Source organism: Eutrigla gurnardus (genome assembly GCF_963514095.1).
Source record: "Eutrigla gurnardus genome assembly, chromosome: 21".
In the NCBI taxonomy this organism is placed as follows: Eukaryota; Metazoa; Chordata; class Actinopteri; order Perciformes; family Triglidae; genus Eutrigla; species Eutrigla gurnardus.
Window position 1 is genome coordinate 13,219,148 of NC_139932.1, and position 287,403 is coordinate 13,506,550.

Here is a 287,403-nt window from a genome sequence, read left to right on the forward strand (position 1 = left end):
TTTTGTTACAAAATGACACCCAATCCACCAGAGAGGAGAGTGGATCATTGAAATCCTTGCAGAAACACTTAGTGGCTGAATCCCACACTTTGTATTAAGAGTTAATGGCTTCGGGAGTCGAACCTAATCCTGGCAGATTATGTTCTTCTTCCTGTCACTCATAATAATATTGTGATTTTTCCCTTTTTTTTTAAAATTAGTAGTGAAATAGTTGAGACAAAATGAGACTTAATGGTGACATTAACCTTGCCTGAAGATGTTTTCACCAAAAAAGCAGGCCACTTCCAGAACGTATCAACCAGTAATCACATAAAAAGCAGAGTTAAAGTAGTTTACCATGTTGGGAAATAACTTTAGTAGTGCTGATTAGGCAAATTTTATTACATTTTGGCAGAGCCGAGGCTAGCTGTTTCCCTCCATTTCCAGTCTTTACGCGAACCTAAGCAAGCCAGCTGCTGGCTGTACAAACACGGAAAGTGCTATCAATGTTCTCATCTCTTGACAAGAAAGCGAATAAGCACATTGCCCCAAAATGTCAAAGTATTCCTTTAAATAGCTAATGGTCTATGTGGTTGTGGCGACACTTTAACTAGCCATGTGTCTGAGTTCTGTCTGTTCTTCATTCCCACTCAAAGGTCTTCTCCCACACAGGTTCCCTGAAGACTAAATCCCACGTTGCATCCAAAAGGTAGTGAGTCAATATTCATGGAAGAAGTTTTCTTTGATGATACTGTATGTCTCTATGTTTTTTTAAAGATGCTATTTCCAGAAATGTGCAGATATACATGGAAATGCATTAGAAACTTTATTGACAACCAAATGTCCATGACTGAACTTTATAAGGCAGAAAACAGACAAGAACACTGTCTCTTTCTATGAATAGTAGAGGAATAAATCATTGAATTAAGATGTCTCATGCCTACAAAAAGGTATAATCCATCACTAAATGTACAATATACTCTACTGGCACAGTTGGATGTGGTTCTGTGCTGTGCAGGCCCGGCATATAAAAGCCTAACCGGTCCGATTACAGATCGGGAGAGCAGGGCTGCATCTCGCTGGGCTTTGATTCCCCTACGACGACAGAAGTGGGCGAGTGACTTCTCCTCATCCTCGGGGCTGAATCCTGTTCCAGCCGGCTGTAGATAAATGTTGACCCACTTCAGCAGGCAAAGATGACAACTTTACTACTCGTCTCGTTGAGTTGAAAGGCAGAGCAAAAGGCTGGAGAATGAGAAGGAAGTCAAGGGTTATGAAAGACATTTACCATGGACGCACAGTGATATGTTCCTCCTCACGAGGAGGAGGAGGAGGAGGAGGAGGAGGAGGAGGAGGAGGAGGAGGAGGAGGAGAGTTATGAAAGACACAGAGCAGTATGGCTTTCTCTGGCCAAGTTTTTTTTTTTTTCCAGCCCTGAAAACATATTTTCTCAATCATCTTTTCTCTATGAAAAATGGGGTTCTACATGAATACAACGTTTGCTGCCAGAGTTTTGAAAAATTTAGGGGTGTTTCAGTTTGAGAGATTTTTTTTTTATGTGTGCTCTTCTTTGTGGTTTGAAGTGGGCGGGGCATAGCGGGAAACGGCGCGTGCGTCACACCTTTTGGTCTTCTGTGCACCAATAAGAATAGTGACAATATGAAAGTTCAACACTAATGTCATTTAGTTTTTGAATGTTAATAAATAATATGTAAGGATCCTTTCGTCGAAGGTTATTTACACAACTTTAACGTTGACTGCTGCTTATTTAGTGGAAACACCTGTCATACCGAGGAGGAGGAAGATGTAGAAGCAAGGAAAGGAGAGAGAGAGAGAGAGACATCTGCTCACCCACTGTATATCAGTTTGAGAGTGATTAAGGAATGACCATCAATTCTGCTGTATGTTCTGCTTTGACTCACCAACTCAAAGCTTATTGCAGAAACACAGACACACACACACACACACACACACACACACACACACACACACACAAAGTTCCTCGTTTATGATTAGACACATAAACATTCCAGTGACCTTTGACCCACTTGAGCTTTCTGTTCTCTTATAGCAAGCGCCTCGTGCGTGTGCATGTGTGTTTATTAGCTTGTCTGTGAAAGAGAAAGCAAAAAAGGTGTGTGTGTGTGTGTGTGTGTGTGCTTCTTAGCCCCTGTCAACCGTGTTGCTGCAGGAGTATTGTCCAGACGTGACAGGCTGTGTACACAAGGTGGCTGAGAGCAGCCAAGAGAGGCTGGATGGAAGCACAAGCAATGCTGTTGTTACAATGTCAAGATGCATTTTGGGTAAGTAGTAAAAGAAAACACCCCCCGCCGTTGTGAACTTAGCTCTTTACAGTGTGCTCTTTTTTTTTTTTTACCTTTAAGCCCTCCGTTTAGTCATTGGGATTTTCTTTAGAGCTCCTACACTTGCATGTATCTATGGGATTTATTTAACTGATGCACCTAAGTGACATTCCTGGAGTGGGTGAGAATCTTGGACTGGATTCTGGTGCTTTGAATGCAAAGGATTGGAGCTAACAAGGATGCAATTGTTGTAAACGGGGAAAAAAAGGCAAAAGCAACTGTTGAAATTATTTGGAAATGGTTTTACAACATCAAATTCACATTTAACAAATGGATAGGGAACAAAACCCACATTGTAACTCATACTGCACCTCACTTTCACGGAGGAACGCACGTAATAAGAACACAAGCGAAGCTCACCGGACACACGAGTGTGCCAGGCTTGAATGGTGACCTTTTTCATTGCGAGGCAACAGTACCTTCCGACAGTAAAAACCATTAGAGCGCTGTGCTGCCCGGCAGCTGCTCCGGCACCCATTCAGTGTACTTCGGGCAGTGTCCCACATGGAAAATACACTGACCTGATAAATGTAGCTGAGCTATTGACAAGCGGAAAAGGAAAAAAAAAAAAAAAAAAAAGAAAACACGACTGTGTTAAATTAAATTGATTAATGGGGAAAAGTGCTGCTGTAGTGCTTCGGGAGCTGAATCCTCATACAAGTAGAGCAGCTGGATCCATAGGACAAAAACAGCGTGTGAATGTTGGACGAGACATTCCCATGATGTCAATTGGTATAACGTCATAGGAATTCATTTAAAAATAAACAGTCAGCAGATGAAGGCTATAGAGGAGAACGGATGCCAGTGTTAGAAAAGCCATAGTGGCACTTGAAAGCCCCTCCAGGTGTGAGTTTGTCTAACCGTGTGAGTGTGAATCAGGCACTGATGGAAAAACAGCACGCATGCTCAGTCAGACCTCCCTGGAAAAGTCAAAGTGATCAAGAATGAATGTTTCAAGGATGCCCCAAATTTTGCATCTTTAATTATGGACTTACAAGCTTCTTCTCAACAGCAAAGGTTACAAACAGGGTGGAAAATTAATGTAAGAACTGGAAACCAAATTGGAATAGAATTAACTAGCTAATTCTGTCTGGCAGCGAATGAGGCGTATATTCGACACAGCTTTTTTCTATAATATAAATAAATAAATACACCGTAAAACATCTGCTAAAATATTAAAAAGTGGATGTGGACTTTTGGATCGGTCCACTACGTCCAGCCTGATGGAAAAACTTAATTTCCTGCCCCGTTTGTGACCCAACGAACAACCCAACCTTCAACACGCTCAGCCACCAAATCGTGCTTAAACTACTTGCACATGAGCACATAATGGGTTACTCGCTACAACTGGGAACTTTTTCTCACACTGTAAAAGTTAAGGGGAAAAAAACTGTTAAACCTCTGCCTGGGTACAGTGGGACTCTGTGCTGGAGTGGAAGGATCTGTTGACGGGCTGCGAAGCAGGGAAATGCTCATTATTTTTAATGGCATCCCTCCACTGGTTGAGAGAGATGAACTACAATACTATCTTAGCTAGCTCCAGACTGCAGCACTGAGACCTTGTCGAAATGTAGGCATTCATTGCACACCCATGCTGTCATACAGAAACCCCAAAACATGGACTTCATGGCAACCAACTGACTTTTTTTCATGATTTTTTCATAGTTTGGCTGGAAACTCACACAGGAATATTATACAGTAAATAAACTATATTATTTAGACCCCCTGCAATGAGCTGTTTCAATATTCAGCTAAAGGTATACTTTAACATTTTGGATAATACACTTATTTGCTTTGGTAGCGAGAGTCGGATGAAACCGCATGTCTCTATGCTATGAAGCTGGAGCTGGGACGTTATTAGCTTAGCTTAGATTAGCAGGGAGCTAGCCTGGCTATCCTTTAAATGGTTTTAATTAACATGTTGCCTGTTGTTTGTTTAGTCTGTACACAAACAGGAATATAAAGTTTTGATTTTATGGGCAGTAACATTCATTTGCAGCGACTCCCTGAAGTCTTCTCCAGTTGCTTGGCAACCTTGCGGCGACAACTCGACTCCAGGAAGTTACTGCACTTGGGCTTAAAATAAAAACTAAAAGGTGTGCTCAGACAAAAAGCAAAACGCTTGCGTCATTGGCGCTAATTTGACTATGACTTTGTCCCAAACAGCCAATTTGCTGACTGCACAGACGTTAGCTATTAGCTAGCTGGTGGGTCTTTCTGTGTGTTTGTGTGTCGGCTCGACCCACATCGCGTCTTTCCATTGACTTTATATGTCATCGTGCCACATCTAAAACTCATCTTGCATTCTGTCGGAATCTGAACACACATTAACTTTCTAATTCACAGCCAGGCAAAGAATTAGCCTGTTTATGTTAAGTTACGCCAACTTTCTCCTGCTTCTGCCTTCATGCAGCGTTTAGCATAGTCACAAGAGTGGTATAAAAATGGCAACCTACTACTTTAAGAAATACACGTGTCTTGTAGGTCAAATGGAATTCTGTTTTTTAGACACAAACACACATGCAGGCCTTGAGAGGCATTTTGCTGAAGGTCGCCATCCTGTATCCTTTCATTGCCATCAACCTCTCTTTTACATCAATCAGTGTCTCGTTGGTGTATCTGGTTTGGAGGCCGACTGCAGTCCTGTAATTACCTTGTTGACTAAATCCCAGCTGTGTGTGTGTGTGTGTGTGTGTGTGTGTGTGTGTGTGTTCATAGATGGATAGGAATGAAAATGGGAGGCAGGCAGGCCACTTTTGGAGCAGCTGCACCGGTGTGTCAGTTGGGTTCAGTGCCCGAGGAGAGAGAGAGAGAGAGAGAGAGAGAGAGAGAGAGGGAGAGAGAGAGAGGGAGAGAGAGCTGTCCTCGTGGTGATTGATGGAGCAACTTCCTGTCTCGGTAGAGGATATTTAGGAGCTCCGAGGGACCATCGTTATTTCCTGATGCTCTTAAATATCCCGCTCCAATCAGCCCTGTCCCCCCCTCTTCATCTTTTTCACTTTCCCAGTCCTCAAACCCTCTTCTCGGAGCCCCCCTGCCCCCCTCACTCCCCCTTGTTTTACAAAGGAATGACAGATATTGTTTACATAGGCCATACATACGGCCGATATCTCCATACACCAAATTATCTACACAGAATTATCTCACGTCCAGTCATGCTTGGACCATTAGATAATATGTTGAGGAAAGTAAAAGCACTATTTATCAGAGATGTAAGCGAGCGGACGCATTATAACCTCCTAAAACTGGATATGGCACATACTTAATGTGGTTATTCTCTCTGTGCGTCTATACAACCAGTCAGGCATCAGGCCTGTATGACACATATCTCCCCTGTGTTTGTCCACTCCCTCTTTTTTACTCCAGTTTAGAGCTCTGTTCTCCGTCTCCTGCTGTGTTTCTTAACCTACTTTTTTTTGTTTTGTTTTCTGCCATAATTGGAAGTCTCTCACAACAATGAAACATTGTGTCATCATTATCGGTTTGTACTCGTTCTCCCCCAAATTACATTGGAAGTCTTTTCCTATTAGTTTGTTAAGAAAAGCAACATTTTAATGTATCAGAAGTGAAATGAAGAAAATGCGGTAATTGGAAACTCTGTTAGAGATCAGAAATCCATCACAAAAAGCGCAGAGTCGCATTTATTTGTGGGTTTTAGCCGTGCTAATCCAGATGCAAGGGAGGCTCCGCTGGCAGCTCTTCTACGTTAATGCATTCAAGAAACTTCAACATGAAAGGTTTCGTTGCCAAAAATAATTGGATCCACTTGGTATGTTAATGAAAAATGTAATTACATCGCCAACCTTAAAAAGGGGGAACTCCACAGATTTGATTTACACATCAAAGTATGTTTACAGGAGTACTGCTTTTTTCGTGATTTCTGCACATCTGGACTTTCTTTCACTTAATTTCTTTCATTTAGCAAAGTCCTAGGTTTTTATTTATTTAGGTGAATTTCAGATATCTGTAAGGCACTTGAATGCACAATAGAGATGGTTTCAGAGATGCAAGTCGACACTTGCAACTGCATTAATATGACATAATAACACGTTAGAGAAGGATTTCAAACCACCACCACATAAAAGTCCATTCAAGCCTCCGCACTTTTGTCCAGTGGCATGTCTGCAAAAACTCACAAACATCCTCCGTCTCATGGCTAAACGTACGCCCGCTCCAGAGAAAACCGAGCGTCACTCGGCTGGTCTTTAAACCCAAATGACAGTAACTGCCGGTGAATAGGGCCGAGACGGAGGGAGCGAAGACAAAAAACAAAGGGCTTGAGACACAAGGACACACAGTACGACGTATGCAACAGTTCAGCGTCTAATTAAATTTAGCATGAGGGGACATTTGCCAAGAATGGAGCCATTGTTTTGGGGCAACTGGAGAAACCTGACGTGCATGTGCGTGTGGTTCGTTGTTCTGCAGAGGAAATGCATTTGGTGCAGTTAAGAGGAAAAACAAAGACAAAGACAAAAAAAAATCATCCATCACAGACAAACGTGGAAACCCTGAATTCCGTTGAGTAGAAACTGTTGATTTTGGGGATAAAACGCAGGGAGAAACAGATATGACCGTTTGGTTTATAGATGTTTGACACGATAAAGCATAACTACTCAATAGCTACATAATACACAACCATGCCGTGACTGATCCAGGAGAACTCAGCCATTTCCCCCTCCGTTATCAGCTGCTATGATTTGTGTAAATACACAGGCTCAATGGACCGCCATGCCCTCCTTTTCTATTCGCTGACATGGTTTTTGGAGGAGCACAAAGCCTGCATGTTTCACTGATCTCCTATGGCAGTTCAACACATTCAGATAGAGACGTGAGAACAACAATACAGCCAATTTAGCCCCAAAGTGATTCCCCTCCAACATAATCAACTTCTCAAAACAACGTATCATCGATCAGGGCCTCTTTTGACTGGATGTTTGAGTTACAGTAAGACAGAAATGCACCCTGGGAAATGCTCACGATAGCAGGTAACAAAGAAATGTTTCTTGTAAAATAGTAAACATAAAAGCTGCACCAACAGTGTCCAGTGTTAATACACACATTTGTATACACCTCTCTCCAGAAGGCCACACAGTGAAATTTGTTCAATGAGTAAAGGCAGATAAATTGAATGAATATATTTAAATTAAATTATGTTCCTAATGCTGCATTCACAAGGAATCAGACAAACAGGATATTGGGTTCGTGGATGAGAGCAGGGTGATAGAATTAGGTGAGAGAAAACTGCATTACCAGAATAATTACATAAGGTAGAACACACACATTCATTTGATCTAATATATTTTATTCCATCACCAATGCAACACATCGCCATGCAACTTGACACGCAGCTTCTACTGCAAATCACTGCACGTGCTACCTTTAACTCGTTAAAGTGTGTGACACTGGCAGGGTGGGGAAATAATTAAAAGCACTGTTCTATTCTACTTGCTTTGTTGTCGTGTGTAAGGCAGTGGAAAAAGCTGCTCATATTGTGGCAGCCGTAGCCGGGGCTGAAGCTCTCGACTCAGCTTTGTTGTGAAGTCTGCGTGATTTATCAAGATAAGGGCCGAGTGGCTGTGAACGTAGCACAGTTGATTTCCTACAGGAGCCATCTCAGGAACTTCGTCAGAAGCAGAAGCGTCATAGCCACCATTGGAGGAAGCCTGGAGGCAGATTGTGACATGAATACACCTGAACATCTGCCGGGGTAAAACATACTGTATTATAACGAGGTTTCTTCACTCCTCTCACACCTGGGCTGGGAAATTACCCTGCCTGCGTGTGTTTGGACTCGGCGGTAAAAGAAACATCGTCCAAATGATTTTGCTGATAACGTTTAGGAAAAGAAAACAGTTACGTAACTCCGTATTCCATTCCATTCCTGCGCTCTCTTTGAACGGCTCTATTGGGATTAGCAGCGCTGGCAGCCTCATGGGACCAAAGGATCAAGAAATAGGTAGACTAGGCAGACTTCCTCTCACCAAACTCCCTCCGGTTGTTCCTCTCTATCACACAACAGATTTATCGAAAAATTAAAGCTGCTTTTATCAATATTTTCACTGATGAAATTACACATGTTCAACAGCAAAAGGCACCTGTTTTCAGTGAAAAAGCTCTAAAATCCATTAAAGGACCATGTGGCCAACAAATCAATTCATCTAGTTGTCTGTGAGTCTCGGCTGAAAGGAATGAGACTCCAACGCAAGAGATTTAGAAATATAGAAAACAAAAGACTATTTAGTTTGTCATTTTTTAAGGCGGCAGTGGAAAACCGTTTTGTGTCTCTCACTTACATTTTGAACAGGATGGGTGACATTCTCCAATGACAAATATAATGCACATTAAAACTGTGCGGGAAGCATACAACACTTACATATTGGAAAAAGCGATAATGGTGTGATCCGCTGATTTGGACTAAAGGAAATCCCCAAATTAAAAGAAAACGCCGTACGTGTGGGTCTTAATGGAGTGCCGGTGCCGTTTCAAACTGCCAAAACCGCTTCAGTGTATTTTGGCTTCGGTTCAATACAAAGTGTGCGACACCGATGGCGTTTTTGACTGGAGGTCTGGGACGGCTGAGTGGGTGTTTTCCATCACAGCTGAATAGGCAGGTTGCAGCACCTGAGCAGCTGTTACCCCCCTTTTTTTCTTTTAAGGAATTTAAATTGACACACGTTCCAAGTTCCTACATCTGCATCTAAAATATCCCTCCCTTTGGCTTCCCATCTGCATTGCTGCATTGATCGGATCGGGACGTGCCCCTCTCTTGCGTCTGCTGGGATTTTTTTTGCCTTCCCTGTCCTCACAGGTCCCAGCTGGAGGTATGATATCGGATGACACATTCCCACACTCCCAGTCAGGCATGGGAGGAGTGGGGTGGGTGGGCAGGATCGGGCTTCACACGTGCCTCTCTCTCTCTGCCTCTGTCGGAACTGGCCCACGCAGATATGGACGCAGACACCTATGCAGATGATCCACCTTTAGATCTCCCTGTGCACATGTGCAGACCGTAAGAGCGCATGCACGGCGAGATAAGAGAGGAGACGAGCTCAGGCTGTCGAGCAGATTAAGATGAGATCAGAGATCAGATCCTTGTGAGAAAGAAGGTTTCTCGAGTTAAAGTAGAGGTCGCTTTCACGCAAGTGTTAAACATCAATACCACTCGCTCAGAAAATATTAAGCTATCACCGGCAGTCAGTTAGCTTAGCTCGGATAAAGATTGGAAACAGAACTCATCCCATTCTTGGCAAGAAAGCACATTCCTTTAAAGGGAATAACTCAGAGTCTTTTCGACAGTGTAAGCAGTCCTCAACTTTTTTTTTTTATAAACTCAGACGCTGAAGTTTCCGTGATGGACAACACGTCTGATCACACTGCTGTGAGGTCCTTGAGTTTTATGAAGTGTCTGTGATGTTCATGCTCCCATTGTGACCCTCTCCGCGCTTTTACAGCGCCCCCCCCCACGGGACTCGTATCCCGCAGGTCGGCGGCGTAAAGGGCGAGAAACGGCTGTCAAAGTTCACCAAAGTCACGTGAGCGGACTCGCCGGTTTTTAACAGTCGGAAAGAACGGCTTCACGCATGCCTTTGAGGGGAAGAATCGGGTATCTTTTAGTCGCTGTGTGTGCACGTGTCCAAAAAAAAAAGAGAGAAAAACTTACACTAAATCTGTAACTAATCCATTTCCCGCAAGCATCAGCCCCTCTACATCTCGGTATCAACGGTTTTACGACACCACATCCACATGTTCAGCGCTGGCTGGCGAGTAAACAAACATATGTTTGTGATGTTTATTGTTTCTGGCTTGAGGTTTTACCGTTGAGCATACGGTTTCATCATGAAAAGTACTGCCGAACCGCCCCTCAGAGCACAGCGCTGATTAAGGACAGACCTGCTATTAACAAAAGGATGGAAGAAGGGAAAAAAAAGTTGTTAAAATAGCACAAAGGTTGGTTTTTGTCGTTATTTAAAGGAGCTGGTTAGGCTCTGTGTTACTGATACGCCACTGATTGTATTCTACAGTCCTGAGGCGTGGAACCGGCCCGCGCCAACTTATACAAAAACATTCCCCGTATTAAATAAAACATTAGGGATGATGGGAAAACAATAATTCCCATATTGTTGGCCATCATACCCGTTTCCAACCCAAAGGGACCCTGATTGCACGCTTCCACCCACGGATCCCAGAACAGTTACATGGCGGTCTTCTCTGCCTCTTCTCCGCTGATGTTTGAAGATCAAATTTCATTTTTTTTAAAAAACAAAAGAAATGATCTCATTCACTGGATAATGGGTCTGAATTTCAAAAAGAAAAAAGAAAAAAAAAGCATAAGGACATTTTGTCAAAGCGGTGGTCCGTGTCACTGGGTGGCTTGTTATTAGTGTCACAGGCCATCACCTTCAGCCCGGATTAAATCTCCATAAAGAGCCCAAGTCATGTCCCAGACTAAACTCCATACGACAGGATTTAGTGAAATGCGTCTAAATTAGCGTGTGATAGTGCGTTAATACCTCTGACTTTTTTTTTTTTTTCATCTTCTTGTTGCCATTTCCCGCCCTCCCCTCCTTGGCCATGTGAAAGCTGCAGCTAGCCAACACAAACTGGATCAGGTTAATAGTTCCGTCACGTATGGATGTTATTGTTGAGTAATGGGAGAGTTCACCGCCAAGCTCTGTCATATATTAGAAAATTGGAATGGAACAAAAGCTTATTCCTGAATACCTGCCTTACACTATAAAAAGAAATATTCCTGTTGTTATCCTGTTTCAGTTTATACGGCAAGCGTGTTTGTACTTTGTACTATTTATACACCCATTAGACACAAAGCAACATTAGCATTAATTTAGCATATTGTTAGCATTAGCATGTTCATCCTAATCTGGTTCTTTAGCTGTTAAATGCTACACATACATAGCATACATTTTGATTATAGCAGCTTTAAGTTTCAGGGACTTTTAAAAAACAACTTTAAAAAAAAAAGTGTTTCAAGAAAAATGTTTCACCAGTGAAATAAACATACAAGAATGTTTTCACGTTAAAAAATGCTGGACAAAAAGACCTGATAGAAATCAACAGGACACATTTTTTACAGTGTATCCTGACTGAGGCCAAAACAAAGCTTTATCTTGCGATCCGACTCCACAAAGCTCCTGAGCCCGTCTGCTTCAGACTAAACGCAGGTCCGTGCCAACCTGAGATATCGTCCATCTGACAAGGGTGACACTTACACTTGAAAGTGCTTTGTGGCATTAAACGGTTCGCTGTAATAGAATTAGCTGAAAGTGTTCGGAGACACTTGACACGTGGGATAAGGATGGACACATCCATCAGCATTCTTTTTAAATTTCAAGTTAATGTCCTCTAAGATTGAAAACACATGTGCACATTAACATTCCTGTTAAGGAAATCTTTGTCAAATGGTTTTTATCGTCAGCCCATAAAAATCCCAGTTTGTCTACTTAAGGAACCTCGGTGTACTTTCATTTTGTGCTTCAGTGTGATTCATATTTGAAAGAGCAGCTGTCACTTCTTTTTTTATGTGATGGATTTGTTTAATTTTGAAGCAAAAAAAAAAAAAAAATGCAACAATAAAACAGCATCAGTCGATGCATTCCATGTGGCTCATCCTACACATCTGGTAGGTGGAGTTTAATGAACCAAGAGTAAAGTGAAAGTTGCGTGCAACATATTTAATGGCATTTTTAATGGCAACACATGTCATCGTCAGATAAATTTGAGTTTGGCATAACGTACGCTCTCCAAAACTCTTGTTTGGCGACCATTTAAAGATAGTAAAGGGGAAACAGGAAAGCCATTTGGCTATGAAAACCCTCAAAATAACAGAACATTTTGAAGGGGAAAAAAAGCTTACAGATACCCAAGCTTAAATTCCCCCTTAACAAATCTCATCAACACTCTGTGGCTCGCTGGGCCGAGCCGGCGGCCGCCTCCCTCCGTCACACTTCCACCGGGGAGAGGAAGAGCGTGTCACAACACATCAAGCCATTTGTTAAAGGCAGCATCACACTCCTAATGGCAACAGTGTGTTTTCTCTTCCTGCAGACACCTCAGCGGCCCATTGCCATGTGCGCTCCCGGCTACCTCCGCTCATACCCCGCAATTTTCCAAGGCTGAGCGAGGAGGCCGTTTCCACGCAGGGGTCAAACACAAAACACAGGGTCGTCATTTGAATGCCGTGAGCGGGTTCAGGAGGAGTTCAAGGGAAGCGGGGCATCATTTTCCCAATTAGCCTTCGCTGTAACTTCTGAGGCTCTGTGCCGTGATTGAGGCCCTCGGTTTTTGAGCACAGTGTTTATCAGCTCTACGATGGCTGAATCAAAGCCGGTGTGAGCGGTTTCCTGTCGTCTAATTTCTTGTTTCTTTGTGTCGGACTAAATGGTGCTTCAGGTGGCAGGTTGGCTTGCGTGTCTGTATGCGTTTAGAGTAGATTTGGGTGTTTGCAAGCAAAGAGGGTGGCATTTTCTTTCCATAAAATTGGCAATTCAGACAGTTGGTCCACTACTTGGACCTCCGTAATCACAGAGCTGATTCATGTATTCACTTTGGTTGACATTGTGAGATGGGGCAATTGGCAGTCTCAATAGTCGCCAGCATGGCTGTAGTTCAGCTCCTACATTGACCCTGTGTCACCCAAAGGTGCTCTCTTGAGTTGTTTCTTTAAAGGTGGCAGGGTGAAAAGGACAAAGAAGATAGAAAAAGAGGAGTAAAAAGAAGGTGCCTCGCTGTCTGTCAGATGTTTTATTCATTTTGTATCTTAAAGCCAGATGGAAGAGGTTTGTTACGCAGCAGGTCATATAAATTCTTGGGACATAGGTTCGGTTTAAGCACGGAGAGACGGAAATCAATGGTTATTAAAAACACAAACCATGCAAAGAGTGTGATATATTTTATTCTAAGACAGCAAAAGGAGTCTTAAGGTTTTTTTTTGTTTTTTAAATACAAAAAAGTTTGACGCATTTCCTTCTGACATGCATCGTCACATAAATCTTCGATTTAGGGTCACACGTATCCGGACAATGCTTTTCACACTTCCTCCTCGTCTTCCGTTTAAAAAGGTGTGTCCAAAGGAAGAAAACAAATCACGAGGAAGGTTGGGAAAAAAAGTGCTAAGGGGAGGGCAGGAGGTGTCAGGGTGCTCAGACAGGATGGAGAGGATACGGCAACTGGGAGAGCAAAGGGCAGGGAAGGTAGACAAGGGTGAGAAAGGGGAGACAGAGAGGAGAGGAATAAGAAGTGGATGGGGAGGACGGGGAAGAGAAAGGGGGGGTTTAAAGTGTCTGGGACAGATTATCCTTGGAAGGCAATCAATCTTCCCTGGGATTTAGAGGACTACAGGGGGGCACGCACACACACACATACATGCACACATTGAGAGATCACCCCTCTTAACCTCGTCTGTCTCTCTTTTTTAAATCTCCCCGTCTCCCCTCTTCCACCTTCTCTCTTCGATGGCTCCCTCCTCTTTATACACTTGAAGTTTAAAGTCAATTGGAGATAATAGTGTTGTTTGCCAAGGTGTGCGTTTGAACCTGGGGTCCCCCCTCAGACATATGGCTGCAATTTCTGAAATGCAGGGGGATACGAGCGACACGGAGAGGGAGGGGAACAATGTGTTTGCGGGGGGAGCATGAGGGTGCATTTAGCTGTGTGGAGAATCACAGGATCCACGTGAGCAAGTGCTGGGAAAGAAAAAAGAAGCCGAAGAGTCTGATCTGCACATGGTGGAAACACAGTCCTGCATTGTGTCAACAGCTCGGGACTCAATAAACTGTGGCATCCTGGCTGGAGACGACCAGGGTTTTTTCTTTTCGGCGCAATTATCCTACATTTGTTCGCCTCGTTGCCGAGTTCCCGCCTTGCTCTCCCAATATTCTTGCACTGATATTTTTCTTTCACCTAGAGACATTCTCATCTCCATAATAAGCCGCATATCAGAGGCCACCTGTGACTCCATTAAGTCCATCCACTTAGTATGGATGCCATGATGACACGCTGTAGCAGGAATCAATCTTCACACAGCAGCAGCAAAGACATGGTCAGACACGCATAGAATATGCTGAGAGAGACGGGGGGAAAAATGGATTTAATTAGCTTGCCGTGTCAAGATGCTGGAACAAATCATCTCAAGGCGATTGAAGTTAATCGAAAATTTGTTTTTGATGACTAGGCAATACCGCCACACTATCTGAGATTATGCTAATTAATTCCCCCGTTAACTTGTAGAGACGTGAGTGAAATGTGAAAACTTCCTCTAAATCTTGAAACAAATAATATTGGAGTGCTTGTCATGGTGCAATTTCAGTTCATTTTCAATGCATAAATGTTTGTGCTCTCAACTGTGCTCAAGGGTTATCAGGAAGTGTTTCTGTTGTCATGGTGAGCTGTTCCTTCATAGATAAACTTTAGAGAGCTGGGAAACACATCACACACAAAACACAACCAAGTGTGCAAAGATTTAGGAACCGAGTGACGAGCTTCAGTCACAAAACTACCATCAGCAAAACTGACAGGCCACGTGGTGCTGGAGCGCTAAATAGACTGTCACCCTGCTGCAACAGCCAATCAGGAGGGAGATGGTGGGCTGCAGAAGGTGTTTTCAATTAACTCATTAAGTGGTTGGATGAGGTCCAAATGCCAGGTGCATCTCATAGACTTGATTTTTGCACTGACATAATAAAATGACATATTTTTGCACTGACATACAGAAATAAAATTACATATTTTATGGCTGATTTTTTCCCCACACTTTTCACATAGTTAGATTTTGGATATGATTATTGTTTGCACTCATGCACATGCAACATCCTGCAAAGAATCAATGAAATCCTACAGACACTTTATGGTTGATCTACAAGATAATGTCTTAATTGACTGAGTTGCTCAACAGTAAAGTGTCTTTTTATTTTATATTTTTCTGAGCATAAATGTCCCATTTAAAGCTTCTCAAAGGTGAGTATTTGCTGCTTTCTGACTCTTCTGTGATAATAAATGTAATATATTTTGGGTTTTGGACTTTTGTTAGACAAAATAAGAAGTTGAAAGACATCATCTTGACTTGGAGAAAGTAATGATAGGAGTTTTTACCTTTTTTATGACATTTTATAGACCAAACGATTCACTGATTAGCCATTTCCTCACACAACACACGCCGATGATCCTTCATACTGTGGTTTAAAGTAAGCTAAGTAAGTATAAGTAACTATATAATATGTGTGCTTAGACTGAGGTTTGTCTTGCATGACGTTATTATCATTATTAAGGATCAAACTGGATCAAAAAGTCTGACATCACCAAATTACTTTTTCCAGGAGGATATTTTTTGGGACTAAACAATAACTTTAGGTCTTTATTTGAATGATGATATTTAGGTGGAAGACTTTCATGCATTATATTTCAGACCTCCACCCTTAAAATATTCCCTTCCGCGAAGAATCGCCTCCTTGTTGAGAAGGCCGGCCAAGTGTAGGCTCCACACTGCGATAAATTGATGCCATGGATTTTGAGTTAAAACCCAAATCCCAGGATTAAATATCTCTCCTTTTTGCTGCCTCAGCGTGATTGATTCCCAAAGAGGTCGAGAGCATTTGGCAGAAGGTAGAGGATGACAAACTCTTTCTGTGTGCTCAAGTAATGTAATGCTAGCTTCTTTTTTTTTTTTTAGAGATGCGAGGGCAGATGACACATTTAGGGGAAGAAGTTAAAGACACTTTCAGGAGGCGTAAAAGGAGGCTGTGAAAAAGAATGCAGAGTTTCTCGGAGATGGCTTGTCCTTGGCTTCCTGCATGTTTCCAGCTGTGAGATCATCATGAGCATCCATCTTTCTTTTTCTATCATCGTCTCTTTCTGTTCTCTTCAGTAAGAAGACTCTCTCTCACACATAAACACACACACACACACACACACACACACACACACACACACACACGCACGCAATCACCCTGTCTGTTCAGCTGCCAAGGGTAAGTGCCCTGAATTTGCAAGATCTCTATCAAATTTGCAGACCTACAGAGAGCAATTTCTCAGTGTGATTGCACACGCATGTGCATGTGCATGTGAGCGCATGTGTCTCCTCGTTGCGTGTCTTTGTGCGTGTGCGTTTTTATGTGTGTTGATCCCCCGTCTGTGTACACTCAACTCGGACCCCTGCCACAGCATTTGTTAGCATTTCTTTGTGCTCGGCCTTAAGATAAACATCTCTTGGCAGATCACATCACGTGTTATCCCTCTCTCTTTAACACACACACACACACACACACAAAGATGCACGCACACACACACACACACAAAGATGCACACGCACACACACACACACACACACACTGCGGTTGGCTCTCTCTGATTGATAAGATGTCTGTTGAGAGGTCTATCTGATCATTTCAACATGGTTGTGTTGACTGTGTTCTTGCCGGGATTAGCTGTCCCTTCTTTTCTCTTTTGTCCCGTCTCACTTTCGCTCTCTCCGCTTAACTTTTCTTCCCATTGTTGGTTTGCGTCAATCGTGGAAATGGAAAGATGTACCGTAGATTCCACTCGTCATCTATTATATTGCGTGGTTATTCCAGGGAAACAGGAATATTTATCCAATGCACTCTCAGCTCTCTGGCTGGCTGCGAAGTTGGTCGTCTGAGAAATGAAGCTCGCTCAATTGTTGCTCTCGCGTTGGATAAGAGCATGAGGGAGACGCCTAAGATGTAAATGTTTATACAAAGAATACAAAGTTGCAATGGATTGTATGAGACGTGGGGCCTAATGAAAAAACTGGCAGGACTTCACAAGATGTTTTTTTTTCTCCTCTAGGTTTATCAGGCAGAATGGAAAGGGCATTTTGAAATACAAAGCTGACGCAAAGCACAAGTGGATGCGAGCTCTAAGTCATGAACACGCAGTGCAGAGACAGTCAGTTGTGTTGATCAGTGGAAGAAGAAGATATTCTAGCAAACCATGTGAAATTGCATGATTGAACATATTAAAAGCATAGGCTTTGCTAATATTTTGGAACAAACCTTTTGTTAGACCTTTAAGGATCCAGAATTTGAAAAGATGCCTCTTCAGTGCCCCAAGTGGTCGTTTTAAAAAAGGCTAAAGTTGCTATAATCGCATCCAATTCTACACATAGTGCCCTAAAGGCAGTTTAACAGTCCATGCTTGACATCTTAAGAGTTAAAGAGTGAAGTTTGCCACCTTTCCCCCCTCTCATCTGTCTATCTCGTCACCTCATCAGTCGTCATTGTGACTGTGAACCTCTGTGTGACGCTCCCTATTTGTCTGACCTCTCTCCCTGTCAGTCGGCTTGTCAGTACAGTTGCTAACCGCTGCCACTCTCTTTTCTCCCTTCATCGCGTTTGTGTCTGTGAGCCTGCCCGTGGAAATATTCCACACATCAGAAGAGGGAGACCGGTTGTGGCTCGCCTGTCTGTCTGTCAGACTCTTTCTTGGGCAGCTGCTGGGGGTGCTGTTTAAAGCGGGACTCTGGTGATGCCGTGAATCATACGCTGCTGCCTTGATAGATGTTTGAGGAATGCCCCGGGGCTATTTCAGTCCCCCCCCCCCCCCCCCCCCCCCCCTCCCGCTCCAGACCTTTCACCATCTCCCCCACTCCTTGTCTTTTCTTTTCTCTTCTCCTGCGACTCCCGTAGTGATATAACGACAAGCCCTCTAATGAGACTTTCTCTTCCTCTTTCATCAATCTTAACTCATTCCACTATGACAGGCAGACAGGAGCGATCTCCCTAAAAGAGGCCCAAGTGTGTATATGTTTGTGTGTGTATATGGTCTCGTATCCGGGTGAACCAAAAAAGCAATTATTATTCCGTTCATAAATCCGCCAAGAAGTGAGACACGGAATATTATTTCGGTGGCACGCACAATCATTTGTTGCCGCATGACTGGGTTTTAATAGCGTGTGATAGATGATTTAATTGTTGATGCTGTTAATGGTTATGATGAATGATAATGTTTTGCTTTCTGAGCAACAAATCAGGAAATCATTTTGCCTTTTTAGAGTGTTTGTTTTTGTATTTCACTATTTCTAAGGAAATGCATGAATAGTGTTTCGGCAGAATTGTCATCTACTCGGTGAAAAAGAAAACATATGTATGTCGATGTCTGGGATCATTGAGGGATTTCTCACAAGCAGAATTTTAAGAATAACATGCTTTCATTTCCCATGGAAATTTAATCCATGAAATGGATTCGTGTCTCTGTTGTCCCAGTACAAAAACACAAAATGTTCCACTCGGCGACATAAAAAAGCTCTTTGACAAAATCCCCAAGATCAGGGACAAAATCGTCATCGGCTCTGCGCCCGCATTCAAGTGCCATATGTGAACTGTTCGAGATGAGAGGTTCGCTAATCGAAGACACATCCGAGATATCTGGGATGTGTCTGCGATGTCTTCAGCGAGCTACAGCCAATGGGATGTAAGACCTGGTGGAGGTGTACACAGACTTTAATCTTCGTGTTATGTCGCTATAATAAGTAACTTTATCAGCGGAGTACATTGCTGAAGTCAGTAGTACCTGCTGCCTTCGTCCCTCTCCTTGCAGTCGCTACAGCAACAATGGAAACGCTCCATCGCAAACGATGCTCCCACGGTTTTAAAGGAATGCATCTGATGCGAAAAACATGAAGTCATTTTTTTCTGCAGTGGAAAAAGAGATGGGCAATTAGGAAATCTGCAATATCAGACAAAGCCATAAAGGCAGCATCAAATGGCTAAACCATTTTCTTGGTCTAATCTAAATGTCATTGCGGCTGCAGTTTGTCATTTTTTTTTTTGTGAGTGCCACTTTGAATTTATGTCTTGTCACTAAATCCCCCCCCACTTCCTTTTGTCTTCTCTCCTTCCCTCATGATCTCCGCTATGTACATTCGTCTTTTTTTATCTCCTTGTGTCTTGCTTTCCTCCATCTCTAGTTCTGCTAAGCAGACACGACCCCTCTGTTCTTGAAATCATATTAACTCAATGCATGAGGGCCGTATGTGCCTCATCATATGGAAGCTGAACTCTTAAGTAAGCATTATGACATTTCCTCGAGAGGAATCCAAGATCAACATATCTGATGAACGGCTCCGCCATGTTACTTCTGGCTTCTTCCAATTGGGTGGCCTTTTACACCACTAGGGAAAAAAAGAACACTTCCGAAATACCTTTTGTCCAATTTCAGACATTTTTCTTCAATGTCATACCAGCACAAATCATCTCACTCCTGTGCAACTCCATCAGTCTCTGTCTCTCATTGGGTACACAGACTGACCTTTGACCCCTGTCTGCTGACCTGCTCCAGTAGTTGTGTCTGCGGTGTAACAGTGAGCCAACGGCCACAGTGAGTGAGACGGTTATCATCGGAAGTGTCTAGATGAAGGATTGACTGCTCTGCATATTTGTGTGTGTAGGTAATGGGTGGCAAGTGTAGGAAAACTAGAAATACTGTCACTCAAACTATCAAAACTACTTTTTCTTTTCACTGGGGTTACTCGCACCTTTTTCTTAAAAATCACAATATCAATAAATCATAAAAAGATCAGAATAGATGTGTGTGTGTGTGGGGGGGGGGGGGGGGAGGTTTGTGCGTGCGTGTGTGACTGGTGTCCCTGTACCTCAAGGTCCGATAATCCCCTTGTCAACTGACCGTAAACTCGAATGTGTGGTCGCCGTGACGGCTGCTGCGTCTGCGTGTGTGATGTGTGACATTCCTGCCATACCAGACGATCACGCAGACTCAGAGAGAGAGAGAGAGAGAGAGAGAGAGAGAGGGAGAGAGAGAGAGGGAGAGAGAGAGAGAGAGAGGGAGAGAGAGAGAGAGAGAGAGAGAGAGAGAGAGAGAGGTGTAACATTAAACTAGCAGGTATGATTTATTTCTCTCCATTCGTCTGAGTATTTGGATCTATAAAATATCAGAAAATTATGAAAAATGTCACACAGTTTTGGGTTGGTTGGTTGGTTGGTTGGTTGGTTGGTTGGTTGGTTGGTCGGTTGGTTGGTTGGTCGGTCGGTTGGTCGGTTGGTTGTTAGGTTGGTCGGTTGGTTGTTAGGTTGGTTGGTTTTAGGTTGTTAGGTTGGTTGGTTGTTAGGTTGGTTGGTTTTAGGTTGTTAGGTTGGTTGGTTGTTAGGTTGGTTGGTTTTAGGTTGTTAGGTTGGTTGGTTGGTCGGTTGGTTTTAGGTTGTTAGGTTGGTTGGTTGGTCGGTTGGTTTTAGGTTGTTAGGTTGGTTGGTTGGTCGGTTGGTTTTAGGTTGTTAGGTTGGTTGGTTGGTCGGTTGGTTTTAGGTTGTTATGTTGGTTGGTTGGTCGGTTGATTGGTTTTTGCTTGGTTGGTTGTATTTCGATGGTTTCGTTGTTGGTTTTTGGAGGTTGGTTGGATTACGGTTGGCTTTTGGTCGGTTGGGACGGCCAACATCTGCAGTTCAATGCCCAGGGCCGTACTGCAGCACACAGACCAGTTTTATTAAGTGTAGTTCCAAACTACGTTCCAAAATATGCGAGTGAGCGCCAAGGATATTGTCTGTAATGAGATATAAACAAAAGGAGTCAATATCCTTGTCATAGTCAAAAATGAATAAAAAGAACAGCAGCTAAACGCAGTGGAGCAGCAGAGTACAGAACGTTTCGAGTGTGTAGGGCAGCATTTATGGCACTGCATTGCGTTTTCTCCATTGCACCCTAGAGCAGCGGTTCCCAAAGTGGGGGTCAGGACCCCCCGGGGGGTCGCAAGATGATTTTCATGACTTTGACTGAGATATTGTTCTGGTAATGTGAAAATAAAAGTATTGACATGCAACAATGTTCACTCATAAGTTCCATGGAGATGACTTTGATTTAGGTATCCTGCTTTAATGTTATATGTAAAATCATATCATGGTTGCGAGGCTGTTCTGTTCTTTCTGTTGCCGTTATGCCCATGTTTGGATACGCCTATTAGTGCGTTATTTTGGGGGTTGCGGGTTGAAAAGTTTGGGAACCCCTGCCATAGAGGGACTTTTTCATGTTTTGTCTACCATAAAGGCATCAAAGAGGGCACTTCTGCATGCCATTTTCACAGATCTTTTAACGAAGCACAATATAGCTCTCATTTTGATGCCACAAGCAAATCTGTTCCTCAACAGTTTATTGAGTTGCTCTCTAATTTTCACCAGAATTCCTCCTGACTCATTTCCCAGATCCCCCTTGTGCTCCTTAAAGCTTGCAGGCCAGAACGCACAAGAGCATCTTAAAACAATTATGGGCCCCGGCGTCATTAAAACAGAAACCGTGTTTGAAAAGACAAGTGAACATAATACTGTTTATTCGTAAAGACGTTGCTAGGCAACCGATTGATAGGGATAATGTGACCCGGAGGAAACACATGCAGTCATATCATTCCTGTTTTGTAACTTAAAGCAGAGATGCAACCACACACTAAAATGCACAAACACACACACACACACAAACTGGCCCAGTGGTCAGATTTATGACATCCTCCAACATAACTGAGACAAATGGTAGTGCATAGTTGTGTGAATGGGAAGACGAATGGCGAAGCTATAAAACAACACATAGGGAAGGTGCAGCTGAAATTCCATGCATGTAGCAGGGCTGCTGTTGTGCTACTATCATTCTTTTCAAAAAGAAAACAGTAAAACCTTAGTTTGCTGAATCATGCAAGACAACAAAGTGTCACCTTTTAACTCCCATTTGAAGTGACTGAATACCGCCTTCATGTTCTCTGTGTCATCCTCATTCCTCCGTGCAAACATCTCTTTATCGATTTTAAAGTGCTCTCAGGTATCCAGCTCACTTTTACTGCTGTGTCTTATAAAAACCACATCCTCTTCCCATTGGGCGGATAACCGCCTCTTAAATCAACGTAATAAAGTTAAGTTTCACTGTCTTCTTTCTTAACGTTTTCCACTTTTCTACAGTTTTTCCCCTCCGTTGGTCTTGTTCTAAATTATCTTGTCTTTATCCTTTTATTCTCTCCTCCTTTTATTCTTTTTTTTTTGCACACAAGCTAAAAGTTTCCGGGCAGAAATGTAGCGTTCACAGCCGACTGAAAGGAAGAAATACTGCCCTCCTAAGTGTTCTGCAATGAGCCTTTCCGCACTTACTCAGAAAAGCAGCAGGAGGTCTGGGTCTGGGTTTTAACAGCCCTTTCATGCGAGTCATGACTTCTTAAAAAAAAGTCACTTAGTTGTGTTTGGATGAATCTTTATACAATGCTATAGTTTCTCATCTTTTCTCCAATAAAAAGGAAGCTTGTTCTTGACGGTCCAAACACTTACATACAAAGTGAAGTCATGTATGTGATGACTTACACTTCCCACAAGCATCTGTCTAACACTGCCAGCTAAGAAAAAAGAAAAGGAAAAAAGAAAGAAGCGTCTGGTCGACACAAGGCCGAGCTCCGTGTTCACACTGCAAGCAACACCATCAGCAAGTCAACGGAAGTCCATTCGCTTCCTTCTGTTGAGTGACCGGGGGGAACTCAGCCGATGTGTGGACGATTAACAAAGTTTCCTACCAAGAAGAACAAGCTGAACTTACTGGAACAAACACCCATCAACAGCCAATTTTGATTTCCAAATCCTTTGTTTCCAAAAAAAGATGATGGGTTCATTTTAGCCTCTCTCTCTCTTGCTTACTCACAATGTGCTCTTGATAGAGTTGGAGAACCCATCTGTTCCAATTAGCATGTTAACTTACCAGATACATATTTTTATTAGTATTCAAAGTGGAATGTTAAACTATTGCATATGTCTGACAATAACAGCCTTCCAGTGAAGAACTTGCAGACATGAGTAGCATCAATTTTTTCATCTAAGCAAGAAAGCAGATAGCCAACTGTAAACAAAAGAGCTGCTCATAGTTAGTGATTGTTAGCCTGGATAAGGTCGCTAATGTTCTCTACTGTATATAGTGTAAAGATAAAGGTTGAGCATTTCTGGAAGGCCAACCTCTTCAGGCATTTCTGAGTCAGTGATAGTGATTTACTGTCTACGGTGAGGAAAAGGGCCTGCCAGAGAGATAGCATCAGCCTCTACCTGCAGACGTATCAGAGCCCATCCCAGTCCATTAGTCCGCTATCTCTCCGTCTCTCATTCTTTCTTTCTCACAGTTTCTCTTGACGTGAAGCAACAGTTTTCTCTCTCTCTTTGTTTCCTTCTTCCTCCCATCCCAGGTATCAAACCAGGCATTTCTCACTCGACGACTGCTGGGGTCAAGCTGATCCTTCCAGCCCACGGCTACGTTTCGCCTCCTGGGAATGAGTGATGAGCTCTCTCGCAATGTAATCACGATTCTGCACGGAGGCGATATTTCCCACTTAGCTTCCACTTCTCAGTTCTTTCAAAATGTTTCATTAGGCTCGTCTGACCTTTTTTCCCCCAAAAGATTTGGCAAACATCTCCAGTGACTCATACAAATTGCTGCTAATAATTCACATTTAGGGAGTTTACGGCGATTAGTTGCTGTCACGTGAAGGCTGCGATGCTTTTGCACACTTGAAATTAACTTATTTGGACACTTACTTTCTTCAGACGCGCCGTTTTGACAAGACGGAATACTTGCACTGACCTGGGTGAGACTAGCGAGCCTGTAATTAACTGAACAGAGTGTTGCTGGACATCCCCTATCACCAAATCATGGAGATAATGGCTGCATTAGCGGCATCCCCGAGACAGAGCAGAGGAGACATAATGTTGCTTTTGGCTGGAATGTGGCACCGACCCAGATAAGGAGATGGCCTGGACAAGCTACAAAGGGAGCTAAAGGCTAATCATATCTTTACCACCCCCCCTTCTTTCCCACAATGCGCTCCTCATTTCTCCGTCCCATTTTTCACATCTTACGCTCATGCTTCACTCTTCATTCTCTTATCCTCTCCCTCCACCTTTAGCCCCTTTTCACCTCCTTCACTCTCAGTTTAGATGAAAAAGAGCCAGGAAATGCCCCTTGACACCCTGATTCACAGTGTAAATCCAATTGTTCAGTGTTACTGCCCTCCATGTGGCTACATGAGTTATATACCCCTGTGTCTGCACAAACACCGCTGGTTGACCCCCGCCATGATGCTGAAATACAAAGTAAAAAGGTACAGCAAGTAATGGCTGCCCGCACACCCACTGATATTGATAAAAAAAACATTCACAGTTGAATAATAATTCACTATGGTGGGTGAACTTATGATAAGACTTTAAAGGGCAAGACTTGGTACCACATTAGTCTATTGTTGGTTCTTATCTCTGAGTCTGTCATGCGGTGCCTGATCGGACAGCTTGGGCTAATTGTGTGTATTGGTGTGTACGCGTATACATTGGGAAGTACATGAACTTGCCCACTTCTGTGCCCACAGCGGGAGTCTGCACATTGTGTTGGGGGGAAAACATTAGTAAATCCTAGCAAAGCAGACCACATCCTCTTCACCCTAAAGCCCTGCAGGTAATGAGACAGGGGGGTTACCTCTTAAAGGGGCAGCAGGAGATGACATGGGCAAGTGAGATTTATTGCCAAACTTCCCTTCCTACTAAAAAAAAATTTGTACAGGAGGAATTATTTCGCAATTTATTGCAGCGTATTAACTCGTGGTTCTCTTAACCTGTGTATTAACCTGCGGGAAAGGTTTTGGAATTGCACAATTTTATTGTAAGCTTCTTGAGCTTCCCCCCCCCCAGCTGAGGATGTAATAAGAAACAGAGTTATGTGCATCATGGAGGATCATGACTGTTCGGCCGCAGAAACAAGTTTCTAAATGGGCATCATTTAAATGAGATCTGCATTCAAACAGACAAACATGGTGTTGCCACCGATGACAACACTAATTTGAATCTGAGTATGCGATTAGGTGGTTGCCAAATGTAATGTGTATGTAAGCACATGGTTGGAAAGGCACTGAGCATTCGCTTAGTGTCATGTGAACGTTTAGTTTACAACTATTGGCTTGAGTGGCGGTCTGAAGCACCATGGGAAAAAAACAGACTTTAGGAAAACAGAATCTGGACACTGGAGCGGTTGAGTTTACGTAACCGCTATTTCTAACTCCGTGTAGAAATAGAGAAGGCAGACGGAAACATTATTAATCAGAAACTGGAGCAAGGTAGAGAACAACAAGGAGAGCGTTAGGCTAAGCTAAATGCTAATGTCCGATTACGAACATGAGTAGCAGATACGTCACTGGATAAGTGAAAACTTTTTACTTGCTAAAAAAAAGTCAGGAGGTCAACAAACTCATTAAGGTTCATCCTCTGGGGGCGATGAATGTCTGTTCAAAATGCCGCGGCAATGCATCCAATGGCAAGACATTTTATGAAACAAAACCCTGAAATATCAACCTCATGGTGCCTTAAGGGGAAACGTCTGGGCATCACCAAAGTCCATACGATTCATCATCCCGGGGCGTGTAAATTTCACGGCATCCCATCCATTAGTTGTTGAGATATTTCCGTCTGGACCAGATCGGGCAAACAATCGATTGGCACATTCTCCAGACAATGCATCACGCTCACTGAGGCAACATAGGTCTATGCATTGCAAAAGGAAGACACATGCCCATTGTCCCAAAACAAAAGCGTCCTTTTCTCAGAGTGTTTTCCGCCCAAATGCAATGCGTCATAAGATAATGTATAGCATAATGCTATTTTGTTTCAGAGAGGGGATGTTGTGACCACATCCTCTCCTTTGCTTGTGTCAAATCCCATCGGTTTGATTTGACTCCTCATCTCTGTTTGTCTTTAGCTTAGCGGTATAACACTTTGCCCACATCCTGTCTTCTAAGCTGCAAGGGGGGAAAAGAAGAAGAGAAATGGATGAAAATATGGTTCAGTTCACATGTGTGTGCCGGAGCACCACACTGTCCAGCTCTACACCATTTGGGCGAGCGCCAGCTGACTACCAAACATTCAACAGTCTCCTCCAGTGCCAAGTTTGTCATAGTAAAACGCAGCGCTGATTGCTGTTTACAGCAGGTATCCCATCGTGACTGACATTCTACTAATCCCACATGTAGCGGTGTTAAAATCCCTTAAAACGTGCAACTTTATAACTCTGCCTGCAAACATTGTCACTTACAGCAGAGAAAACAGGGATTGTAAGTTTTATTGTTGTGAAAGAGTAAAAACTCTTGAGATTTTTGTGTGTGCGTGTGCGTGTGTGTGTGTGTGTGTGCGTGTGTGTGTGTGTGTGTGTAGAAAGAGATGCCAACTGAGGACAAGGCAGTGGGGAGGAGAGCAGCGCAGAGGAGAGCTGGCTGTTAGCAGACATAATGGGAACCAGGCCTGGTGGTAGAGAGGTAATTAAACTGCACAGCACAATGGCGTCACCACTCATAAACTTCTTCAAGAGGAGTTTTTACCTCCGAACTCTTCCCTTCTTTTCCTACCGACTCCACGGTCTGTAAAAAAAAAAAAAGTGATTGAGCTGAACTTGCTGACAGCATTCAACTCGATATCATCAAGCGTCGTGTGGAAACATAAGCACAGTGCCCACCATTTTTTGCCCACCATTAAGTTTTTGGAGTTTTTCATTTTCATTTCCTAGTTGTCTTTTTATGTCATGGAAATCAGAGCATCTATAAGCTAAACCTTTACACTTAAACTGAACACGGATTGATTTCATGATAAACATTCGATGTTTTGCTAATTATTAAGATTGTTCTGCCAACAAACCTCATGCCAACAAAAGGACTTAATAAATACTTTGGTCTTTGGTGAATGTTACTGATTTTCCAATTTACCCGGAGCCAGACACTCATCGACGCCGTTTCCGATGTCTCTGCTTGCAATTTACTTCTGGAAGAAGAACCGTTTAAGGTCAAGATTGGCCAAGTTTCGCTCAATTATTGGATGTCTAGTGGAGTTATGTGGCAATCCAAGTGGCAGCTATGCTCGGAGATGGAGAATTACAGCTTCTGCAGCGGTCTAAATACTATAAATGACTGTACATATCGTGGCATCAAAGTTTTAGATGAAGTTGGTGAAATGTTGATATAACTAAGGATCAAGTGACTCTTTAAATGAAAAGATATTCATCAACGCTATCCAATTTGCTTTATTTGCAACTTTATTTGCAGCTCAAATTTTTTGATGAACCATGGTTGGGATAAATAATCACTTGCACTTTCCTCCTACTCACTCGAGTTGGTACAGTCGAAGTGAGGGCCCGCCTTCGCCCCCCCCCAAGGCTCGGTGGGTCTATGTGTGTGTGTGAGTGTGTGTGTGTGTAAGCCAATCACCCTGAGGAGGGTGTCAGGGTTCAGGGGGGCATCAGAGGGGTGCAGGTCACGACCCGCCATGTCACGCTCTAATTGTGATTGTCATGTTGATGGAGAGGAAAGAGACTGGAAAATTAGCAAGCTAACATAAATTTTAATGATAGGTGCTGGGCGGTAGAAATGTGTGTCTGAGAGTTTGTGTGTGTTTATGTGTGTGTGAATGACAGAGGGAGACAGAGAGAGAGAGTGTGTGTGTGTGTGTGTGTGTGTGTGTGTGTGTGTGTGTGTGTGTGTGTGTGTGTGTGTGTGTGTGTGTGTGTGTGTGTGTGTGTGTGTGTGTGTGTGTGTGTGTGTGTGTGTGTGTGTACAAGGAGGAGAGTGAGTTATTTTGTCCCGGGGCAAACGGAAACCATTGTTTAAGCCACAGCTCTTGTCTCATAAGTGTTTTCTGTTGTGGGAATGCTGCGGTTTTGGAGTCACAGAACAAGAACGTAGTGTTACACTAACAGAAACAGAGCGAGGAGGGGAGATGGGGAAACGAGGGGAAGAAGAGAGCAAGAGAGGGAGCGGTGGAGCTATATCAGAAGAAGAAGAAAAAAAAAAGGCCTAATGAGACACAGAAAGACAAAGAACCAGAAAGAACTTGCATGCAAACCAGAATCGGAAATAGAATAAACTATTTGAGGGAGAAATGTAGATGTAGAGAGGCGGATACAGAAAGAGGAAAAGCAGAGACAAAAAAAAGAAGAAAAATCGAGAGAGGACGAGAGAGGTGATTCCTTCCATGCCTGTCATTTTTTTTTCTGTGATCTTTCTTTCCCAACCTGGGGCTGTGCGTATCCCCAGGCTAGCCCGCCGTTGGAATTTACAGTCCGGTCGGCCTGCTAATAAAACACATGTGGACTTGTAGAGGAATGGGGAGCGAACGGAGTCCTGAGAACAGCCTCTTTCTGTATCCAACTTACTTAAAGCACACACGTACATGCACGGGAACAAACTCATTCATATGCACATACATATATATATACGTATACCTGCTAATGCAAATGCAAACATATTCACATGCGTGGAACATGTTCACTGCAGTCAGCAGTAAGATTCTGCTCTACTGCTGCTATTGTTTATAGTTCTGAATGCATATACATATGGAAACATTTTCAATATTATACAAGCATTACACAAAAACACAAGAATCCTGTTAGCTGCCATCTAATAGAGTCATTTCCCTTTCTTCAAATGATGATTTTGGTAATTGTTGTGGTCAATGTTCTAACACAAAGTTTGTGATGTTTAGCAACTATACTGCCATCTTACTTTAGCATGCTACCATTCTAAGGTTGCTGGGAATGTCATTAGTTTTATTTGGTTTGTCAGAAACCGACATTTGGTTGACATTTTCTCGGTGTTGGCATTACATGAATAGTCACTGGATCACCAAAGTCGCTGGGATTCATATTCTGGAAAGAATTCTGGAGAGAATTTCATGGCTATTTATCTAATAGTTGTTTAGATATTTCAGGGCTGGAAAGACTGTAAAAAAATCTGTTTTATATTTAAACATCTAAAGAAAATCATCATAATGATAAAAAAAAAAACATCCTGTGAATCCAATATTGGTAACGATTGTGGATTTGTTTGACCAGATGACAATAAGGGTTAGGTTTAGGATTAGGGTTAGGTTTAGGGTTAGGGGGTTAGGGTTGGGGTTTGTTAAGTCAGGTTTTGATTTGTTTTGCACAGGCCTATTGATCTGGTGGTGGTAGGAGTGGAATTTTGAGGAGTCCAAGGGGCCTCGGTGGGTGTGTGGTGTGGTGGTGTGGTTGGTTAAGCCCCGGAGGCCAGGGTTCGATATCCAGGCAAAGCGCGTCTGTAAGGACCAAGGGGCGGAGGAAAAGGGACCACTGTCTGCTGCCCGAGATGTGGATAAGATAAAATATTTTGAATATATTAAAATATTTCCAGAAAAAAAGAGAAAAAAAACGACATTGCCAGCTCTGAGGCCATAGTGATGAAGCAAGTATCTCAAACAAAGGGTAAAAATATTCAAAATACAATAATTAAATGTAATAGAACCCCCATTAATAACCGTCCCACCACAATTTAAACACACAAAAGCTGTCCTGGGATCAGTTAAAACCATGTATTCCAAATTTGTAAAGTGGATCATTGGGGGATTAGGCTACAAATGTTCCACACATGTCATTGATTTCTGCTAGGCAAAGCATGAACACTGGCCCGAGCAAAGCGGCCTCCAGTCCGGCAGAAATCAGTCCTGTATGTTTTTCCTGTGCTCGTCTCCAAATTACAACTGACATGAAGAACATGCAGCTCCGTCACTCATTCACTAAACTGTGGCTCCACTAATTGCAAATGTACAGGATCCGTGTCCTGCTTGTTCTGTCTCTTTTTTCCGTTTTGTCTTTGCACTATCATTTCTCCTGTTTCTGTGAATCATCCACCAGCTGTCCTCGCTGGGCAGAAACACTCAAGGATTACCCCCTGCGTCGAAAAGGCTCGCAATTAAATGTTTTATGTACTTGCCTCGAGAAGAGTGCATGCATGACCGCGTCACGTGCGCTTCCAACTCGGGCCCTTCGGAGTTTTTCTTTTTTTTTTGTGAGACTCCAGGGGGTCAAGAAGAGAGACAGATAGAGAGTCCCGTCACCGAAAACCTCTCAAAGTCAACCTCTCTCCTCGTTAATCTCGGGTCCTGGGAGAGTCTGTAGAGATGCATGACCATGTTGAAGAAATATGTTCAGGTTCTGTTCGTCAGCGTACCTGTTAAATGTTGAGAACACCCGTACAAGTCATGCCTGTGTAATACGGAGCGTTCACTTAACCTGGGTGAGAATGTTATCTCAACGTAGTCGCTGCTACAAAATCTCCTGGTATTTTATAAGGTTTGAAAGTTTGGGGATTTTAAAATATAGCAAATTTACTGCTAGGCTGCTAGCCTGGAGTGTCAATAGTCGAAAACAGCATTCCTATAATGTTTTTCTATTTTATTATATTTAGGGGTGTTTGTGTCTTTTAAAAAATGTCCTAATTAATATAATATTTTGTACAATACCATTATCTTACTTCTACATACAATAATAATCCTCACAGCTACAATGACCGAAACATTTGTGCTCTCTGTGGACCCTCTTTATCCCCTCAAACTGTCCACTCCGAGTCATGGCTTTTGAGACTTGCCAAGTCTGAAGACAGCGGCCGTGACACCGAGATACAATCTACAGTATGTACATGTTTCATAATTATGAGGACGTAAACAAAGATATGGCGCGGACGGGGCTTTGGAAAAAACCTTCTCCATTGTTTCTCAAGCTGTCCCGCATCATGTTGGACGTACAGACGGAGGTGGGGGAGGTTGGGATGCGACTGGGGGTCAAATTAAGGCTGAGGCTCAGTCTGTATATTATGAGGATGAAAGCAGATAATGAGAGAGGGGGGGATGGGGAGTGTCGTAGACTGTCTTACTGTATATCCAGTGGAAGTGTCCTCGAGCAAAAGCTGGAAAGGTTGCGGGCCCAGCATCACACACAAAAGGTATGGTGACCACTGGGGTCGCAAGTCCAGTACGGGACACGGGTGTCACGTCAGCGGAAGGAGGGGTTGGAGCAGTAATTGCTCACTGTGTATTTGTGTTATCTGTGATAGGAGTAAGGCAGTATATAGGGCACAGAGTAGTATTGTATTCATGGAGCTCCATGGCTGGATATGAATGAACCAAGTCTTATTTGTGGCTTGTTAAAAGATAATAAACCCTGTATCGTTTTGTATTAGGAGCTCTTTTCGTCCATGTGGATATCTTATTATAAGATAAAACTTGTGGGGCCCAGCTGGCCCCTAGAGGGGGATTTTGACCCGCCGGTGCTTCAGCCGTGTCTGACAGCTAATTGTCCGGGGACTCATAGGGAATCTTCTTTTTGCATGTAAAAGGAAATGGGCACTAAGTTCAGGAAACTCCCTCGCATCCTCGTGGAAGCTATATCAACTGTGTCCTTTATTGTCAAGTGTTTATCCTTTCAGACATTTACAGTCCTCACAAAGAATAAATCAGCTTGCCTGAATAGGGTTTTATGTTTCTCCTTAACCACAGCCACATCAAGGGGGTCTTTGAACCATGTCGAGACATTTCATTTTCTTTACTTTTTTTCCCTTCTTCCATAGAATAGCTTTAAAGTGATCTTTTTTTTGTGATTGGTTTGTGATTTATTGTGCATATGATCATTTGGGGTTCATGTGAGAATGTTGGCATACATAGTGGTTTTAAATAATAATCTATATATAATAAATGACTTTGGTGAAGTTGGCGTGTAGCATGACTTTTATTTTTCCTTTTTCTGTCTTTTCACATGTCTGTGTGTCTGTGTGTCCTGACTTGTGTGAACATTAGGCTCTAGTGTGGGATGAGCCCGTGTAAATGTAATTCACATAAAACCTATAATTGCTTTCACATCCCTGGTCCCCGCCGCAGGCCAGATCCTCCCCGTGTCATGCTGCCGCAGTGTCAGCAGCGTGCCAAACCCCACGCTGTTACGTACGCAACTGATCGGTCTCCATGGCAACGCCAGACCTGGGGAGTCATCGCCCTCTCGATTGGAATCACAGGTTCCTCATCTGATTATGTCATAATAAAGCCTAATTATGACTTTTTTTTTACTCAGGTAGCATTTGCCATTTCGAATGTTTTTGCCGAAACAAGACATTGTAATGAGATGAGTAATCAGTGATGTTGAGACTGGTGAACCCATCACAAATGATTTGTATAAAAGGCCACTGTGGTCATTATCCGAATGCAGGACGGGCTATTTCAAGAAAAAGGGGACACAAATGCTTGAGGCCCCGGGGCCTCGCCTATTAATGCCTTTTGCAGTAACAATGGTTTTTATTTGAAACAATAAACTGTGCATACTATAGGGGATGAGAGTGGAAACATCCGCTCTGCGGAAAAACTCTATCCTGCACACGACATGATCGTAATAGCAGCAGATGCGTTTTTGAGCATAAATCAAAATGATATCTGGAAAGCGTTCTTATATTTCTGCTGTAAGCTGTGAAATGGGGTGAAACTGTACCACAGGTATGTTAAAATAAACCAGCATTGCCACAGGTGCACATGTGTTCTGAGGAGAGCTTGACAGTCACGAGGGGAGACTGATGGGCTTCTGCTCGAGGACGGATGAAAAGTCACTCAGAGTTCAGATGCAGCTGCCTGTCCGTCCGTCCATCCATCCATCTGGCAGATGGTCGATGTGCGCCGTCTTTCCGCATATTGTGAAAAAAATCCCAGCAGAGTCGGACGGAAAGGGCACCGCTTAAAGTGAACAACACGGTTTGAACCCACTGGGCAGAGCTCGCTCTGAAATTTGAGGGGAATTTGACATTCAAATGCCATGAAGGTCTTCAAAATTAAAAAGGTCAGAGAGAAAACTCCGTGGAACGAAACCAACAGTTAGCACGGGAAATAAATAAATGTCAACACACCGAGCTGATGGGCTGGGAATGCAAACGCCGTGGTGTGATATTGACATTTTGCCAATTCAAGACATGATTATATGGCTATTATAGCAGCAGCAACAGGGCAAAACAAGAGTAGCTGGGTGTAGCGGAGTGATGTTCAGGTATGTCAGTGAATATGCACACTGATAATTCCATATTTCTACGAAGGCAGCAATTATAGGGTTAATGTGTTGTGTGAGAGAGAGACAACATGTAACAAACATGCGACTGGACGGATTCATCTGATTTTCCATGGTAGATACTTTAACCCGGCATGTAAAGGCTCTGCATGCAAGTGGAAGCTTGTTGGAAGAAAAGCAGATGAAGAGAGGCTGATAAACAACAGATTGTTTGTCTTTGCCTTCAGATGTTTTCTGTTTTTCTAATCTGCTGCCTCTATTGGAAAGTGTTTGCCAATGTAGTAAAAAAGATCTTTGCTTAGATTAGGGAACATTGTCGTCATGGGAGATTTTGCAGCATCAATATTGATGTTATTATTCTTGCATAAAACCCCATTTCAGAAACTGTTAAAAATAAAAGGCATTCAATGAATGAGACACATGGTGGTGACCTTCTGGTGGGAACACTGTAAACATTTATGTTTGGAATAAGAACAACATCATAATCATTTCGGTCTTTGTGTCTCTTTGCCCTCCAAATAATTACTCAGTGTAAGTAAATCCACACATTGAACGTGCAGACCCCCTTAATCCTGGATGCACAGATTATAAAACAAAGGGGCCGGCTAATGGCTCTGTAGAATTTGGAGCATCGCTTTTTAATGTACGCAGCTCTTTGTATTAATGAGCCTACTGTACGACGCTCTTACTGCTTTCTGGTGCCAAACTTTCGCCACGTCACTTTCAATGCCTCTCTTAATGTGGTTGCCCCCCCACCCCCCCACCCACCCCAAGGCTGTGGAGAGATGTCGTCTGTTGCCCCGCACGCCACCTTGTAATTAACCTGTTTATTTAAAAAAAAAAAAGCTTTATAAATAAATATGACATTTGCTTGATGTGATGGATGTGCGGTTAGCTTCATGCATCGCAGCTGACTTCTGCAAAGAGCTTTAGGCTCCTGAGTGTAAAAAACAGCCCCGTTAGTGCCTGGCCCTTATATTTACATTAAGCCTGCAGCTCCAGGGGGCCACGCCACTGGTACGGCTTTAATGAGCGCCACGGCAACGGCAGACAGTTACCAACACATACATAAACACGCATGTGTGCTCACGGAACACGGCATACATTAGGCTGGGCACAAAGAGAAAACACATGCATGTGTGTGTGTTTGTGTGTGTGTGTGTGTGTGTGTGTGTGTGTGTGTGCACTGCACTCTAGGTCACTCAAGCAAACGAGGTTAATCAAGCTCAGACGATTAGGCTCCTCCTCCTCCAGCGGCTGTAATTGTTGTGAGTGCCCCCTCTTCCACAGTCTGACTTTGTTTACACATTTAGCTGATCCTCCTATGTTTTATTTATGTCACACATTAAATGAGCGCTAATCCTTCCCGCCCTCTTAGTTACCGTTGCTATGCAAGCTTTGCTTTCTTTACAGCGATAACAGAAAAAGGGTGATGACTTTTTTTTTAAAAAACAATGAGAAATGCAGGATTTTCATTTCCAGCCAGTGACCGTCGATTTGGAAATGAAAATTACAACCGACGCCGGGCAGTTTTTTTTTTTTTTCGTCTCTGGCCGAGCCCACCTAGCTTAATTACGCTAACGTTGGCTTCGTGAGTCGATTGCAAATGCAGTCTCCAGTTGACTTTTTAATGGTTTAAGCTGATTTATTTTCTAACAAGCCTGTAAAGTTGAGTCTTATGTGCACACATGCATTGTTCACTTGCTGTTTCTTGGCACTCTATATGGAGTCCCTGGGTTTCCCAGAATTTCTTCATAATTTCGTCATAAAATGCGGTCTGATAGTCATCAAAGAATGGCCGGCGCCAGGAGTTTTCTTCCCTCCCGGTGTTAAGGGGAGCTTTACCAATACGTGGGGTTGCTTAGAAAAAACGTGCATTTTCATGACTTCAGATTTACTTAATAATTTAAGTTTTGTTATTTCAAAATAAAAGCAGATATGGCTTTTGTATCGACGCAATCATTCCAAAATGCAAAAATTTTTTCCGTTTTGACCCGTAGTCTTGTTCCCTGACGATGGCCGTTTATGGGATTATAATGAAACATAATGAAAATGCCAATTTTTAAAATATTGCTTTTACGATTCAGATTATGGGTGAATTTTAGTGCCGTGTCTGGCAATATGCTTACTCCTGCTTCCAGAGAAAAACCAGCTGATAGAACTGGGGATGGTATTCTGAAGCAACATCGGGCAAAGAAAAGAACAGGCCGTACCTTATGTTATCTACAATGATTATTTTTTCTCTCTCTCCTTTCCGAAACTAAACCCCCTCAGAGTTCGGCGAGAGAGGACTGCTTGGCCCAACGTTAGGTTTCATTGTGAGTCAATCGAGTGTGAGTAAGGAGCATGGGCTTTCTTCAGGACACAGTTGGGCATTAAGAGATGATCCGCAGAAAACAAAGGCTCGTAGGGTGTGAGGGACAAACTGTGCAGGACTGGAGGGGTTTACACACACTTAAAGGTCACACAATACAGTAAAGAGGTCAAAGAAGAATGGATTATCCTGAGTCAGCCAGTATTAGCCAGTGTTTTCAGTATTATGGAATTCTGTTTTGTGCATTGGGGCTTTATATGATTAATTTGAAATGGATAGTGTTCAGAAATTGCGTTGCGTGGCGCTAGACAGCTTACTCAGAATCTCACATTTGAATTCATCCAGGCAGGGCCGGAGGTTCCGAAGCCCTCTAAATCAGCATATGTTTTCGTGTTTTCTTCCCCCCTCTGCCTAGGTCAACAGTATTCGGGCCAGTAAGTCAATGAATAGTGTCTTTATTCCACATGGATGGCTGCAGCGAGGATCTACTCGAAAAAAAAAATCACCTAGGTGGTCTCGGTTCAGGAGCAGACCGGAGCAGTGAGTGAGTGAATTACCGGGCCGAAACTTTGTCTCGTTTTATTCAAAATGCCAAGATTAGCTATGCATAAAGCAGGAAACTTGTTTCGGGGTTGCCTCGAAAACTGGATTTGGAGGGATCCCAGTAACAACATTAGGAGGCTATGATGTGATTACCAGACAGAAAATGTGACTTTAAAAGCTGCAGACTTATGATCGTGACGCTTCTCGGTGGCAATCAGTCTAACTAGCGGAGGTGTCAGAGTTGCGGGGCGCACAAAAGGGCGACATAATCAAACATGATGTATGGTTTGGTGTTCGACTAGGAGCCGGTTGGCAGGAAATGCACATCCATCAAACCAACAGCCAACCTATTTAGTCTCTGACTGAACACTTTAGATTGCGCTTAATTTGATTGACTTTTGCAAAAGGGCATTTCCAAACCAAATTTGCACGCTAATCCTATTAAGTAGCCTTGTTTTGTGTTTCTGTATTTTGGCAGTTGAAGGTCATTCATAGTAAAAGTCAATAGGTAGTATTTTTCCCCCAACATGAACTCACTGTTTATTAAAGTGATGCATGTGGAGGGAAAGGTGGAATGAATGTTAAGTCTTAAGTCTAGAGTTAAGAATCTAAAGTCATGTAAGCAACTCTGTTCGGCCGTATGTACACACAATGGTGCTCTGTGCTAAATGCTAACATCAACATGCTAACATGCTCAAATGACTTTGCTTACATGCCGAGTTTAAGCATGATGTTTACCCTAATTTAGCCTGTTTGTGTGCTAACATTTGCTTATTAGCACAAAACCCAGCGTACAGTTCAGACTGAAGGGAATGGCATTACTTTATTAAGTTATTGAGGCAATAAACAAAATATTAGACAAAGGGAAATTTTGACATCTGAGGTTCACAAAATTCTAAATAATGAGAATAACCAAAGTGGTTCAACTTAATGTGCTGGCGACTATGAATGTCTGTACCAAATTTAGTTGCGAGCTGTCTAATAGTTGCTGATATATTTCGCTTTAACTTAAAAATGTCAACCTCATGGTACTAGAAGAAATGTCAGGGGTTAGGATTGATCCTCTGGTGACCATGAATGAATGTACAACATTGCATGCCAATCCACACAGCAGCTGTTGAGATATTTCAATCTGGATCAAGGAGGTGAACCGACCAACAGACCAACATTGACATTTTGTTTAAGATATACAGACAGGGGTATGCCAACGTTTTCCACAGTGGATATGAATCTTTTTTCACTTCTTTTTCTGAGAACTCTTGGCAAGAAAACAGGAAACCTCAGTATTTTCTGTGAGTTTTCTGTTGACTCCAAAACCTTTCAGAACCGTTTAATGTAACACATGTGACCTTGTGAATATCTTTGTTTTGGTTTTGGTGAACTGAGGTCACTCTGTGTTGTGTCCTCGGGCTAATAGCGGGTTAAATGAGCCCGGCAAGTTGCAAAGAGGGCAAGAGCCCGTCTGAAGGGTCTCAGACCTGATTATTCAGCAGACGATGCAATTTATGCAATTAATTAATCTGTTGGGATGAATTTTTTTTTTTCCTGCCACGGACTTCGCCTGGGTAAAGTTTGGGCTGTCAAGTTCGATGCAGCGTTCAGACTGTTGAGTCAAGCCCGTGGGTCCTGGGTGTCGCCACTGGTTCCCCTGGGGACCGGTGACCTTTGACCCCCCCTGGTAGCCGCGGGGTCACCAAGCTTTGACCTCGGCAGTTACAAGGGTGCATTCCCACTGAGAGGGTTGAAGGTTTGCAAACCCCAAGGTCGCAAACACACAGACACACTCAGACAAACAGATGCATGCACACACACACACATAAACACATTCAAAATACCTCCCGGAGCGCCTGCACTCCTCCGCTTAGTCAGCGAAAACAAACGCGCTTGGTTTCGGATAATCAAGTTTGACTTTGAAGGTTTTTTTTCCTGTGAACATTATTAAAAGTTCCCCCAGAGTCACAAAGTCTGGCGCGGCTTTATTAATTAGTGCAATGGGTAGCGAGTGATTTACGGTGGGAGTCTTAGGTGTCAGAGTTTAGAGTGGTAGAAACAGGTATCATTAGTCTGTGAGACGCTCTAAGTAGTGGCCATATACACATAATGGAAGCTTTCATTAGGAATCTGGGAGGATTGGTTGTGCAAGGCGAGAAGGCGTGCGTGCGTGTGTGTGTGTGTGTGTGTGTGTGCGCGTGTGTGTGCGTGTGTGTGTGTGTGTGCATGTGTGTGTGCGTGTGTGTGTGTGTGTGTGTGTGTGTGTTTGTGTGTGTGTGCGTGTGTGTGTGTGTGTGTGTGTGCATGCAGTACGCATGCATGCTTGTGCACACGTACCTATTTAATTTGGTTTTGTTTGGCTCTCTTTCTCATCAGGGTTACTGTATTTGACAACAAGCAAAGCTGTCACTGTAGCACGTACGCAGAACTATTTTCTTTCCCTTCTCCCTTTGTCTTTTGTTCGTCTTAACCTCTCAGTCATTCGTCCCTTGACCAAACCTACAAATAAGTGCTGATCTCATTGTCCATTTTGGCATTTCCTCCTCACCTCACACGAACTGCCTCCCTCCCGCTCTAGTTTTCCACTCACTGATACCAGTGTTTTTCATGAACTCGAGCTATAGGCTACTGAGTGTGCAGACCATACATGAAATACTTTATATACAGCAGCTTCATGATTCCTGGTAACGTATATGTCACGCAACACAGATGTGAAGCATTAGTGCAGTTAGGTAATGTTTATGTGTTGTACAGTCATGGTCACCAGAGGATGAATGGTATTTGGTGAACCACTTGATTTTTCCTCTTGCACCATCATGAGGTGAACATTTTCATTTTAACCAATATTTGGTAAATGATTGAATTTGAAACTAATCAAACCCTCACCAGCCTCAGCTTTGGTCTAACCAAGCATGCACGCATACTATCACAACGTGACAAAGCTAACATGCTACACTAATGCTGTGGTCAATGATAGCTGCTTAACCTGCACACAACATGGCTGGACAAACAAAGAACAAAAGGGAACAAGGCGGCATATATGACCTCTTGATGGGGTGAAGTGATTGCACCTGAGAGGGGGCGTGTCCTATCCAGGTAGCACTTGCTGTCCTCCCTGACTCAGGTGTGATCATGTGAGCTCTTGATTGGGCCTTTGACAGCTACAATAAAATGCTTTTCAACAGCTGGAGACCTGTATATGTGCAAACTTTGTGTTCCTATAGAGAATAGTAGGCGTTGCAGCACCTCCTTTTCACTTTCCATATGTTTAAGGGCCACCTGTCTCATGCATGAGAATGCAACAACCTTCCTATTAAATGTGATTTCATGCAGCACGGTCACACCGACGTGTTAACATGAGCAATGCTTTTCTTCCCATATGTGTGCTGCTTAGCTGCCAGTTGATACAACTACAGTGAGTCTGCACTTACTTGACAAAAACTCAGCAAACACTCTGCCAGTATAAAAAAAAAAGCAGCCAATTAACCGCAGACCACACCAGTTCATCATTAACACTGCTCTCTCGGTGTTTGTGTGTAGACAGAGGGATCTCTAACCTTATGTAATCGGTGTATATCCTGTAGGCTCGTCATCTGTTGGTTAATTAATCATTAAGTCCTGCTGCTGCTGCACTGAACCATCTTTGGCCTCTGTCTTTTTTTCAAGCTGTGCGTCAAGCTGTTCTTTTATGTAATCCTAAATCCAGTGTTTCAGTGTAAAAAAAAAAAAGAAAGTTATTTTTATGACACTTTTATTCCTTCTGTCTGTAGGGAGAAAAGATGATTTTTGGTGCACCTGCACTCACTGTGAGCAATTTTAAACATTAAAACACCTCCAAGGAAATGAAGCAAAATTAGACATAAGGCTCCAGGAGATGGGGTTGCATTTGGGATAGAAATGAACAGCTTATCCACAGGGGCATCTTCTGATGGCTTTAGTCCTCGGAGACTCATTGATCCCAGCGGCAGGTTTTATCTCAAGCCTCGTCTCCCCTGCTGCTTCAAACTGCTTAAAAGCTTCCTTTAAAAAGCACCTTGAGGAGAGTGAAAGATTTGCCATCGTCAGTTCCTGTCCTTTCTCTCGGTGTAAATTCTTTTTTTCTTTTGCTCTAAGCACAAACAAACACACACACACACAAACACACACACACACACACACACACACACACACACACACACACACACACAGTGGGAGTTGGCTGCCATGGTGGCTGAGTGAATGTCATGCCAAGCCAGCAGCCTGGTACGGCAGTGATGATGAGTCATAGCTCGCAAGAACACAGCAAGAAGCTATGGCACCCAGTCATTACAACACACACACACACACACACACACACACACACACACACACACACACACACACACACACACGCACACACACCAGACAAGAAACCAGGTGTAGTGCAGATGCAGCACGTTCTTTCATTTTCCATCTCTGTTTGTATATTTCTCTTGTTCCCGTATTTATTTTCTTATTTATTTATCTGTTGATTTCCAACCCATTCAATCGCTGAACCTTAGCACCGTCATACAACACGATCTCGCAGTTGGGAGCACGATCAACCAAACAAATAACCTCAGCAGAACACAGCATTTGCTTACATACTTGAGGAGATGGAGATGTCGTGCTCGGTTGCAGAAAACGATGGTGGTGCGCCACATGCGCATGGATGTGTGCGTGTTTACGTCTGCGTACCCGCATGCACGCGTCGGCCTCTGTGGACCGCTTTCGCATTAAAAAGCTCCGATTTAATGATCTGGATGCTTGATTAGACCGCAGGCATTGACTTTTCCACCCTCCTTTTGATTCGCCAACCTGCAAATGTCAGCCGAGGTGTGCACAGCTGCTTGGCGCAGCGCTGCACGGCACCACTCTGGTGGCTTTATGCCTCATTGGACTCTAATGTAGCGTGGTGAGCAGCAACACAGATCAGGTAGAGGGAGCAGGACTTATCGCAAATGAAGAACTTCAGGGGGGAAAAAATCAGATAGTCGTGATTTGAAAATTGAGGCCTGGTGTGATGGGTGGAAGTCAAAATGACCCCCGTAGACATTAGTGAATACTCAATCAGGCCGTAAACCATGAATGCATATTTTTAGCCGTGCTGACCTCAAATAACAAATGGGAAATCGTAATTTATATACAGGCAGGGTGGACAAATGGTCACACAGGCTCTCCTGTAACACGCAGGTCACAAGTTCACGCTATACAGCTTCCCATTTGTTGCCATTACGAGCCAAGAGACTGTAAATCACCGTAATGAGAGTGTTTGCAGAGCGAGATGAAATGATCCGACGCCATGTGTGAAGTCATTATAACAATTTTTTTTGGGGGCTCCTTGTGCTGCAGAGACGAGGTCGTAAACAACATATGGGCTCCCGAGGGTGACATCTTAACTTACAGATAGTTTGTCAGGAGATGCATTCTGGGTAAAAAAAAAAACTGCATTCCTAACAGTTCTTTTGCGCTCTCTGACTCTTGTTTTTTTTCACACACCTGAGCTCACCTGTGGGTTTTACTCTACACTCAGCAGCAGGAGCCCCGAGAGAGCTGAGGCAGGTGTAGCGTTACATCACTGCCATTAGCTACAGCTCATTCGCAAAAAGGAGTGCTTTCGACTTGCTAATCACTGTTTGGGAACTCGCCTGTGTTGTCATTACTTCACTGAAAGATGAGCCCTGAGTGTCATTGACTTTTCTGGTGCGGCAATATGACAAAGAAGCATCGCGACATGCTGCCCGCTACTATTTTTGTATTTTGCCCTCAATTCATTGATTTCAGATCAAATGATTTCTTGAATTCTGAACTTAAAGCTATATTTTCATCCAAGGGGACATAAATACTGTTTTACAGGTACATTGACAAGAATGGAATTTGGGGATTGTTTTAGCATAAAAGTGATCAAATGTTGAACTTTGGCAGAAAAAAAGTGGATATCAACAGCAGCTTCAGTGTCAGTATTAAATTCCCCTTGTATCCACTGCACGGTGGTGTAGTGGGTAGCACTCTCGCCACAGCAAGAGGGTCCCGGGTTCGATCCCCGGGGTCGGCCCCGGGTTCGTTCTGTGTGGAGTTTGCATGTTCTCCCCGTGTAAGCGTGGGTTCTCTCCGGGTTCTCCGGCTTCCTCCCACAGTCCAAAGACATGCAGGATGGGGATAGGTTCATTGGTGACTCTAAATTGCCCGTAGGTGTGAATGTGAGTGTGAATGGTTGTCTGTCTCTACACGTTGGCCCTGTGATAGACTGGCGTCCTGTCCAGGGTGTACCCAATGATAGCTGGGATCGGCTCCAGCCCCCCCGCGACCCTGAATACAGGATAAGCGGTAGATAATGGATGGATGGATGGATGGATGTATCCAAACCTACCACCGGAAATGATTAAATATCTACATAGTCATCGTCTCGTCTCTCTGCAGTTGACTAAATGCATACAGTGTTTTGTATATACATGTATGACACATGCCCGTTATGAATTTCCCCCTCTGCCAATTGTTCCAGTGTTTACTCGTTTTAATGCTGTATTTGTTGACGTGTCCCTTAGCCAAAAACAGATCCTTGTCCATGTATTGCTAATAAAGTGATTCCGAGTCTGATGAGTGTGTCAAGGCTTGGCTCAGCGCTGCTTTCAATACCACCGAGAGATGGATGAGAGACGTGGCAACAGAGAGAGGAGGGTGAGGGGTTTTGGGGGGGAGACAGAATGATAGATGGACCAGGAACAGTGGAGGCATGTTCGATGGATACAAGCCAAGATTTCCGTCGGAGGGGTTAAACCCAACAGGGAGAGCTTCTCACATCGTCCCCTGGAGAGTTTCAGCCCCTCCCCTCGACTATCCACGTCCTACCCATATACCCCCTCGTATTCCCCCTCTTTCCTTCTCTTTTTATAGCTCTCCCATCCCCTGATATTCCTCCCCCTCTGTCTCCGCTCTTCCCCGATGCTCTTCTCCCTCCCTCTCCTCCACTCTTCACAGAGGTGATGACAGAACTTCCCTGGCACGTGTTGCGCAGATGAACCTCCAGAGTCTCTGGACACACACCAACACACATGCAGAACTGTACACAGAACACATGTTGAATGGATTTATTCAAATGTACCATACCCACCTGGGCTGGGGAGCCGGTGATGGAACATGCATGGAAGTCTGCAGACATACGCGTCGCACAGTGTAACATTCTTTACCGCCCTGCTCTATTTCCCATTTTCTCTGCTCCTATGCTAATGGTGGTGATATGCAGCCCTGTAACTGAATGTGCATTAATTAATGTCCAATGAATTCTTTGTGCAGTAAATATGAAGCTCCAACTAGCAAGCTGAAACCACAACCTGTCATTTTTACACAAAATAATAACGTGTTAATTAAGGAGATTTATAGGTGGTGGAGGGGGATATTGTTACATTTGGACGGAGCCAGGCTAGCCGTTTCCCCCGATACCAGTATTATGCTACGCTCAGCTAACTGGCTGCTGGGTAATTTAGCCTACAGTCATAAAAGTGGAATAAATTGTTTCATTTAACTCTCAGCCAGAAAGAAAATATTCTCCCAAAATCAAAATATTCCTTTAATTTGCAGACATTGATGAAATACAACATTGGTTTAGATCTAGTTCACTGAAAATAAAGAAATAGAGTTTGTAAATAGCAGCATAAAGAGTAATGATCATGTCCTGTAACTAAATGACTGACTATGGGTGTTATATCCCCCCTGATCTTTAGGTTATGGTTTCATTGTGTCATTCATTCATCATTTCCTGTTTTATTTAAATCTCTACTCGTTTTCCAGACCTCATCTTAGCCTTCTTTCTGCCTTTACCTCTGACTGATTACCTGTGTAGCTGGCCTTTTTCTAAAATCAAGTTCCCGTCTCCGAGTTGTGCTATAGAGTTATTTTGCATGTGGTTTCCCAAGTCGTAACAAAAGGGCATATCTGAGGTGTGTCTGTCATCAGATGTCCCAAATGTGTTACTTCTTATTCTTATTCTTCTTCAAGATTTGGGGATTTTCTGCCAAGAGTCAAAAAAGCTTTGAAGCAGCCCTTAATGAGCTGCTTATACATCTGTTTTAGAGCTCCTTTCCACCTTCTTTGATTTCCTTTATGATTAATTGAACACGGAGTGCGGGTGTCTTCTTGTGTTAGTATGATTGTGCAGATGAGAGAAACAGTACTCTTTCAGTATTTTTTTTTGTCTGCTTCCTCTGGATTACATCTTGTAATGGTGCCTTTGCTGGCAGTAGACACGGACCAACTGTGAGCATTAAAGGTTCAAAACATTGAGCTCATGCAGCCACTGGAAAGCCCTGGACTTTTAATATGTTTTCTGTCATCGTGCAGCTGATGCAAATGTGCAAATATTTATAAAAAAAAATATTTGGAACAGATGATAATATCTCCAGTCTGGAGTTCCTTTAACGCTGCATAATATGAGGTTGGGAGCTGTTTGATTGCCTCCCAAAGGTTCTCAACATGGCTTTGCCTTAGCTTGCGGCTTGTAGCTAACAATGCTAACAGCACCAACAGTAAAAAATGCTGAGCTAATAGTGTTTACCTGAGGGGGAACCAAAGGGTGAATGCTATGCGGCAGCCATGAGCTAGCCAGTGGTCAGATAACAACACACACAGAGGGTAAGTGACTTCATTCTCTTCTCAGGCAGACATTGCTCCTCTATACATATTTTTTTAAATAGCAAATGGTTATTTGCTGCTATATTAATGCCATATATTCCTCCTTTAAACTGGTGAGCAACAGAAAAAAAAAAAACATCAGACAAACTCGTTGAATTTCAAACATATGAAATCAATATGATTTGGTGAGGCGCTCTGTGAAATTGCCAGACACATTTCTCATTGCCAGAAAGTGTTTTGTTTCTTCTCAAAAGAAAAATAATGACCGCATTGTCCGGCCAAAATCTGCACTTGTTTTCTCTCTTGGACCCGTGGGAGCCTTGGTTTTCTGCCGGACAAGCCTGTGAGCATTAGTTAAGGTTAGGCAGCGCACGTTTCATCGGGTGTAGTTTGATAGGAAGTCATAAAACACAGCATTGCATCATCACTGTATATATCATAACCTATATGTTATGAGGGCTGGATCACTGATTGTGGCCCCGTGTTTATACATTCTGTGCATACATCATCCGAAACATAACAGTATGAGTTTCTATGTGTGTGCGGGTAAGAGGTCTCGTACGTACATCAGAGAGGCTGTCAATGTGTGTAACATGTGTTTCTCATTGAGTTTCATTTGTCTATCTGAGCCAGGTTCTCACCTCTAAAGCCTCTGGGTTTACAGGAGATGTGAGACAGGTGTGAAAAATAGATTGTTCTAATGTTACAGATGCAACCAGGAGAACGGTAATGTTCCTGACCACAAATATGAGTGAACAGCAGGGAACAGGAGTGTTGGAAGATTTCCCATTATTTCTTTTGACCACCCACTTTGGTTTTCTTGTCATATAGGAAGAGTTTGACATTTTGGGAGATACGCCTTTTCATTAGCTTTCCCGTTGAGACAAGAAGATTGATACTACTACTACTGGTTGAATTTGCACAAAGCCTAGAAACAGGGGGAGCTAGCCTGGCTCTTTATAAAGGCAATTGCACCACTAAGCTATAATAAACATCTTTGTATGTGTGTTTTTTAATATGTTCTAAAAGGTGTAAATTTATAGGAGCTGGTGCCTTCCGTGTCATTTCCCCCCTTTTCCATTCTTTCTGCTAAGCTAAGCTAACTAGCTGTAGGTCCATATTTGCCATACAGACATGAGATTGGTATTGATCCTCTCTGCTACTCTTTGCAAAGCAGAAAATAAGCAGATTTCCCACCAAAAAAATGCCAAAGTTCATGTTACAAATCTGATGACATGTTGTGCCATATGAAATGGATCAACCGATATCACAAAATCCAAATAAATAAAGCAAAGTTCTTTGATAAGTCTTGATGGATACAATGTCTAATATTGTTGCCAAGTGGATACAGCAGTTTGGAATTGAATACTTCATCTGCCAGAGAAGGAGAAAGTCCCCTGGGACACCTCAGTTAGAGAGCCTTCAAAGAGTTCTCAAATCAAGCGTGTTCCTAATATTTTATCTGTCTTTGACATGCTGCGGTCTGGGGACTGTAGGGAGGGCTTGACGTACTTGGCTGCAGTTGTAACAACGGCAGGAAAATTCATTTCTGGACTGTCAAAGACATTTGTTCTCCGTGGCCTCCCAAGGCGAGAGTGCAATCCAAGGTCTTTCTTTTCCTTTTTCCTTTCCTCTCCACGGTCCCTCCATCCTCACCCTCTTCACCCCTCCCTCCGATCTCCAGGCTTGCCCTTGGCTGACATGTCTCCTGGATTGTGTGTGTGTGTGTGTGTGTTCATACATGTGTGTGTGTGAGACATTCCTTAGTATGGTCCAGGAGCTACGTGCTGTCACACACTTCCTCCCTGAGGCCGGAGCCCTGAGGAGGGGGGAAGGAGGAATGGGGGGGTTGGCTCACTACTTGAAAATACTTTTGAAAAAGGCACACAGGTAGGTTAGTGCCTTGTGCATACAGCGTACACAAAGCACATATAAAACGCAACCAGAGCCTCCGCTGAGTATGAGGAGTTAAAGATTAGTGATGTGATATCATGCAGGGTTGACATGATACTTCCTTTATTAGACTGAAACATACCAGCGAGGCCCTCTGTACACTTGGTGTGCATGCATGTGTGTTTTCAACTTGCCTAAATGCCTGATGTTGTTTGCTTTTTAGCTTGCCTGAGTAAGCAGCAATCCCCCCAACACACACACTGTCACAAACTTGATTTTTAATTCCTCCACTTATTTCTTGACAATATTGGAAATACCCTTCTTATGACCCATCCATTACTCTCCCTTGCACTGCTGTTTATAGCTGCTTGAGTCCTCTTTTTCTTATCTATCCTGCACTTTTCTTCAGCTTATATGGCTTTGCTTTTATGGTTTTATCTCTTATTGTTGTTCTACGCTATTCCTTTTATGGATTTATGGTTTTATGTTATTATTCTTTTGTTTTACTGTGTTGTTTTTACATCTTTGCTGATTGTAAAGTACGTTGCTGTTGTTTTTAAATGTGCTCTAAATAATTATTGAATGTATGTGATCATATTCAATTGAATTGAATTCATTGTAGTCTTACATTAATAATGCTACATAGTGAATCTTTAAAATACACCCAGTGTTACATCCATTTAAAATGGGCTCCTTTGTTTTACTGCTTTGGAGAGTTGATCATATATGGTCTCTGAGTGTGTGGAGGCTTAACGATTAGACAATGTCATATAGGAGAGGTTTAGCATTAACTCAGTGAGGTAATCACTTTAAGATCTATAGACAGAGTGCTCCTATATATGGTCACAGATTTGAGCCCCAAAACACAAATAGCAGTAACATCAGTGTCAAGACCAAATTGACAACATTGTAAATTACAATAACCATAAAGATGGAGGGATAATGACTGATACTGGATAGTCTAATGTTCTTGTATCACCCCATTTCTGACACCTTTGATGGAGGTAAACCTTGTTCAAGTGGAATTGGACCATGAAGATCCTGGGACAAAAAGAGATGACTCACTATGAATAAAAACATCACCCAGATGTTTAAAGTATGACATTAGTTACAAACACAACAGAACACTTTTAGCTCATCAATAAAAACATATTTTTCTTTCGTACTAGATGCCTACCATGATAGACCAATCTAAAACCACATGTGTTAAAGCATAACAAGCATTTATATATTGACATATTTGACACGTATGCACCATTCACACGTTTATTAAGGGCTCCCCATTAAGTCCTTTCTGGAAAGTCAAGTGTGGGTCTCTTGGCCAGGCAGTGACTGACATCCCCAGTAATTGTGTTCAGGAGCGGGGATGCAGCAGGAAGCGACAGGGCCGCGATGATGGCGACTTCCATCCACTTGAGTTGAGTCTAACGACCACCCAACCTAATATGGTCAAAAGGCTGGAGAGTTGAACAGCCGGGCTCTCGGGGATTCAAGTGGCTGACAAAGTGCTCAGGTATGCCAGCTATGGTGGCTTAACTGCTGGAGGTCCTGCACAGGTTGGAGGCAGCATGCCGGATGTGATGTGTGTCCCGGGCCTAATTAGGGGAGTTAGAGAGGTATCACCATAGGAGTTGTTTTGTGTGTGTGTGTGTGTGTGTGTGTGTGTGTGTGTGTGTGCAGGGGCTACATGTGCCCTGGGCAATGACCAGCACATCCACCTGATGGGATTAACATTTAACCAGTGCGTTCACTCGCTGTCCCGCACCTGTCTAAAAAAACACCCTGCCAGTGAGTAGGAAACTGTGTGTGCCTGTATATGTGTGTGTGTGTGTCTCTGTAGGGGGGCCCCGACTGTTGATTTACTTCATTCAACAATTACCACTCACAGGTGACAGGAATTCCAGAAATGAGGAAAGATTGTGTTCCACTCCATCCACTCGGAGCCCTTCCTCTCATAAAAATACCTGAATTAGTTGCATTAGTCGGCCCGCTCTTGTGTCATACCACCTCTCACCCTTGAAGGTCCACTTGTCATTCTGAGTTATGCTTTTCTCTTTAAAATTATACATGTTGGGCATGCAGGTATGGGCTGAGATGCAGCGCTCAGTTGAACAGGACATTTTTCTTTTTTTCTAAATATTATTTTTTTTGCCAGGAGTTATATGAAGAGATTTATGTTTCTACAGTACATATTAATCTACTACCAGCAGCTAGTTAGCTTAGCATTATTTAAGTATTAATCTAAGGGGAAAATAGTTAGCATATCTCTGTCCAAAGGTAACAAATTCTGGCTACCAACCCTTTTTAAAGGTCATAAATCAACACATCTTGTGTAAAATCAAGTTACGCAAAGAACTGCATCCATGATTTAAGGTGTCAAACAGACAGAAAGAAAGAAAACCATTCCACGTATGCAGGTATGACACTGGGGTCATGCGTCCTAGATCCTTCCAGTAAGTGTAACCGAACCTCCTCTGATGACGAATCTGATGACAGCTTAGTGATAACAGCCCCCCCCCCCACCCTGACCCCCATTCCCCCTGCCTGTGGTAACGACAGAGATGACACGGGCAGATAGACTAATGACAGGGGAGAAAGACGCCATGCTGCAGGTAGATAAATGCGATGAGTGACAGTGAGTGAGCGGATATCCTGCTGAGAAATGCAAAGAAAAATATATTTAAAAAAAAAAACAAAGTTGTGCTTTTATCTGAAGGTGAAAGAAGCTTCACCCGGAGTTTATTTTGGGTGAACCCGTCGGAGCAGCGAAGGCGGAGGATGATTCAGACAGCATTCCTTTTCACTGTCTTCTCCCAATGATGTTGGACCATTACGAAACGCTGCCCAGATTCCCACAGCTTGATTGACAGTTTTTCTTTAGGGTCAAATCTGGAAACACTTACCTCATTCTCACAAAAGGGGGGTAGGAGGTTTTGGAGCTGGGTTATACAGGGTCACACAAAGAAGGGGCCCTGGTGAGCCACCACCAGGAAGGGAAACTCATTTTTTGCATATTGCTTGATGATCCCAAACTAACTATATTTTACCTTACCTTACTACTGCCAAATCTAGATTCCTACAAATGTGCCTAATATCTGGGATAACTAACCAGGCCACCGCGTGAAAGATGAGCCCGTTGTACTTCAAATGAGATGCCTTTTTACTGTCTCCAACAACCAGATACCCTGATAGGAAGATAACCTCCTCACGCAGCAGTTTGCCATTCATCGTGACACACAAGCTGCCGTCACAAAGCACGCAGTCCCACATCAATCTGGATTGTTTTCAAAGCAGTGTTCCGCAAAGAAAGGAGAACGGGCGTGGAGAGGACGGAGATAAAAGGCGGGATCAGGGATGTACAACGCGCTGCGCCTGCCTCCTGACACGTCCATCGACTGTGCAGCGTTTCCACGTACCAGAAGGTGACAGGGGGGCAGGATTTACTGACCCGGAGGCCCCTTTTGTGCTCTCCACGCTGCACTGATCCCCGCTTCCTCTCGGGTCTGCTTGTGTAGGCCTATAGGCTTACCTTTTATACCCCGCTCCCTCTCTCCGTGTCTGCTGTAAATAGGCTTAATGTTACAGATGTCTGTGTGCGAGCACAAAGAGGCGAGGCGAAGCACAGAGAGCGGCTCTATTCCGAGTCAAGGCCGGGAGAACAGGTGGAAAGAGAGCAATCGGGGCACCGAAGATGATCGGATTTCCGATGAAAAAAGTTCAGCAGCTACAGTGTGTTTTAAATGCATTTTCAATTGAATTCGAATGAGTAACTGTTTACCAATACCAGCTCTGTTTTTAAGAGCAAATGTGATCTAATAAACATGATTTACGTCTGTTGCCAGCGTCCGACAGCCTAGTTTCCAGCCGATCTACTAATTGAAGCTGTTTTTCGGGCCGCTGCCCTCACGTTCCCACTGGATGAGACTCAGACGTGAAATGTTAAAGTAAAGTTGTTAATCAAGCTGTCAGGGCGGCAGCCAGCAGGGTGAACGAGGGCGTCCATGGGTCCCTCGCTGTGTGGGCTGACTGACTGGCTGGCAGGGACAATAAGCCATACTGTTTGACCTGCTCCGCCTGTCCCACTGCCAGGCTCACGGACATTCAAACGGCTCGCCTCACTCCCCCGACTCCACAGCCGAGAGAGAGAGAGAAAATATCCAATCCAAACTCTTCACAAATCAGGACCTGCAGCCTTTTTAAACGTATTATTATTTGACGTTTATCCACCTCGATGACCAAGATAGTTTGACAACCATGACTTGGAATAGTGTCATGAGTAAGGTTTTAATTCTGCACATTTTTTCAATTAACTCTGACGCTGGCCTAATAATAGGGCATGCGTTGGATTCTGGCTCATACAACTTTACAAGGGTTTTTAATTGTCATTACAGGGATTTGCAACAGAATGCCATATTTAGTTCCATTTTGCTCCAGAAAAAAAGTAAGACTGTATTATATGTGGAGGATGAATTTAAGAGTCTCAGCCTGAAAAAAGAAGCTGCCCTGAAATGTGCTGATACAGCAGCTGATAGTTCTTTATGCTTGCCAGACGGCAGCGGGGTGAACAGGTTGTGGCGGGTTTTGTCTCTGCAGGCACCTCTTGTCACCAATGATTCTGTAAAGCCCTCCTGCACAAGTGACTTTTACTTAAATATCCCATACTGTAAAAATGTTTTAATTGACTTATTATAAAGCAGATCTAAGTGCTACATAAATACTGTGAAAGTATCAAAAGGCTCACTCCACCATATCCCGTATGGAAACACTGTGCCTTTAATAGAGCTGTCAGGATTTCCACGGCTGTGATGTCACACCTAATATAAGGACCATTTCACACTTAAATGTAAACATTCTAAACGTGTCCCAGTTTATTTACATCTGCGGCGTATGGGAATGACATCAGCTGATAGGAAGTAAACATGGAGCCCAAGCTGTTGCCTAGCTACGCATTTTTGTTGAAACACGCTAAAATGGAACATTTCAGATAGTAGTAGTAGACAAGTATGAACCTGGAACCTAAAGAACTGCCCAGTACCATCACATCCTTATACTAACCACTGGAGCATCGAGTCCTCAAGGACCAAACACTGATTGAGATTTAAAAAACTGTTGCACTTTTCAAGAAAGCAGCAGGCTTCAAGTAAAGGAAGCCACTTGTGGATTATTGAAATACCGGACATACGTGGTTTCATATATCGGGCAGGGTTTGCTCTAACATACTGAACGGCACATAACACCTCCACAAGTGTCAGTTTCCAGTGTCAGGCTCCTGTTTGGTGCATGCATGGAGCATGTGAGCAAATAGCATAGGAACCTCTGATGTAATAATCAATCTAGGACTGTGATTTTAATGATTTTGTCAAACTGTAGAATGTATGATGTTACTGAGTTACTGAGTTTATGTTAAATGATCTCAATATGCTTTAATTGTATGTTTAACGCACACAGAGGCTAATAGGAACCTGATATCTTCCTGAAGAAGAGATCACGTGGACTTGCTTATGCTTCCAAAACCTATCCATAAAGTAATGGCGTGGATGTATACAGTACGCTCTGTGCCTGTAAGTAAGAGGGAGGTGTGTGTGTGTGTGTTCAGAAGGGAGAGAGTTGGAGTTGGAGGGGGCGGAGCTTCGCGTTTAAGCCAATAGGCGCAGAGCAGCGCTAATGTCATTTCTCGACGCTTTAACTTTGTGCCAGAGCTGCGCAGCGCTCGACCCTCAGTCAGCGTCCTTCTCTCCCTCTCCTTCTCTCTGTCTTTACACGACCATGCACTGAAAGACTTCATCCACCGAGACTCGAAACGGCGCCGAGTTGTTTGCCTGTCGGTTGCAGTCAGCCCGGATGCCTCCAGAGTCGTGATTTTATTCTGATAAACGGAATATTCAATATTTGGGACCAAGTTGTTGCTTCTGAGGTGAGGGTCAAGTTTTTTTTATTTATTTATTTTTTTGCTTGAACTATTTAAACAACCATGTATTCCTTTCTAAATGTTGCAACCTTGCCGTGTAAGTGGATAAAGTGATGTGTAATTTGTAGTTTTCAACGGAGAATTTTAGAGAATTCATCATAGCACGAGATTCAGGGATGGAAATGATTTTGTCTCTCCGTTACTTCATGGCCAAACGCATCAAAGCGAGAAGACAAAGTCTCTGAAAGTGGAGAGAAACTGAAACTTTTAGTTTGGAAAGTGTGTGTGCGTAAAGACGCACTTAATGGAGGGGTTGCATTTTGGTTTCCAGATGTGTGGACTCAGCTGTTGCTTGTCACTCAGGTGGTCTCTCTCTCCCTCTCTCTCTCTCTCTCTCTCTCTAGTCTTTTTCTTCTCCTGTCTTTAGAGCTCAGTCTTTTGCATGCAGCTATTCAGAACCGCATCAGTGTTGACAGACCACAGCTCAAATCCACAGAAACATTACAGAACCTTCAGCCAATCACAACAGTTGGCGTCGTTTCATACCCAATCATTCATCAGATACTTACATCTGCTTTTAAAACAGGTGCAAAACAGTTTAAAGTGTCAACTTTTTCACTACAATCAAATTGTTATTTGATGATATGAGTGGGATTCTCTCCACTTCATATCAGTAATGTACCCTGTTCTGAGATATCCTACTGACTTTTGTCAAAACATGCATAGAAATGTAAAGAGCACAAAGAAAAGTGTTCAAACCCTGAATGTGAGTCCTGTGATGGACTTTCCTTACAGTGCTGTGGGATCTGTTTTGAAGCAAGTGGTGGCACCTAGTGGTGGGAGAGGTTTGTGAAGATGCTGCAGTGAGAGCAGTAGGTTTTTTTAGGGGGGGATCTTGCTAGTTTGATTTTAAATAACATAAATGTAAATGACTCAAAATCGGATCTGCACCTTGAATATAAAATCGTAATATTTGGGGATATTTTGAAGTAGTCCCTCCCCGGCAGTGCTCTCAGTCCTGTAGAGGTTTCATGCCATGCAGGCTGTAATTGAACGGCGAGCTGCTGTGTGGTTAGCTGATCCAGGATGAGAGAGCAGCCACGGATCAGGTGACTTGAGGTGTATCCCCCCTCTGTGGGAGGCCAGTCAGGCAGACTATGCTACACTTTGCTGGGGGTATACACTCTGCAATGCTAAGCCTTTGTTAATGAGTATGTATCTGCGTGTGTGTGTGTGTGTGTGTGTGTGTCCTTGCCTGTGTGTGGTAGGCCGACTGGGTGCACAGGATGTCTGTGTCTATAACTGTGTATTCTTGTGTGCACGCATGCATGTGTGTGTGTGTGAGAGAGAGAGATGGGTGTTTGGACCCAGGAGTTAAGCTGCTGTTAATTAGTCAGCCATTCGAGGCAAACAGGAGAGTCAAGTCAGGCAGTAGCCAAGATGATCGGTATGCTGCCTGCTTTGAGTCCTTCATCTCTCTATATTTAATATAATTAATGTCACCTTCCACAGAAAGCAGATAAGAGTTGTTTGGTAGAATGTTTTTTAGCTTAACAAATGAGAACTAGGGTGAAAAGTTTGATTTTTGTTTAGTCAAGTCGAAGCGGGAAGAGGAGGATAACGGTTCCCGCTGAGAAGGATGTGATTCAGAGGGGCGGCTGGGAAGCAGCTTCTTGAGAAGATGACCTTTTGAGGTCGAAAGGCGAGAGAGTGACTGGATATGTAAAGTCAAATAATTATGAGCCTGGCGTTGGCAGGAGAAGTGGACAGATCACGAAAGCACCCTCGACTATTATTGGGGGTTTTTTAGGCCCCTGCTGACTTATTATGGACAATTTTCTAAATTGAGCAGCGTCTCTCGATCCCATGCAACCCAGATTCTCGTTCTCCGGTAGAGTTCGAGTGCCAGAGAAGGAAATCCAGCCTGGAGATTGTTTTGATATTGTTGGATTCTGTCCTGGAAAACCTTTTTTTTGCTCTGCGACCAAAGGGTGCTCTCGGTTCAGAGCCATTGGCTCCTCGGCTGAAACACCTCATCTGATCACAGTGAAGAGTTGTTTTGCACTATTTTTTTTTAGTTTGAAGCCAAAGACATTAAATCCAAAAGCAAATTCTGCAAGTTTGGAATAGATAGCAGGTAACTTAAATCTTAACATAATGCATTTGGCTCCTTCTCAGTGATATTCCTCATGTTTGAAGAATTTTTGAATATATAAATCCAACACAAAGTCACAGGTTTCTTGTGTTGGATTGGCATTAGATGAAATACATGGAAATCTTAAGATACATTAACATAATTGGGATGTGTGTGTGTGCGTGTGTTTGCATGTGTGTCTATGAAAAACAAAACGTAGGGCCCTACATCTATCAGTAAGTCAACACTGTTATGTCTGTGCTGTCTGTCAGCCTAAGACCTCAGACCAACATGTGTACACACACGCACAAGTTTGTGCCTTCATACTGGAATTAATCGAGTGCGGGGTTGTGTAAATCATTCCAAACCTCAGACGCACAGACAGACACACACACGCCTGCCAAGCAGCTATCCCCCTGTCGTCGTGTGTGACGGGCCAAACAGCGAAGGACCAATCGCTGAACAGACGAATCAAAACAGGGAACAATGAAAAACAGACCTTTCTTGGAAGAACGGAGATTAAACAAGTCTCAATGTGATATTGGGAGTTTGACATGGGAACCACCCAGTTATACCAGTTATCAGCAACATTATCACCGGCGCAGTGGGAGATTGCACACAAAAGAGTGCTGGGACCAACCTTGACACAGCAGAAATGCCAAACATTCCCACATTTTATAGACTATAAGAAGGATCCATCAAGAGATCCATTTGTTTTGTGTGTTTTGGTTCTCTGTCAGGTTGTTCATGTTTAAAGGAAATACTGTATATTGGCCTACAGTAGCCATAAACCATGGCTATGCTGAGGAGCTGAAGGGTGCGGTGTATAAATGTGTGTGTGTGTATGTGGAGGGGGGGTGAGGACGGCAGGCCTTGATGTGCGAACACCAATCGTGATCCTTGTGCTCGTTTGAGTGGTTACAGACCAAACCCTGCAGGCCGCATTGGCTCCACAAGCCTGGTATTATGGTCAGCTTGTGGGGAGGAAAAGTAATCCAGGGCTTAGAAGAATATCAGACACTGAGTAATGGACTCTGCACTGTGTTAAAACTTGCAGCCGAGCTGAAATAAAAGTTGCCCGCAGCACTTGCTAAAGCGAAACGCCGAGGTGTTTGTTGAGCGCTCCCGACTCGTGCATGTGAGTGAGAGTCGATTTGGCACCGCCTTAATTACCCATACACACCGCTCCATTTGATGATGATTAAAGCCACTCGCAGACACATGGATGCACACACACCTGCCCCAGACACTGCCAGTCGCCAGTCGCAGCGGTTATGGAGACATTAAAGGTGATGATTATTAGATGATAATAATTAAAAGGCTTTAAAGCTCAGGTAAAAGGAAAGCGGCACAGATAGAAGCACACCCTCACGTAGGAAAGGCGAGACGACAACCGCGTAATTACTCTTCGTCAAATGACCACCCTGAGGAGGAACACAAATGATAGTCTTCAAAACAGATTCTGGTTTGTTGGGTGCGACATCACTCGTACAATGTTGAGGTGATGTGAAAAACCTCCTAATTCCTAATTTTAGTCACCCTTTCTAATTGCATCGGCCAATGTCAAAAACGCCTTTTTCACAGAACCCCCAAAAACAATCCTGCTCTGCTCAAATCCTGTTCTTGAAAGTGAAATTCGTGACATTTTGCAAATGGCAAACAGTGATGTCGCGTGTATGATCAAAGCATGCTGCCGTTCCAGCTTCATGCACTGAATATATTTTTGTAAAAGGTCATGAAATGTAATTGACGCCATGAAGAGGGCCAAAAATTAACCGGGTCAAAAACAACCTGATTATAATTGTTACAGATTTGTTTTATACGGGATCAAATATTTGGGTGCGTGCATCAGGAAAACACGGCTTAGCTGCTTCCCTCTTTAAATTGGTCTCATGTGTTGGACAGTGTGTTCCTTAGGCGAGCTCCTGAGCTGAACGTCTCAACTCAGGTCTAATCAGGGACAGTCTGCTCCTTCCTTCCCCTCGCCACGTCACCTCGCTTCCAATATGTACAAAGCTTAAGATGGCACAGATGATGTCCTCGTGAATCTGACTCTAGTTGGGTTTTTTTTACTCACTATCAGTCCGCTCCAATAAACAGAAGCAGATGAAAGTAGAGAACACATTTGAAGCTTTGTTTCTAAATGTTAACTTGCACAATTCCAGGAAGACATTTACATAAACCTTTTTCGGCTTTTGGGTGGTCGCTGGTCTCCGCAGAAGTCCCCGAGGACTCGCCCCTATCTGTCACTTTATCTCCGTCTTGCCTTACACCATCCCACAGGAATACCAGCCCCCTTAATTTGCCCAAAGGGGAAATGGCTCCATCCAATCTGATGCCAATCAGAGTCAGGAAATGGCCTGTTGTGATAAATGCTGTGTAAGTGAGGGGGGGGGGGGGCAGGAATCTCACCAAATTTGCCAAAAGCTGTACATTTGCTTCATCACTTGCACAAGTCTTGCTTTGGGTAGCAAATGGTCATTAAAGCTGCTATAAATATTATTTCTGATAACAAGCGATGACATGAAAAGGTCAGTTTTTAGGATTGTAACCCGACTGTAACTCTATGGAGCATTGTTGTGTCTTTCAGGGCACTATTTTGGTTTTCTGGCCCACAGGTTTATTATTTTGGTTCTCTCTCACTGCTTCCATAGTCAGCAGGCAGATGTTTTTTGGAGATCAGAGTGGAGCATTAAACAGCTAACAAGCTAAATAGTTTCCTCGGGAGTTGGTGGAGACCAAAAACAGAGCTAAGAATAACAATAATACAAATTAGCATGTGTCTAAAAACACAACTTCTTATGAATGTTAATGTTGTGCCGTATATAATGGATGTGCAACTGCAACTAACTTAAAAATGTGATGTCAGTGCTGTCAACTGGCCAAAAAAAAGAAAAAGAAAGAAGTAAAATCAACTTCAAAATACATTCTTTTATGCCTGCTATTTGTAGGAAGCCTGCACTTCCTTATAAGACTTACACTGTCTTCTAAAACAACCTCTCCTCCCATTAACAAGCCGCCCAACTGCATCTGTGCTCCGTGGCAAGTAATCAAACAGCAGCGTATCCTTGGGCGAGGACAATTTCATCTCCAAGTAGAGGGAGAAGGTAACAGATATTCTCCCAAAAGTGGTTCGCCGATGAAAGCTCAAGGCTTTCCAAGTGCTTGCGGCAAATCCAATACAAACAGTGATTTGACAGTTGGGTTGAGATCCATCCGATTCTTTCTTCTTCTTCCCTGAGAAAGGGAGCTTAAATTGCCACCTTCATTAATGACATAGTAAATAAATCTCTTTTTGTGTTTACACTAATGACCTCAAAGAACTAGACAGAAAACTGGCTTCATCATCTCCAACCAGCCGGCCGTGAAATCCTACATGTGCAGGCTTGTTTGTGTTTGTTCCCATGCTCGTTAGCAACATATTTTTTATGTATTCGTTCACACAGTAACATATCTGTCAATGTGTGTGTGTGTGTGTGTGTGTGTGTGTGTGTGTGTGTGTGTGCATGGGCCCTTCAGTGAAAGCTCTCAAGAATCCCCCTCAGGGCCCTTTCAGACATCTGTTTGCGGATGGACGGCTTATATCTCAGAGTAATATGTCCAGTTAAGCCCCCGGGAGCCGCCGCTGTGCACATCATTACAGCCCTCCTCCGGCTTTGCTTGGAACTTCGCTGAAACCCTATCGTTTGGTTTAGAGGGGTACAAATATGCTGTATATCCTTTTTTTTTTCTCCTGCCGCTTCCTCCGGTCCGTCTCCCATCTGTTGCAGATTAGTCTTCGGTGTGTGTGTTTAGAGAGCTGAGCCGGTCGCAGAGCGGGACAGATAGTAAACCCAGAAGGTTTTAGTCAGAACTGTCAGGTAGGTCGGAATTAACAGTGGGGCCAAGTGAGGATATGGCTGGCTGAGGGGAAAGACACAGGGAGGGGGGAGAGAGAGGGTAAGATGGGGTCCAGAATTACACAGCAAGGCCACCAAACAGTTTGTCTGTTTACCCGTGAACCTCAGGCCCGCTACTCGAGGGTCAGTGTGGAATGCCAACAGAGGCTGCCTGGCCAAATTCAACCACAGTCCCTGAGAGGAGGGGGGGATAGGCCGCAAACTGGCCAGCCACGCCACTTTCCCTGTGATACTGAGTCTATTTAAGAGGAGCTCAAAGCCATTTTCATATAACACATAGCCTCGATATCTGTCGCCCTCGTGGCATCTAAACCCGCCGCCAAAATGGGATCTAAGCTGATATCACTCAGCTGTTTTTGTTATCTGTCTCTCCTCCGTCGCTGGCTCCGTAACCCATATAAGGCTAAACAAAAAAGTGCCTTGGGATCCCATTATTGGAGCTAAAGGCTATATGGTTTCACACACACACACACACACCCTTCTCCGCTGCCAGCACATATAGGCCAAACTGCAGCCTCGAGTGTGACAAAGAGCCGGGGGGCCGCGAACCTGCTGCTCTCATTGTGTTTCCAATGCTAAATTATGGGAAAGTGAGGGCACCGGTTGTGTAATACACTGCTGGTTTTCAGTGTGTGCATTTTTGTGTGTGTGTGTGTGAGTGTGTGTTTGTCTGTTCCGCTTGACTGATGCGCCATCCCTTCAGGGTCCTGTCATTAAGCCTCTGTGTACACAACCCCAATCCCTGGCCTACATCTATCTCTTATGCAAAACTTGTGTGGGATTCACACACACACACATAAACACACACAGCTTTCCCATACCAAATGTGATGCAATGCTTGTATTGCGTGATATGTCATCAGATGTGGCGGTTGTTTTTTTGTGGATTTGTTTTTCTTAAGCAATGCTTCCTTCTACTTTGAGTGGCACTTTTTAAAAATCCTGACTTATCAGTTTTCTTTGGCTGAAACCCTGTAAATTAATCAGCTGATGCATGGATGGAGTGACTGCATGTAATGGCAATAACAACGCAACATTTGGCCTGACTTCTGTGGCATAAAAAGAGTCTGCTTGGGACTTTTCCTTTAATGAGCAGCTGCAGTATTAAACTTGTCTTGAATGTATTCCAGTTTTGGGGCCTTACCTCGTTCCAATCATGAACCCTGTGCTTTCCTTACCATTCAAATGAAGCAAAGCTGCAGTGAAACTCGTTTCCTGTCAACAAGAAAGAGACAATCTGGTTCTTGACATTTTTTCATTTCTATAATCAGTGCATTGTTCACCGCTGTTCCATCTATAAATATCTGCCTGTTATTTGCCTTCTGTGCTTCGTACGTGAAGCAATACGATCACGACAGCCTGGGATTTATTAAGTAGTTTCAAACACACTCACTCACTCACACACACACACACACACACACACACACACACACACACACACACACAGACACACAGCTATCATGACAGGAGGTTCCTATTGTTTCCCTAATGGTACAGTTTTGTGACACTTATATTCCAGTTCCTCGCTGTGAGCGAGTGTGTGTCCTCTCTTATTTCATGCAAACTCCTGGTATTATGAAGGATTATCACACTGTGGTCTGTTATCAGTTGTTTTCAATACTGGACATACATAAAACCCAGTTGCCTGATGAAACGGTTTGCATCAAAGAGGACACTTTGGTTCGGCAACATATTTTAGCCTGAAGGAACCATCGAAGCCTCGCATGCAGCCAGATCCAGGTAGTGACTCAGAATTAAGCTGTTTACGTGAGTTGGAGTGTGCCAAATCATGAAAACTATTTACAATGATGAAAACTTACCTCTAGACATGAACGGGAGAAGCCTTTGTACTGTTTTTGACAACCCCATTTAGCCCTGAAATAGCATAATTCCTCAACATACTCTAATCAGCCTGCGCTTTACTAGAAAATCTGCTCAAACGTCAGAGTAATTGGCTACATGTGGAGGGATATAGGCAGAACCGAAAGGCACAACAAGGATTGGCAGATACACATGTAAGGCTGAACAGTAGCCGCATTGAAGCAATGATTAGTTTCAATTTTACAAAGATTTATTTCAAAATGCGATGTCTACTATTTTGGAAGAGAATGAATAGAACGTGGAATAGAATCCGTTGGATGCAGGCTGGTGAATGAAGTCTGCCCAAGTTTCCGACCCTGCAGTGGATCGCTTTATTGACCTTGCGAGAGATCCAAAACGCTGGTCCATATGCAAAAGGTTTACTGTATATTCAAGGAGTTGAATCATAAAAGAAAGGTCAATTATTAGAGGTTGTTGTTCTGTAAGATCAAGCTAAATATAAGTTCCATGAAGCAGGGCAGTGATTTGGTAAAGGTTGGCAAATGTGTCACCATCCTTGATGTCTTACCTATAAATGGTTTAAGTAGTAGTTGTGAACGAGAAGAATCTTAACGGAAGCTGCCCAAACAGATCCCCTGCTAACCTCCCATCACAGTTACTTGACAATTTCCTGAATTTTACAGCACTTTTATTGCTGCCCCCTATTGTTCCAGAGGTGTGCAGGTAACACCCTGCAGTGGTTAACAAATCTCAGCGGAGGGCTTTATGACTATTAACCTAAATCACACTCGACCAAAGAGTGTCAGGGGATGTTAACACCGAACTGGCAAGTTGGCCGAGCAGCACTTCCGACAGACCTGATATGCAGCAGCGGGTTTGAGCCGGCGGGTCTTGTTAGCAGTGGCTGAGCAGCTACTTCCTGGTGTGAAAGGCTGTTGAGAGGTGTCTGTCGGCGTGAACAGGGCTGAATGGGGGCATCATAATGGATGTGAATTGAGACGTGGATCGGAGGTCTTTGTGTGAAGCAGTTATGCGCGCGAGCCGGTTTGTCGACCTTAGTAACTGGGACATTGCTGATTAACATCAGAAATAGATACAGTTGGAATACAGTTGTCTTTATTTGCAAAGATTTGTCTTGTGGGTGTCAATTTTATTTAACAACAACTTAGTTGTTGTGAGGATTCTCAGTCATCCAGGTCATGGGAATCTTTGAAAGCCTTATTGAGGCAACTGGGCTTGCTTTTACCTATAGAAACCCAAATTTGCACGCTAGCTTCTTCCAGGTGGTGAGAACATTTTTCCTACAAATTATATATAATTGCTGATCATCAAGAACTCCACACCCTTACATTTAAAAAATTTAAATGGTTATTGAGTTTAATAACTGACCTGAAAACATTTTAAAGTCACGCAAAGCCTATGCTAGTTTTAATCCCATGATTGATAGACTTTTGCACAATATTGTATATTACATCTTGTTCTCTGTGCTACATTGACATCAGGGATGGTCTCCGTGTCGTTTGAGTTTTACGAAGAATTGCCCTGCGACAGGTTGAGACATGTCACCGTCCTTGTTGATTTCCGTTTCCAACAACCGAAGGGACGTCACCCCTGATATTTGCATTCTAAGGGGTCAGTTAAACCCCTTCTTGCCTCCTGGGGATGAAACACATCGGTGGTGGTAGAGTCCAGGTGTGAATGGCTGTTATAAATGAAAAAGAGCACATCTGCTTTGCACAATAAAAGGTTAAGAAAAGGTCAAATTACCAGTTGAGTGCCTTCTCCGATAGATGGATGAAATGTGCAGCCAGAAGGAGTGAGTTTGCGTGTGTCGTCTAGACTTGGTCTTGGATTTCAGGTATAGAAAAAAGCCACTAGATCTTGTCTGAACCACCAGTCCAAAGATCGTTGCCAAAGAAAGAAAACTCTGCTCAGCAATTACTTTGATAGACTTGATCAGAAGGTTTCTGCCCAAATTACTTCTGACTTGAGCGAAAGATTAGGCTGCTATTTGTGGTCAATAATGGCCTTTTGAATAATACAGAATACTGGCCAACGGTTACTCCATGAAATCAGATCCAGAATTCATTTTACATCAGTATGTTTCCCTGTCTTCAAATCAATGTGGGTCGATCCATCAGAAAAAGCTGCTTGTGAAGAGTGACATTATTTGGGATACCGCAGTTCACTTGCCATTTTCCACCGTTTAAAAAAGATCAAATTCAAAGCAGTTGTAGTTATAAGTGACACCGTGCATTTGTGCTGACTGGGGTCAAAGGCCACTGCATAAACCCTCCATTTGTTAATTCCTGGTCTTCGGCCCCCGGCATGTGAATGAGACCAGAGTATCATCCATTCAGCACATGTCCGTTGGCTTTGCAGAGTGCTGATACATGACGCCTTTGCCTCATAATGACCCAAAGACCCATGAAACACCCCAGTTTGTATTGTAAAGGGAGGGACTAGAAGCCATGTTGTGGTCCTACAAGTTTAAAAGCATGACATCAAATACCTCTTCCCATTATCTTCCTGGGTTCCTTCTGCACCCTTTCCTCTCCCGAGAAAGAAAGCAGAGGAGACGGCAAGGTCAACTGTCCTCTTGTCATTTCTAAAGGGTCTTTGGCCACAAGCCCAGGCCCATTCTGAAGGGGGTGATATCTGCCTATTGTGTGGGATAAAGCTACTCATCCTCCTGACCTGTCACACCAGAGCCTTCCTCATTGTCTCTTTTTGTTATCTGAATTAAGCACAAAAATAGAGCTTTTTTCCCCCCCTCTACCCGCCTGCCTGAAATACATTTTAAAGACATTTTCGCAATGCGTATGCAGATAAATATCTTGCAAGAGTCAATGCACATCTTTCAGAGGTTTAAACACGAAGTGGCTTTCAGAGAGCGGCGCCAAGACCCCTGGAAAACTTTTCTAAAAAGGTTTACCCTTAGACTGGACTGCCAAGCTCCTCTCTCTCTCAATTACAAATATGCACTGGCGTGCCAGGAAAGATGGCGGCGTTGGCGAAGCACCTAGACAATCCCATCTCTATGCCCATGGAGTATCTCTTGCTCCTATCTCACTCGTCTGAGCCAGTGAGCCAACAGAGCCATTTCTCATTTGTAACAGGTATTTTGGCATGTGACAAACAGCTCTGTTGCTCTCTATGCAAGTCACTTTGTGGGGTTGTCAAGGGAGAGGGTGCCTTTGTCCGCCGGACAATTGGGTAAACTCATTTGTCATTTTAGGCTCTTTAAATGAAGCCGTCGCTGCTTCTCCGCCTTTCACAATGACGGATGGTGCGGAGCTTGTCCAAATGAATAAACAACAAACATCTCCCGGGCAAATCAAGTCAACTGTTTGTATCCGCACTGGTCGGTGTCACCTTCTTCACACGGCGGATATCTTGTTTTGGAATAAAACCTTCCCACTTGGAGTTCTGCCGGAGTTTCCTGACGTGAAGTGCTCTTTTGACAATAACGTCATTGTGATTGGCTGAAGTGAGAGATGAGGACGGGGGGGGCGACCCCTCTCCCCTCGCTCATTCAGATCGCCTAAGTAGGAACGGGGCGGCGGTACCAGTGACGGGGGGGGCAGACAGATCCCCAGCGTGAGAACTTCCTGAGATGGATGAGGCCGACTTGGGAGGAAGCACAGTCAATATTTAACCAGGAAAACTTTGAGACTTGAGTTTAATTTTGGAACTGAAAAGTAATTGGCTCCTTTAAAATGATAGCCAATTAACCTAAATGTTTCTGCTGCCGCCCTCAATCCAAAATAATCATGTATCGCCATTTTAAATTGACTTTTAAAAGTATCATAAGTATATAATAGCATATATTACACCTCTTTTTAGGTATTTGGCACAGATTTGTGCACAAGTGATGGGTTTTGTTGTTGAGATAATGGAGCAGCTGAGGCCGGAACACATGCGTTAGCTAATCAGCAGCAGATTAGAAATGAATGTGACCGTTTTAGAGCAAATCACATGAGATGCATGAGGCTTCATGACCCAGGGTGGATGTGATGACAGCGACTGTGGGAGTGTTCAGTCATATGCATTAAAAATATATATTTTTTAATGTGCAGAGAAATGCCTGCCTCATTATTTTCTGTAAGTAAGTAAGTGTGAAATTGATTTTAGGATTATTTACCCTTCATTGCTTTCTTATAGTCGAACAAATGTGTTGAGAAAGAAGACAGACGGGGGAAAAAAAGACAAAGAGTGTGAGAGTAGAGTGGACATGTCATCTGGCTCTCAGGAATCCTGCAACTAAAGTTTGTTGGGGGGGTGTGGAGGGCTTGATGTCACTCTGGTGGACGGAGGGGGTGTAGAGATAGGTGGGGTGTTGACTCTGAAGTGTGTGTGTGTGTGTGCGTGTGTTTGATTGAAGTGCAGAGGCAGGCGATTTGCTCTGGAGGGGAGGAATGAGGGAGGGGCCGACAAGGCTTGGCTGCCCAAAGAGCACACACACACACACACACAAACACACACACATATCCTCACTCCCACACACTCACAGGGATCAGAGACACTCCAGATAGAGACGTCACCTCGCTGCCCTCCTCCTTTGCTCTTTGGACCTTGAGATTTTTTTGGATCCGCTAAATGAGCCGCTCCCCAGCTGTGGAGCGGGCGAAAGTTGTGTCTTTTCATATACTTCCCCTCGCAGCTGACGTTGACTTTCAAAAAAAAGGAAAAAAGGAAAAAGGCCTGAGCCGTTGGGGGAATACTTGCCGGCTGAGTGGGATCTGGATCTGATTAGAACGTGGATCCGTTGAGCTCAATGCTGCAGACATGTAGCCAGAGCTGGAGCAGCCAGTGTGACCGTGAATGAGGGCTTTATGCGACGGTGGAAAGAGAGAGATGCTTTTGCTGGAGGTAAGAGGAAAATAGATGAGCTGAACTTGCAAATACAGAAGGATTATGAATGAAGAGCACTTTTTTTGCTGCTCCGCTGTGGAAAACGCTTGCTCCTAAGTTTCACTATGACTCAGATCTGTTGATGATGAGGCGTGCAATGGATTGTGGGGGATTTTCTTGGTTTTAAAGCAATGCCTGACCTGTTAAAAAGCTTAGCTGTGAATTAAATGCTGTGAGGTGAGCTTGCATGTGATCTAGTGTACAGACAGTCCTTATATGTCTGTGCAGGTGGTCTCACTCCAGCTGTGTTAAGTCTCTCGTGCACCCCCTGACACCCATTTGGCCTTAAAATAACACCGGGCGCCAGTCAAAGAGCGATGACCTCGGCCTTTGAACTCTACAATTTAATGGTTTTCCTAAAGTAAATCCCGTGACGTCTAGAAAAATAGACTTCTTCTTGTTTTCACTGTTTTGGTCTCAGCAAGTGCTCCACTTTTCATAATCTGTCTTTCCAATTCACCGCAGGTAACTTAAGCTGTAACTGTGATACCAGTTTGGTATTTTAATAAACATCTCCTCCCGGAGAGGATTTGCTACAAGCTTGGCACAATATTGTAAAAGTGAAACTTCGCTCTAAATTAGGATGTGTTCCCTTTAGTTCGCCCGGGGTTGTGTTCATTTGAAAAATCACACGTGTTTGACTAACTAATTCCTCGGAGAAGGAGAGCTCCTTTTAAAAGTGTCAGTTGACACAGTTGCGGGGGAGGCGCGCCTGATTAACCGTTAGCCGGCTACATCTGGCCTGTGTTTACACAGACCCGATGTTGTGACTCTTTAAATGCCTCTTTCAAAGAGTTTCCCTTTTTAACCCCGTTCACCTCCTCCCGTCACGTCTCCAGGTTAGAGGAGGAATGGTTGGACATTTTTTTTTGTTTTTTCGACAAAGACGGCCATTGTGTTATTGCCAACGGGTGACATGGTGTAATGTGAGTTGCTATGTGTGTTGGCTCAGGAATCTGCAGTCACCTTTTTTTTTTTTTTGTGGGATGAGAGTTGAAGGGCAGAGGAGGGCCGACACCAGGACATCAAATTAGAGTCAAATCATGTCATTTTTCAAACACAAATATGAAACATTCTCGGGTTTTAGCTTCTCAAAAGGGAGGTTTGCTCATTTATTGTCATATCTGGAATGTGTCACTGTGGGTGTTTATGGAGATTTAATTTGGACAAAATCTTAAATCTTAAAGTTAATTTTGAAGGTTATATGCTTCATGCATAACAAGATTTTTGGTGTTTTGGGCAAATACAAGTTTGGGCAGTCACTCTGGTCACATCCAGTTTGTAAAATGTGATGCTGCTTTTGTGACTTTGGGTGTCCCATGTTGAAACCCAAATAACAAATGTTATGTCTACATATTTGCTGTACACCAAACCCTCATGTATTCACCAAAAAAAAATAAAAAAATCCTCCAAACTACAATACATCTAACCAACAACCATCATGCCTCTGAGAAAGTGTCTCAAAAGAATGTACTTTTAATTGCAGAACTCTCTGTTCTGAACTTAAGTTAGGTGTGATAAAGCAGAACAGGTCAAGAAAAGCTTCTGGGTGATAACATTATCTATCCGACCATAAAACCTGATAGATTAGTCACAGAAGAACAAAGCAACAGTCAAATACCCTTTTGTTCTGTGATAAGAGCTCTGGTTTGGCTTTTAACAGCATTTCTAGTTTGTAAATTTGGCGTTTTGAGTCCCTGGTCTTCATTCAACTGTATGCTAATCGGGAGAATGCTAATATTTCCTTAGTCATGTTACTTTTGACTACCAGCGAGGTGTGGGAGGCCTTGAGGGTGAGCGGAGAGGACAGAGGTGCCACTTCCACGAGGACAACCACAGCGTTAGTTAGTTTAGCTGCAGCTGACCTGTGACCTTTGGAGGGGCAAGAGATAATCATTCTTTAGGGGATCAATATATTATCGATGTTATGTCCCTAATAAATAAATTAACAAATCCCAGGGGAAGCCATGGGAAAGGCAGAAAGAGTTTGCAGATCAAACAAAACTATTTGTTGTTGACCTGACAACAAACGGAAAGCAATCTTCCCAAAAACCAAGAATATGCACACAAATCACACGACAACGCAAATACAGCTCAAGCACAACATAATGCTGGACACTGGACACTGGCCGACTGGCTCATTGGCCCACTGGCTCACTCTCAGCTCTGGTCACTGGTTTGTCACACAGCTCACACACATTCAGCAGAACAGCAACTCCCCACACTGGAGCTCAGCGTCACATTTAAGCTCTCCTCCTAATTAAAGCTGAGCAGCCTCAGCTGTGGGAGCACCGTCACCCACACCTGGAGACAATCACTCGGAAAACACAAGCAAAACACATTAGTTTTAAAGGAAAAGTCTTTTTTTCTTTTTGCTAAAAGGGAGGGTAGTCTGATTTGTTTGGGAGACAATATTTTATTTCAAGCCTTTCTTGCAAGACTTACGATCAAATCAAATCAGTGAAGTTACATAAACATGATTCGTATTGCTTGGGGGAGTGCTTTGGATGAAATTTAATGACTGCTCCACAATCCCAGTTAACATTAACATGTAAGATATACACATTTTTGAAGAACTATGTGAAGTTTTCCGACCGCTTTAACCCAAACAAGTTCTATTCTGGTGCGTATTTGCATGTCAAAGAGGCAAATCACAAGTGGCCTTTTTTCAACACCTTGAGACCAAAGTGCTTTTATCAGCCTGAGGGGGCTCTGGAGAACATGGCCGCTGAGATAAGAGGGCTACTGCTGAAGATGCTCAACGACGAGATTGACTAATCCCCATTCATGTACCAGTCCAACTGTTATCAGCTTGTAAAGAGGGAGAAAAAAGCTGAAAGTGGATTCACGCAGATTGTTTGGAAGGTTGGACATGTGTCTTTTGGCAGAGTCATATCTCCACTTGATTTCTTGGTCGTACACGTCCTTTTAAGCACGAGCGATTTCCTGCACGTACAACACAACGTGTTCGGCTGCTTTGCACGTGTTTCGCAACCTTCGGTACTTTGTAGCGCGGTGGATAAGAGCAACAGATGTTTGGTGGATAACAGCTGGACACTTCTCTTGCATCATGTTATGTCAAAGCATGGCATTCCTAGTTTAAGAGAAATATACCTTCACACAGCAATGCAATGCACAGATTTGGACCTGGATGTAGGTAATAAGGTTTCAATGGAAACGCTATTTCCAACAACGCTCCGGTTTTATCTTCATGTGTTTTTCACACACTGTGGTTGGTTGTTGAATAAGTGCACCACACTGGAAAAAGCTTGCAATGATTTTCCCATTATATATGAATATAATCGTAAGTTTGTCTTAACTTCCCTTTGAAAGTGGACAAGTACTACTTTGGGCACTTTGTGAGCATTATGCTGTAATGGATAAACAAAGGAAGTATGACATTCAACACTAATGGGATGGAAAATAACATTAGTTATTCACAAGTGTGACTCAAGAGGTTGAATTGGGAAAGGATGGTGAGCATCTTTGTCCTCTGCTTTGTCCTTTTTCCTTTTAATACACTGATATCCAAATATTTGGATACAAGAACAAAATTAAATATTTATAATTCCTAAATCCCTCCTTTTTTTTAATCCACAGCGGACACGTGTGATGAATCTGGAGCGCAGCGAAAGAGGGGAGCGCCCTTCTCCTCGAGGCCCGGAGATGGAGCCTCGCGCCGGGGGAAAGATGGGGAAGATTTCCGTGGGCTTCCAGAGGAGCTCCACCTCGGACGACGACTCTGGATGCGCGTTGGAGGAGTACGCGTGGGTGCCACCGGGACTCAGGCCTGAACAGGTAGGATCCCTTTACAACTGAATTTAAATGACACCCACTCTTTGTCCTACGGGTGGTGTCATTAACGTGGGGCTTTAGTTCAAATAAGGTTACGTGTGTGCAGACGTTCGGTTTTTTAATGCCATACGAGCGGATTAGTAACGCCACATGCTGGAGCCCAACATCTGGCTGTGGATTAATTCACATTTATTGTGCATTCTAGACACACGAGTTCAGCACGTCTCGGTCAGAAATTGTTTGTCTCCAATATATTCCCATATGTCTTTTTATGGAAACAGCCATTTACACATCCACTCCCTGGCTGTCTCTTATGTGTGGAAGGATGTCACAGTCAGACGCCTGGGCCTGGATTGAGGTCGACATGTTTGCCCCACAGTGTCACAGAATGAAAGGACACCACATAGCAGCAGTGAATTTCCACTGATATCCAGCTGAACTCTCCTCCGTCTCCTCTCCTCTCCCCAAGCATCGTGACATCATGACAATAGGCTCATCATGACAACAGCTTCCTGAGCTCATTCCTCCGTCTTCCTCCTCAGGTCCAGATGTATTTCTCCTGTCTGCCGGAGGAGAAGGTGCCGTACGTCAGCAGCCCCGGAGAGAAGCACAGGATCCGACAGCTCCTCTACCAGCTGCCGCCGCACGACAACGAGGTAGAGATCATGAAAGAGACAGCGTGTGATCAAACAGACATGCTACCTTTTGTTGAATTATAAAACCTCCTACTGGAGTCAGAGAATCTTAAAGCTTGTCTTCCTTTATTTAAAAAAATCTGATCAATGTCTCAGAGATATTGCAGCTGAGGGGTGGATGAAAGAGAAGAATTCAGGTTCATTTCATGAACCATACCTCACTTTTGGCCCGAAATGTGTCTGAAATTTCATTTTATTTCATCAGTTGTAGTTCAAGTTTTCATCTCTTAGTCGTTAAATTAGTAAAGAGAGAACTGTTTCAGGGATAACATACGTTTCAACGGCTTACAGAAGTTGAATTTGAAACTGGAAAAGGCTTCATTTTCTGAAAAATTGACTGGATTTTTCGTGCCTGGTGGAAGTGTAAGAAAATGCATTATTTATCATTTTCTTGAGACTGTTTTTCATTCAATTTTCGTATCAAATTAACAATCAGAAATGTCAACCTATACCAAGCCAGCAGCTGAGTAAAGCCTTGTTTCTTGTAAAACTAAAACAATGGCCACATTCCCTCAACTGTCTGACAAAAAGAACCCTCTTGTGACAGTAAAGCGCATGCCGGCCCCGTCTGTATAATAGCTTTATGGTGTGTAAACCAGCGCTCCCTTTCACATCTGTGTTAATAGAGTTTACATTAGGAGATACGGTGGAGGGGTTATCACCAGAGGGGAGGACGGGGAAGGGGAGGGGGGCTACTGCCTGTCTGACGGAGGTGGTCTCTGTATACACACATGGAGGACACACAATAGGAACACTCAACACACACACATGCGGTGTTTGACTGCGCGGTTTTATGATGTTTGTCGGCGGACCCGGTGGGTTGAGGGAACAAACTGACGGAGGATTCCTAGCGTAACTGTGGTTCGGAGGGATAAGCACCGGGTGTGTGTGTGTGTGTGTGTGTGCATGACCTCACACACCGGCATCGTTTACTGTTGTTTAGAGAACAACCGAGCCGGTTGTTAGGATAGTCTCTGTCTTTTATCTTGGCCTTCATCACCATCTCTAAACACAGAGGGAAGGGTTTGTACATTGCTCACGCAATCCTTCCAACGCAGCATTGAGGAGGATTCAGCTTTAATTAAACCCCCAGTCATTTATGGACACATATGTGTCTCATACTTCCCCCAAAAGTTGCAAGCACCATCAGCAGTAATGGCTGGAAGTGCTAAAATAGACGTCTCTCTGTGCCTTTTTTCGCTTTGTCAACTCATTTTGCCGTCTCGTTTCTTTCCAAGGTGCGTTACTGCCACTCTCTGACGGAGGAGGAGAAGAGGGAGATCCACATGTTCAGTGCCCAGAGGAAGAGGGAGGCGCTGGGGAGAGGAACACCCAAGATCCTGCCCCGAGCTCTGCACCACACCCGCTGTGAAAATGTAGGTAGCTCACGTGGATGCCCATTAACGCACACACACACACATGCACACATTTAGACCACTCGTGTCATATAACCAAAAGGTAAGCAAGGAGAAAAGCAACTTGTGGGTCTTAACTTATTTATATCACGAGCGGCTAACACCCCCCCCTGTCCCATAGCAGCCCCCGCAATGCACAATCCTGATTGGCTAATGCGTTTGGTTTTAATCATGGACATAAACCTCCTCATTAGGGCGAGAGGGGAAGTGGGGAAATTGGGAGGCTCACGCTCAAGTCGAGCGGAGAAGCCAGTTCCTCCGCGAGGAATTCGACAAATTTCCTGCCTCCCATCTATAGCTCAGCATGACCGACTGCGAAGGAATTTACAGGTTAAGAAATAATTCTCGCATCTTAAAAATCCAACTTTTCCCCCCCCAAACAAGTCACAGTATGTGGCACAAACAAACAATCCCGAAACCTACACCTCTGTTTCCTATTTCTGATGGCCGATGTAAACATAAACACCCACTGCCGTTCACGCTGTCCTAAGTTGTATTTCTGAAAATTACCCTTTTGATTCAACAAACATAAATATTAACGTTATTTGACTTCCGGGAAGAAAAAAAAAATCTAGCCCTGACCAGTGATTAGACCGCCAGGCGTCCAGGAAGAGCATGCCAGCCATGTTAATTCCCCCGGATAGGCAGATGAAATCTGTCATCACTCAAACACAGATGCTACCACAGGGATGCAAGGTCACATACACACACACACACACACACACACACTGAAATGACGCACACGTTCTCAGACTTATTGATGTGGACATCCGTACGCTTATGCAACCATTCATATACTGTATATCAAGTACTGCAAAAGGATATATCTTGAGGACGTGGGTGTACACACACACATATACACACATTCACATGTTCACACACACTTCGTCAGGCTCTAGTTTCCTGGTGGGGCACATAACCCACCCCACTCTGTGTCCAAGGCCCCTGTCTGTCCACACTGGCAATAATGGTTAACAGCTGGGCATGCTATCCCATAGCTGCCTACGGGTGTCTCATGGCGCTGCTGGGTTATATAAAGACTTCACGTTCACGTTCAGACACGCTCTCAGGAACTCAGCGGAGTCACACGATCTCTCGACTCAGGGCCAAGACATAAACGCTTCCCGGTTTCTGCAGCAACACTCAGTGGATAATCAATTACTTTCGCGCCAAAGTGAAAAAAAAGAAGAAATAAGTTATTTTTAATGTGATTGTCATCGCTTTGAATGGATGATATTCCTTAGGAACTTGCAGTGTGATCACCTGTTTGGCATTCTTTGTTGTAAGCATCACCGCAATTGAATCATCAGCGGATGCTCGACATATTCTCCGAAATCCCCCTTTATACCACGCGTCTGTTTTGAAATGTCAGTCCCGTATGCGACCGCCTCTATTGGTCTCCACGCTTCACTCTGGAGGTAGCATACTTATCACCATTGATGCATAATAGGCAAGGTCACAGGCTCAATGATGAACCCCAATGCAATGCCTGGATTTGTAAATCTCATGGATCATCTCTTGTTTGTGTTTGATTGCCAGTGCGCCGGAGGCATTAACGGAGGCGAGATGGCAATTTTCGCCTCCAGGGCCGGACCGGGCCCCTGCTGGCACCCGGGTTGCTTCGTGTGCGCCACGTGTCAAGAGCTGCTGGTGGATCTGATATATTTCCACCAGAATGGCAAGATCCTCTGCGGGCGACACCACGCTGAGCTTCTCAAACCAAGGTGCTCTTCCTGCGACGAGGTGAGACCCAGTTGTAGTAGCAGTGATACCCGCTTAATGTTTTACAGTGAACCAATGGCAATGTCCGGGCCAAGAGATCTACAGAACTAACGCCACCATGTTTGTTTCCCCTCTAGATCATCTTCGCGGATGAGTGCACTGAAGCCGAGGGTCGTCACTGGCACATGAAGCACTTTGCCTGTTTCGAGTGCGAGACGATGCTGGGGGGGCAGCGCTACATCATGAAAGATGGCCGGCCCTACTGCACCGGCTGCTTTGAGTCCCTGTATGCAGAGTACTGCGAGGCCTGTGGTGAAAACATCGGTGAGTTCGATTTGGGAGGTGCTGGTTCATTTGTTTCTAACCGTTGTGTAGGTGGAATAAACCTAAGCATGTGCTCCTTTTCCTCCTACGATCTTTTAGGCGTTGACCACGCCCAGATGACCTACGAAGGTGTACACTGGCATGCCGCAGATCAGTGCTTCTGTTGCGCCCAGTGCAAGACGTCCCTGCTGGGCTGTCCCTTCCTGCCGAAGCAAGGTCGCATCTATTGCTCAAAGGCCTGCAGCCAGGGGGAAGATATCCACGCCTCCGATTCATCCGATTCTGCCTTCCAGTCCGCCCGCTCGCGTGAATCGCGGCGCAGCGTGCGCATGGGGAAGAGCAGCAAGCCGACCGAACAGTGGAGACAGTCGCAGTTGTTTAACCCCCCCGCTGTCCCCCCCTTTGAGTACAAGTACGGAGACGGAGAGGGGGACGGACGGGGAGATGCCGATTGCGACATTGACATCGTGGGGCGCAAGCTGGCCCATCTGGGCCTGGAGGAGGAAAGGTTCTGGAGGGAGCGGGAGGAGCAGGACGCTGGCGGGGAGGAGGATCCGGAGGAGTGGGCCCAGCACGAGGACTATATGACTCAGCTCCTCCTCAAGTTCGGCGACCGCGGGATGTTACACCAACTTCAACAGCCTTCCCTAAAATCTCCCAGCACCAGCAGTGACCGAAACAGGTTAATGAGTGTGTCCGACCCCTGGCTAAAGCCTGACACTGCATCTATGGGGGTTACCGCCTCCTCTCCCACCCCTGCCAGCCCCACCCAGAGCCAGACTTCCAATCAATCCCAAGCCAACAGCCTTAGCCCGGGACTGATGAGCAAGAAGCACCTGCCTGAAATGTACTGGGCCCAGTCACAAGACGGGCTGGGGGACTCGGCCTATGGGAGTCACCCAGGGCCAGCCAGTGCCAGAAAGATCCAAGAGCTGGAGCTGGACCAAGACCAGGACCAATCTGGGACAGGAAGGCGGGCCTTCTGGCCAGACACCAGGCAGTGGTATGAAGATTCCCTTGAGTGCATCGCCGATGAGCTGAGGAAAGCCGGGCAGGGTGCCGGAGACTCTATGGACTCCCTAGCACTTTCAAACATCACCGGTAAGAAAACTTCTTGTTGCAGTGGTAAAAAGTATGCTTTCCTTCTTTATTGAACAGCTGTTGAAAACTATCTCTCCTACTTGCTTTTTCAGGTGCATCAGTGGATGGAGATGGAAGGGATAGACCTATAGTCTACAACCTCACCATCCAGGATACAGTGGTGGTGGTGGCAGACGACTGTGAGCAGATGAGCAACATGGGAACCTTTAATTCATCCCACCTACACCACAGTGCCAACTCTCTCAACCTTAACATGGAGAAGGGAGACGAGGAGGTGGCAGCGGCGATGAGGGGAGGCGCACCAGGAGGACACCTCCTATTGTCCCCGAATTCAGAAGGCCTCCCGTCCTCCTTCGCCCACGCTCCGGCTCTGAGGAGGAGCAAGTCCCAGTCCAGGCCTCCTCAAATGGTCAAGTTCTCAGAAGATACAGTGGACAACGGATATAATGACGGATTTGACGCCAACACCAGAAAGCATCCCATGAGCGAGAAGCCGCAGCGGAGGGCTTACGGCCCGGACGAGACGGGCCGAGAAAGAAGCCGCCCGTCGAGCCACCACGGGCGCAGCAGGCAGCATCACCACCGGCACCGCCGGAGCCGCAAAACCCGCTCGGACAACAACCTTCACATGCTGCCTTTGGAGAAAGCACAGAGGCTGTACGAGCCCCAGCAGCAGGGTCTGGTTAACCCTCCCCGCGGCGCCATGCTCCTACAGCACCCCGCACACAGGCCGCCCTTGGCCTACCCCCAAACCCGATCTGACTATATGCTCCAGGGCTCAGCTCAAGGAGACCCGCGAGTCGAGCATTTCATGGGTCTCTACGGAGATGAGGAGGACTGTTGCTCTACTTGCTCTTCCTCATCGTCAGACTCTGAGGAGGAGGGCTATTTCCTGGGTCAGCCAATCCCTCAGCCTCGAGCGGCCGGGCGCTACTACGCCGAGGACTACCCCACAAGGGTCACGGCCCTATCTTCCCAGAGCCACGGCTCACAGACTGGTCGCAGGAAGAGCCACCGCTCTAAAAACTGTATCATCTCCTAACAGCCCAGAGTGCATTTATTTTAAAAGCTGCACTACACGAAGCAATAAAGACAGATTTTCTGATCATGTTTTGGTTTTTTCGCTAATCTAATCTGTGTTTAGAAAGGCAGTTTAAAGCAACACACCTGCACAAACTGCACATGATACTTCTAACAGATGGTCAAGATGCATATCATATTTTAGGGCCAAATCTACTGAAAGAAGAAATCAAACCAAACTAAGACAAACGTATAGTTAGAAAATCATTTTCTTTGTGTACATGCAGATTTGGCCTATATACTGTGTCTTATTGAATTTTAGCACTAACGTGATATAGGGACTAGAAGCCTTTTTCAACAGTGAAGACCAGAATTATGAGTTGGCAGAGTGGTGACGCTTTCATTTGAGTATCTGCAATTACAGTTTTTTTTTGTCAAACATTCAATTAAAGGTTTTTTCAGCAATATTTTTGTTTGCATTAAAGTGTTTAGCACATTGTACACAGAAGTGGATAAAGTAGAAACAAACCAAATCATTATTTAATGCATCATAGTACAAAATGATAATGTATATACTAAGTTAAGAATTTAATACTGGTATTTTTTATATCCCTGGTTTAAAGATTTGTTTCTTTTGAAGTGTATGATATAACAAAAACACCTAGCAGTTGTAATGGTAAACAAACAGACCTCGTTAATATTGTATAAGAAACAAAGAAGGTGCCACTTCATAAACTGTGTCTTTCACAGTAAAGTGCCAAGTTACTCCGTAACAATGTCTACTATAACATATATTCTGCAATGCTCACTATTGGTGTACAAAATATGAAAACAAATGACGGTAACGCCTGCATTTTCCATATTCAGCTGAACTGTTCACTACCCTTGCTCTGACATAACCAGCTAAATGCTTTATGATGTAAAGACGCTTGTAATAAATACTTTTTTCCTCTCGAAGTCTCAGCAATGATTGTTCTTTTTTCCTCATGTATTTGAAATATGTTTTCAAATCAGATTAAATAACTCAGCATGTAGTGAGATGCATCAATTTTGGAAGATTTTGTAGGGAAACGATGGTATCTTACAACTTGTACACAGTAGTACCTATTTGACCTTTTGTAAACTGCTAGAAATCGCTAGCATTTTTAACTGAGGGAGACTAAATTAAATGAAAATGGAGTTTAATAATGCCGGTAAATTGTTATTGGAAATATCGTCGATGGTCTATGATGTCAGTGGGCGTATTTATGTAATAAGTCCCAATAAAAACAAATCTTTAAGTGAACAGAAATCATGTTTACTACAACCTTCAGAGACACCTCAATTTGTGCAAAGCTTTGTCTCAACATCAAAATGATCAAGCCTTGTGCAGGTTCTTCTGAGAGGGAGTTAAAGTTTGAAGAGCCTCATAAGACCATACAATGAAAAAAGTAACCAAACTTTCCAGACGGTACAAATTTATACAAGAATGTAGAACTGTAAATGTAGCAGCAACAAGTCATACATCTGCTACAAAATTCAAAATGTACAGAACCGAAAAATAAAAAATAAACAGTCATCTTTCTTTTCTTTTAGAAAAGTGTCATGCTGCAGAACGTGCAGTCTATTATCATATTTTTATCAAATTGTTTAAATAATCAATCAAACTAATATTAAACATTTCCATGTGAATACTTTTCAAACAGAGAAATTGTTGTTTTTTCTGGCCAACAGTGAAACAACTTAATATTTTACAATTACCATCTTTCAACAGAAAAATTTATGGTAAAAAAAAGAAAATTGTCTGTTCAAAAGTAACACTGTCCAACCCCCAGATACAATGCAACGCCGCATCCTCTCCATGTTGAGTTGTTCTTCAAGTTGCTGTGCTGTAGAATCACTTCATGCCCAGCAGTCGAAAACGTATTAGATATCCACCATGTTCAGCAGTCACTTCCTTCGCGGCTCATTCTCAAGCAGAGCAGATGGCCAATGTGTCAGTAAGATGAGCTGTGATTGACTCCCGACTTTGAGAGTTTATGAGCCGCCAGGGCCGTCGATGGGGTGGTCGAGTCGCAGACGGAGGGTTCTGGCAGCCGGACCACCTCGTCCAGCTCGTTGATGAAGTTCTTGAGGTCGTCCAGACAACGCTCGCGGATCTCCCCGAGGTTCTCCCTGAGGGGAACCTGCAGCTGCTTCTCCAGGTTGGGGTCTTTAGCCACCAGCATCTTTACCACCATGCCGAATGTCTCGCAGTCCTGCCGGTACACCTGGATGTGGACAGGAACATGAGTTAAACAAACAGTAAACCAATTAAAAAAAAAATGTATATACATTTGCACCGATTCATATGCAGATTTTAGGAGTGACTGCATCGTCAACCGGTCAAAATGTATGAGAAAAGCTCTTAAATGAGATGAAAAGTTGCTTCCTTCCTGCTTAACCTGGCGCCTAGGTGTAAATGTTCCTGTGTCATTGAGCCTGAGCTGATCAGTCTGGTGTCAACAACACATCATGTAGTGTCAAAAGCTAAACACATATCCTCTCATGTTTAATAAGTGCCCTTTATATAGGACAGGGTGGCCCAAGGAGCAATAAAATCCCACTTTAGTGGCGTCTCAGACGCAGGTGTTAGAGGGGCAATGAGGAAGAGGTGCCGGATTCTTATTGGAGAGCTGCTATTTCACACAGACGCTCAAATGTCTCATAAAAGAAATGGAGGGAACCCACTGCTTCCACATGAAGCGGTTCGATTTGCAACAAACCTAAACGGAGATGTGTGTCACCTAAACAGCTAATCTTTTGTATGTCAGTTTTAATTTTCTAAGAGTAGAAGTAGAAGCTCCGGGCTTTTTTTTTTGCATCCGTCAACTGCTCAGTTTCTATCATCCCTCCACTATCACTATGTGATATGAGGCATACAAATTCCCCAAAAACAAAAATACACATCACTCATGAGGACCTTTTGGAAATTGGACAATGTGATGCTCTGCACTCTTTCCACAAATGGCCACACTGACAGACCTCAGAGAGACTCATCCTCAATTCCTCAATGCTGCCGTCTCCTCATGACACATTTCCTCTCTCCATCAGTCCCTCTGCGCCTCGTTTCCTGGTCAGTTCTCTTCCCTGACTAAGTGGAAGTGAATTAACCCACTGATGCGGCTGCTTATTAAGCCGCGTGCCGCAGGCGGACACGAGGGTACTTCCGATGACGTGGGGGGAGGTTGTGAGCGGATCTGTGCGTTTACACCATGTGTAAAATTAGACCAGGCTACGGTGAGTTTCAGTCGTTCACTGGATAGCATCGGTGGCTGCGGGGCGTTCGAACTCGCTGGCTTATTTATAGCGTTTCCCCAATGTGCCATGAACAGAGCGCATGATGGGTGACGTAGAGGAGCAATACAAAGAAATATCTACTGTCAAACTGAGTTTATACTGATGACAACTTTCCACTACTGCATTAAATACTTCCACTGTATAAAAACTATCAAATCATATGGTCAGCCAAGAACCATGTTCTCCTGATATCATCAACCACGATGATATTGAAGATGATTTCTGGTGATGGAATTAGACCAGCATCTCTGTGGTTGTGCAACCACTACGAGAGCTTCTTAAATGCCTCCCTCTTGACCTACTGCAAGCTAATAATATCAAAATCAATACACTGGAGTGTTCGGTTCTCCCTCGTAGGGCCGCCTGAATCTAACAATAGGATAAATCCTTTGACAGGAAATTAGTGGTGAACATAAAACAGCTTCAGGAAAGAGCGTTGACGTAAAAATCAAAACATTCTGGGCGTTTCCATAGGCCGTGTACATTCCTCGCGTACAATTAAATGTGGGAGATGTTACACAACAGCCAGAGGAACAAATCTGGACAAAATCAAACCTGTGATAGCCCTGTGCTGGATTTAGCAACACATTGTCCTCCTAATCATTTTTATCAAGATCTTATGGTCTCATTCAACAGCTGTTAAATGATGACAGCGAATTTTACTTATCAACATTTAGGAGGAAGTATCCAATCAAGCGTACTGACAACTTCGATGAATGCAGGGAAAGTCGTTCCTGGATAACAATGTGCTGAAAGTGTACTTCCTGTATTCAAACACACTTCCTGAAATCCCTCCCTTGTTATCCAATCAGGAAGGGAAAAGGCCAGTTCTTGACTTCGGGTGGGGTCGGCCCAGAACCGTCTCTGCCTCTAAAAGCTTCTTTGAACTTAATTTTCTTTCGCTAGTTAAAACAAAGATGAGGGGTAAGCGTGCATGCCTGCCTGGCTTCAGAAAAGAGAGAGTGGAAGATCTGTCCATCAAGTTCTGCCATCTTATACCTAAAAAATGAGGCTAGAACTTTCTGTCTTGAAGCCAAATATATTTAGATTCCTTTACCAAACGAAATAAAACTCCCTTTGTATCACAGCCTGGACCGTGAGGAGTAAAACATAATACCCTTTATTGCCTCTCCTGCCTTGTCACTCACTATAACCGGTTAGTCTGTACTGCAGCCAAAGTCAACTCTGACAATGAGGAACGGGGGTTCAGGTTGGATTTCGGCGGACCAATTTCACTTAGCTACACAAACACACAGTGAGGCACCGGTGGAACGCGGCCCCGACGTGATGCCTGGCGGACGACAGAAGGTTCAGCTTGTGATCCACGAAAAGTCGGCGAGACAGTTAGCGAGCGTTTGAGGGAGCTACTTGACTGGGGTGTGTTTGTGCCCGCGTTGTACAGAAGAGATGGCTAGACCAGATTGGATGCAGAAAGCCAAACATCTGGCGGACACTTCTCGAGTGGCTCAACGCGAGTTGCCCACTGCAACAGAAACACTGCTGCGACTTTGTTGTTTCAGACTGAAAAAAAAAAGGAGAGTTTAGCTGTGTGTTCTGGGGCACAGTGGGAAATTAATACCGGCCACCAGACAAGTGGTTACTGTATGCGTTTTCCAGCGGCTGGTTGGTTTGGCAGGTAACCAACCATCATGCCAAGGCAATCCTCCCAAGCTTTGATTAGTGTTTACAGAAGGTTTTAAAAGGGTTTACCAACAAACAAGACGGTCTTTCCCTTTTCCCTAGACAGAGAGTAAGGAAAGATGCTGATGCTAAACTTTGATTTCTATCCTGGCTGTGTGCGACAGAAACATGGTTGACTTAACTCACAATGATGTTTTAACAAGCCATCCTTTCATGACACGCTTCATCCAAGTGGTCTGAATGTCACAAAAACCAAATGAAGGGTCAAGAGAAAAAAAAAACACTGATAATCATCAGTTTCTACAGATAATTCAAAAATAATGGAATTCTGGAAAGAGAAGATGAAACTAAATATTCCTGCGAAAATGGAATACCCCTTCTGGTTCTCCATTTTAATCTACTCTTTCCAGATCTTAATTTGACGACTACATTTAAAGATTATAGCAAATGGGCATTTATACACACAATGGAAACAAGCTGAATGCTAAAGATTACTCTCGACATGGGTCTTGGTAGTCATATGACCTGAAAACGTGAAATAAAGCTCACAAATGAGGAACGTGAGGAGACACAGATGGGGAGCAAAGAGACAGCCTATAAAACAGGCCACAAGCTGCAGCGTCAGCACCGGTGTTATAACGGCCTATAGGCTCTGTGGCGCAGCTCGATGTGAGAGTGCAGTGTGTGCGCTCCGGGGCAGAGCTGGCTCGGGTTTAATGGTCCCAGTAAAGCAGCGGTGGCGCTCACTGGTGCAAGAATGGCCTTCATTAGATAGCCGAGCGGAGCTGGAATCTCGAGCCCGGGGAGGTTTTTTAGCTCCGTTAAGCCCTCGATTTATTGTATGCACAAATCTATACCATGCCTGAGCTTTACTCGTGTTTCTGCTTTCGTTTATGTGTTCCTGTACAATGCATATTAACAATTAAAAAAAACCCTGTGTGGGCCTTTATGTGCATTTTTTAGGATGAGTCTGTGAGGGAGTTGCGATGTTTTTGAGACAAGCGGGATATTAAACTGGTGGAGGGTATAATGAGGAGTTGCTGCAGTTATGCCAGTCAGGATGGAGAGAGATTAACGAGAGCCACCAGGAAAATTGTGATAAATTTGGCAGCTGGCTACTTTGGCAGGTAATTAACCATCATTCTGCTCTAAAACTGATTTCTGGCTGTCTAAGTGACGGCTGAATTTTTAAGGATGTACCCACCACTGTGACTGGTGGACAGAAATGTTAATTTCCTGTCTTGTTATGAACATAATAGCCGGCTGTTCCAGTAATGCCTACCCGGTAAAATAATCCATGTGTGAGTCAGAGAAGTCAAGGCCACCATATGTATGGGATCGTTTGCCAAAAAAAAAAAAAAAAGGTACAGTACGTACCTAAGTTGACATTTATAGAAAAGTCTTACAAATTACAAAAACTTGTAATGTGAGCCATTTTCCCCCCAAAAAAGGGCAACTGAGAGTCACTGGCATAAAATGTCCACATATATATTTCTTTTACAAAATGCTATACGAGTCAATAAAGACTTCTAGATATGGCATCTATGCAAAACGGTGATTTATCATCTTTTTTCAGCCGAGTATACAGAGAAGTCGAAAAATAAGCCTGGAGACGTGTGAAAATAGATGCAGTGCTGTTATAAAGCTCTGTGACAACGGGGTGGCAGAGAAAGGCTCATTTGAATAGCTGAGTAAAAGATGCCGACACATTCACATTTAGATGTTCTTTTAACTGGAAGGAGGTTAGAACAAGAGTTGGACCAGTACCTTCTCTATCTCCTGAGCTTTGGCTGCGATGGCCAGCGCTCGTCGCTCCTGAAAGTTGTCCGTCGACGTCTTTTGGCTCTCCTCCACCACCTGAGGCACCAGGAGCTCCTCTTTTTCTCCTTCTGGAGGATGGTTCTCCTCCTTAAAAAAAAAAAGGTAGAGGAGAGAACAGTGTAATTTTAAAACCGTCACAGCATGAGAGAAATGAAAAGTAAAAAAAAAAATTAAATGTATCGTCGATAACAGATGTGACGCTTTAACATTAATAAATGTTTCCCAAAGTGTAATAAGGCTGCCAAGATGATAAACCACTAGCAATTTCACAACACAGAGAACGGGTGTGCGGCGTACAGCTCGATCGCACACAGATAGGTGCCACGCTGTGACCTGACCTACTGACGGTTTAACTCTACAGGAACGATGTGGTTGATGAGGCGTAACTAAGGATGAAGCTTAGATATGCAGTAGCTGAAAAGCCAGAGTATATTATCTCTACAACGAGTCCAACATTTAGAGACTCATAGCAATAAGAAGCTGTATATCATACGCCATAGTCCTCACAACAGATGTGGTTCTGGTCTTATTACTTAGCAAATTATGACTAAAACCCCCTGGCTTAACATTGCACCTACTTTTCTATGTAAAATGGTAGAATTTGATATTTCAGTCGGTTTTATATGCTAACAGGATATCTGGCCAGGCAAGCCATGATGAGCCATGTAATGGATAGACTAGAAACCCAAGTGCCCATAAGTATTACTGTGAAAGCCAGAAGAAACAGCAAAAGGGGAGAAATGAGGCCAACTTGGATCACCGCTCAATTTCTTTTGCTCATTTCCTGTTACTATTAGAGTTTGAAGGCCAGGGAGCAGAACTGCCCAGCCATGACTAAAGTCCACTCATACATTATGGGAAACAGGCCACGGAGTAAATCATAATATTAAATCTTGAGATGAACGCGGTAAGAAATCACAAGGCGATGGGACATCACAACGCCGAGTGTGGTCTAAAAAAAAAAAAAAAAAAAAAAAAAAAAGCACAGCTCATAAAAGCATCATCCAATTATTCCTCCGTCCAATTCTCCCCCTGAAGCTATGCTTGGGAGCGGTCCAGTTCGTCAGTGTTCAGCCTCCTTAGCCTGTCTGAGTCTTTCACTTCACCTCGCTGAGCATAGCCTAACCTGGAAGGGATGTTAAAAGGCTCGGCAGATAGATTTCATGCAAACTGCACTAAAATGAAAATGTCATTATCCGGGAGGTATGGGTAATCTCTTTTCAAGGTAATACTAAAAATGAATTTACAAAATAATTCACTTTTTCTTTGCCGTCTGCTGAACCATGAACTGACCTTTAAAGTTGCGACTGCTGTAGATTCCCATCTACTGCGTTTTAACAATTGATTTGTGTTGTTTGGTGGCGTACTAGTCTTACTCCCACTGATAATGCACTTTTGTGGAAAGATTAAAGTCACAGCCTCAGGACCAAATGGCAAGAATTTGCAGTGAATTACCATTTTGAGGTTTTATAGCTCCACAAAGTAGTCATGTTGCAGTTTACATCCGTGTCTGTCCAAAATGTCACCCCTTCATCATCAGAATTAGCATATGAATTCTGGAGTTATGACCAAAAACCTGTGTTGTGTTGTGAGGACACAGTGACATTTGACGACCAAATTCTAACCCTAAACCCAAGTTCAACTGCATGCCTCAAGAGTTGGAGCGACGTGAGGTCACAGGGAGGAGTCATTAAAGCAGTCAAGAGATAGCACCAAAAGACAATAACGACAAATACATTTCTATGAGCTTGCTGACCATCTTTAGCCATAATCATATCAATACCTTCTTGGAAACTTTAGTCAGGGGAACATGAAAACTATTTGGATGTGTCCTCTGGTAAAGGGTCTAGAGTGACAATAGCCAGAAGACCTTCTTAGACCAGGTTTATATCCCGACTGCTTGTGTTGCTTTACCCCATTTCCATCACCAGATTTCAGCTCATCATACTGTAATGATGGGACCTTGGTGCCTTGTGTCTGGATGAAACCTTCTGGTGACCTTGCTCTAGTTACAGGGCATGCTCTCCACCCGCTACGCCACAGTGGCTCACAGTCGGAGCCAAAAGGTGCTCTTTAGACCCCCTCTTCTGTCAGGGATGGCTCCAGAGAGGCTGCCTGTGTTTGTTGAATCCCCACAGCAGGGCAGCGGCTGGGGCCTTAAGTGCAAGCTTTACTGGGGGGCACGGCACAGGCCTTTCATCTCGGCCAAGGTTACGGGTCTGTGCCCCCCGGAGCAGAAAAAACAATGCACCACAGGCTAGATCAAACACAGCAAAAAGCAGCAGTGTGTATCTGTGTGTGTGGAGGGGCGGGAGGGCACTTTCATTACAGCGGTTGATTAGATGGTGGTGGGTGGTTCTTACAAAAAAATGCACATGAGGAGGAGAGGAAAAGACTACGCTTCAACCTCGTACTTCCCATCGTATGAAGTAAGTCCATCAAGTCATTTACAATAAGAGGAATAAATACAGGAGCATTGTAGTTAAGACAGCTTAAAAACTGGCTGGCAAACCGTGTGCCTTTAATTTTGTTCCACCAATCAAAATTAGCTTTTCCTGTGACCCCTCCTCAAACTTCTCACAAGCACAAACAACTGACCTGTAACATTCTACCAGACAGTCACAGCTACCAAACACAGCCAGACCTACTCGTCAACAGAAACGCTTGTTCATTGTAAATGGTTTAAACACACCCCAATGAGTTCCACGGGGACTTCTCGGCTAAGATCCTATGATAAAACCGTGACTCGGGCTACCGAGTTAGCCTCTTCGCTTTCTGGGTGGCCGTTGCCAGACGCATTTTGCCTATTAATCACATCTGATTCTATTTACAGGCCTCTGCATAATTGGAGATGGATGATATCAGCAAAACAAGTTATTTGCAAAAAAAAAAACATGCGGGAGGGACCAACATTCAATACGTCAAAACAAAACAAAGAGCACTTTAAGGAAGCGTGGCCAGTACTTTCGGCGACACTTGAGCCCTTTTTCCCCTACACCGTTACAAGTTTCTTGTGATTGAAGTCTGCTTACAGCACAGGTAAACAGAGCATAGGCCTGATGGCTTTTATGCTCTGCGTGAGGGCCACTTTAAAACCCATTAACATACTTCAATGGAGCTAAACACTTATTAGAAGGATGGGATTTAAGGAGTTCCAGATGCATCCTGCTGTACAGTGACAAAGGCGGAGACCACCATATATAATAAATACAACAGTAATTAAGGGACTGAACTGTTGCATTTATAATAAGACAAAAAGTATACATATATATTATATTATGAAAAGAAGCAAAGGCCTGTGTTGTATTCTAGTTCGTCAAATTGGAGGGCAAAATAAACTCAGTATTGCAGTTCGGTACCTTGTTTGAGGTTGCGCTGTGTGGGGAGCCTTCTCTTGACAGGCCGGGAATTTTGTCTGCAGAAATAAGAAAAAGTGACAAAAAAAATTGTTTGACAAAGCGAGACTTGACGAGGAGAGGGAATAAAATAACATGAGGGGAAAAACGATTTTGAATGAGGAAATGAAAAACTAAGAGAAAAGGAGAAAAACATTGAAATTCATCGGAAACAGGACAATTAGTGTGTCTGGAAAGTAAGTATGTGCTTATGTTAATCAGGGCTCTGTAAAAAAAGGTGTGGCCGTTTGGTTCCAGGATCCGGACAGGTACCGAGGCTAGAATATCGAGAAACAGAAGTCCACGGGGTGGATTCACCGTCGCCGTACATTTCTGGACACCACCTCCTCTCACACTTTTAATCTGTTCTTCTACCAAACATTCAAGCCGACCAATCAAGCCTACCGATAAACATGAACTCTGCGGACCTCGCTATGAAACGGGGAGAAAAAAAAACACCCCGATGTGAACACTTCAGGAATATCCATCAGACATCCTACACCCCGCTCCCTCCTCGTCCACACACGACCTGGTGGCATCTTTATGAGGCCTGACAAAGTGGCAGACGGAGCGGGGAGGAAGGCTGGCTGCTGGACACATTACAAAACACTCCGTGTCTCTCGGGTTACCCAGACTGGGAATAGGTTAAGTTTAACGAGTGTAACCTTTGTATATTTCTGAAACAAATCCACTGTATGTAATTTCACCTCGCCCTCATTGAAAGGTATTGAAAGAAAATTCCATTGAAAAGGAAAAAAAGGTGGACACTACCATGATGTAGGAGTAGCGCTTCAATTGTATATTTTCTCACCTGAGATTCAAAGCAAAGCTGCTTTTAATTATTTTTTAATCCTGTCTATAATATCTAACTAAACAGCCATCTTGTTCTGAGAATAAGTCTCGTCAAACTCTTTAGGAAGACCAAACCGGAAGGTCACCGGCTGTGTACATAACTAGGCCGTCTTATCTTTCAGCAAACTAGTGAGCACACTCGCCACTCTGATGCTTCACGGTAAAACATGATCAATAATGCTCCTTTCAGGAGGGTTGAGATCCTGCAGTTCAATATGTTTTTAAACACATTCTAAAAAGGTCCGCTGAGTTCACATTCATGGGTAAAAAGCACCAAGCAAAATGGAAATTTAAAAAAAAAGGCAAGATGGCCACTTAAGATGGTAGGTGATCTAAATAACACAATACTTCTTGGACTACAGGAAGCTCAGGAGGTTGAGATGTACGAAGCCTATAAACGACATGCAGAACACAAAAAAGGTCAAACTAGCACTTATGCATTTTACAGTTCAATTCATCCAAAATGTATTGCCTGCATTCTGGGAAATGAGTTATGTAAACTCGACACAGTAAATGACAAGTGTCAGTAACATAAAATATAAATCTGAGATGTAAACAATCAATATAGGCTACTGTCTTAGTGAGCGTTGTAGCCGTGTGTCCCAATGCCTGCAGACAAGTGTTGTGCAGCTTTGGTATGTACCGTTATGTGTACTGTTCCTTATCAAATGTGTTAATTCAAGAGCAGACAGTGTGAAGCACACTGGCTCATGACAAACAACTTCATTCCCAGATGTAGAAAATTAAAGGCATACATTAACACATTAGTGTGGGAACCATGGAAAGTGCAAATGTGTTTTGACAACAGGGAGTAGAAATGGTTCATATAAAGGAAGGAAGGAACCGATTACAGTAAAGTCACTACTAGGTTCTAATTAAGAAACAGAATTCAAGATACGACTAACTGCGGACCTGGGTGAAAGATTCTTTTGTGGTTAGAATTCTTTTGGGTAAATATTCTGATATACATATAATGACATTTTTCATCATATTCTGTAGGTTTGAACTTTAAGTATATAAAAAGGTCAAAAATTCATCATGTCCTCCATCCTTGCATCCTTCTCAAGACTTAGAAGGTAATGTTGTGGCATTCTTCTGACATGACAAGGATGCAAGGAGACGTGTGAAAACAACTCATCGTCACCCAAGTCCAAGCTTGTTCACGCAGCTTAATGTACAGACCCAAAGTTTCATGTCCACTCTGTTGAGGAAAGAGCGCCCCCCACAGGTGCTCAGAAACACCTGCATGACCCTCTGGACCGTCCACACCTGAAAAGCCAGCCAGCCAGATTTAGGATTAGATTAGACGTCTAAACAATGAATGTACATTTTGGAGGGGGTGACTGTCCAGAATTCAAAACATGTTTAGTAAAGCAAGGCCTCACTTGGTCTTGGTCAATAATTAAGTCACGACTAAAGTTGCAACAATACTTGCTAGTATTGTAAGTTGCATTTCCCCTTTGTGTCAGAACGGACACAGAAAAAAGCAGCAACACACTGCAATAGGGGAGCGGAAACTCAGGGATCTACATACTCTTGCCTTGCTGTGAGGGAAACGGCATGCTCTTGGCTCTGTCTGGCGAGTAGCCTCTGCTGCTGACGCTGGAGCCAGAGCGACTGTGGGGCGAGCGGGCCACCTCGCGGCGCACAGGAGAGCGCTCTCTGATTGGAGGGAACGGGGCCGCCTTTCTCCTGTAGTGGTCTCTGTCTTCCCTGGAAGATGATCGTGATTGAAATTGTGTTACAAACCAAGTGTTTCAGAGATTCTAAAATGGTCATGAATCATAAGGTCTCCAACATAAATAAAAGATACGTACATTTTAAAAGTGTATTTTTGTACCCTGTATATTTTAAATCAGACTAAAGTTTTCACTTGTCTGCCATGATAGCAATCTCTAACTTTCACTCATGACGATATTTACGATCATCCCCATAATGAAAATTCACCACAATCCATTATTTAGAGTGTTTTTTATCCCACAAGCTGCATACACTTGGGCGAAGACTGTACACGGATGCCCAGTATAAGCCTGCATTCACTCCTACCCTCTGTCCAGGTTGAGGATGGCTTGCACAAGTGTGTCTTCCCCACTCTCTGGGAGTGATCTGGGCGCTGGGTAGATGCCCTGGTTCCGTACGTTATGAGGAGGTGGTGCCCGAGCACTGAGGGAAGAAACACACACACACAAAAGCTGTGGTCAGTTGCGGGTACACAGCATGGCAGCAAAGAACATTTGGTCGGTTCGTATTCAAACTTTATTCAAAACAATCACTAGTGCTGTTAAATTATGTATTGAGGGTATGGTTTGCCTCACTGTTGAACTTGTATCCCTGGTCACAAGTTATATTAGCGAGTAATTCTTCCAAACTCAAAACATGTCTGAGATGCAGAATCTTGAGAGGCAAACAACTCACACTCGCCAAATATGGTAACGACTTTACAAAACCACACATTACCACATATGAGGCGGAACTTAATCAATAGCCAGATGCCTTTTAAAAATGTTGAACAAACCACTTCAGTGACTTCAGTTCTCCGTTAGGATCGTAACTTGACTTCAAATATGTGCTTCTGGGCTGAAAAGGACACCACCAGTCTGGCTCAGATATAGAGAATCTTTTTCTAAACAGACCTTGATGCCAATGAGCGAGAACAAAAATAATCAAAACGGGACACTTGTGGTTGCAAACAGACCAACAGATCTTCCAGAGGGTCCAAATATGCATGTGAAGCACGCATTGTTAAATTATAAATGTTTAACTATGTTTAATGTGGATGCTGACGGTCACAGAGTAACACACTAATGCCAAATGTGACATATTCAGATTTAGTTTGTTTATTTTTCCATTCATGAAGGTTTGGTCACTGGGAAGCACACATACATGTGCATTGTGTGAAACGTACCATTTCCCTGTCTGCCTAATAAGTGATGAATCTTGTCAATATAGTTCTAGTCATAGTCTGACTTTCTGTCCTGCTATGCAACTGTTATCCCTCCCAACGCTCAGTCTTTACACTACTGGAGGGATTTAAGATGAAAGCCTTTCATTCATTATTGCTTAGGTTTGCCATAATATTTTTTTGGCATTTCATTAACACTGTTTTATATGTTATTAGGCTGCAATTCTTAGATGACATGTTCATATCACAACTGCATTGAAAAAGACCTCTGCTGTCCACGGTAATAACATCCTATTCTAATGAGTGATATTAGATATGAAGAACAACTTTTTGGGAATATTAGCTGCAGTTTACCCAAACTCCAAAGGCCGTCCTGTGTGTGCCTCTTCCCTGGGTCCTCTGTAAGGGTACTCCTCCTGTACAATAAAGAAAATGTAAAAAAATATATATAATAATAATAATAAATAAATAATCAAATCCAGGAAAGTGACCTTTACTGGCAGTTTCATTTCCAAATGATTTGATTGTGTCCGAAAAGATTGATGTTATGGAACTTAGATATACATCATTAGACTGAACCTACAAACAATGTCATTTGATTTTACAATGTGCATTTAACTTCCATACATCTTAAATAAGCCCCCTACAGTTCATGTAATATCATCAAGAATCTCATGGATTATTGGATATATATGGATGTCATCACATCATTTTTAGTGAATTTAAGAATGTGTCTCAGTTTATCAATAAGCTATAAGGAAACAAACGACTGCAAAAAGGAATGGCTTGAAAATATTTCAACTTGAACCTTAAACTACAGCGCCCTCAGCTGGCCAATCATGAGTGCACCAAGATATGTATATACAGTATACATACATAGATTTATTTCATATGTATTATTGAACAATGTTATTTATATGACATTATATTCTCACCCTCCTTGAAGGTGGAACAGCTCTGCGTTCAGCAGGGAAATGAACGTTGTCACCATGGTAACCCCTCTGATCTTCGTGATAATTCCGTGGGCCTCCTCCGTTTGGGAAAAAGCGCGGACCTCCTTCATATTCGTACCCGCCACGGTTGTAATCCTCCTCTGGCCTGCCAAAGGGACCCCTCCTCTCCGCTGCCCCAGCTGCCCGTGGGTACGGACCCTATCAGGACGCATACATGTCATGATTTAACATTTGCAGTTAAATCTTTGGAATCTCTAATAAATGACTGCTTAAAAAGGTATCTGTCTGCTGAAATGACTCACAACTATGCTACGGACTTCCTCCCTGATGTAGAAACTTCTACTTGTGTTTTATTAGCATACATTTGAATGTGATACAAGGTTAGGAAATAGACACTGAGGTAACTTTGTACACACTCACCGGTCTTTCCCCTAAAAAGCGATCATCATACGCCTCTCGTATACTCCTGTCTCTCCTGTATGTCACTGCAAAAGGCAAAGAGTGAGAGATGCTGTATTCGTGTACATGCATTTGCGCAATGGTGGTTCCACAAAATAAATGTATTTCTATAGTAGTTTCTGAATTCATTGAGGCAGTGGGTTTGTTCAAGTCAACTGCTTTCAGCAGCAGTATTACAGTATAAAGGAGTTATCACTAGATATGCAAGAACAGATTAAGTCTAGATTTAATTTGATGGGACTGGACAGAAGTTCCCTCAAAGCATTATTTTTGATTTGGCATCCGTTGGGTTCATGCTGCAACAACAGATAGCATTCTCTAAATATGGTCCCAGTTCTTGCATATGTAATATGATCCTGTTTTTTTTATGCATTTTAGATTAAGGTAGTAGTACCATTTCTCTTGTTGCTGATTTGGTGTGCAACAATAGTGATGACATGAATGTATTGCGAAGGCAAGGGTCAGTCACTGACTTACTTTTGGACTGAAGGACCTCTGCGAATCGGTGTGAATTTTCGATCTTCAATAAAATCTGTGAAAAGATTGTAAAGTAAGTGTAAAGACCTTACACTTGGAATAAGTTCCCATGCAACTGTTCACTAAATACTTTTTATAACTAAGCATATGAAAGAAAAAAGCAGAAATAGGTGCGTCTTATCCAGTTATTTCATAAATATAGATGTTTTTATTTTCTAAATAAGATAGAGAGCACTGTTAGGACAGGATGGGATCCAACAACTGAGCTGTCTGATGTGTTTCAGAATAGCCCGACCTATGGCTGAATGTATAGTTGACCAAAAACACAATATAAAACCTAACACTAGCTTTCTAAAACCCAGCCGATATGTTACAGAAATCTCTCCGACACGTTCTGTGATGGTAAATGCGCTACTATCTACTGTAGCTCCACGTACAACAGACAGCTAGCTTTGCTAATTAGCTAGCTTCCATATATGCTTCAAACATCCGCACGTTTTATTTAACCTGAGAGCAAGTTTAACTAATTGTTATCGACACACAAAAAATCACAAACAAATATGTATGGCGTAATAGTTCATCTCATAGCCAAACGCGTGTTGAATAACTAACAGCAACGGTAATTTAGTTCACAGAAATTAGCAAAACAATCTCACCAACGGTAGTGCCGTTTAGCTAGCATAGCCTTTCCCGGTAGCTACATGGAGAACGCCTGTTTTATTGGACAAGGAATGTGGACGCGTCATCAAAGTGCGACGTACAGACATGGCGTTTGTTTCCTTTTGCTAAACGTTAGCATATTACAAATACACACAAGTCTGCTATTTTAAGCCCATTTAGATAGTATTTAAACGGTGGAGCCCGTGTTGGTAAGTCATTTGGTTTATGTAGGCAGCTGAATATGCTTAAAATATGTAACGGCACGAACGGTGGCCTTACCAAACTAGCCAAAAAAAGCTAGTTGTGGATTACACTATTTTATGATCATCATCTTATTTTGTGTTCCAGTGCGTCCAGTATGAGTGGGGGTTTGGCACCAAGCAAAAGCACTGTGTATGTCTCCAATCTGCCATTCTCACTAACCAACAATGACCTACACAAGGTTAGTTCCTGCAATTGTTGTGATTATGACAAATTAATGTTTTGCTAAAAATTCCTGAAACAGATCACTTTGTCTCATTTCAGCTTTTCACCAAATATGGAAAAGTTGTAAAGTAAGTAATAGCTCTGTCATAATTTATTTAGCATTATCCTACAGCAATGTGTAAACCAGGCTCTGAATACTTGAAATAGTTCATACACGTTTTAAAGAAGTGTCAATAACTGTCATGCTTCATGCAGGGTTACAATCGTTAAGGACAAAGACACGCGTCAGAGTAAAGGGGTGGCGTTTGTTCTCTTCCTGGACAGAGATTCGGCTCAAAACTGTGCAAGAGCAGTGAACAACAAACAGGTGAGTCTGTCACATTCAGGAACATTAGTGTGCACATACTGTATGCCACTGGAAATAAGCTTGTCGGAGTTACAATTGTGTTCGTCTCCCAGTTGTTTGGCAGAACAGTGAAAGCAAGCATCGCTGTAGACAATGGGCGAGCAACTGAGTTCATAAGAAGACGGAATTACACAGACAAGACTAAATGTTACGAATGTGGGGTCAGTACATATTTTTTTGAAAATGTATCCTGTGAGATCATCAAATGTTGAATTCAAATTTTGTTTTCTGCACTGAATAGAAAAAAATAGAAAAGAGTGTTGTTTCATTTTGTGATTTTTTTATTTTATGAAACAGGATACAGGTCATCTGAGCTACGCCTGCCCCAAAAACATTCTAGGAGAGAGGGAACCTCCGAAGAAAAAAGAAAAGAAAAAGAAGAAAAAGGCTGAACAACCTGAGCATGTGTACGTATTTTAGAGCTCATATTGTGAGATATTGTTTAGTGTGTTTTTGTAATCCCTACATATTTTCCCTTTTAGTGAAGAAGAAGAAGAAGAAAGTGAAGAAGAGGGAGAGGACCCGAACTTAGATAGTCTGAGCCAAGCCATAGCTTTTCAGGTAAGTTTGCAGATACTGAAACAACATAATACCACTAAAAAAAAAAATAGCAGAAAGCTAGCAGGTAATATGAATAGGTGCTGTTTGAGATTAAGGCTATGGAAACTTGAAAAATGTTCTACATTTCTAACATATTATCTTTGAGCAGTGTCACATTTCTGCTTTTGTGACCCTCCAGCAAGCCTGTATCGAGGAAGAGGAGACGCAGAGGAAGCAGACGCGTATGTCTCAAGATGGCGGTGCTCACAGTTCAACATCCGCAGAGTCAACATCCGCAGACTCTCGGAAACCGAGGATCAAAAAGAGTGCGTACTTCAGTGACGAGGAGGAGCTTAGCGACTAATAATAATAATACACAGTTTGAACATAAGTTGTTTGTCAAATATTGCTTTATTTTTGTAAGTTGTGTTGTATTTTAGCGGGGATGATCCAATTTATACAGATATGTGTTTATCTGTTTTCTGTTCTTAGTTGGGTTGATTAATGTGTGTTTTTTTTCCAATGTCGGTCAATAAAACCTTGTCATAAACCATACTAATTGTTGGATGTTCCAGTGTTCAACGCAGAATCAGATACAGAATGCTGAAGGGAGGAAAAAAGCTTATTGACTAGTTTGCTTTCGTCAGTGACCTAAATAGAAATAGGTCACACAACATATCCATAAAATTTCAACAGTGGTGATGGCTGTCAGTTGATCATACGGTTGTGTATTTTCTGCGACCTGTTTTTTCTACTTGATACATTACCAGCATGGCTTAAACGATTGTCAAAACTGGAATTGATAATTCTGGAAGCCTTGCAGTGATCCAGACCGTGTGTGTGAATCCTAAACATTGCATCACTAAAATGCATCAGTTGAGGTTTCCATAAGATACATTCTCATAATCTGGTCACAAAGGATAGCCAGTTATACAACAATGGATGAGAACATCTGCGACCTTAAGGCTCCTGGCTTTTGATGCTCGCTTACGTCAGCAGGCAGATAAAGCGAGGGATTCCCCGATGTGTATTTCGCACGCTTGTGCTCTAAACTGCTGCGGCATTTCTGTAATCGTCAAGTCAAATGCGACGATTGCAGGGGCTATGAGGCGATTCCCAGAACGCTGAACTGATATGATCGGTTCACACTTCGCTGTAGATGCAACACTGGGATATTGCTGCATTTAAATGCTGTCGGAAACTAAATACACACGCAGGGCTCATGAAAAGGAGAATGGATAAACAGGTAACTGCTGCAAAGAAATATATTTATCTCAGATGCGACGAGCAGTAGTAAAAGTATGCATTATGTAATCATGAATGTAACACGTTACTGTAGACTGTGTTTTGTGTACAGGACGTTAATGTTCGGTTTTACATTTCAATTTTTCAATTTTTTGCAGTTTTTGAACAATTTTGTGCATGAGCTACAATGTGTATTTGTATCCGAGGTGAATAGAGCATGCGCAGTAACATTTAAATCAAACGCAGAATGAGAAAATATTGCATTCAGTATTATTTTTTCCAGAAGGTGTGCAAACATGCGTACATACGTTGGTCGTCTTAAGAACAGCGTTTTGAACTGGCTTGTCATAATAACCAGTTCATACAACGTAATTAATATTTAACAACCCTGGTGCACAGAATTACGAGCTTTCCTGCTGGTACGCGAAGGCGGCATAGATTCATCAAGAGGAATGTCAGCCTCGGGAAGTAATCCAGCGTCTGATTGGCCGAGGCGAGTCACGTGACCCTTCCCCAAGCGGAGTTTCCACGACAGCTGGAAGCCGAGCGGCACAGGCGCATCGCTTCTTTGCTAAAATTATCGGAAATAACACGACTTCTGCTCGTCTCAGTACCTCCAGATAAACCCTGGTCTGGCATGGGCGACAAGAGGAGTCCGACAAGGTAACGACCGAGTCGGCGCGTCCTCGATATTCAAGCTAGGAGAGGGGAGCGGACATCGACGAGCGCACGGGAGAGAAAAAAAAAATGGGTTTTCTCCACGGTCTCTCTCTCTCTCCCTCTCGCACCGCATGTGTCTGTGTTCGCGTGCGGGTGAGTGTGTGTGCGTGTGTGTGTGTGTTTGCGCGCGCGCGCGCGGGTGTTAAAACCTCATCGCCAATTACAGTGTCGGATCACAGCGCGCTTGCAGATGATTTTCCTAAATCCTATAGGCTTACCCAGATGTTTGCCATCGATAGCCTTCGTGGATGCGAGCTGAACTCACTCTTCTCTCCCCCTCTCGCCCCCTTTTTTCCCCCTTTTCTCTCCCACCATCTCTTTTCGCCCCCCCTCCTTCATTTTCACCCCCCCCCCCCTCCCAATTTTATTCTCCTTTTGTTTGTACATTTATTGTTTTAAAGGCCGAAGCGTCAACCGAAGCCCTCCTCCGACGAGGGGTTTTGGGACTGCAGCGTGTGCACGTACAAGAACACGGCAGAGGCTTTTAAGTGCATGATGTGTGATGTCAGGAAGGGGACGTCAACAAGGTAAGGCGATGGATACACACTTCTTTGCTCTTTTTTCTTTCTTTTTTGGTTTGCAAAAGGGGGGCTCCTTGGGGACTGCAGACCCCCCACCCCCACTATTAAACGAGGAACAGTTTAATGTCACTGCCACCCCTCCTTCCTCCTAAGCCAATCTGTGCATTTGTACTACGAGCAAAGGGATGATGCTGTTTATTTTTCAGATATTTAAACCCTTCCTACTATTTGCTACCAGTGCAGACAGTAAACATAAACAAACAGGATTGTAGCTTCCTGGCAATAATTGTAATCATGTTGTCCGTTTGTGCGAGAGAGAGAGAGAAAAAGATGTTACTTCATCCCGGCTTTCTTCACACTCAACGTGTTCCTTCTCTTTTCACATTTCCTCCGTGTTCTTGCCCCGGTGTTCACATTGACCTCCGTAAAATGAGGGATCGCTCTTAAAGCACACACACACATCCATCTTGTTGCCCCGGAGATATTTGTAACAGATGGGGGGGGGGGGAGATAGATGCTCTCAATGCACATATACACAAACACAAGCAAATGCACTGCATGTGGGTAAACACACACACCGGTTGGAAATTCTCCTGACATCAGTGATTTGAGGCAGGAAATGACTGTTATTCCTGAGTGGCAGTCATTATCAGGATGAAAACACAACAAAAAAAAGAGGGCTAAAGGGGAAGGGAAGTGTGGCCCTCGGCCCCGGCTATGGGAAACAGCGTGTTGTTACACGATCTCCCTCTTTAATGTCTCCTCTCCTGCGTTAGCACGACTTTCCTCAAACGCTTTAACTGCGACGGCGGCAACAACACCACATCAGTGCAGTCGTCAGCTTTGATGCCTTTTTTTTTTCTCCTCCTCTCCCCAGAATTGGGGGTATTTCTTGTGTCGGTGCACTCATCTGCCTGTGTGTGTGTGTGTGTGTGTGTGGGTGTGTGTGTGTGTATGTGTGTGGGAGGGCTAGTTGTGAAAAGAGGTTGTCAGAGCAGCTGCCAGACAGACAGCCATAGCTCATTACTATGCAACAGCTTAATCAGCCCGCTGTCATCAAGACACACACACACACACACACACACACACACGCTTACAGATGCACTCACCATGCAAATTTCACACATGACCGCGTGCATATTTCGCACACAAAACGCGCAGATTCTTAATACGCACGCCCGTGAATTGCGCACTCAAGTGCACAATCGCCGCTCGCGCAGACAAAGCGAATGAGCCGCAGACATACTGTTGTCATAGGGCTCAGCTTATTGCAGTTGAGCGTTGATTGTCGAGAGGACACTCCAGGGACTGTGTGTGTGTGTTGTGTGTGCTTCCGTAAATACAAGCGGCCTGCAGCTTTGCCAAGAACCTGTCGTGAATCCTCGCGTCACCAAAAGCTTTGACACTCTTTGTCTTCCCCATCTGGACATTTCTGGGGGAAGTTGGCAAGGACGCGAGGACCGAGAGTTCCTTCGCTACACCCCTGACAAATGTAGAAAAACGTCCGCGAGAAGGTCTTGTTTAACGTTAACAACCTATTTCCCAGCTGCAGTGCTGCAGACATTTTTTTTTTTTTTGTGGAAGTAGGGTCTGTCATGCTCATTTTTTTTGTTCACAGAAGGCCAAACCACCACTACGCGGGGGGCTAATACTGCAGCAAAAATGATAAAAAATGGCCACACAGGTGGTCTCGGCCGTTAACGAGCGAACACAACCGACACGTGGAGTTCTCTGGAAGCGAAGCCAGAGGTGGGAAAGGACATACGACATGCAGAATATCAATGTAGGACATGGCCGATCCCCCTCGCCGGTTACTAAACAAGCATGACTGAGCTGTTGCTTGCGAGGTAATGAATTAATGCTCGACACACGCGTGGAGCGTCCAGCGGTTAGAGAGGGAGGCCGTCCCACCAGCCTGAAGGTCACAGGTTTGACAGCCACTGCGAGAGCGGCTTAAATCAACTTGTCACAGGTTGAAAACACAACATAACTGTGTTAAAATATCACTTCCCCCCCCTGATAGGATCAGCAGGTACTAGAGGTGATGGATGCTATAAAAAAAAAAGGGAACATTTCAGGACGGAAAATATTTTAGGAGCAGGAGAGTTTGCAGATAGGTGTCAAGAGATGAATGTTTTATGAAGGTGAGGTTGAGCAGATCTCGCTCGCCTAGATGCCTCTTGATGCGGAGAGATGATCTACTGCGGGGGACCCGAAGCTGGCGGCTGATTGAAAGCGAGTTTGACTGAGAACGGGGACGCGTCAGCAGGATTGGACTCGCTTATCGGGGAAGAAGGTGAAGTGAAAAGGAGAGGGAGACAAAAGAGGGAACTGGCTGGCGTTCACGCTAATTCCGTCAGCGGCTTCGGAAAAACTTGCGCAGCTACAGGGAGTCAAAATTTGAGCAAACAACAAGCGGGACTTTGCGTTTGCACAGCGTAACGGAAAGGAGTGTTGACATTTTCTCTCTGCACCTACATATTTTTGAAGGAAAAAAAAAAATGAAGAACAAAAATGCACACGAGCTGCAAAAACCCGGTGCAGTTGTTTGTGCAGATGAATATGCAATAATATGTTGTTTTTCCACGGCAAGCTGCTCGCTTACAGTATTTAATTAAAGCCGTCTTAGAGGAGCTTTGGGATCACACCACATCACGCAGCCTCATTACCGCAAAAACTTTGCAGAGGGGAAAAAAAGCGGAGAGACATTTCATCTTTTCCTGCGACTCTTTGGGCTTTCGGTGCCAGCCTTTTGGAAAGAAGCTGCATGGATGGAAGTGAATGAGTGTGAGGTCACAGGTGGGCTCCCTACATTAGCTGAAATACTCTACCTTTTGTGCATGACACTGAAGGCCTCTCTGCGCACCCATCGCAACTTGTCCTGGATTAGGGTGTCATCTTAATGTCTGCAGGTTTCAGAGTTAATGCCCCTCCGTCTGGTGTTTGGAGTAGAATACGCTGAAACTGTCACGTGAAGTGGCGCTGACAGACACTCGTATTTGGCTGAGGACCGTGTTTAGGTTTGGGGTTTAACAGCTGAGCGTAATAGAGCGGCGTGTGTGTGTGTGTGACCTTCTCTGGTGTCTAGCCTGCACCACCTGCATCTGTTGTTCGCCCAAGCTCTTGACAGGGCAGACCCGCCAGGGAAAATGTGCACACTCTGCATTCAGGAGCTTGTTTAGCGGCATTATACTCCTGCAGGTCTGGACAGTGGGTTTGATCATACCCCGATTAGTTCTCTCTCCCTGCCTCTTGGCTCTCATCTCCACTTTCTCCCTGCCATTCCCGTTTTCTCCTCCTCCTCCTCCTCTTTCCAGGAGTTGAACTTAACCTAGGGCGTCTCTCGGTGACAGATTGACTGATGGGCTCTTTTCGGCAGCTCCACCTAAACAAGCGCGAGCCATTCTGGCCCGGCTTGCAACCTGTCAGCATCTGGCTGTTTAGATGTTGTTTTATCATCCGCCCGCGTCAGCTCGCCCTCGCAGTTCGTGTGCAGACACAGAAATGGTGGCTGTAATTGTGCAATCGGCTCAGTTGTTGTTGATCTACCCTTTAAAATATGCGGCTTAGCCTTCAGTATGTGTCTGGTGTCTCATGCAGGATTCCAGCATTTGTATTACATTTGTTTGTCATAGAAATGAAAAACAAACAAACAAAGAACTGTGGCAAGACATACAGTATATGAGGTGTTAAACCAATAATAGTTATTTCTGTTATTGTTATTATTTCTTGCCTAACCATTTAGTCAGAAAGGATATTCAAGGATATAAAATTACAACTCTCCCTTTCTAGAACTCTAGCTGGTGAATTTTGGGCGTTAAACCAAAAAGAAGAATATATGTAAATGTTATCACAAAAATTTCAACAAAGGAGATCAGTGGGGGGAAAGTAGATCAGCTCAGATCATGAATTAGATTGTTGCCTTTTCGAATCTTTGCCTTTTGTCTGATTATGTGAGAAAGACACTGAGCTGTGAGTTGCATAGACTAAGTGTATCTTCAAAGTGGATTGTGGATTCTAAATTGTCTGAATTGTTAAAATCTTAAATGTGTGCAAGTGTGAATTAGCTGTACTTCCATATAGTGTTACGCTCACTGCCTATATATATATATATATATATATATATATATATATATATATATATATATATATATATACTGTATATATACTTACAAGAATGCAGTTTAATTTTAATAATAAAATCAATTACTCATTTATTTGACAGCCTTATACAGGGGAAAGAATCAAAATCAAATTAAAATCAGAAACCGTTTAGCCTTCGTGAGTAAGCCAATTTACGTAAACCAAAATGCCCCCTATTTGGCTGCAGTCCTAATGCCAGTGTTCATTTCCCTGATCTGATTACACAAAAATGTGCGACTCGTAAAGAGCGGCACGTTTAACTCTCACCTTGAGGTCACGCGCTTTTCATTCGCCGTACGCACTACCAAGCAAAAATGCTGACTTGGTTTCATATTGTTCTGCAGCACCTTTGCTCTTTGTTGACTCGCGTTCGCATCCCCAGAAAAGCAGAGCGGTCGTCTCAGTTGTTGCATTCTCCAGTTTTTTTTGGAATAGTTCTTGGGGCGGATAAACCGGTTTTACGAGCCGGATCGGCAAGTATTTTCATGAATAACTGACGTTATTACTGCAACGTGTACTTAGAAGGATTGATGCAACGGACTGTAGGTCATCCATCAGCGTTGGATCGTCATGTAGATGACATCCTCTTATAGGGCGCCCGGGTTTCAGCACACAAACGGCGAGTGCACACCGGGGACAATGAAGCTGGCTGTTATCACGTCACCGCGGCTCAAGATTATGGCGACGTGATAAGCCTGTAATTACTGCAGTGACACTGATGCATGACATACTGCTGTGTGTGTGTGTGTGTGCGTGTGTGTGTGCAGGCGTGCCTATGTGAGAGAGGGGAATGCGGTGTAGTGTGGCTAGCGGGCTGTAGAAGGTGTCATAAACCACAGGACACGGAGCGCCATCTGTGAAACACACACACACACACACGCACACACGGTGGTAGCATGTACAGGCAGGAAGAGACATTAATCATCGGGGTTGGAGGAGCTCGCGGGAGCAGCCTACGACCCGCTGATAGAAAACCTGACACACACCTACACCTAGATTGGGAGTGTTCAACGGGGCATAAAATAAGCTATTTCACAATGATCTTACAATCATCACAGAGCAGCGAGATGAGATTTGTTTATAGCGGCGCACTCCGCCGCTTATTTGCAGTCCGCCGGTTGGTCCTGTGGGGCCGGATGCTCATCACACAATGTCCCCGTTTTGAAGTGTGAATGCCTGGAATAATGGCCTCGTTGGGATACCTTTTTGGAGCTCTGAACGTATATAAATAATAAATAAAAGACGTCCAAAACTACAAAGGCGTTCCCTTTCAAAGCCAGACTCACTTCACATAAATTTGACTCTTTCTGTCCTTGCACACACGAGCTGAGAGGTTTGATTTGTTTTCAGCTTTATTAGAGTCTGTCCACCAAAAACATAATACAATTCTAGTGGTTCGATAACTTGTATGCGTGCTTTGGTAGAAAGCAAAAAAAGAGTTATTATGAATCCTTGATTTTCAAGGTATTACATGGACTCTCCAGCATTGTGGGAACACTGGATCATAAATGTGAATACACTAGCACACTCATACTCTCCGTTTTTCTGGTCCGTTCACAAAAAGGTTATTCTGACCCGTCTATAAACAGATCCTGGCTCCTACACACACCGCAGCACCATCTGTCTTAACTGCTCCGTCTCTGCGAGCTGTGGTATTGATGACCCGTTTGCCCGCTGTGGCAGAAACTTGACGGTCAAACCATCCTGAGTCATAATTTGACCACCCACTGAATTTGTTATGTGACCGAATCGGGACCAGAAGGAGACAGTCTTCCGGGGCGGACGTTTGGTTCTTTTTTCGCTGCTTTGTTGGTGGAGGAGTGTGAGGTCAGCGGGTGCAATCGGAAGGAGGGAGAGAGATAGTGATAGACGGTGTGTGTGTGTGACATATTTGCAAAGGGGTCAGCCAGAGTTTCCCCTGTCAGTGAAATGTGTGCGAGACCAGTGGCAACATAAGTACTTTCCCAACTCCAGTCTTCAGCACAGCTAAAAGCACAATTATGCTTATTTTGTTTGCTCGATCTGAAGCAAAATAGAAGACGGTGGAGTGTTTTGCACTTATGCTTTGGAAATGTAATAAGAATAATCTTATAATATAATGAAATTTGATTGTAAGTGAACGAAATGGGTTAAAAAGGAAGGACTGGCGGCAACAGGCGCCGATTTATTATGGATTAACAAGCACACGTAGGTCGACCGTATGTTTTTACTGGCTACATTAAAAGAGAATCAGAAGAAAGACGTTATGATGATTTCCTTTGCAGGGAAATGCAACGCTGTGTGTTTAAGCCCTCCTTGTAAAAACGTCCTAATTTCCCAGCGTGGGACTCCATTAGCCGCCGCGGAATAGATGGCGCGAGTGGAGCAAAAATTATTGATCGGAACAACGGTTCCAACACGCGGTATTAATGTCAGAAAGAATAGGCCATTACATTAGGCACAGAAAGTCCTGTTGTAATCAATAGATGCACACAAACACACACACATACACACTCTCGGCTTCCAGATGGAGGCCAGCAGCGGAGAGGCCTAAGTGCTAAGATAATAACCGTTTGATTGGGTTAACAGAGGCAGCTCTGTTTAGGCCTGCTGCTTTGCCTCACAGTGATATTAGCTCATCTCCTCTTTCACCTCCAGGTTATTGAGCCGCCTCCGTTCGTGAAAATCTACTTCATTGTTATACATGAAGAAGATAGGATTGTGCTAAATATGTTTATAGCCTCCAATCACTGCCGGGCACAGACGGTTTAGTTTTAAATAGAAAAAGAGCACAGTTTGCCTCAGGTGGTATTTTTTTTTTATTCTTGATCGCACATCAAGCCAAACACACAGCGCTCATTTTACTGCATTAATGAGACACAGAGATGGTAGTAATTATCATTACATACAGTAAATCACAGGAGACGTACAAGCGCATAATGACATCTTTAACAGAAGTCGAAAAGGAGGTTATGAATGGAGGCTCGTCTTGTTTTTTTTTATATTTTGGGAGCTGGTGATGTTTGGCCCCCTGAGGGCAGAATTGTCCGCTCTGTTGTGACGGTTGCTTGTTTCTTGCGTGCAAATTCAGAAAACCAGACATTTCTACTGTACCAGTTTAAAATAAAAAGGGGATGTCAAGCATCCGCGGAAACGACTTGAGCCGGAAAACAGAGGAGAGGTCTCTGCTTTTATTCAAAAAGTGTCAGCAGTTCTGCAGCGGCGTGCTGACAAGACAGACATATTAGAGGATCTCGGCATCTCCTCCCTATCAGACGGTTATGTAGGCCAAGAGACCCATTTGCATTTCGCTCAAGCCTCGCTAGCATCGTGCATGTTTCTGTGAAGGCAAAGCGATAGCTCCGGTAAAAGAAAAAAGAAAAAGAAAAACTGACTCTTTGAAGCTGCCCAATTTAGGTCATCCCAGAGCTGTTAAACAACAGCTTTGCCCTTAGAACAAGACAGAGCAGCAGCCCTGCCTTTTATATATTTACCTCTTGGAAAATGGGCTAGAAGCCTCTAAATTAAACTAAATAGGCCACAAATGCTCCTTTTGGCAGCAATGTGGCGCATTGCACAACACCACTTGGCCAGGTGCTCGGACTCATTTCGTGGATGGATTTTGTCAAGTCCGGTGCGTTTGTTCACCCTGTGCTCGCACCGACTTTCACCCTCGTACTGTAATTACATCAGGCATGAGCAAAAAGGAGATTTTTCTTCCACGGGAGCACCTGGAGGCCGGGGTTTTTGTAATTTCAGTACGTTGCGAAAGGGGTTCACCCGCAGGTGAGGTCACACGGTCACGGTATGAGAGCATCGATGCGACGCTTCACTTGCGTTACAAGCAGGAACGGGCCGGCGAGTTTGTTTTCGGTGTTAATTTTTAGCTCGGATTACAAGTGCGTCTGCTCAACAGGGCTCACATTGTGCTCTTCTGCTGTTCTCATCATGCCCTCATGCTTAATCGGCTCACTGATGTGTGTGTGTGTGTGTGTGCAATCACATGCTCGAGCCTCAATAAAAGCACCCATTTTTTGATTTGGGCGCACGCTGCGATGTGCACGGGCGCATCATACATGCAACTGCATGTCGAAAAAATCCGGCACTAGATGTGTAGGCTCACTCAACAGATGGCCTTTTCAACACACTCGCCTCTCGGCTAGGGCTCTTGCCAGCCCCAAAACACACACACACACACACACACACACACTCCTGCACAGAAATACGATCGCAGCCTTCACGCATGCAAACTGTTGCCAGACCAATTGCATAATGTATCATTTTTTGAGACAGCAGGCACTCGTGGAGGATGGAAATGTGACTGCGAGGAGGAACATTTCGTTAACAGTGTTTCCACTTTCTGTCCGATATTGGATTTGCCCTCTTAACATTCTGCGGCGCTCGCGTACGAAAAAAAAAAAAAAAAAAAGGTGCGTCATCCCCGCCCCCCCCACCGCCATCAATAACAAACCGCGGAGCGTGACTTCACAGTGTGATCTATGAATCTGAAATCTTAAAATCCATCACAGGAAATATAATTACGCAACAGACGGTGATCGCTGATGGAGAGCCGGTGAGGGATCGTGCCCCAGCAGCATCCGCCGGTTGTAAAAAAAAGAAAAAAAAGAACGGCAGGTGACATGTTTTACGGCTGTTGCACCCTCGCCCGGAGTTACAAGAGACAAAGACTGCAGTGCAGGAGAGAATGGGACATTCCACATTTGGGAATAACGGGGGGAAAAATAACTTGGGTGTAATAATAAATGTGCTGGGGTTAAGATCAGCTGATGTCACGTCTCTCCTTTTACAGCCTCACATTTAAGAAGTAGAAAACTCGCCTCATGCATTCTGAATTTGGTGTATTTTTTGCACACTTATGATTCGCGACACATCTTTGTGTTGAACACAACAGATCTCGGCATGTCAATGTTTATCCCCCTTGCGCCCTAAAACAAGCCTGTGCAGGTACGCCTGCATATCTCTCACAGATGGCTGAGGGCTTTTCTTTTTTTCGGAGTGCATTCGGCGTGCGGTGCCACTTGCTGCCAGCGTTAAGAACACTTGAGTGGCACCACCCTAACCAGCCCTGGCAGTGATTATTGGCTCTTGATTATGGTGGTACGCGAGCATAAAGCCATGTGCTCGCTGTGATTTTCCCTCTCATTAATCTGCCACACTCTCTGTCTCCCTTCCCCCCCCCTTTTCAGGAAGCCTCGTCCCGTCTCCCAGCTCGTCTCGCAGCAGCAGGTAACGCAGCAGTTTGTGTTGCCCTCGCAGCCCAAAAAGGAAAAGAAGGAGAGAGTAGAGAGGGAGAAGGGTGACAGGGAGCCGGCGCTCAAGAAGAACAGTCACAAGAAGATGAGGTAAACAAGCTGACACGGGGGTTTGATGGGGGGGGTAATATCTGATTCAACGGGAATCAGATATTACAGGGATGCATGAATAAACACTTTATTCTATAGATGGTGTTTGCGCTTGCCGCCTGAAGTGAGGTTGATGTGTTGTCATAGCTCATCAAGTATTTCAAACGAGAGACGTGAGGAGGGTGGGAAACACCAGAAATACATTTCAAAGCAGCGTCTGGCTTTTTTTGTTTTTTTGCACTGACTTTGTAGCAAAAAAAAGATCAAGGTGCTTTCACTCCTGGGTAAAAATGGGAGAGATGGTGTTTCACAAGGGGCTGATTAAAAATATCCTGCTTTTTCCAACCCCATCCCTAAAACCTTTTCCCGCTCCCCTCACCAGGCCGAGGTTAAAAAACATCGACCGGAGCAGCGCCCAGCACCTGGAGGTGACGGTTGGGGACCTGACAGTCATCATAACGGACTTTAAGGAGAAGGCCAAACCCTCGTCCACCTCGGCGACGTCGTCCAGCACCGCGTCCGCCGCCGACCACCACAGCCAGAACGGCTCCAGCTCAGAGAACACAGAAAAGGGGCTCTCCCGCTCCTCCTCACCCAGAGGGGAGGGGAGCTCGGTCAACGGAGAGTCCCACTGAGTCACCAAACCCCCCTGGCCTCCGCCTGCATCTCATCTGCAAGCCAACAGGTCACTGGCAGCGTGGCTGCCTCTACTTACAGAGCTGCACATCACTGACTTAAAAAACGTTTTGCTTTCTTTTTCTTCTGGATATCACAATTTCAATAGGAATTGTGACCAAAACGCGTCAGATTTGGCGAGTTTAAATCAGTTTAAAATACTCTCAGCACTGGAATTCTGCATTTAGAAAGCAATATGAAAGACCTTTTTGCTCCGGCATCGAACATTTTAAGTGATCGACACTTTCACTTGGACATTTGGTGTCATTGAAAAGGATCCCTTGCACTTTCCAAACCTCCGTAGTAGAATATTTACTAAGACTGCAGTTTTATTCTGACGAAGAACTTCCTCTGAACTGACCTGAGATCTGTCTGAATAAAGGTTTGGATGAGCGTTATGGTTCTGCACGGATTCCCTTCAGATGCCTGTCAAGTTTTTTTGTTTTGTTTTTTCGTTAAAGGAAATGTGCAGCCCCTCCGTTGACCTCTTTGTGGAATCGTCCGTCTGAGGGGTCTTCAGCTCCCCCGTTATGAACTCAAACCATCATTCACACACTCTCTGTGTCCCTACACTGAACCTTCAACCTCCCAGCAAACCTTTGTGGACTGCCTCAGCTGTGGAGGGACTCTTCTTTTTCGACGCAGCATAGCGACTGTCCTCCGACGAGCACCGCGTGGTGTTTTTGGGTCATTTGTGGAGCAGGTTGACTAGTTCAGGTAATGCTTGTTAAGGATGCACAAGGGCATCTGGCAAGTTTTGATAAAAAAAAGCCCTCTTTTAAAAATGGTGCGGGAAGATATAGTGTATGACTTAAAGGATAATACCGGTGTTTGTTGTTTTTTTTTCAGTCTACGCTACCCCTCTTTTTGGTTGGGGGTCGACCAATATAGCTTTTACAGGGCTGATACCGATTATTACTAATCTAGGAGACCATTAACTGATATTTTAAATCAATATTTGTCTGCTTACCTTTTTTTTTTTTTTTTAAAGGTGTTCAAATTTACAATAACGCAAACTCTTAACTCTTAAAACCTTATAACATGACCGTAACTCCAAATGTGCAGGGAGCTATAAGCAGCATTATTATGACGTTGAACAAAATATTAACTAAATACAAAGTAAAGTAAAAAATAAAGACAGTGACTGCATCGCAGCCAATGGAGCGCATTTTAAAAATGACATTATTTTACCTGCAAAAAGGCTTAAAAAAATACCAATAACCATCAAAATGCTGAATATAATTACAATAATCGGTCGACCCCCAGTGTGCAGTTTGTGTGCAAGATACAATCTTCTTTTTCATTCAATTTGTACAGTAAACACAAAACTGCATTATGTGATATTTTTTTATATACATAAAAATCATTGATGTCGGGATGAAATCACAGGAGATCGAGGTTTCTGATTTCTGTTGGTACAGATCAAACTAGCACTATAACAATGGGGAAATATGGAGCTAATATTAGTCAGAAGACCAGGCAAATGAATCCAAAGGGATGTTGATATTCATAAATCTCTGCTAGTTTGCTAAAATCCGTCTCTCAGGGCTTAGTTTCTGTGAGTGGATTTGGCGAACTTACCGTACCCTCACGCTGTCAAAAAATAAAACCACCTCATGCAGCTTGGTCTGTCACCTTCTGACTACATGACGCGGACAAAAAGGTGTCACCAATCACCGACGTGGTGACTCGTCAATCACACGACTCCCACAGAGCGAAACGCACCCACGTAGATGAGGGAACAGATCCTCACACATCATGACACTTCTGCTTTTGTTTGGAACAGTAAAGTTTGTCTCAGATGACAAAGTTGATTGTGAAATGAGGGATTGTCAACTGAATATAGATGGTAGTTAAGGAGCTATAAAAAAACAACAACACTGGTATTCTCTCCTTTTGAATCTCTGCTGCACAAACAGGGCTGCACCTGCTCGGCGTCACAGTGGAAAACCGGAGGGTGGTCATGCTGTTCTGCCTCCCCCCCCCCCCCTCCCCCCTCTCTGTGGACCCAGTTTGGACACAGCATGGTGCTTTTACGACAGAAAGGAGCTTTGACTTCTTGGACATGTGTAAGCCGATCGTCTGCGGTGGGACGGACTTCAGAAACTGTTTGAATTCCTCCATTTTGACGTAGCAAAGTGGGGGGAGCTTTAGAGAATACTATACCCCCCCCCCCAGCAGAACAATTATAGATCAACCTAACTCCACACTAACTTATGAAACCTGTAGAATACTACACAGATAAAAATGGATATTTCTAAAATATTGTACTACAATGTTTTGATGTGGTTGTACTATCCATCATAGCAGTGTTATCGTCAAGAATTTTACTTTTACATTTTAGCACAGATCCTGAGAACTGTCATGGCATGATAATATTATGGTCTCGGTATATCGTGGGACAGGCTATGTCTCTTAGTTTGTTAGCATCTTTTAATGTGTCAGAGGTCCCACGCGGTCCACCACACTAGCTGGGACTAGCTGTGTGGACTCGTGGGAACTGTCCGGACAGACATTTTTGTTATTTGGTCGTGGCAAAAAGTGGGAAAGAATCAAAAAATGTGTTGGTTGTCACTTGTTGATATTTTTTTTTTTTTTTTTTTTTTTCTCGCTCAGTTGTTTTTTTGAAATGTGTGATCTTGTTTATTACATGTCTGAATAAGAAAATTCAAACAAAAAGAAATTATTTTTTTTATCTTTTGTGTTGTCGGGAAGAAGTGGAGTGCTTGTTGTTGTGTTTTCAGCTCCACCTGGTGAACAATCGACATGGTGCACGCTGCGGGTTCAAAGTTTACAGATCAGGCCCATGATGCAACACTGCATGCACTTAAATTGCTGTTTATCCATGCAGTAGTGAGCAATGTCAATTACGTAATTAGGCTTACAGTAGTAAGCTTAAAGGAGCATAGTGTGGGATTACACGGTAATTAATCAACAAATGCATCAGTTAATAATCTCATTTTCCCCCACACTAAATGAAAATGCAGGACTGTTGTCTAGTGGGGCCACATCAATAAAGACTACTAGTCACTTAAAGCCTTGAATGGCTCTTTTCAGAGGTGAAATCTATTGCAAGTTGCTGCAGACGCACACAGGCTGAAGGGGGGAGGGAGAGGGAGGATTTAAGTTTGCTTATCGGCTCCCACCCTTCCCCCATTTAGGGTCCCCGACCTCCTGTTTGTGTTGCATTCAAGCCCCATTAAACGAAACTGGTAGATTAGGTAAAGCCGGAAGTTTTGCTTTGACCTTCAAAATAAAAGCCAGACACGCAGTCCCAAAATGGTGATGGATTTTCGCTGGGCATTAGTATGTTTAGAAACCAAATTTTACAGTACATAGCTGCATAAATGGGTCTAAAATGTACCCAATTAACCCCACCATTTGAGCAGAAATGCCCAGTCTGACAGTGCATTCACATGTGTATTTTTTCTTTTAGGAAATCTTCTAGATAGTAAAGACTTGGATAACCTTTCGAGGCTTCTGGTGAGTGAAATGTAATGAGAACAAACAAAAATGTGAACAAAGTCCCAAAAATAAAATAAGAGTAAAGACAAAAGCAAAATACACTCTAAAATGCTGTGGGGCATTTTCTTCTTTTTTACATTGTTTTTTTATCGCATTTTTAAATTGCTAGTTATCTAGCGTAGCCTACATGAAATTTGTGTCTAATCTTATTATAGTCGACATTTCACGCGTTATACTACAATAAAACATTTTTTCCAGAGTTTGAACGTTGCAGAGCTTAAACATGACCGACAGAGGGCGTCGTTGACACTCGTGAGCAGGACTTTTATTTTTTCAGCCGTTGACCGGAAGTGCGTTGCCACTGCGACGAGCTTCCCTATTATTGAATATACGTCGGGAGTTTCTGTGTGATGACTTTAGCTCAGAGTTGCGTTTTCGGGCTCCCAAAATGCGGCGTTACATTCGTGCACTAATGCTGTGCACGGTGTTTGCCGTGTTTTCGGGCTTGTATGTTTACAGTAAACTGTTTTACTCGGACGTGTCGGTCGGTGGAAACGGACCGAAGAGGGGTTTCATCTCGGTCCCCGGGGGCAGGCGAGGTGCCGTGGACAAAACCGGGCCCCAAAGCCCACACTGGTACAATAGGTACGTAATACTTCATTCTCAGGGTGTTTTTCCATCTTTAACGCGGTACAATTGGGTTTAAACGTAAATTTCATACGTATATATGTAGATGTAAACGTTTCTCTGTAGACACTTGTGATGTATAGGAACGTGACGGTCAACGGGCGATGCAGACAAAAGTACACTTCCCTTTAGCTACATCTTCTCTGTGGTTGTGACGCAATACTTAATAAGTTTGAGACTTCACGTGATACCCTTGTGATCCAAAATGTAAATGATACGTCACTGTTTTTACAGTGGTCATAAAAACAATAATCCCACACAGGTTGACTCTCACAGGGAATATTAGTCTTACATGTTGTCCAATTTTTAGTGACAGAAAGAAAAACAAGTGATGACTGAACCTTCAGCTTTGTTTTTGCACCTTTATTTTATGTTTTATTACGTATGTGAGTTTGAGGAGTAAAGAGAATTCTTGGGATAAACTCCTACAATGTAATAATTATGTTATAAGCTTCTCAACCAATTGATTGGTATGTGAAAAGGCCAGAAAGCAAAAGTCCAAAACGTAAATATTGAGTTACCGGTAACTTTGAAATCACACAAAAGGAGCTGGAACCAGAGAATTTTATATATTTTTTATTCTTTTTATGCTTAAAAAATGGACCTCAGCTTTAGTTTATATTATTTTAAAGACATATTGGTGATAGTTAGTCGCACAGTTATGTCGGACGAAAGAAAATGTACTTATAAGTTAGGCTTGTGAAAGGTTGAATTGATGTCACGCCACAGAATTCAAGGATTTATTATTTGTCACATACTCGATTTTGTGCAGACATTTTGCTAAAATGGCATCATACTAATGTTAGAAAACACCCTCTGCTGGCTTGACAATGATCTCTTTCATTAAACCGTTTGCTAAAATGAAGAAAACTGGTGTGTGTGTGTGTGTTTAAACGTCACACTCAAATCAATGGTTATAACAAATGGCAACAAGAAATTGTTGTATTTTTATTATTATAACAATATCTGTCCGACTCTCAGGTACATCATGCGTCAGCGAGGTCAGGTGGAGGCAGGCGGTGGCAGCGTTCAGAGCAGACCCGAATCCCCCATGCATCTGGCCGTGGTCGCCTGTGGGGAGAGGCTGGAGGAGACCCTCACCATGATCAAGTCCGCCGTGCTTTTCAGCGTCAAGCACCTCCACCTGCACATCTTCGCTGAAGATCAGCTACACGCCAGCTTCATGGAAGCCGTGAGTAGGAAATATTCGGATGATTTAAGTCTGCAAATTGCCTTGCTGTTGGCTGTGAATGACCCCGAGTTTGTGTTTCAGTTGGAGTCGTGGCCTGGTTTTACTCGCTCCAGGTTCAACTACACGATCCACTCCATCAGTTTCCCCAGTGAGAACGCCGCCGAGTGGAAGAAACTCTTCAAACCCTGCGCTTCTCAGAGGCTCTTCTTACCTGTGAGTTTCTTAAAGAGAGGCCTGCAAAACTTGGAAAATGTGTTTTATTGGCCAGATTTTACAGGCCACCAATTTCCCTGTATGTATGAATTTCTAACGTAACATCTATAGATTGAAATATATAAATAATAAAGATTTGACTGTAAAATAACTGCCACATTTATTGAAAGACAGAGGATATCCTGTTACCACTGTCACATCATCAACATTCTCTCAGTGACATCTGTCTTTGTGTGTCTGTCACGCAGCTGATCCTAAAGGACGTGGACTCGATCGTGTACGTGGACTCAGACATCCTCTTCCTGCAGCCCGTAGACCGCCTGTGGGCGTTCCTGTCCCGGTTTAATTCCACCCAGCTGGCTGCGATGGCTCCGGAGCACGAGGAGCCCCGCATTGCCTGGTACAACCGCTTCGCCCGCCACCCCTTCTACGGCAGGACGGGCATCAACTCGGGGGTCATGCTCATGAACATGACGCGGATGAGAAATATGTACTTTAAGGTAAGGCTGTAAACACATTTCCCAGGATCTGTTGTTCTGTTTACTCTATTAGTGTACTACTTTTATTGGCCACTAGATGTCCTCCTTCTGCTGCAGCTGTTGTGCACTAAAGTCTGTGAAAGGATCTGCAATGTGAAGGTCTTACCTCCTGAAAACATACAATAAAGGCAACTTTTTGACTGGTGTGTATGTATGTGTGTGTTGACAGAATGACATGACGTCCGTTGGGCTGCGCTGGGAGGAGCTGCTGATGCCTCTACTACAGAAATATAAACTCAACATAACCTGGGGAGACCAGGACCTTCTTAATATCATATTCCACCACAACCCTGGTAAGGCTAGAACACATAGCACGTATATTTCTACATGCACCAATTTTAAGCCTCCATAGACTAATTAAAGAGGCATTACTTGTTTTTAACTGGCCAAATGTACAATTTTAGCTCATCTACATTTGTAGACTAAAGCGATTCTGTGTTTGTGTACTTCCATTCTCAGAGTGCTTGCTGGAGTTTCCATGCCAGTGGAATTATCGTCCGGACCATTGTATCTATGGCAGTAACTGTGCGTCAGCAGAAGAAGATGGCATCTACGTCCTGCATGGAAACAGAGGGGTTTACCACGACCGCAAACAACCCGCATTCAGGGCCGTTTACGAAGCCATACGAAAGGTGAGCACACACTGTTTAAAGTGAGATACACTTCGTTAGTCTTTGTGAATTCAGCGACAGCGCGGGCCTTTTCTTATGTCGGTCACGCGTTCAGCCAGGACATGGATTTGACACATTTATGCACCGTTCAGACCAGAGAAATTAGTAGCAGTAAAATATATTAAAGATGAAGAAAAAAAAGACATTGAAATGGGCTGTATTAACGTTGAACTCCAACAGCTGATGCATCATCTGTCAAGATGTATCCGCTTTAATGTTATCACCTAAATTTGTCATCAGTGCATAAAATTAACTGCACGTCCATTTATCTTTTAATACTTTTATATATCGCTCACGATCTCCCATCTGCATCACGCACACAAAAAAAAACTACTGAAGGTGCCATTGCCTTTTTGTGATCTATTGCGTTTTTATCGAAGACCAAAAGAAGATATCACAACGTCATATCGAGATGTGCGCAGATGGTCGAAAATTACGTTTAATACTAAAAAATTCCATACATTTAAATGATAACTGGAAAGGGTCAGGATTTAGTGTTTGACCCTGAGGCTTCAAGGGCTTTATCTCAGCTCACAGGCTGATATTAATGGGAGCAGGAGGCAGCCCCGTGTTGCAGTCCAGCAAGAGAATGGAAAAGCTTTCTTCTGTTAGTCGAGGTATTGATCTTTCACAGTTTTTATTTCCATCCACACATACAGAATGCAGAAAGTTTGGCTAAAAGGCATTCTGGGAAATAAAAGTCCCCTGGGTGCATATAAAAGAGCTGGCTAAGCCTTTTCACAGTGTCATAGGTGTAATTTAGTGGGTGGCCCCCTTTTATAACCCCGGTGACACGCCTGCTCCCCTGTTCCATCACCCTCCCACATGAGACAACCCTAAAGACGTGACATCACGCGGTCCACATCCGGAAAACAAATGTCCACCATTTCCAGAAGGTTAGAGTGAAAGCTAATTTCCCCCATGAGGATGTTTATGGGTTGTTTACCCGGAGTGTAATGATATCGACGACACCAGTGGCATTTACTTAATGAAGCCATCAACGCCTGAAGTCTCATTGCTTTCCTATTAACAGAGCATTGAACATAGATCAGATGGACGGCTGATCCGGACCCGTGCCCACGAGGACAGGATCCGCTACGTGTGCTTCTAACCCCACGTATATCACGCACCAACACACCCAATAATAGTCCATGTGGGTATTCACGGTATACTTCCGTAGATGTGTGATTTAGTCTGGTTTGCCGGGATTGATCTTCTGTGCGTTTCAGCTTACAGGGCAGACCATTTCATTGTTCTCTTGCTTGTTCATCTGCAGCAGAACCTCAGGCAGTATGTGTAGTGTTACGGGACACAATGCACCCTCAGGGTTCATACAGTCATGAAAAACATGGAAAAGTATTTGAAAATAGCAATTTCAAGGGCTGGAGAAGTTTTGAAAAAGTCATGGAAACTTGCTCCACAAATAACTGTATGCTAGCGTATATATGTGGTTCAGTTAAGGTGGACTGAAAATGTTCAGGTGGATCAGTAACATCACTTGATGCTACATTGTTCTGTGTGGGGTAACATCAGAGTCCCACTCGTTCTTATTTTCCAGTTATGCAAAGACTTTGCCTCGAGGAATTAAACTAAATTTTGAGTTCAAAACTAGAACCAAGTGACCACGTTTCAGTCCACGGATTAATATACCCTCACAAACAATCATGTGAAGCAGGTCAGGCACCGACATCACAAATCCTATGCTCCCATCTGCAATTCCCAACCTGACCCTAAAGGAAACTTAAAGGAACCTTAAAGGAGAAGCTTCTGGGAAGCTTCGGCAACAAAGAAATGGTGAGGGGTAGGTTGGAGAACATGTTCATACTGGGGCTGATTACCAATATGGAGCAGGTGTGTGATCAGGTGACCAATCAGCCACAAGCTAAGCAGTCTGTTCTCCCAAAATCATGACACGCCCACCTACTGAAACACACATTACTGCAGCAAATTAAGGATATAATCTTTCCCACAGCCAGACAGATAAATATGTAATTTATGTTGGGCTACAATGAATGATTATTTTCTATTTGAGTTAATCCTTCCTGGTTAATCTTTTAAATCCAGACACAAAATAGTGAAATCTAAATCAGATCCCCAATGTGACATCTTCAAATTGACAGCCTAAAAACCTGAGACACTAGGAGCAGTTAATGATTATTATTGTGCATGATAAATTACCTTAATAATTAATTGATCATCTAAATTGTTGATTTAATCTATATCCATAAATGTCAATTCTCCTGATAAATTAAGTTGTTTTCTATGTTAATAAGCTGGAGACAAATGTCTATAAATCAGTGTCCGTGCCCTGTGTCCTCACACAAAGAAATGGAAATACAAACAGCAGTGCTCCACCCTGTCTGTCTGCCTGTCTGTGTCTCACAGCTGTCTGTCCCATCATAAAGCATCTCCTCCCTCCGCCACCGCAAAAAAAAAAAAGAAGCTGAGCCCAGGAAGAAGCAGTTAAATTTTACAGCCGATGGTACGTTTAGAGTCGGAGTCTACACACCAACAGTGGCCCATCAGCCACACAAAATCAATACAGCAACTGTAAATGCAACTTTATGACCAACGCATGTGTGCACATGTGTGTGTGCTCATAAAAACGCCATTTCTCTTTGTGACCCGATATCGGGGACCCGACCGCAAGCAAATGAGCCGGCATAAAAAATGGTAATTCCCCTTTGATTTCCTCGGAGCATAGTAAAGGCTCCTTCATTATTGGGAAGACATGAAAGTTCTTCTGTAAGCCCCGGTTATCACCGGACGGTAAGCCTATAGCATAAAAACCCACTCCCAACAACGTGGGCTGCTTTTATGTTTTCGCCCGGATGACCGATCCGATTTGATTTGGAGTCCCTTCTGAGTTCAGCGTGCCTTGCAGATTTTCTTTTTCATTTATCCAGGGAAAGATATCCTCCCAAACCCAAACGCCGCCCAAAGCACCACTTTGCTTACTTACTGAGGGAAACAGATCAATTCCTCTGGACCAGTAGGAGGTACAGAGACGTCCTCGGGGGAGATTTGATAGTCGTTTCAGCTGCTCCCAAGTTTTCCGAGCCCACTCCTCCATAGAAACTGGAGCATACAAGTCTGCATTTATATTCTGTACAACTCCCTGTTTTAAATGTTCCTTTCTATCTGGATCCTTTCTCTTTCACTGAATGTTTCAACATGTAAGATCAGTACATTTCAAATACATCACACCAAATTCATCTCACACCTTTCCAGTACCCTTTCGGCGCCGACCCAGTGACTTCCCTGTTGGATCCGCTGGAAGAGGAGCTGTTGAAGACGACACACACTTATTGTGGTAAATCACATGCACTCCTCACTAAGAGACTGGCACACAGCCTGGCAAACATCAACAGGAAGTCCCCACGTGGACGGTGACGAAACCGAATCACAATGACTCCTTTGAGTTCGGTCAGATTTTTGTGTCCTTTGAGCAAGAAGCCGGACAGTTTGTGTCTAATCTTGTGAGCTGAATGAAACCCGATTTCAACAGCAGGGTTTTTGTTTTTGACTGATATGCAAAAAAATGCAACCACTCCAGCTACTGTTCAATAATAATGACTCCGAGTTGTCCAAAGATGGACAACTAATGAGTGGAGCTTTTAGTTTATTAAGCTCCAAAACACAGTTGAGATTGTCTCAAACTGAGACTTATAAGTGCTCACCTCTTTTTAAGTTGCTCTGGATAAGAGCGTGATGTAAATGCCTGAAATCGACTGTCAATGTTTTTCGTGTTTCTTTCTATTGCACACATACACAACTTTTTTATATAACATCCTTTAAAAAACACAGCAAGTATCTAGTCTCTTCTTCCACAAATGTGGTGAGAAACCCTCATGGTGCAACAGATGTGTAAAAGTTTGGAAGAGTAGCTTCTTGACTCCATATTGGAGCATTTATTGAACCCTGCGAAACACTCTTTATTCATAGAGTCAAAAGAATCGTATCAGAACTGGACTGAGGCTTTCAGAGAGACGTGTGCACTGGAAACACTTTCCCAGCCTTCAGAAACCACTTCAGCACCAACGAGACCGAGAGAAGTAGCTTCAGAAATTGTTTACAGATTGTGTTAACAATTTCTGGAAGAGTTCTTCATGTGTGATTTTCTACAGCGGCTGAGCACACAGAAACTCTTATCACAGTACTTTTTTGTGTCTTTTTGTGTCTACTTTGAAAAAAAATCTCAAAATGGGGCGATTCGTATAGTGAAAGGTCACGTGACGCTAATCAAGCGTCAGTTTCCGTATGCAACTTTGAGCAGGCATGTTTTCTGGCACATTGCTGAATATGTAGATACTATGTACTTTTTTTTTATGGATATGCTGATATGTTAAAAATCCTGTTGGTTTATGACACAGGACAGTCAGCATCGTGACTGAATAAGCTACAAGTTCCTCTCCTGATGCCAAAGCATTTCTTTTTTTTTAGTACTATAATTATGGAGTTTTGCACCATTGAATGTATTTTGTTGAATTCAAAATGTTACTACCAGTGCTCATGTTGGTGTGGTTGCAATGTGAGGATATTCTCTGTGACGTGTCAACTTGTTTATGTCTTATGTCATATGTGTGTTTTACATTAAAGATCATTTGAATTTTGTCTCACCACTAGATGGCAGCATTTTTATTTTATATGTTCGTTTATGTTCAGAAAGATAATGTTAAGGTACCTTTTTCAACATTTGTTTTGAAGGAGGGAAATATAACAGAGAAATAACTCCTGCCATTGTTTTCACTTTAATTTCACCACATAGGCTCCCTGTAACATCAGAAAATACAAATAACCAACATCTTTGTTAGTTTATTCTATAAAGATCCAGCGTGAAGATGATTGATGCTACGTTTCTGTTGCCTCCTTGGGCAGATCAATGGACTTGCCAATAATCTATGACTAGGCCACTGGAGCTGCTGCACCATTGCTGCTTCAGCGCTCATAAAGTGTAAGTGATGGACCAATAACACGGCCGTATATGTGCCCGTCTGTGACACTGTATTGCATTGACTATGGAGAATGAGTTTATGCTTATTCCCATTAGGTGGGCGATGCAACCGCCCGTTTATGGCCGCAGAGCCGGTTTGATCCATCGCAGCAGAAATATCCTTCATTCATCACTATATATCCGTATGAGAGCTTATCAATTACCTTTATTGACCCGTGTTCTTAAATGCAACATGTAACAGGCCGCGTCCCCGGGGAGAGGCAGACAATGGCTGGGATTGAGCACCACGTTGAAAAATTCAATACCGTCCATCCTCCCAAGGTTTCATTTTCCCGAAACTACATGTTTTATATCATAATAAATAACTCCACGATTTTTTTTATTTTTTTTATTCCTTTTGTGCCATTGCGGCTGGAAGAGAAACTATTTAAAATAAATACGTGACCTCCAGCGTTTGGAGTGGGGTCAGAGCGGGGAGAGTGGAAGATGAGGAGGAAATGGGCACATCACAGAGTAATTAAATGTGTGCTCGTGTGTGTGTGAGAAAGAAAGAAATATATATTTATTTTTTCTTTTTAAATCCAGGTTAGGTTGGCCATTTTTCCCACTGTCACAGGACAAAATGTTGAAGAGGCGAGATGAGTGCATAGTGGGAGGACAGAGCAACGGCTGATGGAGTGTGTTAGCGATGAAAGAAAAGAACAAGGCTGTCATAGCCAATATAGCAATTAGGGCACTTTGCTGCTTCAGAGCTCCATCTTTTGGTTATTGCTTTTCCTGAAAAACAAGAGATGGACCTTTTTTAATGGTGTATCAACAAAAAAAGAAATAGCAACAGGGAGATTTCTTGGGAAAAGGAACCTCATTCCGGGTATAAAGCAGTGGGCTCGTTATGAACCCTGTTCATTGATCAAATCAGGGTAAACAACCACTGAAGTAAAACGATAAAGAACCTAAAGAGGCGGATAAAGCGCAGCATGAGAAATGATCATTTCTACAATCATCAGGCCTCGTTAGAAAGCGGCAGATCCTTCAATATGGGCTCTGCTGGCTTCGGCCCGTGCTTGTACACGTGTGTCATTTATAGTGAGTGTTCGCTTTGATCTTAAGGAGAAGTTCCTCTCATCCATGCGACTCGCCACGTAGAAGACACGACGGCATCTGTCAAATCCTGACAGCTTAGGATCTCACATGTGCTCACTCACTACGGTATAATATATATATATGTATACGACACATTTGAGCACGTGTGTCACATCGTCCTCCTAGATTGCACAGTAGGGGGTCATTTACATGTTGTAATAGGGTCTACATATCACTGCTGTAGGAGATGAGAGAGAGAGGCCTGACTGTTCTCCACACACAGAATGTCATGTTCTACGCTGCTTTATTTACACGTGTGTGACTCCGGGGTACATTTGATGCCCAGCGAGATGAAATATGACATGTTGGAATGAATCTGGGTACGTGACATGAAGAGAGAGACAGGGTGAGTGAGACAGGAATTTCAGCAGATTGGTTTATTTACTTCGCAGCCTAGTTGCTGTGTGTGTGTTTGTCAGACTGGCAAATGCCAAGCAGCCAAAGCCAAAGTGCGTCTCTGTTAAATCTGGCCGCTTTCAAGGGAGGCGTCACTCAGGAATGTCCAACTATTATCAGGAATTCTGCCAAATGTTATGCCTCGTTCTTTTTTTTTCATTTATTTTACCCTGCCATCCCATTGTCCTGTCTATTCTTGCATTCCTAAGTTATAATTTGTATTTCTCTTTTCCACTCGTGTCTGAGTATTTTATTTTGTTTTATTTTACTGTTGAATTCTGTATTTCTTTGTCCAGCATCTAATGTTAAAGTGTCACCTAAAAAACACAATATAAATCATATGAATTATTATTATTTGGGGCAAGAATCTACATTTTTTTTACACCCACCTCAATGTCTGACCCAGTTTCTCACGCCTGGTTTTCTTTGTAGTCCTGCACCCATCAGAGGGCACGCAAACTTCCAAAGACAAACCACACTGCAGATACAACAATACCCCCATGTGCTCATCAAACATGCTAATTTTTTCCCTTTTTTTTAATGAAATGCCAACAGAATGTTTTCAAAGACGGATTGCGTTGTCGACGTTCTCACCTCCAAACATTTCAGTGTGTGTGTGTGTGTGTGTGTGTGTGTGAGACAGAGAGAGAGTCTGGGAAACGTTAGCCCCGGGGATGTGAGCTCCCTTGCTTTGTACTAGACCGTAGGCACACATAAGAGCCAAACGCACACTGCTGCCATAAGATAAACGCATTCAAGGACAATAACGAGACATGATTGTCTTTTTCGAGGATGGGAGGTTGTTGAGTTACTGCCTGCAACAAAATGGGAATGCATGTGGGGGGGGGGGGGGGGTGAAGTGGTTTGAGCACCTGGATTTGCTGTGTGAACATAAAAACTAGCATCAAAAGCACACGTTCTTTTCAGTGAGTTATGTTCTTTAAAAAAAGGAAATGTTTGATGTTGTTGACTAATCTCACCTGCTGAGCCGTACAAACATGAGAGTGTATCTCCTCATCTAACCCCCAGCGAGGAAGCAAATTTCCTAAAATGTTGAACTATTCCTTTAAGGTTTTAAACAGGGTTAGACTCTTTGCACTGATGTGATATAAATCACAGAATGAGGTCTATTTTTTAATACAAAATATTCCGATGACATTTTTTTCAGTAGGACAGGAAACACAAAGCTGCACATTTGTATGCACATGTTCACACACACACATCATCTGCTCTCCCCGTCTATAGATCCCTTATACAAAACTTAAAGCCAAAGCAGTGGGGGACTCTGAGATAGAGGCGTCTGACATCAGAATTGAGAGTGACCACGCCGCCTTTATATCCCAGCGTACCCTGACCCTACTCCTCTTCTCCCTGCCGCATCCTCATCGCGCAACAATAGATTTCCCATTACTGCTCCCTCCTTCACTCCATGCCTCAATCACAGCTCGACAATATTTACCCCCAGAGTGGTCCATTTCAGAAAATAACTCTGTGTGTGTGTGTGTGTGTGTGTGTGGTCATGGGAATATTCGTCCATGGCTGCAAAACCGATGTTATGCGAGCATATGTGTGTTTACGAATGTGCTGTGAAATATATAGCTTTATTGGATTCCAAAAGCCCAAACCTTATCTTTTCCTTTCTCCTCTCTCTTTTTTTATTTAACTCTCCACAATCGCACTCTCTCCCTCTCTCATGCACACACACTCTGTCTTTCCCCTGTGAGGTTTTCAATTAGGTAATTACAGTGGCAGTGAATAGAGCCTGCCTGGACACTGGCGCTCTATTGTAGAAGCACCTGTCCCCCCATAGACAGCAATTACCTACCAGGCTGGAGGGGTGTTGGAGGCTATTGTCTGTGTGCATATATTTGTGTGTGTGTGTGTGTGTGTACTGTATTCTGGGTCTTTGTGTTCGTGTCAGAGCTGGCAGCGCCCGAAAAGGGAAATCGCACTTAATTAGTCATATTCGGCGGCAGAGTGAGAGAGTCTACTTTTATTTGAGGTCGTGTTCACCAAAACGACAATCAGCCTAACTTTTCATTGTGAACGCGTGGATGGACGATTTGCAAATGAATGTAAGGATCGTGCATGTTGTTAGCGAAAGCAAATGTTGATATATAAATTGGAAATTAGAGGCACAGGTGGGGAATTACAGATACAAACCCGTCTCCATGTATTTGTACAGTGTGGTTTACAAACTCCTTATGAAACCAAAACCACCAACCTGTCATTGCTGGGCCCTTGGAATCATCCTAATCCTGAATAGTGGAAAAGATTGACACGCTTCTAAGCAAAGAACCATTACATTATTAAAATGAAAGCTTTAAAACTTGTATGCTCCCTGACTTTACCGACATCTCAGAACCCAGACAACAGTAATAGTAAGTCTTCACACATAAATGTGTCCCTTTCACTGTGTTACCTTTTGTTTGGAACACACTTCGACGTTTCAAACATTTCGTCTGAAAGATGTGCGAGTAAAAAGTGAATGACAACACATTAGATCACCGGAATTACATTTAGCCAACGGCATGGAGTGCAAGGGAATTATACGATGTATTAAACCACCTGACAATCCATAATAACTTATCTATGTATAATAGATACGTAAGTAAAAGCTGTGCCAGGAAAAGTTTTTGAGTTTTTAGAGGCTACTACTTAATAATACAGCGTTAAAGTATATATTTATGTCATAGATATGAAAATAATACACACGACGCACTACTTGTTGCTGTGTATTTGTATACAAGCTCCCTGGTGTGTTCATTTACGCCATGGGTCCATTTTATAGTGAGCACCTATTGATCTGCCTGAACACACATGTAAGGCTCTAAAGCTGTGTGTGTGTGTGTGTTTGTGTAATTCTCAAACCTCTCAAGGTGCTAAAAACACGTCAGTAACACCCTATTGCATCTGTTCCCATGACGATAACAATCCCCTCCGTTAATTAAAGCCCTTTACTTCCCCCATTATCTTATGTGATGGACAGGTGAAAGTGCGCCATTAGGGCTCGCACGTAAACGGGAATACACACGTAAACACAAATGCCATAATTTAGTGATGTGACTAATTGGAGGAGTCTAAATGCTCCATTGTTTCTCAATCTGTTTACGGCTCTATTATTTCCCCCAGGTAAAAGCCGTGACGCATGAAGACGATTTGCCGTCACATACACTCTCCCGTCGACTGCCTTTTTTTTTGGCGGGCTAAATTATGTCAATGAGTAAAAATGCGGCGCGACTAATGGCGAGGCGTCTTGGCGGGGCTCCAAGTCACTGGTAATCAAATGCATTCAGAGTTTATCAGCGATGTTTATCGGGGCTCGGCGCGCTTGATGTTCCGGGCGGAGGATGCGAGACAGGATATGAGGCTGATGGTTGTTATCTATCAGCTGATAGCATCACACGGCACTAACGAGGCCTCACTAACGAAGGAACACGGAGAAGAGGATGTAATTGGGGGAGAAAAAAAACGCGTGATTATCTACCTCCGAGATGGATTCACACTGTCTGGGGAGACTTGGGAAGGAAGCCAAGGGAGGATGAAGCCAGGGTGAAATAAAAATGGAAACTATGCTTGGCAGTGAAGTTATATATTTGTTGCCCATAAAGTTGGAGTAATTTGTTTTCAGACACACTCTGTTTATTCCTATTTAAATACATCAGTCATCACTTTAGACCAGGTGCAATGATTACATTACGTGTCCCAATGACCCAGCTGAAATAAATTCATCCAAATCATTTGTTTGGCGCGATAAAAGACAGGACATTTGCAAATTTTTCCAACTTTATGTTATTGATCCCAAACTAAATGGCCTAAAACTTTAAATATACCACATACACAACCTTTTTTTATTCACTTTAACAAATCATGTGCAATTTAACTTAAATTGTGGAATGTAAACTTCCCCTCAAGCCATTAGATCCCCAGAGGTTTTTGGGGTTCTCGTGTTGCTAGAAGATATCCGGGCCAAGACGTCCATTTTTCGTACGCTGGCCATTATTTACAGTCCGATTAGCAACTCAAGTCACAAGACAGAGATAGAGTTGTTCCAAGAGTAGCCAGGTTATTTTCAGCTGATAAAAAGCTCAAGCACTGTCATGCGTTCGGCTTCTTTTGCTCTCCACGCGGACCGTTTACCTGCATTCAATCACGATTGGTCAATACTATTCAGACTATACCAAAAATCGTGTCCCGTAGCCTACACATTCTGCAAGAAAAACTAAGCATTTCATGGAAATACAAGTCCTTTTTTTAAGGTCTTTAATGTGCCCAAGAGAAAGAATCTTGAACCAGCAGCAGTGAGGCAAGCAGAACCAGCCTGTGGATCCTCCTGCTGGGACGAACACATTAAGGGCACTTCAGCTACTCAGACAGACCTCACTTTGATCTGGAATACGCAGAGTCCTCAGCGCTGACATTCTATGTGAGCAGCAGATCCCAGGCCGCCGCTCAGATCACAGCCACTTTGGGAGGAAAGGAACGGCTTGTGCTTTTAGGAGAACGGACGTGAAGACACGCTGGGAGAGAGACAGGGCTAACAAAGCTAAATAACAAAGGCGCGTTTGGGTCTTCAGCATGCAGCGTCTCGATTGAAGACGAACGGCGAGGAGACGTCGGGCATTTCAAAACGGAACGCAACAGTCAGACTGCAGTCAAGGTCGTGACACGCCGCGATGACTTCCCCCCGAATGTGCCGCCGCTCTGATGGAAACAGAAGTGAAATCGGCGCCCTGAATGCCGTCCGATGGAGTGATTGCACTTTCTAAGGACTCATTCATTAAGAGGTTAATGACTCGGAATGGGAAATTAATTTAACGTCCGATGGAACGTTCCTGTGCGTGTGTGCGCGAGAGGGACGGACCGTGCTCGGCCACCGGCCTAATGTTCTTCAAAGTCAAGATCAATGGACCCCTCCCTTTTTACACTGAACTCCATTTCTCCTATACCGATCATAGATATGGGCTGTTGCTTTTTTTTTTTCATGGCTAGATTCAATTTATGGTTTAATTAACATTTCGGAGCCCAAAAGAAAAGATACTCACGTCTTCAATAGAGCAGCTGGCCCCCCCGAGATACATTTATGGATAAAGTGAATTGAAAATGAAAAAGGTGCAGAGATTTTTGTCTTGGCGATTATAATATCATTTGACTGAGCCACACGTATGAACTCGAACACGACAGCTGGTGACTCCTTTTTTTAGTGAACACTGACGGTAAGTAAGTCTTCCACTCGAAGACTTACTTACCGTAGACTAAAATTCTCTCCCTTTCTTTGTTCACTGGGGAGCGATAAAAACAGATGGCAAACCAGAAGTATCCATGCATGCATTATGATGACAATTTCTGATCATAATTTCCCCCGAGCTCATCATAGTAATGTTGTGTTTGCAAAGTGCTTAATTCCTTTTTGATTCAGTGCCACCATAAAACGACACAGTCTTTGTGGAAGTGAACACTATTTCAGTTGTCAGGCGCCCGGCTACGGGCTTACCGTCGGTTAAATTGGCCAACGCTGATTAAAGCTTTAAATTTGGATGACTGGTGATTCAGGCTCTCCATACTGGTCAACAGTCATTAAGCCATCACCGCGGGGCAAGGTCACTTCCACTTCCTGGTAATGATTCTTTTGTCAACGCGTTTAAAAACCTAATTGTGATTACGCTGGCGTAATGAGAGAAACAAACTTCCGCCTGTTTATTAGGTAACGTCTATAAAACACACTGAGGGGCATCTTCAAGTCAAAGATTTGATGGAAGGAATGCGGTTTCCCGGTGGATCAGGGGTCTGGAGTGTGCACCCCGTGGTGGAGTCCAAATATGGAACAGAACCTTTGCTGAATGTCATCCCTGCGTGCAATCTGTCCGACCTTTGCTCACCTCCATAATCTCAGAAAGATGAAATGCCAAGAATGTAATATTCTATTATGAATTCGTCCTAATGCTCTGCATTATAACCAAATTTTATTACACTCAACAATATTCTGTTTGGAAAGTCTTGGTCCACATTATAAAACACATAGCACACTTGGATTGTTTTGTCATTCTATTATAGCCTTATAGCCTGCTGCTGTATTCACTATAGAAATGTTGACAAAAGGACTCCTGGCAGAGTATTCAGTGAATGAGGATGGGTTGGATTATATGAAGGCATACAGCCATGTCTCCACAAACGGCTCTAAAATGATTTGTTCTTCCCTTTTTCTGAAATGCGTATTCACTTTTACCAGCTGTGAGTGGCGCCTTCATTGCCATTTCACTTTGAAATGCGTGACAACAGTGAAGCACCGCACTTGAAAATTGAGCAATCGGCTGTAAGTGTGAATGTGTATCGTGGTGATCTTTATACATGGTCGAAACACTGTACGGCACGCCTCAAGCTCACTGGGGGGATCAAGGACAGATATAGATTGTTTAGATTTACGCAGGCTGCAGAGAAATAATTACATATTCTAATAGCGCCAAGTCTGCGCTCTCGAGGGAGCGACGCAAAACAAAGAGAGATTAATAATGAAATGATGAGACGTGGACTATCAGAGGATGATGCGCTGGGAGGGGAAGCCGTGATTTAAAGATCTGGACAAGCTAAGACTTAATCACTTTATCTGATTGGTATTTGAAGCCATGAATCTCAATTAGCCAGCATTAGGATCTTTTTCTCGACTGATATGCAGAGTCCATTTCCGTGATTGGGCCGTGCTGGAAGTTGATGTACTGCATGGAGGGTAATATTTTGAAATACAGTCAGAAGAATCAGACATGAGCCGTAAGATGTTAACTTAGGAGGTGAAGCGTAGACTTTTACATGGAATTTAAATGTTACTTAAACGCTGGTAGCCTGCCACTGACATTCAGCCTTGTGCAAACAGGAGATGCTTTTTTGTGGACCGAATTTATACTAAATCAGCCTTTGTTCGCCTTTAGTGTTGAAGTGCTCTGAGCTTCTGCTGTCCTCCCCCGTTTTTGTCTTATAATTAATGATTTCCCATCTTTACCGCTTTGTCTATAGCGCTTTGTCTCTCCATGCTAGCCACTGTGTACTGCATCCTCTCGCCATTGTGCTCCTTAATTATGGCTGAATGGATGACAATGAGTCTTTTAACTGATAGGCTTCCAGGTCCTCTATCATTCCTCGCCACAGGTTCTCAAAATGGCTGCCTTTGTACCTGCTCCCTCCAATTATTAACCAACCGGACGGTCGCCCCTGGTTACCTGCAGATAAGCTGCTAGGCTAATTCAGTTAGCTTGTTATCTCATCAGTCAGAAGGTAAAAAATGAAAAGATGCTGGGGAAATCACCCAATTAGCCACTTTGATGTATTGTCCCTTTCATGATCGGCGGGGACAAAAGATAAGCTCACATACAGCATGCCTTTTCTGTGTTTTTGCAATATAGTTTTTTTTTTTTTTTAATTATTCACATTTTGATCTCCCGCTTTCTCTCTCCGGGCGCACAAACATTCATGAAGCCACTTTTCCACAGAGGCGTTTTAGCATCACCTGGGGTAGTTTGGAAGGAAATGCTAATCTGGGATTCAGTTTGATAATACGTCTATGAAATATTCACTCTTCCCACCCTCTCTCTCTCAGCGTTGATTTTCTGCTTCCCACAGTAAGCTGCGAGCTGTCTCTTTGTGGCGGCGCGCATCTGATATTGGCGGAGGCTCTCAGGGAGATGACATCAGGGAAGCACTCAGACGAGTATCCTACTTGACAGTTGCTCGCTGCCATTCCCGATGCCTCTCACCTGAGGCACAGGCACCGACGTCCTTCAAAACCATCTGCCCGTCTTTCCACTGGTAATTGATTTGTCCTTGGATGGAGGTGTCTCCGAAATGCTTCGGGGGGAGAATATGTATTTTGACAGATGCTCAGCAACGCAAACGTGTACCGTACACGGAAAAGGGCGGGGCCTTGACTGGAGGACGCGCTCGGTGCCTCGAGGTGAATTAGTCGTCTTTGTGATGCGTTGGCTTGTTTAAAGAAAGCAACGGATTTCTGCAGCTGCAATCTTGCATGTTTTTGTTGCGCTTCAAAGTACATTAAACTCTTTCTCTCGTCTCTACGATATTCTCCGTCGCCCCTCTGGTAGCTAAGCCAGCACATTTCACAGCCTTTTGGGATTCGTGCCTTAATGCAAGAAAACACTATCGCCTTTTTTTGATTCAGCCGATAAAGCTTCCAAAACAGTTTCCAATGATCAAATGCTTGAAGCACTGGAATCAATACATTGTGGGGGTTTTTTTAACAGCCCCACCCTTGGTATGTGTGGTGTTTTTCAGTAATGTGAAGGCAATTATTAATTCAGGAAGTTAGGAATTATTCAAAAACGGGAAAAAGGCTGCAAGCCACAAGTTGGATACTGTAGCCTTTAGTTTGAGTTCAGGGATTCCCCCAGAGCTTCTTTTTTTTCTTTGCATAATTGCATGCTAAACCTTATTGCCCCTCCTCCAAAAAGAACCTTAACCACCCCTCAACTTGTCTGGATGAAATGTAGGTTATCATTGGCATGATGTGCTATGTGTTAACAAGAAACTTCATAGGCTAAGTCAGACACTGTGGAACGGTTGCGGTATCCACAGATCCGCTCTAAAGGGATTTCAATGAGGGAAACGTGCAGAATTATTCATGGTTCATCATTGTCAGGACGCATCTCAAAGCCCGATGATATAAAATACTTACACGTGTCGGTTCCATCGTGCTGCTGTCCAGTGTAATGGGAAATATATTTAACGAGCACCAAGAAGAAGCTGGTTGTGGTTACAAATTAACATTTTTTTTTTTCAATTATCACACGTGACTTGATATTAGACCCACGAGAAGCAGCTTCTGGTGTGGCATCCTGCCCTCCTAATTACCACAGGCTCCAGTGTGTGGGACTCCTCTTCCCACAGTGGAGTGCCAGACTTAAACTACCCCCCAATAATTGGTGGTCTGGCTCTGAGGATCGATTCCCTTGTGGGTTACATCAAATGAAGAGAGCAGCTAATGCATTGGTGTTGGGAAAAAAAGGTTAAATGCCTGCACAGCCGAATGCAATGTAATGTTAAATGTAATTAAGCTTTTCTTACGGTATAGAAAGAAAACGCAAACATGTATTGCATATTGAACATACATTTTTAAATATTCTACACCCAACTTCTCCTTAATAATGCAGCAGTTATACTTAAACATTTTACAAAACGATGCTCCTTGCACAACCCAAACCCTGGTTGGAGCCAACATGCAGCAAAAGAGTCCCTTGGCCATTCACAGGCGAGGCAAAAGCAATAGAGGGTTTTTAAAAATGCAGGTTTAATTATTTGATTGTACTTGTGATCGCTTCCCCCCGCTAACCTAATAACAGCATGAATGTCTGCCGGGGGTGCCCATTGATTCCTGGGAGGCTGTGGGCTACAGAAGAGACGATTAACCATTTGCATTTAGATTGTGTGTTGACACACAATTTAGACATATGGCCCTGTGATTCAGACATGGGGAGAGAGAGAAGCAGGGCCCGAGAGATAGAAGTTGTCTATGGGGGGCCCTTAGCATGTGTGTGCGTGTCTGTTTGCACACGTGGATGTTCGAATGCACACGCGGTTGAGGTGGTCCAGTGTTAATAGCCATGTCTATCTCTCTCTCCCCCTACGGCTTTCCTCGGGTCTTTCCCCTATCAGTGATGAAGGATTGCAGGATTCGTAGCATTAGCTCCGCTGTAGCTTATTGCTTATTAGTTGGTCCCGACACCCCCGAGGAGAGCATGTGAGTAAATATAAGGGGGATTTAAGGAGGTTCCATCTAGTGAATGGATGGATTACGTGATTATGAAGAGCCCTGCAGCGAGGCTTTCGATGTGAGGAGACGCAAACCAGTTGGGGGAAAGGAGAAAAACATGAAAATACAGTAAAGCAGGAGGAGAGATGTGATGAGGACACCTTGAATGATGTAAAAAGGAGCTTTACTGTTGGCGTGTATTCCTTTAACACTGTAGAAGTCAGTGTAACTGTACTGTACGGGAGTGTTAATGTGTGCTCGAGGCAAATGGCACCAAGAAAATGTGTTTTACGATCTGGATCCAATTTTTGTAATTAGGGTGATGATGTCTATTGGTTATGATGGAATTGTATGTACCAGTTTAACAACTGCTGTGATGCATTGACATGCCATCTCTGTTTGACAAGAAATAGTCATGAATTTAAACAATTCATTGCTTCTTTTTACTTGGGGGCATCACAAAAAAAGGTGTAAACACAAAATTGACATGATCTCCTTATTACATTTCAAATGTGTAAGCTAACAGCAACATTTGCATGCTGTGGACATTTATATGAGTGGCTTATTGTCTGTAAATACATTTACAACCTGTGTTTACTACACCGCGCTTTAACAGATGTTCAGCTACGCTCCCCTTTCCCCACTCAGCCTCACTTTGTTCGAATGGCAATTACTCACAAGACTATTACTCCATCAGATCACGAGAGGGCCCTGCTCCAGCAATTATGGAAATCTGTCGATGCAGTCCGGTGGCGATGACTTACGTGACAAATTCTCTCATAACAGCGAGCGGATCGATGAGAGCGCGAAACGCGCGGAAGTTTGTCAAATCGGTGCGGGAGACGAATGCAACATTTACAACGTAGGACGGTTGGTCTTTATCGACTGGTTGTTGGGCTGATATTTACAGAGCTCCGCTGTGTGAAACAGTTAATTAGCGTAAATCGATGGAAAGCAAACACTTCTCCGTTGTGTTGTCAAATAAGCTGCTTCGGATTTAAGCTGTTTTTATTGATATCCCTCAATGTTTCTTTTCATTTTTTATTTATTTTTTTCCACACCAACTTATCTCTTCTCGCTCAGATGAATCTTTTATTGATTTCAACCTTCAAAAACGCCTTTGCTGCAAGTGTATGGAGGTGTTTTCAACAATTTTGACTATATAAGTCAGACACACTCCGAATAGAGACAACATATACGATAAAACACCTTATTTAGGGGATGAAATGGACTTATCCTCTTTCGTGTAGGTTTTACCTAAAGCCAAAAGTTTGTGAAACTAGAGATTGCAGAGTTGAACCATTTCAGAAATATTCTTGAATAACTTCATGAATTAATGATGAAATGGATGAATGATATGAAAGAAAAATCGAACTTGAAAGATCTTTGTCGGGGTTACCAGAGGACGCAAAGGTTGAAAGTCTTTCAAGTTTTCGCTTACTGAGGCTACACAACACTTTTAAGCCACGTTAGCAGCAGCTATAGGCCTACATGTCTTAACCGCTATCAGATGGATTGCCATGACATTCATGTTTCCCAGAGGATAAACCCTACTGACTTTGGTGATACCCAGACTATTGCTCTAGCACCACCATTAGGTTTATATTTGGGCTCAGAGTGGAATGTCTCAACAACTACCAGATTGTCATGAAATTTGGTACAAACATTCATGGTCCCCTTAGGTTGAATTATAATAACACAATACAGCCTTTCTGTTTATTCACCGTTTGAGTATGGTGGAGCTTTAAGCAGTGTGTCACCTCATTGTTTTCTCAGCATCATTGGCCCTCGGGTCCCAATGAGTCGACTACAACATCACAGCTTCTCATAAAGCCGGATCAATTAGTGACACCTGATTTTTTTTTGTCTCATTTCCCGTCCTCTTCTTTCACCGCTTCACGGGGACTATGGGGAAAGGGAGCGCCATCTGTGCCCTCCCAACAAAAAAGAGAAAGAAAGCGCATCCTCCCTGTGTTTAGGATAATCTCGGGGAGGCACTTGAAATCCTCATGCCACTGAAATCAATTTGCTTTCATCAGGCCTAATGGCACTTGGTTAGAGCTGCCATTTCCAAGTAGGCCATTCAGGGAGCTATTCATGGAGGATGAAGTAACTCGGTGAAAACAAGTCACTATTCATTGATCCATATGGTCAATAGACTTTCCTGAAGTCACACAGCCCAATTGTATCTTGGCTTCTAAAATGTGAAATACATGTACATTTGACTTAAATGGTATATTTATTTATTTACATACTCTTTAATTAATTTATTGGATGTATAATGATTCCACTGACCAACGCCAATATAACCGGAACAAATATGTGTTTACAGAAGTTGAGCTGAGGCTTTATGAGGGCATTTAGTGGAGTATTACATCTGAAAACAAAGGATTAGAGCCTGCTATCACTCTCACACTGATGGGCTGGTCTCAATGCACAAATATTAAGTCTGATTAACTGATTTATTTGCATCAGTACCGCTCATAAAAAATAGTTAAAATTGTATGAACATATTGTATGAACATGGTAACGATCTTGTTCTAATTAATTATTATTTTCAACAAATTTGTAGGATATAAATTGCATTAATGTAAAGCAGATTAGTAGCCTTCAGGTCCAGCTCTTGCAGATGGGTATTAGGCAAGCAATGTGTTTTAAAGGAGGCAGTTGTGACTCTGGTCCTGCTGATATGAGGCAGCCTTCCAGATGAAGGTCCGGTTCAGCCTCTTCAGTGTCCATCATCCCGTTGCAGGTGTCAGGTGGGAGGATCCACAGAACCTCCAGGAGGGTCGAAGCACAGGTCCGCATCCAGCTGCAGCGTCCAAGTCGCTCTGGTGTCCACAGTCTCCGTCACCTACTTGAGGTCCTCAAGACCCTCGAGACTGATGTGTCTCTTGTCCTGAGCATAACACCCCATCTCATAATCAAACTCCTCGTGGGTCCTGGCTGGTCCGCCATTTGTGGAAATGATAGTCGGAGTCCATCTCCCCAGAATAGAGTGGAAGCCCATTAGCCAGCTCTGCGGCTACCGGGCCCAGAGACCACATATCGATGGCCTCATTAAAGCGAATGTGCAGCATGACTTCTGGAGCTCCGTCCAGGTGGTCTGCACAGAGACACCACATGGAGTCAATCATTTTCACTCTCAGTGGCTGCTGGTGCCCAAACATGACATTGTTGTGGCCAACTGATATATATAATCATACAGCAGCTCTGTCGTTGGAAGACCCTGGTTATTTCTATCCTCCATGTTGTTAGCACACAAGTTTTGATCCAGCAGCTCAGTTAAGGTCAGGCAGGAACTTTGTCAAAACATAAGCCATTCAACCTTATCATGATGGACCGACTGACAGATCCTTCCCAACAGCCATGATACTAGCATGGTGAAAAATCATGTACCTGCATTATTACCTCAAACTAAGTACCATAATCCTAAACCATAGATGATAATTCTCTTTCTCTTGGGGGTCATTGGCTCCCATTCTTTAACACATCCATTGAAAACAGCTGGGAAAGGTGTATTGCGGCCTTGATTGATGTATTACATTGTGTTTAACAGAATGTATACTGCAGGTTTTCCATGACATGGCAGCTCAAGATCAATAGTTTTTGGCTGACAAAACTCTCTTGTTATTCTTGTATGAATGCAAAACAGAGTCTATTTAATAAAATATTTAATAAAAGATAAAGCCTTTTTTTCTCCACCATGTCTCTCGCTCTGCTCAACAGAGCTTTGAATCCTCGGAGCAGGGCAGAGCCGCTATTCCCAGCACAACGCTCTAAACTGAGCCTAGCAGGAGGTCTGCAGTAAACCAGTAATAACTGAGAAAGATAAGGAAGCAGTCAGCCAGATCAATAGGTGAGCGCATCGCTGGCTAATCAAAGCCTTCACCCCACAGGAGAGACTGACACAGAAAATGTTTGTCTCTCAGGATAATCCAGGTGTCAGATCGGCCAGATTATGGAATCAGCTGCAACCAACTGCTGTTGTCAGTGCTCAGACTGCAAAGAATCCTTGAATATAACAGTCTCAAGGCATTACTGTCCCATTCAACATAGGTTTTGTAATATATACGGCAAAAAATATAAAGAGGCTCTTACTTGCATACAATGTCATAAATGTTGTATCTTTTGAATGGGATGCTTCATTTTTAAGTAATATCTAACTAAGTAAGAGCAGAATAAATAAAGATTGTGATGAAATATCTGTTTAAATCTGACTAAAGTTACACGGGAGTACAGTTAGTTGTCCTTCATGAGGAAAAAAAACTGAAAAATATTCACTTAGTTAATTAGAAGTCTGAACGAGCCATTAGCGCATAATTGAGGCCGTAAATAGAGGTTTAATGAATGGAAAATGATCAGCTATTACCCCACACTAATCAGTCATTTATTCCGTAATAAGACACAATCTTGGTTGTGCTGCTGCATATTAAAATAGATGACAGATTTGGCTGTTGTTGGCAGGACAAAACAGCGCTGATTGAACAAATGTACATCTGCAGGTTGTTCATTCACCAACACACTACACACACAGGCAGCATAATTGGTGGCGTCACTTTATTTTTTCTCCCTTATTTGAGCATGCATGCTTACTTTCTGCAATCTAGGAAGTCATATTCATAACTGGGAGCAACTTTAAGTACAAGCACGAAGCTGAAGTGTGTCATTAGCCAGACAGTCTTCATCCAAGTTTTGTTTTTTTGTAAAAGTCAAAGATTCTGATTGAAAATATGAACAATACAGCCATTATATTTATAGTATGTAGTCATCAAGTGCACATTTAAGAACCTTTTATAGTACCTGGCGGCAGAAGTGCCTTAAACTTGCATCCTTTCAAATTACCCCATTTTATTTCATATTTGATTAATTACCTCAGCAAACATTGTGCACATGATTCTATCCTCTCACTCACTAGTTTTTAATTCTTCTTCACCATGATGTTCATAAGGTAAAGTATACCTTTAGATTCCCATGGACCTCAAGAAACCCAACTTGAGGACTCGAGGACCCATTTGGAGTAAAATAGACGCTTTTGGGCATGGCTACTTTGTGATTGACAGGTCGATGGTGACGGACAAAATGCAAAACTTGAGGCTTTATAATGGCAGTTGTGTCGATGTTGAAATGCTTCATCTTTGCTAGGTTTCCACGTTTTCTTCTTAGAAAGGAGAGTCAATGAGAACTTGAGAATCTATTAGTTGTTTTTTTACAACGGCCATCGTATAATCACACTCAAGGACACACACGAAACACTCAAACACACACACACACACAAAATGTCACCCACTTCCCGTCACGTCATCTAAACCGGCGTCTCAGCAAAGAACACCCGACTTTGTTCTGGTCCCGCTCGTTTCGCGGCTGCTTCAAAGGCGTCGTTAGATTAAAGAGAGCCGGGATAGCTGCGCTTTTTTTCATCTGCGCTCAGTGCAGCACCGGGCCACTCAACTGCTGGAATTTGAATGAGACAGATCAAGATGAGAAGACTGCTCGAGAGGAGTCAAGGTATGTATGGATTTCACGAATTCTGTGTTTGTGTTGTGGGCAACATCCTGCTGTGAGGGGAGCTCCGGATTTGAGAGAATAAACCGCTGTAAAGTTGCCAACAAACATTGAACTAACTCTTTTACAATCGCTAACCCCCAGATGTCTTCCTCGTGGAGTTGCACCACCTTCGCACCTTGATTCCTAACAAGGAAAATCAATGGATGTTACCTGGAGTGAACCCCCTCTTTTTTTCTACATAGTGTTTTTTTTTTCCTTCTCTTTTTCACTCAGGTTGTTTGAGCTGCTTTTTTCTCCAAACAAATGTCACATCCATTAAAAGAATTGACGTTTTTGAGAAACACGCTCATTCGTTCTTATGTAAGAAGATTGGTGTGAGGTATCGATCATCTCATCTAAGCTTTCGCATCTAAAATATAGACTTTTTTCTTTTTTGAGAGATAAGGTTTTCTCTGCTGACGTCACCAGTGATGAAACATTGATGCAACATCCATTTTCACAAGAGGTAATGTGCTATTCTCTTTTCATAACACGTCTTAATGTGTGAACTGGCAAGCCTCAACGCCTTAGCATTAAGCTATACGTATTACTGCCATTGTGCTTCATACGTGTACAGAAACGCAAGCCTATTTCGGCGTAGGCCACCGCCTACCTGATCCACATTCAATTGTCTTTGCTGTGCACATTGGAATTAATCATTAATACTAGGTTGACTGCACCAAATCTTTGTTGCACTTCTGTCACACTGATAAAGGATGGATATTAAACAGGGAGATGGTAAGCTGGGAGAAACATAGTTGGTGCAGCACTTACCTGATTTAATATTATGCATAAAAGCCGTGGCAATGGGGATGCCAGTGTGATGTCGCTCATTAATTCCTCAGTTCAGTGGGCTGTGGACAGACAGCAGATTGACAGGGGATGAGGAGACTTCTCCGGTGTCTCCTTAATGCTTTGAAATGGGAGTATAGTTTAGCTTTGATGCCTCCTATCGCTAAATGGACATGCACCCCCCCCTATACGCACACAGCCTCTCTGCCCCGGTAACCCACCCCCCAACACACTGTCAGTCATTCATCCCAGCGTGAATACATGAATACTGTAAACTGCACTGCGACAGGGTAAATTACTGTGTGTGTGCTATCAAGCCACAAAACATCTAAATGCTTTATGACTTCCTGCCGAATGTGAACATGGAGATGGGGGAGGCTTGGTTCGGTGTGCGCAGCCCGGAGGCAGGTGGGCTGTTTTTTTTTTCCCAGGTGCGGCAATCATTGTGGTTCACGTTTAATTCCCCCCATGTGTTCAATTAGCAATCATTTTCTTTATAATCGCTCACAAATAGCATTTGTGTTCTTTTAGAGCCTAGCTGATTGCACAGTATTGATCAGTGGCTGCACTTAGGTAGATGTTCCAGCATTATGCAGCTTAAATAAATAACCTGGCTGCCTCCACACACACACACACACACTCACTATCAAATGTGTTGTTCTCTGCAGGAGACAATACATTTTCACAAAGAGCCCATTTTATTATAGAGCAGGGAGATGCAAGTGTTGCTCTCAAACCCCATGTAAACTGCTGGCCCTAGCATGCATAATGCCTGCTGACGGAGCTACATTGGAAGTGAAATCACTGAAAACTTTGGGGCTCCGAAACATCTTATGGCCGGTTAGGATTTCGTCAGGTACATGGGTCGGTGGCATACAAAAAGGGTTAATGTATGGAGGACGTCTACTGAATGCAGAAATGTTAAGAAATTGCAGTGAAACCAAAGTTAGAACGTCTTCCGCATCTGTACTGTGGCGTATTCCCCCAGTGAAAGGGAATAGTTGAGCGGTGCACAGTGACAAGAGGGATTTATGTCAAATCCTTCGCATTTAATTGGGCCACTAAAAAGTGGATGGGCTTAGAATGTAGTGGGATATGGAGTTACAGAGGACTGGGGCTCCACACTTGCTTAAAGTTGCAGATTAATGGATGGATGTCATGATGTGATTGGTTGAAACTGGTTGGTTTTAGCTGACGTAAGCACATTTATATTTTTTAAAGACTCTGTTAAGCACAGCGGTGCTTTGGGCTAAACATCAGCATGCCACAGGCTAAAAACAAATATATATATATTGAAATGATAAAAAAAACAATATTCAAAAGGAGAACTTTTTTCTTAATCTTTATCATTATTGTTTTATTACAAATATCACCATCAACAAATACTGAACTCAAGGCCCCTTCAATGCACTTTACAGTGAAACGCAGTCGGTTCGAGTTGAAAGGCTGCAACATGATACATTTCCTTGACTTCCCTTTCAAGGGTAGCCACTTAATGTGAAACATTTATCAGACAGACCATAAAAATTAATTTACAATAAATAGAAATAACGGTAAACGATATAAATATGAATCTATTTAACATTTTTAAACATAATTCACACATTTATGGTTGAGTGAAGGTTCGGGGGTTGACTCAATGATTGAATGAACCAGGTATTCAACCACTTGATATATCAGAGCTTTGACTGTAAGGTGAGGTAAAACTTCAAAATAAAAGGCCCTCCCAGCTCATGAATAATATGAGCTTGTGAGATAGCGTAATTATATTCTCAGTGCAGTGATAACTCTGACTCAACTGACATTATCAACAAAATGAAAGAAGTGTTTGATGAGTTCAGGGATTTCACAAAGTTTTCCCATTTCTCTCTGTGTTGGTCTGGCGGGCTACAGTACAATCAAATGGTGTCAACCTTAATAGTTTGGTAATACAAACATAAATAAGAAATTACAATTAAATGTTTACAGTACATTGACATTCAGTGTAAAAAAGTCCTTACAAAAAGTTACTGAGTTTACAAAGTGTGAAAAATATTGTCATTTCCCCCATTATAAAAAAATGCCACTTTGAACGAGGCAAGTGAAGTTTCTTCACATGTAATGAAACACAAGCATATGGAGTAGGCTACAGAGAGACAATACACAGTGTACATGAAGTTATTGTGTTGATTCGCCACTTCTTTTTTTCTGTGAATCAGTTTGAACCAATGTGCTACCAAAATCATCTGCTCTCAGGAGTCAGTCCATTACCAAAAGAGCCAGTTTAAAAACAGTGAAAGGTTTCAGATGGCTGAGGTCTTGTAATGATAGAGAACTATTCAAACATTCATAAAGTGATAGTTACAAAGTTGCCGTGAGAATGCTACAGAAGTCCTCCAGCAGTGACGGGTTTAATCGAATTTCACAAAAGGACACCAACATAAAGCAGTAGTTCCTGAAATGCAGGCTACCTCATCTTAAAGTGTTCAGTACGTAGAAATATGCACTACTGTATGTGTCCACTAGACAGTTGTGACGGATAAGAAGGCGTTATGTACTTTGGAGCCCTCTGGGACTCGCGCCCCGTGGCTCATCAGCTCCTGGATGGTCATCCAGTTATCCAGGATTTTTTTGTTTCGTTTCTTCATCATCTTTTTGTGACTGAGCTCCAAGATGTTGATCTCTTTCCTGCCCTCGGCTCCACTGGTTGGCCCCTCCCTTAAACATTCGAGGCGGCTCTTTTGCATGTACTCCCTCCTCTTCCTTTGCTCCCTGGCTCGCGCCAAGTGCTGCTTCCTCTCCTCTTTGCTCCAGTAGCGGCCCATCTTCATCTCGCTCATGGCATCGTCATCTGTGGTCATGCCTCCGCTCCTCTCCTCCCTGATCCTTAGCGCCCGCTCCCTCAGAATGCGGTCCCGAGCTGGCCTCCGGGCCACATAGCGTGTGCCGTCGGCACGCACCTTGACCTTCCACTCTAGACGGGGTTCCCCTGGGCGTCCGCTCCGGTGCACGGGATCTCGACAGAGGCTGAGCAGACTTAGCTGGCTCTGGGAATACTCCAGCGATGAGTGCTGTTGTAGCAGCTGCATGTAGCTCTGAAACAAAGAGAACATGGTTAGTACCAAATTCTCTTCAGAGATGCCTCACTCAAAGGCATGTCAGCATTAGGGTTGACAGGTCGCTTCTTGATTACACCTACCTGAATTTGCCTGGATCCTGCCTGGCCTTGATAAGGGGTTGTCTGATAAGAACCATAGGAAAGCCCCCTCCTGGAATCTCTGGTCCTCCCTTTCTTCTCACACCTCTCATCATCTGCAGGCAGTGCAGGGTCCGACTCAGAACGGGAAGGGTTGCTCTGGTCTGGGCTGCTGGAGATAACAGGACCTGGGTCCGCTGGTCTGCTATGACTGGTCGTACTGTGGGGTTTGGGGATAGCGATGGGGCTGGAGGGTGCGGAGGAAGCCAGTCTGAGGTTTTTCTGGTTAGTGATGCTGATGTGTCTCTGCAGAGAATGATCAGGAGATCTCTCCATTCCGAGCGGTGTCGACCGCGCACTCTCCGCCGTGTTGTAAGCACTGGAGCTGTCTTTCTCCCGGATCCTGTCGCTGTCCGAACGCTCGGGGTATTCGTGGATGTCGGCCAACCTGCCATGTCGCTTGTGTCCCTCTTTGGGGCTCCGTACTGGTGAGCAGGGTGCGGGTTGCGAGGGCTCCAGCTGGTGGGCCTGGCGGAGCTGATGCGCCTGCATGATGCTCTGGCACTCAAGCTCAATGCTGCGCAGTTCCTCATTCAGCATCCTCAACTCCTGCTCCACTCCGTTCCCTCCCCCGACACCCTCTACGGCGTCCCCGTCCACTCCTTGCTCCGTGACACTACACTCTATACTGTGTCGGATGGAATACACCCCACACTCGCCTCCATTCCGGATTTGACACTTAAGCTCCAGGAGTTGCTGGAAGCGATTCTCTAAACCTAGGACGCCGCCTCCACCATTGCGAATACTGACCACCCCGTCATGGCCTTTGGACAATGTCCTTGGACCCTGGGCATCCTGTGTTGCTGCAGTCCCTCGTCTTGTATGTGGATGCTCTGCCCTCCATCGCTCTCTGAGGCAATGGGCCGGTGTACTCCTGTGAAATCTAGCCAGTAGTGGTTGCTGCTCTGGACTGTCTGTACTGCGACCAAACCCACTGTCTTTGTCTTGATTGTTGGAGGAACAGGTGGCTGTGTCTGTTGTCATCTCTTCTTCAGCTAGATGCTGGCGTATGGAGACAGATAGAAACAGTCAGTCCTCCTCAAGGATATTTCATTCTTGCAGATCATTATTGTGTTGAGGGGATATAAGTATCCCTAGGGATTAAGACCATGTTGGACGATTCAGTAACGTAGGATGGTCTTTCCATCACCATAGCATGTAGGTGCTTTGGTTGCTAAACCTTAACTATAGCTAATTTGCCAAAGCCATGATCCTTCTCTAACTACACTGAAGTGGCTGTGCACTTGCTCTTGTGGAAAGATTTATTTTTTCAGGTTGGCATTGGATTTGAACTTTCTTGTCTAGAAAATGAGTTGGAATAATGGTAAGGTTACATACCAAATCATCTTCTACCACCTTCTTTCATTTAGTCTCTCCTTCCTTTCTACCCTGCAACCTTTCCACTCGGTTTCCCTGACACCCTTCCCCCCTCTTTCATTGGACCTTTGTCTTCTGCTTTGATGCATTTCCCCTCAGCCCACGCTCTCACCTCATCTCCCTTGTCAAAGTTACGTTCCTTCTGCTTCCTTCTCTCCTCCAGGATCTCCATCTTCAGCTCCTCCACCAGTTCTTGTTGCTCATCATCCAGCCACACCTCCTCCTCCAGCTGAAACCACAGCATCTTGTCAGAAACCTGTTTCTGTGTGTGTGTGTGTGTGTGTGTGTGTGTGTGTGTGTGTGTGTGTGTGTGTGTGTGTGTGTGTGTGTGTAAAGATACACCAGACAATCATGCTGACAGTTGAAAAGGAAAGCAAAAAGGCACTTAGCAGGCAACTATCTGACCTGGCACAGGTCTTCAATGTAGGGCAGGGAGCCTGCGTAGGTGGGTGAGTGCTTACCCGGATCTCTGGTCTTGTCACCAGTAGTATGATGCTCCTTGCTTCTTCACTTGACAACAAGGCAACAGCTTTCTCTCTGTCTTGTACTTCACAGCCATTAATCTGTACAGCAAAGACAAGTATAAGCGGTCACGTTAAGAGGAATGAACTCCTAGAAAGTCCCAACCACAAAGCCAAGAAAGGACCTGTAGTTTTATCATCTTCGTCCATTTAACTGACATGAATGAAAAGAAGAGTGTAGCCCAACTAACCATTGTTCCTCACAGGACACACCTTGAGTATTCTGACACCTTTACCCCTCCTCTTCCTTTCTTATTTCTACCCATGTTCTCCCTTCATTAGTTTCTTTTTACACCTGTCTTTCTCTGATCTCTCCATCTGTCTTTTCTCCTTTCCTCCAACTCCATGCAATCCCTAGGAAAGACACGGGCAAGCCTGCATGCTCGGTAAGGGGAGTCAATTGCAAGTGCATAGTCAGACCTCACAGGAGTCTGCTCTCAGCACACATCCAGACACACAATTAACTGTTCTCTGACAGGTGGCGTTCATCTTTTCCTCACTAGAGTAATGGGGCTGTCAGGAGAAGATAATAGGGCCAGCGGTACAGCAGGCCCTGCTCCCCACAATCATTCACACGACTGGGACACCGAAACACACCATGAGAGAATGGAGGTAATCAGAGAGCGCTATGCACAATAAATGTGGAGGAGAGGTAATGTTGGTACAATGTTGCTCAGACAGAAGGCAAGTTGAGCCATTGCTTACTGAGAGGACATGCAGTAAGTGTCCATGAAAATATATCATGCTTGCATTTCAATAATAATATCTTGCAAAATATAATTTGCACAAACACATAGAAGGAATTTGTCAATTTTGTGTGAATGAGTTACAATACAATACATCTATATATAGGTGGTGTTCCAATGACCCATATTCTTAGGAAGTATCTCTTGTATAAAGCTGAACAGTTTTTTGCTTCAAGTTCAACACCTTTTCAATTAATTTCGTCTTAGTTTGTGTTTTTACTTTTAGTTTTGTCATTTTCTATTCACTTTTTAGGCAAAACACATGCATGGATGCAGACTAATAACATGGCTTGTGTGATAGAAAATCACATCAAAATGTAAAATCAGGAACAAACAATCTGAGAAAATAAGCAAAAGGCTACAGAAGACCATCTGTGTAAAGGACATTTCAAGAAACAAACAACTTCTCATTCTCTTAACGAGGGGCCGTTCACCTTGGCGACTCACACCTGGTGCCACTAATTGGCAAGCCTGGAGACAAAGCTGCAAAGCTTTACACTTTACTACTGTTAATCCCATAGTCCAGGGGCGAAACAATGGCCTCAGAAACGGTTTTGTGTCTGTGGTTTGCTAGATACAGGACAACTGCACTTCATAAGGTTGCAGCCTTTTCACTGTATGTGTTGAGAGACTACTAGGAGCTTTTGCACGAGCCATAGAGGAGTGCTAAGGGTGATGTAGTGCCTGTTACTGCGAATAAGGGATTTCATTTCCCTGCTAAAACGAGGTGATTAAATATACATATGCTTGCCCGGACTGGAAACACCAGCTGCTTATCCTCTAAAGGCTGTCTTGCAAGCAGCTTGGAGGAACTACCGAGGCATGTTTGCTCAACACAGGAATAAAGAAACATTATTTTTCTTTTGTAAATATTACATTGATATCCAACACTACATCCTTGCCAGAGATGGGAAAAATATTGAGGATTAAGTCTAAACATGAGCTCATAATATAACCTGTGTGAATGCACTTTGGTCACTGATGACAACAATCACCTGTAGAATACGATCTCCTTCCTTGATGCGTCCATCTCTTGCCGCTATGCTATTTGGCTCCACCTGCATCAAAGAACATAAAAAAAAATTCTGACAACCGGTCATTGCGTATGCTGGCTTTCTCCAAAAAAACACCACTAATGTACCACTCTTTTTCTTATTAAAACTCATTGAAAACCTCATATTTTTCATTCAGTTTGTTGGCGCTGACATGTATTTGTGCTTCACCCTGAGTTTAGTAGCCAACATTACACAGGTGCAAGCCCTTGACATTGTACAAAATGGGATGTGAATGCGAGTTATAAATGAAAAACAAGTGTTTATGGCACAGACATGATTCTATTTTAGTTGTCTGAATATTTTTTCCCAACTGTATCCCAGTGGATGCGCAACAACAATACAAGCGCTCAAATTTCATAAACTTTGTTGTTCTCGCATTAAAGATCAAGCGAGATAGCTACACGTGGGGGAAAATAAAACCTTAGTGGAAACGGAGAAAAGAATCACACACACTTCACAAAGTCGCACCGACGCCATCCATCCATACATTTTAATGAGGGAAATTTGCATTTTTATCCTTTTTCTTTTGTCAAATCTACAAAAAATAGATGCGTTCTGTCGGTGGGAGACTGCTTTCGCAATCTGTTGAGGTTCAGCGGGTTTTGTATTAACATTCAGATTCTGAACACCCAAGAAATCGCTGGCAGAGTTTAGATTTCTATACATGTGATTCTATAAAGACTATCAGGAGCTACATTTACTGTAATTCTGCCATTTATATCCTCAGGCAGCTTTCTAATCCCCATAGCAGCAATTACATTTGTACACTCTAGACTTTTTTTGGTCGTAATGGGATTGAAACTGCACCTGCAGTCAGATTAAGCGTTTTAAAGCCCCCCGTAATGTCATCATTCATTCAGCTTTGTCTCAGAAAGTGCTGCAATTTGTTTTTTCATGAACTATTTTGCAAGAGGAAGTTATTTTCCGAGCTGGAAATCATTTGAATTTTAAATAGAATCTCTGTAATATAGCCCCTCTTTGTTTATTGTGTCTGAATGACAGGCAGAGAATCACATTTCAAACATGACTTCCTCTCTGGCCATGCGTGGCTCATTCAGAGTTGATATTTGACTGGCAAACACTTTTCCTTTCCTTCACTCCAGCTTCGGGATCTAAAGATGGGAACTCAAATGGGATTTCATGCCATCTTTTAATAACTTCCTGCTCCGGAGGAAATTGATAATTGGAGTGTGATTTAACGAACATTAAGCCCTGTCTGTCAGACCTCATCGGGGGAAGTAGGTAATTGTGTGACGAGAAAAAGCAATTACTTAAAAAGAAAACAGATGAGTGTGAGAACTACTTTCTTCACCTGTAAGTGTCAGTGTGGGACCAAACTAACGGGAACACCCGCCCCTACCTGGCTGACATAGATGCCGCTGTCCTCCTCGTCGTCGGTCCTGTAGCACAGCGTCAAGCCAAGCTTCTCCTGGCTGTTCTGCCTGCACAGCTCCACCTCCTGTTTTACACACACAAACCAATAATGTTTTAAAACCTGATATGTTTTCCCATGGTGCACCTGTTATGAGCCCACATTGTTTTCCCCCAGTGGATCTGATAGATTCCAAAACCGTATCATTTCAAACACCGAGTTTACCCATCTGTTTTACTCAGCAGCTGAAACGATATCACCCGTGGCAGATGAGGTCCAACCTGATTTTTATGCTCTACAGCACCATCACTAATCACTTCGGGAGTGTTTTTGTTGTTCTGTAGTCATAAGCAGGGAGATGGATTTAGGCAGAGAGAATCTAGGTTAATTTGCAACTGATATACAGTATTCAGGCAACCTCAAAACCTCTCTCTTTTACCCACACCGGTTCACAGTCATACACATACGAGTGTTGCATCCTCTAAACATAGTGATGGCTGAGCCGGCCACTGGCAGCTAACAGTGTTTACCTAACGAGGAACTGGAATGCTACAATTCAGTCAGTTGGCACTATGGGATGATATGGAAAATTTCATTTCGCAATTATCCCAACCAAAATAATTGCCCATACTGTCTAGCGCCGAGGGGAACTGCAACACCTTCAATTCACCCTGTCATTTTTTTGTCGGTGTTAATTTGAAAAGAAGGCGTAGCTTTAAGGATGGACTACCGGAACTTAAACCAACAGTGGGACAGATTTGTAACCCTCATTGCTGCTGATGTGAATGGTGTCGTGTTACCAGCTGTTGATATCTTTTTTTTCCACCCCAGGACAATGAATGTGTTCACACACACACACACACGCACATGCACACACACACACACACACACACACACACACACACACACACACACACACACACACACACACACACACACACACAGTGTGTGTCCTGAATCAATGAAATAAGCCAGTCGCTATCAAACTGAACCCAGCATGTGGCAGCAAACAGGGGCAGGTCTTTGATGGCTCCGGCGATGGTATTCCACTGGCTGGTCCCGTCCCACAGGAAATGCCTCTAATTTTAACCCGACTCACTACTGGCTCCCTTTTGATCTCTGCTGCGTATAAAGCTAATCACATAACGATAACTCAAGGGGTGATCTTTATTAACCCCATGCTGCCGAATTCATTTCAGCACTGTGAAGTTGTGGGGTAAAAAAAAAGATGGGGGGGGGGGGGGGGAGGGGTAAGTATTAAACCCCAGCTCCCTTTTTTTCTATCATGGGAAACCTCGATAGCAAAGATTGACAGGGGAAGTAATTAATTTCTGTGGCATTTAACTCCCTGTGCAGACAGCCTTGACCTTCAAAGGTTGGGGTGTGTTAGGAGTTTATAATATTGTTACGGCATGCGCTGGTCTTGACGTCCCACACTGCTCACCAGTTTAGTACACTGGCTGATCTGTACGAACCCTGACAGTGAAATAAAAGCATGGATGCCTTTATGTCATGCACATTGGTTGGTGTACGCCGGCTTACTTGAGTTGTTTATCATGGCGACTAGAAGATGCATGCTCTGCTCATGATGATGGATCTAATCTGTCTAAATTATGACACAGCAGTCAAAACCGACCTCACGTGGCTTACAATGCATTGCGACAATTGATGGAATGGATCATCTAAATGTACAGTATGCGGCTTCCCAATTTTAAAACGGGAGAGATTTACCACACGCCACGAAACGTATATAAGAAATGGAGATGACAGTAGGTGGCGTGCTGTTTTTTCCGCAGACACATTAAACATCTGTTTTTAACATTTTAGTCCAATATGAGTATAATAAAAAAAGATGCGACTGGCGTGCCTAATGTTCATTGGCTCATTGTTTCCACATCCTAGATGATTACATCCTTCCAGCTGCCACTATTTTGTAGCAACAGTCTTTATAGTGATAGCGCAGTCAGCTAGGAAGATCTTGCCAGACCGTGATCAAGATAGTATTTTTCGTGCTTGGGTACTAGTTAGAGTACTAGTAAAAGCCATGATACCTTGGCCTGCGCATGCATTGTGTCATGATTTATAAAAAGTGGTATGTCCTTTGTCTTAATTTGATCCCCTTTTTTCCCTACTTGCACTGACAAAGCTGAAAAAACTATTCCTGTAGCACCCCTTGCATACCAATATTTAGGTTTTTGAGGACCAGAAAAACCCACAGCCTTCGACGTTTGGCACCCGTTGATCCATCAGTAAAACATGGTTCTTTTGACTACTAACAGCTAACTACTGATGCCACTTCATTTTAACGACACCATGTAATCTGCTAAAATCTGACTGTTGTTGAGAACATGATTAACTCAAGATGCAAAATTATTTTTAGTAATTCTGGGTATTAAGATAGTTTGCTAACAATCCCAGGTATAAAACTGTTGGCTCTGAAACTACTGTCTGCTACTTGGCAATTTTACACAGAAGTAGCAGTAGCAGTATTATGACAGCAGGAGTACCCATGTGGACAATCAGTTGGGTAGTGAAGCTAAACCTGTCAGAAGTAATGTTCCTGGGAATGGCAGGCCTATTCTCTTCCATCCAAGAGGAGAGCCATCCGTGTTTCAGTTAGACACACATGGATGGACAGAGGTAAGTGAGGATGGCTGATTTGGTATGTGTACGTCTGGAGAGTGAGCGCGGTTGGGGGGGATGGTGGTGTGGGTGTAGTTGTAAAGCCAACCTTGTTCTTACACTACTGCTATTGCTCTTCCATCCAGATACACCATAAGGTATAAGGCCACAGCTGGCAACAGAGGAATCCTAACGATCCGCAACGCAGTTCACTGAACCAGGAAGTGCCTATTAAACCGTGGATGGCAATTGACGGTAGCAAACATCACCCCTCGCTGTCACCTAGCATGACTTGGAGGTCCACGGTCTGAGTGGCATGCTTCATCATGAGGTGGGGACACACTGAATGGCAGTTAGCAAATGTTAGCATGCTTACATGCTACAGTAAGATAATGAACAGGCTTAGTGATATCTGCTAATCATCAGTATGTTAGCATTGTGATCGTCAGCATGTTAGCATGCGGACACTAGCCTAAGGACAACCCTCAAAGAACTGAACCTGAAAATCCATCCGTGTAATTAGGAGTATTAATAACTTTTAATGTTGGTATGTTGGCAGTAACATGTTGATAGTAGCATAATAAAAGCAAGGCTTCTTTAATGCATGTTATATTGAAAAGTAGTACAGATTGTGCCATTGCCATGGCAACTAGCAATTTAGAACTAAGGTGCACTTTTATTAGCCATATAGAGTATTAATAGTTCTGTCTGCCATAAACCAGACTGAAGTCTAGACACACAGTAGATAATACTCATTAAACTGGAATTCATATACATATGATAATGTATACATCTTCCAATAGATTAATCAGTGCAAGGTCGATTACCATTCTGTAACTTGGCTCACCCTAACGGACAGTGAGTGCTTTGCTTTTTTTTTCTACATAACATTCACTATTTCCATTCAGCTTGAAGTGGCTGTCAGAAGGGGACACAACTACTTCTGAAGGACAGTGCATAATGAAAGGAGAAACTAACAGCCTGTGATTGGAACACACTGGTAATTCAACCGGGAGGGATTTTCTTTTTGCTATCATTATATGAAGAATGGCCTTCTATCTTAAACCCAGGGTCTTTGCTTTGCAACGCAGAACAATCTAAAGCGAGGATGTGGCTTTCACAAGGGGCAGCCAATTTCCTCACACTATTGTGGAAGACAATTTTTCTTGCATTGTTGTGGGCTTGTGAGCATCATGCACCGGGGCTAGGGTCGGATTATCTCCTGAGATTGTTTCTTACTGACACAACAGTAGCCTCTTGTCCAACTGCATTCAATCTTGTTGGGAAAAGGCTCTGCATTCGAAAGCCACAAATAGCCGAAACAAACCGTTCTACTGCACACATAAGTGTGCTGTGTATATCATGTGGCTTCTCATATCGCCTCATCGTCATTTCATTCATCATGTCACTGTCAAGCAGTCTATTGATCATATCCTTTCCAGTACCCATCAAAATAAAAAGCACCTGAGCAAGGAAGTTCATATTATGGGGAGCATAAATGTGGTTGGCAAATCCCCATGAAAATGTTCCCATTATATTTTGATTATATTTCTAAAAGTACCTTTTGGGTGTTTTATGCCTTCATTGGCCAATTAGAGAGATGAAAGGAAAAGTGAAGAGAGTCTTCTTCTGTGGACCATAAACATTTAGACCAATAAAGTTGTTCTGGATCAATGTTGTGGACAGATTGACTGAAAGGCATAAACATGATGTACTGTCTCAGAGTAAAGTACAACAATGTAGCAGAAAGATGCAAAGCCTTACCTCATACTCATACTCTTCAGTCCTCTCCACCTCTGCTGGAATATTGGACAGGTACTCTGGACATTCATAAAACTCATGCTCCATGGTGTGGATGGAATGACAACTATGAGACAACAAGAAGAGATATAGATCATGAATGTAGGCCTTTGTGGTTGTAATCACTCATTTGAAATAAGCCAATCATATGAATGGCTTTGGCAATGTGAAAATAAATGACTTCTTTGAGAACATTTTAATTTAAGAGCACATCAATTATCCCGATCATGCAACATAGCAGACCTCTTACGTTAAAAGTTGTTCTCATTTTGCAACAAAACTCTGAACAAGCAACATAAACATCAATCAATCGCCCTATAATAGCCATGACCTCTGTAAATTGTCACCCTGATAACTGCCCCTTCATGATCATTGACCGAGACTGGCAGATTTGTAGTTTTATAGGACAAATTGATTTCATCTACTGCCCAGCAAAGCCCTATAAATAGCCCCAGAATGGACGTAGAGCGAGTATTCCTGCACTATCAGCCCATTGGCTTTTAATCGCCCGGCAAAAGCTCCCATTAAAGAAAATGGATGTAGCGCACAGAAGCAATTATTGCATGAGGGTTAGGCTCCGCATAATGATATCACAGGGACAAAGTACTTAGCTATGCCGGGGTTTTCCACACTATGATACAACTGCTTAATTACTACCGTGAAATGAAAGAGAACAACAGAAGAAGGCCTCGGGGCAGCATCAGGTTCATTTGGGATAACGATTTCCTGGTACCAGTTAACAAAAAGATGTTACATTTTCAACATATCCATGTCATGTCAGCATCTCAACATCCAGCAACCTTTCAGAGGATGGAAACAGTCTTGTGTTTGCCCTCACCTGTCAGACAAAAGAAAGGGACAGATATCAGGGACGGGCGGAGTAGCGGGCCGAAGCTTCGCCAGTGCCATGATGTGCTCGAAGGTGATGTCCGTTTGCGTGCACACGTCCACCACACACGCGTCCTGTGGCGCGCCGCTGTGGTTGTGTGCGACGGAAGGCGTGGCTCTGGTGGGGGTTCGCCGGAGAACCTGGACGACGATGGGGTCTCGCCTAATGGCCTCCACCACTGCCTCCTCATGGTCGACCTTGGAGAAGTTGCGCCCGTTCACCTGGGGGGGATGAGGTCATGAGTTATGTTAAAAAGAACCATATTTTGTTTGTATTTTTGCTCTGAGAAGAGGAGAGGAGTCGGTGGCGAGCGAAAGGAGACCTTGTTAAAGATCACATTGCCTTTTTTAAAACCCTCACTTATCCAAGGACGATCTGACAGACGCCGATGCTCTTTTCAGCAACAAGCTGTTTCACATTCACACCTGGAAGCCTTGCAGTCCATGCCTCCGCAGTCTGGTGCTGAACAGCTTCCCGTAAAGCAACTACAAGTTAAGTGCTTTTATAAAGGGCAACTTTGCAGTAAATCTTGACGGAGGGAGACACATTGCATATTCGAACTTGTTTTTACCTACATGATGCACTTTCTCAGCAGGTTCATGCATTTTAACTGCTGACCAGCTCCTTGAAAAATGCGCTTCTCTAACCAAATTTACACAGACTGTATAATGAGATACGTGATAAGAAAAACCTCTTAATGAGCACATTTTATCTCCGTTTTGCACCAATTTTCTTCTTCTAATCAATCAAAGTCAAATGCATTATTTACCTTGCATTTCTACCCTGGAGCCCATTAAACAAATAATAATACAGATTTAAGCAAACGACAAAGCAAAGTGGGGAGTGGGTAGACCGCGATCCATTGGGAATCATGCGTTTTAACAAGCAGTAAAAAGGTTGTGGCACACGGGAATCAGAGGAGAAGAGATGTCATACTGACAGCCGACGTGAAAAACACTCACACCTAAGCATTTTAAGTGTAACCCAATTAGTTTAACCTCTGTGTGCCGGGGCTGTGAAGTTCATTTTCAGCCTGTCACATCCGGAAATTGATCGTTTGCATTGATTTCGGATGTCTGCAAGTTTGTTTGTCGAGGGCTTAAAAATGTGGAAGCAAATGTCGAATGTCAGCATCATTATTGGGAGAACAAATTAGGAAAAACAAAGGGCTACATTGTTAAATGTCTCATATATTTTAGCCAGGTTGATGGGCTAGTATCTTTATCTCTACTTTATTTTGGTGTTGTCAGTATAGGCCTCTAGAACTTGCATGTGAGATCTAAACAAACAATCCATCCTCCTCCTATGCCATCTGCAGCAACTTCTGGCTGCGTCCGACTTGTGACCTTCTTGAGTTTTAGCCATACAAAAGTTCTCCACCACACTCTGCATTTTATCGTTCCATTTGAACCGACGTCCATCCACCGGAAAAAGTGCACAGAAAGTTGCCCCAACATTTCGGAGTTGTAACGAGATCCAGATGGACGCATTAATCTCCAATCAGAGGGAGCGCTCTGGAAAGCAGGAAGTGATTGTGCCTGCCCGTGTGTTTACCTGCTGTTGTTCCTCTATTCAATCTGCCTGTTGACGAGCTAACTGGGGCCTGATTAACAGCCAGCAGATGTGACAACGACCGGGGATAATGGCTCAGAACGCGCAGGTTTTTTATGTGTGCAACACACATTTTGTACATCATATAGGCTGAATTTACAAAGCATTAAGGATGATTAAACCCCAAATGAGGATATAAAGAGGAGCAGACAAGTTGGAGAGAAGGGTTTTAAAGCTTTGAGATAATTGAGATGTGGATCGGGCGAAATAATCAAAATTATTAAGTTTTGTTTATGTCGGTATAAACAAATGCTTTGCATATGCTTCAAATCTTTATGTTATGACTATATTTGTCATATATTTGTTGTATAAGCCTTTCCATTTTTAAATCACACACAGTCTGCAATTAACCTTTATTGACATAGTGATGCATTAGCAAACATTTTCCATATGTTTCATTGTAATATCCTTATGTTTTGTGAATAATCTCTTTGCAGTTCCTATAATTCTTATATTATTGTAAACTCAGATATTCCCCCATCTGTGTGTGTGTGTGTGTGTGTGTGTGTGTGAGGGCAAGCATGCATGGACGCCATACATCCCAGTATGATGTCCGTACGGAGACGTGAATGTTTGAGGATTCCATCAATCTCAAACAGTAATCCCATTTTGATTACAAGTACACTTCCTCACACGGCGCGCCCATGACCGAACAGATGAAGATCCATGAGAACACTAAAAATAGTAGAGTTCAAGGTAGTCCACAGGGAGGGCTGTAATGAACCAACAATCTAGCGCAGCCTTCATATACCTCTCAAGTTAAAGGTTACCATTGCCAATAAAAATGGTTCCCAGTAGCCCTAAACCAAAAGGTTCTTGTCTGTCCAAACACTCTCCCATTAAAAGGTCAAGGTTCAAAGTAGTGTGGTACAGTTTGGGACGGCAAAACATACCGTAGTTTATGTACGTGCTTCTGCTTTCTGTGAATCCTCATCGATCTACAGCCTTTACTGAGAAGATTATTGGCTTTTTATCGCTAACTTTGTAGCAGAAAACTCAGAAAATGCAGTGACGAAATGTTGATGTGATGACTTTTAATTAACTTGAATCATGCTAGGTTAAATATTTTTCCATGATATACAAATAAATACAGATTAAAAATCATTTAGCCGCTCAGTCAGCAACAAAAAGATTAAGTGGAAGTGGAAGGGAAAATAAATACATGGGTTAATACATAAAAGTCCATACTGGAGAGAAACCCTTTATTTATTCAGTTTGCTGCAAATGTTTGTCGTCGTAAAACAGACACATGGGAATTCACATAGCAGGGAGACCATCATTACCACAGTAATGAGAAGCTCATTCATTGGGCATCATTACTTTTACTCCTTTTTTATGTTATTAAGTCCTTGCACTTTATCTGTTATGCTGCTTCATAATGTCCCCGCTCTAATTGTGTGTGTTGTGATTACTTCCATTCCTTTTTTTTCCCCATCTTGTATGTTCAGCCACTAATTGTGCCTTGGGGATGAATAAAGTTTTTGTTTCAGTTGAAATTGACCCAATTGTATTCTAATGTTGACCCAGCAAAAGTGTCTAACACTCGATCCACATCGAAAATGTTCTTTTCTTTTAATCTGAGGCCAAATGCAGATTTATCTCCAAAAATAATTACAGCTTAGAAGTAGGTGGCACCGGAGTTTTGTAGTTTAGCTTTGTAGTTTCAAGGTTGTCTGGAGTGGCATGTACTAAAAAAACTGTAGCGTATTCAGGGTATATTCTTTGATATTTCCCATAACTGCACAAAGACTTTTAAGGTCACATAGATAGCAAAAATCGTGGGAGTCTCAGCTACCAGCTATTAATGTCACATTTTGCTGCTTGCGTGATGCACCAATTACACACATCATTGACTATCCGGAGTTACTAGCGCGCCACGGTTTGAAATGGCTGGTACATGTGTTGAGATGGGGGCTGAAAGTAGCACAGTGAAAGCCAATCAGTGCCGGGCCTAAGGCTTTCACTGTGGCTTTCAATGTGTCACAGGGTTGAATCCATGGGGCACTAAGATGGCTAAATGTTTTCTTTTGAATACAAACGGGAATAATAAGAGATAAGAGTCTGTTTGTCTGTCTGTCTCTGTGTGTGTGTGTGTGTGTTTTTGCTGCACAGAGATAAGAGTGATGGAAACCACTCCACCTCACAGCTAAATCTGACAGATACGGTGTCATTGTGAGCCAATGGAAGCAGACACACAGCTTAAACGTTACATCAGCTCCCCGCAGACTTAAAAACAGCTCTACAATGCGGCGGTTTGCATTGCCCGTGTTTGACTGAATAATGGCAGTATCATAGACTGAATAGGCTGCCGAGAGACCCCCGCCAACCCCTCCTGCCTATTCAAACGCCGACTTCGTCTGCCTCTGAGGGGACGCGGCGCCCGACACCGGCAGGAAGCTTTTCTTAAATAAATAAATCCCGGAGATTGTAATTTTGTGTGAAAAGCTCAATACAAGGGTGATTGTTTTCACATCGAAATTGGCATATTGTGATGAGCGAGGAAGCTCAGCTGGCGTCCTACTATCATCTGTCAGATCTCATGATTCAGCGGGGCCGGCTCATGTGCCGAGGGGCTCACTGTCATAAATGTCTCATTTCAATAATAAAAGTCTCCGACATGCAATATCACCTATGTGCGGCGGCGGCAAAGAAGGTTTCATAAATTTTGAGTGGCAGACTGCACAACTGGTGGGCCGTGCTCGGTCAACTGGATCACATTGACCCTTTGCCCCGCGCGGGATGAGAATAACACAAATGGTATTGATGCATGCGCGGCAAGCACACAGGGCGGGCTAGTAAAAACAGAATGGCATGGTTGAAATAAACCATTATTTCCTTATTTGTCTTAAAGGAAAACACCACCGCATTTCCATACTGAACTATGTTATGCTCTGATGTTAGACGAGGTGATACATACCTCCCTCTCCTCTGTACGTGCACTCAATGGCTCTTGCGCGCACTCCGCGCAGCGCTAATTTGCTAGCATGTAGCTTGTCCTTCGGATCCAAAGGGGGGTGAAGTTAGAAGCGACCAAGCACTTCCACATTGTCCCTATTTAAATACGGTTACGTGAGTAGTTACACGACCCAAGTTTGGTTACACAAAATGAAACATGCCAGTTTTTCTAAGCGGATAACAAGGATAACTATATAGTATGGCGGAATAACAACTGGAAGCACTTCGACGTCGGCGCTGTAATATCATCACTCCGCTCCCCCTCTTACTTCCGTCAATAGAACCTACGTGACCTGCACGCCGTCGCCTGCACCAGCTGTAGTAGTTTGTGCACAGTTGAGGAAGCATCAGGTTGTAGTAAGATAGTTTGTGAACAATCAAACATCATGGTTATAACGTGGATCGCACAGGGTTGTGAAAACAAGCAGAAGGTATATAGTCCCGTCATGTTTTGAGTGATGATATTACTGCGCCAACGTCGAAGTGCTTCCAGTTGTTATTCCGCCATACTATATAGTTATCCTTGTTATCCGCTTATAAAAACTGGCATGTTTCATTTTGTGTAATCAAACTTGGGTCGTGTAACTACTCACGTAACCGTATTTAAATAGGGACAACGTGGAAGTGCTTGGTCGCTTCTAACTTCACCCCCCTTTGGATCCGAAGGACAAGCTACATGCTAGCAAATTAGCGCTGCGCGGAGTGCGCGCAAGAGCCATTGAGTGCACGTACAGAGGAGAGGGAGGTATGTATCACCTCGTCTAAGATCAGAGCAGAACATAGTTCAGTATGGAAATGCGGTGGTGTTTTCCTTTAAGTTGTCCGTAAGTAGCTAGTATGCAGTAAGCTAGCACACAGCCCGTTGCTAATGGTGGGCTAACTTCTGTCTTTGGAGTTGATCTAAAACTTTACTCTGTGTACCGCAGTTAGTGAGATTTCACCCCCGTTTTGCATTTCCAGCCTGGTTTGTTCAACGGGGAAAAAAAACGTTCCCTATGCATTGTATCGCTCCGCTGTTTTACATTTCTGTATCGCGCCAATTAATCAAAGTGACAAGGTATTTAATGAGAGGCAATTAGAGTGTTAACCAAAATGCAAATCAGATGGGGAGAGAGTGTGGAAGGGGGGGTGCATCAGATGTTTGTGTTGGTAGTAGTAGCGCCTGCTTGAAGTGCGTGTATGTGTGTGTGCGTGTGTGTGGGCAACTGGTTCAAGGAGATTTCGCTCGGTGCTCTTACGAGGACCCTTATTCACAGAATAGAGTTTCTGCCCTTGTTTATGCGCTCGTCTGCACCCATGATTGCATCTAACCTCACGCCTGCGAGTGTCTGTGCAAGTTTGTAATGAGTGTCCTTCACATTTTTTTTTTTTTTTTTTTTTTTAAACAGTCACGGGCCCTTGCACAACAGGCAAAAACAACCAATTAGTTCTGCATGGAGGAAGACCTCATGACAACATGAAACATGGATTAAATAGCTGCTGTCGGAACGGATGTTAAGTAGCCCCCCCGCTCAAGTCAATCCCTTGTACATCACACAGTATCTGTGTGCGGTAGATTAGACTCTGTTTTCTCTTGGAATCGCTCTTCACAGCGCCGGCTTGTTTTAGCTTTCAGATCTTAGCTTCAGAGGGAGCGTTAAATGTAAAAAATTTAAAAAAATGTATGTACTTTTAGCAAAAGAGTGGCATGCTTCAAATGGTTTTTCCACGGTCTCGCAGCAACAGCAGAGACCAGTGCTTCCCACATGTCCCTGTTCAATAATATCTGCTAAAAGTAACAGGCTGGTGTACCGGCCCCCTCAACGGGTTATCCTGCGTTCAAGCCCCTCATCATGAAGCGTCCGTACTGCTGAAGTGTCCTTCAACGAGATCGACTTTGCTGCTCTGCAGCTGATGGCACGCCGTTACCTTCCAGTGGAGGGCTAAAACAAAAGATTTCCTACATTCCCCAGAATCACTTTCCCCAAACTAGAACTTGTTTTTGTGCAAATAATCCCTTCAAACCATGAAATGTCTTCAACCTCTCTTTTTAACTGTGCCATTATGGAAATTGTTTGCAATTATCTAGTAAAAGAAAGCAAAAATAAAACGAATCGATCCATTCAAATGTTCAAATCATAAACAAAGACCAACAGTAAAAGGAGTCAGTCGGTCATTAAGCCATCTTGGAGATAGCGGCCTGTGCACACTATATTCCAGTTACACCAGCAAGGGAGCAGTCAAGCACTGATGTGATTTACCAGCAATTAGTCATTATTACCAAAGGGGGACAGCTACATATCCATCACAGCATGTAATGGCGCTTTTGAATGTCATGATTAGAATGATGAAACACTCATTTTCAGCATCCCAGTCATTATCACCCAACGTCTGGATAAACTTGACATGACTTTATGTAAAAATACTAATAAACTTTTTGTCAATGTCACATTTAACTTCTGATGGAACTTCATCCAACATGGCTTTCTACTTTTTTTTTAATTCTCATTCCTTGAGTGTAATCAATAACAAAATGGGTAATATTTTGTAGGACCCAAACACAGAGGCAGCAGAATGCCTTCATTGAATTTATTTGTGGAATAGGCAGGTAGATAACACTCAAACACACACAAAAGGAAAGGGCTACGCAAAGCAGGAAATCAACAAAGCAAGCAGCAGGAACAGACTGGTAGGGCTGGATCTAATCAGAGGGAATGGACGGCAGGTGGGTGATTGGGTGATGTAGTTCAGGTGAGGGAATGGGGTTGTTGCAGGGCAGGAGTCTGAAAATGGTGTGAGAGTTCGTAAACAGGAAAAAGCACACGAGTGGGCTGAATGAATGAACATGTGAATTCTGTGAGATTGTGAGGATCCATCACATTCTGGGTGTAGTTTCAAAAGTATTGTTTATTAAATCGCCCTTGGGTGGAGCACTTTGAGTGCTCCTTGACATCCTCAAAAAAATATGTCTTTGTCATGACCTTTCAGACGTCTTTAAAATGTCTGGAATCGATTTTTCATCCGATCTTATCACTTTTATTTCTCTCGTTCTCCTTTTCGGCGGACGGATTTTTTCATTGTCTCGCTGTCGAGAGTTTATTTCCTCTTTTGTCTTGTCATTGTAACTGCAAGTCAGCCCATTTCATTTAGATTCGGCGGGTAAAAACACACATCGCCAAAAGCGCTCTAAAAACAGACGTTCTGTTTCTACCTATGGGTTTTTTCGTGTGTCTCGGGGGGTTTCCTCTTCTCTTCACATGTCTAGTTTTCCCCCATCCGAGGGTGACAAAAAAAAACCCTGCACGCAGACATCAGAGACTGTTGACTTGTGACTGTCATTCCAAGCAGCCCGTTGCTGATGTAAGTGGGGGGAAATCAAAGGTTATCATCTGTCAGTGAACGCATTAAGAACCATCTCATTTCCTGCTCTTTGTGCCACTTCCAAAGGCTTCCTTTCAATTAGGGCTCCATGAATGCAGATACTTCCCACCGGCCCCATCTCGGGAATGAAACACGATTTTTGTCTTGTATCCTGCGTTTTGGAATGACATTAACCGTATTTTCCTTTTATTCAAAACGCAATCACGATATGTGATATTTGAAAGGAAAGACGACCCTCCCACTGTAACAACACTGAGAAGTCCAATTAAAACATTCTTCATACAAAAAAAAAAAAATGTTCAAGAGGTTTGCCTCACGCTGCCTATTTTAATCTCACAATCTTATTCAATATCTACAGTAGCCTGCAGATTTTCTTCATTTTCTCTGCTAAAATGACAAATGCCTTCTGTCTGGTCGGCTCATGCATCACAGCAGGGCCGACACGTCTGTGTTTAACTAATAGGCTCCGTGTCCTCAACCAACCACGGATGGCACGGGTTATGACAAACTGCATCAACAAGACATTCATTACCCTCAACATACCTAGCAACCAAATCACAATTACCCTGATCCAAGAGTGAGCATCCAGCCCCGCCGCCGCGCTCTTATTCCTCGCACACCGTGTCGGCAATGCATAAATTAGCCTCCTTTTGTCACATGGGGGGGAGAATTAGCACATTTGTTTTGCATGTGATGAGACGGGGTTAGCGGATGCCAAATGACCGCAGAACTTCTTTACTCACAAATCAACAGCAGTTTAATGTTCGCTCCGTGTGCATCTGTACATATCAATGTGTTTGTGTGTGTTTGTGGTGTGTATGTTCTGTATGTGTGTGTGTTAGTGCATCGGAGTTGTCTTGACTGCCTAATGTACTTAGCTTGCGCTGTGCCAGGACTCTATTGTTGCGCTGTGTCCCCCCCCCCCCCCACAGTCATTAGATCGCCATTAATCTCTCATCTGCCATTAAAACAACAGCCAGTGTGCTGGGAGGAACAATGCACCGGCCCTTCCTCCAGCCCCTCGACACATCCTGGCAATGAGTTTGAATTAGGCTCTCGGGGGTCACCGATTAGACCCGCATAAGTCATCCAGACGGCTGGGTTCACAAAGAGGCTATGTGTTAGGAAAGCTGAACATACACCCTCCATCCAAGCATTTCTTTTATCATTGCACTGGATTTAGCTTAAAGGACAAGACTGGTGGTATTCTTATTGTCAACAAAAACAACAATGATTTGATCCTACTCAAATGTGTAGTAGGGTATACTTGATATACCATTTCTTTCCAAAAATAAGTGTAAAAACACATCAATAGGTCATACATTCTTTCATTACCAATAATCTGGGCACTGTGTATTTTAAAAACCAGAAACAACATTCTGCTGCTGATAAAAACCCACATTAATGCGCTGCTGAAAATAGTTCCAAATAAATGCACAACATTTTCCTGTTTGAGAAACATGGAAAAACTTGAAAAACTGCAGTGCACAGAGGAAATTAATGATTTAAATGTTTTTTTAATGCAACTTTAACTGTTGTTTACCCATTTTTCTTTAAAATATTTCCTTTAGTGGGAACCAATGGCATTGGGTTCAGTGACAGACAGCAGAGAAAGAACTGCATTGATGGATGATGGATGCACCATTTAACAGTTTATATCATTTTATAGTTAGCATGAAACAAACTATGGTATATGATTATGTTTAGGTTCATAATAATGATGTTTATTTAGTTTTTTTGGAAAATACCAAATTACCGAAAAGGAAAAGAAACGTTTTCTTTATTTTTGTTTGATTCAACGCAGCAGTTGAAGACTTTTAGATGTGGCAATGGCTCTTAAAAGAACCTATTCAGTGTCTTCTGCCCTTGTTCTCATTGTTCTGGGTCTAAGCAACTGCATCGACGTGGGTAAACCGCACAGACACACTAGCAGGGCTTTAACGGTGTCATGAAAGTGACACAATGCAAAGACCAGCGAAGAGACAGACGGAGAGAACTGAGACTGAACGTATGCTGACTGAATCCAACCGAAAATTAGCATATAGCCTCTCATCGCTTGAAGCACTGGACTCATAACTATGCAACAGAAAAATAACAAGTTCATTGTTTTTTTTGTTTTTTTTTAATCTTTGAAATAAGACGGGAATCTAGAGGGAAAACGCTATCGGACTCTGGATTGAAAATGCATCAGTAATGAGTTAATCCACGCCATAAATCAGTAAAATCATGTTAATCCTAAATTTCCTACAGTTCAAAAAAGGGGGCACCCTTATTGAAGAAAGTCTTGCTATACATCTTTGTTATTCACATGAGCTTTCTTGGTTCAAGGCGAAAGAAAGCCAGCTCCGGATGCGGGGGCATAATTAGCAAAACATGCTAAAGCTCTGAAAGTGAAAACATTTTACTGAGGAGCAGGAAAATGAAAGATTTATGTGCTGCTTTTTGCATAAAATTAAGGAATTTTTTTTGAGAAGCCTGGAGTGTGAACTTTCCCTTTTCACTCCTCCCACCAAAACCTCTTGCTTTTTTCTTTTTTTTTTCTTTTTAAAGTGATGCATGTTTATGCTCACTGGAAGCACCTCACCCATTAGCATTATTCATAACACGAAGCTTCCCTAGTCCACCCCTTTGGTGGAAAAGAAAAACGACCTCACACTCGCTCACTCGCTAACTGTGAGCGAGCGAGGAGATCTCTTTCCGCGGTGAAAAATAGCTTCATCAAAAAGGCATGGTTGGCGAGTTAAGTGAGCTATAACCCTCAAATTGACCCGCCTCATCAAGACTATTTTCAGGCAGGTGAGTGACCGAGCTAACGGCTAATCACTACCAACGTATTGTCAGTTAGATTCTAATTACTTACGTTGAACCAAATCAAACCACTGTCTCTCAAAATAGGTCTACTGATGATGACTGACAAAGGATGTATGCATTCAGGAACTCCGAACTGCCAACTTTTTTTTTTTTTTAATACATTATACATTATTGGCAATATGTGACAGTAGGCAAACTCTAGTCAGGCATAAAAGTCAGACAGACTTCTACACCTTTACGTTCCTCCTTGATACATCAACAGTAGCACAACAGTAGCACAGTGCTGTTTTAGTACTGCAAAACCTCTCGGGGGGTGAAATCATGAGGGTGGATGGTTGGTTCAGAAAAGTGCATGACTTTGAAGAAGAGAGTGCGAGAACTGTTGAACTAAACTTTTAAGCAGACACAAAGGAAAAGTTGGAAAAGCACACAGCATAATGGAAAGTTTGAACAATTTTGGTAGACATTCATATTGGGTCATTTTGGAAGGCGTGTTTTGTCCTATTTTCTTTTGTTACGTTGCAAATGCACTTCCCATTCGTCGGTTGGGTTCAAAGAACGGATTGTTGGATTGTTCTTTAAGCTTTCTTTACCGAAATACAGACCTCTTGAGGATTTCTGCTTCAGCAACTCTAGACGGGAAGTGATTTCTTTAGACATGTTGCTCTGCGCTTTAGGGAAAATGATCAGTCCACACCAAGGCAAGGGTTGGAATACAAGAGGATGAGCAGAAGATGAAGTTTGTGAAACAGAGTCTTCTCAAGACCCTCGTTAACCATTTCACTTGATGTTTCTTAGCTGAAGTGCACCATGTGATCACTACATTTATTCATTCCCCCACACTAATAAGGTCAGTGGAACTGCACCACAGAAAACACAATCTAATACATTTCCTCACACCAAAAACAACAACAAGATCATCCGCAGTGCTTCGTCCACTCTCCGTCCTGAGGGCATTTCCCATATCAACACAAGGCTTATGGTTACACCCTGCGCTAAATGCAATCACCCTCCCAACCCCCTACTATGCAGATGGTTTAGTGTTATTCTATCTGTAACTGGACTCGATGCCAGGCTCTGAGTGGGCCTAATGACTCCTAAACCCAAGTTGGTTAAGTGGGAATTCAACACCAGCGCCCTGCTGTAACCTAATCTCCCTTTAGACCACCTGGGCCCAGGATCCACCCTGTGGGTTCAGAAGACACTTGGCAGTGGCAGTGCAACAGCACATTTGCATTTCTAAGCATTTAGCCAACAGCCTTATCGAGACGCATACTCGAGTCAGCTTTTGCAATCACCGACATAAACAAGCTGTGGATGTTCAGGACTCAGAGATACTGCTCTTTTGAAATAACTGGAACAAAAAAAAACTCAGTTTCAGAAATTCTCGACAAAGAGAACAGAAAAAAAAGCGGGGGTTTTCTTTTTATAGTTTAACTGACATTTGGTCTCAGATGAGAATTGCACCTTCGCTGCCAAATAACTCATCCAAAGATCTGACTGAGAAACATTTTATGCTAATATGGAGGATGTGAGTGTTTTTTTTTATGTCTCAGAAGTTGCATTTAGCATTTTTCCTCCTGAAACAGCTAAATATCTAGGGGAATTTATTGTGCATGTTCGTGTGTGCATGTGTGCATTTTCATAGCAGCAAATGCCTGCAACATATCTATAACTGCTGCAGATGGTTTCGTCTTAACATCTGTCTAACCCTGACAAAACACAGCCTGCAGCATGTGGCCACAAGGTGCATTATTGGGTTATACTGGCGCAAGGTTGGCTTCAAACCACATAACAATCACCGTCTGACAGCACACACACACACACACTGAGACTAGACAGAATTAGTGTCTCCCTTCCACACGTGACTGACAGACTGTCTCCCTGTCCTCCAGCACTTTATTTTTCTTTGCACGCTTTTCAAAACACGGAGGAGGGAAAATGCGTGGCACCTCAGAAGGCGGGGTCACGCCAAAGTGTATTAATGAGTCGGATAGGCAGACGGTAACAAACAAGCAGGAAGACAGACAGGGGCAGTGGAATGGAACAGGCTTGAAACTGTGTTTGGTGACTGATAAGTGATGGGAGGAGGCGGAGGGGGGGGGACTCTGTTTTGGAAAGGGCGAGGTTAAGAAGGAGAATGGGGGGATTTAAAGGACTTATTGATGGCTCGTCTTTTCTCGCTCTGGTTCTCTCCTCTCATTCTTTTCACCTGCACAATCTTCTCCTTATTTTCTTTCTTTCTCACCTTTTCCCCCCTCCTCTACCTCCCACCACCACCATTCTCTGTCCAATCCTCCCTCTCCCTTTACCTCCTATCATCTTGGCCAGGCCACTTGGCCAATTGGTGAGTATGGTAATCAGCTAGAGGCTGATAACAACTGATTAGTCCTCTCGTCGGGCACTGAGAGTTTGAATGACGGTTTTACACGGTCCCAAAAAAAAGGAAGACATGCCATAAAGCTGATGAATGAAACGACATTGTGGTTTTCCTTCCCTGTGGTACACTGATGTACACAGTATGTGCAAATAGGCATATCTACCTCTTAAACAACGCTGTGTAGTTGTTGTGCACATGCATGTTTTGTGTGGAGGGGAGAAAGGAGGGAGGGTTGAGGAGTGTCACTCTGCCCACATAAATGGCTTTCATCCTGGGCTTATCAGAGCCAACACAGGGGGCGATCGTTGGCCGGTGGAGCGGAACGGCGACTGTTGCCCCCCACCCCCCACCCCCACCCTAAACGCTGTCTTCGCCTGACTTTGTGATCCACCAACCCCCCCACCATACACATACACATTCAGCAAGAAAGTGGTGTTTGTGTATGTTTGCTTCCAGCCAGGTAGACAAATACACAAAGGCAGAAAGCAGCCAGACATGGCACCAAATGACAAGCTGTCTGTCATCATCCCCATCACTCACACACAGGAAACACATGCACACATATTCATTTAAAATAAAAAATACCTCACCTATCTCTTCCAATTGTTTCCATATTTTTTAATAGTGAGCAAACACACACACACAACACCATGGTGCCTTTTCCCCCGTATTAACCTGACTCTGAATAATCGCCCATTTCCTGTCTCCCGGTTTTTTTGGCCGTCGACCAGGAGACACGCTACTCACAGCGCCGGTGACGAGGCCATATGCACCTCTAAATCATGCAGTATTACCACCAAGCTGTGCCCCAACGAGCAACTATAACCATGATGGAAGACACCAGATGATCTGTGCTCGACAGCGGAGTTCATTTCCATAATGCTACGTTAACATTTTTAGGGGGAGAAAAGCCATTACCCTAAGTTTGTTTTTTAGTACCTCCTAAGCTTTGAATGTGTGGTCGTTAATTTATTTTTATTTTTTTTGCAGTGAAATTAGATAAAAAAAATGTTTTAAATGCAAGGATGTAGTTTTTTGAGAAATCTGTTCTGTTTTCTGACAGGCGATACAAAACCGCTACTCCAAACCACCCACAGCAGGTACAAGTGTAGAGAGAGAGACTTGTCAAGTGGAATTACACTCACAGGTGAAAAGGTCAAACTCGCTGACCCGCGCAGACAGGAAGACACGTTGTTCGGCTGAAAATGTAGCAAAAAAAAAAAATGTGAAAGGTCACTCCATTTAATACTTTCTGAAAAAAGTGCAAGATCCCATCAGAGGAACAGAGACGGGCAGTTCAGCTCCGGTGTTGTGCCTCCCTGGTAAGAGGGGCAGCTGATGAATCAGGTGATACCACCTCCCCTTCCTCCCCCCCCCCCCGTTGGTCATTTTATGAGCCCAAAACATCATTTAGAGGTGAGATCTGGGAGCGGAAGATTAGATTCATTAAAAGGTGCTATGTAAACAAAGCTTGGATACAACACACACAGAGGGAGAGTGACTCCTCTTTATCTTTACGCAGCAATTAGCTGCTAATAAATCAATGCTCTGAATATCAACTGTTGAACCTTTAACGTTCCCTTAATCCTAGACTTCTGTCTTTTATCTCCCTCTACAATTTTGTGCTTTTCCCATTTTCTCTACCTTAAATGTCTCATCCACAACCTCTTAGACCGATGCAACCGATAACGCCGTCGTATTTCACATCCCAATCTGGCCGAAGCCGCGGTCCAGGTCCGAGGTGGGCCATATGGAGGTGACGGCTGTGTGGGTCTGACCACAGCCTTCCCCTGCTCTGTGTGGCGCTCTCTGGACACCGTAGGTGGTGGCGAGAGGTGGGATGGAGGGGTGACTGTCTAGCCTCGTCCATGCTGTCAGACAGGCTGGACATGTGGCACTGCATCTGTGTCCGGGGGGACGGGCTTGCACCAAATATTGGCCTGGGTCAGAAACTTACACGCCCATGTATGTACAAAGAGGGGGAAATCAAACCTAAAAGGTAATAATGATATGGAGGTAGGCTATATGGAAAAGCACATGATCATGATGGTCTTTCATGAAGACATGTGTGAATGTGTCTTTTGTCTTCCACACCAAGTCCAATATGCACATAGTTTCCTAAGTCCTTTGTGTGAACAATGAAAACACTAATTAATTGACTGGTATTGCTAAAAAAAAAAAATGCTGACATAATAAGTAAGGGGTTTTATTCAATGAATGCCTCCAGGGTTATAACTTTACAATTACACGGAATATGTGAACCAACATCCACAGCCGGCAGTGAAACGAACCAGACCCGACTAAACGCTCAACGAGCCATGCTTTGTTGGGTTTGAATCTTAATTAATTAAGAATTCTTCAAACATTACTCCATCACTTGGCAGAGATTCAGCGGGGGATTACACAGTGAGTAGTTAGTGGCTTTTGTTGTACTGTCGTGTGCTACAATAGTGCTGACTTTGGTACAACTAAACAGGACAAAACACGTGTCCAGCGAGGCTCTGAAGGCCAGAGGCTGTAGGACAATTTAACACAGCCGTGAGCAAAATACGCGGAATGGCATTTGCTATAGCCAGAATGGAGCCCCGCGGTGTCAGTGCACACACACACACACACACACACGCACAATCACAAATGAAATGTCGGATGTAAATGGTCTGATGAGAGTCATAAATCTCTCAGCCGCCGCCGGGCAGCAGGAGTTGTGCAGCCGGCAGTCCTGTCAGAAAAGTGCAGCTGTGTGAACACAGATAGCCACTGTGGTGTGGGAGACACCGAGCGAGGCCTGCGGGCTGAAAACCGGAGTTGGCCTCTGAAATGCTCCGTTACTTTTTCTAAATGGAAGGTGCTGAACAGGTCTGTGCTCGACACTTTATTTCTATTTTTTTTTTCGGGGGGATCATGACCATGAGTCAAAAAGTGCTGCAATCCATCTTGCCATTGTTTCATCCATAAAAGACATTTAACATGTAAAGTGAAAATTCACCCTAAAGGCCAACAATCTGTTTTGTCTGTCTTTTTTTTTTATTATTGGAGAAAAAAACACTTTCCGAGCCAAGTTGACTAAGTGCATGCTTATTGTGAGTGAGCTTCTAAGCGTCGACCTCTTGAGATGCAAAAAGTTTATTCAAAATAGCTATTTGCAACAGGAGTGTCTGTGATCTCTGGAGCTTTAAAATGGATGGTGCAACATAGCTCCTCCTCCATTTGGGAGTCTCTGTCCACAAAAAAATTAAGAAAAAGTTACACCATAATCAAACATTGCAGTGATTTACTTTGAGCACCAGAGAGAATTGACCCATCACATAAATTCTATCAGTAATTCGTTTTGCCATTTGAATGCTGGTGTAACCAGGCTGCTCTAAAAAGGTTGGAAAGTAAAGTTCAAACACAGGCAACCTTCTCCCTAAAGTGTAAGTTATAGCATCAACACTTTAATTAAAAGGAAAACAACCGTTATTCTCAAATGTCTCGTTTCTCTAACAAGAGACGAGACGAGAAGTTGGTCCAGGACTTGTGGTAAAAACACACAAGTGAGGGAGACGCATGCAGGAGGATCACATCAAGTGTCTCTGTCCAAAGCTGCAGTCCAGCTCCGTTGTGCATCTCTTCTATCCCTGCTTTAGCCACAGTATCCGCATCCTTTGGGTTTTCCTCTGATATAATGAGCAGGTGGGTCCTATTGTGTTGCACCGTTGGAAGTACAGCAGAAGAGAAACACTTTAAGAATCTGTAGTGTGTGTGTGTGTGTGTGTGTGTGTGTGTGTGTGTGTGTGTGTGTGTGTGTGTGTGTGTGTGTGTGTGTGTGTGTGTGTGTGTGTGTGTGTGTCCCAAAGTTAAATGAGAGAAACAGATTGCTGAGAGGGAGAAAGACAGAGGGTGGGAGAGACTAATGAAGGTTACGGAGCAGGCTGAAGTATGAAAAAAGGAGTGGAAAAGAAAAAGGGGAGTCTGAGTCTGGAATGATAAAAGAGAGAAGAGACAGAAGGGTGGTTGAGGAGTCTCTCCGGATTATCTGGATCCCCTTAGCCTCCAGTTTCGGGACAAAGTCACGCTGACACACTTACTGCCTGGCGATCTCGCTCTCTCTCCCTCGTTCTCCCTTTCTTTTTGCACTGATAATGAGAACTGTAGGTGTTCGCCGACTGTCACATATGCACCGCAGAGCGTTTAGCACACACACACACACACACGTACAATATTCTTGGATGCCTGCCACAGCGCCAGGACACCTACGGTGTGATGCAAAAAATAGCAGGAAACCGAGGGTCATTTTTATGCTCTCCACAAAAACACCACGCTTCGTGGTACATTCATTCATCTGCTGTTATGTTTTGCCAAATGAAAATTGACTGGGCTTTGGCTGCTGTGTCTCTTGTTGTGCCATATGTGAAGTCTGTTTGATAAACCAGTAAATACGTCGCCGACAGTGTGTACGTTTTAAAGCAGCGTACACTCATGCATGGAAATCTAGAAACTTAAAGGAGTAGATTTGCAGGCGAGTTAGCATCGAGGCTAAACAGACGAATAAGTCAGTAAACTTTAGAAGACATGTTAGCATTTTGTTACCGACAAACTGGTTGATTTATGCTAAGCTATGCTAACATGCCCCTTGTGGTAAAGGGGCAAATCATAACTGTGCAGACATAGATAGTTTAAAGTGCATGGATTTTCCAAAATGTGAAGCTATTCCTTTAAATCATATTACTTATCATTATAATTTAGACAGCCACACCTTTTTGTATATATGCTGTCTTACTCCGTAGGTTAGCACACTTATCCCTTTGTTCTAAGCCTGTTTATTCAGTTCACCTCAACTGCATCAAAAGGAGCCGTGACCTCCTAGGGTTTCCCTTTAACTGACATGGCTAATTTTCTTGCACTCCCCCCCGGCAGACAACGCAGCCATCCACCATCTCATTAAAGCGCGGCAGCAGTTAGTCGGAGAGCGTAATGAGCTTGAGACTGCAGCGCTGTGAGTAACGTTCATGAAAGCAGCGTGGAGCAGCGATGGAGGGCTGGGGCTGTGATAATGCATTCCTTACATTTTTACAGAGCCCATAACGAGATCAGCAACATCAAAACACCCACAACAGCCCGACTGTCACTATTATTGGACACACGTAAGAGCTTATTGCCGTAACATACACACTTTTGACACAACCGCACACTTCGGATGGTCATATATGGTGTGATGATGGTGTATTTTACGTGTCAAAACTAACAGACGACAAGAACGGCTCATTCTCGTTATGTTGTATCTGGTTTCCCCGCTCCCTGTAACCGTGTAAGATACTAAATGATGAATGAATCCTCGCTGCCGGCCTCGTATTCGCCCGTACTGTACTTTAACAACAGTAGAAACCCGGAGCACGTGCTTCCTCACAACCAGCTCCACACATATAGCTGCTATAGAAAACCTCGTAGCAAGAATACACACGTCACAACAGATGAAACCTGTCAGTTTTCACAACGCAATCAGAGAGAACCAACACATGATTTTCACCTATTTCGAAAAGAATGGCACATTGGCCATATACTTTCCCCCCCCTAGCAGATTCACACTCCTATTCCTATCTAATCAACACATTCCAACCAAGCCCGGTACAAGACGACAAGTTATACATTCACAGTGTTTAACTGCTCATTATGACAATACGGCCGTTTGTCGAGATAATAACAGGAGTCGAAAGATGGATTTATTATGTTGAATTTCTGCTTATATATCTTGGGGGAAATTCTATGAATAAAACTGCCAAATGTCAATTAACTCTTTTCAACTGATGTGAAATACTTTCAATAATTAAAAAAAAAAGCCTCCATTGTCAGGTCCGCTGAAACTAAAAAAAAAAAAAACAAGTCCAGTTTTGACAGACAACACAGAAGAAAAACAGCAGAGCACATTTGCTGGTTGTTCTTTGAACTGGATTGCTTCTAGACAGTCGCAGGCAAGAGGAGATGTGATGAATTCCCCTGGAGCCAGCGCGGGAAAAAAAAAAAAAAGGAGCTGAACTTCTCCTCACATCTTCTGCTGCTGAGGAGAAATAACTAGCTCCACTCACTTTGATGGAGACACACACACACACTGTATAGACACTGGCTCTCCGCCTGGCTGCATGGAAGTATCTACTTTTGTACATTTCACTCCCTTTCTCCTTGTTTCCTACCCAACCTGCATCGTGCCTTTTCTGAAAATCAGTCTTTCCTTCACGTTTTTTTGCTCAATTCCTCAAATCATTCCCTCCACGACTTTCATCATCTCCTCTGCTGTTGTTAAGTTTATCAAGGTGACCATTCCCCACCGTCATCCACACCGAAACCTCCTCCCCTTCTCTCCTTTCAGTCTCACTTACCTGTGCAATCTCATACAGCAGTTTGTAGTGTTCTTCCCGTTTCTGCAAGGTGCACAAATTGCAGCCCATTCTAGTTGTCAGGGAAACAGCGCGGAGTGCCCTGCCGGAGTGTGTGTACCGTCTGCGGCGTGTGTGAGCTCCCCCTGGGGCGAAACACACTCGGGCTCCTCTTCCTTGGCTCCCCCCGCTCCTCTTTCTCATCCGTGGTATCCTCAGAGATCCTCCCACCCCTTCTCTGTCGCCCCGAGCGCAGGAAACACACTCACAAACACACCCACGTGTATCGGCTCACAGCTTTGGTAGAGGTTGTAGTTCCTTCAGTGTGTGTGTGCGTGTGTGTGGAGTGTATCAGTGGTAAGATGAGCAAAAAGGCACCTGGCTTCTCTTTCCCTCTTGCCTGTCACTCCTCTTCCCCTTGATTCTCCCCTCGCATGCCTACATACACTCTCTACTCCACCACCTCCTCCCTCAGTGTGAGCGCACACTAGTACGCACACACACTTTTGGCTCACGGAGACACACCTCCTCCCGTGGCAGGCTGCCGACACACACCCGCTCCTGCATGAATAGACGGCAGTCCTCATTGGCTGGCTTGCGAGGAAGAGGGGCCGGGTGAAGAGGGAAGGGGGGGGGAGGCTGGTCTTATCTCGGGCAGGTTCAGTATCTGAACATCAGTGTTGTTGGTTGCAGTCGAAGTGAAGGACATGCTGCATGTGTGTGTGTGTGTAGATCTGTTATTTGTATGCTCAAGAGCGCATCTGTTTGTTATCTGTGTGTGTGTGTGTACACAATCCCTACATTTCAAAGCAGAAAATTCAATAAAAAAAACAACCCAAACAGGAGTTAAAATGCCATCCCTACAGTTAATCAAGTTACAGAGAGGGGCTGTTTGTCTACGCTCACATTTGACAACTGGATTTGGCAGAGAAATCAATCTAATTTGGATTCAATCAGATAGCCTTTTGCACTCAGTACAACGGACGGAGGGGTGGTGTTTAGTGGACGCCATAGATTTACAGTCAGAGAGTGATAGTCACCGAACAGATGCTCCCTCTCTCTCTCTCTCTCTGCTGACAGTTAGACAAGGGCACCGGACTGGGCTGACACACACAGGAAGAAACACAGACCAGTATTGATTGTCTTCAAATTAGCTTCCAGCCCAACTGGCCCCTCTCCACTGGGGGGGTGAGGGGACAGAGGGGAGGGCAGTGAAAGGGGAACAGGGCGAGAGAAGTGGATGGAAGACGCTGCGATGCTGCTCAGATAAATGGAGAGAGCAGTAATGGTATCACAACCCCGTGGTACTTGAAATTATGCTAATTTGACACAGTAAATGTGTTTTGACAGAAACGGTAATGCTGCCCAGATTGCGTTTTTAATCAGCGTAATGAGAAGTTGTCATTAAAGCCTTTTTTTTTTTATGGTTATGTTAAACCACTTGCAGCACTCGGGTTAGACGTTGGTCAAATATTGACAAGTGATTGGAAGAATCAAACACATTGTGTTTATGTTCAAATTAGCACCGATTCCCACTAGATTTTGGTCCATGTTATTTAAATACACGATGAGTCAAGTACTCAAGTCGAACTAAACAGTAAGGATATGCTGGTATCTTTGAGAAAAACAACAAAAAAACAAGTTGTGAACCCTGGTCTAGTGTCAAAGTAGTTATATATTTCGTACGCGTCTACAAAAAGTAGCACGTCCTTCCTTGAAAACACGTTGCCGTTGATTTTAACTGAGGCAGCATTAACATTTCCCCTGAAAATGTTATTTCTAGGCAACGGTATTGAATATTAATACACTCGTACAGTATAAATTAGCATATCGTAATCTTTAATTTGTTTCCCTGGACATGCCTACAAATAGCTCTATCTTTGTGTTTTAATAGAAATTAAACGTACACATATGTAACAGCTGGTATGAATATTATACAACATGATTATTCCTGAGGGGAGCTCAGTGTGCAGTTTACAAGGACAGCATTCAGCGTCACAATGTGAAACATGGAGCTCACTCAATGCCACATAATGTATTGTACTGTGCTTTTCAAAACAAGTGTTTATGTAATTCTTTCAAGAGGTCAGTCAGAGAAATATAGATTTTTTTAAAGAAATGCATCCATTGCATTGACAAAACGATGTAAAATCTAGATTCAGCGGGTCTGCATGACTAATAGCCGTCACCGCTAAGACTAGAGAGCACAGATGCGTCATCCTCCTTATCACCGGTCATGCAGGTACAAGGACCATAGTGGTTCAGTCAAGGGCGTCAGTGCAGATCCAGATACAGCCCCCCAGATAACACTTAACCCTTTTCTCTCCCACCACTCTTGTCCCTTTCTGATGAGGTCACCGCTTTGTCTCCGCCGACCTCTGAAGGTGCCTTCTCGGGGGTGACATCACCACCCTGATGAACTTTGGGGTTCTTCTATTTCTTTTATTGTGTTCCTCTGCTTCACTCCCCCCACTCTGCAGAGAAGAAGATTAGCAATTATTACCAGACTCTGGTTAAACCGCCACTGCGATCATCCATAAGCTGAGATTTGCTGACGGACACGGAGAGTTAAACGCGTGTTCACAACACACCACAAACACACATGTGACAACATACTCCACTTTTCACAGAAAGGAAAGTAAATCTGAGATGCACAACCAGAAGGTGACATCATCACGGTGGTCATTTATGGCCTATCACCATCCTTTTTATTGCTCACATGACCCATTTTCCATCATCTCTACAGTTTGTCTCCTCCATTCCATCATCCCGTTCTATTGCCTCGGCGGACACGAGACACCGGACAGATGTCTGGCTCATGTTCTCATATAAAATTGAAGAGACTCGTATAACTTTAAGAGATGTGGGATTTGAATCCTGCACATGGGACATTATGTGGAGAATATTGCGCAAACAAAAATGCACTTCATCGTCTTTGATGTCTCACAGCCGGACTTGGCAATGCGGCAGCAGAGCGGTGTCGTACTTGTCCAACTGCAAATTTGAGGAATCCTTTGACAGGTAGTTAACTTGACGGTGAGAGGGGGCCGAGGTGGGTTCAAACAGCCGCAATGGTCATTTCGTATTTTTACGGTGGAAGTTCGTCAGTGTGATCTCCCAGTCAGTGAAAGGTTAACCAAAAATAGCTTGCTGCAGGGGAAAGTGTTGCACTTCAAAGGAAGCCTTAAAACGCCACATTAGCATAATGTCTTATATGGCTGTGATTGAAAGAAAATTGGCCACTCCGCACGTTCCTCTCTGAAAATAGAAACTTCTTAGGTAGAGTCGGAGCCATTTCAGCCTTGAATCTGCACCAAATCTGAGTGTAAACTTTGAAAAAGAAAATTCTGAAAGCAGTCAGAGCAGTGCGACATGGGTAGAGAGTGGGTATTAATCGGGAACGATGATTACGCAGTCGGTCTGCGCTGCAGGCCGGCCCTGCAGAATACCAACAAACTGCTGTTAAATAAGTTACCAGTGCAAACTTTTCTGTCACAAAGTTCCCCTTGAAGCACATCGGCAAAGACACATCAGACCCAACGTTCCAGTTGGCAGATTGAAAACACCTCTGGGACTCATATGTCTCCGGTTTTATGATGATCTGACGCAATGTCATTTATTGCTCTTTTTGGTCTCCGTTGCTGATGTTCAAAACAGCACCAGACTCTGTTTCGGAAACAGAACTTGAAAGCACCATTTTCTTTTATGACCATGGTGGGAAACACGCTAATGGGTTCTCATGTTAAACTTCAATTTGCATATGCCCGACTAATGATTGACAGCTTTGTCTCGTCCAATTTGCTTTGCTTCTCTCGCTTCTGTGAAATGGCTCAATTCTCACCTGTGGTGATAAACTTTGCTTCCCGTGTGACTTTTAGATGGAAGATCAATACGGCAGCGTTTGCTGGCGTAGACAGCTGGGCGTCTCAATGCCAATGGCGTGAGAAGAGCCCGAAGGCGACTCAATAGCCATAACCCATACATTATTTAACACTCTGAACCATTCATCTAGGTAAAAACATGATCAGAGTGCTACTTAGAGCACGCAGCTAAAGGCCGAGGGGAAATGATGGTACGTGACGGTAATTGAAAAGCTGCGTGCTTTTCTGTTTTTTTTTTTTTTTTTCGAGACATTGTAACTATTCATTACTGTCTAATTACTTGCAGGAGGCTAGCGTTGAGATCCAATCCTCATAATGACCGTCCCTCCTCCACTCATTGTCTCCTGATCCAGATTGTCGAGGCAAAATTACTGACTTTGTAAAAAAAAAAAACAGAGCCCGTGTGACTCCAGTCGTTTAATTATGAAATAATGAGAGTTAAAAGAGAAACAAAAGATGGTCAAGCCCATAAAAAGTAAGGGAAATAATAAACTGGGATCCATTCAGCAAAACACAGAGGGGCCTTTTGTTCATAATTTGCAGACTGCCAGTCGGGCAAAAATAATAAAAAAAATCATTCATTAGTGAGCTGTTGTAGATTATGTCTACATTATGTCCCCTTTGAGCACCCGGGCGATGTGAGATAGACGCATGCACACAATCCACATGCGTATGCAAACAGACAAAGCGTGGCGAGCTCGGCGTCACACGAACCATGGCAGCCGTCGGCAAATCGCTGTCGCTAACACTTTCTTTGTCGTTGCACCGTTGAACAAGGCCATTTAGTGAATGGAAACATTTCTTGAAGCACACACACACCCGGAGATTGCGTTCCCCGCCTCCTTTTCTTGCTCGCTACTCAATATAGGAACTTAACCACCACAGTGGAGCATGACCGGGGGCAATATGAGACCCTAACTGTCTCTTTACTCAATAAGCTAGCAGCCAAACTGGCGTCTGACCAGCTGACCTCACACACACCGTCGGCTGAGCGGGTTCAAGTACAGCCCATAAGGGTGGATTTGTCCTCAGGCACTGGGGCGCAGGTTCAGGTTTCCCTCCGCAGCTTTTCTTTGATTATTGGGCAGCTGTCAAAATTCGGCTGAAATAGCACGGAAGATCTTTGCTCAACTGAACTTCTTGAAAAAAGTTGCAGTTTCTCTGACAAAATGACAAATACGATTCTTGAATTGTAACTGGTCTGAACTGGTTCGTACCTTGAATTGGCTTTTGGCATTTTGGTGCAGACATTCAAGGTGACGAGAGGATGAATCCTATTGACTTTTCATCTATCACCGCATAGAGCATCTAAGCCCACTGGAGCTCATCTGCCACGCAGCTGAGTCTCAGGTTCCACCGACGACCAACGTGTGCATTTATAAGGAGATAGAGGTAGCGCGACATTATCTGTGCTTAGCCTCAGGGTGTAAATATACACTGATACCCCCCCCCCCCCCCCCCTCCGTCTGCACAAACACACATTTACACAGGAGTGTTCCTGGGCTCTAGGCCTGACCCTGATGTGTTAACCCAATAGCATAGCTCCAATAAAACTGATTAGAGAAGTCTTCCCCTGCTGCTCCCAGGTCCTGCTGCTGGACTAATGGCACAAGTGGGCCTCTTAATCTTCCCACAACATCTGTGCCAGTATTGAACCATAAGAATGGATGGAGCACCAGGGCCGAGAGAGCCCCACTAGCAACCCGGGGGACTGGGAGCGAGATAGATAAAACAGACGGATGGATAGATGGATAGACACAGAGGATATAGACCGATAGATACCTAGATTCGTCCGTCTCTTTCTAGTTTCCCCTCTCCATCTGAATTCTGTGCACATCATCGTCTTCCCCACTCGATGCGGAGCACAGAAAGGCCGAGCCAGCTGTTCCTCCATTGTCCAGGTGCTTAACAGGATTAGAGGAGGGCACGAGGCCAGCCACACACACACACGCACACACACACACACACACACACACCCACACACACACACACATCCATAAGCAGACTTGACCTAAAACTTCAAAGGTAGACTGAGAAGCACAAGGACACATCATTCCTTGGCTTTATGGGTGGGGATTGGAGCCATGCTTGGCCAAGCATGCAGACATTGTGTTATTGGGATGCTCGCTGTTACAAAAAGTAGTATAAATAAAAAATGCCACACTGCAAAAAAATATATATTGTATTCAATGTCTCAACCATGGGTTCAGTATCATATCTGCATATTATCACTGGAGAGGTGGCCTGGCATTTACTAAATATCTTGTGATGCTTTGACATGCCTTTCTTACTTAAAATATACACATACACAAAGTGTTTAAATGACGAGGCTAACATGCTGATATTTAGCAGGTATAATGTTTACAATGTGCATCTTCGTTTAGGGTTAGCATTCTAACAGCAGCTAATTGTCACTTCACATAAAAGTCTTGTTAATGTTGCAAGTATTTTGGTCATAAACCAATGTATTGGACAAATTGAGATTTTGACCAGACGAAACAACATAAGGATTCAGGGAATCGCCAAAGTTGTTCCAATTCATTCTGAGTGTCTGTACCAAATGTCATGGCAATCCATTCAATAGTTGTTGAGATATGTCTCTAAAAAACATAAATGTCAACCTCATGCCAGTTCTTGGGGAAAAGTCAGGGTGTCACCAAAGTGATGAGGATTCCTTCTTTGTGCACTTTGGATGTTTTTTTCATGGCAATCCATCCAATAGTTGTTAAGCCCAAAGTGGTGAATCAACTGTCCAGCTGACGGACATTGACACCCAAATATTTATATGCATTTTTATGACTGGAAAGCACTAGATTTCTCTTTTTGAAAAATCTCTTTCTGCCTCTCACAGCTCTGCTCTTCCATCTTTCGCATGCACATCCTCCCATGGCCGAGCGTCGCCCTTTCGATTTTTATCAGCGCACCGGCTGGGTTTAAAAGGGCTTCCCTGTCGTGAATTAATGTGGCCTTAATCTGGCCCCCCACACACGATGATAAAGTGGTGTAAGAGACGGAGCGTGTTCGGTCAGAGGACACGAGATTAGTCATACGCCACTGAGCTCGAAGTGGGGGCCCGCAATGTCGCGTGCCGTCTCACTTCCTGGTTCCAGCTGCTGGTTGTCTTTTCCTGTCTAATCCGAACCGAGGACCAGCTACCGCCTGCCAGGAAGATAAGGAAGTGTCCATTGTGTCCCTGATCCTCCTTATGTCCGTATATTGTGGTGCTTCTGGTGTCAATTTGCCAACCCGAGGTGTGGTCAGAGCACAAAAAAACGTGGAACAAAAGCTCCATCTGGACCCCAAAAAACAAACAAAATCGACACATGTTCATGAAATATTAACTGAACTTCTGTTTTTATTTTTGCACTTAATTTCTAGTTGCTGGAGAAATGTTAGAAATATGTCTCTTCCACTCACACGCAAACATGTTGTCAATTCCTTTACACGGCAGGAGGAGCCCACACGAGTTTGCATCTCAAAACCATTGCGTTCGCTGCATAGCGTCCGTGACAACAGGGGGGCACCGAGCCCATGTAGTGAAGGAGCACACAGTATTGATCCGCGGCCCTCTGTGGCCGAGGGTGTGGCCGGCTAACTGGCAGCGGTTGGCCTTACGGTCAATATGCTCAATAAAGTGCAGATTGTAGAACATACAGTAATTTGGCAACTCCCAAGCAACACAGATCTATATTGAGTAAATCTATACAGGCCGACATACATGTCTATTTTAACAAATCACTTGTTGTGTTCTTTAATCACAGAGGAACTCGTCTCCAATGATATGCATTGCTGTAATTTTGCTATATTTACTTTTCGCCCTCTATGATAATCAGCCATTCCTCCTACAATTCTGGACAATTTTGGCAAGATTTTCACTTCTCATTCTCATTGATGGTTGAAATGTTAATTATGTGCAATCATAGCTGTTTGGATTAAGGCTTTCATATTCACAACAAGGGCACTGTTGAAATTGCAGACTTGTAAATTCATCTCCTAGACTTGTAAGATCAATTCATCGTAGTCCAGAAGAGGCGAGACAAACGTCTCTACAAATATTAAATAGATATTTTATTTCTACGGCGGGTGATGAAAGGACTGGAGAAATGAGATAGGCATGATTTTTTTTTTTAAATTAACTTTATAAATTATGTATCTAATGCAGTAACTCCTTAAGGTGAAATTAATTGTATCTTTAGATGATGAGATGATGTTATTGGCGAACGAAGCCTTTTAAGAAAAAGTCAGGTTCTGCATTAGGAGTCTAATAAAGATCACAGGACAAATAAACCGCAACCACGCATCATAGTGATCTACCCGATCCATACCACAGTTTATTTTTTTAATAATTTTATGTGTGACATCTGCTGGAGAGCCACATGGCGTCTGGTGGACAAATGTTCTCTGTTGATGTTTTTTTTCCTGTTAGTGCTCACAATATTGCCAGATATTTGGGGGACAGCATGTCTCCGAAATGATCCACACGCAAATAAATGTGATTGATTGCTTGATTGACTGGGCGGGCCTTTAGCACCCTGCTGGTCCCAATCTTCGCCAAAAGACCAATAAAATATTTACTGTCCCCACGATGGCCGTAGAACAGAGGGGGAAAAAATGGCTTTACGAGGAGAAGATGGCCCATCACAGTCCAATTGAATGGTTTCATTTCACTCTGCCATGTATTATATAGTATATATGTGTACAAAACATTTTTATCTTAAAAGGCCCAAATTTATCAGGAAGTTTCACTTACATTCCAACTTTGTAAAATGTTTTATTTATAGGATGAATCGTCGATTTTATGACTTTTCTATTCTATTTCTATCCTATTTTTGCTTGATTCTAATTCAAGCAAAAAAGACAATAAGTGTAGCGCTAAATTAGCAATGTCTGTGTTGAAATGCTAAACGCTACCATCTGTTTAGCATTGACATAAAGGTCATTTCATAGATTATAGACTACATGGTGCGTGGTTCAAAGCAGCCTGAACACAGACGGTTTAGCACACACACACAAAGCTCTGACAGCAGCTTTGATACGACCCCGGAGGTCAAAGGGATGCAGGAATCAGATGGCCTCTGTCTTTACAATGCTAATAAGAATTGTGGGGGCTAACGGGTATGGCAACTCACACTCATACACTTCACATCCAGTTTTGTCTGCGCTGGTGAGCTAGCCGCTAACTCATTAGCCGGTCCTGAGCTAGTCAGGCCCTTTAGTTCTTAATTGTACATAATTTATTTCCATAGACATATTTGTGCCATGCACTACTGTCTCATAATTGTCTGCAAACCAATTATCTTTTGTGCAGCAGTCTCCAACAAAGGAGGTTCATTAAATTGAATGGTGCAAAAGTAGATAATAAGCTCCAATATGTTCAACCGTTTCGGACCCTCTGAAGCCCTCAAAAGTCAGCAGCACTCTCAAATCCGAAAATCACGGCAAGTGTTGCTAAGGCTTGACACTATTCTCACAAGGATAGAGATACAAGAACGTTCGCACGTGATGTTTACAGCTTTCTTTTCACCTAATAAATCTCTCATTTTTTTCTAATCCAGCCGTAGCCTTGTCAGTTGTTTACGATCCAATATCAAGCCATTCTTTTTACAGCCACCCTGGACAGGGGGAAAAGCACAGAAGGTCAGTGTAGGTTTTTATTGGTACATACCAATAGTGGAAGTCATAACGCTGTCAAAAGCATTTCAGAGCACTTTAAGTGCTTGTTAAAGAGATGCCAGCCTGTCAGGAAATCTATGACACACATATTCATGAATTAACACACGCACAGTATGTGCCACATGTGTTTTAATCAATCGCATTTAAAAATAGTAGGGTGCCTGGCACTAGGGCCTTATTTGTTACCTCCCTCGCTTGACTTGACATTGTGCCACGGTTGTCATAGCAACCGTGCGATATGACAGAGCTGATGATAGAGGAGCACTAGGCAAAGATCTGTCACTGAAATAGCCTCATATGGTGGAGCCATGCTATAATGACGTGTGTACCTGTGTGTGTGTGTGTGTGTGTGTGTGTGTGTGTGTGTGTGTGTGTGTGTGTGTGTGTGTGTGTGTGTGTGTGTGTGTGTGTGTGTACATGTGTGTGTCGGTGGGTGCACAGATGAATCAACGCACCTCTTCTTCTGCTGCGTCCACAGAAAAGCCAAATCATTTTTTTTGGTTTGATTTGACCTGGGAGTTCTCCTCCAACCGCAAACATGACAAAGAGGCGATGTCAAGTGTGTTTGGGCAGCGTGTCATATATTGATGGCCGACAGAAACGAATAAGGTCTCTCCATGTGGTTTTGTACATGACTGAAAGTCGGTGTCACAGGAGCGAAAGTAACCCGCACAAAGATTCTCTGCGACAATAAAGCACAGATCTGACAAAGAATGTTTGAGGAAGCACCGGAACTTATTTTTCTTTTCACCTTAGCAGGAGGTTGTGTTTGGTGGCAGAGTCACACATTGCGAAGGCATTTCTTGCTTTTGATGGCCGAACACGCAGCAAAAGTGTTATGAAGCATGTCAATCTGCTTTGAAATGATAGAGGTCCCATCAGCTGTCACTCCCACTTTGTCACTCGATGGGCTGTTTGTGCGTTCTCTGCACTCAGCCAAAGATTGTTGTGAGGTCAGAAAAGCAACAGAGTGATACATCTTCCATCTCATGTGACAAAATGTCATCATACGTTCGTTAATTTCATGTCATTTCAATAATTCAGTAATAATAAGTTACGCTGTTAAAGTTTTTTTTTTTGTTATTTCTGTAACATTTCATAATATACAAAATGTACAGATATCTAGGCTACCTGATTTTTTTTCAAGCTTCAGGTAAGACAGCACATCCCTTAACCAGTGGGAGACTGTGGGCGGGGCGGCCCCCTTCCATCTCAAAAGCATCAGGCGCCATGCTAAGGGGGTGTAAAGCAACAACTTTATGGCCCCCAAAAGGTAGCATCCCCTCTGGAATAGTTCCAAACAGCGATCTAAAGGGTTCAGATCAATTAAAAGGGGGTCTTTAATGTACTAAAATATGCCTAAATAGCATCCTCTTCCTGATTCCTGCTTTCAGTGCGTTTGCAATTCTTATCTAACTGTAACGTCAGATCTCATAAAACACCATGAAGGATCCGAAGGCGGGAGATAATCAGATAATGTGTTTGGTAGAGGCGTTTGCATTCATCAGTTGAATCTTCAGCTCACTTGCCATGAAGAAGCACTTTTTTCTTTGTCGACCTTTAGTGGTCCATCCATCAGAACGGAGGATATAGGGGCATTTCAGGGTCACCCTGCGTCCCAGTGGGGGTCCTCTTGGGTCAGGAAGATCAAAATGGTTAACAGGCTTAATCTCATGAGAGGGGAAGCTTGTTTGGTGGATCCACCATGCCACGAGGTCAGTTAGGTGTCAGAGTTCAAAAGGCATCACTCCACCTTTCATGCTTTCTACTTCTAAGATCTGTGAGGACTATCTCACCAGGTGAAATGTTTTCACAAAAAGAATAAAAATAGAGTTATGTTTTAGCCCTGAGGTTGTCCTCACCTAGCATCTTGGGGGAAACTAGCAGAATGGTAAATAGCTTCATCCCACACCTCTCTGCAGACTCAAACCTCTCATCGGCCATCACTCTTGGATTTATTACCGTTTTCTTTTTTTCATACAACACTGTCAGAGCAACAGTGGTGCAATGCAGTACATTTTTTTATCCCCATGTTTCCTATAGTCAGTACAGTTACTCTCAAAGTTTGCCGCTAACCCATGCAGACATATTTTGACATCTTTTTTCCACAGTGCAGTTGTAGCACAGCACGTGTGTGCAGAAGGAGTATTTGAACTAGCGCCGACTCATCTCGCTCTCTTTCACTCCAGATATTGCCACGTGTTCCTGCCGGGAGAAATTGCTTTTTGATTGATTTCGATTCTCACATTCGCTTTAACGCAGATAGGAGAGAAAATGCGGGCCGATGCCCGTGTGAGCGATATGATGCGGCAATTAAAAAAAAAACACTTTTAAAAATGTTTGAAGCACCTGGATAAGAAATTATAAACTTGGTCCAATATCGATGAGTATCTAGGTTATTTATGTGGGGACTTGAATGAAGAGGCCATGTTTGGGTTTTATGATAATTTTAGCTCGGGGGCTCGCCGCATTCATGAGTGTCAAGTGCTGCAGTGGCAAGCAAGACCACTCTAAGCTTTTAGTGCATGTAAAAAAAAAAAAAAAAATACGAAGAGCTCTATTAGAAGGTCCAATCATTCCAAACATTGTCCGACTTTAATGTAGTCGGTTTTAATGGCAGAATAATAGGTGCGTTTAAGATTTGCTTCCCCAGACGTTACTACCTCTAGTTTCCCGAGCATATCCACCATCCATACATCCATTTATTGCTCAGCAAACTGTTGCAGCTCCACAACACATACAAACAGAGAGAGTTTATAAATTGAATTAAAAAGTCAGTGAGTGAAAAGTGATAGTGTGTGGCATGTCCCACGAGATGCCATATCACACCGATGACAGCGAAAACAGCAGAATGCACGCAATCTCATCGCCCTTGATTAAATATTATGACACTGCGGCCTGAGCACGGAGCTGTAACCACATCACAATGATTTTAATATGCAGTAATGTAATCCTGCTACTACGGCTTTGCCAAAGATAGGATATATTCGCACAGTGCGAGTTGCGTCACAAGTCTCCAAACAGGCATATCTCACTGAATAACAGGGCGAGGGAGTGAGAGGATGATATAAGAGAGGCACTTGGTAAAGATAGTTGTGGGTGTATCTTTAGTGAAAGGTATATATTGATAATAACTTGCAGCAGGTGTTAATCATTGTTCCAACCAGCCAAATATCAGTGCTTATCCTGCAGCATTTAAACAGTAACTACAACATGAATTAAAAAATCTTGTTTCTTTGCAGTTTGCTGTGTCTTTTTTTTATAATTATTGTTGCTATGCAACCACTGTCATTTGCTTCATACAAACCATTAACTGTACTACCTGTAAAAGTGAATAATACAGTTTTAATTCATGAAAACAACACTAATTTACCCCCAGGCCTGCTGCTTTATGTTCATATCACAGTCACCACAGTTAGTAAAGTAATGTCGCTCTGGATATCCAGCAAAAGTCACAGCAGTGAGAAAACGTATTCAGCGTAAAGCTAAGCATGCAAAACAAATAAACAATTGCAAAAAGCCATCTGATCAGGGCCTTTGAGTGCACAGTTTCCTCATAATTGCAGTCAGTTCTCCATACTAAGTTGTTTAGAATAAACACATCAGATGCCAAGAGAGAGGTAATCATGTAATTTCCCCTCTCTAACACTGTAGTATCGCACCCTACATCGTGGTCCCATACATGCATAATAGCTGAACAAAGGATTACGGCGATCGCAAATGGCTTCCCCGTTAAAACCTTGAATTAGAAGATTATATGACGTACTTAACCTAACTGGCCACTATGGTTCACATAATAGCCAGCATAAATGCTGCCGCGTCTGAGGGTGTGTGTGGAAACTGGAAAAGGGAAAGTATAGGAGAGGAGAGAAAGACATAAAAAAAAGTGGTGTATAAAAAAAAAAGAAAAAAGCGGAGAGACCGTAAGAAAGAAAGATGGTGAGATGAAAAATCCATTGATCAAAAGAGAGGGTTGGCTTGCCCCGCTCGGGGTGAGACAAATAGCAGTAGCTCTGTCAGTATCAAGTACAGTGTATATATATATATATATATATATATATATATATATATATATATATATATATATATATATATATATATATGGTGTGTCTCCCCGTCTATCTGCCCGTCATGCTCCCCGGCTTCCAATGCATGACAATTATCCTGCTCCAGTGTGGACAATAAAACACAAGGCTACATGAGATGACACTGGTGTAGCACAAAACTTTCGCTGTCAACAAGTCATTTTGCGGTCGCAACACTTCTTGAGATGTTAATGTAATAATGTTTGGGCTTCCTGCTGGCTTATTATCTCTCCACCTCTAAACATCAGTCGGTATTATACGAGAGCTTTGGGAAAAGTGTTTTCGCACCATGGTGCGCCAGGTTAAAAGCTACCGAGATCTTGTTTCTGAATCTTTAGAAGTTCTCTATAAAAGTACATCTTCATGACTAAGAATGATAATTATTCACAAATAGTTTAATCCCATTTGATTGACAGAACCTTGACTTCATCTTATTTTTTTTTTATCTTATTTTTTTCCAACCGGGCTGCTCAGAAATGCACAATCTTTCATGTGAAATAACCAAAATCATTTCTTTTGATGTGGCATCTCAAAAAACCGTCAATGATAAATAATAGGGTTCCTCTAATTATTCCCTTCACAGTGTCTAATATGGATTTATGGCTTTGGTCAGAGGGCTTTGTATCCTTTCACAGGTCATAAACTGGGAGTCACCAGAGGTCAGATGAACGTGGAGGTCACTCATTGAGTCCACCCTTTGTATTCATAATCATCTTTATTTGCATAAATGATGCACAATGTTTTCCTTGAAGTCTTATTGTGTCATTTGAAGCCATAAACCACAAACAACTGATTACATAAGGAAAACCTCCGATATCCTCCTCGGTAGCTCCGTAGAAAACTTTCCAAAGCCGTGATAGAATTAGTCTGTTTCGCAATTACAAGAGCTTCAAAGGCCACACAGCGGGATATGAGAAATGAGATATTGAATTTTTCCCCCTCCAATGAAAACAGAAGAGCATAAGAAATGGATTTGTTGTATTATCTAAACTGTTTTTCTGCTTCACTTTAAAAAATTGAATGCTTTTCACTTTCAAACTCAGCCCGCGCCCCATGTATTCATTCTTATTTCGCCTAATAAAAATTAGAGAGGCTAATTTAAGTGGCAACATAAATTTCAATCACTAATTCCAATTATCTAAAAATTGGTTTCACCTCCATCTCACAAACAATGACAAAATAAAACCAGCTCCATTAACTTCAACGCATCAGCATGCAGACGCGCCACAGCATTGATACAATCGTACAAATTAATGTAATTATCGCAACTATTATATAATACAAAGCAATTTGTAAGCAATTAGACAACACAGTGGGATCCAGAGGGTCCGGAGGGTGGGATCGTCAGTGTCTGAGGAGAAGGAAAACATCACAAACGCCATTAAACAGCAGCAATTGCAATGAGAGATAGTTCAACATATGCTTATTTCTTTTCATTGTCGAGTTCGATGAGAAAATTGATACTGCTGTACATAAGAATAATTCCAAAAGTGCAAGGTATGATTATATTAGCGATTAAAAGAGGTATATGGTGTCTCATTAAGGCCCCATTGAGAGATATAAGCACGTCTTGTATTTGGATATATAGTCCCTCTGTAGGCTATAATAACTCAAAGTATTAAATTATGTAGCCAAGTACAGTGCACTTATACTTCAAAGGGCACCGAAATGAATAATGAGTGAACCAAATAGCTGATTTTTTTTCTTTTAACAACATGTGGCTTTAATGTATTCTCTTGAATCATTTTTCAATATTTTTTCCTCAGGTTAATCTTAAAAGCTATGGGTTTACTTTTTTTCTTTTTTCCTTTCTTTTATCACCCCAGTATTGAGATTTTGTTAAAAATGTATTCCACTTAGGAATCTTGCAATTATGTGCAAATGTTTTATTCCCTTCAACACATTTTTGACAGCACTTCAGTAACCTTCATTCCTTTTCTTTTATCGGTTACATTAAGATACATCGTGGAGGCAGATTTCTCTTGAATTTAAGAAATATTAGAGTGAACTATGTTGTGTATACTCTCATATCACATATTCAAATCGATGCTTTTACATAGGGCCCATAGGAAAGCACACATACACACACTGATCAATACCACAGCCAGCAGCTGTGTTAAGGGTCTGCAGGTTTGAAGGTAACCTTGTTTCAGGATTCAGCTGCGGAGGCTGATAGAGATTTGTGTTATATTGTTTCGCTCCGTCCTATCAGAGGAGACCTGTTGACCCCTCCATTCAGCTGCTGATTATCTTTTCACTGGCAGAGAAAAATATGTTTCTCATTACAAGCATTGGAGATTGATTGCAGGTCTTCTTGCCCCGGCGCAGTGTGTCTGATTGGCCTGCGGTGGAGATAATTGCAAGTCTTGTTGTCTGAGGAAACCGGTTCGCAGGCTCGTCAGACTCTTGCTGCCCACCGGCTGACTGGAGCCTCGGTACTTTCATCCGTCTCGGGGGTTCTCCGGGTCAACGTTTTATTCTTCACCGCGCATGCAAATACGCTCCTCTGAACAATACTTTTTATCTTTAGTCGAGGCAAGGGGTTTCGAAAATAACAGTCATTATAGAATGAAAGGTTGCGCGGTGTTTCTCATCATAAATTGACTGTCTGCCAGCTGCTTCGACGATGTGATCGACAACCGCTGTCTGCTCCTTTTCCCTCCTCGATTTGCCATTTTAATCTCCTCGCTCTTCTACTCTGTTACTCTCTTTGTGCCGTCATATCAATCATATTAGACTGCCACTTCTTATTTTAGACGCAAGCGCAGCCGTCTGCGGCTAAGCTCCGACTTTACCTCTGGTTGCCCACAGCTAACGCAAACCAACTTAATAATACCACCCCACCCCTTCATGCTGGTCTCATCGCATTAAACCGTATATACCATCTCATGCTCACGGGGCTATACAGGGGCTCCCCCGTCTGTCCTCATCCGTCCCCAAAGTTGAAAAGACGTCAGCTGGATGCCGAGCCTTCTCCCATCGGGTCCCCTTTTTCTGGAATAACCTCCCTGCTGACATCAGACAGCGACTGTTGAGGCCTTGAAATCCCTTTAGCCTTAACTTTGAGTTAGTCGCTCTTTGATTACTTCAGGGTCCTGTCTCTCTCTCCATCTGTCTGTCTAACATTTTACCATACCAGTCTGGTCTCACCAAATAGCATTTGAATGGCACAATAATTTTGTATTTTAGCGTGCAGTAAGAACGCCTTTCTTGCGTCTTCCTATAAGATCAGGTTAGTATACTTTCCACATCTACTGCCCTGATAGAGGGATCCATCCTCCAACCATCCTCTGTTGTCCTGAAGTGTCTTCCATTTGTCCCCAGGTAGGCAGAGGTTAATGTATACTGTATAGGTAAAGCCCACTGAGGTGAATTGTGTGATTTGTGATATTGGGCCACACGAATGAAATTGACTTGTTCTTCAGTCCAAAACAAAATATCCGTCCAAATCCTGTCCTGTGAGTAGACTCTTCCTTTTAAATGTCATCTCTTCCTGATGTTTCATTTTTCCAGGCTGGTTAGTCCAGATGTTACTTCTAATTAAGAACCGTTTGAAAAAGCTCCAGACGCACTGCGACTGCTTTGCACCCATCAGCGGCAAAACGGTGATCCATCATCAGCCGTGTGCCATGTTAGACGTTCGGGGACAAGCTCCACACACAGAATTTGGCAGATTACCCTATTTCCTGCAAAACCCAAATTATTTCAATTTATGAGTGACAATGTGCCGGGCTTAAGTGTGTCATACTGTGTTTGCTACGGAAAAAGTGGGGCTAATTAATGGCTTGTGTGTATTTTACCATCATTTCAGTAGAGCTTTTAACATTTCAAATCTATTGATTAAGGACGGATCAGTGACCAAGTCGCTCACAGCTGCTAACAATCATAATCACTCATTATTGTTAGTTATACCTCAGATGTGATTGGGGTCATTCTAAAAAGGTCAAAGGTCACTAAATTAATCTCCATGCTCCGCTGGAATGTCTGTGTCCTTTTTCACATCACAAGGGGGGGGGGGGGGGGGGTATCTTTAGTCAGGGTGAGACTTTGACTAAAGAATGGAGCTTTAAATATGTCATTTGAAGCGCGATTGCATGGCTAGCAGCTAACATGAAGCTAATTTGGATCAAAAGAAAGAATCTAATGTGGCTTCAAACAGATCTTGACCAGTTGATTGCATTAAGGCTACAGTAATGTATCACTGCCTGACCCTATTACTCCAAGAACCCCTGCCCTCTGACCTTTGACCTCATCCTGACGTTGGTGGACACACCGGGGGTCACGCCCTCTGTCCACGATTGTCGCTAACCTTTTTGCACGGAGAGGAAACCGCGTACCGGTCACAAGAGGTTGACAAGCCGCCACCCGCTTGTTGTTGTGGCGAAAGGGGATTGTGAGCGATTGAGTGCTTTTGAGCATTTCATTCTTTTCTCTGCGGTGTTCCAGATGTACTGATCCTCAGAGAATCCCCTGTACATTTTTAAGGAGAAGTGAGAAATGGGTTCAGAAACCAAACCTGACAAACAGGTAGTCTGGAATCGATGAGTCCAAAGGGGTTAATCGTTTTTTTTGTTTTTGAGACAGGAGATTGTTCACATCTGCTTAGTGAGGGAGAATGGCGGGAGAGGTGAAGCAAAAACCTGTTGTCATTTGAACTCAATCACAGAGCAAATTTAAAAAAGTTTGAAGCGCACCACGCAGCCTTTGTGAGACGACCCATGAGAGGCCGAGTGGATTTGAAGAGTTCTTGGTGTTTGCAAAGAATTGGCACAAGTTGTGGTCAAATAATAAGGTTAAGATAGAAGTTCAAACTTAAAACTGGATTAACTCAACCTCTTCGTTTCCCATTTTCCCCCCAATGGTACATGGAACGTAGCCCTAATAAATGTGTGAAGTGTCCGTAAGACTTTAAATCCCTACTTGCTCACAGATCTAACAAGTAAAGACCCCCCCCCCCCCCCCCCCCCCCCCCCACACACACACACACACCCTCTCTCTCTATCTTTGAAGACTTGCTTCGTACAATCTTTTATCCAAACAGAGCAATCCAAAAGTAGAACTGAATATCACTCCTCAATATAAAGGCTTATTCAAACAGACGATTTAGAAACTAATCTGCTCTCACAGATGAGCTGTGGTGACATCAGCGGGGAGCGAGCATAGAGACTCGGCTAATTTGGGTAATGTTCAGGAACAATGGGAAGAGGGGCTTCTCTGTGTCATCTGTCAGTGACTAATGCAAGGCTGTGGAATCATTTCAACTGGGAATTGATAGGAAACCGCGTTTCTTTACAATGAGGCGGTGATGTCATAGGGTGCATGCAGGTTTTTTTCCTCCCTGCATTCTTCTTCTCCATCCTCCCCTTCAGTAAGTCACTCCAAGACTATGTTTAATGTGAAAAGGATCATTTCCAGTGGCAAACCCATGGAGAATTATCTACGTTTTAGCATCTTTTAGGTCACTGTGTTTTGGTTCACTTTCACTTTTCTCATCAACCTTGTTTTCAGCAAGCAAGATAATCCCCCCATAAAACCCTCAGACAAACCAGCAGCGGGCAAAGTTAGCAACTGTCAGGAACGAGCAGAGGGTGGACCCAAAATTCAGCTTCTCAGAAAAGACAAAGTCTTTAATCTAAAAGCGGGTTTGGTTCACAGCTAAACAAACCCAAAGGGGCTCAGGCAGAGGCAGGGTCAGAGAAACAGGCAAAAAGGTCTAGTAATCGAAACACTATGAACTCTAGGGAATCGCTTGAACGTTAGGCAAGCTAAAATGAACTGGCACACATACATAAACATAATGATCTGACAGAGAGACAGGGGAAACACATTAGGGCAGGTAGGTAATCAAGACGAGAGGGTGGGGGAGTCAAGACACCAGAAACAACAAGGACCAAATCTGTGCTATTTAATGTGTGTAAATAGGCAATCTACTAAACTTTTTATGTTGTGATTATGTCAGCTTGGTGCGTTGTCTCCTAGTAGCATTAAATTAATAAAAAAATAATAATAATGAAAAAATAATGTATTATTATTATTATTATTATTATTATTATTATTATTATTATTATTATTATTATACCATGTGTTATGTACTTAATTGGTGGTCTTTGGTCTGAAATTAGCTGTATTAAACAATGCAGGAAAAACAATTATTTCACTTTTTTATGAGACAATATTCCAAAATAATACATTGTGATTTAAAAAAATATCTAATAATGTGATGTAAGAATGCCTCTGTTGAACAACCCCAAGTGTGCATGACAAATGATGACAAAAAAAAAATCCTGCTTGTGATGGTAGAATGTCATTTTTGTCAGACGCCCCTGCTGTTTCCCTCCTGTAGGTCTTGACTTAACTTTCTTCAGCATATGCGGCCCATCCCTCTCAACGACAAGCATAAACAGAACACAGATGTTTCTCCAAGCACTTTGCAAAGGGAGTCATTAAATAACTGACATTACTGCATGACAGGAGCACAGTAAGCATCCTCATGTGGAGCGAAACTGGCAGTCGTCTCTTGGAGGTTGGTATAGGAACTTCCAAAAAAAAAGCAACCCAAGCATCTGCTCCGCTTCATTTTAGCACCCAACTGTGGCACAGTCTGCAGCCAATCTCCCCCGAGGCTCTTACAACTGACAGATGGCAGCAAAGGAAATCAGACTATTTGTGTGCGGTTGGATTTACGTGCCCGCCTGTGTCTGTACATGCACGCGTTTTTTCCTGCATCTGCATATGTGCAAACAAATGTGTGTATTGTGTACCTCTGTTTGCCGTGTTGTGTCTTTGACAAGAAGTCCCTAAGACGCTGAAATGTCTCCGCTTTGATACGTGCCTGATTCTCTCCAGGTGTTGCCGGAGTTAACATGCCACCGGTGGTGCAGTCGGAGCTGAAGCTTGGAGATAAGCGCTGCTGAACTGTGGATGAAAACACTTGTTTTGTTTGGTGATTGTAAATATTATGGACCGCAAGGCCATGAAAAGTCTTTTTACTGAGTGTTTTTGTCTCAAACTGCATGCAACAGATGTTTTTCATAAGAATGAAATAATATTGTTTTTCTGAGTCTTTTATATGTGGGTGTAATGGAAAACCACACCATGCATTATCTACCTTGTAGATGAACCCGTTCAGCTTTTCAGGAATTAAACAAATGCAGGTTAAAAGATTTCACCGGGGGAGGGGGGGGGCATAAAAACTGCAAATTTTGTCTTTCAGCTGCAACCCAAAGCCAAACCCATTAGCATTTTTCACTAACGTAGCATAATTTGATGCCTCTCTTGCTCTGAGCAAGGACTGGTCATTAAAAATGCATCCGTCCCAATCAAGGTGAAAACACATTAACTCTTTACAATACAAGGCACTTTCACCTCTTGTACTTGTCTCCTGTGAAAAAAGGTTCATCGCAGGTGTTCGACACAGGCTTCATTGAGGTTTTGTGTGATCATAATAGAGTGCCAAGATTTTGAGGGACTCCTCTGATTGTAGGCTAATGTCAAAGCCAATTTACTAGTCACAGGGAATACTACACAGCCTGCAGAGATAATATATAATATAATTATAATTTGTCCACTACTTTGGTTTATGTCCAAATACCTGCAAAACTAATGAGCATGCCATCAGCCTCAGCTGTACTTAGTGTTAAGGGCTAATTAGTGAATGCGTACACGCTAACGAGCTAGACATCAAGCATGTTGATGATAACATGAGCAGTGCAGCCTCACATAGCCGTAGCATGGCTGTCGATAGTGTCAGGTGCGCAACTACCCAGTGTCAGAGAGGTATGCGGCAACAATTTTTTTTGTTAATATCTAAAGAAAATCAATATCTAAAGAAAATCATCATAGTGATACAAACATCCTGTGACTCCAATATTGGTAAGAATTGCACATTTGTTTGACCAGATAGCACCAGACAATAAAGGTTGGGTTTAAGTTTAGAGTTAGGGTTAGGGTAAGTATAGGTTTAGGGTTATTGGGTTAGGGTTAGTAGGTTAGGGTTGGAGTTGGGGTTTGTTAATTCAGGATATGATTTCTTTGCACAGGCCTATTTATCTGGTGGTGGTAGAAGTACAAAAAAATAACGATGAAAAATAAATATAAAATAATAATAAAAGAAATTAAATAAATTAAATTTAAAAAATGAACACATTTTTTGATCAGTTTTATATTTAAATATCTATATAAAAGCATTATCATACAAACATCCTGTGAATCCGATATTGCTAATGATTGCGGATTTGTTTTACGAGAAAAAACAGGCATCCAAAATAAATTAATAAAAAATAAATAAAAAATATTAAAAAGTCATAAAAATCGCTCGTATCGTTTTTCACACCAAGTCTGAGTGTAGTGAGTCCACTTGCATGAAAAGGCTTATTCATGGCACAGAGGTGGTAGAGTGGTAAGATTGCATGCCATTTACCCAGATATACCCAGCAGACTCAGGTTCAAATCCCAGTTGGAGGTACTTTGATGCATGTCACATCCCCCTCTCTCTCTTATGTTTCCTCTCTGTCCACCGCTAAGTAAAAAGGTGTCTATGCAAAACAATCACCTTTAAAAAAATTAAGCCTTAGTCATATTGTTAAAAAAAGTCATACTATAGCATGTCGGAAAAAAAGTTAAAAAAAAGACAAAATTCATAAAATGTTGTAAAAATGATTTAAAAGTCATAACATATGCTTGTATATTGCATGTGTATCAAAGTCTGAGTGTAGTGAGAGCAAAAAAGTCCTAAAAAGCCTTAATCATATTGTTAAAAAAAGTCATACTATAGCATGTCGAAAGAAAAGAAAAAAAAAAGGTTTGAATCCTGGCTGGAGGTGCTTTGATACATGTCACATCCCATTTTTCCTCTCTGTCCACCGCTAACTAAAAAGGTGTCTATGCAAGAAAATCACCTTTAAAAAAATTAAGCCTTAGTCATATTGTTAAAAAAAAAGTCATGCTATAGCATATCAAAAAAAAAGTGAAAAACCGACAAAATTCATAAAATGTAGTAAAAATGATTTAAAAGTCATAACATATGCTATTGCATGTGTATCAAAGAGTGTAGTGAGTGCAAAATAGTCATAAAAAGGCTTTGTCAAACCCCCCCCCCCCCCCCCCCCCAAAAATAAGTCATACTATAGCATGTCGAAAAAAAAGGTGAAAAATCGACAAATTTCATAAAATGTTTTTAAAATGATTTAAAAGTCATGACATATGCTTGTATAGCGCGTGTCAATCAAAGTATGAATGTATTGAGTCCAAAAAAGCCTTTGGCAGGGCATATAGGTGGTTGAGTGGTTAGAGTCCGTGCCATGTAAGATATATGCAGCAGACTCAGGTTCGAATCCTGGCTGGAGGTGCTTAGATGCATGTCACATCCCCCTCTCTCATGTCTCCTCTCTATCCACCGCCGACTAAAAAGGTGTCTATGCAACAAAATCACCTTTAAAAAAAAATTAAGCCATAGTCATATTGTTAAAAAAAAGTCATACTATAGCATGTCGAAAAAAAAGTGAAAAACCGACAAATTTCATAAAATGTTTTAAAAATGATTTAAAAGTCATGACATATGCTTGTATAGCGCGTGTCAATCAAAGTATGAATGTATTGAGTCCAAAAAAGCCTTTGGCAGGGCATGTAGGTGGTTGAGTGGTTAGAGTGCATGCCATTTACCCATGTAAGATATATGCAGCAGACTCAGGTTCGAATCCTGGCTTGAGGTACTTTGATGCATGTCACATCCCCCTCTCTCTCATGTTTCCTCTCCGTCCACCGCTAACTAAAATCACTGACAGTGGAGAAAGGGCGATGTTGCATTGCCACACAGTCCATTCTCCAATAATGTTGGGCAAGGGATAACTTTCTCTCCCAAGGGGAAGAGGCTTCTCGAGACAACAGAAAGGTGTGACTTCCCTCGGAACAGCTGGGTTCTTTCTACATAATAACACAGCAGGGGTCATTCATGAAAGCCTTCATCAAGTATGTGAGATGAAGGTGTTTCGGTATTTGACTGAAAATATGACTTAGCCTTTTTATGACTTTTTTGCACTCACTATACTCAGTCTTTGATTGATACGCTATATACAAGCATCTGTTATGACTTTTAAATCATTTTTACAACATTTTATGAAATTTGTCGATTTTTCACTTTTTTTTCGACATGCTATAGTATGACTTTTTTTTTTCCCTGGAAAAATTGACCATGGCTTTTCATGGATGTTTTGGACTCACTACACTCAGACTTGGTGCGTCAAGCGATATGAGCGATTTTTATGACTTTTTAATAATTTTAAATATTTTTTTAAGAATATATCTTGACGGACTTTTTTGTGAATTTTCAACTCACTACACTCAGACTTTGATTGATACGCGATATACAAGCATCTGTTATGACTTTTAAATCATTTTTACAACATCCATCCATCCATCCATTTTCTACCGCTTATCCTGTATTTAGGGTCACGGGGGGTGATCGGGCTGGAGCCGATCCCAGCTGTCATTGGGCGAAGGCAGGGTACACCTGGACAGGACGCCAGTCTATCACAGGGCTGACATGTAGAGACAAACAACCATTCACACTCACCTATCCCCATCCTGCATGTCTTTGGACTGTGGGAGGAAGCCGGAGAACCCGGAGAGAACACACGCTTACACGGGGAGAACATGCAAACTCCACACAGAAGGAACCCGGGCCGACCCGGGAATCGAACCCAGGACCCTCTTGCTGTGAGGAGAGAGTGCTACCCACTACACCACCGTGCAGCCCCATTTTTACAACATTTTATGAAATTTGTCGATTTTTCACTTTTTTTTCGACATGCTATAGTATGACTTTTTTTTTTCCCTGGAAAAATTGACCATGGCTTTTTATGGCTGTTTTGTACTCACTACACTCAGACTTGACGCGACAAGCGATATGAGCGATTTATATGACTTTTTAATCATTTTAAATATTTTTTTAAGAATATATTTTGACTGACTTTAAGAATATATTTTGACTGAAAATATGACTAAGCCTTTTCATGACCTTTTTGCACTCACTACACTCAGACTTTGATTGATACGCGATATACAAGCATCTGTTATGACTTTTAAATCATTTTTACAACATTTTATGAAATTTGTCGATTTTTCACTTTTTTTTCGATATGCTATAGTATGACTTTTTTTTCCCCTGGAAAAAGTAGCATGGCTTTTTATGGCTGTTTTGGACTCACTACACTCAGACTTGGCATGTCAAGCGATATGAGTGATTTTTATGACTTTTAAATAATTTTAAATATTTTTTTAAGAATATATTTTGACAGACTTTTTTGTGAATTTTCAACATATAGTATGACTCTTTTTAACAACATGACTATGGCTTTTTTATAAGAATGACTTTCTTGCATAGACACCTGTTTATTTAGCAGTGAACAGAGAGGAAACATGGGGATGTGACATGCAACAAAGTACCTCGAGCCGGGATTCGAACCTGAGGCTGCTGCGTATATGCATACATGGGTAAATGGCATGCACTCTAACCACTCAGCCACCTGAACTCTCTTCACTCAGCCTTTGCTTGACACGTGATATATAAGCATATGTTATGACTTTTAAATCATTTTTACAACATTTTATGAAATTTGTCGATTTTTCACTTTTTTTTCGACATGCTATATAGTATGACTTTTTTTTTCCCTGGAAAAATTGACCATGGCTTTTTATCGCTGTTTTGTACTCACTACACTCAGACTTGACGCGACAAGCGTTATGAGCGATTTATATGACTTTTAATAATTTTAAATATTTTTTTAAGAATATATTTTGACTGACTTTAAGAATATATTTTGACTGAAAATATGACTAAGCCTTTTCATGACCTTTTTGCACTCACTACACTCAGACTTTGATTGATACGCGATATACAAGCATCTGTTATGACTTTTAAATCATTTTTACAACATTTTATGAAATTTGTCGATTTTTCACTTTTTTTTCGACATGCTATAGTATGACTTTTTTTTTCCCCTGGAAAAAGTAGCATGGCTTTTTATGGCTGTTTTGGACTCACTACACTCAGACTTGGCGTGTCAAGCGATATGAGTGATTTTTAAGACTTTTAAATAATTTTAGATATTTTTTTAAGAATATATTTTGACGGACTTTTTTGTGAATTTTCAACATATAGTATGACTCTTTTTAACAACATGACTATGGCTTTTTTTTAAGAATGACTTTCTTGCATAGACACCTGTTTATTTAGCAGTGAACAGAGAGGAAACATGGGGATGTGACATGCAACAAAGTACCTCGAGCCGGGATTCGAACCTGAGGCTGCTGCGTATATGCATACATGGGTAAATGGCATGCACTCTAACCACTCAGCCACCTGAACTCTCTTCACTCAGCCTTTGCTTGACACGTGATATATAAGCATATGTTATGACTTTTAAATCATTTTTACAACATTTTATGAAATTTGTCGATTTTTCACTTTTTTTTCGACATGCTATATAGTATGACTTTTTTTTTCCCTGGAAAAATTGACCATGGCTTTTTATCGCTGTTTTGTACTCACTACACTCAGACTTGACGCGACAAGCGTTATGAGCGATTTATATGACTTTAATCATTTTAAATATTTTTTTTAGAATATATTTTGACTGACTTTAAGAATATATTTTGACTGAAAATATGACTAAGCCTTTTCATGACCTTTTTGCACTCACTACACTCAGACTTTGATTGATACGCGATATACAAGCATCTGTTATGACTTTTAAATCATTTTTACAACATTTTATGAAATTTGTCGATTTTTCACTTTTTTTTCGACATGCTATATAGTATGACTTTTTTTTTCCCTGGAAAAATTGACCATGGCTTTTTATCGCTGTTTTGTACTCACTACACTCAGACTTGACGCGACAAGCGTTATGAGCGATTTATATGACTTTAATCATTTTAAATATTTTTTTTAGAATATATTTTGACTGACTTTAAGAATATATTTTGACTGAAAATATGACTAAGCCTTTTCATGACCTTTTTGCACTCACTACACTCAGACTTTGATTGATACGCGATATACAAGCATCTGTTATGACTTTTAAATCATTTTTACAACATCCATCCATCCATCCATTTTCTACCGCTTATCCTGTATTTAGGGTCACGGGGGGGTGATCCCAGCTGATCCCAGCTGTCATTGGGCGACGGCAGGGTACACCTGGACAGGACGCCAGTCTATCACAGGGCTGACATGTAGAGACAAACAACCATTCACACTCACCTATCCCCATCCTGCATGTCTTTGGACTGTGGGAGGAAGCCGGAGAACCCGGAGAGAACACACGCTTACACGGGGAGAACATGCAAACTCCACACAGAAGGAACCCGGGCCGACCCGGGAATCGAACCCAGGACCCTCTTGCTGTGAGGGGAGAGTGCTACCCACTACTCCACCGTGCAGCCCCATTTTCACAACATTTTATGAAATTTGTCGATTTTTCACTTTTTTTTCGACATGCTATAGTATGACTTTTTTTTCCCTGAAAAAATTGACCATGGCTTTTTATGGCTGTTTTGTACTCACTACACTCAGACTTGACGCGTCAAGCGATATGAGCGATTTATATGACTTTTAATAATTTTAAATATTTTTTTAAGAATATATTTTGACTGACTTTAAGAATATATTTTGACTGAAAATATGACTAAGCCTTTTCATGACCTTTTTGCACTCACTACACTCAGACTTTGATTGATACGCGATATACAAGCATCTGTTATGACTTTTAAATCATTTTTACAACATTTTATGAAATTTGTCGATTTTTCACTTTTTTTTCGATATGCTATAGTATGACTTTTTTTTTCCCCTGGAAAAAGTAGCATGGCTTTTTATGGCTGTTTTGGACTCACTACACTCAGACTTGGCGTGTCAAGCGATATGAGTGATTTTTAAGACTTTTAAATAATTTTAAATATTTTTTTAAGAATATATTTTGACGGACTTTTTTGTGAATTTTCAACATATAGTATGACTCTTTTTAACAACATGACTATGGCTTTTTTTTAAGAATGACTTTCTTGCATAGACACCTGTTTATTTAGCAGTGAACAGAGAGGAAACATGGGGATGTGACATGCAACAAAGTACCTCCAGCCGGGATTCGAACCTGAGGCTGCTGCGTATATGCATACATGGGTAAATGGCATGCACTCTAACCACTCAGCCACCTGAACTCACTTCACTCAGCCTTTGCTTGACACGTGATATATAAGCATATGTTATGACTTTTAAATCATTTTTACAACATTTTATGAAATTTGTCGATTTTTCACTTTTTTTTCGACATGCTATAGTATGACTTTTTTTTTCCCTGGAAAAATTGACCATGGCTTTTTATCGCTGTTTTGTACTCACTACACTCAGACTTGACGCGACAAGCGATATGAGCGATTTATATGACTTTTTAATCATTTTAAATATTTTTTTAAGAATATATTTTGACTGACTTTAAGAATATATTTTGACTGAAAATATGACTAAGCCTTTTCATGACCTTTTTGCACTCACTACACTCAGACTTTGATTGATACGCGATATACAAGCATCTGTTATGACTTTTAAATCATTTTTACAACATTTTATGAAATTTGTCGATTTTTCACTTTTTTTTTCGACATGCTATAGTATGACTCTTTTTAACAACATGACTATGGCTTTTTTTTAAGAATGATTTTCTTGCATAGACACCTGTTTATTTAGCAGTGAACAGAGAGGAAACATGGGGGAGAAAGGGGGATGTGACATGCAGCAAAGTACCTCCAGCCGGGATTCGAACCTACACCACCATGAAGCCCTAATGAAAAAAATAATAATACAAATTATTATTATTATTATTATTATTATTATTATTATTATTATTACTACTACTACTACTACTACTACTACTACTACTACTACTACTACTACTACTACTACTACTACCACTACTACTACTACACTGCTTGGCCTAATGGAGGCGATGAGGCTTATTTGTTGGAGTTTTGGAACTTGGGGGGAAATGTTACACTATGACCATAATTACATTCATCTGTCAAAGCAGAACATCACAACTGTTTGCTATCAGTGTCACATACTCAGACAAAGAAGGCGTACAATGCAACACATTTGTTACGATTTGGCCCACACAGGGAAGCCATCATTTATACGCAGTGACATATTTACTGCTGTGTTGGTCTTTTTCAGTGGGAATAAAAATGTTATGACTGACAGAGGATACAATTTCTCATTGAGGTGGACAGTGTCTGCTGCGTACAGATGCGTGCAATGCAAGAAGACGCACTGGATCAGTTCCCAACAAGGCAGCACCACTAACGACTATCTAACCGCTGTGTCTGGCTGAACCTGAGCCTGCAAACAACTGACGCAATCTGCTCGCCTTCCTGACACCAGTGCGCGATGATGTGTGCCTGAAAGGGATTTTGTATCTGCGGATTGCTGTCAGAGAAAAAAAGGCAAAAATGTCCCCCAAAAGGCAAATTCCCCCGATTTCAAACCGGAGACAAAGGACGATGCAAAAACACTTGCATGCAGATGCAAAGACGAAATACAGACAGACTCCACAGAGGGCTTATTTGAAGTCGACACATTCATCACAGCTCACAGACTGACATCTTTCAGTATAAGAGTGGATTTGAACAGGATACTTTTTGTTGGGTGTAGCTCAGCCGTTACACTTTCATGTTTCCAAACTTTAATGTTCCACTTTCAGGTCATCTCCTCCCTGAATAGGGAACGTGTGACAAATCCTGCCACCATTCTGAGGGTGTGTAGAGGGATCGAGGAGATGATTTTGCCTCACAGGCACCGAGTGATGCTGCCTCATTTTAGTGGCATCTTTCAAAGGCTATCTTCTTTCCCCCATCTCACCGTCTGTTTTTTCGAGCTTGTTTCCTGCCTCACTGCTCCCCTCCCCAATCCCCGCGGACATCCATCCTTCACTGCATGGCCCTCATGTTTGTCAGCTGGGAGCATGCCACACTAATCCCAGAAGTCCTTTCACAAGATACAGAATATAATAATTTTGTCTTTTGTTGGCAATTTCACTTGCTAATGTGGCAAAGTTCCGAGTGGTTTAAAGTAAGGGGGGGGGGATAAAGATAACCGAGGGAACCAACTTAGGGGTCAACAACGCCACCTGGGGGCTTGCATCCCAGGATATGAAAACCAAATTTACCCAAGGGCACAGAGTCGAGACTTATGAGGCAGAGATGGTATAAACAGAATAAAGGTTTTATTTTGATATTGTGAAAGGAAACTTAAAAGGAAAACTAAAAATAAGGGACTTCAAACGGTACAAGAAAATATATTTTATTAACAAAAACGCAATCAAAACAAAACTATAACACTAAAACATAAATGAAATTGAATAATAAACTAAAATCAGGGGACTGGGGCCTCAATTGGACAGGCTACTGGAGAGAACCACCACCCCCTACTCTGGAGGGCAACACTGCAAACATAAAAACATGCACTAGAAGAGCCCCACAGCCAACTTGCATACAACAGAATGAGGTTCCACCACGGTGCCTAGCCTCCCACCTGAGGACACCCAGGCCACCCTGAAGATCAAGAAAAGAAAGAAAACACTTGTTGAAACAAAGAAAATCAAAAGTTAACGAAAAACCAACAACCCAATTGATAAGTAAACAATCTCAAAACAAACTTAATCAGAAAGAAAAAGCAACCCTAACCAAAAACAAAGCAAAACAGAACAGCAGCAGCCAAGGCGTTTTATACCGCACCTTGGCAGGGGGCGGAGCTAAGGGGGGAGTTTGGCTGGACTACCAGGATGCGTTCAACACCTCATTGTGCTTCACTACACTAAGAAGCTGTATCGCACTGCGGTTGAAAACAAGAAGAGTGATGATGACTGACTAACTCCCTACCTGAAAGACTTGGTAATTATGAGTACTGGGGACTGATTCTCAGCAATTAGAGGCAAAGACAACCTGGCACTGCTTCATTCTCTTCAATCATTAAAACATATTAAATCAGATCATGAGAGCAGAGTGGTGATATGTCATATCAGCTGTGGAGGTTTACTAAAGTCGTATCTGTACTGTATTTGGGTGGGACATGCTAACAATGATAATGCTAACATGCTGCTGTTTATCAGGTATGACATTTATGTTACGTCAATTAATTAAAAGACTTAACAGTGAATGCGTCTGTAAGAGTCTGCCAATCCATTTATAAGTGACAACTTTGACCTGTTGGTGGCGCTTGTTGAAAGTAAAGAGAAATTCATTAGGGTATTAAATTTGATGGCAATCCATCTAGAAGTTGATGAGATATTTGAGTCTAGAGTACCAACATGCCTCTGTCTTTGTTACACGTGAGTGAAATATTCTATCCGGATCTAGGAATAAATTCATCCCAGCAATTGAATGTGTCCTTGTACATTCTGTTTACTAGCGCTGCTGCTACCGTGGCACGTTTTGTATGGAATGCCCATTTCTCCAATTTCAGCAACAGCACTGAATGAACATCCCCTCAACAAAAGCTGAAAAAAAGTATTTACAGTAATAAAGGTCCCTGGCTCTAGACATACTGCTGTTAATCTTTAATTGGACTCAAAGAGGATTGGAAACAGTTTTTCTGGCATCAGCGATACCAAGCTCCAGGTCTGCCAGCATGAGACAGACAGGAAGGGAGAGGATTTGCCGAAACAGAGTAGGAGGTCTTGGTACAGGGGGGAGCAAATCTGGCAGGGGGGCTGATGAGCCGCACAAAAACCGAGCCACACAATAGCTCAACCTGTCTGTTGTCATTTCTGAATTCAGACAGAAGTGTCGGGTACTGGGTATCTGGGGAATATTTCCATAATAAAGTTTCTCAATTAAGCCAATGGACAATAAAACTCTTTTCTGTGAGGGTTCACTATGCTCAGCAAGGACCAATTCCCCTCCAACGCCACACAATACAGATAAAATGGTTTCCTCAAGCCTCGAGGTGCACATTCTTTTTGTTCACTAATAGTGAGAGGGCACCTACATCACACACACAACCATCAGCCTGACAAAGTACCACCCACCAGAAGGAGGGATATGTGAAGGAGCGATTCTTCACAGGGTAAACAGGGTCATAAACCATCCATAGACGAGGCAATTACTTCCTGATCTGACACCGCGACCCATTTCGGCCAATCGAACAGCGGGAGGGGCCTCCGACGGTGCTCTTACAGGCTGCTAACTGGGTTAGCTGCGCTGCTAACACAAGCCAGCTCTGCCCCACTAAATTGGTCCGGGAGATTTAGTGTGGCTTTTTTCCAAACTCCCGGGAGCCATCTGATGTTGCTCAATGGGCTACTCGGCTCTGTGGGACAAGCAGGAGCGGCTTCTCTAGTCTGTAGCTAACTAGCTGGCAGGCCAGGGGGGCCCCTGCCAAATGTATGCGATGTATGGGCCAGTGCGGAGGCTAATGCATATGTCCGGGGTTTGGCTCTTTGCTGGCATTATTTTCAGCTTTCCCACCGTTACAGCATTACAGCATTCAGAGCATTCCCATTAGTGCTGCAACACTGCTGCTAAATGTGTTCTCTATTTAAATTCATGGTGTGCTGTTGTGCAAAACACAGCCACCGGTGTAAGGACAATTCAGAGAATGGAAATGGGGCTAAAAGGCTGTAGAAGAAAAAATAAATCGGTGTATTCGAGAGGTAAGAAATCACACCGACTGAACCAGCTTTGAGCATCAAGGGGATCCAGCTCTATTATTAAATCTATGTATGTGCTCCCAGCATCACAGGTCCAACCTGACAGCCAGAGAGCGTCATCTGATCAAATGGAAAGCAGCAAAGGGAATACCTAATACGTAAATAATCAGCTGCATTCCAGTGCATCCTGGGAGTTTATCCACTGTCTCTGATGCCTGGGATTAGTATACCTGCTGTCAGGAACAGAGGGAGTTTATTGGGCAAGAACAGGGACAAGTACTCATCGTGATCGGCCAATTTATGTTTATATTTCATTAGTGGATTACTATTCCTGATTATTAAGCATTAAGCAGCATTTTGATGTCACAGTTAAGTCAACCACTTTTGTTTGAAATTAAAACAAATTAAAAATCAGTAATCCGTCGAGCAGCTTGAATGTAGCTGTAAATATAATGTAGTAGAAAATACAGTTGATAAGTGAAGTGTGTAAAATCTGTAGTTGAGAGTTATTTAGTTGCTTTCCATCACTGGTCTATTAAATATATGTATTCATTGATTAATCATTTCATTTCAAGCTCTGTAAAACTATTGATGTAGTCAACTGGCTGCTGTATTGACGACTGTCATTTATCAGGGAACCCATGTAGGGTATAATATAAGGTTTTAGGTATTACACAGTGCCTTAAGATGTGGTGTGTATGATAATAGTGTCACCCCTTACTGTGCATATGCATGCATTTTATTTTGATAGTACGGCATGATGCCAGATTTTGTCTGAATATTCACCTCGATCAGGCGAGTTGGCCGAATCGCCTTTCTTATTTACAGTAATGGCCCAAAGGGGTGATGTGCTTCCTGCACATATCTTAGCTCAATATCAGTCAGATCCTCCACATGTAAATGCACTCTGATAAAACAGAATATAAGCAGGACACAACTTAGGTACTTCATCACACGCTGGAACAAAACCCACTGCTATGTTGCATCTCAGAAGATATGAATAAAAAGGACGACTCGCCTCCCTGCCGAGGAGGACTCACCTTTGTGCATGTGTTTGTAAAAGATAGCAGCATTGATTTCAGCCTCACATGGGATTTTCTGTGTCTTGGTAATTTGTTTGAAGGGAAGGAGGTAAAATGGGGTTATTGCCGGTAATGGAGGTGGAGACAGGGGAGATAAAAGCCTCCTTAATAGAGAGTACCTTATACAACAAACAAAAGCACACAGACATTTTTTTCTGAAACACCACAGGAAATGATGGATATGCTATGCAGGGAATGAATGAGCAAAGAAACCAACACTACATTTAATGTAGTATACCCACTCATACAGAAAATCAAACTTTGATTCTTAACAAGCCTGCTTTGCAAAGAAACTGTAGACGATAAAATGGATATGTCAAACTTCAGATTAGAAATAATATATATGTATGTGTATATACCTTATGTGATTGGACAGAGTGATACTGGAAATGTTGGTAAATGGCACATGGATATACTGACATCTGCTGAGTGAAATCACACATTGCATTTCAGTTTGCAGTTTCTGAGAGCGCTAAACAAGTCAGGAAGAGAAAAACATATATTATATTTGTGAAAATTATGTATTTAATAGTAGGATACTTCCTTAATTCTAAATGCAGCTTTTGAGAAATTACTGGATTGAATATTTTCCAAAATATAAGTGATGATGGTTGGTGTCTGGTTGAACGGGGGTTTTGTCTGAGATGGACACACCCACAGTGTTGAGAGGAACGCCTGTAATTGGCTGATTAAAAAAAATGACTAACACCATTGAGACAATATAGGTCGTTGTAGTGTTTAATGGTCTTGTAACCTGACATAAAGGAAATAAGCATACATATATGTGATATACAATGATTTCTGTCCAACCCTGGCCTCCTGGTACATTCAGATATTACATTCAGAAATCATCACTGGTCTCAAAGGGAATTAAAGTCATTAAAGTGATATGGCTTTCATTTAAGCGGCAAGAATGAATTCGTTAATCGTCTATGCACATGATTGTGGTGAGGAAATTAAATGATTAGGCAGGCATCGTCTACACCTGTCACACAGCAGCATGGAAGAAACCGAGGAAATCAATCTAAAAAAGTTAAAACATGATTGTGAAGAATAAGCTTGTTCAAAATATGTGATATACTGTATGTTCCAAGAAAAAAAAAAGATAAGTGGCATATGTTCATAGAATCTACACACAGTCACACATCCTTTGATCTATATATAATCTTCATTGCTTGACCATCTGAGAGATTTCTAGTGATTGTTATGAATTCTACTTTGGTAGAGTAATGTTGGTCCAGTTCGTTTCAGCTCCAAACAGGAAACAGTGGTTAGAACATGAAGGAGGTTGAATGATAGAAAAGTAACAGTTACATGTTTAGCAAAATGCTACGAAATGATTTTTCTGAAAACTTAATCATATCAGCCTACAATTTCGCATCTGTCTTGGTTGTTTTGGCTTTGAATTTGGGAATTTATCTGTAATCAAAAGACATTTTGGATCTTCTGGCATACAGATGTAGCCAATGCAGGGGTCTTACAGCAGCACTGCTGTGTTTTCATGTAGATGATAAAGAAAGTCCATAAAAAAAACACTTGATGTTTGTGTTTCTTTGCTGTGAAAACCAACTTCCTGCGTCGTGTTGCAGCAGAGCGGATGCATGATGTAGGATCTTGACCAAGTGTGAAGTGTTTGGAGGTGAAGACTGGATCTCTTCTATCCACATGTTTACTTCCTAGAGTCTATTATTATATACATGTCACTCGTGGCAGTGCTTACATTCCCAATCCCACAATGCACAGCGCCAGCAGCACCGTAGACACCAGGCTGAGAGCGGGCGTGGTCATTGGCGCTTTACCTGAGGAAGAAGAAACACCATCAGACAAATGGACAAAGAGGAGAAAACTTATCTTAATATGTATATTTTATATTTTAGCTTTACCCTTAATCCTAATCTTCCTGACTGGGCCGTCCCCTCCTTCATAGCGGCCGCGCACCATCAGCTCATAGTCTCCGAACTGAGGCATGGGGAAGTCCATGAAGTGCCAGCCAGTGACATAGACTTTCCCATAGATGTAGCCCGTCTTTCTGAACATGACCTTTAAAACAAAAAGCAGTTGCTGTTACCTCCATGTAAATGTGAGTATCAGATTTAATGAAAAAAAAAAAAAGAAGAAAAGCTTTCCACACCCACCTTGTAGTACAGTGGGAAAGAAATATTGCCAAACCAGTCGTACTGGATATGATCCCACCACACATACAACCACTGTCCTGTCCAGGTAACGTAGCGCCACATCCTGGGCGCCTCTGGTGGTGCTGTAAAGATTCGTATGTTAAAGCCACGTCTATATTAATCACTCTTATTGCAAGTGCAGATGGATTGTGAGTGATAAAGTCTTACGTGGTCTCTTTGTGAACATCTCACAGTGTTCACCGGGGGGTCCGAGGCCGGCTCCGTTGAAGGCACGGACCTCGATGAGGTAGTGAGCGTCTGGCAGCATGTTCTCCAGCCGGGTCTGGTTGACTGTGGCTGAAACAAATATGCGGTTTGCTCCCGGCTCCGGATCGTCGTACTTTCTCCAGTATTTCACCTGGTGAGTAAGAAACAAGACGTGAAATCAGATGATGTAGCAATCAATGGATGAAGAGAGAAATTTAAAAATCACATCCCCTGGCATATGGTTCACCTATTCAATACACGCAAAAAATTGATTAATTCCTTGATATTTTTCTATAAAAATCATCTTTTCTTCTGGGAAAACAAAATATGACATGTGGATACGTAAGCTACTACCAATCTAATTTCTATTCAACTGTGTCTTTTTTTGCCACCAGTCACTAATTTCTGTTTGTTAATGCAAAACTTTGATATTTTACTAGGTTTGTAATCAATACTATTTCATCTTTAAATGGCTACAAGTCTCTGCCATTAAATAAATTAGGCCTTCAGACATTTTATTTTAGATTTTAGAGACTGAAATAATCAGTGTGCAACTTCCACAGTAAAAGCTCTGTACCTGGTATCCCTCAATATACTGCTGCAGGCCTGTACCAGTGTCAACCACAGGCAGCCACCAGACCAGAGCTTCGGTGGAGGACACCGGCCTGGCGTAGACGTCTGTCGGAGACTCTATGGGTACTGAAGAATCAGACAAATGGATGAGAAAACAACTTTAGTGTCTTACTTTACTTTATATTTCAAAAGGGGATTTAAGAACCATAAACTGACAGCAAACTAACCATCTCTTGGGTAGTAGATGACCTTGGTGAGGCTGAATGGTCCGTCTCCTTTCACGTTAAACGACTTGATCTTCACCTGAAACTCTCTGACCTGGAAATCTTCATCAGTGGGAATGAAGAAAGAGTCCTTGTGGACGTAACGCCTCGTCTCGGGGTCGGAAATCGTCTCGTACATCCAGTCGTAGGCATCGTGAGGCTTGAACGCCACGATGTAGCCAAATTTTTTGCCGGAGAAATACCACGGCTCCACAGGCTGACGTGTCAGGAGTGGAAAGAGGGAAAAAAGGAAAGACTAAGATTAGATTTTGTTGCATGTGGGGATGCTTTCGGGATGCGATAATACGTGAATGCGAGTTCTCGCTTACTTTCCACGTGATGATGATCTCGCCATCTCGACTCCCATAACCATTCACATCAGTGGGAGAAACCACTGGAGCTGAAAAAAGGAAAAATGTCATTGAGGTTTTGTTTTCCCCTACACCTGTCCTGACTAAAACATGTCACTTTCTCCTTACAAGCATCCCAGGTTTTGATCTTCAGGGAGGGGATGCTGGCCTCTCCAGAGCCGTACTCGTTGGTGGCGATGATCCTGAACTGGTACTCCATCCAGGGGTACAGGTCTGTCACTTCGGCCCTCTCCATATTGCCGTCGAGAAAGGTCGGCACTGAAGGAGACACAAAGGGCAGGTTGAAGCAATCAGAACATATAAGGTCAGAATGCTTGGATTCGGTGCGAGTTGGCCCCCTAAAGGCAGAGAGCAGTACTCACTGGAGCTGGCGTCCTTCCAGTCGTCTTCATTCAGGGCCCAGAAGTGTCTGGTCTGAATGGTGTAGGAGAGAATGGGGCTGTTGTGGTCTGATCCTTTAGACCACAACAGCTTCACCCACGAGTCCCCGATCTCTTCCACCCGGATCACACCGGGAGGCCCGGGAACTCCTGGATCAGGGAGGAAAGGCACGTTGGAACGAAGGCACCGTGTTAAAAAAATAAAGCTGTGCCTCCATGACCGGACTGACCTACGACCCTGAGGTCGGCGTATGCAGTATCGCTGTCCACCACCGTCTGAGTCGTGCACGTGTAGCGGCCTTCGTGCCAAATCTGGACGTTCTTTATTCTCAAATCACCGCTGCCGTCGTCGTTCTGAGCATCAAGGGGATGAAAGAGTGAGGTCGGGAGGGCATCGGTGTCAGATGGGAATGGAGGCGAGAAGGGAAACCATCACCCTACCATGACACGTTCGTAGTGTTGCCACTCGGAGTCGAAGTCGATGACCCTGAAGTCTATGGCCCAGATGAACGTGATGTCCAGCATGGGGTCATACGAAGCGGCGCACCTCAGGATCACCTCGTCGCCCACCTCCACCTCGGTGTCTTCGGGTGGTTCTGTGATGCTGGTGGCCTCTAAGGGGAAGGAACAGAGATTGTTATACCGGCTGGCTCACTGTAAACTTAACTACGGACACACGCAATGTTGGCGGACCTGTGATGGTGAGAAAGCCGGAGCTGTTGGCCTTCCCTCTGTCGTTCTCGGCAAAGCAGGTGTACAGGCCTTCGTCGTTGCTGGTGGCGTTGAGGATCTCCAGACTCCCGTCAAACATGATGGCGATGCTGAAAGTGAAACACAATGGCGTTGAGCTGCTTGACAGTGGACGGGTGAGGCACAGCCGCACACTCATGGTGACTGACCGTGAATTGTTGTAGAGGAGCTCCTTGCCCTTCATCCAGGTGTAGCGCGGCCGAGGGGCAGCTCGGGGTTTGCATTCGATCACCACGCGGCCATCTTTAGCCCCGAGGAGCTGCTTCCTCACCGGGTTAAACTCAAACGTAGGAGCACAGGCTGTAGGATGATAAAAGTGTTTTTCAATGTTTAGTCGTTGTCTCAAATGTCATCATATTCTAGAAAGAAGGGATTTGTTTTATTGGACAAATCTCACCGATGACTCGCAACTCAGCGTTGGCGTACTTGATGCCCCAGTAGTTCTCAGCGATACACTGGTACATCCCAGAGTCGTCAAAAGTGAGGCTGGAAAACTTCAACTCACCCTTCCCATACTGGAAAACACACACACACAACCTAAACGTCAAAATGATTTCAAAGAAAGCACAAAAGCCAACTTTTCTTAAATGGCAGGTGACAAAATCTGTGACTTTTCTTCTTCTTTTTTTTTACCATGTATCCATCTTTGTACCAGCGGATGAAAGGGAAGGGCTTCCCTGACGCCACACAGCGCATGGTGTGCTCTGAGCCGATGTCGATCTGAGTGTTGTTGATGGTTTCTGCCCACTCCGGAGCGGCTGGACAAACAAACACAGGCTTAAAAATGAAACCCAATATCCAGATCATCTACATCTAATGTTGGAAGTACATTCCATTGGCATCCCTTACCCTCCACATAGAGCCAGGCCTTGTGCCAGTCCTTTCCTTTAGTGTTTATGGCTTCACACTCGTATCCCCCCACGTCTTCGTATTGCACGTTGTACAGGTGAAGCGCGGCTCCTGATTCGCTGATCTCGTGAGTCGCCGGGAGGTCTGTGGCGTCCACCTTCCTCCAAACAATATGAGGGATCGGGCTGCACAGACACACAGATACAATAAACCAGTGCCTGAATGTGAAAGCATACGTCTCGTGTCAATTCAGTGCAAAAATGAAAACGTACTTTCCCAGAGCAAAGCACTCTAATGTAATATTAGAGGCCAGCATGGCAGTAGTATCTGGGAACTTCACCCTGATGTCTGCTGGGTATTTTCTCTCCTCACCTGAGGCCAAGAAAGTAAATTACATCCAAAACGTTCAATATGGCAGATCTGACGTGTATATATTTTCTGTAATTGTTTTCTTTCTAAATTAGAACGTTTCGCTCACCATCCTCGGGGGCGAGAGGGATGAGAGGGATGAACTTGGAGAAGACACTCTTCCCGGTGATGGGGCTGGAAACGAAGCAGGAGTAGTTTCCTGCATCCTGAGCCTCGACTTTGGAGATGTACAGGTTCCCCGTCTTCTGGGAGACGAAGCGACGGCGATCCGTGTACAGGAAAACCGGGAACTCGTTGAAGATCCAGCGGTAGGTCACCTCCTCTGAAAAAGAAAAAAATACCGTTATATTTATCGCCGCAAAACTGTCTTTTCTCTTTGAGGCATAAAGGACCTGTACGTACGTGGCCACGCTTTTGGAGGTGCACACAAAAGAACAGCCCCTTGTCCTTCTTTGACATACACCGGGTCTCTGTCCTCCTGGGGAAACTCCTCCACGACTACATGACGTGCAGATGAGGAGAAAATAACGGATTGAAACTTCTGTGACACCAAGAAAAAAGAATATCATGCATGAGTTGTAATTCCCTGCTGCACCACTAGGGTTCACGTGCTCACATCCAAACTTGACGCGGGCCTCCTTGCTGATGACGGTGCCGTAAATGTTCTTGGCTACGCAGATGTACGTCCCGGCGTGTTTCTTCTGTCTGGGGTTGGTGATGACCAGGTTCCCCCCCACCAGGCTGTAGTGATCATCCGGCTGCTCCATCAGCTTGATTTCCCAGTTATCACGGCGCCACCTAGCAGTGATACATTACACAATATGGTTTATTCGTGGTATAAACACCGTAAATCCCAGATGTAAATCTTCTGTAGTGTGACCTGTATGAAGCAGGTGGGTTCGCTCGCGCTCTGCAGTTCATAGAGATTCTCCCATCGGGGGAGTCTTCGGTGTAGACCACATCCACCGGCTCCTCCTCAAAGATGGGGCCGTATCCAGTAGCATCATCTGAGAGATTTTCATTGAAATTCATCCATGACATTTTCTGACACATGCATGTTTTTTTTTCTAATACTCAATTGGAACACAATTACAGGAAACTCACCTCCAAAGATTCGAGGCTCACCAAATAGGACCGCCACTGCAAAGTGAAAACACAGTCGTGTCCGCTAATCGTGCAGGGCTTAGACAGAATTTAAAGGGTTTAATGTGTGTGTACATTTCCAGGCATCCCAGTGCCTCTTACCTGTGAGGGAGACTGAGGAGGAGAGCGCCAGCAGCAGTAAAGCAGTGGAAGCCATGGCGGTCAACAAATCGATTTATTGCAGCTATACGTGAGTAAGGCGGATGGGCAAACAATACGTCGATGGACTGGAGAGGGCTGAAGAAGAGACGAAAAGAAATGAGGCTGTCAAGGTATATCCAGACTGATGACTGTGCATGATTTTCCCACACTGGAAGCAGAGTGCAGAACATGCTGGAAACCTCCTTGTTCATATAAATGAATCAGGAAGTGGATGACTCGGCAGAACACTGAAAATAGTCATCACATCCTCCAAGGACATGCACCTGCAGAGACATGCAGGCCTGTACTGTGTGTGTGTGTATGTGTGTGTGCACTGACACACACTAACACTAGGGAACAAAACAAGGTAGCACTGCAGCAGCGAGACAGCTCCTGCTGCGCCGTCACACATGCTTACGCATCACTTCTGCAGGACGACCTAGCGGTAGCTGTGTGTTTCGACTCTTGCAGGATGTACTGGGAAAGACAGAGACACGAAGAGGGATAAAAGTCTGGGGGAGGAACAAACAGAACGGGATGGAGAAGGCCTGATTTTGCAGAATCACAATAGTCTCAGTGGAGAACTTGACATTCTTAAGGCATGAGACAACACTGCAGCACTGAATGCCTCTCTTGTGCAATACATTCTAACATTTGAGGGGGGGAATCACTCAGGCCAAGGGGATGTGTTCAAGGACACAACAGGAAATGAGGAAAATTGCAATCATCTGTCTGCCAGCAGTGTAGACCAACTTTGCTGAGTCATTCTTGTTGTGAGAAGAAACAGACAAAATGAAGGGAGGAAAAGGAGCCAGCATGAGTGTGTGTGTGTGTGTGTGTGTGTGTGTGTGTGTGTGTGTGTGTGTGTGTGTGTGTGTGTGTGTGTGTGTGAGGGAGAGAGAAGAGGTAGGCAACCATCCACATGCAGAGACTGCAGCACTCTTGATGACTCAACATTAATAGCACAACAGTACAGCAGCAGTTGGCAGCACCTACACTGCATCTGCTTCCCATGTTCCTTAAGAGTCATGGTGCTGCTTCACAGGCCACAAACAAATCACCTGACTTTGATGCACAAGCTTCCGAAAGACATCAATCTGTTCTACGGCCTATTCTGATCAATTCATCAGAGTGAGTTGTCATGGCGTCCCCCCCCCCCCCCAGCGATAATCCCGTCACAGATCCTCTTTGACAGACCAAAGCGAAATTTAGGTCAGCTCACGTATTAAAGCCCAGTGTCTTAGTGACTGCCCGAATAACCAGGATTGCTGTGTGTATATCTGTCTGTCTGAATCAAAAAAAGATTGTTTTCATCTTGTGGTTTTCTGGGTTGGTTAGTGGGTTAAAGTGCTGGTTCTGGATGTCTGCTGTCTGTCACAACAACATGAAGATGTCAATAAAGGCAGGGAATCAAATCAGGCTTGATGTTGAAGATGTGAGGGAAGAGTGTTGTTGGACTATAATAGGTTTTGCATTTTTCAGTTGCAGTCCAGGGGTAAATAAAAGTAATATATACTATATATACGATATGTGGATACACTGGATATCAGAATTTGCAATGTCACACTAACCAAAAAGATGTATTGAGATGCAGCAGTACAGTAGAGAAAACAATCTTTAAACAGTGTTTGATTTAGAAGGGAGTTGCCCTCTCGCCCTTGAAGGACATGTTGCCCTTTACCACACGGATGCCATGCTGCATCCCGCACCCTCCTGCGCCTCTGACGCATGCAGCATCCGACACTTTTCACCTCCCTGAAACACACTTTCTTATCTTGTGCAGAGTGAGAAACTATAACATTTTTAAAAAAACTGCTCACTTTTGCCGCAGTCATTCCCCCCAAAATAACTGCGCAGCCCGCTTACATCACTTCGCCCTAATGACGACTGAGCGGCACCGGTAATCCGCTGCTCTGCATTGCGGTATGGCATCTCCTTGTGCCGGTCCATTTCAGCGCCGAACACATCCTCCACATCAGCCGCACTCAGCCCAGACACACGAGCCGTCACGCATCATGCACGCACACTCAGCATGTGGCGTCGTTCTTACCTTTTGAGGCGGATATTTTCAGTACCCTGTCCGCGTGGCACACCTGGACCCGAAACGCATCGCCCCGCAGCCCACCCGCCGGAGCGTCCCGTTCCTCATCGCAACTTTTCTATTGGAGGAGAGCGGCTGAGTGACAGCTCTGAGGTTTGGCGACGAGGACGCGCCTGCGATTGGTCAACGAGGAGTATGGGCGGGATCATGCTGCTGCGCATCGCAGACAGGGGGGATAAAGCCTTTATGGACAAGGATTTTAAGTTGTCGTTTTTAGTGGAATATTATTGGTTATTTTAATATCAATTAGATAGATTAGATTTGATTGAAAAATAATGTTTTAGAAGGCAGCAAATGCAATAATTGATCATATACCCATATGCACTACATATGTCTTAATAGTAATATTAACATGCATTTGATGTAGACAAATATGGAGCAGAAAAGGTGCCTAGACAGTCTAGAGTCCATATCCCTCCATCGCCATGTGCTGTGCATCATAAATTACCCTCAGTTCAATCTATTATTAATAACAGACTCCAGACATCAATTGCATGAGTGATTTTTTTCTTTATTCCTCTACAATGTGACCAGTTTTGATTAAAAAAAAGGGTTGAAGTTGAAGAATAATCCACCATTTAATTTTCTTTAGCATCTATTATAGATTTATTTTTATTTATTTTTTTATTTCCTACCCTTTGAATGTATTCTGATTTTGACAAAATACATCTTGAATCTTGAAGTTGTGATTTTAATCTGTTTTTTAGCAATGTTGTTTTTTTTATTTGTTTGTCCTTTGAGAACGACTCCATATGGAAAACTACAATAAAGCTGCAGCACATACAACAGATGTATGTTAATCCTCCACGGATTAATTTGCAGTGGTTTATCTTTGTGGGGTTATTATGACAGATAACCAAATGTCACTTTCATGCACTAGGTGGAGCTATACACACACACACATTTGCTCTGCATGCATAACCACATAAAAGAAACAATTGATTTGAAATCCTGAAACCAACATTTATTTCATTTTTTTTATCTTCATTTGAAATACAAAATATTTTTGCAATATTATATTGTAGATTAAACCATTTCAACAGCCGTTCATGCTTCTCATGTAGCTTCAACATTAACCAGAATGTCAAATTATATCATATACTGTATATCCTACTGTTCACCAGTCACTAGAACATTGTTTCCAGGGTATTCACACTCTAAAATGCCAGTCTGCGTATCCGTCCATCCTTCTGTATGCTCCAAATTACACTTTTTTTTGTTGTTTTTTTAAGTGCACACTCTTAAAAAGGACGTGTCGGTTCCATCTGATGTCGAGTTTGGGGCAACAGTTTGTGATGACACGTCTTGTTTAAGCGTGTACCTGTTTATAAAAAATACAGAAAAGGTGCATGAACTGTCAGAGACAGAAACAATACAGGTGTCACAAGAGCTCAGTCACAAGTTAAATAATCTCCTTTGATACCTGATAGGCTAAACATTTCATTTCACCTGACGAGTAAAAAAAAAGAAAGAAAAAGAAAAGAAATTTCACAGCAAATGAAAGAGTGAAAACTGTAAATAGTCTCACGCAACGCCCTCCTATCCATAATGCAGTGGGGCCGATTGAGGTCAAGCTCTCACCTCTGACCTCGACGCATCTGCTCTCAAGTCAAGCCGTTATTTACAAAATACAACAGAAATATCTACACGTTGAAAGCCGACACATCACAACGTAAAAAACTTGATGCAAGTTATGATAAACCTAAGATGTGAAAATGTTCTCTGGAAAGAAAAGAAAAAAAAAAAAAAGGCTTGTGTCTCCTGTTGAGTAGACACACGCGTCAGAATTATAGACCGTTGATTTTATACATCACACACGCTGTGAAACAGTAGCATGCATGTGCTGCACACACACACACACACACACACACACACACACACACACGCACACACACACTCGTGCACCCACACATTCACACACGAGCTTCATTCATGTACAGAAATAGAAAAACTCACTGAGTGCTGCGGCTCAGACGTGACGACGTACACAGATATCAGGTTAAATGCATAAACCAAAGTCAGTGTGTTTACCATTTGCAGTGAAAACGAGCAATATTTTCATTCACATAAACAGATACATTTGTTTCCCCCACATTCGGTATCATTACGCAATTTTTTCCCCCCCCTCCCACCCCTTCATTTCTAAGTGCTACCAGTGAGTCCCGTTCTATAACAGCAGCCCGGACCAGATGGTGAGCCTGGTTCCCGTTGGCAGTTACCTGGTGAGTAGGTTGGCAGTAGTTTAGAGCTGCTGGAGCAGCGGCTCCGCCTCCCGACGAATGTGTGAGGAGGAGGACGTTTAAAATGAACACATGACGACGTCTCGTGAGGTGTCCATTTTTAATATTCCACACATTTGCTTTAATGTGCTGATGGTAAGTGATGATTGTCAACAAGACTAACAATCTCTAGCTGAAAATTAATCCTCACAACTAACGCCAGTGTACAGTGATTGCCCTGGTAGGAACCCTGGACCCCAACGTGAGACCGACAGGTCGTCTTCAGCTAATAAGCCCACATGGATGTTTCACAAACTGAGACCAACTCGCTCAAAACAAAAGCTTTAACATGCCTGTCAAATGCATTCTGAAGCAGAGCTTATTTTCCCCCAAGTCTTTTGAGTTATATGGTGTAGCCTTTATGCAAAGTATTCATGGACCCTTGAGAACCGCACTGATCCCAGGTCTGTGGGATGTAGCTCTATGGATCTAAATCACTGTTCTCTACGAAGGCACTAGAAACCGTGCTTCATCATCGAAGTCTGCAAATCCAGAAACCACTTTACCCTGTTCAGGTGCATTTATTGTACACGACTGCATCCTGTCTCTTTTTTTTTTCCTGCCATTATATAAGTGGACATGCCTAAAAAGAAAGGCCTGCACAGTGGGCCACGATCCGGGGGGTCGGAAGAACTTGACAATGACACTGGATCAATCACAGCTCCGCTTGTGTTCAGTTGGTGCTCAGCAACAAGAAGCATAGGTTCAGTGTGGATTGGGAGGATAAAAAAAAAAACACAAGCAAAGAACAAGCTTGAGAAAACATGAGGCTAAAATAAATCAAATGGAATACATGTGGGAGTTCTGGCTGGCTGGTGAGTGTTTCTAGCCAGGCTTTTCGATGACTACAAATGGACAACCCCGACCTGGAAATATAGCTTTTCTTCTTTTTCTATTATGTATGTACAACACTTCATCCGTCGCCAAAAGACTTTGCTAGCCTCTACTTTGAGTCACACTTTTCACAGCAGTATCCACAGAGACCCTCCCAAATTGTTTTCCTCTATATATAATATATATATCGTACGCCATTTAACACTTTGACTGAAAAAACAAAACGGTAAAAAAAAAAAAAGGGAATACCCAGTCGCTAGTAGGCGTGCACCATATACAGTCTCAACACACGGCTTGCCTCTGCAACGCCAAGGTGGTCAAATGCTAAATAGAATCATGATTTTACTCCATGCACGTGTTTTTTACGAAGGTGATTCGATGCATATTTGCTTGCCTGCGGGTCACGTCCTGCACTTTGATAAAATATATATTTGGATATCGTGTTTAGGATGTTTGCAAAGGAGATCGAATGGCACTAACACACACACACACGCACACACACACTTCTGTTCAGAGTGGTGAAACTCTCTGGTACATTCCTTCTGCTTTTCTATATTGCTTCCTTCCTCCTTCCCTTTACTCGGAGTCCTCGCCTCCCTCGTTTTCACACCTTCTTTCAATGCTTATGGGGGGGGAGGGGGGTGTCTTTGAGCGTGTGTCGATCAGAGGTCACAGTGTGACAGGGGGGTTGGCGGGGGGGTGGAGATGAGGGCGTCAGCAGTCTTGGTGACAGGTAGCCTTGGCGAGGGGGCCACCGGAGTGACAGCCGCCATGGTACAAGTAGGTGTCCACAACGGCTGTCACCTTAGCAACTGTCACCACAGAGATGGGTCACACTTGCCAGGGTGACGAGGAGCGGCCGCAGCGACCGTCGCAGTCAGGCCGCCCCTTTGTTAGACGAACGAGTTCATGGCGTTGACGGGCGACGGCGCCTCCGAACTCTCGTTGCCTTCGTGCGTGTCCTTCTCCTTCTTGCCGCTGTACTGGCCGATGAAGGAGCCGTCCTCGTTGAACTGTCCGTCGCCGCCCTCGCCGTAGTCCACCAGGCTGTCGTCGCTCTCGTCGCGGCGCACCGTCCCGTTGGACGGCGTCCGGCTGCCCTTCAGCGGCTTGTGGTCCTCCGTGTCACTGCAAAAGGTCAGATAGGTTGGAGGAAAGGTCATTCAGGAAATAATTCAAGCAACTTTCTTCCTGCAGTGGTCAATAACCCCGTCGTCAGAGAGGATTATCCAAGCATTAGCAGTTTACATGAGTAGTCTGGCTTTTCCACTGCACAAATACCACACAGGACATATCACTGGTGTACAGTTTGGTCAAATGTTCTGGTAGCACAGTGTTATTGACAAACATACACAGCAGTTCATATACACAGTGACAACAGCCATAAGGGTGCTTGTACAGTGGTGCAGCTCAGCTACATCTATTTTAGAATGTTATCTATAATGTTAGTGCCGTTGTAAGTCTAGATGCTGTTAATTTAGGGTTGATGACCACTGCTAAAGATTTGGCAAATGCGTGCTGTTCAGTCACTTGCAATACTAAACCTTTATATATCGACAATTTTTCAAATAAAATCAACCAATATGCTTTTGGTTTACATGCAATCATCAAAAATGCAAATTTTTCAGTTTTTTCCCCCACAATTAAAGCCTGTTCATTTGCTCAATATCATCCTATTTCAGTCATAACTAGGCAAGCTCAATGCATTTGTATTAAAAAAATAAATAAATGATGGAAGCTAGGGAACTAGAAGCAGTCATTTGTCACGTTAAATGTCAGTGTTAATGTCGTAACTGTGGTTACGGTGTTTGACTATGTCAGTGAGGATGATAAACCAGATCAGCTGATGTGCTCTCCCTTGCTTTTTTTTTTTTTTTTTTTAGTTCGACTCAAGTCCGAGACATAGCTTGAGGTGTTTTATAGAATTGCATGCTGGTTTTACCGCCATCACGTCTTACCTCTCCATAGACCTAAACTCGCCAAAAAACAACAAAACAAAGAATGGAAGGACACATGAAAAAGCAATTCACGGGCCACACGGAGCATCTATTCTTTTATGCACAAACGAGACAGAAGCATGTGTATGGAAACATTTAAAGCACAGTGACGGCTTTGCTACAAGTTAAAAATACATTTCACATAGCAACTACTTGGTTTCAACTCTCCTGAGGAGCCTTTAGAAAAATGTGATGTGATGACATTTTTATTCATCTTGTTTTTAGGATTTAGGACAGAATGAATGAAAAAAATAAAATAAATCCCATACACTGCTGTATGTTGAGGTGCTATCTTAGCCGTATGTTAGTCTTTTCTTTTCCTTCTCTCACCTGTACTCCCCAAATGTCCCATCATCCTCCTTCATGGGCTGGATCTCCGGGTCTTGGTGTGCATCTTCTTTCTCTTTCACTGATAAATGATACATTTATTTTTCTCCATCCGTCCATGTGAATAAACTTGAAATTACCTGTTTTATTCATAGTGTGTGTGTAATACCTGGATATTTGCCACCCTTGTTCCTCTTGATGAAGCACACTATGAGGAGGACCAAGATGAGGAGAGCGATGGCACACATCAGTCCAATAAACCAGCCCTGGGTGGCAATGTCCACCTGCCGGCTAGGTACAGCTACACACACACACACACACACACGCACGCACACACACACGCACGCACACACACACGCACACAGACACACACAGGAAGGCAAGAAGTAAAGATCAACTGTCAGTCCAAAAATCTCAATCCAGGCTGCTAAAATGGTGGTTTTCTTTGTGATGAGCAACACAGATTAAAACGGCTGTAAACACAGAAATAAAATGTTTAAATGGGTTAATATGCAATGATGGTTTAGGCGATGTAAACACAATAAAAAGGAAAAACAAAAAGCCACAGGAGTAAAATAATGGCCCTCTTAATGATGATTTTAAGTGACATGCATCAAACACTTGATGTCAACTCCTGACATGCTTGTGCGCTAACTAGCAAACTAACTACCGTACATTCATGTCTGAATGTAGCAGCGCATGTCTGAATGAGACAGTGCCGTGACAGAATGGGGGATGGGAAAATGAAAGACAATTAAAAACCCAAAGACAAGTCTACCCTGAGGCATGCCGCCTCACCTGGCACCGTGACCACCACCTCGTCTGTGCTGTGGACCGCCGGGTCGGCCGGGTCTCTAGCTACCACACGCACCTTATAGGACGTCCCCGGCTTTAAACCTTTTATCATATGCCAGTGTGAACCGTTTACCAACTCCTTTTTCCAGTCCTCTTTACCTGGAATTGGTGGAGCGGATGGAGAGGGATTAGATTCAGGGAGCCTTTCGGGGGGGAATAATTAATTGAATGATGGTATTTGAACATCAATTTCAAAGCCTTACTGTTTTCTACAATATATTCCACATATACATTCTTATGGTGTCCAAAGTAATCCCAACTGATCACCGCACCGTCCTCCAACATGGTTGTGTTAACTTTGCCAAACACAGGGCCGACAGGCGGCACTGAGCACACAAGGGGGGAGGGGGGAACAAGGGCAAAACAAGGGATTTTATTCCAAAATGTACCAATTTTGTACCCTACTATGACATAAAACATGTCAAATGCTGCTATGGCGCCTTCGTACACGAGCCAGTGAAAATAATATCACACAATATGCCAGTGTTTAGATAAAGCTGGTGCTGACAAACCTACTAAAGCACAAAAATACATCAGCTGAGTTCTTCCACTCAACGAATTCAGGTCAAGCATGAAAAAGGAACTCCATGTCTGGTTAACCAGTTTGAGGATTAGATGTATAAAAAACCTGTACAACTGACCAGAACCTCAATTTACAAAAACTGTCCCACCTTGCATGTCAGTTTGAGAAAAATGTTCCACTATACAGCATCATTTTTTTTGTTATTAAAAAAAAAAAAAAAAAAAAATTAAGCAGTCACAAATCCTGCCACAATATAGAATCAGATCAATTATACAGTTGCAAAAAATGGCCATCTCAGTGAGGACTTATTAGTCCTCCTAAAACAAGTCAAATTACCAGCTTGGTCTGCTTTTCCTTTTAATAATAAGAATAACTAGTATTTTAAAAAGACACGTTTGCAGAGATGGACCATTTTTTGCATGGCAGAGCATACGTGGAGATATTTGGGGAGGTAGACGGGGATACGGGGAGTGCTTGTACCCTTGTGAAACGGGGAATGCGGAGACTGAGTGATGGGGGAGGTTGTGTGAGGGGGTTCTGTTGGGCCTGAAAGAACATGGAAAAGAGTGAGACAACACGCATACACAGTAGACAGCAGCACTGCAGAGCCAGTGTTTTACAGAGAAAGTTACTATTGACATGCCGGGGTTAAAACATGATGCAACAGCCCTCAATCCTGAGGTTCAAAGAAAAGTTAAGCACCTGGTTCAGCCTCCATATCACAGCATGGCAGCATGCATGTTATCTGAATCAAATTCTAATCATTTATATACACGATCCATTTGTAGCCTCAGCAGGTACACAAAGTACGTGTTAGTACTGGACTGAAACATTCACAAGCATCATGCGATCAGCTTCTAATGAAAACATTTTCATTTGAAGAAGGTAGTTACACACAGCTAATTTTAAAAATCCAGTCTTTTAAAGATACTCTGAGGAACTTAAATTTTGGGGTGATTTTGGCGGCCCCTGTGGACACAAGTGGTAGTGTTACCAAACACCAGAATGCCTTCATAAAATCTGGCTCGCCTCCCTTCCGTCCAGCAGACTCAGCTATAAGTCCAGGGTCCCATCTGTATAAAACTGAAACTGTTTCATAACCAGTTAAAAGTTCCTCACAGCAACTTTAACCTATGTTGTAGTAAGTGCCACCTATTCTCAGAACAGGACACAAGCCATGGATGTCACACTTACATTAAACCCTATTTATTCACATTTTCAGACATGCTTACTTAGTAACATGCAGGAATTATTAAACTACAGAAAATATCTACGCTAAGCTCTTTTTTTTCTGTATCTCATAATATCTGATGGTATGAATAGCATGCAGGTGCTTCCAGTGGCAAACTTGGGTTACCTTTGCCCATCTCTACTGTGGGCTGAATACGAGCTTCAGAGAAGAGAAAAAAGAGAGAAAGAGATAGAGGGGGTATAAGGTGTGGAATGAAGAAGAACATCAAGGTTGTTTCAGCTCACAGGAATGTCTAATATCCATCAGCGCAGTGGGATTCTGACCCTTGCACTACGTCATTCGCTTGCTTAAATGCCACTGATATAGAACATTGACCTTTTCCTCCTTTTGTGCTCCAATTTGCTACAGATGATTCTTTTAGATGCCTAAAATAACTCACTTGTGTCTATGACTGTGGAATCCTCCTCTATGACAATTGGGCCAGAGCCCTTGATTGTCTTTGCACTCAAGTAAAACTTGTAGAGCATGCTGGAGTTCAGGTTGCCGACGGTAATGGTGCTCTCGTTGGCGAGTATGGTCATGATCTTGACTGGACCCAGCTCATTGGTGGTGTTGACTGCAGAGATAGAGCAAAATGGTTGCAGTTAGGAATGCACAATGGGTGGTTTTCCTTGCTGCATAAAACTGTGTAGAACACACAAATGGTGGTGTGTAAGGTAGGTGGTAAGTCTACCTGGTTGGTATTTGAGTGTGTATCCAATGAGGCGTCCATTGTTGTTTGTTGGTGGGCCCCATTCGAGAGTGAGATAGTCCAAACCATGTTTTATAACATTCAGAAAAGAAGGAGGCCCTGGGACTGAAAACAACACCAGAACAGTCAAAGTCTTGATGCTGCACAGGATTATTTATAACATTTATATGGAGTATGCATGAATAGGATAGTAGCTGTGTAGAACATGGAGCTGGACTGTTGTTACTATAGTGTTTTGTGAGGTTTCAAGGGTGTAACTAGATGGTTGGTAGGGTGTTCCGTGAGGTTTCAAGGGTGTAACTAGATGGTTGGGTGTTCCGTGAGGTTTCAAGGGTGTAACTAGATGGTTGGTAGGGTGTTCCATGAGGTTTCAAGGGTGTAACTAGATGGTTGCTAGGTGGTTGCAGGCAGTTTCTAGGGCATTACAAGGCAGTTGCTGTGATCTTCTATGTGGGTTGCTAGAGTGTAGGCAGAGGTAGGGTGTTGTTTTCCATGAAAACTATGGGTCGGCGCTAGGTTATGTTAAGGGGTTGCTATGGCGATTTGGCTATATTAACGGGGTTACTTTGATTGAGTACCATGTCAGTCATACACACCTCCTTCAGGTGTTTCAAATCTCTTGCTGGGGCTTGGAGGCCCTTCTCCTTTGTTATTCTGAACCTTGATGGTGAGGTTGTAGACGCTGTAGGGCTCAAGGCCCGGCAGACGTCCCTCGCTACGATTCCCACTGAACAGCAAAAACTTCTCCGGCTGCTGCATGTCCTCCTCTGTCGCATGCAAGCCACGCTCGCGACGGTAGTAAACCTGGAGGAAACACACAAGGATTTACATCGTATATTAGCCTGATGTGTAATATAGTTAATTTCCTTATCATACCTCATGCATATGCACAAAGCCTTATGATTAAAAGAAATTGGCTTGATAGAGCCTTATGACCTGCTGTCATGTTTAAAACATTGACCTAATAAAGTAGATCAATTGTGAATACAATTCAGTTTGGTTGGTAGACCTTAACACTGTTCATGTCTGACAGGGACCCTGTTGCTTGTAGAGGTTTCCACAAGTAACTTTGGTCAGATTTATTTAGAGCCCTGCTTCGATTCAAAATTCCCTGAAGAGAAGCCTGAGTTACTGAAGCAATATAGCTTTATGAAACAACCCCTCTGCACGCAAACATTCAGCAAGATGTTAAGGCCCTTGCATGTTTTGCAGCTACACACTAAAAGTGCAAGAAAACCCAGCAAACCCAACCAAGGAACTTATTTCAGCTCCTCCAACCACACCACATCTTAACACACCTCATTCAACACAAAGTGTTACAGACAAAAGAAAGCACTGCCTATATAAACATTCTGCAAAATGTCCGCCCTCCTAGCAATTATCCAATGAGGAGTCGACACATCGACCAGCGTCTTGGGGAAGTTGCAACATGCAAGGGGTTTAAAAACCTTACTGAATGCTTGCGTGTCACTTGAGCACTGACTTGACAGGCAAAGTAGTGGAAACTATCCCTACTGGCAGAAACCAAACACATGCTGTAGAAATGACCATATATGGAACAATACCTTGTATCCCTGTAGTTTCCCTCTTACTGAGGGTAAAGGAACAGGCTCCCAATGAACTTCTGCAAGTGTGCTGTTGTGAACCATGATCTGCACACTATCAGGAGCAGACAAAGGCACTGCAGAGATGCACGACAGAGAAGCAGTTAGTTCAGATAATATCATGAAAACATATGAATTGAAGTCAACCTCACCTCCTGCAAAAGTTTATTAAAGGGCAAAACAAGTCAGTGGTCAAAACTTATAATCTGACTGAGCCCACAAAAAAATACAAAAATACATATTGAATCTTATCACTCCTCGTGATTGCAAAGTATTGCTCGTACTACCGATCCCACTGAGAATCAACGCTTAGGTGTGCAGCTCTAGCCACTTTCTGTGCATTATTTTTTTTTGCATTTACTTGCACAGAATCGCAATACAAGTACTAAGGAAAAGGGAAAAATAATTTGAGTATCTGCATGAATTGCAACTGTTATTCATTGAATGGATTCTTCCTTGGCCTTTGCAAGTCTCTATGCAATCCCCCTGAAAAACAGACAAACAAACCAACCAACAAACCCCACAGAAAACAGTTCGGAGGTGATCCGTTCACTCACAGTCTTCTCCTGAGTATCCAAACACTACATCGGGCTCTGGACCTTTGCCATAATCATTCATAGCTTGAACCTTGATCTCGTAGGGCACGTAGATGGGAGTTCCCGTCACATCGAAATGGGAAACGTTGGCCACAATCTTCGAGGACCATTCCTCGTCCACATCCTTCTGTCTCCACTGCACTTTATACTCCAGACCCGGCCCGTTGGCCTGAAATCCTGTCAGTGGCTGCAAAGAGAATTCTTTTTGTTTTTTCCCGTTGCTGAAAAACACACTGAAATATATTCTCGTCTTTGGCAAAAGGCCTTTATTCATATATAACTCACAACAATCTAAAAGGATAGCTTACTGTCCAGGAGATGACTAAATTGCCAGGCTCTGTTCCAACTCCACGAACAGCCGATGGATTTTCATCAGGCTCTAGGAAAACCAAAAATATGTTTGATCTAATGAATATTTAAAATATTGCCATACTTTATTTTTACTTTTTTGGGGGGAAGGTAACCACCTGCAGGGTTGGTCCTGTATTGGCTTGAGGGTTGGCTAGGCTTGCTGAAGCCAACGTGATTCCTAGCCAGGACTCTAAAGGAGTAGTAGACGTACGGAGAGAGGTGTAACTGTGCTGTGGTGCCGGTACCCGAAACCTCCGTCAAGTTGATCCAAACCCCCGGCTGGTGAAGCAGATCCTCGTATTGGATCAGAAATTCTGGGGGAAGATTTAAAAAATAAATATATAAATAAAAGTTCAAGAGGTGAATATTTAACCATGGTGGCTCATTGCCCATCGTGCAAACTTCCCATTTTGTTTACTATCACAAGACCACTTATTCTGTATCTGAACTAAGTGCAAAACACAACACATTTTCAATGGGGAAATTCAGTTTCTGGGTGTAGTGCCTGAATTAAAGTTTGGCAGGGGAGAAAAGTGTAGTCTGATAAAGTTTCATACTCTGTGTGGGACTGTTGTGTTCGTCTCCGGGGATCCAGGTGAGCTGAACGCTCCTTTCTGTCTGGTCAGTTAGTTCCAGGTCAGTCGGAGGGTCAGGTATCTCTGCAAACAAGGAGCCGAAGACCTCAGAAACATTTCTTTATTACTCTCAATGCTATCTGATTACAGAAAGTCCTTGCCACTGTTTCCACTTCAAATCTAAAAAGCCACAGTTCAATGAAAATTGTAGCTTGAGCTTGACTATAGTCAGAATTGATCTAATTTATTTCTGATGAAAATACCCATGCAATAAAATAAAACTAATGGAAAGTGTGGACAAATACAGCACTGTTGATATTATAATCTGTATTCAAAAATACACAGGAGACAGTTTAAATATTTTTATTTTATAATATTCTCAAGAAAACCTTGTTGTTTTAAGACCATGCACATCCACACAGGTGCCCTGACTTCTGGCTGATTAGACTTTGGCAATCAACTCCAGCCTGCGCATGGCCACGAACACCTGAGGTCTAATCAAGCAGGTGAAGTAAAAACACCTGTGTGGGTGAACCACGAATGTGCAGATGCCAGGATTCCTCAATTAAATCAAACTCTTTAATTCTAAAATGCAGACCATATATACAAATATATTAAACAAAACACTTAACAAACCAAATTATATCAAATGGTGGAATATGAAATAAATAAAACAAAAAGAACAACTGACATGAAATAAACAGGGTGGTGAAACGGAAGGTTTTACAAAAGTGAACGTGATGGTTGGGTGAAGACGATGAAAGCTTCAAAATGCTACAGAAATCTGTGGACACTGATTACCGTAGACAATGGCTGGAGTAGGAGTAGCCTCTGAGACAGCGAGAAGCAAGAGTAAAGTACAAGAGATTAGATGTTAGTGAGCAGGGAAAACACTGTGATAACGTGATGCTCAATCAGATTTAGCCCACTTTCGCTAAAATTTAAAAATGGCGGGAAAGATTTTAAAAATCTATCTAAATTATGATCATGTTCCTTTTCTCCTTTGTTTTGAGTCCAAACCATTAACAATACTTGTCATTATCATTCCATTGCTGCAAACTAAATTATATTTTAAGCCAATTATGGGTTGCCTTAATTCAATCAAGCAAAACAGCAGTGGCAAGTGTAGACACACCTGTCTGCAATCAGCACACGACTGACTGCACCATTGCAGTTCATCATGTTTCACTAAACTTACAATATATAAAATATATGTATCCTGGATTTGCAATGTGACGTCTCTACACTCACGATCCCTGACCTCTGGTAAACTGTTGAGTGCAAAATACACTTGACTGCAAGCTTGGTGAACCTACCTACGACAGTCAGCATGGCGCTGGCTGAGTCCTGGTCCAGGGTGGTGTTCATGATGCAGGTGTAGGTGCCCTCATCTCCGTCTGTGACGTCTTTGATGGTCAGAGTTTCCATGTTCACCTCAAACCTGATGAACGAGTATAACGGAGATGGGAGTTTTCAACATGACAAGTCTTATGATGACTTAAGTTAATCTCTTATGAGTCTCAAGGTCATTGTACCTCCCATCAGGCAGCTGTTCATTGTCTTTGAGCCAGGTCATGGTGGGAATGAGGGACGGGTCATGTTTGACTTTACACTCGAACACAACGCTCATTCCTCTCTGCACCACCTTGTACTCTGGCTGCGTCAGGATACGGGTGGGCTCTGAAAGATGGAGAAAGTAGACTTTTTGTTAATAATAATACAGCTTCCAATCCAATCCACTTTATTTATAGACTACATTTTAAAACAACAAAGTTGACCAAAGTGCTGCCCAAGTCAAACTTTAATTAAAATTTAGAAAGTTCAAGGCCAGCCATGCATCTTCAAGGCATGCTAACAAAGGTTTTATAGAGTCAGGATTATTTAGTTTAAAAGGCAAGTCAATTTGAGTGGAAGGAGAGGGCATGATTTCTAAGTATAGATCTTTGGGAGAGCAAATACAACATAAATAAAAGTGGCACAAGAATTGAGCCCTGGGGCACCCCACAGGGGAGAGGTGCTGTAGAGGATACAGAGTAGCCCAGGCTGACACAAAAGCCTACTCCTGACAGGTACAACCTAAAGAACTCCAGAGCTGAACCTTTAATGCCCACCCAGTGCTCCAGGCGGGAGAGCAGAATGTTGTGATCCACTGTGTCGAAAGCAGCAGTGAGATCTAACAGTACAAGAACAAGAGAGTCACCAGAGTCAGTGGCCAAAAAGATATCATTAAAAACTTTTAGGAGTGCGGTACTGTGCAGAGCTTTATAGCCAGACTGGAACACCTCCAGAATGCCATGCGTGTCTAGAAAAGACATCAATTGAACAACATTTTTTCCAAAACTTTGGAAAGAAACGGGAGCTTGGACATAGGCCTGAAATTAGAGAGGACAGAGGTGTCCAGGTTGGGCTTTTTAATCAGCGATTGCACCACAGCATGTTTAAAATTTACAGGTACATCTCCTGCAAGGCTGTCATTCATAATTGTTTGGACATTTGGTCCTATAGCCCTGCTGGCCTCTTTAACAAGGCGAGGGGGAAGGACATCTAAGGGGGAGCCTAAGGGCTTCATATGGGAAATAATTTCCTCTAGCTGAGTAAGGGACAGGCTCAAACTGGCTAAAAGTGGAAGGGCAGGTGACAGCAATAGAAGGGTCATATGTAGGGGTGGAGATGCTAGCTCTAATGTTGGCTACTTTATCAATAAAAAACTGAAATAGCAGAAATAGCTCACGTTTCAGATGAGGCTTCAAGACAGACAGACTAGTAATAGTTTTAAAAAGAACCCGAGGCATGTGACAATTTTTTAAAATGATATCAGAAAAATGTCTTTTCAGCTTTAATAATTTGCTGATATCTACGCCAGCTATCCCTCAGAATGTTAAATGACACCTGCAGCTTGTCCCTTTTTCCACTGTCGTTCAGCCCTCCTGCACTCTCGTCTGGCTTCAAGTGTGCTGTCGTTCAACCAAGCTTGAAGGTCACATAACCTTAATGGTTACAGAGACCAAACATATAATCTTTTAAATCTTCATATCTGACCTTTAACCTCCAAGTAGACATGGTTCTCCTTGATCCCCAAGTCGTTGGTGGCAATGCAGGTGTACTTTCCACTGTTTAAAGGCTGGGCCACATGGATCTCCAGTGTGCCGTTCTCGTGGATCACATAGGGGTCTCCGTTCTTAATGCTGGTCTGACTGTCTTTGAACCTGCGCAGAAACGGCAAACATTTGGTTTAAGCATTTAATGATCCTGAGGACTTTGATTCTTCCAGGCATTACCCATGAAAACATGAATCAGCCTAGAATCAGAAAACCTGCTGAAAATCTTACCATGTGATGGTCGGTATTGGTGAGCCAAATGAGGCACAGTGAAGTAACGCAGGGCTGTTGGTGATGACCTGATACACTCGGTTAGGTGGAGTAAGCACCCGCGGTGGCTCCGCTATGGGAGGAAGCACATTATCTCAATCGGCATGTCCTCCCTGGTACACACATTTCTGATCAACCAGTCTATATGGATTTTTTGACAAAACAGACTCACCAAGAACGTTGACAAATGCGTTTGCCATTAGGTAGCCAAATTCATTGGATGCGTTACACTGGTAGACGGCACTGGACCCTGATTGCACATTGCTAAGAATAACAGTGTCATCATCCACCTTCCGAGTGGGGTCCTCGGGTGCATCTATCACAAGACAAAAGACAGGATATGTGATCCAACTCAACCAGTGTTTCCAGCAATTCAACAACCGTATTATACACTCCTCAAAAAATTTGAAAACATGCTCTCATTTCACTCACTCTCTATGGGGACTCCATTGACAAACCAGCTGATCTTGGGCTTGGGTTCCCCATGAACTCGACAAGTCAGGATGCCGGTCTCGTTGGGGGCGAGGATCAGGTTCCTGGGAGCGCTGACCCAGAAAGGAGCCGCTGTGGATGACAAATAGAGCAAAGAGCAAGATTTTTGAGAGAATACCAAAAGGAAACCTTTGCTGAGCCTTTTACTACAGAACATAATACAAAATATATGCATCTATGTAAATTGGAGATTTATGGAATGGAGAATATTTTCCATAATGTAGAATTTAATTAGTGTAGTGATAGTACTACTGATCCCATTGTGAATCAACATGCTTATAGTGCTTGATTTTGTTTTGCCGCCTGACCAAACCAAGTCTTTACAAAATTCCTCATCCTACATTAAAATCCAAAACTACAGAAGTGCAATAAAATAAAATTCTGATATGGTGATAAAACCTTTTTAAAATACTCTTTGCATACCTTTGACAGTGACCTTGATGATGTGGAGTACAGTACCCAGGTTGTTTGTGGCTGTGCAACGGTAGTCCCCACCATCAGCTTCATTCACATCAGAAACCTTGAGCGTTTTCTTGAAGTTATAAAAGGACACCCTGTTGCTTGGCAGCTCTCCTCCATCCTTCTCCCAGGAGATCTCTGGAGTGGGTCTGTCAAAGAAGCAGAGATATGTTGTCTGTCTTCTGCATTGTTGTAAAATGCAAAAATGGTGTATTTCATCCATGTTGACTAAAGATACAGCAGATGTGGACTTACAAGCCATCAGCAATGCATTCCAGCTCCAGAGTCTCCCCTCTCAGCACCATCGTGGTGCTGGTGGGGCCCAGAGGCATCATGAAACCGGGGCGGCGCTCCCCCTCTGGACTGTCTGAACACATGAGGACACATCACAAAATCAGAAGCTGAACGCTACATGACACATGAAGGCTCCTCCCGCCACAGTGCGAGGAGCTCAGAGGGGCCGTTCATATTCTCACGAAGGAAATGAGGAAGAAGGAAGTGATTTGTCAAAGTTGATCGGAGGGTAATGTAAATGAGTGAGTGAGTTTTTTTAAAGCCTCATCATATACTGTAGCATCTCAGAATCAGAGAGCAAGAGGAATATCCCTGAGAAGGGTAGCCGTCGGTAGTTGCTATGGCAACACGCCGGTATCTTAGCAAAACCCCCAACCGCGCGCACACATCCCTCAGAAGTTCCTAATGGAGATATTTTTAACATCCCTTTGCAGCAAAGGTCAGAAAACAGATACAGATGATCCTCTTGCACTTCAGAAGGTGCAGGAAGAGCAATGCCACGTTAGAATACTAATGTCATGCGCTGCATGTGGCCATCTCAGATAGTCATTAAGGGTGTGCTTGATGTAGCAGATCATGAGATCAGTGTATTCTTGATTCCAGAGAAGATGCAGTTAGTTGACATTTAATGCTGTGCATGCTTTGAAGGTTAATGTGTGATCTGCATACAGAGCCAATCATGGACTATTGCCATGTAACTATTGTATCGTCCATTACAGTCAAGTCATTATTGATATAAAGACATTAAGACCCTAAATTTGCATAAGGAAACACTCCACAAAACACTTTCAGGACAGAGACAAACCTGAGGAAGGATGTAATAGCCAGAGAGGAGGGGGTTGAGACCACGTTAAGGTTAGGATTAGGGTTAACCCTAACCCAAAGGTGAGTGTGTATATTGGGGATGGTTAGGCCAGGGAGCAGAAATAGGGCTGGGTTCACACTGAGGGGGCTAAATGGGAATAAACCAGCAGCACTCACCACTATAGAAATCAGTGACATTGTACAAAGCAGCCACAGTCTCATTCATTGTTTCCACTGTAATATAACAGAAAATCAGAAGCATGCAAAACTAGGAAAGAAAACGGGAATGTGTTGCTGCAAAACATTGACACATTAAATGATCATTGTGCTCCGGAAAGAACACAGGAAGAACAGCATCAACATTCATGAAGACATATGCATGACCAATATATGGATTGGAAAGAGTAACACAAGATCCCATTGATCACAATGTGATTAAAACATGACAAATAAAATTACAAATCCAAAACTCAAATCTGCAAGCGAAGGGTTTCAAAACTTCATATATTGTCACAATTGGTATAAACTGTTGCAACACATTTATACATCAATTTTGTGGTAAAATGTCAAAGCGGCGCAAACAAAATCTTAGCAAGTAACGTCTAATAAATGGAGTGACTTACTGTCCAGCACGGTGACGGAGATGGGCTGTTTCTGCTGGATGGTTTGTGTGTGAGGGAAGCGAGCGTAGCAGATGTAGTCGCTCCTGGTGTCTTCTGGGAGAACGTTGGAAAAGTACAAGTCTCCATTCAGAGCCTGGGACACTCTTTTATCCAGCGGCAGCCTCTGAAAGTCTGAGAGGGTTGGAAAGACATGTCAATGTCTTGTTATATTTTTGCAAGAGCTTCAGTTTTTCATAGTCGGTAAAATGGGGGTTCATTGCGTCTATCATCCATCAATTCTATAATGTGCCATGTGTGCAGATAAGTAAACATGCACGCGACTCACTGTTATCCATCCAGAAGATGACGGGTGGAGGCAGCCCTGCAGGGGGCCGGCACTGCAGCACGAGGGAGACCCCCACCTGCACCACAATGGCCTCATTTCTCTCCTTCGACCACAAGGGGGACCCTGCGAGTTACATAAACATCAAACAAAGGCACGGGAGGCTCACATTTGATATATTTCATTCATATTTGCAAAAGTGAGCATTTTTGGAAGCTGGATTAAACGAGCCAATTGTTCTTTACTACTCGGAAAATAAGGCATCCTCCTGTAGTTGGAGCTCAAGCCTCTACAATCTATTGTTATTCATGAAAGCCAATAGATATAATATAGTAGAATATAACCAGACGTCTTACTTGACTGTCTGATGACGATGCTGTTGGATACAGCGGTGCCGTGCTCGTTGTGTGCCGTACACTGGTACGTTCCCTCGTAGGCCTCGGCCTTTTCCCCACTGATATCAATGACCAGGGTTCCCGAACCAGGCTTCATCAGGACTTTGGAGTCTTTCTCCACGTCGAAGTGAGTCCCGTTTCTTGTCCATGAAAAGCTACAATCAACAAGAAGGATAATTAGCACCGGATTTGCGAGGCTAGGAGCCACAAGGAAACACCAAAAGAGAGGAAATTACAGTTTTAGCCAAATTGTCAGATGCATTGTGGTCAATTGAAGCAGACTGATTATAATCCCTGATCTTGTAGAGGAGGGGGGCACATCAAAACTGTGTCTAATTCACTGTGCCAGGTGTGTTGCTCAAGTGGTCTCTATGACAACAGTTGCTATGGTGACTTATATTCCCACACTGCCCCCGGGGATAAGTTGCCCCTCAGAAACCAATCTGTAACTTCACAGAAAAGACCATAAAAGTGAATGGAAATGGGGTCGACTCGTTTCACAAGCTCCTGTCCCTAAATTGCGCCGTTAGCTGGAAAAGGTAACCGGTGACGTATGCTAGCGCGGTGTGTGACGGGAATAGATAAACAAGCGTCAGCGGGATGGGAGGATTGCCTCACCTGGGATGAGGTTTCCCCTTGGCCTCACAGTGAATCACAATGTTCTCCCTCGGATCAAAGATGTAATCCTTCGGGGACTGTAGCGTTATAGTGGGGGGTTGGGGCACTGGGGGAACACGGACGTAGAAGCATAGATCAGACACACGCTGTAAAAGAAGCTTTAGCACACTGAATTACAGAATCAAGCACATATGCAGGCAGCATGCAACGAGCATCACGCGGATCACCATCGGGATGTTCTCATAACATCTTACCGGTGCGTGATCTGACAAGCATCACCCCAAAAGCAAGCAAGTCACTTCACACAGTAAACGGTGTAAACGAGATAGCGGCATGCACATCTACCATTGCTAGAACACACGGAAGCAAGTTAAATTAAAAGGTTTAAGGTGCAAAAACTCCACACTAGAAGTCACAGCAGCGTTTAAGGCAACTTACATCCTTCCAGTACTTTAGCTTTTTGTCCAGCGTGACACGCCGTACCACAGTGATAGAATATTGAGGAAAGGGTGTTAGTTTTTGCAAAAGTAAGGAGTAAAGCACAGGTTCAGGTGAAATAGTTCAAGTACCTTTTTTTAAGCATTTTATTGAGCCTGAAGTTTGGTAGGGTCATGAGTCCCCTCTTGTTTTTATACATGACTTGTTCAGGCGGGTGCAACCAATGCAAGAAAAGTAGTTGAAGGCATCACAATGTCACACGTGATGTGTGATATAAAGAGAGACACAGTTCTTCAGAGTAGATGGTCATTCATAAGTTCATCAACTTTAAGTCCATGCTGTAACGTGCAAAGCTGAACCCAAGAAAACCAGTGAACTGCTGCTTAATGCAGCTGCTCTGAAGCCCCCTAAGTGGCCCATAGAAGATGTAATGTTCGTCATTGTGCACCACGACATGAAACTTGAGTGGAATTTTGTTTAACTTTTCTCCATCGAGCTTGAAGTGTTCATGCAGGAAGAACAGCTGGTCAAGTTTTCAGGATTTTTTTCTTTCGGTAATCACAGTAAACGTGGTATTGATAGGGCCGATACTTACGATCAAGAGGCACTTCCAGCGCTGAAGTCATGTGACTTAGTATCAATACTACGGCCCCGAAGCCCGGCACCCACTTCCTGTTCCTGTCCATGGTCGGGTGTGTCACGATGAAAACCTTCTGTCCAGATTCAACGAGCGGTCGACAGAGAGACGCAGTCCGGATGCACACTAAAGAGGGGAACCAAAAAAAAAGAACAATTACTACATGCATCACTATAATGGTATGTTATGGCTTTTGTTAACGGATTTATTTAGACGACATCGCCACCGAGTTGATGTATATAAGATCAGTCCATAAAAATGAAAGATGTGGGTACATAGACTGTTTATTATTATTCTAAAAGCTCGACAGCTGGATAGGCGTAAAGTAATTATAACTTAAACAACTAAAGCACCCTGTACTTGTCAGTGCTATATTCTACAAATAAGACCCTCTTATGTTCAGAGAGTTATTTGGTCTTCATGTGCACCACCGAGATGCCCCTCTCTACCACGTGTTCGCCTGTAAACATATGGCACGTGAGCGCGATCGGGCAGAACAATCACAACTCTGCTGCGGGTGAAGATCGGCACATGCATGCACAAACGCACCCGTTAGTGAACGCATCCTTGCCAACGCGTCACATGAAGTCACGCGAATACGAGCCCGCAAGCACTTTCCTGCTGTGTGGACCGTGAGAAAGAGACGCTGCACATTGTGACGTACAGCGGTGGCATGTAGAAGCATGTTGGTGTTAATGGGCTTGTAAACTGCACCACGGGGGAGCAGGAAATGTTTGTTTTTGTAGGTTTTTATGAGCCTCTGTCACATTTGCATCAGCCTGCATTCATTTAAAATGTGTATTGTATCACTGCACCAATAGTTGTGCATATGTTTTTTTTCAGGATATGACAGACTACAATAATTATCAGCGCTGGACTCAATGATTTGTTTTGTTCCACTGCATGAGCCGGTTGAGTCACGGTAGCCGAAGGCAGGAACTCCTGTCAGAGGGCCGAGATGGATTTCGAGGTGGAGCAGTGAGCTGCAGCCGGGTCCATCCCGACACTTTCATTATTCATGATGAACACATGCAGCTTTGGACATATATATATATCGCAGACACACGTGGACAAACACGCAAGGGTCTCCGGAGGCATCTGAAGGTGAAACGAACGAGCACACCGTTGGATTCTGGCCTGTTACGTCTCCACTCTGCTGGGGAGGAAGCATGTCTGATGACATAAGGAGAGCATGGTAATGAACACACACACACACACACACACACACACACACACACACACACACAGAGAAAGGACTGTGTCAGATTTTATCCAGCTGAGCTCGGCAGAGTGTGTGAGCTAATACGACCCCAGGATACAGCTAATTACGCCGACACGTCCTATTGGATATTACTCTCACTGGTTAATCGAGACGGAAGACAACAGAGAGAGCACAGTGTTGCGCATTCACTCCATTAGATGCCGGCCAGGCAGGCTAACTCTTCTAATCTCATTGTGGAAAAAGGCAATGGGATATCATGCAAATGTTATAGCCAATCTTCAGATTAATTGCAATAATGCTGCGTGCTGCTGCAGCAGACATGGACTCCCCCACAGCAACACACGTATATTGACTTCTTGCTTTTTTTGTCAAGTAATAAGTGACGAAAGAAGAAGGGGACATGGACGTAAAAAAAAAAATGAAGAAGGCATTCAAACATTACAGAGGATGAGGAGGAATAGGAAATTCCATCGCCTGAGGGAAGGATGTGATGGGGGGGACGCGTGAAAAATCAAATGCTGCATAAATTGCTTCACTGTTCTTCTCCCTTTTTAAAGTAGGGCCAATTCGGGATTTTGAGGCCTTTATGAATATTTAAAAATATTAAATATTCTCTTCATGTCTTCCTATGCATTTTTTTTTTTTAGTTTAATCCTTGAGACAGAGATTCTATTTTAAGTCCAGCTAAATGCTACTCCGTTAGTAATGGTCTCCCCCATATGATAATTACTCTCATAGCCGGAAGGGGGCTGTAAAAGGTATGTAAAAGACAACTATACACAAAATAGTCAAATATACATCAAAACGCTGCAGTTCACTGCTTCATACGGCTCCTGTTAGACATTTTTGGGGATGCCCCTATTCCTTATGGCAGACAGTTGAGACCATTACACTGTTTTTGTACGGATTAAACAAACAACGTGGTAATTATTGAGCTTTCGAGGTGCTGGTTACCATCGGACAGCCCCAGGCTGGCTGTTTCCCTGTTTCTAAGTGACTTCTCATTAAAATAAATCAAATAATGCAAGAAAGCCTTCATATTCTCCTATTTCTGGCCTTAACGTTAAGCTAACCTGACTTGCATATGAAGTAATGACTCATCTTAACAATCCCCCCGACATGGAACTATAACTCTTCATTTTGTCAGCGGTGTGTCTGTTTTTAATGTTTGACCCGGGTCGCATCTCCAGAGAGGCAGACAGAGAGATTAACTGCCCGGAGGGTAAAAAACAAACAAATCAGTTGACGACAGAGACGACTCCCCGAGCACGGGCACGAACAGAAAACAGACGCAAACATAAAACTGGCTGCCACGTGCAAATGTCAACATCTCCATATTTCAACGGCTAGAATGTCACTAGAGTGTTAACTGGCATAAATTGCTCGCACGTCCATAGTGGAAATTCCTTGCAGCCTTTGATTTGCATGATCATGCGCCATAAAACTGAGCTTTTGACCCATCTTGGTGAAGAGGATGAACGCTCTTTCGTACCCAGTTTGAGCGTGCTATAAGGTATTTTGTGTGGTGGAAGACGTTTCTCTGGAGGCGACATCATTCAAGTGGCTAATCATTCTCCATTGCTCATTTCCTTGGATGCCAAACATGATGATTCAAAGGAAGATGACCTTGTCTAGTGAGCAGGTCACCTCTCATCCTCTCTCTCTCTCATCCTCTGAAGCCCAGAGGTAAAAGAGTCGCCCTCCAGCTCTGCTTTCCCATCTTGATCACTCCATCCTTGTCTATTTCTTTTATTTCCTGTCTACCTTCCTCTACTTCACTCTGTCATCGACTGACATCCTCTTCCCTTAAAGCCAAACCCTTCTCCTCACATTCTCATTCCGATTTCAGCAGTGAGTTTACAATGATATACTGGGGGTCTTTATTAACGAGTCAATATTATTCACTCCCCATACAGAAAGCCATAAAAGGCAACAAGCAACCATGATAATGATAGCAGCTACGCCCTTCAAATTAATCCACTTTCTGTTCCCATTCCCACCACGCATTGACTTTCACAAATCTGGATCTATTCCATCTTTGTAGCTTTGGGCACGTGGACTGAGCTGAGCACTCAACCCTTAGTAACTGGAAGTTAATGGCCCCTTACTAACTGTTGAGTTTAATTTGCCGGAAGTATAAATGGTTTGATCGTGGCTTCCTGTAAAAAAAAAAAAATCTCACACTATGACTGGTGCAGCAGTGCAGAGATGTGAAAGGATGTTTTGAATATATTGAATATTTAATATATAACCAGGGCCAACAATTCTCCAACAACAAAGAATGACATGAAGCGTGCTGACACAAACCCAACAGTCTTCCTGCCTCTCAGTTTGCAAACCCCGAAGCAACGTGCTAAGTTGGTCACTCCGCAGCCTTCAGTCACACTGAGAGACACTGAGGCGTGACAGCCTGAGTAGACAGATGAGGGAGGGGGGATGCAAAACGGGAGGAGGGAGGTGGGGGGGTGAAAATACACAGTGACAGAGATATTTCAAAGATATCAGACTATGAGTCAGACTGCTTCCAACCAGACTGGACTGGAGTGGATGCTCTCATCTGTGGCTCGGTACATAGAGAGATCGCTATTTGTACGCGAACACACTGATGCCAAAATGAGTCTGTCAGTCCACGATGCATCATAACTCACTAGCCAGACTACACTGAACTGAGGTGGCCTTCAAACAGTCTAGTGTCTCCGGTAACCAGGTCACGAGAAAGAGAGAGTCCCCTGAAACACACACACAGAGGGAAACCACAGCCTGAATGTGAAGTCACCATAACGAACGCTTCACCGCTGACATTTGAGAGCAGAATTTTGCACATCCAAACTTCTAACACTCTGTGACGGAAACTAAATTGAAATATTACCAGTCGTTGAATCAAAAAGCCAAACTCCCTGAAGCTACAGACAGTGGGAAAGAACAAGAGCTCTTATAATCAAATACACAAACAGTACAGACCATTGCTTATGACATTGAACAAACGCCTTTGGGCAACGGATGTCTGAGGTTAGAGCTTATCCCAGTATTTCAAAAGCCTGCAATCATGTGCGCTTGTCTATTTCCAGCGGGGAAATATACCCTTTTATTTAGAACCGTAAATATAGCAACATGTTAAACATAAATAATCAACATGAATAATACAATTCCAATATTTTTTCAGCAGGTGTTCCACGTTTATGATAAGATAATCCCTTTTAGGTCCATGGCGGTGACATTTGGAATGTTAAAGAAGCGTCCTTCACACACTGCGGGTGACGCAGCCTGTCGCTTGAAGGAGCTGTTCATATAGCCTGCATGAATAATACAGTACGAACACAGGCGGCTAAGTGTAAAATGCGCTTTTCGTCATCCACCTTTGAAACGTTGTAGATTCACCACAGCAGACCCGTCGTCACCAACCTCTGCCATCGCAATTACATAGCCTCGTGCATTTTTTTCTTCCTAAATCCTTCAGAATTCTCTTTCCTTGACCGCATGACTATTTCCATCGAGGTCTAGAAACTGGTTAGATATTAGGCCATCATTACTTGGCCAAAGACATAATGAACAAACCAGTCCTCTGTGTAAACACTTGAAGAGAGTGCTGAGCTTGAGTAGAAAACTCCAACCTGCTATCAGTCCTCGACTCTATATCCATCAGCTTGATAACTTGACTCCCTCTCTTTCCTCCTCCCTTGACAAACCCCCATCAAGCAACTGGTCTGCCACGAACAAAGCCCATTGTAAGGTGAGAAAGTGGCCCTACTTCTTCAGGGCGATGCTTTGACTGAACCATTCATGCGTGTTTCATATCTTTTTACGGAGTTAAGTATTATTTCCTCAAGTACATTTAGGGCTGCAGACAATAGGTGGATATCGTTACACTTTTCTTACCTTGAAAGGTAAGGAGAGACATGGGAATGAAGCCCTCGCTCTCAAGCTTAAGTGAAGCCATGCAGGGTGTTATGAAAGGTGCATTTCTCTTAAAAAACACTGAGAAATGCAGAGGTGAGGTGTTAAGTTGATTGTAAAAGAAAAGAAGACTAACCCTAGTGAGGATGAGGTAATGGCGTATTTGCATACAAGAGTTTTATTTCCATTCAGCAGCTTCATTCAAGGTGGCCTCATGATTTCACCGCTGACTTCATCGGAAGCTGTCCACCACGCTGGAAGTTATTTTAAGAGGAGCTTTCACTGCGCTAACACCACTTCTTTGCAGTGAAAGGACAGACCTGGCAGCCTCTTTGTTTCCAACAGCTCCCGAACCGGATCAACCACAGCCACCTAATCAGAGCACACTATCTCAGCCTCTTTTTGCACGTACACACAAACACAGAGGGCCTTCCCTTTTTTTTTTGGTGTGGGGGGGGGCAGTTTTTCCAGCACCATCCGCAGAATCTCCCAGCGCCTGCTTTTCTCTGAGGCTTTGTGAAGTGCTGATAGTCAGCATGAGCCCCCAACACACACACCATCCACACCTCTGCAACCACTGCATGGGGGGCCGGCTATTGTCCTTCATGTTGTTTACCACTGGGATAACGCTGAAATGGCAGGGGGTGTTCTAGGGCACTGTGTGACGCCTCCAGGGAATCAAAAATATGCCCACAGTTCAAGCGGGGATACGTACATACAGAGAGCGTGCAATAATGATAGAAAAGAAAATAACCACATACATGGAGGTTTTGGTTTAGAAGCAATTTACTAACCAGTTTAAATGGATGCAAAAAAAAAACTGATTTATTACAAACAAGAGGCAGTGTCATCTGCATACGGGAGTACATCATTCTTAATGGGAACTGTGGGTGTGGTATGGGTATATTATCGGAAGCACAGACTCAAAACACAAATATATATTTATATTTGAAAAAGTTGACATTCAGCCAAGTTTATGTACCATTAAATGGTAAAGTGTGTGCCTCTTGCACAGAATGCCATTCTGTAGTCAAGCAGTGAAATATAGAAATACACAGATTTCTCTGGTAATAGTGATGACCAAAGATCAAGGGTTGAAGATGTGCTGAGCCTTCGTCCCACAACCAACTTAACCCTGCTGCAATGAGTTCCCATGCACCCCAGCACTCTTTAACCACTGATATGAATGGCCTATTTCCTGCTCCCTTCTTTCTCTTCCCTATTCAGAGAATGTGAACTGAATCTTTATAGCTTTGCTCCAGGCACATTCGGCTAACAGAGGGATCCTCTCTGAAAAGGTGCAAAATAGGAAGTGTACATCGCCTCAGAGGGTGTCACACCCACCGCCTGAGAGAGGACAAATGGATAAATGAATCAAGCTAACAATCTAAATTCAAACTGTAAATTGTGGTTTTGTTTAACCAAGGGTTACACGATTAAACCGGAAGGGTTTTGAAAAATGATAATTGCTCAAGAGCAAAAACACTGGACTCATTCATGTGTAACTCATCAAAAGCCATTACTGATGGCTGCCATTAAAAATTGCTTAATCTTAGATCGAATTAAGCGCTGTGATATTTGGACAATAGCACACATTTTGCCGTATGGAGCAGTTCCTTGGCTGCCAGGGGCTTGGTTAGATGTTGGCTGTGTGCCAATCTGTGCATGAGTGTGTTGCATGCCTGCATGTGTGTGTGTGTTTGTGTGTGTGTTTGTGAGCGCATGTCTCGCCTGTCTAAGGTCATCCCATCAAAAGTTGTGGGCTGAGCCAGAGCAGAGGGTTATGGTGTGTGTGGGGTTGAATTGGTTTATCCGTGTCTCTGTATATTTTGTGTGTGCATGTATTTATGTACAATTTTGCATATACATTTTAAAATATAGTAAGTGCAGTATGTTTTTAGATGAGGTTCAGCAGTGATGTATTATACAAGGACACGTAGCTGATGGAAAAAAAAACATACAAAATAAAAAAAAGGACCTAAAATCAATAGTCTCATTCTCATAGTGCGACAACGTGACAGTGGCCTCACAATCCTACTGGGCTTGTAAACCAGCCAAGTCTCATTGGTATTCCTGGGTGCTGCTGCTAGGTAAAAGGTATTGATGAGCAGACAGATGCACGTGGCCTTGGTATGTGACTGAGTTACTTTATTTCTTTAAGTGTTTGCATGCTTGACTGTTATAGCTTTTTATGGCTGAGGCTTCTACACATCTTTCTTCCATTTTACGAGGCCTGGTGAAGCTCTGAAGCTTGTTTGTCGTGGCTTCAACACACCCATCAAAGGCGGTGTACAGGATATTAATGAAGATACTATTCTTAGGGCCTGTTGTAAGGCTAGAAAAGGAGTATTTCCCTCATAGTACCAAAACGGGGAAAGAGGGGATTTCAGGCTGAAATGTTGAAAGGAGTGGAAAGTGCATCATGGGATGGGTAATGGGGGAGGGGACTGATTGACACTTATGGCAGTGCAACAAGCTGGCATGGCCCTTTTTTTTTTCTCCTCCACCCATCTGTTCATCAGGATTACTCATATAGAGAGGGATGGAAGAGGAGACGGGAGGCTGTAGGAGGGCAAAGACGGGGATGAGGAGAGGAGCTCCATCATCCCAACCTACACCAGCTGAATGCAAACCACTTCTCGGTGAAATAAACCACTGTGATAATGACTCGCTGTTTAAAATTATGGACCAGTGGGATATGGGAGAGTGCTCTCATGGGGCTATTCAGGTAGCATTGATAGAAATGGGCGGTGGAAACATTGTAGTGGTGTGTTATGTAATGCTGCGCTGCAGCGCCTGCTCTACTTACTAAGACATAGCTCCCTACTGACAGATATGTTTTATGGGTTCTCCTTGAGCCAGAAGCAGCATGCTGTGTACTACTGGCCTGTAATCTGTGGAGTTGTTCTGTTAACCAAGTCAGTGTGTATCATCAAGATGCATTGGATGTGTGCTCTAGATCTATTTTTGGACTACTGGAATATAACCCTTTTTCTTATTTTTTTAAATAAAGCAATTAACAATTTGCAGTTTGATTTAATAATGTATGGGTGTGTTACAGTGTGTTTGTGTGTACAGAGCACGAGTGTGTCATGTATCAGCAGGTGAGCAGCAGGTGACATCAGACCATGTGGCTCCTATTTTTGTATTCGCAGGCGTGGGTATTCATGTTGTCCTCTCACCTTTTTTAGCTGTGTTGACATATTGTTACACTCAGAATATTTTTATTGGAAGCTCAAGGCTTTCTGCTTTTACATTTCATTATAAGTGAATAGCTCTTTGGCAGTATGTTGGCTGAATTAAAGATTGATCTTAGACTATTTCGCTGACAGGACAGTCTCTTTAAAGCATGAGCCCAATGTGACACCACATCTACTGTACTCATCATCTTTCACTTCCCTTATGAGTTAATTATAGTTTGTTTTTTATCGGTCACAAGGCAACAAAACAAGCCTAATCAACCACTGCCAACTATAACACACACATCAACATTCAGCACTCTTCATCGATGCTAACCTGATAAATCGCCTTTCCACTCCACTTCTGAACACATATGTTTGTATGCTATCAGTGTGGGTCACACTATATAATGTACATCCATGTAGAGCATATATGTATCCATGCAACAGTGCAGTAATCCACCAGGGTCATACTGAGACACATACACATCAGCAAGATATGTGATTTAATAATAAAAGTAGAACCACAGTAGGTTTGGATGTTGAATGGAGATGCTGATTCATCAACGTAAGAGCAGAGAAGAACTGCAGCATCACAAGACCCAATGTAATGGATACAATAGTGAGGCAGAGACAGTTTAATAATTTGCGAAACCTGACTTACCTCTGAGGATTTAATCTCAGCTGATGTCTGTCTTCAGGACCTACGACAAGAAGGAGAACGCAGCCATTAGTGGGGCCAAAATGAGAAAATCTGTGTGCAGTCATACCGTGAAGGTAAAATCTGACACTGCAAACAATGTTATAAAATATTATGCACCATTACAGCACAGCTCAGCTCTTATCTGAGATAAGACGGGGAAAAGAAGTCCTTGGTTGCAGCCAAATGCAGTGAACATAATATAATGGAGACAAAGGGACATATTTGGCTCTCAAAGCTAACAGACTTGAATCCATTCATCAATGCAGGCCAGTGTCACACACAGCGTAACATGCATACATGGCCACTTCCTCCCAGCTCTCCAGGGAATACCCAGTAAATGACATTGTCTTGCTGAACACGAGCACCTTCAATCAATAACCAAAACGTCTCCAGTCATTTTTATTACTTTTACCTCCCAACAGGGGACACGCACAAATGACACGGTGAACCCCCCCACCCCACCAACTCCCACGAACGGGCTTCCCTCCGTGACCGTGAATGCATTATCATAATCTCCAGAGAGACTCTCCATTCATCTCACATTAGCAAAACAAATGTGTCGGACGAAAGAGCGGCAGCCCGTTTAGACGTGAAGCCATTAATAGTGCAGTTAGCTCGGAGGAGGAAGACCAGTGGATTATGTGAGCAGCCATTAATGAGCCAAGGTCGAGCTGTTTGAACTCGTCGGGTAATGTAAAAGATGAGGGGGGTCTTCCCTGCGATGACATGGGTAAGAAGCTGCTGTCACTGAGAGAGAGATTGGAGGAACGGCAGCGACCCAGCCCAACCCCACGCCATGACCCGTTACCATGGAAACAGAAGGATGTAGAAAGAGAGGCAAACGGGGTGGAAATGAGGATTATTTGTCTCACATCAGCACATTGGAATCGTATTAAAGCCTGATAAGTTGTACTTGAAAGTGTAGCCTAGATGAACCACGCTGAATGAATTTAGTAACCTGGACTGAAACCGGAACAAACTGAACGGAGCCAACTATAAGATCAGAGAGGACAGAGGGACGATGAGGGAGACGTTAACGAACGGAGACAGGGACGCACCGTGACATCAGAAAACCCCCGGCAGGAGAGGCAGAGCGAGGATGATGGAGGGAGAGAAACGGAGGGAGAGAGAGAGAGAGAGAACACATGAAAAAATGAAGGGCGAGTGAGAAACATGCATTATTAAGCGGCAAATCTAAAAGCGCTTCATCAGAGCGCAAGAGAGAGGGGGAGGAGAGAGAGACAGAGAGAGAGAGACTTGAGGGGAGCTGGGAGGTGGCAAGAGAAGAGCTAGCAGGCCTGACGTCAAGTTCCAACACATCGCCATGGAGACGGAAATAGAGAGACCATGTGACTGCAAATAATACTATTTCCTTTTTAAAGGAATAATTCAACCTTTTGGGGGTAATTTGCGTATTTGCTTGCAGACAGATACGATTGATACCATCTAGAAGCTTCAGGGATTCTGTTTTATGAGGGGGTTATGTGCTGGATTATTTGTTAATTTGCTGGGCAAACAAATGGTGACAAGACTCCAGGAAGTCAAACAAGAAGTATCCACTTCGATTATTGTGACATTTTAATTAGTGAGCTTTAAATGTTCCAGTCTTCAGGCTAAGCTAAGCTGACTGACTGCTGGTGGGAGCTTCATAGTTAACGGACAGACATGTTATCAACCTCGACATATAACTCTCAGCAAGAAGGTTAATATGCATATTTTAAACAAACTTTATTGGCATCATTTGCCAACTGGGACAGAAGAGGAGCAACCTGACAAGCGTTGTATTCCACAGTATGTAGCGTTAGACTAATCTCTTTGAGGAGCCTTCAGAAGAATTCAGGAAGCAAAAATAGATCAGATTCCTTCACTTCATCTTCAGGAAGGAACTAAAATATCTCCACGAATGTAAGCTCTGAATACTTTACATTCCCTGGAGATAAAGACGGTTGTTTCTCTGAATGTCCTCATAACAACCACAGAGAGATCACTATGTCTGATTGCTAAAGCCAAATGTCCCAAAGCCTGGTGCAATACCACTGTGATTTACTATCTCTCTCCTGTTTCAATTAGCTGCACGAGTTTATGGATCCACTGGGATCCAGCACCCTGCATGTGTTTGAATGTTTTGGTGTGTGTGTGGTACATGGAGAGGGGGGGTTTAGCAGACCGTGATAGAATAACTGACCCCAGGCATGAATAGAAATGCGGGTGCGTGCAGCAATCAGCGATGGTAGCAGCTGCCCAAAAAAACACTTAACACATGGCCTGGACTGCCTGGCCTCCACACCCACTATAACCATCATCTGTTCCTACATAATAACAAACGCATACACACAAACTGCTAAATTAAAACAACCCCTGTGTCACTTCCCTATTAGAGGTTTAATACATGTTCAAAGATAATTTGGTCGTAAGATTCCGTCGCTGGTGGTCGCCCTCTGCGCTTAATTCAATCCCTACGCTTCCTTCTCCAATATCTCAGATCATATGCCATACCTGCTCCAGTAATAAACACTGAATTACAATTTAAACAAATGTCTCAACGTGCATGGGGGCTACCAGCCACTGCATCTGTATGCACCACCGTTGGTAGAAACATCATCGAAACCCCGACACACGAGCAGACATTGCTTTGAATGTGGGTTGAAATAACGATTAGGGCACAAAAATGAAATTCCAAGTTGCTTGATATCCATTTAATAACATATTAGTAGCAGAGACTCTCCTAAAATGACATGCAATTGGAATTTCTTCTGTAGGCTGACATCCAAATGGATCCGTTCTCATGTCTCTGCCCATTCTCTCCAACCACTGAGAGAGAAAAAAAAGACAAGCTCATCTGTATTGCTTAGACCCAGAACCCAGGTTGCCATGAATGAAGTCAAACTTTCTCACTCTTGGGAACATGTTCCAGACACCAGTTGCCCTGGAGCCGGCTAGTGCAAACAGCAGAAAGCACAAAAGCAACAAATTTGCTTCTTTCAACAAATATAGGGTATCGGCAGCGCACCGACAAAGGGAAAGAGGTGGAAGGCATTTGCCACTGTCTTTCAGTTTCAAGGTAAGGAAAAAAGTATGTCATATTGCCAAGCAACGCAATGTAAAGTATAATACACTTGTGAGACATACCACAGTGACTTGGTAGTCGGCAAGCAGCAGCACTTGGGCAGCAACGACTGTCTGGAGCCTTGAGGTTGTCTGTTCATCAAGTATCAGACATATTATCTGTGTGTGATGAGATTTCGGTGTCGGCCTTGGGGTTATTTATTACCCTGTTCATGTGTATGTGTGTTCTGTGGTCATACTTATGGCGGGAGTAAGTAGAAGTCGGGTGATGCATAATAAAAAGCTATAAATTCAGCATAGGGAGGAGTTTTGGGTGATGGATTAATCCAACAAGAATTACCACCAGCTGTATATCTCCGCCAGCCAGTCATGTTGCAGTTTACATCCATGTCATACATGTGTGTTTTTTTTTTTTTTTAATGACAGTGTATCAGGGCATACAGTTGCAATAAATATTATAAGTATTATGTATATTCATGCCCTAGCTGTAGCATAAAGTAAATAAAAGGGGGCCCAGAGTAGACCCCTGGGGGATCCCACAAATGAGGAACATGCTTTACAGGTTAGTAAAAAGAAAAACGTCAAAACAGTATGGTAAGACTAAATTGAAAAATACCACAAGCCTGTGTCGGGATGGCCTTTACAGCTGCTTTTTAAGAATTACTACTGAAGAATTCAATGTGTGTGCTGGACATGGTAACTGAGAGGAGGTGGTTGGTTACCATGGCTATTTGAAGGTTTTTATAACGGGCTGAGAGCATCCTCCAGATGACAGACAACACACACAGTCCAGTCCCACACAAAAAGAGCAGTCAGAGGGAGCTGGGTTTAATCAGGGAGATTTACGGCTGCCTGAAAGTTGGGTTATTTTCTCTCCCCCCAGAGGTTAAACTCTCCCATCCCCACCGTTCCCACTCCACAATACACCGAGCACACAATGGAGTCATCAAGACTGTCACTTACACACAGAGATGGTAAGAGCGAGAATGATAAATCGAGATTAAGGAACAGTCGGAAGTAGCATTCTTCTGCAGCTGATCCTCCGCTAAGCTTTCTGCAACTGACGGGGAGCATATTGTAAAAGTGTCCAGGTGTGGGAGCTTTCTGGGAATTGGATCCAATTATCAGAGTCATTTTACAGCCCCAACAGTGCAGTGTATGAAAGGGAGAGGAGACGTGAGAGCGGCAGGGATGAACAGAGGAGAGTGGGAGGTCTGGAGCAACAGATGAGGAAACTGTTGAAGAAGATTGGAAGGAAAAAAGGGGGTAGTCCGGCCACAATCAATGCAGAAGAAACACCTCGCCATGTGACTCACTGCTCCATTAAATCAATGTGAGAGAGTGTTCTCTGATGTGCATCTTGTCATGAGTGTTCAGTGCCTTCTAGATATGATGGGCTACCTATTTTGCCATATCTATTTTCGTCGTTATAGAAATGGGAAATAATCTTTATTTCTGCCGATATTACTTTTGATTGGTTTAATCAAGCTGAAGTGGGTGTGTGTGGATTCTTTGCTAATCAGCACCGGATGGTTTAAGACACATGTGATGGCAATCAAGCCTGACTGGTCTGATGAAGCAAAAAGCGTAGTTCGCTGTTTGTTTTTTAATGTAATTTGTCATTAAAATAACCCTGGTGTGTGCTAGCATCGTATTGGCTTACTGTAGTTTACCCTGAATCAGCTACACCCAGGGGAGAAGCATTACTGGGAAAAAAAGAGAAGCTGTACCTATGTGAGTAATATTTTGAGATAGACTTTAACAAATGGACACGTATTTTATAGGTTATGGGACTAGCATGCTAGTATAATTTCCAATGAAGCCTTAATAAGGTGGCCACTGTTATGACTTACCGCCATAATCGCAGAAGAAAATGAAGCTTGACAAAACAGCCCAAGGGTTGAAAGGGTTCATGTGAACATCACACCTAATGCTAATTCAGTCACCATAATAAAACACAGCAGTATTTGTCCTTGAGGGCATTGTGCATGTAAAGACAACATGGTAATCTAGACAATAACTGCCGGCAGAGAGACACAGATGTGAGAAATTAATGTCCTGACAAATTATATAAGACTTATGTCATATAATATAGAATTATCTATATTTTCTCTATGTTGCTTCTATTGCAATGTTGAAATATGAGCGGACACACTGCTTTACAGCAATGTTTACGTCACTTGGAGGCTTATGCTCAGATCCTTACATATGAGAGCAGCTGGAGTTGTCATGGAGAATGCACAACGTAGATATATCACCCAGCCATACATCATTGGACTTGCAATTAGTTCAAGTGGTTTCTACAATTATTTTTCCATCTCTCTAGAAACGATGCGATAGTGGCCAATGTGTCCAGATCTGTACGGATCTGAGAGGCTGTAACTTGCATCCCCACGGAGAGAGTCCAGCAGAATTACAGAGCGGAGTTTTGGCCATCAGTGACATGACATGTCAGCCGGCACCCGTAGAGACCATCTTATCTGCACCACACAAAAGGGAGGCAAGGGAAAGACAATGAGAGGAGGCAATGAGAAATGGAAATGTGGAAATGAAGAGTGTGGGGAACAAAGGGGCTGTTTGCGAGGGAGGGCAAACAGTGGAGGGTATAGGCCTATAGGAGGCCTGGGAGACGTCCAATATTGACTGCATAGCTTCCACCTAACAGAGAAAAGCTGAAGACGGAGAAGAGGAACAGAGGATTGAGGCCTCCTAATATTAGTAACACCAGTGGAGAGGAATTCCCCTATGTGATTTCAGGAAGCGGCTCAGACAGCTTACGGTGACAGCGAGGTGTAGATATTACACTTGCTACATTCTGTTTGGCAGAAACCAAGCGAGATTACTGTAAATGGGATATCACTTTTTTTTTTTTTTAAATGTTCAACAAAGCCAAGGCGTGGAGAGTGATGCCAGATTGTAGCTTTGTCATACTGAGGAAAGCTAGTCTCACACCACTCAAACAAAGCACCTCACACATTGTATATCCTGCAGCAATCATGTGACACAAGAATATGAATTTGCTTCTTTTTTTTTTTATAAAACATCAAGAAATTATGGGGCGTGGTGTTTTTATCTTGTTTTAACTTTTAAGTACGTCTCCCTCAGAGTTTCTCAGGTATGGATCGTCATATTGAGAGCTGATAAAAGGCAATAAAAATACTCCTAATCCCATATCCTGCGACTTTAAAAGACAAACAGAAGTGGCATGCAAATGTCCCTGAGGCCATCCTGAGCCATGATTCATGACCTGAGCGGCGAAATGAAAATGCTTATTTGGATGCCGTCATGGTTCAGTAAGGCTGTGATGCCGTCGCTTTCTTCCAGGATCGCCGTAGCATGAATGGGACACACGTGTGTCCGTATAGAGCAATCAATTCCCGCAGACGTGCGCCCACGCACAGACCGACTTCATTTGCTTCCCCACCTTTTTCCCTGAATTTCTTTAAACAAATGCACCATGACACAACATGGACCTGCAGTCAAATCCAGGGAACAAAAACAGAACCACGCCCGTCTGAGAGGCTCAAAGAAAGAAAGAGAGAGATTTACAATATGCAAAGACGACACTCTTGCTTTTAATTCCCTTTGGATAAAAACGTCTGACAATGATTCTCTCCTGAGAAAAGACGGAGTCCCATTAACCTCATTGTTCGACACCAATCTGGGAACTGAGGAGGACTGCTTATATCTATCCTCTGACACCTTTACACGGCTTTTGGAGCAAAAGAAATTAATATTTTAAAGGAATGGTTTCTTCCACACATGCCAATCATCGCCCATTGACTATATCACCTCAAATTACTGTAAATCACACTCCTTCCCTTCTTCATGTCTGGAGTAAACCAGAACATCGAGTCTCTAGATCACAACGCCTTGAGTTATAATCAGTCGAAAACATGTTTGATTCAAATTAATTAACCCTCAAATAAATTCCATACTTTAAAGCAGCTTTTAATGCAGAAACCACATCTCAACTGTATCCCTCTAGCGATATAATGATACGACAAGGCTGATAGCCAACATGGATGATCTGAGGAGCACCGAGTGAAGATATAGAACATTTCTTCCCGGCCCAGACCTGCAGGATCCATCTGACTCAAGTGTAGAAAGAGAGAGAAAGAGGCTCTGTGATGGACCTACCAAAGTAGCAGGAACTCTGAATCTCTAGTTGCACACATACATACACACACAGGCATGTGCTAATTCACTGCTGCCCACAGGGCTGTGCAGCTCCGTTGGCCAGTGATACTGAGCTTGTGGTGGGCCAGACAACACGGACCCAGCTGCAAAAGGGAGACTATCTCTATACAAAGGCCACAGTCAGCACTTTGGTGCTCTAAAAAACAGATGTCTGTCTGAACTGATGAGTGGACCTCGCAGCGAAGCGGCCCAGGGTTTACATTGGGACAGGCCACGACTCCATCCTCTAATGTTAAATAGTTTGATTATGATAGAACTGTCTTTGTGTCACTTGGAAAGCAAAAAAGAAAGGAGGTATTGAGCAAAATAGCTCTTACGAATTAAAATATAGCTTACTGTGAAAATGACTTGGTGAGAATTTAACTACCTTTTTTTTTTGGCTGGAGGAGTCGTCGTCTAATACAATGCCAATTTGACCTCTGGGATTTTGTTTAACCGAGATACACAGAGTTAACCCACTCCCGCCCGTGTTAATGAGCTTGCAAAAGATCACACAGCTGTCTAAAAAACAGTGGATTCCACTTTCAGCTGCACTGATGCCCTCCGGGTCCCCGTGCCTAAACCAGGGATCAATAATCTCGTTGTCAATAAGACCCCCGTGTGCTGACACTTAGGGATCCGTGATACCTGATACACACTATTAATCAATGGGTGTTAATGTGAATGCTGGTGTGAGTCTAGGGTGAGAAAAGCCTGTTTTTGAGTACTGACTACTCCTGACTGTTTTGTATGCTGATGATTTGATCCTTAACACAATAAATTCCAATCTTGATTTTGAGACCGAAGCCCTCACATCTCTCCGACAGCGCATCCCCAGTCATCCCAAATTTGACCCTGCTACATTCAGGATTGTAAGTGAGTACAAGTGACAAGAGCGGCGGAGCACTCAATAATTTATCCCTCAGCATAGTATTTTGTGGCCCGGCTTTGATACACCAAAGCAGTGGTGCTTCAGAGCCAGAAGATATATTTTTGCATATGCGAGAGGGTATCAATTATTCACCTAGAGTCGGTCATCCTGTAGCTTGCAGCAGCCTCACAAGATAGTGAACAACTAAAGCACCGTATAGTAATTCGGTAATCTTAAAAAAGCAGTTTAAAGAGAAAAAATGATCATCATAGGACCAAAAGACAATGAGGCTGCAACTAAAGACTATTTACATTATCAAATCATCCACCGATTATTTTCTCATCGATGAGTGAAAAACTCAAAAATCCAAAATATGAATTTAACATTATAGAAGGTATTTAAGAAGCTGGAACCTGTAAAAGTTGGACTATATAATTAATCTAATGATTCTAGCATTCTCCATGAAATTATTTCATGCATTAAAAAGTGAAAGCAGAGGTAAAAGAAGCCTTTCTTGTTTCATAAATGTTTCCGAGAGCAGGCTACGCCATTTATGAAGTGCAGGGTGGTCGACATTTATCAGTATCCGGGGGACAGAAAGCAGCATTCTATATTGAATTATCTTGTAGTCCAGTGTACGGCAGTCAGGCCTTCCCTGAAACCATCAGTCTCCGAATAGTTAATTGATAGACAGGGATATATAATACAGAGATGGGGACCCGGCTAAATCTGTGTGTATAGATAGATTGATCCACTGATTTATAGGCTTTAAAAGTAAACAGTTATTTGAGTAAGTCACACAGACAAACATGTGGTCCAACAGTCATGCGACCCTCCCCAGACACCTGATAGCTTGTGCTAAATGGTTACGTGAGTGTTTACTTGGAGGAAAAACCAGCGTGGGAAAAGTAGCTGTTCTTCCACTTATTAATGGCTCTTTTGTCGCGTGAATATCTTGCAGGTGATATATCATATGGCCTCAATGGTTGACTTGGCTTGAATGAATTTGGAACAAAGTAAAGGGGTTTCCTGTGCTTTAGCAAGGACACACTGACACATTGTAGTCATCAATACCAGTGGTCTTCTCAGCTATGTTTGCTTGCTACCAAGCAAAATTCAGCACGGAGACGGCCGACGGCTATATTTCCCTACCGATAAAAACGAGCAGAAGCTAAAAAACGGGTGAGACTTGCTGCTTGCAGCCGGTGGGTAGCAACCGAGTGCCGGGTAAAGGTTAAATGGGCTTTGTGAGTCATGGATCAGAGCAGAAGAGCGGAGGAGAGATGAAGTGGGTTTAGGGTCAATACCAGCAGTGTGTATCTGGTGGGAAAATGCTGGGAGGGGAAAAAGTCACTTTAACGGTGCAACGGGCTAGTGTCCATGGCGATATCACGTGAGAAAATAATCAGTAAAACTGTAAATCCATATGGAAATGGTTCATTTTGAGTCCAATGTGTCACACCAACTAACAATTTAATTCCTTGCCTTCCAGAAGCAGAGAAAACAAGACGTTCATCAGTAAAACATTTGGCTGTCTTGCCAAAAACAATATCTACTGGCTCCCAGCCAAGTCATTAAAAACAGTTAATTATCTGGACGGGTGCAAGAAGCTGTGAAGAAAAGTTAAGGGGAATATCTTTTGTAAGGCAAGCAGTTTAGTTGGCATTACAAATTGGAAATAGTGTTGGTTTCTTTTTCGCATTTGTGCCAGAAAGGAATTTGCAGTAACAACTAAAACAATTTGGTTGTTTTCTAAAGGGAAGCCTCATTCATTGTAAGGTTGATGAGATGAGACTAAGGCCCTAGATCTCTGTGTGTAAACATTCCCTGACCAAGTCTGATTTAAATCTAGCTGTGTGAGGATCATCACTGTGTATCAGATGTCTGATCAGGGACATCAGGGTTATCTCTTCCGCATACCATTTCAGTGCGGTTGTCCCGTAGCTCACGTTGAACTGTAATAAGCCGAAGTGCTACAACAGCAGACGTGGGTGCATGACATCAGGGTGCAAAAAGGCAAGGTGAATGGACAATGCAGATTATCTGGCAGCCAAAAAAAAAAAAAGAAAAAACAGCCAGCTCAGCAGTTTTAGGGGTGGAAAGAGAGCGACGGAGAGGACAAGAGTAGCTGGAGTGGCGGGCTGACGCATTATCACTGATGTGAAACGCAGATGACTTTTATGGGTCGACATCCAGAGGCATTAAATGATGCTGAGCAAGAACAAACAGGACGTGGGTTATTCTTACTGGAACTCACACGCCGAATGCATGTTAAAAACGGATTTATGAGCCGTTAACAACTTAAGGGAAAAGCATCATCAACCTGAAATCAATGTCAAGTTTGGCTCGCCGCACATCTCACGTCTTTACAATAGAAAATGACATAATTCCACTGTTTATACGTGGGGGGGGGGGTTCCCAGTGAGCCTGCAGCACACAGTATGACCATGTGGATTAAATACAATTAAAAGCTGGAATAAGCAAAGCATTTTTAACAAAGACAGATGTGACACAACTCTCCCTGCAGTGCCCATAAAGCCGAGGATCTGCCCGCCTTTAATTGGTTTATCAGTTAACAGATACCTCTTAAGCTGATTGATGACTTTTTCCACGCTGAGAAGCGCTTCTGTTCTTCGTCCTCCTCATCGCCTCACTGGACCGTTTCTTATTCTACAAAGACATTCTTTCAGAACGACCAGACGGCTCTCGTTGAAGGCGGTTTGGCCTCAGAAAGGCCTTCTCTCTGGCGTCAACTGAGCAGCACACATGCGGGCTGAAGACGTTTTTATTTACCACACCACACATGCATTGACGATAAACAGATGCTTAATATAAAGTGTCCCCTTAACAACTGAGGCCAGACCCATAAAATATATTTCCTTACGACTCAATGCCACTAGAATATTAAAACCTCCCAAATGTTCCTGAGGGCAACTTCTACTAAATAATGGACATGTATCGATAAAAAACAAAATATGTTACCACGATATTCTACAGAGATAAATGCACCCTAAGGTGTAGGAAATGACATTAATCTTGCATTAGGGGTTCCGTGTAGGCGTAGCATTCACATTGTCTGCTTCTGGCCAATAAAATGCTTCAAAAAGCAATACATAATTACACACTCTTCCCATCACATGGGCTTGAAGATACATTTCCCTTTAAACTAATCTGTGACGTTGCCTTAAACAAACAGAGTCACTTCCACGCTGTGAGGCATATGGCTTATGAATTAAACCTATGGGATCCGTACCCGGTATGTGCCGACACCCAAAGCCCTGGTATCGGTATCGGGGCTGAAAAAGTCAGGTTGGTGCTCCCCTCGATGCTGGTGCCTTGAACCAATGGGGTTTGTTGGGCGTGATAAGAGGAGCTCCTTAATGGCTCCTTTGACCCAAATCCTCACTAATCATTTTAGAGCTGTGACAAAGATTGTAGTGGGTGGGGGGGGTTTAATATTATTTTTAAACCTCATGTACAATGATTTAAGCTCCCACCACTGGGATTTGAACATTTCTCCTTTGTTTCCCTTAATGCTGATAACAAAAATAAATGATAATTTAAAAAAAATATAGATAGATAGATAGATAGATAGATAGATAGATAGATAGATAGATAGATAGATAGATAGATAGATAGATAGATAGATAGATAGATAGATAGTGTATTTATTGTTTTAAATCATCCTTTCAAGCTGATATTGCTGATATGGTTTTTTTATAACTCAGCAAGTGACAGCTACTACCAGTCTGGCAACTCCTCTGCTCTCACCCACTCGCCCATCTGTTGCCCACCTGATCCACACAAACAACTCATGTGTGGCCCACAAGCAGACTCTCAGCTGCTGACACGCTCCACTCAAATGAGCCTGATCGCACAACAACAACACGTATACGCTCAAAGTCAAACCTTTTAGTGCAATTTCCATGTGAGCGTATACATGTATATGTGTGGAGGAATGTGTGTGTGTGTGTGTGTGGTGACATGCTATGTCTGCTTTTATTAATCTCCAGTCTCTTGCTCTACTTCAGATGCGGCCTGGCACAGCTGGCGATCGCAGCAGCACATCACTCCTCTCCTCTTTTTCTCCTGTCCTCTCCATCTTTCCCTCTTTCATTTTCTCTTCCTCCTATCCCCCTCCTTTCTTTCATTTCCTTACACCTTCTCACCTCCTCCTCCCCCTGTCTGCTTCCCATTCTCTATTTTTCCTCAAATTGTCCGTCCTCTCCTCTTTTCTGCCCTCTCTCCTTCCCTTCCTTTCCTTTCCTTTGGTTTATTAACCTAAATTGATTATTATAACACGTAATACAATAAACAAGAGTCCAAAACCATAAGATGTGCTGCTGTTTACAATATGAAACAAAGAAAAGCGGCACATTTTTTGCTTGAAAAGTGACTGACACAACTACTCGGTTTCATCAGCATTGTTGCTGATTAATTGTCTCAAGTGACTAATTGAGTCATTAACTAATTGTGTTGAAATCCCATTAGTAGAAATATACTCATATATTGAAATTGAGCCCTCAAAGACATCAAACGCACAACTCCTTCTAGTCTTTCATTGTGCAAAAACCAAAAATCGCCAAACTATAACATCATTTTCCAAAGACACACAAAAAAAAAAAATCTACCAGCAACAACAGCAGCAGCAGCAGCAGCGTGTCACCCTCCAGTACCGGCTTTAACTTGCCCCCCATTTTCTAATTCATCAATCTTCAGCCAGTCGTGCTAATTTAATGTGTCCCGGTCTCTTAATGAAAACACCCACCCAAACATGTCCAGCTGTGGGTGTGTGGGGGTGTTTGTGTACCTCCCCCCTTCCGTCCCGCCATCATCGCCGCAGGGGCAATGATGCTATTAACCCAAAGCATCCAGAATGATGTTGCTAATTGTATTCATTTGGCTGAAGCTTCCGCAGTGTTCTCATAGACGCGAGCACGGAGACCAAAACCCGGGATGACTTCATTAACACGTGCACCTGCATTCCTCACTGGTGGTTGCCGGGAGTGAGCAACCTCTGGGGATGAATGAAGATAAGAAGAAGCATCGTTTCCTAGCTGCAGCAGAGCCTGCGGCAATGCGAGGATGGAGAGTCAGAACCGTAATTGCATGCAACGTATGCAGCGTTGCAAATACACAAAACATAACGTTATGCAGCTCAGAAAATGCTGATGTGCAAACCCGATTTTCTCACAGCAGATAAGGGATGGTTTGGCCTACTAGCATCAGTGATGTCATTTTTCAATTTTCCCAGGCAGGTGCGCCTATGATAAGGTAAGTCATTTAGTCAGGATATCGAAAAAAATATGTATTTGCTGGTTCCAGGATCTCAAATAAGGTTTTTTTTTTTTTTTTTTTATGTAATATCGCTGTAAATTAAATCTCTTTTTTTGGGCTGTTTCGAGACAAAACGTGGGTTTTCACATGTTCCACTACTTTTTAATATTTCAATTAGTAAATTTAAATTTTTATGGATAGCAGAATTGAAGCAATTCATTGATTAGTCAACAGAACTACTAATATACTCAACTAAATTAACTTTTTCTATTGTGAATTCCATATTTTCATATTTTCAATTAAATCCATGAATAAAGCATTTTTCTAGACCTGTACAGATTTTTGTAAATTTGGTGTCAAATATTTCTCTTTTTTAAAAGAAATCTGCAGTTTCAATCTCACCTGAGTGAAATGCAAAAAAAGCTGACCCCCTCGGCCCTAATCTGCATGCTGCCCCGAGAACAATATCATCCATCCCCCGTGTCTGGAAAATTGTGCCATCACTTAAGGCGACAGAATGAGAATGAGAGCCCGCCATAAGCTCCATCACCTGGCTTGTGTCTAATGGGCCGTGGATAAATGGGAGAGCGGGAGAGTGACGGTGACAATGCATCTGCCGTGAGTAATGGCTCGGTGCTGGCTCGGCACCAGTCTGGGGAGTTGTCTTCGGCTGGGGGTCACGCCTTGTAATGTCTCTAATACCTGCCGTGCCACGTCACGCCACTGCATTGCATCGCGTTGGACTTTCAAAATAAGATGTACTCCTTATCCTACTGATTAAATAATAGCCCAGATGATCAGCGATTAATGGGTTTTTCAAATGTGGAAATATTACTTTGAGGCCTTTTTTTTCAAATTTGATACATAACATTAGGAATTCTTCACAGCAGATAGTTTGACTTATAGGAGCAAAAGCACAGGTGTTACTTGTAACATTAACGATGGCTCCGCTCAAGAGTCTTCGTGGAATTCACCCATGGTTTCATTTGATTGCTTTCACCTGTGCTTTTCCCTCCATGACACACAACAACAGGCTCACCGGAGATGAATCGATCAACAAACACCACTAGTCATTAGTGGAAAATGATAATATCCTGTGTAATTCTATTGTAACACTAAATTGGAGGCTATTAGTCTGATGATGTGCAATAAAAGTTTGTATCTGTTAATGTGGTTTATAATGAAAATAATAATAAAAATAATAATAACGACAATAATAGGTCATTTATACAGCCCTTATCAAAATGAGCAATTAGCCGACAGCTGCTTTACGAGGTAGACCTAAAAAGTAGAAAGGATAGAACGCCAGACACATTGAATACATTATAACTGTCAAACTTAATTTATGTGCAATAATAATTATGTGCACCATATTGTCTGATACTACTACATCAATACTACTTCCTCAACAGCAGATACACAACTATAACCGATAGTGTTTTTTACATACCAAATATATGCACTGTATTGACATAATGTGTCATTATTTTTATAATTTTATACTTATTTGACTTTACTTATGTGTCTGTGTTACATTACTGTGTCTATAAGCCCTTTATCTATTTATGAGCACATGATTCTTTCTCTCCTCTTATGGAGCAACTAATGATGACCTACAGCTCACATCTAACAGGAAGTAACTATTTCTACGACTTCCTGTCCCCCTCCTGCTCTCATCTACTTTCCAGGTGAGGCAAAGTTCATCTCAAACATCTAAGCTCATTTTAATGTCACAGTGCGATTCACGAAAGAGGAAACCATAGAAACCAGCCTCATCTCTCGTCCCAGCTCTTCATATGAAACGCTGACTTGGAACTTTCTGAATGTTTACGTGCCGATTGGCATTCAAGTGCACGGCTTCCGCGTTGCTCAACGTGAAAGACAGCTTCCCATCCACAGCAGCTGATCACGGCCCAACGCTAAGCTTCACGTATAAAGGATGAGTGAACGCCCCATAACAGCAGGACCTGCATGCACGTATGGTTGAGGGTCAAAGCGAACTCACCGCAACATGTCATACTGTGTCAAGTAGTGCTGGGCTGCAGATATTTCCACTGCATGGAATAACACTTTAAATTCCACACAATGAGTCCTCCCATACATTGGCCTGCTAAACTACAGAGCATCTGTTCTGTATCACCAATCAAGCAGACACCTTTCCTGCAAAGATCACTGGAACATAATGACATGTGGCACCTAATAGGGATTAAAACAACAGCCCAATTCTAAAAAAAAAGGCTCAAACCATCTATTTTGCTTTCAAACATGACAATGAAAAGCAGTAAATCATCACATTGAGAAGCTGAGATGCTTGAAAATGGACTAAAATGATTAATTGAATAATCCTCTCTGGACTAACAACTGCAAATGTTTATATATGTTTACAAATAATAAAATAAAATAATAAAGATCAACCATCCTCTTTGATTGATCGTAATCAATCCAATGCCAACTCCAACTGCAGAGTAAATCTTGAATACAATCCAAAACCCTTTCTTTGCATTTGATGATATATTAGACAATAAATTGATGGGGACATCAATATATTGTCCTTCATGGAATCCTCCAATATATTTTTTTATGTAAGAATCTATGAAACATATTGATCACATAACCCCCCCACCCACCCCCCTCCACACTGTCCAGTAGACACCTGCTGATTATTCATATATATATACGTCTAATGCCAGCAAACATTAGATGTAGTGCTGATTTGAAGTCCCAGCGCTTGGATTGACAGCTAAGAGGAGCCGCATCTAGCAGCATCACCGGCAGACATCAGATAATCCTCTCCGCCTGTGGGCCTCCTGCACCGGCCGGCGACAATAAGCACACCAACCCCGCTTCTGCTGCTGCATGCATTCATCCAGTCGCCTTCAACAACACATTGCTTTCCCTCCCTGCGGTTGCTTTGACGCTTTTCTCGTCGGGTTGCATCTCGATGCTCAAATCCACATTTCTTTTTTCTTTTTTTTTTTTTAAGAAGAGAAACGCGACAGTCGGCGTCCATATTGCTATATTATTTGCACCTGGTCATCCTACTCAAGCAGCGCCGCGCAAAAAGAAAACGCACACTTGACACATCTACTGCACCATTATCCACAAAGCGACATATGTTGATAGAGGAGACAACGGAGGGGGGATGCAATCTCCATCAACAACAATAAAATAATCAAAATAATTAAAAATAGAGGCATGTTCAAACTCACCGTCTGCTGCAAACCGGCTCCTGTTTTCCTCTCCCCGGCAGCGAGTGTGTTGATGCTGTGGAAAATGATGAGGTGTGTGTATGTGTGTGTGTGTGAAGGACCCTGCCCGGCCAGTGTGTGTGTGTGTGCGTCCGTCCCTGCTCAGCCGCTGCAGCAGCAAGCTTGTGGTCCACACGGATCCTCCTCTCCTCACCAGCAACCCCGCCGCTGTCAAAAACCAGCAGCGACGAAGATCGTGGAGGGAGACGTCGCACTCGGGAGCGAAAACTCTGACCTGAACGCTCATTTACTCCGAGCATCTTAGTGGGAACAGATCTGCCATTGCATGGTTAGAAATACACCCATGTTATTTTATATATTTTATTTTATTTTATGTGTTTACATTTAGCTCATATTGTGGCCACTAGTATTAGATTTCTTGCAAGTATGTCCAATGCAAAAAGTGTCTGTACGTAAAATAAATACATACATGAATAAATAATAATCTGTTTCTTTTTTTTTAATGTTTTCTGAATACCTTAATTAATAAGTCTAATGTGAACAGTTGCATTTAAATACTCATCTTTTATGTCTGGTAGATGGGGAATATATCAGAGTGAGACCTCTTCATTTCTGCTCCACTATCTGACAGTCGGTGCCAATCCGGTGCAGAAAGCAAAAAAAAGAAAAGCAAACGCAACGACAGCGCCCCCGTTTTAATGAGCGGCAGCAGTGGGAACTGCAGATATAGATATGTGAAATAAACAATAAGCCTGCAGAGATCTATTGTGTGGGAACCATCAGCAGATTTGAAGACCTTCTGAGTTTTTTTTCTCTTTTCTAATTTTCCAGGATAATGTTATACTTTATAAATACTGTATAAATGTTATAATAAAGATAATGATACTTTTAATTATCCACTTCTCACAGGGTATAGTCTCAATGATGCATGAGTTCTAATGTGGATAAAATGAGGTAAGATGCTGGAGGTTTGCCATGTCTCATAGGAGACACAGGTGTTTATCCGCCCTCACCGTGGGACAGACACGGACATGGTGTCAAACGGCTCACTGCACATTACATTATCTTTACCGAGCCCTCATCACGTTTTGAACTGGGGAACTCACAGCTGTGTGTGTGTGTGTGTGTGTGTGTGTGTGTGTGTGTGTGTGTGTGTGTGCACCCCTAACCCACATCACTCAATTCCACTCCGGGACTGTCTCACACACATTAAGGCCCCATCTTCAACACCCATCAATACCATTAATGTCCACTCTCTCACTCCGTTTGTCTAGCAGCCAAATAAGTGGAGAAAAGAATATATCTGACATCTGTTTAAACAGCATATTTTCACCATTTTGTTCTTTCTTTAAAGGGCAAAGAATCGAACCAGCGTGCCAGGCTTTTACTACCACGGCTTATTCACGTGCAGCTCAGCGTTAACGCACGTCATCAGGCCCATGTGAGGGATAAGAAGGGTCAGTTTCTTAACATAATAAATGCATGTCATATATCCCGGCCGACGAGGCATTAGCATTCACGACGAGTCGCTACGAGTGATGGGGAAGTCCTCGGGGGAAGCTGGGACCAAGACAAAGAGCAGCTTTAGTAATGGAGCTCGCCCCACAAGACAGGAGATGAAAATGTGTCAGTTAGGTTTCTGGGAGTCTACGCCCACACAAAGTTATGCACCGAGTCATTTAATTAAATGTCTGATTGTTTTGCCGCGGGTGTGACTTTGAAAAGATAAAATCTAGTTTTCAAACATCCCAATGTTGACCAAGAAGATACGACTTTGCGTGACTGTAACGTGACGTTGCAACGGTTGGTAGCGTTGTTTGACATGCAGCTGTTGGACAAATAGGATGTGCCTGTGTGTGTGTGTGTGTGTGTGTGTGTGTGTGTGTGTGTGTGTGTGTGTGTGTGTGTGACTGGCAGAGATCCGTGGAGAGCCACACCACTGTGTGAACTGTTCAGTCTCGTCAATGAGGAGACATGATGACAGAAAGATGTTTTTTTTTCTTTTTACAGCGTGACATTACAGACATACCACTGTGGAGTGTGAAATAACCAAAAGCGCTTTATTATTCCCATTATTATTTCTAAAAATTGGTTGTCTACCCTCTCGTCCATGATGCAAAATTGATAAAAGACAAAAATGCTTCAATATCATTTTGCATTTTTGGGATCTGGGCCAAGCTTTCTCTGGGGCAGTGTGTGCTTTAAAACCAGTACAGGCCAGGAGATATTATAATAACTTTCAGAGCTGCATATCCTGCGATGACCCAGGTGAGGACACTGGGCTGAGCAGAATGAAAATACAGAGGGCCCTTTGGGTGATTCGTCCTCTGCGTTGACAGAGTGTATGCCTGAATCCTGTGCTGGCTGCAGACTCAATCCCCATAGGGATGTGTCTGCTGCTTTCCTTGCATCATTGGAGCTAACGAATTAGATTATGATCACTTGCTTGTTTGTTTTTACGGCCTGTTGGGTGAGGTTCTGGCTCAGCAATGCATTTAAAAAAAGAAAAAAAGCAGAGCCAAGACAAAAACAAGGTGAGACAACTTGCACAAACTCGTCACATGATTCACTGTTGTTTGTATAAGATGGCACATCCTGGCAGACGTTAGGCTAACAAACGGGCGGTGCCAACTGAAGGAGGTTGAAAACAAGGAGGGGAAATATCGATGGCGCAACTTAAATTGGATCGCTTTAAAAAAACACTTGTAGTGGATAAATAAGAGGTTGATTATATAACACATTTCTGCCAGATCAGGGAGGATTTTGGGAAAACGCGGGCACGCATGCTTTGAGAAGATTGTAAATGAGAAGGGAACTATAACGGTTGCTAGGGAACACTAGACCAGACAATCTTATTCTGCTTGAGGAGGAGGAGGAGAGACCACAACAGGCAACTCATCGTGCTGTGGTATGAACTATATGTCCCACTCCTTCATGTAAACACAGCCTGGCAGACTTTACCGGGGCACTTTGGCCTTTCACGCCAACAGGAGGAACATCGCCAGACTGTTGATCTCAAACTCACCTCATTAGTCTTGTGATTGTCACACACACAGGAAAGTTAAATACTACTTTGTGCTGTGTTTGACAGCAGAATCCCAAAGCAACAATTTAACGTTTTTGGATCAGAATAAATCTCACCTGGAAAAAAATAAAATAAAATCCAGTTAAAAAAATAAAAAGGGATCTGTTCACTTCCTCCATGTGATTATTATTATCATTGAATAATACATTATCTCACCCCCAATGTTTGAGATGCTGGAAGAAATGTGAGCATTAGTCCAAAACTGTCTGCTATCAACATTGTGAGGTAAATTTTCATGTTTTGTAATTTGGGCGAACTGACCCTTTTAGAGTCGTATTCAGAACAAAAATGTAATTTCTACTCCTTACAACTCTGGATTTCTTCTGGGAACCATCAATGTCCCATGAGCCCCCAAGAAATCCTGAGTGATAGTAAACCTACTTCAATGCACCCATTAGTCTCAGAAGCACGTTTTCTGCCACGTTGCCAGATTCCTGCTTTACCCACTTAAAAGAGCCTTCTTGAGCAAGGCCAAGTCTAACACAGACATAAATCACACTGGCATTGGGAAAAAAATGCCATCAATCCATCAGTCAAGCCAGTTATAACCGACAGTTTGAAGGCAGCGAGGCATCAGCCCAGACGTATCACTCGAAACACTTCTGTCAATCTGTCGTTGTCGCAGAGGTTTGTAGGTGTGCCTCCTCCTCGTGGCGCATTGTTCACGTTGATTGGGGTAACACTTGTGTGACTGGGAGGAATGACGCTATGGAATTTGAGTGGATCATCAATGGGATCCAAACAATAAAGCAGAAAATCATTGTGTGCGATTTCGGTAAAAAAGGCAATTCATCATTGGAGGACACTCAGCATTCCTTTGTGACAACTCTGGTGTGGCTCTTTGTGGTGTGTGTGTGTGTGGTAGCAGAAAGTAAAAATAGATCACAGCCTGACATACATTCCTTTTATAAGCAGTGTTTAAAACAAACCATAAAGAGGTGAAAACAGTAGAGTATATTTCAAGGTTTTAAAAACCCAATTTTTTTTTTATTTTTTTATTTTCGCATTCCCAAGTAATAAAGAATGGAGGCATCGGGGCAATTAGGATTATCACAATGTAAAAAGTGTACAACAACCACGTTAAAGGCAAATGCTTCATACTGAATAATAATGGACCACAATGGAGAGCATGCGCTGCAGCGTGAGCTAAAACAGTCATCGCATTCTCCTACTTCATCATCAGCATCAGAATTAATTGAAATGAAGAAGTCTGCCATATTTTAGTCGTATTCTTAAATCATAGCAGGAGCACTCAAATAATTCAATATCACTTCAAGTATTATTTACATTTTCTTGGTTAAGAACTCCTATTTTACAAAGTGCATGAGGTCCTTCTTCCGTACAGCGATGAGGCAGTCGTGTTTCTACTGTGCAATCGCATATTAATTACATCTTAATGTATTCAAGTTACTGAAAATGCAAATCAACGTCAGTATATTACAAAAATAACTAGTTACCATATTACCTTTTAATAATATGGACATGTATTAGCGTCCAACAGTCAACCAGCTTAAAATTCTGACATTTATGAACACAAATTTCCTTCCTTATAAACCATTTCTTTCCTCAAGTGATTGATTTCATCAGTGTTAAAACCTCAAAATAAATATTATTCTGTCTCATCATAGACAAATTATGTCCCAAAACAGAACCAAGTACATTATATTTGTAATTTTTACACTATTATTTACAGTAAACTTTAGATTTTTTTTTTTTAAATGACTAATCATCGTTGTAAATTCCTTAAACAGTACTTCTAACATTATGTTGATATAATAATTGGGTCATTCTCAATGTCCTACTGAGATGGTTAAAAATGTGTCCCAGTTTGCCCTAATCCATCAGGTCTCTGGAGTTTTTACACTCCGCGTCTTCTTACCTTAAAAGCTCAATTGTTGATACACTGTTGCCGAACAATAAACTACAGCTTGGAGATGAAGGGGAGACCCTCGTACATGTCGGACTTGAGCTTGGCCCACTCGGCCAGCCTCTGGATGGTGCCCTTCTCCTGGCCGAGCACGCTAGCCGCCTTCCTCAGCTTGGCCTCGTTGCGCTCCAGGTAGCGCTCCGCCTCGCCCTTGAGGAAGTTCAGCTTCTCCACGCGGCTCTCATTCAACGCGATGTCCTCACTCATGTAGGGGTTGAAGCGGAAGTACGTGTCGGGGGGCAGCAGTGCATCCAGCATGGTGTGCACCTCTGGAAAAAAAGTAGTGGGTGGGGGGGCTTTAGCCATCAATGCTGGACTACTTTCCATGCATTTCCTCTTTTGAAGAGAATGGACTGAACCGGAGATACTGCAGCGCCTCTAATCTGGGGTTTATAAATAAATGTGTGTGGGATCAAACGCATGCCAACAACGTTTCGTGCCGTCTTACCCTCGGTATCCGTGGCACTGCTGATGACGTGGCTGAGCTTGGTCTTGAGGCTCGTGTAGGTCGTGCTGTTTTTGCCCGCCGCCTCGTACCGCCCGGTGCCCAGAGACAACACGCACTGCACCGGCGTGTTCGGCCACAGACACTTGCACTCGTGGATGGCCAGCGCTGTGGGGTTGTTGACCAGGAGTCCTCCATCCTACGGGAGAAGACACACGGGAAGGGGACAGGATGAAGGGAAGGAGAGCCAATCTTATTTGCAGGGCAGAAAGCTTTTTAAACATCAAGCATACTGGCTGTAAAGTCACCTTCAGCATTGCATCAGGCAAATATGCTTACTCAGCAAGGTTACTGCACACGTGGACTACTTTGTATGTATATAATGTGCCGCTAGTTTTAACGTATTTCTTGTGACAGCCTGCAGGGGACAAATGAGGTGAAGTGGACAAGATGTCCCAGAGCAGCACAGCTTTCAGCCGGAGCAAAAGAAGCTCCCTGGCCTGAGATGTGCTGCGTTGGCAAACCGCCCCGTTTGTTCGGAAGTAAACAAGTAGGAAAAGACGTCTATTTAAAGACGCTACATGTAGCTAAAAAAAGTCATTTCTGTGGCAATATAGTTCAGGAATTCCAATAGGTGCATTACTCTGAAATGAGCTTTATTGATAGGACATATTGCATTTGAGTGTTTTATCTTGAATTAATTTAGAAGCTTACAAATTAAGTTTTTTCTCTTTTTTTTTGCAAAATAATGTTACTGGATTCATGAAAGAGTTTCTGATCTAAATGGCGCCAATGGTGACAGTTAGAGGACATTCTAGCTAAATGGATGCTGCACGGATTTAGGGCCGAACAGTCTTTCTCAGTCTTTCCCCGAGTCCAGTTTTGGAGCCAAACCCTGAAGGGCTTTTGGCTCGGATGGAATAGAGATGGAGAGTGTGGCACACAAGAGGAGTGACCGCTTAGCAGCAGAGCCGGAGTAGAGGTCATTTCCACGCCTCTACAAGCGGTGGGCAGTAGGAAAAGTATCCAAAAACACTTTAATCTGCTCCTTCTAAAGAGATAAAAGCAAACTACCAGCATGTTACCTTTCATCTTCATTGATAGTAAAGAAATAGCTAGTTAAGAAATACCTGAATAGGATTAATTACTGGTATTATTATGGGAGAATACTACCTAAAACACTTCCTCCATAGCGTAATTATAAAGCCGTTGACCCTCGGGTGTAAGCTAGTCAAACAGTGGAATACAGTTCACACTCCTGAGACATCAGGTTAATTACACAGCTGCTCCTCAGCTCTGACCCTCAACCTCTCACCCTAGGGTCTCACCCGACTGAATGACACCCAGTCTGCACCCAATCACAACACATGAACAAAAATGCTGCTGAAACATAGCATCCTAATGCAGGCAAATTACTGCTATGGTCTAGTAATTGTTTGATGTGATAAAGAACTAAAACTCTGGGATACTTATGTTATCGTTTGACCTATAGGTTGAGTCTGTGAGAATGTATTTATGATGCAATGGCAGAGAATTCTCCTGAGAAATACCGCTGCTAGTGCTGAAAACTAGAGCAGTAGTGAGACCGGTGGGTGGCAACCGTAGCTCAAACTGCCGATGAAACACTACGCAGCTCCAAGAGGAATGTGAACACACACACACACACACACACACTGTCATCCCAGTCCATGGGAAACGAGTCGACGGATACTTTCCAGCAGGCATATAGGAACAGAAATGCATATTCTACATGCAAGTGGGAGTAAAACACAATGAGCAGGAGAGATAGAAGCCACATCCAACCCACATTTGTTCCGTGTTTTTTTCTCAAATGACTAGCAGGTCAATTGTTTCCTTTCTAAATGCAGAGGAGAATCAAGGCTTGGGTGCATAAATGTGGGTTTGAAGATAAGATGTGTTAACGACTAAAACATAGCAAAGGGCCGTCTGGCAGGACTCTCGTATTAGGAAATGGCAGGGGAGAGAAATACTTGTTAGGAGCAGGGACACGGCTAATTTAGCCTAAGTAGGTTATCAAACTGTAGCTAAGCCTCGAGCATAATTGCTGCCCATAAAGACCATCTAAAGATATCTGGCCTAATAATCAAATGTCATAAAATAAAAGGCTCTCTGTGATATGGACCCCAAGTCATTTTACAAAGAAGCAAAATACATCAATTCTACAAAGACCGGAGTAATTTATTAGATGCTTCAACGGCTTGCCTTTCATTGATTGACCTCCTGCTTAATCCTATAACCCACCATTGTTGAACCTTAAAAATGTAGCGAGCATCCATTACCTAAAGCACTATGTCATTAGTCATTGTGAGAACGCAAAGGAGTGATGCGACGCTCGTCATACGGAGAACCACTAAAATGGCATCACAGCATTGTGCAGCCTCGTGTCAGATTCACACATGACCTCATATTGATATGCTGATATTTTTAACATTGATCCTCCATCATCAGACCATTTATCCGGCTGCCCCGTGTATTTCTTTTCCGTTTTGTACAACCTGAAACAGCCCTGTTGGATATTTTCTTTTATGAGTTATCAAATCAGAAGCTTTCCATGTCCCTGCAGGAGGGTGAGTCATAAGAGGCAGAGGCCTTTGATGGTTAGGGGGCACAACTGTCTCTCTACCTCCATCTCATTCAGTTCACCAATTAAGGGACTGCCTTCAAGTTTATAGGGTTTGGAAGAGTCAAACAAATCTATACACACACCGTTGATGTGAACGTGCACACACATACAAGCAAGGAGTGCAGTGTAATGCGTCATGCTTTTGTCCTTGTCGCTGGGCAACGCAGTGCCATAGCAACAGCATATTGATTAATAAGATTTCAAGGATATTACCCTTGAATATAACATATGGCTATTCTGTATTTATCAACACCCCCCTTTTTCAAATGTCAAGATTTTAAATTCAGTTGTCACAGTTCCGTGTTATACCTGATGGAGGTCTTTTCCCAAGACAAATTCCTGGAAGTAGCCTGGGGCGGCAGACGAGGCCCTGATAGCCTGCCACATTTTGTGGTTGCAGTCTCCAAGGTAGTGGGATCTCACTCCCGGCATGAGTCTGTAGTTCCTGAACACGTGGGCCTTCAGAGGTAAACCCCTGTTCACAATGGTGCTAACTGCTGACACCTGGTGGACATAAAGAGGAACATGCTAAGTCATCAATACTTTTTACAGTACTTCATCAAGGCAAGTGCTTTGCTGTACAAGAGATGGGAAAGACTATTTATTTTTTAAAGTGTGTCTCTCTGTTGGATTATACTGCATATCAACATCCACAAATAAAATGAACACACGCACAAATTAAGTGTTTATCTAAACAGTGTAGAGCTGAAAAGACATCCGGCTTACTTTAGGGCAGTGTGGGTCCCTGGCACTCTCAATCATACACCCCTCACCCATCCGTTCCCTAAAGAAAAACACATTAAAGATACAGGCAACTACATATACAGACTATATAGACTACCCCAGTGTCTTTGAATTCAAAGATAAAAGAGATCTATAAAGGAATGTAAATACTGAGGGGGTGGTGGGGGATTAAAGAGCTCCTCAGACTAACTTGAGGATGTTTTCCCATATTTCGCTGTCATAAAAAGCGTGGCTCCAGCCCATCTTAACAGTTCCAACGATGACATTCTGTTTGAAGACGTCCGAGCCCAGCTTCCTGTACATCTCCTCGCACTCCTCTAAGGGGATCTGAAAGATTCCCAGCATGAAGGCCAGAATAGCACCTAAAGTAAAGAGGAACACGTGTGACATGTCGTTGAACAAGGGAATATTAGGAGATGCATACATTCAAATGTGAGGTCATTGTTAGAGATTTAAAGGGGGAAAAAATACAAACAAATAAATACCTGTGCTAACTCCACATATGTAGTCGAACAGCTGGTGGACTCGTTTACCAGTGAGGTTCTGCAGTTTATGGAGAGTCTGCAGGGCCAGCAGTCCCCTGGAAACAAAGGCACGTGGTTTAAAAAATGCATCTATTATATTTTATCCACTGCAACAAACTTACAGAGGTGGTCTTGTAGAGTCGGCCTGTAATGACATCTACTTTTGTATTTCTCTGTAGTGAATATAGCTCTGTAGTGAATATAGCTTTACCTCGTCCCACCTCCATCGATGGCCAGGACCCGAATTCCTCTGCCTTTGACTGGTTCAGCATAGCCAACCAGGGCCAGGGCTTCTCTCACAGCAGCTTGAAGAGGCAGGTCTCTGGCCTGGCGCAACCGCAGCAGGCAGGGCAACACACTCTCCTGAAAGACACAATTACACACAAACATACTTGACCAAACTCTCCCTCCTTAAAAAACTGACATTACAGATTACACTGAGCTGCAGGGTACGTGAAAAGAAAATCCATTCTGACAGCGATGCACGCTTACCTTGATCGCTACACCTCGCGTCTCGGGGAACTCAACGAGGTGATAGCTGAGTTCCTCCACGCGACAGGTGAGAAGCTTGACATCAGTGACTCTCTGCAGGCCTTTCACCAGGGCTCTGGTCCTGTTGTCCACACTCACCCTGGCTATTATCTGCAGGACATACACATCACGTACAAAATATGAGGACAATTTGATACATAGAGAAAGTATAGACATTTTAGTAAAATGTGTTCATTTTATAAGGCCATAATAAGTGAAATCATAGACATTATTGACATTTTTGGACTGAGCGCCATACCTTCTCTCTTTGAGACAACAGCTGTTGCTTCACTTTATCCGCTTTCTCCTCTTCACTGTCCCTCTTCTCTCCTGCCTTGTCCACAGCGGGCTCTTCCACGGCCACTGCTGAAGACTTGTCCTTGTCAGCTGCGATGCTCTTGGAATCACCTCTGAATTTGGGGACCAGGGGTGTGATGTAGCTGCCGACAAACGCTTGAACGCTGGGCCGAGGGTAGGAAAGATAGTGGGTGAAGCCTTTCTTCGTAGCGGCCGCAGGCACGGGGATGGACCGAGCCGCACTTTCAGTTGCGATGATGTCAGACGGGGGCGTCCCTGCTGGTGGACTGAGCTTTTCTGAAGCAGGTGAAGATGGAGGGGGAGGAGAGGTAGTGGGTGCTTCAGTACCTTTGGCCTCTGGTACAGAAGACACAACAGGAATGTGGTCCCGAGTTGCCTGAGCAATGGGAGCGGGCTCGGGAACAGGATCACCCCCTTCTCTCTGCTGCGGCCTGTCGTCTACATCTTCTTCTTGTGTACTGCTCCCAAAGTAACTATTGATGTGCTGAGCAAGGGTTCTGTAGGTCTCATCCATGTTGGTGGACCCTGGGTTAAATAGCTGCATAGATGGTTTTGCCACATTAGAGGAGGAGCTTGATGCAGACACATTCACCGTTGAAGCTAAACTGGACTTCTTTGTCGCAACGAAAGGATTTTCTGTAGCTTGCTGCCATTGCTTGTGTGACTCTTCCTCTGCTGCGTTCCTCTCCCCTTCTTCTTCTTCTTCTTTCATGGTGGTTTCTGGTGGCGAGGCCGAAGCCGTGTTCTTAGAGGTTAAGGCCTTTTCTGCATGTGTGCTGTTGACTGCGGCACTGCCAGGCTTGAGGAATTTGGAGATGAGGTCAGTGCTGCCTACTGCCTTGGTGACGCTGTCGAGTGTGGTCCTGATTCGCGACATGCGTTTGCTGGCTCACTCAAAAAAAGCAGTGGAGAAGTTGAAGCTGATCAGGAAATTGGATACTTATTATTGTTCGTGCAAAATGATGAAGCATTCTGCCATTAGCAGTAGAAATTCCGTTTTAGGGGAACATTTTCTCTACTGGTTGTATTGCTTCCTGAAACAAAACAAAAAAAAGGTAGAAAAATATTATTTAACAATGTTTTTATAGGAGTCAGCACTGCAAATGGAAAGTGGGCCAACAGAGGGCTCCATTTGCAACCCCACGCGTCCTGGTAGCCATGGAAACCGTTACAGCAACAACATCTGATGCGACAACAGCAACTTAAACCCTCCAGTTCCCCTGTATGGTGTATTTACTGTTACAACGATGGAAGAGTATTCGTTAAATCTGAATTACGGCACAGAGTCAGCTCAGCTTGTGAAAACTTTGCTGGAGAGACGACGCCACACTGCCACGGAGGAGCGGGTGGATGACGCGGACGGCAAGGTGAAGACTATTAACTGGGTTACAAGCAAAGACTTTACAGTCGACGTGGGGGGAAAGCAGATCGGAGAGTACATTCAAACCTGGCAGATGCAGCCCTGCTGGCTCTACAGTGTGGACTTCCTCTGCTCCACCGAGGAGGAGCGCCATACCTTCCACCACTACCGGGCCCGCTTCAGTACACCGACATCACGCAAGCCGATTCAGGGGACAGCTAGCGTCTTTTTCGTCGTGGACATATCTACAGTCAAACCCCGAACTCTGCCCGTGGAGGTGCACTTCGTCGTGGAGTCAAACAGGCTGGTGCACACAGCCGGGAGGACAAGGTTCAGAGAGACGTGGCTGGCGGACGTTATTGAGAGCAAGACATTGCTCCGAGAAGAGATGGACGTCTGACAAGCTGGCATTAGACGAACCACCCAGAGGCTTTCTGGATCCTTCCTAAAATACTACCAACAGTTCCCATCTTTATATTCCCCGTTGCCCTGATGAGCAACAAACCCACATCGAAATTAAATAAACGCTAGTTAACTTGGTAGCATCAGCGGTGTCCGAATCCACGTTTTGTTTACTGGGACCTCAGTGACGTCAAACGTTAGCTAAATTAAGCTAATGTTAGGTTTTTAACGTTAAAGCACATTTTAAACGTCTTCAAGACATCGAAGCCGAACATTTCGAAGATATATATGCCTAAAAGAGTAAACACCGCATGACCACGATGTAAGAAAGCTGTTGGAAAGACAAACACCCGACAAATGCAACGTAGACTGGAAACACGTTAGCTTTCCATTAGCTGCTGTTGGCATAACGTTAGCTAATAAATAGAGCATATTGTCAGTTTGTCGAGTTTTACGCAGTGTTGCCGAATAAACAAACGTCTCCTTACCAAGCGAATTAAAGACAGTTAAATGTGTTGCCAAGACGTTTCATTCAATTTGGTGCTGGACCAGTACAACCCTAGATGTTACGTTATGCTAGAAAAAATAAACAGGAAGAAGACCGGATGTGACGTTTTTGGCCGCGTAAACTGCTTTAATCATGCCACTAGGCGTCGACAAAGAATCTGGAATAAAAAGAAAAAAACATTCTACTGAAATATTATTATTATTATTATTACACTTTTATTATAGTAAAAAGAAATCCACAGCAGGCCCTGGAAGACATCCAGGTCAGGGACAGCTTCATCTGGCCAGAGACCTCCCCGAAATAACAGTCTGACCACCAGAGGGGAATAAACCCATGAACAAACAACAACTAAGGGGAGCCCTGTCCAACTACATTTAGTGTATGCCATAAGTGACAATCAGTCGTGATTAAAATGACCTCTCTCACCCCTTCAAGTCAATGTTTTTTTTTTTTTTTTTTAACAGTCATCTACGACGCGCGCAGTGTGCCAAGATGCATCTGCGCCAACATTAGTGTAGGCCTATACAGGAAGTTTAATTGAACTAGAATGTTTTCGTGCCTCGACAGGACAAAAAAAAAAAAAAAAACAGCAATAGAATGCGTTCCGACAGCAACAGCTCGGAAAGAGCAGCGAATATGGAGGAGTATATAAGATATATGTTTGTCTACTCAGTGATTTTGGTTGTGATTTTCCTACTTGCAACATGCAGCAACATGTTCGTATTGTGCAAACTTTGGATGAAGCGAAAAAGAAACACGAAGACCAGGCTGTTCGTGTTGCACTTGTGCTTGGCTGATCTGATGGTGGCCTTTTTCCAAGTCCTACCGCAGCTTATGGAGATGGTATTGTTCCAAGGCAACGACTCCCTGTGCCTGGCCTTTAAATACTTTGAGATGGTCGGGATGTTTGCCTCCACTTACATGCTACTGGCCATGACCATGGACCGGTACCAGGCGGTTTGTCAACCAATGGTGTTCTTCATGGAGGGCCCCTGTAGGAGATACCTCTCCATAGCTGCAGCGTGGCTGATTTCTCTCGCCTTCAGCGCTCCTCAGATCTACATCTACTCTCCAAAGGACGGGGGTGACAATCGTCCCGACTGCTGGCCGACATACATTAAACCGTGGGAGAGCGCGATCTACATCTTATGGATCACCCTGTCAGTGTTTGTCCTGCCTGCAGGCATCTTGCTCTATTGCCAAATAAGAATAAGCAGAACGATCTACTTAAGCTGGAAGAGGAAGGCGATGAAGACCGTGACCATGACATTTGTTATTTTAGTGACGTACATTGTGTGTTGGAGCCCATACTTTGTTGTTCACTTATGGTTCGAATGGAGCCCAAGCACTGCGCCCAAAGGTTTGTCCCACATGTTATATATAAATGAGTAAGATATTATAATGTTTATGTCGTCATCAATTGTGCACCTCAGAATGTTCTGTCACCTTGTTTTTCAAGCAGACATTTCTTTGTCTCACAGGTCCAGTGTTTTACATCATCGGGATGCTGGCCAGCCTCAACAGCTGCACCAACCCTTGGATATATCTCTGTTATAGCTAGGGCCGGGGCCTGACTAACCCCAGGTGAAGTCCATTACAGTACCTGTGTTGTTAATACGTAGAATCTAACAGGAGCTTGCATTTCTGTTGACATCTTCCAGTACTTTGCCAGTTAATGTTTCAGTGTTCTCATGAATGAAAATATAATGCATGTAAGAAAAGCCACGTTTAATATTTTTTCAGCAGTTAGTTTGCCTCTATGAAACTAGATAAGACACTGTGCTTGATGCTTATTAAATATGCCATGATGTTATGTTCCTTCCATAACTAAAATGCACAGGACACGACTATTTGCTGCTCTTCCTTCAGCTTGTCACACGTCTTTTCGTCTGATAGCAAATTCACTTTGAAAATATTGTTAAAAATTCAATAAATAAACAAAAGATTGAATGTAGTCTTATTTCTTTTTTTAATCTTTGAAAATGCTTTTGTTTTTATAATAAAGTCTTATAAGGGTTTCTGGCTAAATTATGTTTGCTTTTGCTAATTTTATTCTTCTTCTTCTTCAATTTGTTCTGTTAGGTTTGGAAGAGCCAAACAAATCTATACACACACCGTTGTATTTATCAACACCCCCTTTTTCAAATGTCAAGATTTTAAATTCAGTTGTCACAGTTCCGTGTTATACCTGATGGAGGTCTTTTCCCAAGACAAATTCCTGGAAGTAGCCTGGGGCGGCAGACGAGGCCCTGATAGCCTGCCACATTTTGTGGTTGCAGTCTCCAAGGTAGTGGGATCTCACTCCCGGCATGAGTCTGTAGTTCCTAAACACGTGGGCCTTCAGAGGTAAACCCCTGTTCACAATGGTGCTAACTGCTGACACCTGCTGGACATAAAGAGGAACATGCTAAGTCATCAATACTTTTTACAGAACTTCATCAAGGCAAGTGCTTTGCTGTACAAGAGATGGGAAAGACTATTTATTTATTATTTGTTTTTTTAAAAGATATTTTTAAGTGTGTCTCGGTTTGATTATACCGCATATACACATCTTCAAATAAAATGAACACATGCACAAATTAAGCGTTTATCTAAACAGTGTAGAGCTGGGTTCTGTAGGTCTCATCCATGTTGGTGGACCCTGGGTTAAATAGCTGCATAGATGGTTTTGCCACATTAGAGGAGGAGCTTGATGCAGACACATTCACCGTTGAAGCTTAACTGGACTTGTTTGTTGCAATGAAAGGATTTTCTGTAGCTTGCTACCATTGCTTGTGTGACTCTTCCTCTGCTGCGTTCCTCTCCCCTTCTTCTTCTTCTTTCATGGTGGTTTCTGGTGGCGACGCCGAAGCCGTGTTCTTAGAGGTTAAGGCCTTTTTCGCACGTGTGCTGTTGACTGCGGCACTGCCAGGCTTGAGGCGGGAGAATTTGGAGATGAGGTCAGTGCTGCCTACTGCCTTGGTGCCTTTCGGTTGCCAGCCGACCCGCTCTACCTCCTGAGCTAAACCCCCGTTGCCCTGATGAGCACCAAGCCACATCGGAATTAAATAAACGCTAGTTAACTTGGTGGCGTCAGCCGTGTCCGAATCACGTTGTTTACTGGGACCTCAGTGACGTCAAACGTTAGCTAAATTAAGCTAATGTTAGGTTTTTAACGTTAAAGCACATTTTAAACGTCTTCAAGACATCGAAGCCAAACATTTCGAAGATATATATGCCTAAAAGAGTAAACACCGCATGACCATGATGTTAGAAAGCTGTTTGTAGCGGACCCTTGGCGTCAACAAATAAGGCGGAGAGATTCATGACGGGGGCTTACATTTTATAGTTGCTGTTGCACCGTGAAAACTACGGAAAAGAAATACAGAAAAACAAACACTTCACTCACAACGTCCATTCAATATCGATAGAAAGATAAAAAACACATTAATTGAAAAACATTTAGGCTATTTCAAACTCGGGAATAAAATAAAAGCCCAAATACGAGTTAGACATAGGCTACCTCGTTCCACCAAACCAAGGGAGCTAATACCATTGTGTTGAAGGTGCCTTCTGGAGAACCATATTCCCCCTAATGACAATGAAACAAACTTAGAACAGATGGCAGCAACCTAAACAACATAAATATGGTAGTGATTACATTTAAGTAGACGCCGCGCCAACCCAGCGGGAACAAAGGAGACGGTGATGGGGACGCGCACAGGTGAGGAGATGCACAGGTGAGTTTCCAGGGCTCATAGTCTCCTCCCTTTTATAACCTGCCACCCTCGCCAACACTGGCCACTAGATGGCAGTACAAAGCCATCCACTGGCTCAAACAGACAACACACAAAAAGGAGGACGGAGGTGACAGCCCACATCAATCTACTGTTCTTTACACTATTGGAAAGACAAACACCCGACAAATGCAACGTTGACCGGAAGCACGTTAGCTTTCCATTAGCTGCTGTTGGCATAACGTTAGCTTATAAATAGAGCATATTGTCAGTTTGTCGAGTTTTACGCAGTGTTGCCGAATAAACAATCGTCTCCTTACCGGTAAACCCTAGACGTTACGTTATGCTAGAAAAAGTAAACAGGAAGAAGACCGGATGTGACGTTTTTGGCCGCATACACTGTAATGCTTTAATTGTGCCACTAGGTGGCGACAAAGCATCTGGAATAAAAAGAAAAACATATTCTACTGAAATATTATTATTATTAAACTATTATTATAGCAAAAATAAATCCACAGCAGGCCCTGGAAGACATCCAGGTCAGGGACAGCTTCATCTGGCCAGAGACCTCCCCTAAATAACATTCTGACCATCAGAGGGGAATAAACCCATGAACAAACAACAACTAAGGGGAGCCCTGTCCAACTACATCAGTCGGGATTAGTCTGACCTCTCTCACCCCTTCAAGTCGATGTCTTTTTTTTCCATCAGTCATCTGCGACGCGCGCAGTGTGCCAAGATGCCTCTGCGTCAACATTAGTCTCTACAGGAAGTTTAATTGAACTAGTATGTTTTCGTGCCTCGACAGGACAACAACAGCAAGTGGATGGCTCCCGACAGCAACAGCTCGTAAAGCCCAGCGAATATGGCGCTGTATTATGATATATTTGTCCCAGTGACTTTGATTGTGATTTTCATACTTGCAACATGCAGCAACATGTTCGTATTGGGCAAACTTTGGATTACGCGAAAGAGAAACACGAAGACCAGGCTGTTCGTGTTGCACTTGTGCTTGGCTGATCTGGTGGTGGCATTTTTCCAAGTCCTACCGCAGCTTATCGAGTATATTACGCACACGTACCAAGGCAACCTGTGCCTGGCCGTAAGATACCTTCAGGTGGTCGGGATGTATGCCTCCACGTACATGCTATTGGCCATGACCATGGACCGGTACCAGGCGGTTTGTCAACCAATGGATTACTTCACGGAGGGCCCCTGTAGGAGATACCTCTCCATAGCTGCAGCGTGGCTGATCTCTCTCGCCTTCAGCGCTCCTCAGATCTACATCTACTCTCCAAAGGACGCGGGTGACAATCATTCCGACTGCTGGCCGGCATACATTCCATCGTGGCAGAGCACGATCTACACGTTATGGACCCCCCTGTCAGTGTTTGTCCTGCCTGCAGGCATCTTGCTCTATTGCCAAATAAGAATAAGCAGAACGATCTACTTAAGCTGGAAGAGGAAGGCGATGAAGACTGTGACCATGACATTTGTTATTTTAGTGACGTACATTGTGTGTTGGAGCCCATTCTTTGTTGTCCAGTTATGGTCCGAATTCAGCCCAAGCACTGCGCCCAAAGGTTTGTCCCACATGTTATATATAAATGAGTAAGATATTATAATGTTTATGTCGTCATCAATTGTGCACCTCAGAATGTTCTGTCACCTTGTTTTTCAAGCAGACATTTCTTTGTCTCACAGGTCCAGTGATTTACATCATCGGGATGCTGGCCAGCCTCAACAGCTGCACCAACCCTTGGATATATCTCTGTTATAGCTAGGGCCGGGGCCTGACTAACCCCAGGTGAAGTCCATTACAGTACCTGTGTTGTTAATACATAGAATCTAACAGGAGCTTGCATTTCTGTTGACATCTTCCAGTACTTTGCCAGTTAATGTTTCAGTGTTCTCACGAATGAAAATCAAACATAATGCATGTAAGAAAAGCCCACGTTTTGTATTTTTCAGCAGTTAGTTTGCCTCTATGAAACTAGATAAGACACTGTGCTTGATGCTTATTAAATACAAAACATAACAGCACTTGCACAGAGCACAACACCTTCTTTTATGAAACGCCAGGGGAAATCAGATTTTAAATATAAATCTGTGTTATAAGAATTTTGTATAACCTCATGTCTTAAAGTTCTCTTTGTTCAGGTTACAGCTTTATGTGTTGAACTGTTTATTACTTTAGTCTCCCCATGGCTGACCTAAATGTTATCAGAGGCCTGGTAGTCATGATGTCTTGTTCTACATGAAGGTTAACTGTCAATGGTGCATCATCTCCTGTGCCTTTAAAAAGACTCAAGTCACAACAGTGATTTGAGCACTTCCTCTGTAGCATCCTCACACGTTGTTGCATTGTAACTGCTCCTCTTGTACAAGATTAAAGTCAGACGTCGACTTTACTTATGTCTCTGATCTCCTGAATTTATTCATTTACGGGAAAATTCTTTTAACATTTTGGCGCCCAACGTGGGGCCCAATATCTGTTTCTCTTCTCCAACTACCGGACCTGAACACCTTGCAAGGCGGGCCCGGCTGGAGAGGAGAGCAGTGACGGGGTCCGAACGAAGGAGGAATCTGAGGCATCAAAAACAAATTACGTAGAGTATTTACTGAATCAGAAAACAGGTTTTACTCAAAAAAAAAAAAAAGAGGAGGGATTCTCCTATCGGGAAGTTTTGATTCGGAGGGAGTCTTGCTAAATCAGTAAAAAATCCGAGGTCAAATACCTCTGAGTACTGGGTCTGAGACCAGTAAAGGGACGTCTTTGGAACGACGAGAACTACTTTGATCCACCAGGCCGCCTGAGTTAACAAAAAAAAAAGGAAAAGCGCTATCACTCAGGTAAGACAAACATAAGTTTTGATTTTTATTATATTTGTTTATTCTAAAATATATATGCAACCTATATAGAATAAAGTGAACTAGATATAAATAAAATATGATGGGTAACAGCCATTCGTGTTGCGGCCGGAACACGGATGGCTGAGTATACAGAGATGTAAAGTGTATGCAGGAAAAAGATAAAGACAACGTCAAATATCTTAAGCTGTGGAAAACCAAATATGGGTTTCGGGAAGACTAAATGTGGAGGAAACTAAGAGATTGGTAGCAGGAGAGAAAAGAAAAAGAAGCACACAAACAGACAAGTTCTAATCTTTATCCCGTTCTTTATTCTCGCCGAGAACAACGGAGAGATGATGACGGAGTCCCTCTGGGTCCGACGCCTGTCCCTCCCCCTACCCGGATCGGCCTCATCTGCGGCCACCTCCACTCCACCCCAGGCCGGCACATGTTCCGGTCTCCTCCGAACCGCCAGAAGCCTCCGCTCCGCAAATACCAGGGAACCCATGGGACGCAGAACAAGGGGGTAAAACCCGTAGCGGTAAGACATTCAATCCTCTTATTTCATCACATACACAGAAACAAGGGAAAGGAGGAGATAAGTGACTACTTTGTTTTGATGATGATGGTGATGATTGAAGGAGTGATTGCAATGTGTTTTACCGAGAGGGTGCACCGATGGATGGCGGAGAGGAGGAGGAGGAGGAGGAGGAGGGAGGGGAGGGGGCGCAGAGGGGAGCAGGTCGAGAGAGAGGAACGATGTTTGCTAAAACTGGACATTGGGTGAGAGACTGCAGGTCCGGAGGAGGACGAGGAGGAGGAGCAAGAGGCGGAGGCAGAGGACTCAGACGGCATTGAGACTCATCTCCCCGGAACCGAGAATCATCACCTGCGTGACTATCTCAACGGACAGGTCATGCTGAGACACACACACACACACATCAAATTTAGCAAAATGTAACCCACCAAAATTCTATTGTATGTTGTATGTCTAAGATTAAAGTCAGACGTAGACTTTACTTCTGTCTCTGATCTCCTCCTTGGGTGAATTTATTCGTTTACGGGCAAATTCTTTTAACAATCTGCATTAGAAAAGACAATCAAGACATAACCATAACCTAAAAATGAAAGTCTTCTTCCTACACACATACAGAGAAACTTAATCCCAGGCTGTACATCATTCACACACACATTTTACATGTTGTTAATGTTTACATGTTACTATTTGCTGCTCTTCCTTCAACTTGTCTAACTTTGTCTTTTTGTCTGATAGCAAGTTCACTTTGAAAATATTGTTCATAATTCAATAAATAAACAAATGATTGAATTTAGTCTTATTTTTGAAAATGCTTTTTTTTATATAACAAAGTCTTATTTTAAGGGTTTCTGGCTAAATAATGTTTTGCTTATTTTATCATTAATTCTTCAATTTTTATTATGTCTTGTATGTAGTCCTCTTTTATTGACCAATGTTTACATTTCCCTTGATGCAAATGTCTTTGTAACTTTATTGCACATTTCCAAACATAGATCAGTATCATAACCCCACCATATTTGAAGATCAAGCCTTGCAGTTCTCGCTGTAAACTTTGGCACATGGGAAAGGGACATTGTTTGTCCCTCCCGAGACGCTGAGCAACATGATTACAACAATTTTCACTGGAAAACTTTGGCAAACAAAGCGGTTGCCCCCAGTTTTGGGAACCAATTATCTTAATCTTTCCTTGGAAATCATCTTGTAACCATTTCCTGTGACACAAAAACTCTAAGGAGTCATTTGGAATTTGCACTTCGCAAATCCGTCCATATGTGATTTCAATTACATTATGATTAATTTGTAACCATTTAGCCTTTCCCTTACCACATTGAAGATCAGTGCATCCACCATCATAAAAGGTAGAGTCTTATTAGCCTAAATTCTTAATGACGCAAGATAAACCATAACAGTGTGGCAGCAGTCACACAAGCAGCTAAATGAAAGTCACCCCTCAGTAATCGTTTTACACCTGTGCTTTTCCTACAGTAACATATCAAAATGATGGCTTGTTGTAATACGGATATCAGAGCAATGATGTGGAACATTGAGAACAATAGTATTATCAGACACAGTTTGTGCCTCTGTGCTTTAAGCATGTGTGCAACATATCAGCAAAAGTGACTCAATGGTAACGGATCCATTTCACACCCTCAATCTCATTTCAGAGTCTGTAGTTTGCAAAAATTCAGAGCAATATGGATGATATGTAATCTTCCATATTTCTTTGCTTCTCTTTAAAAACGGCACCGTCTCTCTTCATGGTCGCCACCTCGGTCTCCAGAGCACGGATTTTGGCCAAGGTGCTCTCTTCCCTGCGATCCAGTTCCAAGATCTTTGCATGCAAACTCAAGATCTTACGCCAGAGCTGATCTCTGTCCGTGTCCGGCCTGCAGTACGAATGCTCGTAGACAGAAATATGCTCTTCCTCGTAGGGTCCCGTCTCTTCCAAATAGCAGGCTGTGGGTTCCTCGTTGACCATTTCCACAGGGACAAAGTTGAAAGCTTGGCTCAGCGCTGCTTGGAAAGCAGTTGCGTCTAAGTTTCCCTCGCCGTCCGAAAAAAGCCCCTGTGACTCACAGCACAACACTGTCACAATGGAGTCCGCCTGCTCTTCAGAGTGGGGCTCGTCGCATGGGGACAGCGTGGGGCCGGCCACTGTCGTCGATCCGTTGTCACCTGGTACCTCACAAGGAGCAGTCCTTATCTCTGAGAGGTCTGACTGACAGGAGATGCCAGTGTCCGACACCAAAGGTGGGTCGGACGTGATGTCTCTGTCTACGGCCACAGCGCTGTTTGTTGTACCCGGCTGGACCTTTTTACACGTTCTGCTCAGAATGATCGGCCTCTTGTCGCGTGGCGAGTCACATCCTGTGGGCTCAATATGGAGAATCTTGGGTTTGACCTTGGGGCATCTTTTAACGATGGCTACTTTTTTCTCACCATCCTGAGATGAAAGAAAAATGGGTTACAATGAATTACAAGCAATGCAAAAATAACACAACATTAAGTACAGGCTTGTTGCATTCAAAACATGTTTAAACGACAATTTACAAACAATTTAACATGTTTACCAATTAGTTGGACCAGAGTTTGTGATGTGCAGCAAAGCCCTTGTTTTGTGTGTGTGTGTGTGTGTGTGTGTGTGTGTGTGTGTGTGTGTTGGGTGTTGAGACAGGGAAACAAGACAAGATACATACATCCTCGGTGGAGGGGAATACAGTCGGGATGGCTGTGGTCTTCAGGTAGCGGATGCCCCATCGGATATCGAAGCAGTCCTCTGTAAAATGCTCGCTGCACAGGTACTGATGTCGGCTTGGTGTCCACTCCTCCCGCTTCATGTTGTCCACCCACATCTGGAGCCTGGACTTGTCTTGCAAGGGGAACCTTTGTGAGATATGAATTAAAGGGCTGCTTTTAAACCGAAACGTTTAGTCATATAGCAGTATTGACCGTTACAAGCAGAGCACGTTAACCATGACATACAGTACAAACTACTGACATGACATTACTATTAACGTCTCACTGCTCTGTAATTATCATCTAACGCTCCTTGTAACATTTACATTCAGACAAACACCAGAGAGAAATCGGATAACATACGGGTAGAAGCTAATTCTCTTGTTGTCTTGTCGAGATGCGGTTCCCCCGCGGTTTCTGCACACTTTCACAGCGCAGTACCGTGGCATGTCTGCGGTGAAACTACATGGAAACGCCTATAACAGAGACACGTTTGTTGCCAATTTAAAAAAAACAAAACACACAAAAAACAGCTCGTCAAACTGTCACTTCCGGGTTGTAGTACTCATAGCGGAGATGACGTTTACTCTGTATAATCGTCAAGATAGTTGACGTACTATCTATGATGTTGACGTTTCATCTAGGATGACAATCTACTGCACAACTTCTGCGAAACATCTCGCCTACATTTACCTAATCTTACATTATATTCCATATATATATGCTAAAAAAAACTAACTAAATATATAAACTAAATAATCTACAACATTAATTTACGGAGCTAAAAACGAACGTGTTTAGGTTTCACATCTCAATCGAAAATATATACCGGTAAATAACAGAGCAAAGCGAAGGCGGAAGTATACGGACCAAACCCTCTTGCTCCGCTTGTATTCTTTCCGGACTATACAAGTAAAGGGCTACCTCATCTCTACACGTGCGCACTGTTTCCACCAATCACAGCGCGGCCAGTCATTGTGTTAAGAAATGGGCCAATAGCGTTGCGAGTCGTGGTGTTAACTCAGGAATGCATCTCGTCAACAATCGCTAGCTTGCGTTTCGCCACAACTCGAGTTGTCGGGAGTATCGCCGGGCTGTGCGTCGCCTCGTCTCCAGGTAATCCTTCTCTTCCAACACACATTGACTATATGTATCCTAGTTTATCTGCGGCTGAGAACAATATACAAAAAGTGACGAGCTTTTTGAAGGCAGAGCTGGTTAAAGTTCCTTCCGTATGCCTCTAAAACGGCCAGTTGTTGTTTTCTTCTCCTCCTCTCCGCTGTAACGTTCATTAATAACGTCGTATAACTTGTATTCTGGAGTTTCAGAACAAATAGTTGGTACCTTAAATGTTGACATGACCATTTTGAAAGTCACGGGTGTGTGAAACGTCACTGATTGCGCTGTCCCACTGCCTCCCTTCACAGCTGCAACGGTGCCCTACGTCACCAGCATGATGGCCACAGCGCAGTCGGCGTTGCTGCTAGCAGTGCACATCCTGCTGATCTCGGAGTTCATCCTGGCCAAGGGGGACTACTACGACATACTGGGGGTGCCCAAAGACGCCACTGAACGCCAAATCAAGAAGGCCTTTCATAAGCTGGCACTCAAGTACCATCCTGACCGAAACAAGGGCCCGGACGCAGAGGCCAAGTTCAGGGAGATAGCAGAGGGTGAGTGTGTGTGTGTGCGTGAATTGATGGTTAGGTCTTATTTGAGAAAATGGCAAATATTTAATCTACTACAGGTGCCTACCTAGAGTTAGTAAGATGTGTGATATTTTTAAATTAAATTATGAGTTGGTCAATAGGACAACACTTATCTTTATTGTTTTGCAATAAATAGATGATAAATGCATCCCTATGTTGCTCAAGGTTCATCTTGAAATGTTCAGGCTTCTGAACCGCAGCGTCACGGTGAGTGATGTCATCTTGTCTTCTGTCTCTATCAGCGTATGAGACGTTATCGGACGATAAGAGGCGGCGAGAGTACGACCAGTTTGGCCAAGGCCCGTCGCCAGGAGAGGGCCACCGAGAAGGCGACTACAACTTCAACCAGCACTACCACTCCTTCAACTTCGATGACATTTTCAAAGACACTTTTGGTCAGCAACAGCACTTTCACGCCCACTCCCAGAATCACAAGAGACACGTTGACAGCCACTTCCAGGCCCACAGGGAGGCCATGGACAGACAGAAGAGACAGTTCCAGCAGGGGGGCTTCGGCGGAGGACTCTTTGACGACATGTTTGAGGACTTGGAGAAGATGTTTTCATTTAACGCACACGGTTCCAGGACCGACGGCAGGTTCCAGGGCTCGGGGAAGCAGCACTGCAGGACAGTGACTCAGCGGAGGGGCAACATAGTGACCACCTTCACTGACTGCTCCTGAGACGAGCAGGGGGGAAAAAAAAAAGGTGCTCTGTGGAGCGCAGCCACTTGGGACACTGCTGGGTTTTTAAGTTGTGGTTTTGGAATTTAATGATAATTTATCACTTGGTGGAATATAGAACGGCGTCGTGTGGCTTTTTTTTTTGTAATTTTCCGTGTGTATGTTATTTCCTCTGAACAAATAGCCAAGCTGACCTGATAAAGGGCTGCTTCCAAGCAATAACTCGGACACATTATTGCTCACAGCACAGCTTTCATTATGTTTACTTATGATAACAATCCACAAAACTATAGTACTCAGGTATGGCTTATGGTTAAAATCTCATTTGAATTTAATAGATGTTCCTTTTTGAGAGCAATAAGGCAATATGATTTATGAGAACACAGCAGAAACATTAATTCTGAAGCCAGGCCATACTGTTATTGTGCTTTCTACACCATAAACCTTTTGTGGAAGTAAAACCACGCTCATCCAATCAGAGTGTACTTTCTTTTGGTTTTCAGTCGTTATTTAACGATTACAGGAAAATGTCACTTTGCCTCCTTACATTTTCAATTTATAGCACTTGCATCAAACAATTCTGTGAGCTTCACATCCCAAGATGTGTGTGTGCAAGTTGGCTGTTATCAACTGTTACCTCGTTTTTTCTTCCCGCAGAGTTTGCATCTACCTTCTCTCTGTCCGGGTAGGAAATTAACATCAGTCCCGTGTGTTGTAACTAGTAATCGTCATGGTTACAGGACCTGGGCTCATCTGCCAGTGAAGCTGAATGTTCTGAGAAGTTTCCTGAACGGATCATAATGTGCAATATTTAGCACCTTTGCTCTTTATGTTGCCTATCTTTCATAGACGGTGCTGTGTTAATGTCATTGTCTTATGTCTGCACTTTGTGTGTGTGTATGTGTGTGCGTGTGTGTGTTTGCGAGTGTGCACAATTGAGTGACCTGAATGTTGATTGGTTGCATAATGTTTGGAGAATGAATAAAAAAAAAAAAAAGTTTCAAGAGCAAATGTTTGTTTTGTTTTTGGGACGAAAAGTGGAAGAAATGTGTTCAAGTAAGTGATCGTTTTTATTCATTAACGACTTGTTTCTGCTCACATTAATCTCAATATAAATGTATTTTCACTGGATGCATCTGGCGTTTGGTTACCATGGTTTCTATGAATTAAATTTGATTAAGCTTTTCAGCCTATTAAATATTCTAAATGGCAGGCAGTGAGTAAGTGTTTGATATTCTTTTGCAGAAGTGATTGAATCCACAGGTCACAAGTGTTCCTTACTAGCATAACCAGCTGTTCGAGGTATACTCCAGCAGAGAGCATCCTCTCATACAGGAAGGCAGGGTGGAGAAAATCATCTGCAACAGCAAAGCAAAGACATTTAAGATCACGAAATTCTAAGACATTAAGCATCTAGATGAGTTATATTAGGCAAAAAAAGTAATACCAATAAGGTAAAAAGCTACTTTTTATCATTTTTATTTGATTTGTATAAAGACGTGCATATTTCTTAAAGCTGGATTGATTTCACCCACAAAGCAATAGTAGTCGTGCCCCTCTTTGTTCACTGTTTTTTGCCATCCATATCAATATTAAATTGTAAATACCACAATTCTATCAATTACACCATGCATAGCATTGCTTTTTTGGAGCACCACCCGTCGCGGAAGGCACATGACAAAGTTGAAGAAACTTTTTGCCTTAAAAAGCAATCAGCTGAATGTCCATGAGATGTGACCCCCAAACAAACCTTTTTACCTTTATTTTTCTTGGATATTCCCATATCTCTTTAACAAGGCATAAAATAATTAATAATAATTAAAATATTATTAAGGCCCCATTATTTAATTATAGGAAGAGTGCTCCATTGCGTTTGAAAGATTCAGATTTGTTTTTGGTCCATTTGGTGAGTGAGTTTTCTCACGTTTGCGCTTGCCTTGCTATCCCCAAAGCATATGATTCCATGTATAAAGCATAGTATTGTTATGGCTCTACAAGCCAAGCATTCTAACAAACCCACCCATGATTAATGCATGCTCAGTAGTTTTTGTAGACGGCAACACAAGACTTTACTTACTTTATCTAATGATCACGCCTGCTTCATGGTTTAATCTGCCTTGTCTGCTGAACTTTTCAATTTTCTGTCGATTAATGCAATGACTCAACAGGATCTTTGTGTGTAACTTGGACACAACATGCCTGATTGTACCAGTTTTGTTGGGTCGGGATCCAGGTCTTCGAGATCCCACACACACAAACATGGACAAGAATAGAAACCTGTTCAAAGTTTGGCGTAAGGTGTCAGGGAATAAACACCTCTTCAATATCACATATGGATTTTCCTGTCCTCAATCACAATCTATTAAACTCAGCAGCTTGTTTTCAGAGCATTACTTTTACATTACCCGCCTGTCATGTGGCTGCCGTCACAGGAGGTTCAATGATATTGTTCTTGAAATCTGCCCCGGAGGAAGTGACCATTTCACAGTAACTGGAATCCACCGTCCCCCATCCACAGATTGAGAGGCTCCGGAAGAAATGGCCAAGTTAATATCGTCTCATGTCAGTCGGTAGTTATTTGGAGTGATTTGAATTAAGATTTGATCTTAAAAACTGTCAGGCTGAAAGAACTGTGCTGAATTTACATCAGTTTATTTCTATTCCTAATAAGTCAATCATTATAAATCAGCCATATCCAAAAAAATGTGTTGTTATTGTCATTTAGCAGACGTAATATATGTGTGTGTGTGTGTGTGTGTGTGTGTGTGTAAGAAACTGCTGGAAAGGAAAAATATACCAATGATCTGACTGGCATCAACAGAATGACTGTCTTATTATAAAAGCCCTGACCTCTACTTGTCCTCTGGCAAAGCATCAGAGATTTGAAAAATTACTGAAAGTCCATGAAAAAGAAGTTCCTGTCCAGTCGAGTCAAACTCAAAACATAAAAACCAAATCAAGAAGACTATGTGTGAAGCTTTTAATCATCATTTCTTGTATTTCAGTTCACTACATCTTTGAATCACAAGCCCCCAGGAGGTGAAGCAAATTTTACATAGTGAACAAGCAGTGGAATTGTAATTTCCGGCTCCGTCACCTGATGCCACGGGGGCCCCCATAGAGTTTAATTGGGAAAGAGACGTCTGTAACGTGGCGGATAATTCTTTATTTCAGGTGAATCGACTTCTCGGAACAAACACTAGAGTCATTAGGTCCTTATTGTTAAGTGCACTAATCCGAATGTGGGTAATTAGACCCTCCAGAAAACCAAATGTATTCACACAAGCACTGAGAGATGAGTTTTTCATGGTGTCCTGGGCTCAAATACTGCTATGACTAAGTTAGTCTTTGTTGCTGCCGTGTTTACAGTTTGTTTCTTGGCATTGATGGGGTTTATTTAGGTTCATGGCTGTACAGTGGGTCTGTTCAGGAGAGATTACAGCATATCTCCTATGAGAAGTTGTCAAAGTTGCATCAGCTGTAAAGGCGGGTCATCCCAGTTGAGGCAAAGGAGAATCGCTTCGCAGTCTATGCTTAAACTCTTAATGATAATTGTTCTCTCTTGAAGGAGATGTCAAAGAGAATTTCAGGGATAAATATCATACTTTTTACTTACTTTACTTTTTACACTACATTCATTTCAGCCGCAAATGCGAAACACATGCATCAATAATTATAATAGAATCATATGATTAATACGTGGACGATTCTGCCTCGTAAATACGTTTTCACTTTTACTGAAGTTACATTTAGAATGCTTTTACTTCAGTAAATAATCAACATCTACCAAAGCCACAGAGTGTAAAGAATGGTGTGTTTTATGGCAAATTAATCAAACTTTTCATTTTTAAGATGAAGAATGTTATTTAAATGAAATTTAAATGAAGTGTGACGTGTTCTGACTGTTATTAACTAAATAATTGGCAACAATTGACAAAAAACGATTCACTGTCTTATTGATTAAGACGTGGTTTCCCACTCTCCAGAATATTGCTTAGGATGAACGAAATGACCAATTTCCTTGCAGCCAATGCACAGATTTCATGCCATATTGTTGAAGCCTTACAATCAAATCATGTGTGCATATTTATTCTCCTCTCTTTTTCTGCTCATTAACTCCACCCCCTCTCTCCTCGCCTCCCTCTGACTCTATACAAGAGGCGGTCTCTCTCTCTCTGGGTGCAGGGTAGTATGAGTCTGCTTGCACCGACGGCTGCTTGTTGACTGATCCTGCAAGAACGGCAACAGAAGATCCAACATGATACCTTCAGTTACACTTCACAATGGAGCAAAGATGCCTATTGTGGGTCTCGGAACATGGAGGGTAAGACTGGACATTTCATACTTTCAACAGATACGATTTATGTTCTGCCTGAACACATTTGGATGTTCTACTGTTACCAGCAATGACAACATGCTCTCTGCGTGCATTTATTATTTTCTACACATTTACCCACACAAATGACAATCCACGCCACAGCTGCCACTGACATTTACCCAGTGTATCTTTATCTGCAATTTCCTTGTTTGTGTATTGCACAATCTCGATAGGCCGACCCAGGAAAGGTCACTGAGGCTGTTAAGGTGGCAATAAGTACTGGTTACAGGCACATCGACGGCGCCTACGTGTACCAGAATGAAGAAGAAGTCGGGGCTGGAATCCGTGCCATGGTTGACAACGGAGTGGTAAAGAGGGAGGATCTATTCATTGTCAGTAAGGTATGACAGCCATTTTTCCCCCCTCAATCCCATTTTACATTCACGTTGTTCACAAAAACACTACTGACAGTAAATGTATTGTTTTTCATAGTTGTGGTGCACCTTCCACCTTCCATCTCTGGTGAGGGGAGCCTGTGAGAAGATGCTCAGTGACCTGAAACTGGACTACCTGGACCTTTACCTCATGCATTTCCCTATGGGAGCCAAGGTTAGGTCCTTTCTTAATGTTTCTTTGTATTTTTGAAGGCTTTATAGTCTGCAACTGCACTGGTCTCATGGGTGAGAGGTGAAACGTCTTCAAACAAACCAAAAGCAAGTCCAGTTGCCTACGATAAAGCTTTCAAAGATTACTCCTCACAGTCACGAGCTAATAAGTATCAGAAGTAAACTTCATGTTTTGACTTCAACATCTCATTTTTTGCCTCCGCAGCCAGGAGATGAGCTTTTTCCAATCGATGAGAATAAACAGCTCCTTTCTGATGGGAGCAACTTCTTAGACACTTGGGAGGTAATTTGATTGACTTATTATGTAAAGCAAAGACTGGCAGGTTAACTCAAACTGGTTTGGTTGCAAGATCCATTACTAACGCCGGTGTGCAATGCGTTTCAAAGGCCATGGAAAAGCTGGTGGATGCCGGGTTGGTCAAGGCCATCGGCATCTCCAACTTCAACAAGGACCAGGTTGAAGCCGTACTCAACAAGCCGGGACTCAAGTACAAGCCCGTCACCAACCAGGTACAAACCGAGGCAAGTCACTCCACAACATCATAGGAGGAAGGGAATTAAAGCTAAAGCATTAAGGGTGTTCCACCAGATCGAGTGCCACCCATACCTGCCCCAGGAGAAGCTGATCGCCTACTGCCACTCAAAGGGCATCTCGGTGACAGCCTACAGCCCCCTGGGCTCGCCCGACAGACCCTGGTGAGAGGCAGCGCCACCTATCATACACAGACCCATCAGAAACATGTCACTTATAATATTCTGTTCTTATGCACCAAAAGGGCTTCATCTGATGATCCCTGTCTGCTGGATGAACCCAAGATCAAGGCTA

The 287,403-nt window shown here is 43.1% G+C and overlaps 15 protein-coding genes across 22 annotated transcripts in view; 9 read left to right on the forward strand and 6 right to left on the reverse strand.

Moving 5' to 3' along the window:
• The first annotated feature begins 52,277 nt into the window (after positions 1 to 52,277).
• Positions 52,278 to 76,261, forward strand: prickle1b (prickle homolog 1b). 2 transcript variants are annotated; one of them, XM_084039348.1, is made up of 8 exons: positions 52,278 to 52,471; positions 68,833 to 69,030; positions 69,570 to 69,683; positions 70,961 to 71,098; positions 72,677 to 72,880; positions 72,997 to 73,183; positions 73,283 to 74,284; positions 74,377 to 76,261. In XM_084039348.1, the coding sequence occupies exons 2-8, from the start codon at positions 68,845 to 68,847 to the stop codon at positions 75,324 to 75,326; spliced, it is 2,781 nt and encodes a 926-aa protein (XP_083895474.1). In that variant the 5' UTR covers positions 52,278 to 52,471; positions 68,833 to 68,844; the 3' UTR covers positions 75,327 to 76,261. The 2 variants fall into 2 exon arrangements, with proteins under 2 accessions (XP_083895474.1, XP_083895473.1); XM_084039347.1 differs by lacking the exon at positions 52,278 to 52,471 and adding an exon at positions 64,889 to 65,190.
• Positions 76,262 to 76,579: 318 nt separating this feature from the next.
• Positions 76,580 to 91,835, reverse strand: pphln1 (periphilin 1). Of its 4 annotated transcripts, none has more exons than XM_084039350.1 (11): positions 91,779 to 91,835; positions 91,123 to 91,177; positions 90,607 to 90,671; positions 90,169 to 90,384; positions 89,588 to 89,649; positions 88,378 to 88,494; positions 87,872 to 88,044; positions 87,514 to 87,600; positions 85,444 to 85,499; positions 82,031 to 82,171; positions 76,580 to 77,553 (listed from the first exon to the last, which is right to left on the reverse strand). In XM_084039350.1, coding segments are annotated over exons 2-11 (1,191 nt in total). In that variant the 5' UTR covers positions 91,124 to 91,177; positions 91,779 to 91,835; the 3' UTR covers positions 76,580 to 77,280. The 4 variants fall into 4 exon arrangements, with proteins under 4 accessions (XP_083895476.1, XP_083895475.1, XP_083895477.1 ...); XM_084039349.1 differs by having other exon boundaries at positions 87,866 to 88,044; XM_084039351.1 differs by lacking the exon at positions 87,514 to 87,600 and having other exon boundaries at positions 87,866 to 88,044; positions 91,779 to 91,828.
• A 22-nt stretch (positions 91,836 to 91,857) lies between these two features.
• Positions 91,858 to 93,709, forward strand: zcrb1 (zinc finger CCHC-type and RNA binding motif 1). The gene is made up of 8 exons (XM_084039273.1): positions 91,858 to 91,991; positions 92,131 to 92,224; positions 92,308 to 92,336; positions 92,464 to 92,575; positions 92,668 to 92,775; positions 92,912 to 93,021; positions 93,097 to 93,175; positions 93,354 to 93,709. The coding sequence occupies exons 2-8, from the start codon at positions 92,141 to 92,143 to the stop codon at positions 93,516 to 93,518; spliced, it is 687 nt and encodes a 228-aa protein (XP_083895399.1). The 5' UTR covers positions 91,858 to 91,991; positions 92,131 to 92,140; the 3' UTR covers positions 93,519 to 93,709.
• Positions 93,710 to 94,907: 1,198 nt separating this feature from the next.
• On the forward strand, positions 94,908 to 107,609 carry yaf2 (YY1 associated factor 2). Its single transcript, XM_084038322.1, has 4 exons — positions 94,908 to 95,062; positions 95,521 to 95,646; positions 104,970 to 105,125; positions 105,508 to 107,609. Exons 1-4 carry the CDS (start codon positions 95,037 to 95,039, stop codon positions 105,758 to 105,760), a joined length of 561 nt encoding a protein of 186 aa, XP_083894448.1. The 5' UTR covers positions 94,908 to 95,036; the 3' UTR covers positions 105,761 to 107,609.
• A 2,032-nt stretch (positions 107,610 to 109,641) lies between these two features.
• On the forward strand, positions 109,642 to 126,958 carry gxylt1b (glucoside xylosyltransferase 1b). Of its 2 annotated transcripts, none has more exons than XM_084039049.1 (7): positions 109,642 to 109,910; positions 110,934 to 111,144; positions 111,226 to 111,357; positions 111,606 to 111,857; positions 112,066 to 112,189; positions 112,356 to 112,528; positions 126,672 to 126,958. In XM_084039049.1, exons 1-7 carry the CDS (start codon positions 109,714 to 109,716, stop codon positions 126,672 to 126,674), a joined length of 1,092 nt encoding a protein of 363 aa, XP_083895175.1. In that variant the 5' UTR covers positions 109,642 to 109,713; the 3' UTR covers positions 126,675 to 126,958. The 2 variants fall into 2 exon arrangements, with proteins under 2 accessions (XP_083895175.1, XP_083895174.1); XM_084039048.1 differs by lacking the exon at positions 126,672 to 126,958 and adding an exon at positions 115,799 to 117,182.
• Positions 126,959 to 136,513: 9,555 nt separating this feature from the next.
• pdzrn4 (PDZ domain containing ring finger 4) lies at positions 136,514 to 168,679 on the reverse strand. Its single transcript, XM_084038441.1, has 9 exons — positions 168,241 to 168,679; positions 148,720 to 148,991; positions 147,846 to 147,948; positions 143,448 to 143,546; positions 142,028 to 142,090; positions 140,227 to 140,328; positions 139,878 to 139,994; positions 138,332 to 139,390; positions 136,514 to 138,227 (listed from the first exon to the last, which is right to left on the reverse strand). The coding sequence occupies exons 1-9, from the start codon at positions 168,439 to 168,441 to the stop codon at positions 137,655 to 137,657; spliced, it is 2,589 nt and encodes an 862-aa protein (XP_083894567.1). The 5' UTR covers positions 168,442 to 168,679; the 3' UTR covers positions 136,514 to 137,654.
• A 33,699-nt stretch (positions 168,680 to 202,378) lies between these two features.
• On the reverse strand, positions 202,379 to 208,972 carry cntn1b (contactin 1b). The gene is made up of 23 exons (XM_084038649.1): positions 208,838 to 208,972; positions 208,697 to 208,732; positions 208,473 to 208,599; positions 208,209 to 208,390; positions 207,995 to 208,090; positions 207,702 to 207,914; positions 207,496 to 207,595; positions 207,224 to 207,408; positions 207,008 to 207,132; positions 206,772 to 206,889; positions 206,524 to 206,674; positions 206,318 to 206,445; positions 206,066 to 206,238; positions 205,855 to 205,978; positions 205,607 to 205,774; positions 205,353 to 205,502; positions 205,203 to 205,273; positions 204,838 to 205,090; positions 204,615 to 204,736; positions 203,999 to 204,188; positions 203,792 to 203,913; positions 203,540 to 203,696; positions 202,379 to 203,455 (listed from the first exon to the last, which is right to left on the reverse strand). The coding sequence occupies exons 1-23, from the start codon at positions 208,890 to 208,892 to the stop codon at positions 203,373 to 203,375; spliced, it is 3,129 nt and encodes a 1,042-aa protein (XP_083894775.1). The 5' UTR covers positions 208,893 to 208,972; the 3' UTR covers positions 202,379 to 203,372.
• Positions 208,973 to 211,926: 2,954 nt separating this feature from the next.
• On the reverse strand, positions 211,927 to 257,072 carry nrcama (neuronal cell adhesion molecule a). Of its 2 annotated transcripts, XM_084038971.1 has the most exons (33): positions 256,912 to 257,072; positions 240,271 to 240,310; positions 231,270 to 231,437; positions 230,675 to 230,692; positions 230,237 to 230,342; positions 229,580 to 229,773; positions 229,227 to 229,349; positions 228,902 to 229,072; positions 228,456 to 228,512; positions 227,436 to 227,547; positions 227,145 to 227,329; positions 226,662 to 226,793; positions 226,402 to 226,545; positions 226,191 to 226,302; positions 225,901 to 226,067; positions 224,397 to 224,541; positions 224,178 to 224,302; positions 223,663 to 223,692; positions 222,844 to 222,945; positions 222,403 to 222,600; positions 222,244 to 222,314; positions 221,897 to 222,122; positions 221,301 to 221,416; positions 220,332 to 220,539; positions 219,718 to 219,840; positions 219,424 to 219,600; positions 219,150 to 219,182; positions 218,273 to 218,338; positions 217,473 to 217,595; positions 217,213 to 217,368; positions 216,584 to 216,715; positions 216,418 to 216,496; positions 211,927 to 215,218 (listed from the first exon to the last, which is right to left on the reverse strand). In XM_084038971.1, exons 3-33 carry the CDS (start codon positions 231,358 to 231,360, stop codon positions 214,984 to 214,986), a joined length of 3,957 nt encoding a protein of 1,318 aa, XP_083895097.1. In that variant the 5' UTR covers positions 231,361 to 231,437; positions 240,271 to 240,310; positions 256,912 to 257,072; the 3' UTR covers positions 211,927 to 214,983. The 2 variants fall into 2 exon arrangements, with proteins under 2 accessions (XP_083895097.1, XP_083895098.1); XM_084038972.1 differs by lacking the exons at positions 217,213 to 217,368; positions 217,473 to 217,595; positions 218,273 to 218,338; ... (4 more) ...; positions 240,271 to 240,310; positions 256,912 to 257,072 and having other exon boundaries at positions 231,270 to 231,430.
• A 3,683-nt stretch (positions 257,073 to 260,755) lies between these two features.
• pnpla8 (patatin-like phospholipase domain containing 8) lies at positions 260,756 to 269,476 on the reverse strand. The gene is made up of 10 exons (XM_084039109.1): positions 269,380 to 269,476; positions 267,071 to 268,163; positions 266,773 to 266,922; positions 266,492 to 266,643; positions 266,242 to 266,336; positions 265,947 to 266,118; positions 265,739 to 265,796; positions 265,322 to 265,516; positions 262,372 to 262,567; positions 260,756 to 262,192 (listed from the first exon to the last, which is right to left on the reverse strand). The coding sequence occupies exons 2-10, from the start codon at positions 268,004 to 268,006 to the stop codon at positions 261,918 to 261,920; spliced, it is 2,229 nt and encodes a 742-aa protein (XP_083895235.1). The 5' UTR covers positions 268,007 to 268,163; positions 269,380 to 269,476; the 3' UTR covers positions 260,756 to 261,917.
• akap14 (A-kinase anchoring protein 14) lies at positions 268,377 to 268,889 on the forward strand (the record flags this gene model as incomplete). Its single annotated transcript, XM_084038845.1, has 1 exon — positions 268,377 to 268,889. One exon carries the CDS (start codon positions 268,377 to 268,379, stop codon positions 268,887 to 268,889), a length of 513 nt encoding a protein of 170 aa, XP_083894971.1.
• Positions 269,477 to 269,756: 280 nt separating the features above from the next.
• On the forward strand, positions 269,757 to 271,117 carry LOC311032377 (vasopressin V2 receptor-like). Its single transcript, XM_084039110.1, has 2 exons — positions 269,757 to 270,759; positions 270,881 to 271,117. The coding sequence occupies exons 1-2, from the start codon at positions 269,997 to 269,999 to the stop codon at positions 270,958 to 270,960; spliced, it is 843 nt and encodes a 280-aa protein (XP_083895236.1). The 5' UTR covers positions 269,757 to 269,996; the 3' UTR covers positions 270,961 to 271,117.
• Positions 271,118 to 273,834: 2,717 nt separating this feature from the next.
• LOC311031999 (vasopressin V2 receptor-like) lies at positions 273,835 to 276,134 on the forward strand. The gene is made up of 2 exons (XM_084038604.1): positions 273,835 to 274,698; positions 274,820 to 276,134. The coding sequence occupies exons 1-2, from the start codon at positions 273,981 to 273,983 to the stop codon at positions 274,897 to 274,899; spliced, it is 798 nt and encodes a 265-aa protein (XP_083894730.1). The 5' UTR covers positions 273,835 to 273,980; the 3' UTR covers positions 274,900 to 276,134.
• Positions 276,135 to 276,706: 572 nt separating this feature from the next.
• On the reverse strand, positions 276,707 to 280,006 carry LOC311031815 (THAP domain-containing protein 5-like). The gene is made up of 3 exons (XM_084038323.1): positions 279,606 to 280,006; positions 279,203 to 279,389; positions 276,707 to 278,949 (listed from the first exon to the last, which is right to left on the reverse strand). The coding sequence occupies exons 1-3, from the start codon at positions 279,689 to 279,691 to the stop codon at positions 278,191 to 278,193; spliced, it is 1,032 nt and encodes a 343-aa protein (XP_083894449.1). The 5' UTR covers positions 279,692 to 280,006; the 3' UTR covers positions 276,707 to 278,190.
• Positions 280,007 to 280,279: 273 nt separating this feature from the next.
• On the forward strand, positions 280,280 to 281,643 carry LOC311031816 (dnaJ homolog subfamily B member 9-like). The gene is made up of 3 exons (XM_084038324.1): positions 280,280 to 280,358; positions 280,670 to 280,915; positions 281,194 to 281,643. The coding sequence occupies exons 2-3, from the start codon at positions 280,696 to 280,698 to the stop codon at positions 281,631 to 281,633; spliced, it is 660 nt and encodes a 219-aa protein (XP_083894450.1). The 5' UTR covers positions 280,280 to 280,358; positions 280,670 to 280,695; the 3' UTR covers positions 281,634 to 281,643.
• Positions 281,644 to 285,714: 4,071 nt separating this feature from the next.
• Positions 285,715 to 287,403, forward strand: part of LOC311031993 (aldo-keto reductase family 1 member B1-like) — a 2,563-nt gene continuing 874 nt past the window's right edge. Inside the window, exons 1-7 of one of the 2 annotated variants that reach the window (XM_084038597.1) lie at positions 285,715 to 285,957; positions 286,185 to 286,352; positions 286,444 to 286,560; positions 286,783 to 286,860; positions 286,953 to 287,087; positions 287,167 to 287,273; positions 287,354 to 287,403. The exon at positions 287,354 to 287,403 is cut by the window's right edge and continues 32 nt beyond it. In XM_084038597.1, the coding sequence (XP_083894723.1) occupies positions 285,892 to 285,957; positions 286,185 to 286,352; positions 286,444 to 286,560; positions 286,783 to 286,860; positions 286,953 to 287,087; positions 287,167 to 287,273; positions 287,354 to 287,403 (721 nt within the window). In that variant the 5' untranslated portion in view covers positions 285,715 to 285,891. The remainder of the gene's footprint in view (positions 285,958 to 286,184; positions 286,353 to 286,443; positions 286,561 to 286,782; positions 286,861 to 286,952; positions 287,088 to 287,166; positions 287,274 to 287,353) is intronic. The other variant, XM_084038598.1, reaches the window with a different exon arrangement.

What these genes read in the sequence shown, in the direction of transcription:
- prickle1b (XM_084039347.1), top strand. Translation starts at nt 65,143, where the DNA reads ATGAGGGCTTTATGCGACGGTGGAAAGAGAGAGATGCTTTTGCTGGAG. An exon ending in GAGAGATGCTTTTGCTGGAG is followed by an intron (nt 65,191 to 68,832) that starts GTAAGAGGAAAA and finishes TTTAATCCACAG; the next exon opens with CGGACACGTGTGATGAATCT. An exon ending in TGCCGCCGCACGACAACGAG is followed by an intron (nt 69,684 to 70,960) that starts GTAGAGATCATG and finishes TTTCTTTCCAAG; the next exon opens with GTGCGTTACTGCCACTCTCT.
- pphln1 (XM_084039349.1), bottom strand. An exon ending in CTGTTCCACCTTCAAGGAGG is followed by an intron (nt 89,650 to 90,168) that starts GTGAGAATATAA and finishes TTTATTGTACAG; the next exon opens with GAGGAGTACCCTTACAGAGG. An exon ending in ATCCTCAACCTGGACAGAGG is followed by an intron (nt 88,045 to 88,377) that starts GTAGGAGTGAAT and finishes ATCATCTTCCAG; the next exon opens with GGAAGACAGAGACCACTACA.
- zcrb1 (XM_084039273.1), top strand. Translation starts at nt 92,141, where the DNA reads ATGAGTGGGGGTTTGGCACCAAGCAAAAGCACTGTGTATGTCTCCAAT. An exon ending in AAATATGGAAAAGTTGTAAA is followed by an intron (nt 92,337 to 92,463) that starts GTAAGTAATAGC and finishes TGCTTCATGCAG; the next exon opens with GGTTACAATCGTTAAGGACA. An exon ending in CTAAATGTTACGAATGTGGG is followed by an intron (nt 92,776 to 92,911) that starts GTCAGTACATAT and finishes TTTATGAAACAG; the next exon opens with GATACAGGTCATCTGAGCTA.
- yaf2 (XM_084038322.1), top strand. Translation starts at nt 95,037, where the DNA reads ATGGGCGACAAGAGGAGTCCGACAAG. An exon ending in GACAAGAGGAGTCCGACAAG is followed by an intron (nt 95,063 to 95,520) that starts GTAACGACCGAG and finishes ATTGTTTTAAAG; the next exon opens with GCCGAAGCGTCAACCGAAGC. An exon ending in AACAGTCACAAGAAGATGAG is followed by an intron (nt 105,126 to 105,507) that starts GTAAACAAGCTG and finishes TCCCCTCACCAG; the next exon opens with GCCGAGGTTAAAAAACATCG.
- gxylt1b (XM_084039048.1), top strand. Translation starts at nt 109,714, where the DNA reads ATGCGGCGTTACATTCGTGCACTAATGCTGTGCACGGTGTTTGCCGTG. An exon ending in AGCCCACACTGGTACAATAG is followed by an intron (nt 109,911 to 110,933) that starts GTACGTAATACT and finishes TCCGACTCTCAG; the next exon opens with GTACATCATGCGTCAGCGAG. An exon ending in TTTACGAAGCCATACGAAAG is followed by an intron (nt 112,529 to 115,798) that starts GTGAGCACACAC and finishes ACACCTTTCCAG; the next exon opens with TACCCTTTCGGCGCCGACCC.
- pdzrn4 (XM_084038441.1), bottom strand. Translation starts at nt 168,441, where the DNA reads ATGAGAAAGAGGAGCGGGGGGAGCCAAGGAAGAGGAGCCCGAGTGTGT. An exon ending in CTGAAGAGTATGAGTATGAG is followed by an intron (nt 143,547 to 147,845) that starts GTAAGGCTTTGC and finishes TGTGTAAAACAG; the next exon opens with GAGGTGGAGCTGTGCAGGCA. An exon ending in GCGGCATCTATGTCAGCCAG is followed by an intron (nt 142,091 to 143,447) that starts GTAGGGGCGGGT and finishes TCTTTGATGCAG; the next exon opens with GTGGAGCCAAATAGCATAGC.
- cntn1b (XM_084038649.1), bottom strand. Translation starts at nt 208,892, where the DNA reads ATGGCTTCCACTGCTTTACTGCTGCTGGCGCTCTCCTCCTCAGTCTCC. An exon ending in TGAGCCTCGAATCTTTGGAG is followed by an intron (nt 208,600 to 208,696) that starts GTGAGTTTCCTG and finishes AAAATCTCTCAG; the next exon opens with ATGATGCTACTGGATACGGC. An exon ending in AGTATATTGAGGGATACCAG is followed by an intron (nt 204,189 to 204,614) that starts GTACAGAGCTTT and finishes CTTACTCACCAG; the next exon opens with GTGAAATACTGGAGAAAGTA.
- nrcama (XM_084038971.1), bottom strand. Translation starts at nt 231,360, where the DNA reads ATGGACAGGAACAGGAAGTGGGTGCCGGGCTTCGGGGCCGTAGTATTG. An exon ending in CGCCATGCTGACTGTCGTAG is followed by an intron (nt 223,693 to 224,177) that starts GTAGGTTCACCA and finishes TCGCTGTCTCAG; the next exon opens with AGGCTACTCCTACTCCAGCC. An exon ending in ATTTAGTCATCTCCTGGACA is followed by an intron (nt 222,123 to 222,243) that starts GTAAGCTATCCT and finishes TTCTCTTTGCAG; the next exon opens with CCACTGACAGGATTTCAGGC.
- pnpla8 (XM_084039109.1), bottom strand. Translation starts at nt 268,006, where the DNA reads ATGTCGCGAATCAGGACCACACTCGACAGCGTCACCAAGGCAGTAGGC. An exon ending in TGTTGTCTCAAAGAGAGAAG is followed by an intron (nt 266,923 to 267,070) that starts GTATGGCGCTCA and finishes TATGTCCTGCAG; the next exon opens with ATAATAGCCAGGGTGAGTGT. An exon ending in GGGACCCACACTGCCCTAAA is followed by an intron (nt 265,517 to 265,738) that starts GTAAGCCGGATG and finishes TATGTCCACCAG; the next exon opens with GTGTCAGCAGTTAGCACCAT.
- LOC311032377 (XM_084039110.1), top strand. Translation starts at nt 269,997, where the DNA reads ATGCGTTCCGACAGCAACAGCTCGGAAAGAGCAGCGAATATGGAGGAG. An exon ending in CCCAAGCACTGCGCCCAAAG is followed by an intron (nt 270,760 to 270,880) that starts GTTTGTCCCACA and finishes TTTGTCTCACAG; the next exon opens with GTCCAGTGTTTTACATCATC.
- LOC311031999 (XM_084038604.1), top strand. Translation starts at nt 273,981, where the DNA reads ATGGCGCTGTATTATGATATATTTGTCCCAGTGACTTTGATTGTGATT. An exon ending in CCCAAGCACTGCGCCCAAAG is followed by an intron (nt 274,699 to 274,819) that starts GTTTGTCCCACA and finishes TTTGTCTCACAG; the next exon opens with GTCCAGTGATTTACATCATC.
- LOC311031815 (XM_084038323.1), bottom strand. Translation starts at nt 279,691, where the DNA reads ATGCCACGGTACTGCGCTGTGAAAGTGTGCAGAAACCGCGGGGGAACC. An exon ending in AAGAGAATTAGCTTCTACCC is followed by an intron (nt 279,390 to 279,605) that starts GTATGTTATCCG and finishes TATCTCACAAAG; the next exon opens with GTTCCCCTTGCAAGACAAGT. An exon ending in TATTCCCCTCCACCGAGGAT is followed by an intron (nt 278,950 to 279,202) that starts GTATGTATCTTG and finishes CTTTCATCTCAG; the next exon opens with GATGGTGAGAAAAAAGTAGC.
- LOC311031816 (XM_084038324.1), top strand. Translation starts at nt 280,696, where the DNA reads ATGATGGCCACAGCGCAGTCGGCGTTGCTGCTAGCAGTGCACATCCTG. An exon ending in GTTCAGGGAGATAGCAGAGG is followed by an intron (nt 280,916 to 281,193) that starts GTGAGTGTGTGT and finishes TGTCTCTATCAG; the next exon opens with CGTATGAGACGTTATCGGAC.